The 206,476-nt window shown below is 40.2% G+C and overlaps 10 protein-coding genes and 1 long non-coding RNA gene across 29 annotated transcripts; 6 read left to right on the top strand and 5 right to left on the bottom strand.

Annotated features, from left to right (window-relative positions):
- The first annotated feature begins 5,313 nt into the window (after positions 1-5,313).
- anapc4 (anaphase promoting complex subunit 4) lies at positions 5,314-14,759 on the top strand. Of its 2 annotated transcripts, XM_032571859.1 has the most exons (29): positions 5,314-5,489; positions 5,599-5,664; positions 6,531-6,646; positions 6,734-6,839; positions 6,926-7,058; positions 7,142-7,216; positions 7,300-7,326; positions 7,402-7,446; positions 7,545-7,629; positions 8,211-8,318; positions 8,416-8,586; positions 9,072-9,136; positions 9,272-9,314; positions 9,414-9,490; positions 9,567-9,667; positions 10,428-10,479; positions 10,556-10,611; positions 10,759-10,805; positions 10,887-10,943; positions 11,030-11,086; positions 11,159-11,252; positions 11,607-11,704; positions 12,233-12,294; positions 12,388-12,426; positions 12,516-12,617; positions 12,707-12,784; positions 12,907-13,074; positions 13,789-13,912; positions 14,436-14,666. In XM_032571859.1, the coding sequence occupies exons 3-29, from the start codon at positions 6,539-6,541 to the stop codon at positions 14,664-14,666; spliced, it is 2,409 nt and encodes an 802-aa protein (XP_032427750.1). In that variant the 5' UTR covers positions 5,314-5,489; positions 5,599-5,664; positions 6,531-6,538. The 2 variants fall into 2 exon arrangements, with proteins under 2 accessions (XP_032427750.1, XP_032427751.1); XM_032571860.1 differs by having other exon boundaries at positions 5,314-5,664; positions 14,436-14,759.
- A 1,304-nt stretch (positions 14,760-16,063) lies between these two features.
- Positions 16,064-30,548, top strand: slain2 (SLAIN motif family, member 2). 3 transcript variants are annotated; one of them, XM_032571862.1, is made up of 9 exons: positions 16,064-16,811; positions 19,830-19,972; positions 23,476-23,643; positions 23,728-23,901; positions 23,992-24,351; positions 25,480-25,626; positions 27,377-27,415; positions 27,834-28,041; positions 28,960-30,548. In XM_032571862.1, exons 1-9 carry the CDS (start codon positions 16,327-16,329, stop codon positions 29,021-29,023), a joined length of 1,788 nt encoding a protein of 595 aa, XP_032427753.1. In that variant the 5' UTR covers positions 16,064-16,326; the 3' UTR covers positions 29,024-30,548. The 3 variants fall into 3 exon arrangements, with proteins under 3 accessions (XP_032427753.1, XP_032427752.1, XP_032427754.1); XM_032571861.1 differs by lacking the exon at positions 27,377-27,415 and adding an exon at positions 26,583-26,669 and having other exon boundaries at positions 16,065-16,811; XM_032571863.1 differs by lacking the exon at positions 27,377-27,415 and having other exon boundaries at positions 16,065-16,811.
- LOC116725657 (uncharacterized) lies at positions 30,289-36,384 on the bottom strand. The gene is made up of 2 exons (XR_004340441.1): positions 36,227-36,384; positions 30,289-30,954 (listed from the first exon to the last, which is right to left on the bottom strand). It is a non-coding gene; the product is annotated as an uncharacterized LOC116725657 (long non-coding RNA).
- On the top strand, positions 31,308-35,343 carry slc10a4 (solute carrier family 10 member 4). The gene is made up of 3 exons (XM_032571864.1): positions 31,308-32,518; positions 32,729-32,939; positions 34,466-35,343. Exons 1-3 carry the CDS (start codon positions 32,028-32,030, stop codon positions 34,988-34,990), a joined length of 1,227 nt encoding a protein of 408 aa, XP_032427755.1. The 5' UTR covers positions 31,308-32,027; the 3' UTR covers positions 34,991-35,343.
- On the top strand, positions 35,671-37,988 carry zar1 (zygote arrest 1). Its single transcript, XM_032571866.1, has 4 exons — positions 35,671-36,722; positions 37,070-37,162; positions 37,239-37,313; positions 37,384-37,988. Exons 1-4 carry the CDS (start codon positions 36,024-36,026, stop codon positions 37,525-37,527), a joined length of 1,011 nt encoding a protein of 336 aa, XP_032427757.1. The 5' UTR covers positions 35,671-36,023; the 3' UTR covers positions 37,528-37,988.
- Positions 37,989-38,065: 77 nt separating this feature from the next.
- fryl (furry homolog, like) lies at positions 38,066-125,076 on the bottom strand. Of its 12 annotated transcripts, XM_032571855.1 has the most exons (64): positions 124,934-125,076; positions 118,478-118,546; positions 93,149-93,357; positions 92,282-92,335; positions 90,004-90,143; positions 89,774-89,870; positions 88,566-88,645; positions 88,403-88,483; positions 88,104-88,272; positions 87,094-87,186; positions 86,878-86,976; positions 86,692-86,793; positions 84,644-84,688; positions 81,596-81,699; positions 80,571-80,679; positions 80,380-80,466; positions 80,014-80,185; positions 79,807-79,939; positions 79,626-79,733; positions 79,298-79,535; positions 79,019-79,195; positions 77,721-77,807; positions 77,369-77,637; positions 76,993-77,203; positions 76,766-76,890; positions 76,072-76,129; positions 75,882-75,973; positions 75,623-75,795; positions 75,385-75,545; positions 75,197-75,307; positions 74,071-74,225; positions 73,880-73,979; positions 73,621-73,789; positions 72,259-72,527; positions 72,047-72,187; positions 71,788-71,956; positions 70,883-70,967; positions 69,952-70,064; positions 69,716-69,866; positions 69,523-69,626; positions 69,259-69,435; positions 68,285-68,486; positions 67,577-67,698; positions 67,291-67,478; positions 67,056-67,150; positions 65,712-66,307; positions 60,215-60,483; positions 59,992-60,132; positions 58,056-58,256; positions 57,795-57,956; positions 57,101-57,175; positions 56,754-56,930; positions 56,544-56,552; positions 55,377-55,577; positions 52,905-53,105; positions 47,907-48,313; positions 45,712-45,919; positions 45,476-45,625; positions 45,265-45,363; positions 43,727-43,795; positions 42,619-42,636; positions 41,836-41,946; positions 40,190-40,383; positions 38,066-39,231 (listed from the first exon to the last, which is right to left on the bottom strand). In XM_032571855.1, the coding sequence occupies exons 3-64, from the start codon at positions 93,266-93,268 to the stop codon at positions 38,991-38,993; spliced, it is 9,264 nt and encodes a 3,087-aa protein (XP_032427746.1). In that variant the 5' UTR covers positions 93,269-93,357; positions 118,478-118,546; positions 124,934-125,076; the 3' UTR covers positions 38,066-38,990. The 12 variants fall into 12 exon arrangements, with proteins under 12 accessions (XP_032427746.1, XP_032427747.1, XP_032427738.1 ...); XM_032571856.1 differs by lacking the exon at positions 118,478-118,546; XM_032571847.1 differs by lacking the exons at positions 118,478-118,546; positions 124,934-125,076 and adding an exon at positions 112,923-113,418.
- A 1,373-nt stretch (positions 125,077-126,449) lies between these two features.
- ociad2 (OCIA domain containing 2) lies at positions 126,450-129,880 on the bottom strand. The gene is made up of 7 exons (XM_032571274.1): positions 129,729-129,880; positions 129,558-129,642; positions 128,010-128,063; positions 127,873-127,920; positions 127,653-127,791; positions 127,115-127,228; positions 126,450-127,017 (listed from the first exon to the last, which is right to left on the bottom strand). Exons 1-6 carry the CDS (start codon positions 129,813-129,815, stop codon positions 127,162-127,164), a joined length of 480 nt encoding a protein of 159 aa, XP_032427165.1. The 5' UTR covers positions 129,816-129,880; the 3' UTR covers positions 126,450-127,017; positions 127,115-127,161.
- A 2,965-nt stretch (positions 129,881-132,845) lies between these two features.
- dcun1d4 (DCN1, defective in cullin neddylation 1, domain containing 4 (S. cerevisiae)) lies at positions 132,846-142,978 on the top strand. 3 transcript variants are annotated; one of them, XM_032573286.1, is made up of 11 exons: positions 132,846-132,944; positions 134,218-134,288; positions 134,399-134,438; positions 135,133-135,220; positions 137,308-137,396; positions 137,513-137,583; positions 137,816-137,907; positions 138,032-138,140; positions 138,637-138,741; positions 138,816-138,918; positions 139,548-142,978. In XM_032573286.1, exons 1-11 carry the CDS (start codon positions 132,926-132,928, stop codon positions 139,601-139,603), a joined length of 843 nt encoding a protein of 280 aa, XP_032429177.1. In that variant the 5' UTR covers positions 132,846-132,925; the 3' UTR covers positions 139,604-142,978. The 3 variants fall into 3 exon arrangements, with proteins under 3 accessions (XP_032429177.1, XP_032429178.1, XP_032429175.1); XM_032573287.1 differs by lacking the exon at positions 132,846-132,944 and adding an exon at positions 133,096-133,301; XM_032573284.1 differs by lacking the exon at positions 132,846-132,944 and adding an exon at positions 133,354-133,901.
- A 14,442-nt stretch (positions 142,979-157,420) lies between these two features.
- On the bottom strand, positions 157,421-162,485 carry sgcb (sarcoglycan, beta (dystrophin-associated glycoprotein)). The gene is made up of 6 exons (XM_032573283.1): positions 162,358-162,485; positions 161,524-161,733; positions 160,446-160,631; positions 160,150-160,341; positions 159,566-159,697; positions 157,421-158,652 (listed from the first exon to the last, which is right to left on the bottom strand). The coding sequence occupies exons 1-6, from the start codon at positions 162,370-162,372 to the stop codon at positions 158,455-158,457; spliced, it is 933 nt and encodes a 310-aa protein (XP_032429174.1). The 5' UTR covers positions 162,373-162,485; the 3' UTR covers positions 157,421-158,454.
- A 1,576-nt stretch (positions 162,486-164,061) lies between these two features.
- spata18 (spermatogenesis associated 18) lies at positions 164,062-186,522 on the top strand. 2 transcript variants are annotated; one of them, XM_032572635.1, is made up of 14 exons: positions 164,062-164,174; positions 164,347-164,529; positions 166,232-166,337; positions 166,435-166,550; positions 166,676-166,794; positions 173,129-173,224; positions 173,326-173,460; positions 174,778-175,009; positions 175,162-175,320; positions 176,133-176,308; positions 176,476-176,599; positions 176,717-176,785; positions 177,007-177,059; positions 185,379-186,522. In XM_032572635.1, the coding sequence occupies exons 2-14, from the start codon at positions 164,443-164,445 to the stop codon at positions 185,383-185,385; spliced, it is 1,479 nt and encodes a 492-aa protein (XP_032428526.1). In that variant the 5' UTR covers positions 164,062-164,174; positions 164,347-164,442; the 3' UTR covers positions 185,386-186,522. The 2 variants fall into 2 exon arrangements, with proteins under 2 accessions (XP_032428526.1, XP_032428525.1); XM_032572634.1 differs by having other exon boundaries at positions 164,062-164,529.
- A 1,384-nt stretch (positions 186,523-187,906) lies between these two features.
- Positions 187,907-205,569, bottom strand: usp46 (ubiquitin specific peptidase 46). Of its 2 annotated transcripts, XM_032572636.1 has the most exons (9): positions 205,207-205,568; positions 200,630-200,710; positions 197,056-197,269; positions 195,472-195,710; positions 193,245-193,321; positions 193,069-193,152; positions 192,695-192,892; positions 191,705-191,783; positions 187,907-191,623 (listed from the first exon to the last, which is right to left on the bottom strand). In XM_032572636.1, exons 1-9 carry the CDS (start codon positions 205,240-205,242, stop codon positions 191,522-191,524), a joined length of 1,110 nt encoding a protein of 369 aa, XP_032428527.1. In that variant the 5' UTR covers positions 205,243-205,568; the 3' UTR covers positions 187,907-191,521. The 2 variants fall into 2 exon arrangements, with proteins under 2 accessions (XP_032428527.1, XP_032428529.1); XM_032572638.1 differs by lacking the exon at positions 191,705-191,783 and having other exon boundaries at positions 205,207-205,569.
- Positions 205,570-206,476: the final 907 nt, after the last annotated feature.

The following is a 206,476-nucleotide window of genomic DNA, read 5'->3' as shown; positions in this document are numbered from 1 at the left end:
CAAGAGATAAAAGCCTGGGAAAATACAAATGTTTTAGTAGCTTTCTAAAAACCTCCAGAGTCAGAAAAACAGAGCTGCAAGGGTAAACTGTTCCTCAGCCACCGACTGAAAGGCCCCCGTTAGTTTTTAACCGTGTTCGTGGAACAACCAAAAGATTCAGAGTTTGAGAACGAAGACCATGAACAGCAGAATATTTAGTTAAAAGCTGGTAATCAGGAGCCTGGTCTTGTAATGTTCTGTATGTCAGCACAAGTACTTTAAAACAAATCTTAAAATCACCTGGAAGCCAGTGGAGTGAAAATGGAACAGGAGAGATATGGCAGAATTTACTGGATATGGTGGGAAGTCTGGCTGCTGCGTTCTGTATTGATTGCAAAGGTGAAATTGAGGATTTATCCAGGCAGTTAAAAAGGGCATTACAGTTTTCCAGAGGAGATGACATAAAAGCAGGAATGATTTTCTCCAGGTCAACTCTGGAGACCATTTGTCTAATTTTAGAAATGTTTCTGAAACGAAAGAAATAAGAACGGGAAACAGCCTTAATGTGAGTCAAAGCCATTTGATTCATCATAATCATCCAACGTTTCTCATCCAAAAAGGAACCCAAACTGGGAATGCAGATCATATTAATACATGACTGTGCTGCATAAACTCCAGTACCTAAGTGGCCCATAAAGGATCAATTTGAACTGGAAGAAATGAAGGAAACAAGATGTGGAAATGATATTCATGACGGCTTGTGTTCACAGCAGGAATGTGTGTATTTATTTTATCAGCTGTCATCTGATTTATGGGTTGTTTAAATCACTTTTTATATATATATATTGAAGGATATTTTAGGTGATCAAACCACACACAAGAAAATCACTAATAAACTATCTTATCTTATTTTCTAGTCTGCATTTAGTGCTTAGTGAAATTTAAACATATCCTTCAAAATTTTGGAAGAAAGATAATCTGATTGGAATCCGATTTTTTTTACAAATTGAATTCATGACACTGAACTTTTATCTTGTGCAGTTTTGTCAATGTTTTTTTTTATTTTTACACTTTAAATTCACTGCAAAAAATTCACCTGCAGAAATTTGCCTTCAAAAATTAGCCTGAAAACATAAAATAAAATTTAAAAAATTACATTTTTCAAGAAACATTTGCGGGTGAATTTTTTTGTGCATTTAGAATAAAAAATATATATTGATAATTGCACAGAATAGATTCAGGGTTATAATTTCAATGTGTAAAAAATTAGATTACATTTCTTCCATATAAAACCTAACAGCTAAATTATGACAGAAAACATGAATAGTGTTCCTACACATTTTTCCACATCCAATTTCTTTTATTTTTCAATACTTTTCAATTGTTTGGCTTGTGTGAATGGTAATAATAAAGAGCACCTCTATCTCAATTCCAGGGTTTTATATATCAGGACAAAATATCCTTCTGAACTCTGAAATTGGTTTAAATGTGACTGCAAAGGTGAAAAAAAGTCAAAGATACTTTTCTCCAACTGGAAAATAAATAGAGTTCAGACTGTTGGAAAATTTCATCATAATTCTTCCAAACTTGATGGATCATTGCTGACGTCTCCGTATCAGCACACAGAGATCATGTTTTCATACAGATGCTCACTCTGATCCCTCTATTTTCAATACTTCACTTTGTTTTCCAACTCAACGCTCTGCAGGTTTTCCAGTGGAGTTATTAGTTGAGCGCCTGTCAGAAAGCTGCAGAGGAAAACTGACACTTTATTGTTAAATTAACTTGTGAGTCTTTCTAGAAAGGAAAAAATGGTTCATTGTAGAATTTCTATTTTTCAAATGAAATGTATATTGAAAATAAACGGTTATCAAACACCGATGGCGTCCTGGTGATTTTCACTTGAACTTGTAGCAACAGTTGGCTTGATTCTGACAGAGTTGGGTACTAACTAATTGCACTTACCCAAGTATCTTTGAAAAAAATACTTTTAGGAGTATTTTTACTACTCTGTATTTTCAGTAATTTTATTATGAAGTATTTCTATTCTAACTTGAGTAACATTTCTGGATTTTCTGAATGAAAAACAACCATGTTTTAACCAAAATTTCACCAGACACACACCTGCAGTTTCTGTTAAAGTTTAATAAGTTTTATATTGAAAGAAACTGATTTGGACAAAAATATTTTGCCTAATATTATTACTTTTTGCTCTTTATATAAATTATTGTCATTTTTGTCTTTAAAACAGCAAAATTTCCACTTAAATTTATATTTCAGTCCATCTGATTATGTAATTTTTTAAATATTAAATGATTGATAATCTAATTAGTACTTGAGTACTTTTTACCAAATAGGTTTTGCTCTTAGTTGAGTAATTTCTTGGACAGACACTTCTTACTTTTACTTGAGTAAAATATGTTGAAGTAGTGCTGCTCTTACTTGAGTACAATTTCTGAGAACTCTCCCCAGATCTGGTTTCTGAACGCACTTCGATTTGATTCTTTGGAAAATAAAATATATTCCATTAATTTATTGCAAAAATGTAGACGTACACTGACAGGTAGTTAGTCACAATTAAAACCAGATCAAAAAGTTCAATAAGTGTTCAAATAAACCAGATTAAGAACCTCCCTCCTCACTGGAGACTTTCTCTGTAAGCCAGAGGAACGGTTGGTTGTGAAAATCGCAGCAGGTCAGCCGTCAGGCCGCCTGTCTCACACCAACAACAATGGCACAGTCAAAGTCTGAGACGTCTCCTTTCTTCCTCATTCTGAGGTTTTGAACTTCAGCTAATCTTCTTCACCACACCTACACTTCTCCAGACACCTACATGCTTTTATTTGCTTTTGGCTGGAAACTAGAGGTGGGCGGATAGATGCAAAATACTGATGTTGATTCCAAAGTTGGTTTATCGGATCAATACTAACATGACAAGTTCGAAATTTTATTTAATTTTTGTACTGCAGTTTCTCAACTCTTACTAAAAGAAGATTTTTTGATTGGATCTCAAATTATATATATTTTTTTGTTTAGGAAAAAATGCACACACATTTAAATTGTTTCTGTTAATTGTGTAAATATGTTAAAGTATTTTGTAGAATATAAACTTTAAAGTTTGAACAAAATAAGTCAAAGGAAAGCGCACCAAACACCAAAAGGTCAGAAGTCTGATATATCAGTGTTAAAATCAGCGACACCGGCCCGGTATTTACATGGTTTCAGATTGATATAAAATAAATAAGAATAATAAAATACACAGAATCGAGAGAGGTTGGATAAAGTTAACATTTATTAATAATTCAATCTGAATTGTTGGATATTTAAAAATATATTTTAATGGATTGGTTTGGTTAGGTTTTTGTTTCTAAATCAGATTATTTTACATATTTTCGGAGTCGAAATATAATATAAATAGAAAGTCTAATGTTTCAGTGAAAAAACCCCAAACAAACCGGTATTGTTCAAACCTGTTTATAGTGAAGCCATTTTATAACCGACGCTGTGGCGCCCTCTGGTGTCTGCAAATACACCTCGCTGCAGCAAACAGAAAGGGGCGGGGACTGACCACTGACAGTCTCATACCTTATTTGGAAATGGGACCATTGTACTTCGGAAGTGAAGGGGGCGCTATTTCCTATATTATCCGCGGTCTCCCGTTTTTATTTTCTTTTGAAATCTGTGATATATCTTCATCTTTAGGAAGGAGTTTCACTCTCAGCATGTACTTGAACTTCTCTCCTTTATTTACTTCAGCGCAGCTCACAGTTTTTTTTTTTAAACAAATTCTATAGCTTTCTGTGTACTTCTAAATCTGCTTCTTAGTCGCATCTTTTCGGGCCTGCTACTGCCTCTAGTGGCGTGGGGTGGTAACACTACAAATATAATTACGTCACTAAACTAGAATACCACAATGTCTTTATTATTTACTATTAATTTCGACATTACTGGTAATGTAAAAGATAAGTTATCTTCTAAAACACCATATTTTTCCATTTTCTTCAGGATGTAGAGCTAATTAGGTGACATAAACGATACCTTTATACATTATAAATAATATCTATATATCTCTATCAATTATAGGAGGAACAAAAGAAATAAGACATGAAAAGCAACATGATCAACTATAATAAAAATATCATTTACAATGTATACATAAGAAATTGAATTGAGCAAAAGTCAATAATGAACAAATTAATTAGGTTTACACATGAATAACCAGGATTGTTAAACAGATACAAGCAATAATTCACATTTTTCTTTTTACTGTGCCATGTATATTATTCTGAGAATTTTTGTTGGTAGAGTCTTATATTTGGGAAAAAATATGGCTAAACTATTTAGTCTTCCAAAGTGGAAATTTTTCTTCGACTCAAAAATGATAAAATAAAACTCATTCATAGAATCACAATATCAACAATTTGTGAATAGAGCAAAACACTAAGCATGATACAAGTAAATGTTATCGTTTAGTTTGGCTAAGAATAATTATTGCATTGTCAATAAATGACTTCTAACAGATGTTCTGTAGTTACCAGAGGAACACAATAACGCCTTCATGAGCTCAAACTATTACCTACTGTTTTAACCTGCCATTGAAAGTATTCTTAAAAGATTGTCTGTTAGTCTGCAGCTCATGTGACCAAACCAGCTGAAAAGATGAAAAGTTAAAACATTCAACAGTTAAAACTTGAGATGAGTTAAAACTCTAGTTAAATGTAAGTTTTAACATTTTAACTCAACAACTAGAGATTGTACACCACCTCTAATTAGATCACTGGGTCTTCTTAAAAGATAAAGTCTCTGAAAACATTTCTTAAAGATATAGACTGTTTTCAGCAAAATTGAGCTGACTGTCCAGGAATGACCCAAGGTATTTAAAATCTACCACAGTTTCAACAGGTTGGTCATTGAGTGAAACTGGAACCACTTTCAGGTCTTATTACCTAATTTAATTAGCTCTGCTTCCTAAAGGAAATAGAAAGGTATGGTGTTTTGTGAGGGACTTTATCTTTTACTGTTCCAGTAATGCCAGAATTAATAATAAATAATAAAGACTTTGTGATATTCTGATTTAGTCATGTAATTATATAAGTTGTGTTACCACCCCACGCCACTAGAGGCAGTAGCAGGCCCGAAAAGATACAACTAAGGAGCAGATTTAGAAGTACACAGAAAGCTACAGAATTTGTTCAAAACTGTGAGCTGCGCTCAAGTAAATAAAAGAGCGAAGTTCAAAAGCATGCTGAGAGTAAAACTCCGTTCTAAAAATGAAGATATATCACAGATTTAAAAAAATAAATAAAAACGGAAGACCGTGGATAATATAGGAAATAGCTCCCCCTTCACTTCCGGAGTGCAATGGTCCCATTTCCAAATAAGGTATGAGACTGACAGTGGTCAGTCCCCGCCCCTTTCTGTTTGCTACAGCGAGGTCCTTCTCGTGATTGGTGGAAGTGAAAATATGGCGGCGTCTGTGCAGCTGTGAAATAATAGAAAGAAAAACTAAAGTAAGACACTTGAGACGTTTTGTAGAGGTTAATACTGTCCTTTAGCTGTCGCCAGTTTTAGGGAACGGGACGATGACGTAACCATAGTGACTCTCTCTCTTTGCTTTAGCTTCTCGAGGTTGCTAACCAACCTGCTAACAACACAGCATTTCACCAGTGGATCAGCTCCTTAAAGGTGAGTGAAGCAGCCCGGCCTCTGGTTCTGTTCGTCGTTATCCTCATCAACCAGCCCTCAAATGTTACGGCAGCTTGGAGTCATAAACATTTCCCCAAACCGGCTCCTTTTACGGTCCGAAATTGTTGTAACTTCATCCCAGTTTCTCCTTCAAATTCATCATTTTGGAAATTCATATCACGTCGATTAAGTGCAAGTAGAAGTTGTTTTGTCAGTTTCTCAACAGTGACCTGGGATTCGTACACAGTTTGGAAAAACTAACTGGAAGATTGCGGGAAAAGAAAAGTGAGCATTGGAAAATGCTTGTATATTCCTAAAATTTGTTCTTTGCCTCGTGACATACGTGAGAAATTGAGGAGTAGCATCTATTCATCTTTTACTGCGTCCATCTGTCCATCCCCTTTCAATATGTCTGTTTCTTCCCATCGATCATCCATATATTGAATTGTTACCATTTTCTCTTTCTTCGTTAAACCATCCATTGCATGACAAGACAAATTAAAACAAACTCAATAATTTTCTAATGTTAATCACAATTCAAAGTTTATTAATCTTTGAGAATTGGTAAAATTCTCATTATTATTATTCCATTACCTATATCTTACCTGAAAATGGTCACAAAACAACATTATTGTTTAGCGCACCAACTGCTGCAGCATGATTTGTCATCATAATAGCCCTATTTACATGTAGCCCTGAAGTTGAATGCAACATAATTGGTATACTAGAGAAAAAAAGTGTAAGTATGTATAGCTAGAGCAGTAAGAAAGACCAAATTATCCTCTTTTTTTCCCTCTACAGCACTAAGTCATGACTGGATGGTGAAAAAAGTAAAAAGCCTGTTTGTATTTCTCCTCTTTCTCCAGCCAACATCATGCCAGCTTTCCGGCAAGTGGGAGAGAAGCAACTTCCCAACCCTGTGAAGTGTATGGCGTGGTCTCCTAAGAGGGACCTCATTGCTTTGGCTAATACAACAGGGGAGGTGGGTTCAAATGCAGAGAACGGTTGAGTGTAGGACTTTTAGTGTGCAGTGGTTTTATATTTTTGTAACTCTAATAATTATCCGTAGCTGCTGCTTCATCGCTTGGCTAGTTTCCAGCGGGTTTGGAGTTTGGCACCCAGTGAATATACTGGGAAGGAGATCACTGCGCTCGCCTGGAGACCTGATGGCAAAAGTAAACGATGGCTTTGAATATATTTGCCTGCGTGTTTGATGAAATTATGTGAACATTATGTTTTTGGTTTTCGCTTTAATTGGCAGTTTTGGCGTTCAGTCTTGGAGACACCAAGCAGGTGGTTCTGTGTGATGTTGAGAAAGCGGAGATCCTTCACATGTTTCCAATGCAGAGTTCGGTGACCTGCATGAACTGGATGGAGGTGGTGGAGGAGAACAGGTGCGGCCCAGGCTCACGATGCAAACCAGTATGCGTGTAATCTGGCTAGAAATGTGCAAATGATTCCCCCCTCTCTGTTTCAGTGCCCTTGGCTCCTTTTATAACTCTGAGGATGAATCCAAGCTTTTCCTTCCTGAATTACCAACACTCCCCAAGAGGTAAAAGCACCGAGTGTCCATTCCACCGCAAGACTGAAAGTTTATTTTGAGCTAAGTAACACGATCCAAATTTTCCTTACCAGCTACAACACCACTTCAAAGATATTCAGGTGAGATTTAAATGATTGATTTTCTCATTTGGTGTCTGAGTGGAAGCTGAATGTGTTTATCCGTCTTTGCCACAGTGAGGAAAAGTCTGACGAGATCCTCAACCTCCTCGGAGAGGTTCGGTAAGGGCTCCTTATTGGATATGCAAGATTACATTTTTGATTCTGCACAGTTATTCAGTTGTTAAGTCAATTTCTAATTTTGTCTTGCTACCAAACAGGCTGAACATCCTCGTTCTCGGAGGAAATGCTGGATGTGTGGAGCTTTATGCATATGGGATGTACAAAATTGCCAGTCTTGGCGAAGTAAGGTTTTTTTGTTGTTGTTTTTTTGTTTTTTTAAATATGGTTCCTTATCCTGCCCAGTGGTCAGAGGCTGATATAAATGGGCTTTTCGATCACATCATATATTTACATACCCCAGAAAGTCATAAAATCACAGGATTTATGCTCCCTCAAAAATTTGATCGGGGGCGTGCCGTGGTGGCGTAGTGGATAGCGCGACCCATATTTGGAGGCCTTGAGTCCTCGACGCGGCCGTCGCGGGTTCGACTCCCGGACCCGTTGATATTTGCCGCATGTCTTCCCCCCTCTCCTTCCCTGTTTCCTGTCAGCCCACTGTCATATAAGGGACACTAGAGCCCACAAAAAGACCCCCTGGAGGGGTAAAAAAAAAAAAATATGATCGGCTTATAAAAATGGAAACTTTTTTTAAGATTATTATTATTTTACTCAAGATATCAAAGTAATTTGAATTGTTTTTACATAAACTGAAAACAGTTTGCTGTGATTTTATCCATTTTTCTTACATAAAGTCAGAAGAACCAAATAAATTTTTTTCAGAGGTTTTTTACTGGGTGAACTTAGCTGGTTTTTATCTTCTGCAGGTGTCGGGATCATGCCGCAGTCTGAGTCTGTCCAGCGATCTCAAGTCCCTGTCTCTGATCACAGAAGTCCAATCCGCTGACGGCGTCTCGGAGATCTGCTACGTTCAGGTGAGCCGGATCACGTCACATCGTCGTCTTCATTGCCTTCTTCTGCTCTGACCTGGATTTTTTTTATTTTTTGCATGTCATCGTTGCCGTGCGACAGCTGGACACGAGTTTGTTGTCGGACTGTCTTCCAGAGGTCACCAGGATGGCCCGCAAGTTCACCCACATCTCCACGCTGCTGCAGTACCTGCACCTCTCACTCACCTGCATGTGTGAAGCCTGGGAGGAAATCCTGATGCAGATGGATCTCCGTCTCACCAAGTTTGTTCAGGTCAAATACTCTTGTGGGATAAAATTAATTGCAACCCGTGCTGAAACAAACTTGTTAGAAGAGTTTATTTTATACAGAGCAATTCAGGTAATTTAGAAATAAATTACCTAAATACAAAAGAGATTTAAAAAGCACACTTTCTTTTTAAAAGAGCACTGAAATCTTATTTTTTATTAAATCCATTTTTTTTCATGTGTGTAATATGTATAATGTGATGTCTGACTAATTTTGTGATATTATTTTCTAATGTCAAAATGGTCTTATGGTCTTACGAATATTTTTGTGTTTTATCAGTTGGACCCCTGGAAGATTAGTAACCACTTTGGTGGAAACTAATGAGGATCCTAATAGATAAACAAAGAAACAAATGCTGTTTTCGTCCAACAAAAAAATAAATAAATAAATTAAGGGGTTAAAGGTTACAATACTTCCACCAGAAAAGGACTAAAATCCAGTTTTTGTTGATTCTTTTGTTGTCCTTGTAGGAAAAGAACACAAGCACTCAAGTCCAAGATGAGTTTTTGGACCTCCTGCTGTGGGGGCAGTCCAGGTGGTTTATTGTTCTTATTTTTCATTTTTCAGTTTTTTACGCATTATAGTGTTGTAATATCTATAGTGTCCTGTAGATGGTAGCAACACACCTTGAATTGGTTAAAGTGCTTTTTCACTTGTTTCCCGTTTCCAGTCCCGAGTTGCAGGCTCTCCTCATGAACCAACTGACCGTCAAGGTAAAATCAGAAAATCTTTTACGTCTATGTGAATTTCGCTCATCCCATCCGGAAGCTTCGGGAGGCGGATTTCAAACATTTTGTGTCATTCTGTGTCAGGGCTTGAAAAAACTGGGTCAGTCCATTGAGTCTTCTTACTCCAGCATCCAGAAACTGGTGATCAGCCACCTACAGAGGTTTGTCGTCTCTTTGACGCACCTGGGAGTTTTTGATTTCTTTCTATCAAGATGTCTTTTTCTGTGTCTTCTGCAGCGGCTCTGAGGCTCTGTTGTATCAGCTGAGTGAGGTGAGAGGAATGTCCCTCTGGAAGCAAAAGTTTGAGTGCCTCGGCTTGGATTCGGATGCTATTGATGGTACCAAACCCAACACATGCACAATGTCTACAATCTGTCTTTGGTTGTCTATTTTTGCTCCTTCCTCGTTTTGGATTTTGTAGTTATAATCGTTTCATATCCGACCTTTTTTTGGGAAAAATGAAGTCGACAGAATGTTTCACACCAATCATGTCTCCTTTTCTAATGGAGCATTTCATGCACACTTTGATAACCAGAAATTTGTATTAATTTTCTGTCATTATGTAAGGACATGTGGTTTTATGACTTGGGGTTTGCCAACAAGATGTTGCTTATAGTTATTCTGATTTAGAAATTTGTTACATGTCACAAGAGTTCATTCATTCATACAGGTACGGTGGCCCGGAAAGGTCAACTAAATGCAAAACGCAACAACAAAAAGCCACAACTGAAGTTATATTAAACTTGCTAGTTGCTAGCATAACGTCCGTTGTGACTTTTTGTTGCCTTATGAGGTTTGTATTTTCTTAACCCTTCTTGGCCACCGTAGTACAAGGATCAGGACCAAAACAAATAAAAATCAGGTGTTGTGCAAAATATTTACAAAATAATTAAGTCAAATTAAGTTATGTTAGATTTGAATATTATTTTGACTGTTTACATCCATTACTCATGAAAATGTTTAACTACAAAGAAAACTAAGCTGACTTGAAGATATTAAAGTGCATAGGTACAAATTGGTTAGTTTATAGGAATGAAATGGTAACAAGTTGGCCCGGGGCTTTCTGTCACTAAGTGTGTGTTTGTTTCGTGTATCCAGGTGCGATCACAGCTGTTGGCTCTTTCTCTCTCAAAGCTAACGAACTTCTGCAGTGAGTCTATAAATCATCTCAGTTTACGACATTTTATCATTTTTACTTGTTACAACTTTTATTTTTTTACATTCAGGGTGATTGACAAGAGCACGAAAAACTTCAAAGCCTTTTTCCGATGGCTGTATGTAGGTAAGAAGGAAGTTTTATTTTTTATTTTTTTATTTCCTACATCCTCATTGGCTCTTATTGAAGCCAATATTCACCTTGAAGTGTGAAATAAGATGGTTTCTGGCTGCTGAGATCCTCTGTTAAGCCTTAAAATTTGATTCTCTACAGCAATGCTAAGAATGTGTGACGAACACGTACCGCCAGAGCTAAACAAGGTGAGTTTTTAGCCCAGATTTATCACTTTTAGTCTTCTTATTATAATTTATCAGTTGCATTAAAATGTTTTATTTCCTCAGATGACTCAGAAGGACATTGCCTTTGTTGCTGATTTCTTGTCGGAGCATTTTAGCGAGGTAAGATGAGCAAATGCATCACATTTACATTTAAGAAATGCCTGAACATATTTTGAGTTGGAACTCGTTCCTTTGGGGTTTCGCAGAACGAGGAACTCTTTGATCGTAAGGGGAAGTATTTCCACGTGGAGCGAGTTGGTCAGGTAAGTTGCTTCTTAGAGAATGCTTTAAATATTTTAGAAAAAATATGACTCCTCATATGGATATTTTTACAGTACCTGAAGGATGAAGATGAAGACCTGGTTTCTCCACCCAACACAAAGGGAAACCAGTGGCTGAAGTTCTTACAGGAGAGCACACACCTGAAAGGTAAATTGAGATCCTGAGTTTAGACAACCAGGGTTTCCCCCAGAAAACTTGCTAGGCCCGTTGCTCAGGGCGCTACGACAGTCATCCAGCCACCCGCCGTGTTTTTGAGTTAAAAAATGTTTAAAGCTGACAGAAAATTTGAGAATATCATTGTGTAGTTATGCATTTTTGTGAAGTCTGGAAGATTAAATACCTAAACACCAACTATAAAGTCTTTAAAAAAAAGGCAATCATAATAAGTAAAGCCTGGTGGCCCGCCACACTTATAATTCACTGAGGGAAACCCTGGACCACTGGCAAGGATGATTTAGGAAATCATGCAGTAACTTCTTTTATATTTCATTGGTTTGCTAGTGAGCCCTTTGCTGTTTCCATCATATCCCCAAAAGTCTTTGCACTTTGTCAAGAGGATGATGGAGAATGTGATTGAACGATGCCTACAGAAACCTGCCGTAAGTTTTTGGTGCGCTACTGATGCATCTCAGTGATACCAGAAGAATACAAGAATATTGTTGAGAGTTGATTCAAAAAAATTAAACATGTTTATTATGGATTCACCAAACTGTGTTTCAGCTATTTATTCATGCAAATTCTAATTATTCTGGCTTGGAGTTGATGAAGCCCAAAAAACAGTATCTCAGAAAATGAGAATAGGACATCGGCTGTCAAAACTAAATATTTATATTCACTGTATAAAAACTAAGCAGCCCTTTTTCATACTGTTTATATTAAATCAAACTTTCCTTCTATAGATCTTACTAAAACAGTACTGAAGAAATGTCTGAGAAGCACTACCTTTGAAGAAAGTAATACAAAGTGTTTATATATCATTGCTCTGGCATTCAGCAAATTGAATTACTAATATAAATCACCTTTCTGATGATATTCTGCTTTACAGAGATGCACCTGAATTATTTCCTCTTCATTAGTAGTTAGTCATTAGGTTGAAACGTCTCTCAGCTTTGTGAATCTGTTTACAGGAAGTCATTGGAAGATCTGTGAAACGGGCTGTCTTTTTGCCTTTGTATGCTGTGTCAGACAAGTAAAGTCTTTTTATTGTTGTATATATTTCAGATATAAAATGCTTAAATTCCCAGACGATGTTATTAATGTGATTACGTTTTGTTTTTTCTAGCTCGGAAAAGATTCCCCACCTTTTTGAACTTCCGTCTCTGTAAGTAAAACAGAAACTTCATGGAGATTTGTGTCTGGATTAGCAGGAATGTGTTTTATATTGAGCTTTTTTTTTTGTGGACCCTTCAGGTGGAATGACAAAAAAGGCAAAATGCACTGCGTTGTGTTCTGCATGCCAGAGATTTCACCAAGCAGGCTGTACGTGTTACGGAAAGGAACCGACCCAAACAGGTGCATTTTCTTCCAGTCAGAAATGTCTGTCTGTCGCTTCTTTTTCGGTACTTATTACCCTGCTAACCTAATTAATTTTGCCTCTGTAGACATATTCCAAACAGCTTCATGTCATTTGACCTCAGCCATTATCTGGACAGCACAGATGATGATGGTATTGCAGCCCGGTGAGTTTATCTTGATTGTTTTATTTTATTTTTATTTTTATTAGCACCTCAGAAGGTGAAATATATCACTTGTAATGTAATTCACACTTAGTTTTTGTTTTGTTTATTTATTGCTATTTTAGGTCTCATTACGTCTACAGCTGCCTGGATGCTCGTTTCTATGACGATGAAATGCTAACGGTGGTCCTGCAGGGATCAGAGGATCAGAACAGCAGGCGCCTCCTGGCTCAGGTTTCACTTGCCTCCAGCTTGAGCTGCGACTCTGAATTCAACTGGGAGCCTGGTGTGAGGTGTGTGTGTGTGTGTGTGTGTGTTACAATGCCTTGTAAAAGTATTCATAACCCTGAAACACAGTTTAAAACTAGATTTTATATATAGAACAACAAATCTCAGTCATTTAGCATATATTTGTGAGCTTAAAGGTGTGGCATGCATTTGTATTCATATTGAGCCAATACTTTGCAAATGGACTTTTTGGTGCAATTGTAGCTGGAAGTATTGTTTTTTTTTCCCTACGTCTTTTCCTCATCTGTGCATTTAAGGTTGAAATTTGTGCAAATTCTTCTAAAAAAATAGCTCTAATCCAGTCAGACTAGAGTAGCGACTCTGTTTACCAATCACTTGACTTCTGAAGAAAAGTGGTTGCACTTTATTTTACTCAGAAGTATTACAGTAAAAATGGGTGAATATTATATTATTGGTAAAATAAATTCCAAACAGTTTTTTTCCCCCACCTCAAAAATATGAGCTATTTTATTCTGATCTATCACATAAAACGCTGTTAAACTATTTAAGATTGTATTTGTAACTAAAGAAAACCAAGTTTCACATTCGTCATCACCATTTAGCACGTTACATGGAAAAAATGCAGTAAAACTCTTTTGCCTTTTCTCTCTCTCTCTCTTTCTGTCGAGCAAAAATAAACAAATTGATCAACGAAAATAACAAAAACATATCAAACGACAAATGAAAACGAACTCGGTGTTTGCCCTCTGTGTTACCAGGTTGGACCGGCAGTGCAGCACCATTCCCTGCCAGGGTCTGGTGTTGGGGAACCAGTGGCGTGAACTGGAAAACATGAAGGCCCAGTTTGTAGCCGTCAATGGAATCCGCAAAGTGGCCTGCGTGGTAAGTTTCAGAATTATAATTAAGAATTACCAGGTCACCCTTGTGAATGAGATTTTCAGTCTCAGGGAAACTTATCACTTGGCATAATTCTCTTGATAAACCTAATCGAAACATAACAAATAATATGAGAGATGCTGTGATGATTAGCTCACATTTTTCTCATTCTTCACATTAAAAGTAATATCCCCACATTCTCTGATCTTGCGCAGTTGTATCAGCTGATTTCTGTGAGTTTGTGTTTCAGTGGCAGTAAAAGAGCAGAACGCTAAGTCATCAAATGAAATTTAAACTACCAAAAAAAAACCAAAACATTCAAGCAGGCATTTGCAATTACAATGTTGCACGCATGGCCTTGAGATGTTGCTGCAGTTCAGCATGTTGTACAGATCCAACATCATCCAGAATAAAATGCACAGTATTATAAATTTGTTTTGGTGTAACGGATGGTTATTGGGTCTCTGCTGGCATAAGCAATCTTACAGACGCAGTTATTGAACCGTCACTTTTCTTTTTCACTTGGCAGCTGAGTGCCAATTTAAGACACATCCGTGTTTTTGAGATGGATGTGGAAGACGAGGATGACGAGGGAGCCGAGTCTCAGAACGCCAGCGCTGACCAGGACGGACTGGAAACTGCGATGTCTGGCCAAGGGCCGGTGGAGGAGAGCTTGGAGTCAGAGGGAGAATCCAGAGAGCAGGAAGGAGATATGTTTCAAAAGTCAGAGGAACTTTTACAATCGCAGGAAGCCTTGTAACCCGTGTGGCACTCGAGCTGTATGAACTCTAAAGGACTGGGCTTACTTTTTTGTAAACATCTTTTATATTTAAAAATAAAACATCTTTCTGGATTTTTTTGTAATTTTCTCTTTTAGTCTAAATTGTATGTTCTCATACATATGAACCTAAACATTATTATCTTAATTTTAAAAATCATATTAAGCTATGTGTTGGCAGCAAATAAGTTTTGAACCTCAAAATGATCACATCTTTAATAATGGAATGGAAATTCCAGATTTAGCGCTGTGCAGCGTTCTCGCATATGACTCATGTTTTGCTGCAGCTTTGCAGAATTCAAGCAAACGCCTTTCAAGGAAGATCTTGATTTAAAACTATAAACAAAGAGGAAAAAATAGAACAGTCTGTTTTAAGGTCATGCCATGACATCTCAATCAGTTTAAATCCAGACTTTGAGTAGGCCATTCGGAGGTGAACTTTTGGTTTGTTGTCCTGCTGCATATATGCTTGTGTTTATGGTCAAGAAAGATAGTCAGTCTCCTTCGCAAGTCTTCCTGAACAGGCAAACCATTGTGTTCTTTTTCAAAATGCTGATAGTTTATTCAACAGTGGTTTTTGCCTCGGAGATCTCCCAAGGACTCCATTTTACCCAGTTTCTTTCTTACTGCCATGTCATTAACACTGACATTAACAAAAACAGGTGAGGCCTGAGGCGTTTTAGATGTTTTTATAGGTTATTTTGTGACCTACTGAATGTGTCGCCTGCGTGGTTTTGGAGTAATTTTGGTAGGCTGTGGATAATTGGTCTCGCTCTGGTTCACTTGAGTTCCAAAGCCTTAGAAGTTGTTTTGTAATTGCTTTCATTAATAAGTTTGTTTCTAATCTGTGCTTATAACATCTGTTAGTCTACTTCATGTTGTCAGGGAAATTCTTTTTACATTTCATTTATTCATTTCTTTAAGTAATTAGGACTGGGTCTTTCAAATGAAATTAACCTCAGCCTTCTGACAAATAAGGTTAATTCGAGTCCATTCATTATGTAGCAAGAAGTAGATAACCTTTTTGTTTTGTTTTATGAAGTTTTCCTCCCTTACTAAATAGGTCTGCCTTCATAAATTGTAAACTGCTTTCTCAGGTTATACTTGTTTGGTGCCTTGTGTGATGTCACCAGAGACACGTGCATTTGTTTATGGAGCGAAAAGGTTGTCTTTATCAGTTTTAGCTAACGTTAGAATTTGTGTAACTACATGTCTATTAGCAACAATCTTTCAGTCTCGACGCCTTCAATCTGGTTTACAAGACATGTAAGTATGCAACTACTGTATATCTACGGTATTTACCGCGCCCTCCCTAATGACGTGGTTCAACGTGCACGAGCAAATAGGTGTTGGTTACGTGCTCGCTCTCGACATCGAGCGCAGTGACGTATGCTATCCGCCGCCTGTTGGTCTTTCACAGTTGGTGACGAGTATTATGAAAATGGCCTCGACCCTGCCCGTAAACGCGAGTATCCAGAGAAGATGACGACGCTGAGCTCACCAAGTCAGTCAAACACCAAAGTGTCTTCTTTGAACACGTAGGTATTGGTAAGGAAAAGAGAAAGAAAGGGACTGTCGGCAGAGGGACCGTCAAGAAAACACTCCGGACCGCAGTGTATTTTCGACGGGCTGAGGAATCACCATGGAGGATATCAACTCTAACATCAACGCGGACTTGGAGGTGCGGAAGCTCCAGGACTTGGTGAAAAAACTCGAGCAGCAGAACGAGCAGCTCCGGAGCAGGTCCACGATGTTGTCTTCGTCCGGAGCCATGTCGGCGAACCACAGACCCCTGAGCGCCGGGTACGACCCGTCCGCCCTGTCAGTGGGGATGGCAGCCAGTCTGGCCGGCTTCCCTGGGGTGGGGTTCGGCGGTTCGGGCGGCTACGGTGGGTCGGTGGAGAACAACCGCTGCTCGAGACCCCGGCTGTCCTACGACGGCATCAGCTTCAAGAGGGCGTATGAGTGCGAGGGGGCATCTGCTGCCACCTCTCTGTCTAGTGTGAACAACCTTTACCCAGACAACGCCGGGGGGTTGACGGCTGACGGGGAAACATCAATCCTAGATGAAGTGGACATCTTAGATCTTGAAGACATGGACTGTCTAAACGAAGACGAGGACAGCTGGTGAGTGACGGGCTTGTGTTGGGAGGAAACTTGCCTGTGTCTTCAGGGCTGGCTGGCAGCTTTCATTTCCCCAACACAGCTGCTCTACACATTAGCTGCTGCCACATAGACGCCTGGCTAACAATCACCCCAGTAAACTGTCTGAAATAATGAAGTCATCCCCACAAGGAGCTGCATTGTGGATCACCAGAGGGGATTGTTTGGCACACATATGGGCGATGCCAAGCCACCCCTTCACCCCCTCCTGACCCGAGTAGTTTGGCTTCAGCCATTCAGAAACTTCTTGTTCTAGAAGCACATTAGTGAAACCTAATTCTGATGGGTTTGGACTCCAGATTATCGTTTTAAAGTGACAGATTGTTTAGCTTGCCCTGGGAGTGGTGGAAGGAGATCAGTGTGTAAAGTGAAAACCGACTTGTTTTTCTGGCCAGCAGTCATGTGGGAGAGGTAGCCATGGTTATAGTCCTCCTCTCAATTCTCTTAGCACAGCATTTGGCTCAGAGCTCTGCGGCTCCGACTGAGACATAGCTGGGAAATCATCTCATCACACTGGACTGAAAGCCACAACGCCTTCATAAAGCTGACCTCTAACACAGCATTTGCAGGGATCATAAACAATGAGAGCTACATCATGATAAAAGCAGGTCATGTCTGAGGGTCGCACAGACAAGGATTAGCGTTTGGGAACATGTATTGTTTATCAGAATTAATCCAGCAGCTCATGTCTCCCCAGCAGCTCTACTGCACTCTCACTATAATGTTTGGAAAGATTAACATAGTGAGGACGTCTCTGTCTGTACAGTGAAATGAGACGTATACCAGAAGACATGGGCTGATCGGTGATTTCAAGGCTTACCAGGGATAAAAAGTTACAAATTATAAGCCAGAAAATGGTCAGCGTTTTCTTCAGCTGTGTGCAATGTAAAATGTCACAGGACCTTCTCCGTCTTACTTGTTGCTGCACATTGCCGGCTAGCTGGCTGAAACAAAACACACATTCATTACTTAGAAGTAAGAGCTGTTTGGATATGACAGGCTGGCTACAGCTAGCTGGCTAATGACACCTTCTGATAATCACTAGTACTTTATAAAACTCAACATGGCTAAAGAGTAAAACATTTTACACAATAAACACTTGAAAATAAGCTCTACACTTTAAAACCAGCAGTTTCAGCTTAATAACAATGCTGAGCTAAAACTGCTAACGCTAAAACAGTATTAGTAGTGTCATTGAGCTAACACTGTTATTAAGCTATCAGAGTTAGCTTAATAACAACTTAGTAGGAATGATCTCTGTCACTCCTTCAGTTTCCATTTCTGGACCTTCTTTCAGCCAGCTGACTAGCAGTGTGCAGAAACTGTCTTAGAAAATTCAGGCAATTTATTAGAAGCATTATCAACTGAGGCAATGATATGACGGACATTTATTTTTTTTTAAATCTGTGGAGTTTTAAAAACTGGACATGCATAGTTAGCGATGGAAGGGAGGAGTTATTTTGTGAGGTCGTAGTTACAAACGTAGGCGAACATAATGATGGGCCTTCCTTAAGAGATGCCTGTTTATGCTCATTTAATTGGCTTCTGCTATTCAGAAGATCCCTAATAGGCGTCCTCAGCTCTTTGTGCAGCATAATATGTGCTCTACTCAGTGATTTATCATCCAAGTTAAGGTTGTAAATGCACTGCTGCAGATCTTGCAAACCTCCTTTTCAGCCTAATTATTTGAGCTCCCTGATGTCCAGGTAAAAAAGAGCAAGCTCTGTCATTTGTGTTGTTTGCAGCAGTGATGTCAGGCTACTTCCGAACACTGCTCACTCGTGCTCAGCAGAGCGTTTGGCGCAGCCTGTTTTACATCAGCTTGATATCCAGGATTACCACGTAGTGCCCAGATCTCGTCAGCTCTTGTCACAGACTCCCGTAATCCCATAAATTAGCATTAGAGTGGATTTAAAACGCTCCCTGCTGCTGCAGCACTCGGCCCATCTATGGTCGGTTACTACACTCGTTTTATCTCAAGACGCAGGTTTACTGAGCGCTGTACTGTACTTGAATGACCTCCATAGAGTTTACAAGTGGCGCAAACATGCAGTCTTGATTCTAGACCGGTATTTCCCAGCATTAGCTTCACTTTCCCTGCAGTGCCTCTTGCTTTCATCTCGCAGGCTTCCTCTGCGAATGCAACGGCGCTGACAGCTGCTGACTCAGATTCCTTCTTTTATCTTATCTCAACCATAAACACATTGGTTTTACTTTTAGAATGGGCCAGCTGAGGTGTGGAATGTCCTGAAAACCTTTATACCTATTTTCAGCTTTGATGACCTCATCCTTCGAGGGTTATGTACACACTGATCACCAAACCAGCTTTCTTTGTCATTGCTAAATGTATTCTTAAACTTTTCTTTCTTTTTGTTCCCTCTTATTTCCTGCTTGTGTTGCATATTGTAGTAAAACCAGAATATATGAGGTGTGAAGACATACATTTTATTTAAAGGACGAAGGTGAAATAGATTATCATTGTAATCCGTTCAATTAGGCGTTAAGTAAATTTGTTTACTGTTTGTACAGTGTGCTGAATAAATGTATTGACTTGAATCAATTATGCACTGCAAAAACACAAAATCTTACCTAGTATTATACATCTACTTGTGCAAATATCTTAGTACACTAGAAATAGGACAAAAACTAACTTACAAATCACTTTTCAGCAAAGTATAGGGGCCTCTTTTAAGTCAGTAATTCCTTAATATTGGTTAAAATTGGCAGATTTTTTTACTTATGGAAAAAATGGCTTATAAAAAGAAATCTGCTAGTGGAACAAGTGCATTTTTTTAATCAATTATTGACTTGAAACAAGCTCCTATACGTTTACTGAAAAGTTACTTTTAAGTTAGTTTTGTATTATTTCAAATGTATTAAGATATTTGCACTAGAAACTAGACAATAAAAAACATTTGGTTTTTCAAGATTTTGTGCTTTTGCCGCCATGTATGTTCATTCGTTTCTCCTTTCTAATCTCAGGTTATATGAATCAAAACTGAACAGTCCGCTGCAAAAAACCTTGAGTCCTATAGTGTGGTGTCGGCAAACTCTAGACAACCCGAGTCCTGAGATGGAATCGGCCAAACGCTCGCTCATCCACAGGCTGGACCTCACCCTCTCAGGTAAACCGAAACACGTGATCTTTATCTCTTCTCTTTTAATAAAGTAGTAGCAAAGTAAAAAATTTTTTTTTAAAGATAACTCCATTTACCATAAAGTGAAGTGAAGTTATTTTTTTTAAGATGGCAGCATTTAAAACAACCTGTATTTTGTTGTTAATGGCACAGTCACTCTGAAGAGTGTAAAATATCCCATTGCTCAATCTGGATTCAAACACACCGTTGCTGCTTTCTGCCAGCGCAATATCTGCTGTTGACTTTTGGACTCCCACTAATTATAGTTGCTGTGCGGGGCGGAGGACTGGCTTCAGATCCTCAATGCTAAACTAAGAGACGGGTCATTTCCATTTTGACAGCGGTATGCTCACGTGACCGTTGGATCATGTTGGGCTTAAGGCTGTGTACTGGGGTAGATGGGACTCTCTGCTTTGTTGCCCAGGAATACTAAATGAAAAGCTCTATGTACGTTTTCCTCCAGATCCAGGAATGCTGGTGTTTGTTTACTGGGTCATTTTCCTCAGGTTATTGAATGTGCTTAGAGGTGTTTGTGCTAGATCTCACTGCACTGTCTTGATTTAGCGACGAGGCCGAAGGGTTATTCTGCCTGTTGGAGGTGATGTCACTGTAGATTTAAAAGAATGTCATCTTACATTGGCCTCCTCGTGTGACTGAGAAGGGTGTCCGCGCGTCCTTAAATTTGTATATCTAAAATTGAGACTTTGAATTGTCTTAAATTCATGAAAAAAAAATTTAAGTTGGCCTCAAATACACGAATCACAGCTCTTAAATTTTGTAGCTCGTTAAACTGTTTTTCTCACAGGACTTCTCTGACAAGCAAAAGTTTAAGTCACACACAGACTTCTTCATTGTGTTCTGTGACTTTAGGGGGTTGAGTCTACAGTAACTAGCTGCTAATGCACCCTTGCTTGCTAACTAACTAGATTTTCTTTTGTGTCTATTATGGATAAGTGCAAATTTATAACCAGTTGGCTGGACGATGTTCGTTTTCGCTATTGGCTCACTTCTGCTGCCAACCCATGTGAAGCTAAAAAGATTTCCACTCCAGGGTTTTTGCACACAGTGCATAGCCTCAGGTGCATTATGTGCAAAAATGCACCTGAAAAATATGCGATTTTCTTCTTTAAATTTCTGTTGCAAAACAGGTCTAAAATTTCATTCATCGTGGTCTTAAAAAGCCTTAAATTTGAGTTGGTTAAACCTGCAAAAGCCCTAGATTCTTCTGCCATGTGCACAATCAAAGGTTTATTTCATTTAGTCTCTATCTTAAGTTAATCTCAACTTCTCTACTAACTTCTATGAAAACTTGGACCAGAGTCAGAAGACACACCCATGTGTAATTTCTCAAGTAATTTCCATTACACCCAGTTTCTAACAAGAGCCTGGAAATCCTGTTGCCATGGTGTTGGTTTAGTTTGTCTCTGCACAGACTTGAAAGAACAGCATATTGTTACTTCTGTGCAGTCACATTGACAAAGCAGTCAGATATTTTACCTCGTTTCCAATCAATCGCCTGCCTTTTGTATGTGCACACCCAGCTAAAATCAGAACCTCCGGTGACATGTCTCGGTTGCATAACCTCCACAGAGGAATTGCCTGAGAGTTAGCTCCCTAAGTTAGCAGCACGACTTCTCTCATATCTGATAGTCCTGGTAGACTGGAACTGTTCAACGCGGTTCCTTCCTGCTTTGACAGCTGCCTCCCGCAGCAGAGAGATGTCCCCTGGTTTCACATGCCACGTTTTCTGAGCAGAAACTTTGAATCCCAGACCTCCGAATCTGTTCAAGCACAGTCCGTCTCACACTTCACTGCCAGTTTTATCCCTCTTCTCCTTTCTGGCCTTTATCTCCTTGTTTGCACAAGCGTCTCTGTTTGTTCTTCTCGTGATTTGCCCACAGCTCTCTGCAGCTGTTTTAGCTCCTTCTTTATGAACTTCAACTCTCAGTTTTGTGTTGGTTTTTTTTTTTCCCCTTCTCAAACATTTAGTCCTGCTTGGTTTGAAGCAACCAGTTGTCTGCTGGGTTACTTGGGATTTTCCGTCTTTAAGTGACTGTTAAGCTTTTTGGTTTTTTAAAGTCATGGTGGGTGGGATCAGCACTTCTTTTTCAGGACATGAGAGTTTTAGGGCATACTATTTTAGTTCGTCCCCGAGCTGCAGCTCCCTTTGATTGGCCCGTGCCTTTGTGGAATGACAGTGTGCTGATGAGATGGGGTATATTACGCAACAGCCGCAAAATCCTTAAGGAGCCGTCCAACCTTACCTGGTTCAAACTTCTACAACCAGACGAAGTAGAAAAATGGGGAAAGCGGAGCATTGATTTGTCCATTTCGCTCAGCGTTACAGACCTACATGTTGATGTGTTGTCGACATTCCTCAGCAGCTGATCCATGCAGATGTTAGCAGGATGGACATGCTGGAATTTCCTGAATAATGCAGGAGGACAGAGTGCCGAGCCTGAGGGTGAAGGAAGAGGGAAAGTGAAAGAGGCCGGCTGGATGGAGAAGGAAGTCGGCCTTAAATGGCTGCTTTCCATTCACCACAGAGCAGCGTAAACACACCCAGCCAGAAGGAGAAAGAAACTCCGGGATGGGAAAACGAGACGACGGCCTTCCAAACCACCAGAGGTTTCCCGGTTAACCATCTGCCAGGTTCAGATTGAGATCACTGGGCTCAGGAATTGAGCTTTCTGACTGCTGGTTTGCAGGCTGTCACAGAGAATCGCATTGTTCTGCCTGCATATGGAGTGAATGGCGTGCATTGTTTAGGAACTCTATCAGGCCCACACTCAACATACGGTGCTGGACACTCGACCAGACTTACAGCACAGTGCAGAGCTTTCATTGAGGCGCTGGCTCACACACTGAGACCCAACACACTGCATCAGGTGAGGGCGAAACAGTGCAACGTTGAACGGAAACAGTTAGAATTGTAGCAACCTGAAATTACTTTCCCACAAAAAGACAGGATTTTAACAGTTAATATTTCAAGTGCAAATAACATTTCCAAGTATGTTCTTCAAGAAGCACCTTTAACACAAATAAAATCACATCCTGAGGAGCGCAAAATAATCGTTCCATATCAGAATTAACAGGACATGTTTAGAGTATGAGCAGGTCTTACAGAACATCTCAAAACTGATTTTGCAAAAAAGAAAAGAGCCAAGTTTACTGTTTAGCGTCACACATGCCATCATCTTGCAAGTTTGGCTCTTTCATGAGATGTTGTGAAACAGGAAGTTAAATTTGATGGAGGCTAAGAGGATTGGTCAAAACTCAGTTGCAGTGATTGGTCAGAAGAGAAAGAGCCAGAAAACGTTAAGATGGTTAGATTTGTGGTAAAGTTGCGTTGACTGGTGAAAATTGCAAGACCACACAAAATGTGAGAATAATGAGTGAATTTACATTGATAGTTGTGATCACAGCTTCTTAGAGGAACTGGTTGGTTTGGTATTTATTCATTCAGTCATGGTCTGTTCTTGTTGTTTTAGCCAACAAGCGCAGGAGCCTGTATGGAAGCCCTTATCTCCAGCAGAGCTACGGGAGCCCATATAGCACAAATGCAGCCAACAGCCCCTACAGCAGCGGCTTCAACTCCCCCTCCTCAACGCCCTGCAGAGTTCCCATTGTCCGCCAGCAGCTGATGCCCAGTAACTCTGGTATGGAGCGCTTGTTATCTCACTCTGCTGCGCAGTATTTCTTTAGTAGGAGACTGAAATGTTCATGAATGACTTCCTGTCCAGTGCACCAGAGAAACGCAGCGGTGGAGAGGAATCCTCCGGCGATTAGTCCGCAGTCATCAGTGGACAGCGAGCTGAGCACATCGGAGATGGACGAGGACTCAGTGGGCTCCTCGACTACGTACAAACTCAACGACGTCACAGACGTCCAGATAATGGCACGCATGCAGGAAGAGAGTACGTTACCGCAACCGTTCTACCTCCAGCTATGCTCTGATTTTCTGCCTCCCAAAGCGTTTCTGTTACACCGTTCATGTCTGTCGACAGGTCTGAGGCAGGAGTACGCCGCCACGGCGTCCAGGCGGAGCTCGGGTTCTTCCTGCCACTCGCTGCGGCGCAGCACCTTCAGCGACCAGGAGTTGGACGCGCACAGTCTGGAGGACGAGGAAGAGGCGGTGCACATGTCCTTCGCCTCCAACCTGCCCTCCAGCCGTTTCAGTCCATCCCCTCGCCACTCCCCCCGTGTCTCCCCGAGGAACTCCCCCCGCTCGCGCTCACCCGCCCGCTCCGTCGACTACGGCCACAGCCGGGGCTCGCCGCAGCCCATCATCAGCCGGCTGCAGCAGCCGCGCCACTCGCTGCAGGGCCACGGCCACGACCTGCAGACCAGCGTGGTTAAGAACGAAGGTAAACACAGAGCTCACAAGCCTCTGCAAGTATTGAACTTATCAGTGGTTTTCTAATTCAAAATCTGTATTAGACCTGTTGACATTAAATCAATTGTAACAATTAGGCCTGGGCAATATAGATGGAAAGATGGATAGGCAGGCAGGTAGGTAGGTAGATTTTATTGCAGACTCAAAGTCCAAGTCACATTAAAAGGTTTTGGAAGAATTACTTTTTGGAAAATTTGGATGTTTTTTAACCATTTCATTCCTTGGTTTCCCATTGGTCAAAGTGATGTCAGTGTCTGTCATGTTGTTTGACACGTTTGTTTTACAGTTTCTGTTTACTTGGACTTTGAATTCAGGGTAACTATGACAAAATATCAGTGCTAGGCAAAACATTTTTAATTACAAGTATAAAATCGTAATATTACAAGCAGTCATAGTTAGCTGGGAATAAAGTTTAAACAATACAATATTAATGTCACCATATTAGCTAAATAAAGTTGTGATATTAGGAGAATGAAGTGGTGATTTTATGAAAACTTCTACACAAAAATAAAAAATTAAAATAAGAAATGCTGAGCATCTTGTTAAGTTACACTCCAGCTTTGGTTTTACAGATAAGGAAATACTTTTTCTTTTAACATATTAGCATCAAGTTATTGTCGGTAGCAGGATTTTGAAACAATCGTGTGAACGACTATCTTGAAGAAAGAATCACATGGACGGAGGTTGTCCGATTTTGATAACGCTCCTGGTAAAATTGCACCTTTATTCTGCGAATATTCTTGCAATTAAACAAACATTCATATAGCCTGGCTCTAGTATGCTGTTACTCAACTCACAGTAGGGATGATTTCTCTCATTTGTAATTTTTGTAGAAAAGAAAGTAAGAAAAACAAAGTCAGATCTGGTATGAAAAAAATCAGATTTTATCTTTAAGCCATATCATCTAGTCCTAGTAACAATTCAAGTGATCCACACAAAGAAAAGCTTGTGTAAATTTCTTATTACTGACATCTAGTGTGAATTTCAAGTCAGCAGCTCCATGAGAATATTGGTATCTCATAGAAACGTGTCGGTACTTCTCTGCCGCATGCCGTGCCGTTCGCTTTGAGCTCATTCGCCCTCTGTCCTGCTGTTGCAGAAAAGCTTCGCCGAAGTCTTCCCAACCTCACGCGCTCGGCCGCCGTGACGGCTCAGTCGCCAGAGCCGGTCAAGAACAGCCGCAGCTGCGAGTCCAACCTTCAAGTGCCAAACGGCGGCTCTCCCCGACACCAGAGCCAGTCTGCCAGTGAGTATCACCCCTGACGGCGTCCTGAGTGATCTGATGTGACTCGAACAAACAAACCTTATTTATGCTGCAGCAGCCTTCAGATTAAATATTGTAACCACTCCGCTGGCATTATTCAAGCATTTGTTTTGTTCTGCAGCTCAGCAACATGACAGGCTTTGTAATCTCCTGTTAGTCATTGTGTGAGTGGGATTTGTGTTGTTTTCTCTGGCTGCACTTCCACTGTAGGGACTCTGCTGCTTTGTAGTGACATGGCTTTGTTGTTTGGGTGTGTGTGGGGGGGGGATCCTCTTTGATCAGTGTTGGTTGTAACATCTTTTATTCATCTTTACTCTTGTCTAACTTTAAATTGAATGGAATGCTCTCAACCTGCAGAGTAAAAGCATGGTACTGGCAGCTGGTTGGAGGACCTTTCACACTAACATACTTCCCTCAGATTTATCTCTATAGTTTTGTTCTTTCTGGGTAAATTCCTCCCTCTGTAAATAACGACTATCCATTTAACATAATCCAGTACAGAGAGGGGAAGGTAATGGTATTTTCTTAATCCAGGATCAGTAGGAACAGAGCAGGTTTCAGCTGCTGACCCTGACATGGGTGTCTGCGGGACGGGGAACTCTAGTCTTCATGCTTTACAGTAGATCAGATTCTGTTTTCTCCTGGGCTGCAGAAGATCTTCATCTTTAACGGTGGCACATGTTGGTCCTCTCTCTGTTTCTACCTGAGCTTTGGTGGCACCAGGCATGTGGGCCCATCTAACCGCTCTCTTCACTGTAAAGCATGGGTAACCCACACCCTCCTTTTTTCTTTCCTCTGGACTTCTCCACCTCCTAGAAGAAGCATCCTCAAACTGTGTGTGTGTGGAGCCCCCTGGTGGACTTTCCAGGCTTTCTTTATGCTCTCCAGTGAAGCGGTGATTCTCAGACATCCGTGTTGACTTGTGCCGTGTTTTCCAGCTGCTGCTCAGCTCCCAAGATACTCCGGTACTTCTCGCTCATCCCCGAAACCCAAACAGCTTCTCCAAAAGCCAACCGCCCTGCGAGGTAACGGCCTGAAGCAGCTGGAGGCTGTCCAAATGATCTTACACACTGACATGTGCACCCCGTCTGACACACTGAAAGCATGGACTATCGATGAGTGTAGATGATGAGCTTGCCATATTTATGGGGCTGAAAAGGATGTGAGCGAAGTGCATTAAGGCACTTGATCTCAGCTTGTTGTCTCTGAGGCTGTAAGGTAATGCATTTTAGATGCTGTTTGTGCAGCTCTCTTTGTGAAGGTGGAGGAAATAACAGTGGAGCAGACTGGTTGTATTACAGTCTGATCACAGAGGGGACAGGGTTCAGCTGATTGTTTATTTCATTTGGTTTTTGTTGGATTGCTAACAGGATTTTATAGTAGCATTCAAAACGGTTAGCGTTAGTAACTGGACACTCAAGGACACGCGCCACACCAAGACCCTGGGTCAATGTTTTAGCTATAAAGCTAACTTCAGAGCCTGAATGAACTGCAGACATTTAGAGGATTTCAAATTTTCCATTCATAGTTTCAAGCCCATAGATAGCCAGACTGTGTTTAAATGTAACCCCAAAAGCTTATTAACCAGCTGTAGCAAGTGCATTTAGAAATATGGCTGCTATGTGATTGTTGGATCCTGAAAGTAATAAAACAGTCTGACAGTCCCTGCACACACCCAAGGCCCTTTCCTGCCTGCTCTGAATTAAGGCCTGTTTCTGTTGTCTTTGTCCAGTCCCACTCTCCTGTTGCTTTGGAGAAGAAGGTGATTTCAGTGAGTATTCACTGACGGCTCTCGTCTTTAAGTATCCTGTGACTGTGTTTGCGCTCCCTGGTTGTATCGATGTTGTGCTTTCGCTCCGTTTGTGACTCGCCTCATTCTGTCAACACATGACGAATCATCAGTCAGCAGCTGTGTCCGATAAGATCCGTTTCATTTTATTCATGCTTGAGTGACCATTTTGTAGTTCCAACCAGTAAGGATGATTTGTGGTAGTGGGATGTTGTTTTTTTTAAAATATCACCATACTCTTTCATGCTGCTCTACTGACCTCATATTAATGCCAGTCTCACACCACTGCATTGTTGATCATCATGTCATCGCTAAAATAGACAAATAAATGGTGTAAGTTTAAGAACAACTCACGTAACGCGGTTACACCTGACTTCCTTCTTTCTTTACCCGTCTGCAGTCCCCTCTCCCAGTAAACTCCGAACTCCAGCCACGCCATCACCACTGGCTCTGAGGCAGCCTGTAAAGGCCACATCCACCCCCAATTCTGCCACCTCCACCCCGACCCGCTCGCTGGCTCCGCCCCGCAGCGGCCTTCCTCGACCGAGTGCTGCTGCAGGAGGAGGCATCCCTCTGCCTCGCAGCAAGCTGGCTCAACCAGTGCGCAGGTACGCCTACCTATGTGACGTTCTCCCACACTTCTATACATCGCCATTGTTTAAATGTCATCAGATTTATATCAATAATCCAGTTCAAAAAGTTACGGATGTAAATAAGTTTCCATGGAAACTAATCAGCGTTTACCAAGATGAAAACCTTAAGAGCGTTACCCATTTCAAGCAAGATATTTGTTCACAACTTTCCTACAGAAACCCAATTTCAGAGATTTAATATACTCCCTCTCTGAGGTTGAAACGATTAATTGGATTACGTGTGATGAATCGATTATTCAAATAATTGTCGACTAATTTAGTGATTGATTAATCATTAAATACCATCTCAAAAATGGCCAGTTTGCTGAAAGAACAACATGCTTAGGTAGTCATTAAGCCAAAACTGTATGAAAAATGTATAAAAATGATCAACAAGTTATCCCTACACTGTATTGATAAGTCAAGTAGAAGTAGCTGATCTTTTCACATCAGAAGTTTTAGCTGCAGATGATCAAATATACACTAAAGGAATGCTTTGTTATTGCATCTTAAACAATAACATACTTTTATTTGAAAAAAGGGAATTGTATTATTTGTTTGTATCTTTTACTGCATTTTCAATTTAGCATTAAAATGCTTAAGAGGTTCAATGAAAGATCTGCTACATGTGCCGATTTTTTTTAATCCAATTAATCACCAGAATAATTAATAGAATAATTGATAACTAAAATAATTGCTAGTTGCATTTCAAACAAGCTTCTTGGTAGCTTCTCATTTCCTCAACTTTGATGTAAAAAAAATGCATCAAATTGCTGAAATTTATTTTTAATAACATTCTAATTCCTATCCTTCAACTCATTTTAGATATTTTGTATAATTTATAACTGTAGACACACTGTACTTTTATCAAAACGTAATCCTGTTTTCCTTTAGATCTCTTCCTGCTCCTAGAGCTTACGGCAGTACGGGCGACAACTGGAGAGAAGGTTGTTACTGAGCCGAGCCAGCAGGGGGCGCTCTCCGGCCACACTATCAACAGAAGGAAGGCGACAACACAACTCGGCACTTTATGTACCTACATAAGATTTTCCTTAAAGAGGCAGACAAACGTGTATAAATCAGAGTTTTAAAAAGGAGAGGGGAGACTCCACAGTGTGTCAAAGGGCGTCCATCCCATCGTCGTTCTCTGGGGGGACTGGCTCTGCAGGGGACGGGGGCCCTCAGGCGTCTAGTGCGGCCTACACAGAAAATGCCAAAGAACCCAGAAGAGGACATGCTGCCTGCAGTCATGTCTCCATGCCCGGCCTCCCTCCCGCCGCCTCTGCTCTCCTGTCACCTCCCTCAGGTTGAAATGTTTCCACACATTTCTGTTCTTCTGCTCTGTGTTCAGCAGGTGTTGGTGAGTGGTCTCTATGACGATGGTGTGCAGGTGAACTGTCCCGTGATGTTAAGAGAATTGTTTGATGTCTTGCAACAGTGAAAGCACCTCTCTAGTGTGGGTTGAACTCTTTAATCGTTCCTCTCATAAAGTTAAAAAAAAAAAATATTAAAAAGTCAGCCAGAATGTATGCACAAGTTTGTTTTACAAATTATTTATTCAAATTATTTAAGAAGCATATGTCCAAACATCCATATCAGTATTTTGAATTAAAAAAAATTTCTGTTTCTTGAGAATGTTCACTATGAACCTCAGCTGCAAGCTAACTCTCCAAAGCCTCGTTTTGGTCTTGAAGCGTCAGATAAGTTCTGGTGGAAAACCAGAGAGTGAGGGACGCCTCAGTTCTATAACGCCCCCTACAGGACATTTCTCACAGTGCTCAGTTAAAGGACAGCTTATCAATAAACAGAAGTTGTATTGGTTTCCAGAATCTGACTCGTTTTCTTTTTTGTTATGGAGAAGTTATCACTGTCACCCATTCAGCTGATGCAACCAAGACAACTCTAATGTTTCCCAGTGATCTGTGTGTGCCGTTCAAGAGGGGAAAAATAAAAGGACTTGAAAATAGTTTGAAAGGTTTTGATAGGCTTTCACGTGACATGCTACATGAATCAAGAAAGGCATGCCGGTGTTGGGACTGGTGTTTGGGTCATTGCTTTGGTGAGTGTCTTCAACCAGTGCCTATAATTTAAAATTTCACTTGAGTTTGTTTATGATTTGTGCCAAGATCTTTTTTTTGCCAATGATGTTTTCAGCTTTGCATCTATGCCTGGTTAATATGCTTGCCTGTTTGTTTTTGTAACTAAATCAACACACTTAATTGCTTTAAAATGTTCCTTTTGCCTTTGTATTTATATATATAAAAAATACTAGTTCTGTAAATGAAATTATTTATTAAAGAGATGGGTGCCTCTGTCAAAGCTCAGATTTGGTGGGAAGCCAGGATGAATGTTGCAAAAAGAAATATAGCACACACTTTGTGTGAACCATTTTTTGTTAATGAACCTTTTTTATAGCCACAACCATAACATTTGGTTTTCCTGTGTAAAGTCACATTTCAAATAAAACTTTAAAAGTTTCCTTTCTTCTGTCCTCTGACTTGTTTTTTCCCCATCCAAAACAAGTTGGGTTTAATTTGATTGAACAATATAAATAGATGAAATAAGATTAAGTAATTGATGTAAATTACTAGAAAAACAAGAATTATAAACCAAAATGCACAGTTAATGACCATCTATCTGGCAAGCTAGGTAGCCATCGTTTCAGTAAGGTCTTTAAAAGCATTATGTATTCAACACACAAACCGTATTACGCACCTGAAGTCACTTCCTGGTTGCCAGGAACAGCCTGTAATGTTTGTGCAGAACGAAGAGGAGATTGAATCACGTAGTGGTCCAAAACATCCCATCCCATACTGGACCTCAAAGGCGTGACGCCAGGACTCATATCCTCTTGAAGAGTGAGACAGTGATCTGCTGCAGACTCTGCTTCTGAGGGATGTGGACACATAAAACAGACAATTCACATGGATGATGCTGAATGTGGTGATTTGTTGTGAGGAGAGATCACTGTAATTCATTAATATTGCTCAGGATGTCTGATCTGGAGGACTTTGGTACTAAACTGCTGGTTAAGAAACTAATGCCAAATATAAAGAAGCAACAAAAACACAGCTGGATGGTGAGGTATGGATTTCCACAGCAGGATTTCCGAAATACAAAATTTTTAAAGCGCACACTGAAAGAACAAACAGCTAAGTATGTTCCGTTTGTCACAGGAAGTACCAGAACTGAGCGGATCAGCTCGCATGTATAAATCCTGGAATGATTTTTGACAAGCTTCCATATAAATTTAGCTTAAAATCTTGCTAAAAGACTTTAATGATGAAATTTGGCTATTCAGATTGACCAGCAGGGCTTCCATGTGTGTCTTTGTTACCAAATTGTTATGAAATCCATGCAGTTTTCTCACACTTTTTTTTTTACAGCTGTACAGGATGCAAATTATTACCTCTAAAGGAGGAATATGGTTAAAAACTTGCAAAATGCTAAGACAATGGTCACAAAACTTTACCGTAATTAAATTAAGAGCTGAAAGAAAATGGCACACAAATAGAAAAAGATAGCTTGATTTGATTTGACTTGGGGGGAATGTTTTATGAACTTTAACTCCAGACACATCAATAAGTCAATGGTCAAATCTTGCGAGCTACTTGCGCCATAAAGTTCAAGAGCGCCATGCGTCAGTCGCATATAAAAAACACAAGAAAACTGGCAGAGCGGCAGTTTTTCTCCTTTTTGTGGATGCGTAAAGCAGGAACACAAATCTGGCTGTTAGCGCTTCAACCTGCAGCTGAAGCTTCAGAGACTCCCGTCCTGTAGGACCCATCGGTGGCACCGGGCTGACTGTGAGTCGCTTTAAGACCATCGGTACCGTCACATCCCCTCGGACTCTGGATCAGCTTCTTATTGGTGACCGCGCGCCGCTAGGGGACTCATTTTACTCACGGACACTAGCAGGCGCACAACGCGACCGTGGAGATACTTGATCCTCCTGTTGCGCCATGGAGAACTCCAGCGCGCAGGCAGCTGCCATCACGGACTTTATCTTGCACACTTTGAAGCAAACCGTGGATTCACAGCGCGTTTCGGAGGGATATTTTTTCCTGGAAGGCGGCGCACTCAGGACTGACGCTGGGGTTGGATTTATGACCGCTCCCCAGACCGAACCTCCTCACCTGGTGCCTGCTTTCTGGGACTCCCCGCTCAGCCACGGTATCAATGTGTTCGTCGGATTGGTCCTCTGCTTCACCATGCTGGGCCTGGGCTGCACCGTGGAGGTGAGCCAGCTCGGGGAACATATTCGCAGACCCATCGGGGTATTGCTGGCTCTGGTGTGTCAGTTTGTCATCATGCCCCTGGTGGCTTTTCTTCTGGCTTTAGCCTTCTCTCTGGATGATGTGGCAGCGATGGCGGTCCTCCTGTGTGGCTGCTGTCCTGGTGGGAACTTGTCAAACATCATGTCTCTGCTGGTCCACGGAGAGATGAACCTCAGGTAGATCCCTCGTGCTCACCCATATGTGCAAAAGAGTTCACAGCGCGCATCGGAACGCGTCTTTCCTACATTTACGCACAGAATAGGAGAGAACAAATAACGTTATGCACTGAATCTAACCTAAAGTCATTTTTGCATGTCTGTAAGGTGATCCACAAACCGCGCCCCGCTTTCTGTAACAACTGCGCGTCTGTCCTCTGCTCTCCCCAGCATCATCATGACCATATCCTCCACCCTGCTGGCGCTGGTCCTGATGCCCCTCTGTCTCTGGATCTACAGTCGGGCCTGGATCAACACGCCCGTGGTCAACCTGCTGCCCTTCGGGGCCATCATCCTGACCCTGTGCAGCACCCTCATCCCCATTGGTTTGGGTGTTATGCTGAGATACCGCCACACACGTGTGGCCGACATTGTTTTAAAGGTAATGTCTGGTCCAATTACTTTAGTTTTTAAATGTATTTCACTTTTCCATCGGAAATAGCAGAGGCGCTTTGCTGTGGGGTTTGTGGAGACCAACTTTGCGCAAAGACGCACTGCGTAAATCTTCAGCGTTTATCATTAGAGGCTGGGTTGGGAGGAGTGAGGGGACGGTGACATCAGGGACACTGAGTCAGGGAGAGCTCCTCCCTGTCGCTACTGATGAGTCTCACATGAAGGAGGCGTCTTTGCACTGATGCAGCCCAGCTTGGGATGCGTTGAGTTTTTAAGAGGATAAAACCAAAACGGATCAGAGATCCTCACCAAACGATGCCCTACCGAAAATATCCTTCAACCCTGAATGCTACAACCAAAAACTTCAATATTGTTGGGAATTTATGTGACAGACCAACACAAAGTGATGTATGGCTGTGAATCAAGGCATAATTTAACATTTTTTTAGAGATTCAAATCTGAAAAGTATTTTGTGCAGTTCCCTTTCCTCAAAAACCACAATGGAATCTTTGGATCAAAACATTTTCATGTGTTAGAATATTCCAGTTAAAGCCCAGACCTGAATCGATTTGAGACTCAGTGGCAAAAAAATGATGTCCATGCAAACTCCCTATCTCTGGAGCTATTTTGCAAATAAGAATGAATTCAAATGAAACTTTCTACAAAGCTGGTAGATATAGAAACTCCAAAAGCCTTCTAGAAAGTATTGAGAATTAAAAAAAAATTGACGCTGCACTTTTCAGATTTTTATTTTTTGCAGAAAACGTACACTTTTCCTACCACTTCACAGTTATTAGGGCTGGATGATATGGCTGGAAATCATATCACAATATAAGCGTTTCATATCAGTCCATATCAATAATTATCGATAAGTTTTTTGTTTTTGTTTTAAATATCTGAAATACTGCCAAACATGTGGCAGACAGACGTGGCTAACTCTGAAACTGCTGCTGCGCAAGTTTCTCAAAGGGTTGTTGCTAGGCAACCAAAGAGAGAGAAAGTTAGTTGATTCCACCAACCTTGCTTAGCTAGCAGCAGCGGCTAAGCAGCTAAAGCCTGTCCTCTGCCTACATTCCCCAGAATGCTGTGCAATTCTGGATCAGAGTTGAGTAAAATGATTGGTCACCTTCCTAAAATATTGGTCGAAGTCATAAAAAAAAGAAAGAAACAAGGAAAGAAAACACCACCTCTTTCTTGCCAAAAAGTGATTCAGGCAAAAATCACTTTTGGCAAAAAAAAATGACTTAGGCCATATTCTTTTATTAGGAAGGTGACAATATTCCATCAGACACATTATGTATTCATATTGGTCACATCTCTGTCATGATATATATCATTATTGATTTATTGACCAGCCCTACCAGGTATGCACCATTTTATGTTGGTCTATATCAGATAAAATCCCAATAGAATGGACTTAATATCATGGCCATATGGAGCAAAATGTGAAAAATAACTTTTTACAGAATAAAAAGTTGCCTCAGTCTTTCTGATCCAGCGACCCTCTGTCCTCAGGCTTCCCTTTGGTCTCTGCTGGTCACCCTGGTGATGCTGTTCGTCCTGACAGGCGTGATGCTGGGGCCGGAGCTGCTCTCCACCATCCCTCCCTCCGTGTACGTGGTGGCCGTCCTGATGCCTCTGTGCGGGTACGCCGCGGGCTACGGCCTGGCCGTGCTGTTCGACCTGCCCCCCAACAGCCGCAGGTCTGTCTCCCTGGAGACGGGGTGTCAGAACGTGCAGCTGTGCACCGCCATCCTGAAGCTGGCCTTCCCTCCTCAGCTGATGGGCGGGATGTACATGTTCCCTCTGCTGTACGCGCTCTTCCAGGCAGCCGAGGCCGGCATCTTCATCCTGGCCTACAAGCTGTACAGGAAGGAGGTTCTGCTTAAATCGGACCCCACGATGGACGGCGGCGAATCAGACATAACGTATCAAAGGTTCCGTGACGAGGACTTTGAGCCGTCTTACGGTGCTGTGACAGTGAGCGACCCGAACACAATCATGCTAGAGCCCTGCCCCCCTGATCCCACTCCTGTTTAATATTTTAGGAATCAATATTTCTTTGCTGCTGATCTTAGGAGATGAGACCAGAACATTTTGATTGCTGTCGTTCATTAAAAGAAAAAAAAAAAACACAAACAGGGAGATGAAAGTGAAAGATTGATGTGGGGTGCTTTATGTCATGAGCTTAATTCATTCAAATTAATCACTGTTGCCTTTTAAAATGAAATAACACTGCTGTTCCCTGTGGAGTAAAAAAAAAAAATCATTTACAAAGATTTATGACCATGTGTAAGTGATGGTTTAAACATATCAAAACGTGCAACCAAGCCTGTGCCAAGCTGTATCTGTACATTACTGTATAGAGCAATTAAAGATCTATATGTAGTCTACTTGTTTTTCTTTTTCTTTTGTTTTTACATCCATCAATGTTGCACTACTGTCATCTCTTGGATTTTGCTACTCATCATTTCCTTCCCTCCAATTCGCTTAACGAGTCCGGTATTTTCAGAAAACAAAATATCTTTCCTTTCCCTGCATTACTTTCCACTGAGCAACAACATTTTCAAATTTGAGTTCCCTATTAGACCTTCTTTACTTGCTCAATAATATTCTTTTACACACATTTTCTGCAGCTAATATTAAACCAATTACATAAACCAGTAAAATGTTTCTACACCAGTTCTTATTTTATTTATACTTATCTAATCCCTTCTATTTATTCTTCTAATTTTTTATAACATCAATGTTGTATCCTATCTAAATGTCTCCCTTTTATCTCATTATCCTATCCCGTTTTTCGTAACTTCTTACTTTCTCTCAAACTATACTTATGCCTTCAGATTTAGACAACTGTATTTAGACAAATATCAATATTTACTATTTTTAACAGCCTCCTTAGCCAACATATCTAGACGTTCGTTACCTACATGAGAAGTCTACGTGCTTCATGTTTTATATCTGAGCTGAAACTCTACAGCTGAACCCAATCAGGCCTGATGGCGGGCTCTCGCTGTCCAATCTATTTAAATACTTACAACACGCAGGTTGGCCTGGTTGAGCAAAGAAAAAAATGGCAACATATGGTGAAGAGCCAGTCGACAGATACTTCTATTCATCTTACAACCCTTACGTGGGCAGGTACACCCGGCCCAGAGACGCGGGGTGGAAATATAAAGGTTATTTCTCCCACTACGGAGACACCTCTGACGCGTTCAACAACCACCAGCGAGCCCAGCTGAAATCCATCTTATCCCAAATCAACCCCAAACTCACCCCGAGGCTCCGGAAGGCCAATACCAAGGATGTGGCGGTGCAGGTCAACCCGAAGAAGGACGCCTCGGTGCAGTGCGCCATCGGCCCGCGGACCCTGCAGGCCATGAAGCGGGACTTCCAGCGCAGGAAGAGGCAGGAGCCCGCCACGCCCAGCAGTCCAAAGGCAACAGGTGGCGTTCGTTATCCCCGAACCCTGGCCGTGTACTCCCCCATAGCTTACCGGAGCGTCACGTCATTCCTCGTGGACGACAATAACAACATCAAGGATGCGTCCTCTGAGGCGACGACGACCGTAGAGCCGCACGGCGACCCGGGAGAGGGGCCGGGAGAGGGCACCGAGGGGACGGCGGAGGAGGACGGCGGAGCTGGTGAGGGTGGGAAGACCGCAAAGTCTCCTGAACCGAGCCAGAAGTTTAAACTACAGCCGCAGGTGAAGGGTGAGCTCGCGCCACCTGTCGCAGAAGAATCACAGGGCAAGGCCCGCGTGCGCTTCCAGGTGAGTCGAGGCGCGTGCGGTTGCTTTACCGAAGATTTCAGGAGAAACTGAAATAAAGCGCAATTTAAGGAACTCCCAGCCGCAATTACACTTTTAAATACTTTTTTTTCTCGTCGCAATGTACAACCTGTACTGTTTAACTGCTATAAAGCGGCAATGAAATGCCAACAATACATTCTCTGAACATTGGTTGGAATTGAACAGTCAGTCAAAGATGCTGTCTAAAGAAACTTATTGGCAAAAAAATGCAACTTCTAACCTTTTCACTTTTAACTGGATAACCTTCATGTACAGATCCGTTGTGTATGCCGAGAGTAATTGTCTAATTTCCCTGTCTGCTTAATTAGTTCCTGGAACAGAAGTACGGATATTATCACTGCAGAGAATGCAATCTGCGATGGGAAAGTGCTTACGTATGGTGCGTTCAGGGCACAAACAAGGTGAGTAACTTCACAAGAGATCATTGGTTGGATATTGCACTGAAAGTTGACTGTAAATGGCTCTACTCTTTTCTAGGTTTACTTCAAACAGTTCTGCAGGAAATGCCAGAAGGGCTTCAACCCATACCGTGTAGAAGACATAACATGCCATGTAAGTTGCGTCCCTGCTTCTTTACGTCAGTCTTCTTGGAACTCCTTCTCATGCGTCTCTTGTTCTCCAGACTTGCAACAAAGCCCGCTGCTCCTGTGCCCTGACGCAGCGGCACGTTGACCCCAAACGACCCCATAGACAGGACTTGTGTGGCAGATGCAAAGGCAAGCGGCTCTCCTGTGACAGCACGTTCAGCTTCAAATACATCATCTGAGTCTGTTCGACTAAAACCCTCAATGCAAAGCACACATTTTTGATGTTTCAAAACTTTATAGATATTTTTTTTTCCATGTATGTTTTGTTGACTCTGTAAGCACATCATGCCTTGGATCGTAATAAATGGCTACCTTGCATTTTGGGTGTTTTTTTTAAAAGTATTTTATTTTTGCATTAAGTGGTCTTTCATTGGTCAGCAGCGGGTTTGGGCATGTGCTCCAGGAAGATGACTAGAGATGTCCTGTAGGAATGAAGTCTTTAGTTATCCCGAGAAGGCTGGTATGTGGAGGGAAAATTAAAGTGGATCTGCATTCAAAATCAAAATGTACCAGATGAGGAATGAGATTAACTGTACAAGCATTAGTCCCAAGAGAAATATGGAAGGCTGAACACGTGATCAAATGCAAGTCCAGAGCACAACCTGTGAAGGAATGTATATTGATGCAGCTTGAAACTAAAACAAAAATGCTGCCACCATCCAAGATGAGCCTATGAAGATTTCATGTTCAGAACAACAGCTTAGTGACTCAAACCTGTGAGCTTTTCTTATGTTAGCTTTATACATACATCCCATTTGGGATGAGCAGTGCATTACACAAAATTACAAGGAGGGGGGAAAAATACCGGTTTTACACTATACACTTCCTAAAATATATACAGAGTACAATAAGTTACGCTTTCATTATAAGCTGTAGCGAGTCTGCACTTTTGTGTGCAATTAAATGCATTTGTGTATGAGCATCTCCCAATATATATCACACAGTCGAGAGTCTAAAGGCATCTACTTATTTGGTTAAAGAGTGAGTTTTGCGTGAAGACCTGCTGAAGGGAACTCATCTCTCGGAGCAATCAAACATATATTTCTCTATACACTCCCTGAAGGCAGGGGGTTTCCCCACAGGATCACATGTTAAATATCCTAACATTTACAACCTAAGATGTTAGCTCTAATAAAAAATACATTTCTCAAAAAAATATTCTTGCAGTGCTTTCTCACTTTCAAGCATGCATTTGAAAACTTTTTTTTTTCCTTTTTTTTTTATAAACAAGATTCTTCTGAGTTTGCTTATGAGTCTTGATGGTGTGTCCTTAACACGGACCGTCGTACGCGCTTCCACACCGACTCCCAGAGGAGGCCAGCGCTCAGTGCGACGGGCTCCTCCTGGTCAGATCAATCAAAAAAAAAAAAAAGAAAAGTAAAATGAAAATAAAATATCCCACTGCGTCCAATCTTCACCAGACACACCATCGCTTGACTTATTGCAACTGAATTTTGCAAGTTGGCTTAGTCTGGAAAAAGCAATGAGCTTTAAGCATTCATACAGGTAACGCTAATGCATGAAGAGTCACAGTTACTTCCCATGCATCCTTTAGCCCTTTGTATGTATAGTCTCTCTTGTCCCCTGCCCTCCCCCGCCCAAATCTCTATAGGGGGCTGATTTCGGTCCAGTTTGGTTCGGTTCAAAGTCCGGTGCTGAATGTGGTCATGTGAAGCTGGCATGCCTGGGCCTGACTCAGAGCCTCGCGGATCTGCAGGTTGAGCTCCATGAGGCGGGTGCTGGCCTGAGACAGGTCCCTGCTGGGCCCCACCACCGCCAAGCAGCCCGTCTGGCCCAGCGTTTGGTGGCGGAAGTAGATGTGCAGGAGGGTCTGAACGGCCTTGTCCTTCTCGTTCCCGAAGATGTCGTTAGGCCACAAAGACCTGAAGATGAACCAAACGTCAGTAACGGAAAAGAGCTTCTACAAAGACGTTGACTGAGCACGTCGTTTTGTACTGAAAAGACTTAGATTAAACGAAAAACACATTCAGCCAAGGAATAAATGATTTAACCTGGGCCAAAATAAAGAAAGTTAACTGCTATTTCATTCAATGGACGGCAATAACATGAGTCAGTGATAAACATTTAGCTAATTCCAAAACTAAGACTGAGCCTAAGAGACGAATGTCAAATATTGTGGAAAAAGAAATGATCAAAGACTACCAAAACATCAGGAAAATAAAGCCAAAGTGACCTGATTTCATACATATTACTATACTGCTGTTAGTTTTTGACTGTCAAAGATCATTTATGTTTGCATGTCTGCAGGGAATCCTTTGCTTCACATTTTGTCAAGTTAAAACCCCAAACTTTTATGTAGTTTATTGGGAATTTGCATGACAGACCCAGAAAAGTAGTGTACAATTTTAAACAGGATAGTAAAAGAATGCAAAGAATTTTTTTTAATCTTAATAAATATACACAATTCTAAAAAGATGGCATATTAAAACATTCAGAATCTGTAATTCAATCTGTCAGAGCTTGATTTTTATTCACTATTCTTTAAAACTTCTAGTTTCTGATGATGGAGACAAAAATGTACAGCTATAATTTTAGCAAAAGTGTTAAGTCCGATGTGGCTACAAAAGGATGCTACACTTTTCAGATTTTCATTCATAAGAAGAAATATTAAAAATCCTTTGCACCACTTTGATTTTATTGATCACATAAAATCCCAACAACTTGCATTGGTGTTTGTGGTTGTAAGGTGACAAAATGTAGCACATCAGAATACACCAGAGAAATGGGGGTTAAAAAAACACGCTAAATATTTTTGCCTTAACTGATGAACTTATATTAGCAGAGAGAAGCGTTTGGCTGGTGCTGCTGTGTTTATCTCACCTGAAGATTTTGACCTGCGTCAGAGCGGAGCTGAAGTCTCTGGCTCTCAGCGTTTCTATCAGTGACTGGATTGCCGTCTCGGTGTTGGTCTGGGCATTGTCCGACATGCACACATCCTCCTGGTTATCATTTCCTGTTTCTGCCTCGATCAGGCAGCTCTCCAGGACAGTGAGCTCCTCGGACATGTTGGTTACCTTGGAAACGGACAGAAAAAAAACCAACAAAACCCTCACTTATTGCATCACAGCGTTAAATAACATGTACGACATAAAGCTAGGAGGTCGGCTAAATAAACCTGAAGTACATATTAACTGGATTAGGTGGCTCTCATCGATCTGTGCTGGCAGTGATCTAATTACGCCAAGTAGCAAAATCTGATTAGGATTTGATTGTAATTTAGGCGAGGTAGGGATCAACTGCGGTGCAGATGTGGTGACGATTATTTACACGGCCTGAGATCAAAATGCACTGCAGATAAACAGTTCATGGCTACATGGTGTCAAGTGTTGCTATGGAGAAAGATAAATCCTAAGCATCTATCAAACTAATCTGCATTTTGTTTTAGTTTCTCTAACAGAATAAGCTAAATTAGAAATAATTGGGGAAATTGTAATGTAATGTTTCAACTGTTGATTTTTAAAAATGTTTTTATGATGTAAAGCACTTTGAACTGACTTGTTGCAGTTGATAAAACTTGTGGGAAAGATCATACTTTCTGACACATGGATAAGCGGAACTATTCAAATTACTTTTAAATAGTTTAACATGTAAAAACAAACAAAAAAATTATTCTGGTAAAAGTCCTGTAGACATCCCCGTTTATAAATTGATGACTTTCCAAGGTTTTCCCCAGAAAACTTGCTAACCCTGGTGTCTTTTTGAGTTAAAAAATGTTTAAAGTTGACAAGAAATTTGAAAATATCACTTGATAATCCCGTATTATTAAAAGACTGGAAGTTTAATACCTGACTACCAACAATAAAGTCTTAAAAAATGGAAACATTTTAAAAAGACTTAAATAAATAAGCTTAGCCTGGTGGCCCGCCAGTCTTATAAAACACTGGGGGGAACCCTGACTTTCTCTCGTTTTACCTTTAATCAACTCAAAGTAGTATAAACACAAAACGAGGTTATAAAACGTAAAACTTTAAAAAGCAAATGTTTGAGTGTTTGAAGCAACAAAGTTAGTCTAGTCCAATCTTCTTATTTTTATTTCTATTAACTTTAAAGTGAGTTGCATCTTGTCAACTCACTTTAAATAAGTGCAAAGTTAAACGTCTGGTGTTCCTATGTTTCTCCCTTTTAAACTAACCGCATGTTCTTACAAGTAGTTACACCTTCCGCTGAACCCAAAGGAAAGGTTGCTTTGACTAATATTTATTTTACCTAACTTCTGTCTGAAGCTCTTCAGATCATCTCATTCTGAAGCTGGAAATTCAGATTTTATGTCTGCTGTTGAACGCCCCAGTAGGTAAAAAAAAAAGAAAAGAAAAAAAAACGTTTAAAAAATTGCCCACATTATCAACGGTTATAACTTTATCCTGCAGCTGGCTGGTAAGTTGTTTCATCTCGATTGAGGCTTGTTGCCATAGTGACAGAGTTCAGCAGTCACCCATTACCCCCCCCCCCCCCCCCCCTCCCCTCACCTCTGCCTCTCGCTTCATGGTGTCCACTCTGCTGATGAGCTTACAGTAGGCCTGGAACAGCAGAAGCAGCTGAAAGTGCAACTTGTAGAGCCGCCGACACAACTCCAGCTCCTGCGGAGACAGACCCGAAAGGAGCACGTTTCAGCACAGTCTGCGCCGGCGTAACTCTGGTTGTCACATTATCAAATTAATTGTCAACCTGGGTTAGATATGCGGGAGAAAATGAAAACGGTTAACATGGGGCAGTGCGAAAGTTTCATTCAGTTTGGGCCACGGAGGAAGAAGTGAGGAAGCTACGATTATGGTCACTGATGAAATCGGTTTTGTCACCACATGGCGTGGTCCTGATTATGAGACAAGATGAATGATCCAACTACAATCTCAACCTGAGAAACATGGATGGGAAAAAAAAATAGCAAGATTTGAACAGAAACAGAAATGGGGGAAAAAAAAGTACATGCAAAATGAAATGAAACAAAATGACAGCTTAAGCTTTCTTTTAGACAAGAAATCACCTACATAAACACTGAACATGTGCAAACGGTATCTACGCAAAGCACAAAAATAAACAGCAGGACTGATCTGACTGTCAATATTACAACTAAAACAGAAGAGCAGAATGTTTTGATTGGGCCGACATGGGGTTGAATTGGGTTACATGACAAAAATCAAAGCAGAAACAAAGATTGAGATACAGAGGTGTGTGGGAGCAGAGCGATGAGATGGTCAGTGTTTTGTCCGGGTGGCGTCATTATTGAAGTCTATAATAAGAGAACCACTTACTGCTAGATTTTCCATTTGCTAAGCAAGAAGGTGAGGAGGTCACACACACGTATACACACACACACACACACACAAACAACAACAAGGAGAGAAAGACCAAGAATTAGTGAGCTTTAAACATGACAGCTGAGACATGGCGACCTGAAGGCCAAGGAGCGGCACTTCGTCATCTTCCCTGCACGCGGCGCAGAGAAGGCCGGAAACATGTGAGCTGACTTTTAACAGAAACTTGATAGATAAAAGGCAAAAAAAAAACAGCGTGTGTAGAGAGTGAGAGAAAAAGATTTGTTGCAGAAGTGGCTGAACAGAGAGGAAGGAGCAGTGAAACTGTAAATAAGTGTGGATGAAATGGAAGAATACACAACTTTGAAGGGACCAGTGCCTTGCGAAGATATTCACACCAGATTTCGCCTCAACGCAACACCAAACCTCAGAGCATTTTGTTTAAGGCTGAAAGGATTAATCGACAACAGGCCAAGTAATCAAGACACACAAAGATTGTAAACAAGCTAGTCCACAGACTAGGTTGTTTGTAACTCAACATTAGAGCTGAAACAATTAATCGGATTAATTGATTACTGAAACAATTGTAAACTAATTTAGTAATCGATTTATCATTATCTGGGGTGTACAGATTTAAAAAAGGCAAATTGCTAAAAAAAAAAAAAAGTCCACAGCATATTCAGAGCAAGTAACTGTACCAAAAATATGTACATTTTGCAGTTAAGATAGAAAAAAATAAAAGTGGAATAGGTTTTAGATTTACTAAAGGAATGCTTTTCTAGTCTTATTTAAAATAATTTTATTTGTATCTTTTATTGTATTTCCAGTATTGCATAAAAAAAGGATTAAAATGCTTAGAGTGGTGTGAAAACTAAGACTGCACATCATCCTGGACATGGCGTCCTTATAGTGAAACATAGTGGTGGCAGTGTCATACTGTGTGGATGACAGGATGCTTTTTTTCCCCCCCAGCCAGGACATAACAGAAGAAAATGTTCAGCCGTTCAGGAGGTGTGAAACCTTTTAGCAAGGCTCTGTCCGTTCGGAGTCATCCGAAACCTACGGAGCCAAAAAAACTAGCAGGCAGGTGAGCGTCGGTTCCTACCTGTGCGTGAGTGTTTGGTCGCTGGCTGCTGTCTTTGTCCCCAAATGTTTTCCTGCAGTTTTCCAGCCACTGCGGGGTTGAGAGGACACAGACGTGAGAGGAAACACATGAAGAAGAAAATAAAACGAGGTTAAAAGAAGGAGAGGGAACGCCTAGTAGAAAAAGGAGCATTGCAAGTGTTTTGTGCTCCACCTAGATATATGCATTTGCACGAGTGTTTGTGTACTGCATGGGGCGGATAAAGCTAAAGATTTAATAAGAACGTTGTACTTAGCGAATTAAAGATAGTCTGTTCCTGAGCATTGGATGGTATCTGGCCCTACAGGGAACATTGCTGTCTTATTCGATTAGCGCTCTGCATCCCAGAAGCCTCGGCAATCTCATTTCTCTTTTATCCCCTCCCCCTTGCTTCGCTTCTCCCACCCCTCACAGCTTTTTCCTGTCTGGCCTCCTCTAACTGATTTAGGCGAGCTCGGAGTTATTTTTATCCCTCAGAGCAGGATGATGCAGACGGTAGCGGCAGCAGAACGTACTCGAACCCACCACTGATTTGTCCCCATATGAGAGGCTGGACTTATCTTTTTCCTGCATCAGCTATACGTCTTTGTGTTCTCCTTGCTGTCCACGGTGTGATCGAAGAGATATAGAAGAATTTTAATATGTTTTTGAATCTCGTCTCTCTTGAGCTGAGATTATGATGCAGTTTATTTCTCTCTCTCTCTCTGTTGCTTGCTCACACACAGCGGGATACAGCAGCTGAAAATGCAGATGTGAGGCAGTCTTCAAAGAGAAGGGGGAAGCACTGCCGGTGTTTTGGACTTTTTAGTCCATTTACGTAGTTTATTAACTATATTAACTAACTGCTGCTACCCAAATGCAACAATCATTAACATTAGGGTTGCGTTTGCAGGCTTGAACTAGAAATGAATTCAACTTATCCTTGCTTAGGTCTTTTTCTTTGGACAGTGGTCTAGTTTTACTTCACTCCTGAGAGCGGCGCAGCGTTCAGTAGCCGGATTCACAGCCAGACAGGCAGGAGTCGCCGGTTGTTGGTTTTTCAAAATAATGTAAGTTTTCACGTTTCTTTATATTTAAATCTCACATGTTTTACATTGCTTTAATATATATTTTTAAGAAACAAAACTTCACTCTGATGGTGTGACGGCTTTTATTTTCCCGTGGTGGTGCATCACAATCAATTACACATAGAGGAAACACTGTACTTTATATAAAACTCATAGGTGCAAATTTGATGAGTTGTAATATTTTGGGAATATTAATCTAAATAAGTATTTGAAAATTACGAAACTATAGTTGATATCTTTGGGAACAACATGGAGTTATTAGCTAGGAGACATATTAAACAGATCATGCATCTATTGTATAGGACTACCTATTGCTGTACTGTAATTTGCACTAGTAAAAGGATTTTTCTTTAGTGGATAGGGGACCAAAACTGGCTCCAGCCCAGGGGCCCACATCCCTGTACATCCGGCCCTGCTGGTGAATTATAAAAGCAGCGAACGACAGGAACTTACGAGCTCTGCAGCTTCTCTCTTGGCGTTGTACGTGTCCAGATGCTCCTGCAGCTCCAGCACACTGAACTTCAGAGTCTCCAAAAGTCCACAAGAGACCAGCTAAAACAGCATCACACAAACACAACAGATTAGATGCATCTATTTAGGCACAACAAGCAATGATTTTTATTTTTCTTAAAGAAATGCAGGCAGCCAACAGGATCAGACTCACAGTCTCTGCATCCAGGAGCACGGTGGGGCACTGCGAGTGAGACGTCATGACCTCGAGCGAGCTGAGGAACTGATTGCCCATTCGCTGGAGCCTCTCCCCCAAAAAGCGGACAGATGAGTGTGTGATAGAACCAAACTTCCTCTGGATATTCTGTTCACCAAGAATCAGAAGGAGAAACTATTAATTTCCTTCTGAAAGACGCAGATAAAAAACAAAACAAACGTTGATGGATCTACCTCAAATAGTCGAGAGAACACATGGAATGTGTAAACAGCAGAGGAGCCGTCTGTGTCCGACAACATCTGGTTGACATGGCAACGCCAAGCGTCCTCCTCGTTGTCGTAGGCGACGGGCTGGAAAGCCGCCAGGATGGCTGAGAGGAAGGGCGAAGGGGGCGGAGAGGCCTGGATCTCTGGGAAGCCGTCTGCGTCACCTTCATCTTGACTGAAACACACAGAGGAGCCAATGAGCTCGGCTCCGACATGCTCCACACTCCTTCACTGAAGGGCAAATGTAAACATGCGCGCACACCCCCCCCCCCCCCCACACACACGCACGCACACACACACATGTGTGCACACGCTTGTTTTCACAGCAAGTAAACAACCTCGCTGCTGTTTTTCTCAGAGAAGCATGCCCACGCTACGCAGTGGGACTTGCATAACAACACTCGAGATTAGCATTTTAGCATCACACAAAGGTACTCACAGGCCTGACGGACCAAAGAGCCTGAAGAAGCAGACGGAATATAGATATTTGAAGCCTGCACTGCCGAGCGCTGCGACGGACACGGTCTCTGCCCTCATCCTCACCCCCAACTAACGCTTCTCATCTCTGCCCCCCTCCTCGATCCTCTCCCCCTCGTCTGCAGCCTGACTGTGCTGCAACTGCTAACGGCACAAGCGCACAGCACTCTCATCCCACACAGGACTGCAGAGTGCTCTATACAAGCTAAGCACCTACACACTACACACACACACTTCTGCACACAGCCCGAGCTCCGGGTTGCGCACTAGTGGAATGTTGCTGGGGATGGTTTTATCTTCCTCCCTCCAACTCATAAATCAACATCGCACATTTAACTGCGGAAGCCTAATTTAACCTAAGCTAAGTAAAAGAGCTGCACTTATACAATATGTTAGTAAGAGGCAAAGTTAGCAACTATTTGTTCAACCTGACTGTTATTGCTTCAGCGTAGTTTCTGTCTCTTTAAAAATGTCCTTCAGCTAAAATTGGCCCACCTTCATAAGGAGAATGGACGGGAGCCAGCGTGCGCCAGGCTGAAATACTGCCAAAAAGATTTTTTCCACAGGAATATGTTTTGTCTTTTACCTGCAGAAGCTATGCAACTTGTTTTTTGTTGACAGATTATACTCTACAAGTGCTTATTATTATTGTTATTATTATTTTCATTTTGCATGCACAATGCTTCCGCTGATCCCACAAACTGAAAAATCCAATCTCCAGCCAATCAGAGGATGCGCCAACACTCTTCAGTGTGCATGTGGTTCCTGAAAAAGGACGACTCAAGCTACATTAAAGGAAACTATGTTTTCTACGACATGTTGAGATATGACCACAGTTTATTCAAGCTGCAACAAAAATTTGGAGATCAGCTTCACTAGCCTCCCTGCTTTGGTAACAAACAATAAACTACAACCTAAAACCAACATCGAGTTTCTTGATGGCAGAAATGCTCAGAGCTGTTGAAGTATTTGGAAGTACACCGCGGTACCAGTATGTATATGCCAGTTTAAAACCAGCTAAAATAAGGCTTTACATCAGCAGCGTCCTAACGTTTTTAACACAAAGGCCTAATTTTTAAAGTTGAATATTTAAAATGAGCTTTTTTCATTATTGTTATGTGCGGGGAAAAAAAGTGAAAAATAATTAAATTTACTGGACAAAAATAAACAGCTTGTTTTCAGTAGAAAAGGCATCTGTAGATCACAAACATAAGCATCATTTCCCTGTTTAAAAATGTCAAAGGAACAAAAAAAACAAAGAACAAAAAACAAAACAAGGCCCATTGATTTGGGTGTTAATAGTTTCCTATCAGAAATAATAATGTTGAAAAACTCGATAAATAAAAGACGAGTAGTTTATGTTGTACTGTACTTTAAAGGCAATACACACAAAACTACCAATTTCTCATATAAAACTGTACAGAGGGTTTAAAACTCGACTTTATTAATATTGTTTCCTTAATTTTAAAAATATTAATTAGGTTCTACAGGAACTGTTCCCTAAAATATTTCCCTCTAGTATAAATGACTTATAAAAGAATGAGTAAAGCAAATTTTAGGTAAAATTTTCAGTTTTTTGTGTCATTATCAGCCTTTATTCATAATAATCAGAGAGGAAATTAGAGAGAATGAGAGCGAAGGATCAATCCAAAAACTCTGACCTCCTTATTCAAAACATTATTTACCTAGACATGCCAGAGAAGTCTGCCTCCTCTTCCTCACAGCGCTCATCCAGCTCCTTCAGGGCCTTCGTCACGTCCTCTTCCCACAAAGAGCCACAGGTGCTGTCCGGGTCTGGATCCGGCTTGGGATCCGGCGTGGAGGAGATGGACAGAGGCAGCACGGTCTGGCAATCCTCCTCACAGAACGACCCCGGCGGCGTGTCGATGGCCGGCGGAGGAGGGGGGGCCGGGTCCAGGTCCTCGTGAGGGTCCTGGGTCTCCTGGGCGTCCTGGGAGTACTGGGGGTCCTGCGGGTCAGGGAGGTCGCACAGCTCGGGTGCATCGGACGGCAGAGGGGGGACGCTGCAAAAGCCCGTATCCTCGCTCACGCTGCTGCTCAGCTCATCTGCGGCAGTCATGCTAACAGCGTCCTGCAATGCAAAGCAACATGGACGCACTCAGTTACAGCTTACCAAGCAAGTTTACTTACTGTGTCAACATGAAGTACTGGTCGCTTTGTGTCGTGTAGTAAAACTAAAACCAGTTTACAGGCATACACCGTTTACGTCATTACTGTAGGTATTTTAAAAATAACCATTTAGAAGGTTAGCATACAACCTCCACTATCTCAAGTATTTTTTTTGTTATTCTCTAAGAGCAAAATTATGACTGGATGCTATTAAACATAGTTTCTATAATATTCTAACTAAAATTGAATGCTAAAACTTTAGGTTTCAGCTTGATTTTCTATTAGTAAAACAATGGAACTGCCTTAGCTAGGTAACATGCTGCCACAAGCCACTGTGACGTGAAAATATTGGCCATCATGGGAAGATTCCAGACTTGGTGTTGGAGAAAAGATCGACTCCAAGCACATCTAGTAAATTTCTACAAGCAGAAACTTAAATCTCAGCTTCTTGCTTTGTATTTGTATGCGATTCCCGTGGATGGATCAATAAACAGCAGCACATATTCCAACATTTACCATTGTTATTATACCTGGTGAAGATGTGTAAAATTTGACAAAATAAAATTTCTAAGTTAAGAAACATTGCTTTGTTTTAAACTAAATGACTGGGGCTTCCCTGATTGGTACACTCTCTGGTAACTCTGTCCAATTACTTTTGCTAACAGAAAAAAACAACTTCTTGTGCTACAACATTGGTTTAGGTCTTGGATCATTCCTGTTTGCACACTCCCTCTATCTTTAGCTCATCCCAGTTTTTGTGTAAGAAAACTAAACAGGTTAAGTTTGGCGACTTAGATATGTTGTTTTGGCCAAATTGCTAGAATTAATATCCTGCTGAGAGACCCAAGAATGACCAATGTTTCATTTTCTATTAAAAATATCAAGGTTACCTTCTGCCTTAAAACAGTTTGCACTGAGTCCATCACCCAATAGAATGGTCACATATTTATGGCAGCTCTGGGATCCCATAAATAAGGTTTGTTACAGCTGCAGCCAACATTTATGTCACTTTCTCCAGAATCGCAATTAATCTGAGAAATTTACTTCTGTGTGAAATTAAAATCCTACTGTAATGGGGCGTGCCGTGGTGGCGTAGTGGTTAGCGCGACCCATATTTGGAGGCCTTGAGTCCTCGACGCGGCCGTCGCAGGTTCGACTCCCGGACCCGGCGATATTTGCCGCATGTCTTCCCCCCTCTCCTTCCCCGTTTCCTGTCAGCCCATTGTCATTTAAGGGACACTAGAGCCCACAAAAGACCCCCTGGAGGGGTAAAAAAAAAAAAAAAAAAGAAAAAATCCTACTGTAATACAACATTACGGTGCATTTCTGCTGCACAGTAGCCAACTCATTGCTTAGGTAGACTCAGCTTTTTTTATTTCCTTCTTCTTTCCCAAATTAAAGTTAGAGTTTAGAAAACTCTCGGTTGCACAGTATATGCAACCTGCTTGTTCAGCGGACAGGATTGTGTGCCGAGCACATTTCCAAGGTTTTCATTTTCAGCACACTTCCTGTTTGGTTTAAGACATCAGATCTTTTCCATGTCAAGGGTTCAAGTCTGAGTGAAGTCATAAGTCATTGGTGCGAAAGTCCAAATCAAGTCCAAATCCTTTTATGAAATCACGAATCGAATCTAAATTCATTATATTTGTAACTGGAGTCAATTGTGCGCAGCATGACTGGAGTAAAGATCTACGTTGCTCAACATGAAGGAGGACGAGTTCTGACTAAGAGAGCTTCCACTCTTCTGGCTGCACTCTTCCAGCTTCACTTAAAAGTCTGATGCATTAAGAAAACGGCATATGGCAGGCCGCCCAGTACGTCACAGGGAAGGCATCTATATTATGGAAAGCTTTTAGCGGCGTTCATGGTCATGCAGGAAGGAACGAGTAAGAGTATTGATGGTTTTATCGGGGGCTCATTATACTAAGAGCTCGGAGTGAAACAAGACGGGGAGGCGGGAGGACCTTGGGATGATATTGAGATCGTTGGCACAAAGGAGTTAAGCTTGTAGAGCACAGTCACTGAAGGGTAGAAACACTTGCTGAAGCATTCGAGCATAAACGGAGACACGCTCGACTTTAGTCTTTCATGCGCTAAATAACACCTCACTGGATGTTATCTGTGCTGTCCATCATCTTAAGACATGAACATTATAACTAGGTGCATATTTTTTAATACTTTGTCAAAAACGTGCATTTTCCAAGGAGTTTTTCACATGACCAATGTGGTGGTCAACATTAGGGAGACAGTATAATCGGCAAATTATCGTCATCAAAAGTATCACTGCAAGGGGCGCAGGGGGTTAGCACGCCCCACGTTTGGAGGCCTTAGTCCTCGACGCGGACGTCGCGGGTTCGACTCCCGGTCCCGACGGCCTTTGCCGCATGTCTTCCCCCCTCTCCTCACCCTCCTTCCTGTCTGCCTACTGTGGAAAAAATACGAGCCACTAGCGCCGCAAAAACTCTTCGGAGAAAAAAATATATAAAAAAATAAAAATAAAAAAATAAAAGTATCACTGCTAAGAGCTTTCCAGACAGCAGTAAATGTTTCCTAAATTATTTAGGTACTATACATTCAGGGTCTCTATGCCTGTAATATAATTGGTAACGGTTTTTGTTTAATGCAGCTTTAAAGTTTTAGAAGGTAAAGAGAAGATTGTAGTCTCCATGCAGTCTTAAAACAAAAGTAAAAGCATCTGTTCAACTACAGCAGCCCTATATTTTCCAATTTCATATAATTTATTAAATAGCTTGAATTGTTGACTCAGTTCTTCATCTTGATCCTTCAGACTCACTACTGCCCCCTGTATTTTAAAAGCCATTCCCACAAAGAGAAAGAGGTACTGTTCATGGCACTAAACAAGAAGTGAATAAGTGACTGAATGTAATGATTCGCAACCTTAATTACAGCAATCCTAAACTTTCACATGATTTATTCCACCCTGATTTAGCATCATTACCTTCAGATATTCAAATACTATATTTCATTTTTCCTTTCCTGGGAGCTGGAATAGATATAATCAGCAGCTTCTTGCCATATTAATTTAGACTGGCTTCATTATTTTGGCAACAAAAACAATATATTACAATTTAAAACCAAAATTACTTCTAACGTATTTTGAAGAATGTTATGGTACCAATATATATTTATGAAAATATCAATTCAAAACATAAAAAGTGATGTTCACATAGACAGATAAATTATAATTTTCTCCTAACATACTTTTTGTTTTTTTTACAGACGTCTTTGCCTGTGATGGACTGGCAACATGTCTATGGTGTACCCTCCATCAACAAATATTAATATATTAGAAAATATGATTGAATGCTTTTATCGTTTGCCATTTAACTGTAAAATTGTACAACTAAATGTGAATGCTGTATGTAGATTGCCTAATTGATGACAGTTACGTTTTGTTTTTAGCGTAGGATTCATGTTTGTGGGGCTCTAAAAGCAGAGATTGAGGAATTGCCAAAAGAACTGGAGAACTTGAAAATATTGCAGTTTTATCACACCACCATAATTACCACAAAATACTGTGCTAAATTGGCCTTTTACAGTAATTGAGATTAACAGTATGTAAAATCAGTTTTGCTTTTTCTAAAAAAACTTGTGAAATGTTTTCAGAAATCTACTCCTCCTTTTTTTCTAACTACAACGGCCTTAATATGCCATCGAAAAGCAGAGAACTGGTCAAATGCTTGAAATTTTTGTCTAAGTCTGAGAATTTCTTTGTCAACTTACACTGGTTGACCAGTAGGTGGCAGTGTATGAGATAAGAAAAAGCCCCAATAAAGTGGCTTAAACGCAAGTAAACCAAGAACACTTGCACACATACAAGTAAACCATTATCCATGACAAGAATAAGCTCAAAATTATTCAGTGTAATTGCACTCAAAGTAAAATATTCCCCAAATAAATGACAACCAGATCATCATAACATCTGAGCATAGTTAGTGATTAAAGTCAGTAGCAGTTAGTAGCATAAAACATGTTAAAAAAGTAGCAAATGGAAGAGGTTTAATTGACTAGAGCACCTCTGACTGATTTTCAACTTAGTGGACTTTTAAAATTCAACAAACCACTTAAAAAGGACGTATACTCACACATGCTTCTGATGAAGAGAACGGACCTCGTGTCGTTTTCACAAGTTTTTAAACGGAGGATTTAGTCGGAACGGTTATTGGGGTTGAGCAGTAACAGCTGGCCTGAGGTGAGTGCTTGCTTTCATCTCTTCCCAAAAATCACATAGTGAAAGCACAAGAGCTAAAGAACCAGCCTCCAGCACCCACACCCAGAGCAAAGCAACCAAAAGAAGGGGCCAGAGAGGGGAATTAAGCAGCTAAAAACGTCTGAACACGATAGCAAGTCACAGAACCGACCCCATCAAAAAGAAAAAACACACATCCCTAAAATGTTTTCTCTTTTTTCCGCTAAATAACCAACAAGACAAGAAGTAGAGCAAAAGGCAGACAGAAGCGGAGAAGTAAAAGAAAGGCAAGCTAAAAAGCACCCGAGCACCACAGTTTATTGCTTCTCCCGATTGATCGCACCTCAGGCAGCTGGCTGCTGGTGCTGTCTGAGTGGGCCATCTCCAAACTGGGGCTATCCAGTCGGGGGAGGGAGGGGAGAGAGGGCAGGGAGGGCAGGACGGTGGCCTCTTCGGTCATGGCGCTGCTGGACGATTCCTGAGACTGCTGCAACGAGTCCACGTGGTTGGACGCGGTGTCGTCTGTCGCCGAGTCGCTGTTCAGCTGGAAAACAGAGACCAGACGACGGGTGTCAGCGCAGATTATTACGGATATAAACACACAAGAATATAGTTAAACCGTAGCTGATAACTATGTTATCTAAATCTGAAAAAACACAAACTCTTACCAAGTATTTTTGGTCTGGTTTCTAATAGGGGTGGACAAATCTGCTTTTTTCACTTCTGATACCGATACAGATATCTCAGGTTTAGTATCGATACCGAGCCGATACATAAAAGCAGCATTAATAGACTTAAAATGTTGTTGTTTATTGGATTAGTGCATTTCAAGCTTCCAGGCCAAATATCTTTGTACACTTTTAAAAAGAGCAAACTGACATAGAAGTCACTTTTCAGCAAGAAACAGGAGCTTGTTTTAAGTCAATAATTATTTAATATTAATGAAAAAGTGCTAGTTTACAAATTATTTCACTTATAATATGGAAAAGATGCCGTGTTCCACCCGCAGATTATTTCACTTATATAGTTCTTTTTCATCAATATTAAGGAATTATTGGCTTCTATGTCTTGCTGAAAAGTTACTTTTAGTATTAAAGTGCAAAGATGTTAGCACTAGAAAGTAGACCAAATATACTTGGTAAGATTTTGTGGTTTTGCAGTGTTCTTGATCTTTCCCTAAAAGGGTTCGTTTTATGCAAATATTTTAGATTGTGTGCAATCGAAGACAACAAAATCTCTTCTTTCCTTAGTTTAGTAGACTTAAAATAAAAAATTGCAAACCTTCACAAAGTATTAATCAAATAACATGACCTCAGTATCAGTATCAAGCAAGAGAAGTTTAGTCATTTTAGTTTTGAATTCTCCGACCCTGCAACTTAAAATTACCTCAGGCTATTCCAAAAAATTATCATGCTATTAGAAATTTAACTTTATTGACTGGCTTCATATTGCAAGTACAATGCCTTACAACAGCCTTTGGACTTTTTCACTTTCTGTCTAGTTACAACTATAAAACCAAAATGTTTTCTACTGAAATTTCAAGTGACAGACCAACACAAAGTAACATTTTTTAAATACAACAAATCCAGACCTTTGTCTTTTGCATGCAGTAAATTCTGCATCAAATTTCCACAACAGAATGACAAGTATCAGTAACATTACATCGTCAAACCCCAACATACTGTTAATTTTCTTAATGTTTTCCCCTGCAACCATTAACTACTGAAAATTAAGGGTGGGAATCTATTGCATAGTTTGTTGTGAAAAATTTCTTCCGACAACAAACTGGTCGTATGTCCACAAAAACATAGGAGAAAATGTTTTTCGTCTATGTAAATTTGAAAATATGAATAAAAAAATCAGCTATTGTGTGCAATTTAGCGATATAAATCAAACTTCTTTAAGTAAATGACGTCCTAAAGAAGATTAATCCAAATGAGCCTGTTTTTCAAAAGCAGTATTTGTGTTTGTGGTGCTAAGAGTGCTGCGTCTTATCATCACAGTGATACGGTTACCTAAAAAAGTAACAAAAAAAACGTTTTTTTTAATCATCATTTTTATCGTTATAACAATAGCAATACAAAATTTTGCAATGTCCCTTCTGTCACCACCCACTACTGTCACTTCCGCACAACTTTTTGTTGGTCTGTCAATTAAATCCTAATGACTAAATGTGAAAAAACTTCAAGGGGCATACATACTTATTGAAGGTAGTGTAAATGCTGCTTGCACTCAAGTATAAAAGCTGGATGACTTATGTCTCTTTGGGAGTCACATGTTCAAAATAAAAGGCAAAAGCTCATTCTCTCACCATGCATTATCAAGAAGAGCAGAGGAGGAGAGAGAGAACAAACCCTTTCCAGAATGAGTTCAAGCATTTCTGTTATCTTACAGGGGAATTTAAGCTTGCAAGGCAAAATGAAGAGGAGTTAGAAACAAGCTGGAGAATTGTTAGAAAGTGGCAAAAACGGACAATGCAGGTTTGGAAAAACTAGAATTTTATACTTTAATAGAGTGTGCAAAAAAATATGAACTCACTGTACTTACTGATAACTCATTTCTATACTATATCTTCCTACTGACTTTACATTTAAATACACAATTTCACTTTGAGCCAGAGGTGAAAGGACTGGGCTGAGACTTAAAGGAGGGCAACTACCACCACCAGCGAAGAAGCAGGCAGCAGGTCCAGCTTAGTATGCGCGCGCGCACACACACACACGCACACACCATGCCAGCGGGCTGTGTGAGGGGCCACGGTAGATTGGGTGGGTTGGGGTGTGTGTGTGCGGACCCTGGGCGGAGTGAGACTTACAAGGCTGGAGCGGGTGAGAATCTGGCTAGCGCTCAGTACCTCCTCCTCCGACGACTCGTCCGTGTCCTCATGGTTGGTGAGGTTGAGGCTCGGCGTGCTGCCAGCGTACTGGCACTCCTGCAAAGACGGCGTGTCCCCCTTGTCCATGCTCTCCAGGGAGCGGCGGCGCACTCCCCAGTTGAAGTTGTCCATGCTCTCCCCCTGCAGGACAAGCAGCCCAACAGCAGTGAGACGGAGTGTGCAAAAGGGAAGGTTTGGGATGGGAGTAACAATAATTGAAAAGATAATAAAGACACAAAACAGACATTTCACCACGTAATGTTCTAAAAAAAAAAAAAAGAAGGGTCCTTTCACACCAGTGCCTTTTAATACACTTCTAGTTTGTTTGCCTAGAGAGTTTGGTTTGTTTCGGGAGGTGTAAACGTGCAATTGAACTCTGATGTGAGCCAAAAAAGGTGAACTCTGGTCCATCTACAAACTCAGGTTTAGGTTTGGTAGAAGTGAACTCTGGTTCAAATGCATATGTGAACGCAAACGGACTGGAGAAAGCAGGAAATGGACTTTACCGAGAAGTATTCTGGGTAAATACAACCAAAATAACTGTGAGTCTAGCGCAGAAATAGTCTTTTACCAAAGACAAAAGAGAAATTCTACAACTGTAAAAACTTCATTTTTGTTTAGATTTTGTGAAGAAGGAAGATGCGCCGGTCTTCTTCTGAGGTTTTTATATCGTTTCCTTCAGTGGTTTTTGGTGCAGCGTCACCGAAGGCAAGAGGTGGCGCTTTCACAACCTTTCTTCAAAGGGTGTGAAAGTGAACCTCATCAGCTAAAAACGTGAGAGATGTTGCAATACTGACCCCCACTTGAACCAAGTCTACTGGACTATCAGGTGTGAAAACACCCTAAATCTCAAAAAAAAAAAAAAATCCACTGAAATCAAAATATCAAAAGGTCACATGCGTGAGTGGATGGTGTAGGTTGTTCTCCACATTTTTGGGATGAAACATCATGCTAAGATTTAAAAATGTCCACAATCACAAGGGAAAATCTTCAAGTCAAAACATCCAACAGCACTTAATTGGAGAACAGCAGGATGGGGAGAACAGGGAGAACAGCAGGATGGGGAGCAGGGGAGGAATGAATTAACTTTTGGGCCCAGAGACATACCTGCAACTCCTTGTAGCAAGAGAGGAAAAAGAATATGTATGTTAGTAGACTTAAGACTGCTGGAAAACAATTTTGCTCATTTGTCACAACTAATTCCAAGTCTGACAAGAGGAGAGCAATGGCAGGGCTGATAACTGAAAGTAATAATATTTTCCACCCACTTTTAGCTTTTGAATCTGCAGTAATCAGACGCTCTGAACGTAAACCCACCTCAGCATCCTCCAGCTCCACGTCCAAAAAGTCAAAGTCCTTAAAGACACCAAACTGCTGCTCGCTGCCCGTGTCTTCACCCTGAACCTCCTCCTCTCGGACCACCTCCTCCACTGCGGGGATGAGGCTTGTCTGCTGGTCCGCAGAGTCCAGATCCTCATTGGATGAGAAAACCACCTGCAAGAATAAAAGGTTTATGTTGTCAGACGGTGCAATACAAAATCTCTACACCCTTAAAATAAAAAATGAAAAAGTTAATTTCCACCAAAGTGACCAAGCCGCAAGTTGAATCAGCAGGGTTTATGAGAGACTTTGTATGAGGCAACAGAGAAGGAGAGGAGTCTTACAGAAGGATTTTTGGGAATGCCGGACTCTGGACCACATAAAGACAGGACATTCATCAGCCTTTCTCTGGTTCTTCTCTGTAACAGAAACACATGAAAGATTAGAAAACAAAAACTTAAGCTCTCCACAACTTCATTCTGGTCCCAGAAATCTCAGAGTTAAGGTGAAAGTTGCCATCTTCCAGGAACTATAAACTAAGACTGCAGTTTGATGTAGGGTCAAAACAATTAATCAGATTAATTATTTATTGAGATAATCGTCATCTAATTTAGTAATTGACTAATCATTAACTTGGGAATACAGACTCGAAAAAAGGTCACCATCTTAAGAGTAGCAATTAAACCAAAGCTGTACAAATGCAATATGCAACAACATATTTATTTCCCGATTTTAAAAAAAGTAATTGGATTGTCTATTTGCAGTTTTAAATATATTTCTAATATTGTATAAAATAAACTTAAGTGGTTAAATGAAAAATCCACTGAATGAGCCAAAAATGTGTCAAAATAATTAGTTAGTTGCAGACCTAGTTCAAAGCATTTAATGCTAACCGAGCTAACAGTGAATACTGGAAAGTAGGATGACCCATGAAAAGGCCAGGTCATTAATCATCTTGTCTTTTTTTTTTTTTTTTTACAGATTACTGCTTCACAGAATGATTCGTTCTTGTAATGTGTATCCACTGAAAGAAACTACCTGCGACAGCTGAGGCCTCTTCCAGCTCACTTGCACCAGACCGTTAGAGTTGGAGCCAGATGACGTTGACGAGGTGCTCCTCGTCACGGCAATCACCTGCGCCTTTCCGTTTCGCCCTGCGGCGGTACGCTGATCGCCATATTTGTGGCCTATAATTGGTGTCTAGAGAGCCAGAAAACAAGTTTCAGCAACAAAGTGCTAAGAACGTGGGAGACTTGGAGGTAAGTTAGTTAAAAACAGCAGATGTCCAAATCTGCTGACCTCTGAGATGTCAAAATGGAAGTCCAGGGTCTTTCCAGGCAGCTCCTTGGATGAGTTGTTGAATATGCGAGTGAAGGCGATTTCTGGTGACCCGCAGGACTCTGAACTGTACGAACGCTGCACGTCGTCTGGAACCACCAGACTGGCTGATCGAGACACAACCATCTTCAGGATGTTTTGGGCTTCTTTCCAGTGCGGGCTCTGTAGCAAAAGCAGAAGGCATTATCATGATGTGGTGAAAAAAACAAACAGTAAAAGCGTTTCTTGTCATTCATGCATATTTTTTCCTCTGAAGAGAAAAAACATTACCAACAGAAATACAATATGGCATCATTTGTGTACTGCGTGATCTATGACCAACCCAGAAAAACCCTTTAAGGAGGCTGATGTGACAGCATGCTAAAATACCCACAAGCCTTCTGGAAATACAAACCCATATTAAATCATTTTCAGAACTTTGTTTAAGACGCTAATGGCAGTGGAGCCTTTAGATGCAAGGATTATATGGAGCCGTATGGCTCCCCTGAGACGGTCGGTAGAAGGCGGCCATAAAAACGCGCTATGCTCTGTAACCGTGAAAGATGAGGTGTTTCTAAGTTAATTGCTCTACTGTTTATAGATCAGTCCTGTCTACTTTCACACACAACACTGTGCGTTTGAATTGTAATGTCGTTTAGGAAAGTAAACGCCAGTAAAAACCAGGGCTGAAATGACTAATCGAATTAATCGTGATTAATCAATTACTGAAGTGATTGTTAAATAATTTCGCAATCAATCAATTGTTACCTGCAGCAAAAAATTTCCATTTGCTGAAAGAACAGCAAAGTCAGAGTAGCAATTGAAGTAAAACTTACTTGGGAAAATGCTAGTAACAAATGGAAATGCTAAAGAGTTTTACATTAAATAATTGTGTTGAATTTCCACAACATTGATATTAAGTATCAGCACCATACATTTTATCTATTTTTTTTGTCATTAGTTTGAAAATGTTCTTTTTTTAAACAATTTTCCACAAATATCAACACCTTATATAAAAATATATTTTTATCTTCTTTTTTTGCAAAAGTTTGATGCGTTTTTGTTTTTTTTTATTATTTGAAAACTTAAAAAATGGGAAAAAATGTCCGTTTTTTACTAAAACACTGATTTTCGTAGATTTGTCCTAAAAAGGTATAAGGTTATGCAACATTTGCAGCTCTAAGTGAGCCTTATGTATCTAGACTGAAGGGACAAAATGGCTTTATGGAGTGTAAAGGTTGCAGATTTAAACCCCAACAAGTCTCGTTGACATTTGGTGTGGATGCTGTTACTGAGAGAAATAACAGCATCCACAAAGTTGGCCCTCCTTAGTTTAGTATGAAATCAAATGAAGCACAAAAGATGGAAGGTAGCTCTTTTATTCTAGAAAGGTCATGTCGAGACAGATTGCAACAAAGCTCAATGCTCTCAGCAGGTAACAGGAAGGCTAAATGAGTTACGAGAAAGCTGCCTTTTTGACTTTTTTCAGAGTTCAACCTGTCTGTTATGAGGTTTGCACAATTTGGTAACATTTTTTATTAAAAGAATTAACACTCAGACTAAGGTTTTACTAATAACAGTCATGAAAACAGTCTAAAATGCCAACAAAGTAGTCCTTTTGGGTGTTTTTTTGTTTTTTTTAACAGTAAAGCTCTGTTTGAGAGAAACTGGTCTCACACACACAATGCAATCTTCCCCTCGTAGTAAAAATTTGTAATAGGAGAAACCCAGAAAGCAATATTTGAAATGTTTAAAGAGAAATTGGGACTGGGTAAAAACAGAGAGTGGAATCTTTCCAAAAACTCAAAATAAAAAATTTAGACTGTTTTATCTCTACTTACTGCACAACTTACTGTTAAGGAGAAGAAAAGAAAAAAGCTAGCAATTGATGACAAAGTTTCCAAAGTTACTTTCTCACCTGAACATATTTGCCAATGATCTTCATGATGTCAAGGTTGAACTGTTTGACAGGAGCTGCTGATAGATCAATGTGACTCAGGAGGCTGTAGATGATTTGCAGTAAGGACTGCTGCATGCTGGGTAGGCCCTTCTCCAACAGCTGAGATGCAAAAATTCATCATTAAAGCTCATGTCTACTATTCAGAACTAACACAAAGAAGTCTGATGTTCATCTCTCGTACCTCTGCCAGGTAAGTGACCAGGTTCAAGGTTCTCTCTGCGAAGGCGTCGTGGACGTAGCGACAGACCACGTTGATCCAGTTGGTGCAGTCGCGGGAATAGCTGTGTGTGCTGTACAGGCTCATCATGTGGGCCAGGTTGGAAAGCGTGGCCGACTTCTCCTCTGCGCACACCTTGGCGATCTTATCAGCCGTCTCCTTACAGAAGGGAGTGGGGCTGTCGAAGTGCTGAATGAGGTGAGGCAGCAGGCACAGGATGTTCAGAGGGAAACCTGGGATCAATCCGAGGAGGAAAATGATTAGCGCAAGGTCGCATACACCGCCTTACAAACGCATTCAGATCGTCTGGCAGCTGAAGGAGCAACAGCTTGTCCTGCTCTCTCCCGTCCTTACTGATAACTTCGCCTGAGCTACTTTTAAAGTGACAGTTTTTATAGTTATATTCACATTTTCAACATCATAACTGGATTACTACAAACCTAAGGACTGGGGGATTTTCTTACTTTTATTTTTACCTTACTTTACCAACTTCATCTCCAAGTTGAACCAGGACAAAATGCCTCCGGCCGACCCCAAGGACATTAGCAGTATTATACAACGACTTCAGTCTATAGAAATGAAGATCAAACAGCTGGAGGTTAACTTTGAAATCAACGCTAACTGTGGAAATCAGACAACTCTTCCTCAAATCAACGGAGAGGCTGTACACCTCGCATCAAGCAGCTCACCCTGGAACGCTCTGGGTGCCAAGCCGAAGCAAACGTCTCACACCGCAGATCCGATGAGGCGACTGACAGGAAGAACCCCTCACCTGGACGAATCAGCGTGGCCGGCTCTGAGCCGAAACCCACCTTCAACCTCAACACCTGCTCCACCAAAGAAAAACAAACAAGCAGCTGCAACCAAAACGGTTCCACCGACCCCGCTCCCAAGGACAGAGCGACCAGCCCGGGCCTCAAAACATTCTGACTCTGTGGGAATCCCACTGAAAAACAGATTTTCTGTACTCCAGCCTGAGCCTCTGAGTGAAACCTCGCTTTCAAACATCAACAATGAGGCAAGACCAACACATCCACCCCCCAAAGCTCCAAAGGACAAAGCGGCTACCAGGAAAACGAAAGGTATGCCAAAAGTGCTTATTGTTGGAGATGAGGCAGTAAATGGAATCAGTCACGTTTGCAATCCCAAGAAAACGAGAGTGATTTCTTTTCCTGGTGACACTGTATCTGATTTAACTCGTAAAGTTCTTTCGCTGACCACTGATCAGCCAGATATTGAGTCCTTAGTTGTGCATGTTGGAGCCAACGATGTGGCAAAGCAGAAATCTGAGATTCTGAAAAAGGACTTTAATATTCTACTGAACACTATGGGAAAGTTAAAAATGAAGTTATTTCTCAGTGGTCCAATTCCATCACCTCAATGGGGAGACGAAAAACACTCCAGGCTGGACATGATAAACAAATGGCTGATTAAAAGCTGCTCTGCCAGCTCAGTGACCTTCATCGATAACCTCTGGATCTATTGGCAGCGCTTTCACCTCTTTGGAAGAAGCGGACGCAATCTTAATAAACATGGGATAAAGTTGCTCACTGCAAATCTTTTTCACTTTATCAACAAGGACAGCAACGTGATCATCGCTTCAGAAGAAAAGGCTCAAGGATTTCTGACTAGGAAGGAACCGTCGGCTTATCAGGCAAAAACAGCTGATATAACATCGACTGGAGACGGAGCGACTAGTTCCCTTCCTCCTTCTCCCCTCCCTCTCTGCTCACCCACTCATTCACAGGATTCACAAGATACACATGGAGAAATGTCTTCTGGACCAGAGTTTCTTAAATTTACAGATGGAATGAATCAACAAGTTGTACTTGGGACGTCTCTTCTTAGCGCTCACGTAGCAGACCTCACTTCATTTAAGCCACCTGACTCTAACGTCCCAGAGGATCCATCACTCTGCGTTTCTGAGGTCTGAGGCCGGGGTCCAGACTTTATCTTTACGCCCTTCTTGCTCCAGAATGTGTCTGGCCCCTCAGCACTGCAGAACAGGACATTACCTGTCCGGATCACTACAAGAAAATTTACAAGAAACAGAAACATAAAATATAGGGGACCTAATTCAAACATCAGACTGTTCCCCTGCCTAAAGGAACCTCAGACTGAAGATTTCTTGGCCTCCAAGTCACTTAAACTCGCTCTTTTAAATACCAGATCTCTCTGTGCTAAAGCTCTATTAATTAATGATTTCATCACTGAGCATAATATTGATGTTATGTTTCTGACAGAAACATGGTTGAATGATAATAATGAATCGATCGTACTAATTGAATCTGCGCCTCCTAACTACAATTTCTTCAGTGAGAATAGAAAACACAAAAAAGGAGGAGGCGTGGCTTCAATATTTAAGAATACCATAAATTGTAGTAAAATCTCTTTGGGTCACTTCACCTCTTTTGAGTATCTTGGAATTGAGGTTAAAGGCCGCAAACGAACTTTGACTGTAACTTTATACAAAACTCCAACTTTTGTGGAAAATTTCTTTACTGACTTGAATGAGCTTCTATCTCTCATATGTATTGATTATGATTGTTTAATAATTGTTGGTGATTTCAACATTCATGTTGACAACCCCCAAGACAGAGGGGCAAAAAAGCTCGCTAATATTTTAGAGACTTTTGGTCTAACACAACATGTCAAACAAGCAACACACACTCAAGGACACACACTGGACCTGGTTATCAGTAAGGGTGTGAATATTTCCAATGTCTCTGTAAATGATGTCACATTGTCGGATCACTTCGCTGTTATCTTTGAAAGTTCTTTATCTTTTAACCCACTTGGACAAACAGCAACCATCACAAAACGTTCTCTCACTGAAAACACAGCAGAAACTTTTAATCAAATCTACTCTTCTTCCTCACCCTTAAGCTGTAATGATGTAGATAAGTTGGTAAATGATTTTCAGTCTAAAGTCTCAGATATTATTGATTCCATTGCCCCAATTAAAATGAAGGTTGTGTCTGGTAAAAAGAAATCTCCATGGAGAAATGCACAAACAGTTAGATCTGCAAGACAACTCTGCCGTAGGGCAGAACGAAAATGGCGTAAAACTCAACTCCACGTTCATTGTGACATCTATAAAGAAAGACTACGTAACTATCATTTAACACTAAAACATGCAAGAGAGGCTTTCTTTGCAGATGTCATAAACAAAAACATTAACAACGCTCGGGCTTTATTTGCAACAGTTGACAGAATCACAAACCCTCCTGTGACGTTACCGCCTGAATTCCAATGTAATGCCGCCTGCAACCAGTTTTCCAGCTTCTTTTCAGAGAAAATTCAAAAAATCAGAGGATTAATCTGTACATCCACTATAAAGCCAGTACCAATGCTGTGCCCAAACAAAACAAATACAGGAAAAATGACCCAATTTCAACTACTTAATTATAAAACCCTACAGGAAATTATAAGTCAACTAAGCTCCAGTTCCTGCTGTCTGGATGTTTTACCCACACATTTCTTTAAGAAAGTCCTGCCTGTTATTGCTGCTGATCTGATCCAAATAGTAAACTCATCGCTCTCGTCAGGCGTTTTCCCCCAGGCTCTGAAAACAGCAGTAATCAAACCACTTATAAAAAAGAACAATCTGGACAAATCACTAATGCAGAATTACAGGCCGATCTCCAACCTCCCATTCATCAGCAAAGTTATTGAAAAAGCTGTGTGTAAACAATTAACTAGCTTCCTAACTATAACCAACCTCTTTGACTCCTTCCAGTCTGGTTTTCGTGCTCACCACAGCACAGAGACCGCCCTGGTAAAAGTGTTCAATGACATCCATATAAATACGGACTGTGGCAGAACCACAGTGCTGGTTCTGTTGGACCTCAGTGCAGCTTTTGACACTGTTGACCATGACATATTACTGAATCGACTAGAGAGTTGGGTCGGACTCTCCGGTCCAGTGCTTAACTGGTTTGAATCCTACATAAAGAACAGGGATTTCTTTGTTTCAATTGAAAACTTTTCATCAAAGAGGTCAAAGGTCACATGTGGGGTACCCCAAGGTTCAATCCTAGGACCCCTTTTATTCAATATTTATATGCTCCCACTAGCTCAGGTTATAACAGGAAATAATATTAGCTACCATAACTATGCAGATGACACACAGCTCTACATTACGATGTCACCAGGTGACTCAGAGCCCATCCAATCACTGAACAGATGCTTAGAACAGATAAATGTGTGGATGTGCCAAAACTTTCTCCAGCTGAACAGAAACAAAACTGAAGTTATTATTTTTGGACCTAAAGAGGAACGATCTAGAGTCAATGCACAGCTTCAGTTATTACAACTGAAAACTAGCGATCAGACCCGAAACCTGGGAGTAGTGATGGACTCTGACCTGAACATCCAGAGCCACATAAAGACAGTTACAAAGTCGGCCTTCTATCACCTGAAGAACATTTCCAGGATTAAAGGACTAATGTCTCAGCCAGATCTAGAGAAACTCGTCCATGCGTTCATCTTCAGTCGTATTGATTATTGCAACAGCGTCTTCACAGGTCTGTCCAACAAATCAATTAAACAGCTGCAGCTGATCCAGAACGCTGCTGCTCGCGTTCTCACTAAAACCAGGAAGATAGAGCACATAACACCAGTTCTAAAGTCCCTCCACTGGCTCCCTGTAGCTCAAAGAATAGACTTTAAAATACTGTTGTTAGTTTATAAATCACTGAACGGCTTAGCATCACAATACATTAAAGATCTGCTTTTATTGTATCAACCTTCCAGACCTCTCAGGTCTTCCGGTTCTGGTCTGCTCTGCATCCCCAGAACCAGAACCAAACGAGGAGAAGCAGCTTTCAGCATCTATGCACCACGAATTTGGAACAAACTTCCAGAAAACTGTAAAACAGCTGAAACACTGACTTCTTTTAAATCTCAACTGAAAACCCACCTGTTTAGAATTGTATTTGAAATGTAATCAATTACAAATTTATTGATGTAACTTGACTTAATGATTGATTCTATATTGCATTGTGATTCTGTTTGTTATGATGTAAAGCACTTTGAAATGCCTTGCTGCTGAAATGTGCTATACAAATAAAATTTGATTGATTGATTGATTGATTCAGAGCCCTCGAAATGTTAAACAGATTGTCACAGTACAGCCAGATGTCAAACTCAAGGCCTGCAGACAAACCTTCAAGGTAACAGTTGTGTGCTTAAATATTATTTTATGAATTGAATCAATAGGTCAAATGGGTTTCACACCTCTGATTTAAGTGATAGGCCAACAAAAGACAGTGCATGCAAGTGAAAGGGGGAGAAAAGGATTACAGCTTCAACTCTCTGTGAAATTTTTGTCCAACAGCTATGAAGGGACTTGAAAAGCACTTTGTCCATAGGATTGCTGTCAAATTAAGTGGTAACAATAGTACAGCAAACAGAAACAGTTTCCTTATTTATGGATTAAAATGAGACCACTCAGACATACCTGCTACTTGTGAAGCATCGACCAGTGTGTGCCTGGAGACGCTGATGAGCTTGCTGAGCAGGTGGATGGTGAGTTCCTGCGTCGAAGCGGAGGTGAAGCCTTTGAGGAAGAGCTGCAGCAGCCCTGGGAAGTTGTACCACTTGAGCTTCCCCTGGACGTTCTCCAGCCGCTCTCTGCTGTCCGCCCGCTCCAGGGGCAGCTGGCCCAGCAGCTTGTTGAGCAGCCGCAGCGCCAGCAGGTACTCAAACTCGTAGTCGGACTCGAGCAGGGAGGCCGCGATCCAGAAGACGGTGGCCATCAAGTTGGAGGGGTCCACCGGTGGGACGGCTTCGCCTCCCGGGCTCCCGCCCCCGCCCAGTGACGTCAGGCTCTTAGTGCGCAGCAGGTTGGAGGGGTTACCGCTGAGTCTGTCTGCTACGTCCAGCGTGTTGCTTCGACGTCTGTCCGCTTTCCGCTCGCCGATGATGCTGGCGCGAAGCGAGTTGCTCCGAGTGTGGACGTAATGCAACAGGCCGCCGCTGTTGAGATTGAGCTGGCCCGTGCTTTTCCTGTTGGCGGCTAACTTTGCTCCCAAAGATTGGTCATGGGCAGAGCTTCTAGAAAGAGAACAGTATGGACTTTTAAAGGAGCAGGGTTATGCGTTTTTCAGTCACACAGTACCATTTTATAGAACAATCAACTATGTCACCTTTAGTTGTTGTAAAAATGCTATATATATTAAATATAACATAAAATAAATTTTACTTAATAATTTAACTTCTTGAAATTGGGCATCTTTCTTTAAGAAACTCCTGCTCTTTCTGAAACTCCGCCTTCAGGAAGTCATCACAACACTCCTCTGTTAATCCTTTAATACTACACACACACAGATAAATATATACAGTATATATCTATATATAGACAGGGTTACCAGTCTTCACTGAGAAGTAGAAGGTATAATGAGCTCAGCAAATGTGCAGTTCCACCAGCTGTTTGCTAATTGCTGCTGGCTAGTCTGAAGGAGCTGAGTGAAAATCAGGTAGCCAGGTGCTCTGAGAGGCAGAAGCTTGGAAACTGCAGCTCTGAGCAGGAGTTGCGTCTCGAAGGCAGCACCAGGTCTAACCAGGCATTTTGAACAGCTGAATGTTTGCCGTGGGAGATTAAAGGATTTCTCAAACACGCATGAAAGAATCAAAGCAACACTTCAGGTATGATTTTGATGAGGAAATAACATAACATGATTTAAAGCCCAAAAAAGACGATTTTATCCAATATTGACCCTCCAACAAATTTTCTAATTGTGCAGTAGAAAATAAAAAAGTGCTCCAATGACAAAGTAAGAGGGGAATTTGTGAGAAGACTTACTGTGCTAAGGCAGAGAGGAGGTCGTAGTTTTTGACAATGTCTGCTAAAGTGTCGATGCTTGACTCTAATGTCAGGAGGAGCTCAATGACAAAACCCTGGAAAAATATGAACATATATTTAGTCAGGTCAGATCAGACGGCTTGACATTTTTCCCCAACCAGTTACATTTTGTCTTTTAATAATGGATTAAATTTGTTCCGGGCAGTAGGATGATGCAATGTTTTAATATCCTCACCTGGGCATCTTCTCCTGGGTCTCCTACGGTCTCCACCAGTCGAGACAGAATGTCAGACAGCGTGGCCGGAGTCAGAGGCTGTTTGAGCGCCCTGAAAATCTGGAACGAGCGACCGGCGTAGTGTCGAGAAGAGCAGGACAGAGCCGTTCTCAGAGCTACTTCGCTCAGCATGGAGTCCAGAGGGAAACCTGAAGAGAGGCGGGTAACATGCAGATAACTCCAACACAAAGTCGACAGAAGAACGGGCAGAAACGACAGAAGAGAAGCCGTGGACGTCCGTTCAGACCTGTCTGGGACTGCTTGAAGACTGTGACGACGTGTCTGACGAAAACGCTTAGCTGGTCGGCGCTCTTAATGTTGGAGTTCTTCGGAGAGACGTCTTCGTGATTCCAGAGTGGACCTCGCTTTCTACACGGTGGGAGTGAACAGAGATCAGGTGCTACCAATAGGCCTGTCACGATAGCAAATTTTGCTGGACGACAAACAACAATGTTGTTTTGAGGTAACTGGCAAATAATGTACTGATAATGGCATAATAAAGTAAGTTCGATCTCAAAGATCAATAAAATTTACATCTGTAAAAGAACACTCCGCACTGGAACTGAAATATCAAACAATAAAACACAACAACCAAGAACAAACCAAAACAAAAAATAAAATGGATTATGAAATCTAAACAAAATTTCCTTACAAAAAATATTAATCACCAGAATATAAAAGCAATTAATCATTTATCTAGATTAATTGCTTAGGTTTAGGTGCCACACCAGAAAAAAAAAAAAACATAGATAAAACCAAACCAAACTCAAACCCATGCAGAACCTAAAAACCGGCTCCTTTTAGACACCACTGGAAGCATGAAAGCATAATCATTGTAAAATTAAGTAAAACACTCGCCGTTGCTATAACTACTGTCTCAAACTGAGCTGCATCATGAGAATGTATGTAAAATCTACTTTAATGAACACAAATAATTATGCTGCATCTTCCTCACCTTGACGTAATGAACTCGATGAGACCCTTGGCCTTGTCGTCCTGTTCGGCATTAATATCAGCCTCGATGAGAAGCGTGGGGGAGAGGTGGGACAAAGTGCTGCTCCCCGCCCCGAGACTTATGCTGGAGGATGTGGAGCTGGTGCTGAGGCCGGAGTCTGTCATCGGTGACGGCTGAAAATCTGGCAAAATCTCCTGCATTCCTGTGGAAACATTCAACAAGAGCACACTCAGCTGATGTCAGGCTGTAGCTTTGCAACAACAGCAGCTTGTAGCACAGTTTACATTTGCACATATGGGAAAGACTTTTGCTGCTGCCCAGTGGTTAAGTTTGGGGTGACAAAAGAGAACAATAAAAGTTTTGGTTAAATGTTGATCCCAATACTGGTTAAAAATCTGTTCAAACCCCTTTTGTTTAACATTGACTTTGATATCTATCTACTTCTAATTAGGGATGAAACGATTCATCGGATTAATCGAGATTAATTGTGATTAATCTATTATTGAAATAATCGTCAACTAATCGTAATCGATTAATTAACTGCAAAAGAAAAGGCCATTTGCTGAAAGAACAACGTGGCAGTAGTTGAGAAAACTGTAAAAAATGTGTACAAATTTTGCACTCAATATAAAAAAAGTTCTCTCTACGCAAATATGCAACAAAATCGCATATTAGGCACATACTAAAAAGTTGTCAATTAATCTACAAATAATCAAGTGTAAACTAAAAGAATGATATTTTATTGCATTTAGGCAATAAATGTTTATTTTCTTATTCAAACAAAAGTTTATTTCCATCTCTTAATGCATTTCTAATATTGCATTAATAAGGCTTAAGTGGTTAAATGAAGAATGTAGCTATTTTTATTTTTTTTTTTTATCCGATTAATCATCCGAACAATCAACACAATAATCGGTTGCTGAAATAATAGTTAGTTGCGGCCCTGCTTTCCACTGGTTGACAGCCGGACTCACCTGTAAGGTTGAGCTCTGGAGTTGCTGGTTTCACCGTCAGCACCCGGGGATCGTTGTAGTCTCTGTTCCGCAGCAGCACCATGGCCACAGACTGGCTGTTTGCGGACTGGACAACGAGCAGGTGAAGCAGCAGGCGCTTGCAGTGCTCATAGACCTCTGGGTGCTGGTGATCAAAGCCTGGAGGACAAGAACAGGACGACGAGATGACGCCACGAGGCTTGGTACGCAAGCAGAGACGACGCGTGAAACCTCAGAGGACGTTACCTATAAACACAGCATGTAACAAAAGGTGCAGGTATGCGCTCCACTCCACTTTGATCCCATGGTCTACTATGAGGTCCGTCAGCAGGATGACTGCAATGTTGCATCTGAAAAAAAAAAGAAAAAAAAAAGGAGGACGACTGTGAGCTTTAACCAGCGCTGAACTTCTGCGGCGAAACACCGTATTTCATGGTACCTGTGGAGCGGCACGGTGGGGGTGTTTGTCTCTGGTAGGTAATCCACTAACGGAGCCCAGCAGCCTCCCGTCGGGGGGAACGGGAGAGGCTCCGGCTGGTTGTGATCCATTACTTTCAAGCGCCAGTTTGCATAAAGTGGCATGGAGTCACCTGGAGAAACATTAGTAAACATGGTCTTACACTATATTAAAACTACACTATGCTGAGGAGGAGCGTGGGAATGTTCTCTGCTTACTCTTCTCGTCTTCATAGGAGCCACCAGAGCTGCTGCTGTACCGAGATTCCAGGCGGTGGTGCTGGCGGTTCAGGTTGCTGTTCAGACCCGAGTAAATATCCAGGTGTGTGTAACTGCGGGAGAAGACATGCTAGTAAAACAAAAAGTCTCAGACTGCATATTGCGTTTAGGCATACATTCAGATGCTCTTCTGAATTTATGCATTCTTAAAGGGGTAGTTTTGAATTGCAGAAAATGCATTAAAAAGTTGAGAATCTGCAGTAAGATGTCCTCTCCTTTTAGTATAACTCCAGATTATTTGGTCCTGGAGGCTGAAGACTGAAGCTGAAGCTGACAGTTTGACAGAAGACAAGGCCAAAGTAGACTTTTATCTTAAGGGAAACGAACACTTGGAGTGGAAAGGTGTGTCTTGTCGAGATGTGACTTAAACACATTAGAAGTTCTGAAGAATCTCAAAAAAGAACAGGTTACTGGACTCCAGTTTGGCCTAGTTTAATCAGAAACATTGATACATGCCAGGCATCGCGCCATAGACTAGACAAAGTTAGTCTGGGGTGTATTCTTTTGACACTTATCTGATTCCTCTGATGTTTGTCGTCTTTTCAAACAACTTTGATTTCAAAATCATCAGAGACGTTTACGCATCTGCCATCTTAGAAAGTTCGAAGCTGTTGTGATGTCGGCACATGCTGACTTCATTTTAAAGCTTCCTAAAATACACGGCCGTACTATTTTTGAGAGTTGTTGTTTTAGGACAGTAGAGAATAGCTTTGGACAACTAACCACTCAAGGTTAGTTGTCAACTTTAGCTTCAAGGACCAACTAATCTAGTCTTAAAATAAAAAGAAGAGGCCAAGGGAGTGACAAAATGCAGGGGAAAAAAAAAAACTCGTAACAGCTTTTATTAGAAACTTTATGCAGAAGTTGGTACCTGTCTTCCATGTTTGGGTCTTTGCTCTTGCTCTCGTGATGACCCTCGCTTCCTGGCACCATGGTATTGCTGCTGGAGGTTGTTCCTGATGGAGAAGGCAAGAAAAACATTGTCTGGCATTGAAAGTACAGCATTTAGTTGATAGAGCTAGAGATGCATCAATCAATCAACCAGTGATTGGCCAATTATTCCAGGGGGGAAAAATTGCTATTAATTTAGCCTCAAATCTAAGAATAACATTATTTTCAGTTGATAAACTAGAAAAGTTAAATCCTTTGAAAAAATGTTTTCCTTAGATCAGGCCTAAAAAAATCCAACAAGACCTGACTAATTCACATGTATTATAGGCCCAAGTCCGAAGTAAACCCGACATATTATTTTAATTAAGATTTTGCTTCTTTTGTTTTAGCCTATAATTTGAGTCAGAAGTGTAACTTCTCCCATTTTTAGATTTTGCTTAACATCTTCCAGCTCTGTCACATCACTTGTAACCGCATGGTGAGTCAATGGGAAATCATCTGGGATGTGTGATTGACAGGAGCAGAGGAGGGCGGGGCCTGTGCAATGTGCTGCGCTTGTTACAGTATAATGAACTTCAGCACCTTCATTTCTTTCTCTGTAGTAAACTACTTTCTCCTCTATTTAGACTATAACAAGTAGATTAACACATATTCATATTGAGCATTCTCGTAAAGTTTTCGCACTGTAGGCTTAAAAAATGCATCACAGAATCCCGAGCCATCAAGCAAACAATTTTGGCTAGACCCGGCCAAAATGTTAGGTCCGGGCCACGAATCTTAATCAAGAAAAAATGATCAAATCCAGAATCAGTATTTACCTTAAAGGCCTGATTTACATCTCCAATGTAAAAAAAAAGAACTTGTATGTCTCTATTGCTCCGTTACCTGAGGTCACTGAGGGGATCTTGTAACTGGAGGTGATGCGGTAATAAGGGGGGTTGTCCATGTGGGTCACAGCTGAGCTGACGGGCTCAGTCAGCTGAAGTTCCCACATCAACTCCTCGAGCAGCTGCATAGTTTTATCTCTGCCCAAGTAAACCACCACTCGTTTCACCTGAGGACACGGGAAAAATGTTAGAAACAAATGCCACACGTCTCCCACGGTTCCTAAAAGAAAAAAACAAAACAAAGTGTTGTAGCTTACGTAGGGCAAGAGGCTGGGGTCACTGCTGACCCCGGATATACTGATGAGGAAGTGCAGAATGATTCTGAGGTTCTTTGGCCAACTGTCTGCTAACGTCGTCCACACGTTCTCGATTTCCGACCAAGCAAATTCATCTCCGTACTGCAAAAAACAGACATCGATTGGGATTCTCAGCTCGTCGGATTCGTGGGGGGGGGGAGGAGCCGTCTCACCTTAGCGGTCATAAACATGAGGTTGTTTAGCACCATGGTCGTTGCACGAGGGGAACCCCACCCCTCTCCACGGAGCCAGCGGCGACTGTTCACCATCATGATCTCTTGGTCTTGGCCATCCTCCTCTTCCTCACCGCTGCCGCAGTCCTCCGGCCGCCTTGTGGTCGGCTTGAATTCCACCAGCTCCACGTTGTTCATCCACGGCAGGAGGTAGTGCAACATGACTTGACGGCCACCAGGATGTGCTGTTTGGATACGCTGGCTGACTTCTGCGATTTGGACAGTCACATGGTAGCAAGAATATGATTTCAAAAAATCCAGAAATGACACATAGTAGTGTTTGTACACTTTTCCCACAGTTAAAATGAAGCACTTTTCAAGCATTTTCAAGGTAAGTTTTCAAACTTTTGGAAATAAAACAATACATATAAACTAAAAAAAGACAGTTTCAATTCACTACTGTATGATACCATTTATTACTGTTATTAATAATGCTTTTGTGAAATTATTCTACATTCTTCAGCAGGGACAAGGTCAGCTAAAATATAGCAAAATTCGATGTTTTGAAATGTCTCTCCCTGATCTGAGAACAAAACATAAATGTAACAAAAAGAAATGCCCCAATTTCAATAACATTGTTCAACATATAAAAAAATAAGACAATCTTTACTTCAATTACACACACCCAGGTTCCCTCGAGAAAACTTGCTGGGTCTGGTGGATGGGCACAAGGGCAGTCATTCATTAAGCGACCAGTCATGTTTTTGAGTTAAAAAATGTTTAAAGTTGACATGAAATTTGAAAATATCACTTGATAATTATGTATTATTAAAAGATTGGAAGAATAATACTTGAACACGAACTATAAAGTTTTAAAAAATGACTTAAAAAAATAAGCAGGGGGCACAAGTAAAGCCCCCTGCTTTACTGAGGAAAACCCTGCAAAGCAATAATTCATTAGGAATATTCAAAAATAAAGCAAAAAATGATGTACAAGATGCTTTTGCTATGTTTTCTGGCATTTAGCAAATAGAAACAGGCTAAAGTAAGAAAAGTTTAACTTCAGACAGTGAGGGAAAAAATGTCTGTCTTTGGGATCAACTGTAAATAATGTCTTCCAAATCTAGACTTCTAATCAAACATTAAATTGCACTTTATTACCAAACCGTGCAGTTTCAATATCAAAAACTTTCAAATACTTTATACAGAAATCAAGCACTTACCACATTCCTTGAAAACACCTAATTGAAATTCAAGCATTTTCAAGGATCTCAAGAAGCAGACAAACCCTGCATTAGCACTGCAGCACAGCCATTTTATCTCACAGCAAACCATCCAGCAGTGTTTTGTTAAGTAGCTGACCTGAGAAAATAGGCAGAGTGAGCTCCGGGTACGTCCTCGCGAGCTCCTCAGAAAGCTGGTAGTAAGACACGGAGTACAGGTGTGGAAGCGGCGAGGGAGGAGTCAAGATGCCATCTGTTCGCTGGATCTCCAGTTTGTGTGCATAACGGAAAAGCTTTGGCTCCAGGATCTGTTTCACACACGCAGCGGTGAGAACGTCTCAAAAGTTGAAGGGAAAAAATCCCACCAGAAGCACTGAATGAACACGAACCAGACTGACCTGTAACAGCTGCATGGCTACCTCGTAGATTTCCCTGGAAGAATCAGCTGCCTTGAACAGAATCAGGTTCAGCAGCACCACAGTATCGAACTGATAATCCCTAAAAGAAAGAAAAAAGAAAACAAGTTGGTTGACAGACAAACAGCCCAGTAAAAAAAGAAATTGAAGTTCATCCTGCTAATGCGTAGTACCTGTTATGAAAGACGCTGGCGATGGCCTTGAAACAGCCAGCAGCTACGCGCCGTGAGCCGGTGTAACATCGGTCCACGGCCCAAAACATGAGGTTGCTCTGGTCTGGGTTGAGCTCCAGCAGCAACATCACGGCCTCGCAACCCAGCTGGTGGACCTAAAGGTGACCGCAAACGAAAATATTTAAACCGTGACGCCGCATCTTCAGGTACAAAAAATGGGATTTTGATATAATATATTAAAAATGATAATAATAAATAATATTCAGCAAAGCTTGTGCTGTAAATATAGATCAGAAATTTCAACAAAGTTGAAAAACAAGAACCTGGGGCGCAACTTTGAATGTCTTGTGTGAAAATAAGAGATTAAACGGTCGTGTCAAGACAAAATTTAAGGCTTGCAATTAACGTATTAAAAGTCGACTTTTATATATATATATAAATTTGAGGTATTTTAAGGCCTTATTTTTAGATACATGAATGTAAGGCTTTTTAAGGATGCCCTGTTTTAGAGATTTATTGGAGGTTACTGAACATCCCAACCCTTTTCGTTTTGCCAGATGGTGACAGTTTTGGTCAGAGGTTTGGTCAGTTAAGTAAGAATGTATGTTCCAACAAGACAATAATGTCAAACATAAAAAATAAAACCTGATTTTGGAATCATAATGCAACTAAAAGTCCTGCTTAAAAGCTGTGTTTAAGCTACCAAACCATTAGATTTACTAGTTCTGCCGAGAAGAATGCCCAAATTATCCAACCACATTTATAGTATAATATTCTACATTTCTACAAAACCAAATATTTCTGGTGAAGTATACATGCATTTGAGTCAGAACGTTTAATGTAGAATATGTTTGGGATAGAGAAAATCCATAATAAATGCAAAATTGTGCACCCAATTCTTGCTTTTGAATCCCATGGGGGTTGAAAGCATAACCTTTAGGGGGAAAAAAAATTAAAAGCACAAAATTTCTACGACCTTTATGCCAATATTGAAAGTATGTAGACTTCTGAATGTATAAAAAGCACCATACTAGTTTTTGAAAACATATTCTTGAATTTAAATGGGAAAAGCTGGATCAGTGGTTATTTTAGAGTTCAACACAACTACCAGCAACATTTTGCTCACCTTCTTGTCCTGTGAATCCAAAATGTTGTCCAGCCACTTGTAGAGGTAGCCATCAGACGACAGGCCGACGTTGTCGGCTACGGGTCCGCAACACAACACGGCAGACATGGCCTGAACAATAAAACGCGAATTAGCTCTCAGAGTGGTGCAAGAGGTAAAAGCAGACATCAGCATCACTAAACGCTTACCTTCAGCGCACAGTACTGATGGCGATTGATCTGCATATTTCTGTCACTATAGCGATCCAGAGGAGTGAACATAATGCTGAAGGGTCCAGCCCAGTGACTAAACAGCATGAAGAGACTGTGCCGCAGTGACTGCTGAGGGAAGATGGTTCTCCTCTGGTTTACTGCAAAAAAAAAAAAAAAAAGTTAAGTTTTATTGTTTAAATTTCACCAGACAGTCAAGAGCGTAGCTTAAACGTACCTGGAACATTCTGAATGATATTGGCCACCAGTGCGCTGAAGTGAGAGCGGATGTCCTTCAGCGTGTCAGAGTCCTTGTCGTTTTCTGCCTCCAGCAGCTGCCTGGTGAGGTCCACGTACTCGAGCAGCGTGCTGTTCAGAGAGTGGCTCTCTCCATCCAAACCTCCACTGGATCTGGAAACCCCCCGCCCAAAAAAAAAGCATCCCGGAGTTCATACAGTGGCTTTCTAAAAGAAGTCTCAATGGCTTGGGTTACGTACACGTGGCTGATGACGCCAGCATCAGCGAGTAACTCAAATATCCGGACCAGCTGGACCCTGAGGATGTCCCGACGCCTGCGTCGCTTCATGTTCTGTAAATGATTGAAACATTTTCATTCGATTCAAGTGTCACATAAATAAAACAAAGTTTGACTGAATACGTTTAAAGTTATCACTGAGCTACACTTACTTCTGGTCTTCTTTCCAGAGCTTCTTTTATGATTGGGTTTAGCTCCTCTATTAGTTCTCTGAAGGATGGAAGACGTGCATGTCAATAAAAGTATAAAAAACTATAAAATGCACATCCAGGCTCCCACATATTTTTCATTTTAAATTTTTATTCTTTACAAATTTAAATATGTAGAGTTAATTTTAATCAGTTTTTGTAAGTATAGAAAAAAATTTTCACTTAGATGGGGTGAGCAGAGAGATGAATGGATGGCAAAGGGAACATAGTCTGGAAATATAAATATCATTCATACTCTTTTGGAAAATACTTCAATAAGTGCTGTGGATTCATCATATTGTTTATTATTTATCTTGATAAATTTCTTAGAATAATGACTTTGATTTATAGGCGTCGCAATAAATTCCAATTAATGATATTGAAACATTAGACATTATTGTCAGGATTGTTATTTTTACCATTTTCTCCACTGGTTGTTTAATTAGAGCAACAATAAATTTGAAGATAGGATTATATGCAGTTACTGTGTGAAGTGTAGTGATACAAACATTTCTTTATGTGACTGATGTCTCCACTTTTATCATTATCACGAAAGTACCACAAAATATTGTGATGAAAATTCAATTCCATAATTATCCAGAAAGTGTAAGAACCCTGAGGTACATATAATTATAGATTTCCTATCAATATTTTTTACCTGAAGGCAACAGGGTTGGTCCTGCCAAGCCCCAACACCAAAGACTCTGTGATGTCCATGCTCTCAGAGCGCATCATTGGAACAATGTGTTTAAAGAGGGAAGAGGGGGACTGAGTCCCGACAATCTGCGAACACACACAGACATCGACTTTGGTCACAATGACGCTACTGCACAGTCAATGCTTTATTCTGAACTGTCATTCTTAGTTTGAGTGTGTTCTTCCGACCTTGGAATCGTAACTGTAGCCGCTGTCCGGCGTAGACGCCAGCGTCTCAGGCGGGGAGCAGCGGACGGAGCCGGAGGTGGAGGATGAGGAGGAACACATTGAGGAGGAGGAAGAGGCGGAGCTGCAGCAAAGAATCAGGTAGTTTCTCCAAAGGCCAACGTAGGAATCGCTGCTGTTCAGACTGTTCACCTTTTTGGCATTGATGGGGCTGCTGGAGGTGGACAAACAGAAAACGTCGGGTTGGATTAGTCTGACTTGAGGTTATCGAATGGGGAGACGCAACTCTCCTATTTTCCCTTATCATTTGCTTTCTACACCAACTATTATTTGAAGTGAGTGCGTCACAACATAAGCGGTAACAGGACACAAAGCGTACTTTATGTCAACTTGCGGAGACAGCAGCTGAAGGCGGGTATAGGCAAACATCCAGGCATAGTTGAGGGCGGTGGGGCAATGTTTGGGCAGGTTCTCCTGCCGCAGGTAGCTGGAGAAGCTGATGACCCAGGGGTCCTGGCCCTGCGTAACGTGAGCAAACACCCAGATGTGCGACGGGCTGACCACATCGAACTGGTGGCTGATGGGAGAGGAACTCCATTCTGCTAGTGTTTGAAGCTCGATCCCGCTGGGGCAATACAGCAAGTTGGTCTGTGGCGAAGGGAAGGTCAGGGGAAGATCAGCAGATTTTCACAAGATGTTTCGTTTGTGCGGAAGTGAGGGAGCGGTCATACCTGGTCAGCTCCGGTTAGGTGGATGAAGCTCTCCAATACAGAAGCACTTAATCTGTCCATTACATCAATAGCCAGTTCCTCATCTCCCTACAGAGATTAGGACACAACAAATGAAGCTTAATTAAACTCAGGAACTCTGCAGGCACACAGCTATTCAATTTTCCATTTATAATAATAACATAGAATGCACAGTCCCTTGCAAAAGTGTTAATGCCCCTGAAACTTTTTCACGTTTGCCTTTTTTATTTGCCAGACCAACACAAAATAGTGCACAATTATGAAATGAAAGGGGAAAAAAATGTTTTCAAAATTTTTACAAAGAAAAACCTGAAAAGGGTGTTGGGCAATAATTATTCATCCCCTTTTACTCTGATATCCTTGAATAAAAGTGCAGCCAAATGCCTTCAGCAATCACAGAAGTAAATAAAACAAGATTCCTTCTGTATGTAATATAAACGTAGAGTAAACACAGCTGTTTTGTGAAGGTATCTTTGATCAATTATGACTAACTTCACGGTCTGTGCTTCAGAAAAGGATCTAAAAGTCCTGATTCTGCCATGTATTGCAGTGGGAACAGTATGTCTAAGTTTTATCGGCAATATTTATTTTCCTCTTCGAATTTTGTATTATTATTAAAGGGGTCATATTGTGAATTTTCCAGGCACATAGTGCTATTTCATAGCACAATCAGGTAACTATGTTACCTTTAGTTGTTTTAAAAATGCTTTATATGTCAAACATGACTCCAAAGAAATTCACAATTTGAAACCTTGAAATCAGCTTCTCTCTCGTTCCTGCTCCTTCTGACACTCCGCCTTCAGCACATCATTATGACAATGCTCTTCCATTATGTCATTTACAACAATTCTTAGTAGCATTGATCTGAGAAGTAGTTTATAACAAGCTCAGGAGACCAGCAGTTCAACCAGGTGTTTGCCAATTGCTGCTGCCAATAGTCTGGAGGAGCTGACAGGGGAGGGGTGTTCTGCATGTGGGAGCTCGGCTGGGAGGCTGCAACTCCAAGTAAGAGCGTTAGGTAAATAGGAGGCACATTTCATCAGGACGCCCTCAAACAACCTAAATGGTTGCCATGGGAGATTCAAGCATTTCTGAAACATCCATGAAAGAATCAAGCCAACACTCTAGGTGCGGTTTTCTTGTAGTAAATCTCAAGAAAGTGAATTTTACATAAAATACCCCCTTTAATATATTTTACAAAGAATGAATCGTAATGTAACGTGAATTTTATTTGGTGCTATTAATACTTCTGCAAGGTACTGTGAGCCTGAACTTGTTACCTTGCCGATTCCCAGTGTTGTGTGCAGAGCACGGACCTCCTTTAAGACATTAACAGCTAACTTGCGGGTGGCTGGTCGGCAGCTACAGAGCACAACCAGCGCTAAACCCTCCACAACATGAAGCACGGCTAAAGGTGGGGTGCGCTCCAAAGACAGAGACCGGCTGTTGGTTGAGCCCTTTAAACAAATAGAACAAAAACAAAAAAGTAATAACACCCTTTATTGAATATTTCCAACATGTTGTATGAAACTGTGGTCAAAGAAACCCAAATAACCCACCTGTGTATCATGGCTCTTGTTGTTGCTCTGCACGGCTTGCTTCCACTGGATGATGAGCTGCAGGAGCATCTTGACTGCGTTGTCTAGCAGCGTGGGATGGACGTCCGTTACCTCTCTGGCTATGAAGTACACGAACCCTGAGAGGACGTCCTCCCGCCACTCTGGGAAATCCACCATGAGGGCCTGAAGAGTCGTGAAGGCAAGGCCACGCAGCTCCTCGTCCATGTGGATGGTCAATCTACGGATGCGGAACGAACAAAAAGGTTTGCACAGGCTTCACCACAGCTCCTAGATTGGAATTAGATGAAGGTTATTGAAGGTGAAGTACTTGGCTAGGAGCTCTATCAGCTCTTGTCTGCTCATGCCGTCTGGTATCAGTCTTGGGATGGCGGCCACGCATGTCCGGAACAGATCGATCTTTGGTTTTCTCTCCCCCCTGCGGCACAGTTCACAAAAAGCTAAGCCATAGCCAGCAGGAAACCGCACGCATCAAAGTTGTGCTTACATACGTAATCATGTCTTCAGGCTCTTTGTTACACATCTGAACACTTGTCATGCTCATGGAGCGTCCCACTTCCTTGTCCAGGTGACGCAGGATGTTATCCAAGGCCTTTCTTACTTGCGGATAGTACATTGACATACCTGAGGAAATACCCAGCGATCTTAGAACATTAAATATCCATGTGCAACGTTACTTGTCCAAATATCAAACCTACCGATCACTTTTGCTTCCTCGTCAGTAAGTGTGGTGTTGAGAAAGATCTTTTTGACACGCAGAGTGTTCCCAGAAGGCATGATGATCCCGGTCGTAGGCATCGGAGGCTCGCCGTCTTTCTGCTGCAGGCTGTCAGCAATCACCAAGAAGGCTCGCAAACCAATATTCATCCTCTGGTGGGACAGAAAACGTAGGAAGAAGAGAAATAGGGGTGAAACGATGGAAGTAATCAATAATTAATCTAGTAATCCATTAATGAGCATGTAGCCTCAAAAATAGCTTGCTAAAATAAAATAATCATTAGTTGCAGCAATAAACAGAACCCCGCACCAACAGTGCCCATGTTTAATTCTCATCTATTCTTTACCTCTGGATTGATGGTGAATGTTTTGTGAGACTTGCCCACACACAGCAGGTCATAGATGATCTCCTTCATAGCAAAGTCCAGTCTTTCCTGCAGAAACCAACAACAACAACAACAACAACAACAAAGTTAAACACAGTCAGGCCTATGTGGTGTGTAAACTATTCTTTAAAAGAATTGTGTTCCAGTCAGACCTGGGCTATGAACTGGATGATCTTGACAAAGATGTTGAGGGGCGTGTCTCTGGGCACCACACTGCGGGAGCCTTTGGGGAAAAGTGCTGACACGATGCTGAGCAGTCGGCTGAGGAGCAGAACAAGGTAATAAGCATATACAGCAATGAATGACACCAGCTTCATATGGTCATAAAATGTTTGTTTTTTTTCACCTTATTACATCAAACTTGATGTATTTTAGAGGGATTTTATGCTCTAAAATTCGCACAGGATTCGCACAGTTTTCCTACAGTAAATTCAAAGCACTTTTCAAGCCTTTTCAAGGTAAATTTTCAAACTTTTCCAGCACCACACTTTTCTAGATAAAACACTACAAATGAACTGAAAAAAGAGTTTTAAAACATTATTATATGATATCTGACAATTATTAATAATATCTTGTGACAGCGTTCTACAGCAGGGACAATGTAAACTAAAATATACATTTTTTTATTTTGCTTTGAAATGTCTCTCTTTCACACACCATATATACACCTGGCTGGTCAGAGAAAGTTAGAAACAAAAACTCAAAAAAACAAAACAAACAAAAAAAATGTCCACGCAAAGTTTCTGGAATTTAGCAAATAGAAATAATTTTGATATTTATAATATAAAATGACCAAAAACAGGAGAAGTTTGGTTTGATTTGACTGCAGACAGTGAGGAAAAAAATGTGTCTGTGTATTTTTTACATTTTTAAATATCTGGTTTTAACAGTAACTGACGCTTTCCAAAATTAGGTTTTTAATTAAAGCTGCACACTTTCAAGAACTTTACACAGACATCAAGCACTTTCTAAACCTTGAAAACACCTAAATGAAATGTTATATGAGCTACAAAAAAATCTGAAAAGTGTGGAGAACAATAGTATCCAGCCTTCATTACGCTGTAGATTCTGGTTTGCATTTGTTAAGCTACGTGTTTATGCGAGAAACTGTTTTTAATAGGAACAAGTTGCACAAAAATTGATTGGGTGGGAGCATTTACATGGTTATGCAACTGACCTCTGTGTGACAGTGTTACTCTCACACTTGATTCTGATAATGTAGACCCACAACAGCCTGTAGAGCGACTCCAGCGCCACACGGGACATTTTGGGATCTTTATTCTGTGGATGGAAGAAAAAAACAAAACAAAAAAAAAAACATAATTGTCTCAGATATTGTATGTTGAGAGCTTCATTACTCACCTGAGAGACCAGAGATATATGAAACATGTTGCAGCTGTATACAGACAGTCACTCTTAAACACAGCAATACAATGCAACATCCCGCCATTTGAAGTTGTATTTAACTATATATTAATGATGCCACACATTTACACATGTTAGATCAAAACTTTCACTCTTTCCAATCAAAACACATCATAATTTATTATCAAAGGTCGTACGTAATCAAGTCTTTCACCAGATTACCACTACACAAACACTATAAACACGATAACGATGCCTCAGTTTAAACTGATGTGTCAAATTTGCAGGTAAATGGGATTTGTTCAATGTGGTTTACAAACAACATGGCAGTGTTTTAGCACAATTTTATTAATATTTCAGCAAGAACATCCAACAAATTAAATGACTGGGAAGGAAAACCTCATTTGTCAAACAGAGTTGCTCAATGTGAGCCATTCTGCTAATTTGCTATATTAATTATTGTATTAAAAGACTTAAACAGAACTAGCAAATGAAATCAACTGATCAAGTTTTTTGCAAAACATACAAGTTAGTAAAAGCCACCCTCACCTAATAAGGGAACCGTAACTACCTGAGAAGCTTACTCAAACCTAAGTAACCTCAAGCATAATGACAGATTAAATTCAGACTTATAATTTTTTTTAATGCTGTTTCTCATCTGCTTATTAAACTTTCCGTTTTCTGCATTTTAAAACAAAAACAATTATACCGATTTTGCCTGTCAAGGCAGGAGCAGCAATAATGTTGTGCAACATGCAAAGAAAACTGGAAGTACTGCGTCAGAACTTTTGCAGTGTAATGGACCTCAGACGCTTCTACAGAAGAGTTACATCAGTTGTACACAACAGCAAAGGAGACATCAGATGTAAATTCCCAGTAGTGGGAAGTGCCGTTGTGAAGGAGCATAACATAGAACAAAGCATCAAGCACACATTTGACACCGCATGAGTGGTATGACTCAATACAATGGAAAAGAGAAACCAGGATTTCAATAAAGTCAGAAAAGACTTTAAAGACTTAACAGAAAGAGTGTTAAGAGTTTGGGGGATCCAAACGAAACTCAAATACTCATGAAATAATGAAATGTGCAACAGAATACAGAGAAACAAATCCCAGTCCTTAAATATTGTTCTGTGGTTTTCCTATTTAAAAATGGTTTCTGTTGGCTCCATAACGCAAACAGTCGTTCTCCACACACAAAAAAAAGTTAATAGATCTGCTTGGATTTCTTTTTCTCCATTTCTCTACGCCATAGTTATGTAAAAATGTCTTTAACCATCTCTTTGTAGATCAAACCACATCTATTCTTAAGAGATTTTGTGCCAAATTTCTAACTTTGCTTTTTCAATTTTTGCTAAGGTAATGCAAATGACAACAAAATGCTTTTCCTACTCTATGCATAAATTAAAAGTTGACCCTTTCAGCTTTGAAATGTTTATAGAACAAGTATGTTCTCAAAAACAGTCTAAGATAATACTACAGGAAAACTGTCCAGGTGTTTAGACGGGTATTTTATGTATTTTCTGCAGTTTTGGAATCGGTTTATAACCATTGGATGAGACAGATGTTAAAAGAAAGAGAGATTCGCTGCATCCTGGAAATTGAGCTGCTAGAAAAATTGTGAAAGTCGTAAGCCATCATACAGCAATAGTCTTCAGTCAGAGGCATCTTCGGATTTGTTGTGAGTCTGACTGCTACTGGACATCCTTCCTGCCCAGATTCAATACATAAATGTTGAGTTACAACATTTACTTTATCCTTTGGGATGAAAAAAGTATTTTCTAAATCAAATTTGTACAAATAAAACCAAACAATCGCAGCATCTCTTTTACTCGTTTAAAAAAGACAAACTACAGCTCCTAAACAAACTTTTTTATTTGGGACTCTAAAAACAACAGTAAGATGTTCTGTCAAAATTACAGCTGTGTCCAATTAAATATTAGAGTTTATTATCTTCCCATAACATCAGTGTTGTGGGAAGATGTGAGACATTAGACATTAGTGAGGTCAGTATAACCAACTATAAACAGCAGTCTTTCTGTGTATTCCCTATAGAGTAAATCAACCTGAGGCAATCTTTTGGAAAACTTCCACATTAGCTAACATTTCCCAATCCACAATGTTCTGTGATAGAAAAAATGTCCTAAGATTTAGCAGATAGCAGAAGGCTATTTAGCAGATAGCCTTCTGCTATCTGCTAAATCTTTGGGGGAATAGCTGCCATACTTCTGAAAAAAAAGGAAAAAACTTTTTGTATAAGTTTTTGTGCTTCAGCCTGCTTCATTTTTAAACACCTTCCTAATACTGAAAATAGCTGAGTCTTCTTAATGCAATAACAACTCCACACTGAAGAGTGTTTGGTGTGCTTAGACACACTGATAAGACAGAATAAAAACATGTTTCAAGAATAATGTTTTCTAATTCATCTCACCAAATAGCTTTTGAATACAATTCGCATTACTGTTTGTTTTTTTTAAAATCACAACAATGTAATAAGATTATTATTAATGGAGTACTTTCTATCAAGTAAAACATTTTTGTCACTTTTCCCCAAAAATGTATCTACAATTTAAAGAAACCAATGAGCACTTAAGAACTCATTTTCTCACCATCTGGCAATAATCAGCAGTGCTGCATGAAAACAAACCGCTTTAAACACACAGAGCAACCTCACAACTTCCAAGCAGTTCATGTGTTGAACTTCTCTGCTGATGCTGCGCTTCACTATAACGCCACAACAGCAAAACTCAACCCTTCATCCAAGCGAGCAGCGCTTTACTGTCTGCCCACCGTCCTGATTTTGGACCGTAGTGGGAGGAGGGGGGAGCACCCGGCTACGCACTGACACTGGACAACTCACCTGCAGTGTCTCAATCTGCTTTCTGATGCTGTTGTTAGATGGCATCTGGAGCGAGTCAACGTGAGAAAAACATAAAATGACAGGAAACAAAAGAATGGTTTGGGGAGGGACACATGCAAGTTATTAACAAAAACAGAACAAATATGACAAGAAAAGCACAAACTAGCTTAACGGTAAAGTTGCAAAAAAAAAAAAAAAAAAAAAAAAAAAAGCTGTGATGAACTGTTCGACATGCCGCTTGTGAATCAAGTTGCATGTTAGCATTACCTATGTGACAGTCCAGGTTAAGTAAAATGCTTTTCACTGTAGAACACATATACTAGTGTATAATTGCAAACAAAACTAAGGTGTGTGCTGCAGTTTGGGAATCAGACAAGGAGACGAAGAAAGAACAGACAGCAGTGACTTCAATAGAAAGAGGATGACATGAAACAGTCAAATTTACTGCAGCAGTGCCTGCCTCTTCCAGCACACATACAAGCAGCCACGACCGATTTAGTGCTTGATTCAAACCCACATCCAGCATGCTCAAAGTGTCCCATTTTAACCCTGAGGGTACCATGCTTTATGAATTACAATTGACCAATTACAATTACAAATGCAATAATTAGTTAAAAGAGGAATATTTTCCAGTCTGACTGTGAACATTAGGTTTTAAATGGGTCATTACATTTCATGTGTTTAATTTAGTATTACATTTAATGAGGGATGGATTAGGGCTGCAACAGTTAAACGGATTAATCGTGATGAATCGATTGTAGAAATAATTGTCAACTAATTTAGTAATCGACTAATCGTTACTTTGTCTGTCAATATGTTTTACCCAAAACTCCTGAAGTGGCATTGTTTTCGCTTTACATGTTCCTAATTCCCTAAAGGAAAGCTATATTATTGAATTCTAGGCAATACAAAGTTATCTTATTATAAAATTTTTGCATCTTTTAAAGTATTTATAATATTGTATAAAAAACATTAGAAGGTTCAGTTAAAAATATACAGAATGCAAAAAAAATTTTCTTACAGATTAACTGATTAATTGACAGAATAATCGATTCCTTAGGTAATTGTTGTTAATGTCTCAGAGTAATTTCAGGAGTCAGCAGTACACACAGAATTAAAACCACTGGATGGAGCAGAACATGAAAATCACAAAAATCATCACTACGCTTTCAGGCAACTCCACAGGCCTATTTCAAACAATTGAGACACTGATTTTAAACGCTAAAATATACATTCCACTGGAAATGATCACCACGATGATTGAATGACGGCCGCATTTCGACGTTCCCCAAAGGATCAAACAGAATGCACAAGGGTTGATCAGTGTGTAGAGGAGGAGAGGCTCATTGAGTCCGTCAGTCAGTCAGTCAGTGATCTGGTCAATCAGTCGCTGGGTTCATCGGTCAGGAGCAAGAGGAAAACAGGCTTGATCCGTTTGTAATTGGTTTACAACGAGTCAATAAGAGACCTGAGGTAAAACAGCACTTGAGATGTGATCGTATGCATGCATGCTGAGGCATGCTGGGGCTTTGCAAACCTTTAAAGCACAGTTTTCAACTCCACATAATTGTTTATGACACGTTCGCTCATTTCAATTCTTTTATTTTTTTTTGTAAAAGGGGGCATTGTGTTTTTAGGAAATCAAGTGCTATTCTGTTCAGATCTGCTTTATTGATGATTAAAAGGGAAAGCACATTATGATTTTGTAGACAAAAAACGCAGAGCACACAACTCAAAATCAGAACAACTTACTTAATGCTGCAACATATTTACGAATTATTACCTGTCCTATCACCAGTAGGTCATTTTCAAAGATACACATGCTTGGAGACCAAGCTAAATAAACTCTGTAAATGAGTGTGAATTAGTCTAGTATTGGCATTTTCTTAATTTTATCTTCAAAAACTGAAAATGCTCAGCTGGAGTTTCTACAAGCTAGTTAAAATCAAGTGTAATAGTGTCTAGAGTGACTTCTGAAATGGTTTAACTTGAAAAACGCTTATTAAGATTTCTTAAATGAATTCTGTGTAAATTGCGGTCGGCATTACCTTCAGGTGTGACAGGCAGTTCTGCAGGAAGATGTGCCAGTTGTTAAGGAAGAACTGCTTCTGACTCACACATAGCAAGCACGTTATCAAGGGATAAAGAGCCTGAGGAGGAAAAACACATTAGATAATGACTTGTTTATTAGGTTTGAAAGATCTCAACGGGCATGTGGAGCTTTTTATTGTTACCAAAGAGTGCTTCTTTCTGGAACTGAGGTCAAACGTCGTCTGGTAAAGCATCTCCACAAACGTTTTTAGGCACGGCACGTTGACTTCATTTTTCACCGCCTGAAAACGAGTGAAACGTTCATCTTAACTGAAGACGAAAACAAACAAACAAACGTACAAACAAAAAAAACCATTCAACTTTCATGTAAACAGAACAGCATTATGAGCGTGACTTACAGCTGCGACAGGAATGAGGATTTCAACAAACAGACCAGCAAGAGCGTGCTTCACGTCTTTATCCTTGACTTCAAGGAAATACTGGGCACATTCCTAAAGCATAGAGGAAAAAAACTCAAACGTAAGGAATAAAATTGATCTCTGCAAAACACACAAGTGCTTTTTGTAATCAGGAAACACACAAGTCACGCCAACAACACCACTCCTAAGAGAAGAAGTTGTTACTGAAGGAAAAATACTCAGAGTTGGCTAATTTAATTACCAGTCAGGTGTCTAAACAGAAATGTTAGCAACTCTTTGGAAATCATCACTTTGTTTACTATAAAGACATTTTATTGCTAAGATAAATGGGCTACATTTTCAATTCATCTAGTATGTAGAAAACATAATTTTGTTGTCATTTAAAGTTCCTGAAGAAACACTGGAATTGGCTAAAACTGATAGAGAGGTCCAGGCTTCTTAAAGTCAGTGACTGAAAATGAGTTTAAGAAATGTCTGATCAGTGTATCTCTAGCCAAACATGACAAAAACACAGTATTTAAATAAGATTTAAATATTATTTCTCATTTTCTTTAGGTTATTTGATCCTACAATCTATTTCGAATAGACTACAAATATAAGCATAACATGTCTCATAACCCACCATAAAGTTCACATTGGAGCCAAAGAATGCATTTTTTTTATGACTTTAAGGAAAACGTTCTCAGCAGCCATATCACCCAGTTTGTTCTCGAAGACATTGAAATACTGTTATCTGTGTAATATTGACTTGTGAGGAAGTACAAGTCCAAAAACAAAGGATACAGCAAGGAAATAACTAAAATCCTATATGAAGGCAACATGATATGTGCCAACTTTTTAAGCTCAACAGGTTGTATTTGGAAAACTTCGACTGTAGCTTTAAGTGCCATGACTGTAGAGACGTTGCGTCATTAAAAATAAGAACAGAGGGAAACAAGAAAGAAAACTAGTGGATAATGTAATTTAGTCACCACCGCCACAAATTTTACCTGCATGAACTGAAAAGAAGCCTCAAAATCCTCCACCGGATACATTTTGACCCGAAAGAACTTCATGCCCATGATGAGACTGATAATGCTCTGCAAGACGTATGGACTCTGCTCCTTTTGCCGCAGCTCCTTCAATTCTGTGATGAATTTTTTCCTCACCGCCTGAAACCTGAACAAACATGGACAAAGACATTTGTCGATGCTCACATTTCAATACTCCCACCATAAAGAAGAAGTAAAAGATAAAAAAGAAACAAAAAAACTATATGTGGCTTAAAATTAAACTTCAGGACACTCACTTTGACTGTGTAAGAACTCCTATGACCTCAGCATACAAGTCTGCAATGATGTGCACATTCCCAGTGTTGGGGCCACTGTATCTGTAAAAGATTAAAAAGGTATGTATTCAAATCTTCAAATTATCACATTACCTTGTCAGTCTCTGGAATTATGGGTCCTTACCCCTCTTTGTGTTTAAAGTGCTTGAAAGCCAGGTTTAGAACTTCATGTACTAAAACATCCGGCACTGGATGAAGAGGAATCTGTGGCGTAAACATGGCATCATTAGTCTTATTAGAAGCATTGATGGTCCGTCTTCTTTCTTCTTTCAGCCCTTCATTATCTTCCCCGCATTAGCAAAAGCCAAGGACAACACAGCTCGGGTCTCCAAGGACTGGCATTCTCCTCCGAATGGAGCTTTGATTTGAACAATCTACTTTAGAAACACTCTCAGCTGGAAGTTGGTGCGTCGCCAGCCGCCGCATTTACTATCTCTGTTCCCAGGCAGGAAAAGTCATTGTGCCAACATTAGCGAATTTCTGAGCTGCCGAGCGCAGACACCTGGTAAACAATAAATGTCTTAGCTTACAAATTGCCGGCGTGTCAGATCAGTAGAGCTGGGGGTAAAGTGGTCAAATAAACAGCCACAGAGGCAAATTAGAAGCAGCATTTTCTGAAGGAGAATGAGACACATTTCTGAATGTCCTCAATAAACTGAGATCTAAAACTATGTAGTGACAAATGCATTAATACACAACTAACCCACAATAAGAAACAACTACAACATAAAATATAATAGTTGTCTTTGTTTTCTTTTGTTTCTTGTTTTTTCAAAAATTGAAAAGGACATTTGATACCCTGTCAGATCTACAGTGCGTGGATTTTTATATGGAACATGACTCCAAATTACTTTGAGCATTTCTAAAATATGTGAGAAAAAAAAATCAGCTCTGATTTAGGAGTTTGTCAATGTTATTTGGCAAATTATTGGCCGGAGTTTATGAGGCAGCCAATCCAGGAGCACTTTTTAAATTTCTTAGCGCTGATAGGTTTATGTCACAAAGCAATGAAATTAAAGATGGAAAATGTTAGCATCTGTAGTAGTGCCAAGGCAGTTTCCACTGTGTATATTAATGCATATTAAGGTATATTTGCTGTTTAAACTGTTAAAATAAGCGGTTATAAGCGGATTTCAGCTATTTGCAGGTGATTATGGTCCTTGAGCCCCACAAATACCAGAGGAATTTGCATAATCAAATTAACATGCATTCCCACACACTCTGATAAGATACACTAATTTGCTGTTTCTACTTATTTATATTCCAACTATAGAAAATACTTTGCAAATAGTGGATAATATTTCACTGAAGCAACAAAACTGGATTGCTCACCTGTTTTAGAACTTCCACTGAAACTAAACAAAAAATAAAATCTATAGCTAAGTCCCGTCGTTCTAGAAGGTAATCTTTATCCCGGTGCTGTTCATCCCTGCAAACCAGCAACAAATAATTAATTGTACACAAAGTAGCATTTGGTAGACAGTCATTTTGTTCAAGGTGAAAAATGAGAAGGCAAGAAAGGAAAAAAAAAAGAAAAACTACAGAAGAAAGGATGCGCTCACCCTTTTGATTTTGTACTAGATCGAGGTCGGTACTCGTAAGACTCATCTTCAGTGCCGCTCTGCCGCCGGTACCAGTCGAATAGTGTGCGCAGGAGGGAGGGTAAACAGTGTTCTGCTATAGAGCTCATAGAGCTTATTAACTAAAAAAGATACAGATAAAAAACGATGAAACTTTAGAACACTTTTGTAACCAGGAAAATATGCAAACACTGCCTGAAAAACATCGTCATAGAACACCATTAACGTTGTTCAACTGAGAGCAACTACAGTGCATGTTTTTCCATTGACTACTCAACCACATAAACACTAAATTACATAATAAATCTACTTGTGAATATGTTTAAAAAGCATTGCGTTTTCTGAATGTTTATTAAAAAAAACCCAACAAATACCATTACAGATGTGTACAAAAGAAGAGGGGGAAAAGAAAAGAAAAAAAAAATTGGTGCCTCTGTTAGAATTGGTCGCAGAACTTTGCAAAAAGTATTCGCCTCATCAAATTTATCACAGCTTGTCAGCTTCATAAAAGGCCCAAATTTCAATTTAACTTGTTAGGCTTTTATGATTTTATGGTATGGTCAGATGACACAAGAAATACTCCACTATTAAAAAAAAAATAACACCCTGAAAAAAAACAACAACAAAGAAACTATCGCCACAGTGAAACACAGAGGTGGCTGCATAATGCTGAGGGGATTCTTTTCTTTATGAGGTGGAGCTAAGCATAGGGCAACCATGGAAACGGCGTGCTAGAGGCTGCAAAAAGCAGACGGGGAAGTTTGTGAACCTGCCAGGAGGAGAAAGACTTCCTTAAGCTGAATGGAAGGCAAGGATGCAACAATATGAAAATTTGGGCTGATATCGATATCCGATATTAATATTGCTGCCAAATATTATATATATTTTACTACCATTTTGACAGCTTGAAAAAAACAAACAAACATACAGCTAACTTTGATAAATATCACTTCTTAATATTGACCTACTTTTTATTTATCAAACCAACACTGGTATGTTAAAAATAAAAATAAAATAAAATCAGGCGATACCGATGTTGATGTTGATATACCGTGCATCCCTAATGGAACGGTTTAGGTCAAAGCATATTCCTGAATCAAAACAACCAAGTCAAAGTCCAGACTTGAATCAATATAACAATCTGCTTCAAAACGTCTAAATTGTTATTTAATATTAAATAAGGACTGGCAAAAGTTTAGCTCTTACATGTGGCAGAAAGATTCCTGAAAAGATGCAGCTCTATAATGTCCCACCTCTTGGAGGCTGAATAAAAATCGACACTAATGTTTTCTGATTTTTCTTCCAAAAAAACAATTAAAAATTAATTTAAAAAAAAGAAGAAGAAAAATAACGCCCACATTTAATTTTCTTCCACTTCAAAGTTAACCTCTCTGTGCTGATCTGTGACATTAAGTCCCACTGTAGCACATTTAAGTTTATTGCCGCAACATGACAAAATGTGAAAAAAGGGTGTGAATACTTTTGCTAGACACTTATAACACTTGAATTGAAGTGGTCAGTGCGCTTTAAGTGTTTAGCTAGGATTTTTGTGAGTTTAAAGGGCCAGTACAGTGCAGAGAGGACGGCGCCTGATGGACGATCGGCAGAAGAGTTATGTAATTCCTCCCTCTGCCCTTATGGCGCTGGCCAAATACATTCCAGCACCCGATGCAGATTTACTGCTGAGGATGACACAGCGATTCTACGCACTCACTTTTGGCTCTATATGCTCCCCTCTCTCTCTCTCCTTCTCTCACTCACAATGGGGACAGCTGGATCTATACCATATCCTCGCTGGCTTTGTGTTTTGCTGAACAAAGCATTCAGCAGCAGGCAGGCCTATTGTACAGAGATCTGCAGCAGCTGCAGATGAGGCACAGACAGCCCATTGAGGGGTGGGGGGATTGATTGGGAGACTCAAATGCTGCATACACATACAGAGGTGAGGGAGTAGCTGTTGGTGAGAGTGTCACATTTATACATCTACAGTATATGAGATGTCAGTTCTTTATGAGGGTTATTATGGGATCAACATCGCTTTGTCCAGAGAGGCAATTTAAGAAGTTTTCTTCTCTGATCTGACTCGTGTTATGACAAAAATGACCAGGGGAGGATGTTGAAACGCCCAAAAAAAAAAAAGGCAAAAAGAACAGCAAGTTAGAGGACTAATTAAGCAAACGTTTATGGACACTACAACAACTGTAGCTCTGGAGAATATTGTTGTCCCTTTATAATAGTTTTGTGTTGTAACTGCACTGACCTGATCAAATTGTGCGTCTTCCCCCCTCTGGAGAGATCGAGACAGCAGTTTCTCCTGTTGGAAACACAGAGGGGAATAAGCTTGTTACTAATTTCAGGCTTTGTACAGATTTCCCAGAAAAGTTTGAAAATGCACTTTTTCAAGCATTTTCAAACTTCTCCACCACCACACTTTGGAGATAAGCTAAAGTAACCATAAAATATAAGAAAATGTTATGTTTTGAAAAGTTTCTCACACACACTTTATACAACTGACTGGTCTGAGAACAAAACAATAATTTGGCAAAAGAAAAAATCCCCAGTTTCAATAATGTTGTATAATGTATAAAATATAAGTTAACCTTTATTTCAATAACACAGATTAATAAGTCGCTGAGCCATTAGGAGTATTAAATATTCCGTACAAAGACACAAATCTAACTGACCTAAAACAATAAAAGTCTGGTCTACTTTAACTCCATACAGTTAGACCATATACTTTTTAATTAGTTGTATGAAAATATCTGGTTTCAACTGTAAACAACGTTTTCCATATTTGGGTTTTTGATCAAACACGGCGCAGTTTAAATATCAGGCACTTTTAAGGACTCTATGCAGAATTCAAGAACTTTTCAAACCTTGGAAAGATCTCAATAAATCTCAAGCATTTTCAAGAATTTCAAGCACCTTTACAAACAGTATAAATTTGCTAGTAATTTATACCAGCAAACCTTCAGTCAAGCTAAAAAAAAAAAAAAAAGAGCCTCTACCTTCACGTCCTTTAGGTTTATTCAAGCAAACTAACTAAAGTTATTATTTACAGATAGAAGAGAGTGCTTCATTTGGCACTCATTAGGATCCATTTCCCATCTCCTGTCTCTGAACTCACCAGCGGCTCGGCCATCACCATCTCGATCTTCTTCTCGGCGAGCACGGCGAACTCGGCAAACAGGCTCTTGATGACAAACTCCCCGGGCTTGAGCTCGGGGTCGATGGTGATGCTCGACATGGCGGCGATGCTGTGCTTCTCCCACGTGAGGGGAGTCACCGAGGAGGGGGCACGGCGTCTAATCGCGCTGCTGCTGACTGGTGTAGAAGCTGCAAGGAGAGCCAGAGGAGGTCAAAGGTTAAGAGATCTAGAGTAATACTTATGTGAAAGGTATAGAAAATAGGACACATTAATCATTCAGCCACTAAAAAAAAACTAAAAAAATAACAACTGTCGATTTAACTTTGAGCTGTTTTGACTGGAGATCTGTAGGTCGAATATTTACATTTCCGAGGTTTCCTTAATTCCACTCAGTATTGAATGCATATATAGTTTGACACTAATGGAAAGGCATCAACAATCATCATCAAAATCATTATTGTTCAGAAAACAAGGTAGACAGCAAGGCATTTCTAGAAGAGGCACAATAAAACGTAACAAAGGAGGCATTATTGTATCAGGAATACAAAAACAATCAGAGATTTTCTGAACAGGAAATAACCTAAATATCTGGAAAAACAACCACATTAATAATTCCTGTTAAATCCTTGTGATAACTTATAGTTAAAATTTCTAGTTATAACTCAAATAACTAAAAACAACAACAAAACATTAAAGCTATTTCTAAAATTTGAGAGGTAAAAAATTTCCAAAGCCATCTTATTCAGATGTTATATTTCATAATATTCAAAAACTATTGTTTGGCTAACAGTTTCTCAGTTTTTAACTTGAGAAACTGTTTCTGAGCTTAGGCCAGAAGTGACATAATTACTGAAAAGAGATGTTAGTTCCTGAGCCTTTATTAACATTACTTCATTACTTCTGCTTTAACAGGTCCGCTTTCCCCCCACTTTAGCGTTTTCTTTAGTATTGGCATACGTCAATGATTTCAATGTGGTTCAAGTGGTGACTTGATTGATTTACTTCCTTTACTAAGTTGTAAGGACAAGAGGACATTGACCCTAGATGTCCTGAAGACAGAAAGAAAGTGCTCCCAGGGCAGCACTTTGATTAGCTTCCTTAAGCAAATCTATGTGGGATCACAACATTTGCATGTGGTTCACATCATTTGCTCTTCCTATTCAAATATCAGATGCAAATCCTAGGAGTTTTCGTTTGGGTGCCTAGGGCTGTCTCAGAAACCTTTACCGACGGGGCCCTGCTCTTTCTATGAGAAATATTTTTTCAAGTCTTATCCATAAGAGAATATATGATCAACCACAGGTGGGCGGTTGAGGTCCTCAATGGCTCTACATCTGCACGATTCTGAGGTTTTGCCTGCTTAGTAAATCCTAAATTAAAAAGATTGAGGCATTGGCAGGCCCGTTCCCAACTTGGTGACAAGCAAAGGAGATCATGTTAGCTTTTAAATCTAGCATCACGGAGCCAAAAACATCAACAATCTGAGGAAGACCAATAGCTAAGCACTGTTGTCAAACACAACTCCAAATAATATTACTCCTTCTTCGAGTATTTACACTTTAAAGTCAATGTAGGTCCATTGAATAAGTTTGATCAATGTTGCCTCGGATGGCTTTACATAAAGAATTAATCAACTAATCTCAAGATAAATTAAAAAGAGCTTGATCATTTCAATTATGATTCATATTTTTTGAAGGGGAAAAATATTAATCACCAGTTGTTTCATGGTTTCAGCTGGAATTGGTTTTTATTTCTGTTTAATTTATTGTTTTTGGTTACCCTGTTTTATTTTGGATATTTAAAATATCTTCCAGTTCTAGTGTAAAGTGTTCTTTACTAAATTAAACTTTATTGGCCTTTAAGAGGGCAAACTTGCATTATTATGCCATCATCAATTCTACAACACAAGAGCAAAAGGTTACTGGTGTAATTTATGGTGGTAATTTATTATTTTATCGTCACTCATAACGCCTCCATTTAATTTTTTTCTCTATAAGCTTGAATCATGACTAAACACATCAACAGCTCTAGGTAGAGGGGTCAGACGGCAACATTTCCTTCTATTCAGCTGGCACATTGTGGTGTTCCTGAGAATTTATGTTTGAATACGGTGCAACTTCCACTCTGGTTCTCAAAGGTCCAACTCCTGCCAAGTGGACAGCCAATAGTAAAGTGACCCTTTGCCTCTTTCCCTCCCAGGAAAGGCCTTTTTCTGTTTCTTCCTGGTTGCCACAGAAACAGTTCTGTATTCTGAACTGTCCAAACAACACTGAAGAAGAGAAGTGCAGGAAAATGTTTTAATCTCCCAAAAAGAAAAACAGAAATCCTGCATACAATATCAAGATTTTCATTACTAAAACTAGCAGATGCTAACAATACTTGGCTACTTACAAGTAGGTAACCGATTCTGAAAGTGAATCTACTTAAAAACTCCAAAAGAGAGCTTTCACACAGGTTTCTTACATATTTCCAATTTCAAAATTTTACGTTTCCACACTAACCCTTATACTACATTTTTATGTTTCTAATCACATTAGCCACAAAAACATTCACCAAGTTTTTCTTTTTTTCTTTATTCCCATCAAATCATGAGACAGCACATTTTGGAAGCTGCCTTTCAATTTTGCAGTGTGGTAAAGGGCTGTTTCACTGCTTCTGGCATCTGGACAAACTTCAGGTCAGTAAAATGTCCTACTACTGGCGGAGTGCTGAAAAACAGATCCTTCACAGTTTGTGATCAGCAATACATTGATTCCACATTTGGCATTTAAACCAAGCACATGTAAAGAAAAGAAAGAAAACTCAAAGTTAGAACACAAAAGTAACAAGAATCTAACGCTCAAAAAGGCAATAAAAGTTGTTTTTTTCCTTTCGTTAGCAACTCAAAACCCAAAATGATCAACAAGTTGGACAATAACTAAATTTTCAATTTGGCAAACAAAGACAACCATCATCTAAACATAAATTAATGTAAAAACAGATTTGAAAGAGGATCGAATCAAATTCCAGATCGCACAGGAACAATGTTCCCACCACTTTAACACAAAGTAGCTGTGCTGACTGCTCAGTGTACAGAGTGCAGACAGCAGCGGTGGCGACAGAGGATTAACGTGAAGTGTAAACTAAACAAATAAGCCAAAAACTGTACCTGGCCTAAGAAGCTAATGAGGAAATTATCGCATCTTGTGATCAACAAGTCTACATGTAGAAACAAGTAGAGAAGCCATACCTTTAACTGCTCTGATCTACCACTGATATGCCAAACAATGTGCTTAGTGAGTTTACATCAAGTGTTATCAAAGATGTTATGAGAAAGCTCAAACTACGCAGCGTGTGGCTGTCTGCGATCATGTTGCACCAGGTGGTTTTTACACAGAAACATACAATTTTGTGACGTTAGTAACAGCAATAAGAACAAAATTCCCAATATTGCCTCATCAGACAAACTCCTTGCACTTTGGGCTTTACTTCATCAAGGTCTGCATACATTGGTTGAAAAGGCAAGACAACTGCAGAGTCATCACAGGATGAAATGTTTTATGAGTCATTGCATGCTGCGTAACTTTGTGATAAAAGTGCTTCTAGTCCTGTAGGGACACAGTATGTCCATACGTCTACCTTCATGTTATTCTTGTTTTTTTCCCTCTCATCTAATGAAAGGACAATAGGGCAGTGCCTCCCGTGATGGGTGCAGCCTTAGGCAGCTGTCTACACATGTCCAGGGTTTCCCCCAGTGTATTATTAGCCTGGCAGGCCACCAGGCTAAGCGTTGCTTATTTGCTTAAGTTTTTTTTTTTTTTAATTTTGCATTTTTTTAAGACTTTATAGTTGGTTTTCAGATATTAATCTTCCAATAACACATAATAACCAAGTGATGTTTTCACATTTCCTGTCAACATTACGCATTTGTTTACTCAAAAACACAACAAGCCGCTGGATGAATGACTGTCAAGCGCCCCAACCACTGGGCTTAGAAAGTTTTCTGGGGGAAACCTTGTGTGTCTTTATGTTGTTTGTCTATTTTTTGTTCTTTGGACTTGTGTACAATGAAAATATTCTGAAGACCAGAGATCCTCAGATTTTCAGCTTCATCAGACATGAAATTCTTTTCCAATCAGTGAATGCACCATATCTAAGCACTGGTAACGGCGCTCCTCAGTGTGGACGCTGTTACAGAGAGAGGACAACCGAACGCCATCTTCAGTATCAGTAAGGTGCATAAAATGAAGTAACAAGACACTTAAATCCTCTGTACTTTTTTACTTACATATCCCAGACTCTAACATCTCTTTGCCCAGCTTTAAAGATTTACAGCAAAGCATAGACTTAAAAAGGAGCGGCAAAAGCAAATGAGGTGGATTAGCAATGCTTGTCGTCAGCTGAAGGTATCATGTTTATATATATAAACTATTGTCCTGCTATAACGTCACGACAGTCATGTTTACTGTTAATCACTTTGCAAAACTTTGGTCTAAAGGACATTTTAGAATGTAAATACTCATGTACTTATGTTACTGAACATCTGAATTGCATACACTTCTTTTTTTTCTGTCCCTGCCCTCCTCTAAGCTGACATCTTAGTTTATACTATCTTTCTGAGTTGTTTATAAAAATAAAACAAAAAAAAACAATAATTGCAAGATTAACAAAAATGAAAGTGTGTACCTATTTTGAGAACATAGTCGTTGGTTACATGTTTGGTTAAATATCTGTATCATGAGACTGTCATGCAGCAGTTTTCAAGTTTCTTCAGATTCACTGCCAGACTGACCCACAGCATCACCACCCAAAACGACTCTGAAGACACTTGAATGATACGAGTTACAAATGGCATTGAACTGAAAATTAATATACAGCTCAAAGCTTAATAAGCACCACTAGATCAGTGCGACAAGATCTTAAATTCCACAACTATCTGATATTTACCAATTGTCTCAGCAATATTCTTGAAATATTTCCCAACTTAAATGTCCTGATTGAACTATAACAAGCAACAACAGCAGAAGAACAAATGAAAAGTACAAGGTGTTGTGGCTGGGATGGTAGAAAGTGTTGGGTTGTGTTGTCATTATGGTGTCTAGCACCACAGAGAGCCTTTCAAGCATTTCCCTCTTTGTTTACTGTGCTCACTAACAGCCCAATGATGTCATATAGCCTGCTCTTGATATCCAATCACTGGGGTGTTCCATACCCCCCTCCATCCTCTCTTTTCTCTCCCACCACAGGCTAACTGGATTGTTGACTGCTTCACATAAGTGAGCGACCCAACACTGTACTTTTCCAGTCAACAGCAAGAAGAGGAAAAACAAACTTTTTTTTGGGCCCGTCGTCCCTCTCTTCCCCGTCTTTGTTTCTCCCTGGGACATGCCAGTCATTTGTGGCATGCCAAGCTAAGACTCCCCATGCTACACTCAACCCACAGAAAACAAATAATTCAAAAATCAAGGTTTTTGATCAAGACCAAAGCTCAATTTCCAATTTTGCTCTCTAAATGGAAACAGTTTAAAATGGCCGGCAGATTTTTTTTATTTTTTAAGTAGGTGCAAAGGCTAGAATTTTGTGGCCAATTTCTGTTTTTGGTCAGCATTGATTTTTATTGATTCTAGTTTCTATTTATTCACACAGAAGTGAGAAAACAAGTGTGACAGAATGGAGTCTGTGTAAAACACTGTAAGTGCTGTAAGATAAGAATAAAATTATTAGAGCATTCATATTTTAACTATTTAGTGCAATATACCAGCCTTTAGCAATAGTAACTACAAACAGCAGTATTTTTTAAGTACTACCTGTTCAGGTTTTCTATCACTGTAAGAGATGTGGCAAAACTTAGGTTTTAAAAATCATTAGTGCCATAACAGAAGCCAACCAGTACCAGCTTTTTCACTAAAATCTTGTTACTGAGATGGAAATAATTAATTTTATTTATTTTCCAGAAGGTGGATAGACTGACCATAAGTCTCATTTTGACATGAAACCAACGAAGAAGAAAAAACACATACCAACAAGCAAGTTATCTATTCCTTTCCAGTAAATCACATCATTATCATAACACTCACCAGCATGTTTTCCTAATATCATGCAACCAAAATCCCCATAAGAATATAGAGTCTTAACTTAGCTCTGGCGTTTCCAAACGGCTGCATGAAAATATGTAATTGTGAAATTACTGCTAGGAATGTTCATTAGGATTAACCCTCGTTTTCTGGGTCATTTCTGCTTTAGTTTCTTAGCTACTAAAGATATACAAAGAATGTGGGTATTAAAGGAAGCAAGAATCCTGGTTCAACTGGTCGAGCATCAATAAGCAGAGACTGAATGACTGACCCTTGAAATATAATAGACTTTCAAATATTGTGTCAAAGTAGTTCCTTGTGGTTGTGATATCGAGCACACCAATATTGTAGCGACAACTACAATTCCAGATTTCACCGTAAGCCTTTCCAAATCCTGAATGTTCCATAACAGAGCAACCTTTCTGCTATCTGCTGAAAGTTTCACTCTTTCTTTAAGCAGTATCCTGTATACACAGTCGACATGGTTCTATAGAAATGTGGTTAAACATAATCTTACATCTTTGTGCTTAAACTTTTTATATAACACCCGAAAGGAAAAATACCTATCAACCATACTACAACTGGAACAGCTAACTTTGAATATTCTTCCTGCAGTAATGGCTTTCAAGCTGAAGAATGTTGTCAGCATGTAAGGTTAGCAATTGGGTATGTTGAGATTACTGATCAGAACATTGTCCAACTTTTTAAGATTTTTAGTGACAATTTAGTGACGCTAATAAAACGTAATACCAGTGTGATTCCGGAAATAAAACATTTTGCAAACTAGTTGGGACTGCCTTACAAACATAATATTGTGTCGCTGAGTCTTGTATTATTATACATTTTAAATTTAACATGAAACATAAACAGTTAAGAGGAACTTCAGGATTTCCCGTTTTACCACGGTAGCCTAAACTAATCATCTATATTCAATAGTTTATAAAAAGATAAACCAAAGCGAGATTTAGCCTGATGATCCAATGGAGTATTTTCATAATACCTGGTCCTCCAAATAAGTAAATTTTATTTACTAAGCAGTTTCACAGAAAAAGATTCACAAAGAACTGCAGACCACATAAAAAAAATCTCCTTATTAATACAAAAGCTACCAAGGTGTAACTAAATGCTCTGGACCAAAATGCTTATCGCATTCTGATGCATGAGGTCTACCAGCCAGTCTCTGCAAGAGTTCCCTGGAAAATTAGCTCCACATATGGTTACACAACTATTACAGCAGCGACTCCACCTTGTCACAGTTGAAACAAGCCCTCCAAAACGCCTGCTCAATTCCCCTGGCAGGACAACAAGAAACAACAGCCCAAACTCGCACGCATACACATACACACACTGTTGGAATGTAGGGCCAAGAGTGCATCCAATTTTTAGAGACAAAAGAATTACTGCCAATGTTTATATGCTGTGGCTGTGCCAATTCTGCAATTATGTAGCAACATGCACAGAGCCTGGCAAGTTATTACTGGTTCGCCCTGCACTTTCAATTCTCTAAAATAAAGGATATCTAAAAAAGTTTTACAGTAAATCCAGCTTATTTCCAGTGGCTGACATTACATCAGTCTAAGGTACCCAAGGTATTCTGCCTCATAAATCAGAAATCTATTTGACAGTAAATGTCCACGCTTTAAACGCAGTTCAAAGCTAACAGAAGGAGTAAAACTGTCGTCCAAGGCTGTAGTATGAAGTTAAAGTGTAGGGAGTCAAATTCACTTGTACTGTCTGTCAAACATGCTACATGTTACAAAGCAAGCCTGACATTAATTACTTTTATTATTTTTCAAAACTATTTACTACCTTTGGGGAGGGAATGCGTCCTGGAAAGCTTACCACATGGCTTCGTGTTGTCAGGGTTACAAAATCTGACAAGTTCAAGCAATAGCTACAACGTGTTTGTGTAAGGTGAGCCTCACTAAATGAGTCTACCAGAAATTAAACATTATTCACGCAACATAAATTTTCTTAATGGGACTTATACAGTAAATATCCTTATCAGGGCTGTTGAGTTCAGGCCTCCACGTTCTAATCCAGGCATAGGTCAGAGGTTAAATACACCTACACGTATTCAAAAAACATTAATTCTACATCTACCTGGTCACCCCTTAAATCTCAAGACAGGTTAGGAGTGTTCATGCTTTATCTTTATCATTTTTACATTGACAGTCAGCTGTCAGACACGTCTGAAGCCTCTTTCTTGTTTATCTGAGCTAATTCTGGTACTAAATAAAATCAATGGCAATTCAATGTGTCATTACACAAAGGTGAACCATTTACGAATCAGGTGGCCTCTAAAGGCAACTGGATTTTATGTCTATATTTGATTGGTTCCAATGGATTTTATTTAGATGAAGCAGAGTAAATGGGGCTAAACACACACACATGAAACTTTCAAACCTTGAATTGGAACATTTAAAAACAAAATTATGCATCATATTCTTTCCACTTTGTGATCAAATGAAATTCTTATCACTACATGAAAGTCAGTGGCTGTAACGTGACAAAATGTGAAACATCTCATTAGAGATCAACACATGAAGTTGTATTTATGTGTAAGAAATCACCCAGATTGATTGTATTCTGCACCATTTTAGTTCCCATCTTCCTGAGCAGGCATAGGTTATGACTTGGAGCTGGACGGTTTAGCTTGCCTTTGTGTTAAAACGCCACTTTATTTTCAGAGGCTGGCAATATGAGGAGACACAGCAGGTAGGTAGGTCTGCCAAAGAACCTATAAAAGAACCAATAGCTCTTCAGGTCACATTTTGCATGCAAAGCCCATTGCAATTCAAATAACTAATTGGGATCCTATTACTGTACAAGCAGTGATTTTTTTTCAACCTTCATTTCCTAGATAAGTTTTGTTCTTTAACCGTACCTAAAGTCCCCACCATCCTCCAGGAGATTTAGCATCACAGCCACTGCATAAAGAACCCTGCTGTGGACGTTAAGGGACATTTATACAGGTTGGACCAATTATCGCATCCAAGCCGTTCTTTAACGTCTCAATATTTCACAAACTGATAAAGATTCAATATTTAAAACACATTTCCGTTCATTTTTAAACAATAAGAATTTAACCTTGATATATTTTACATATAAAATGTGCAACCCCTTATTTTACATCACTAGGATTAGTATTTGTGATTTTAAAAATGGTTGATTGTGACATCCCTGATATTTTAATTAAGATTCAGAGGCCAAGAAACAGCATGTCATGTTTTGTTCAGGACAATAGGCATAAAAGCTTTTTTTAAAATCCCTTTTATGGTTTGCCATAACTTTGAAGTGATGGCATGCCATTATGCATTGTTATTTACTACCTTTAATAATAATAATAATAAACTGTCAGTGTCATTTACATATCAGCTTTTATACTAAGCCTGTCTTTATTTTCAAGATTTGATGTTCCCCGTTAGTTTTAATGTATTATCAGCAGAGCTATGATCCTTAAGGCAACAAATAGCAAAAGGTTAAATTATTTTTGTTGTATAAAGTCTTTCACTGATTAATCATATGTTTAAAATGGACTTTTAGTCCAATTTGTGTTAAATATCTCAGGGTTTAATTCAGATTATGGAAAGAGCTGGACTATAAATATATTTCAATGTCACTGAAGAGGAAGTGGTTTTTGATTCCTAATGTACTATAGAATGCATAGAAAGCTAATAATAGGAGGAAGCTAAAAGACAGATCAATAACAGGGAAACATTAGCTGCCCCCCAAGGAAAGGAAGAGGAGGTTTGTAGAACTGGGAGGATGAGGAGGAACTGGAAATTGTTGAGTGCTGTTCAGGAAGGCTAAATTGCGATTTCAACATAAGATCAGAAGTTTCAAAAAGATGTAAGAGAGAGATATAAGATCGTCAAAGGAACAGTCCCAGGTCTAATTGTATCATCAATCAGTGCATTTTCATCAGGAGAAAGATTATCTTTGGGACAACCAGGAGCCTCAGCAATGATGATAATGGGAGGGCTTCTATTGCTGCTACCTGCATGGACCTGAAGCAAGCCTGACTAAACCTGGACTAAACACTAAAACACTATCACATATATATGCCCACGAGATATGACAACTCCAATCACGACCTGCATGCAGGCATGTACAAAGCTGCTGAAGGTTTCTGGCTGTGTGTGGTAGATGCGTCTGGATGCGCTGAGTGCGGTATGTAAACACGTATGCTCGCTTGGCAGGGTACTCACAGCTGCTACTCCAGGACTTGAGGAGAGATTTGATGCTGATCTCAAAGAAGACCGAATCCTGCAGGCTCAGCATGGTGGCTCGCAAAAGTTAAGGCTCATAAGGCACGGTGCTCACGGGGTTCCAAGTGTTCTCATTTCACACCATCCCACAAAAAATTATATATATATATATTTTTTTTAAATCAGAGAATTTTATTCTGCTCACAAATATTCACCTGCCACATACACAGTTAAAAATCTAGCAACTCTTTTCCCCTCCAGTTCCTCTTGCCCAGCCGTTGCTCAACACCACCATCCGCAGGAGGACTTGAGACGAAACATCCTTAGAGAAACACACAATTTAACATGCGACAAGTTTTGCCTTTTTTCTCCCAGCAGAACTCTACTATTTCATAAGCACAGTTAGAAAAGTCTCCCAGCCCAGCTCCTGCTGCCCAGCTGCCAGTCCACAGAGTCCCTCATCCCCATCTCAGCACAGAACAATCCAGAAACGCTTAAGGACAAAAAAAGTGCACGGGAACTTTTGCTCATCACACAAGAAGCAACATAAATAGTGTTAGTATTCAGTAATATTCCATCTCCTTCTGTCTTCCTGTGTGTTGTGTGTGTGCCAGTTGTAGCCTGCTAACCCTCCCTCGTTCCCCCTCCGCCACCTCTAATCTCTCTCTCCCTTGCTATTCGTTCATGGCCAGCCCCTCCTCCCTCGAGCGAGCTCTTGTTCTCTTATTGCTCTTTTTTGTCAGGCAGAGAGAGAGAGAGAGAAAGCTCAATTCAACAGCAAACGCTGGGAGGCGGGAGCGCTGTGTGGGGGCGGGTGATGTCATCAAAATGCTGCGAGTGTTTCCTGGCCGTGGATCAGCGATGCATACGCTTGTCAGAGCTACTACTGTGCTGCTTCCCCACTGGCCTATCAAAGCAGCACTTCCTGTAAGCTCCACAGCAGCACTGATGCATCATTCCTCACTGCAGTGGGAGAGAAAGCGTTGAACAAGAGGATGCGAAAGGGAGTGTGTATGCTGCACACAAATATATACGGCTCCCGACTCAAAACATTTTGAAATATTGTGCTATAAAGTGAGATATAATGTTTGACTGTAATATAATAAGGATAAGTAGTTTCACACTTTCATTGCTGAAACATTCAAAAGGACCCGAATACATCCTGCATTCAGAAGAAAATTCAGTTTGTGTGAATGGAAAAAGGTTCAAAACACACACAGAGGATTATCTGACGTTACAATCTGGTGTTGCTGCCGGTTAGTTCTACCCATGCAAATACCTAAAAACAGATCCACATGACATCCATCCAGCCATTTGTAGTCAAGGGCACAATTAAGTTTGTTTAACAAAACATTCTGGGGAGGGGGAGAGAGAGAAAAAAGCAGCGGGAAAGTTACAGAAAAACACAAATGCTCTTTGTCTTCTTCCCGTTTCGTCGCTATTTTCTGTCTCCCCCTCCGTCACATGTCCACCGCTACACGACTTATGCAAAATGAATCCGAGCTCATTGCTAACAAACGCAACACAAACAGATGCTTTGTCATGCCCCAGCTGGTGCAGGTCTGATGCAGCCCTCCGCTGTGAAACGCTGCCTTGTGATATGCGGCGCAGATGCTGTGGAATTAAAGCGGCCTTCGACTCTGGAGCTCTTCAGGCAATTTAATATTACTTCTCGGAGAGCTTAAAATTAACAGACTGATGTCACTGGCAACTCTGGCCAGTTGCTGCTAAGAACATTTCCCACAATGCCAAAATTGGACTTGAAAGGAACCAAATATAAAAACATGTCATTATAGCGATTTCACACTTCCCTTATGTCTGATTATAGTGAGGCATGTTGGTTAAATGCTCCATTGCCATATTTAGACACCAATGCCCAAGTGATAAATCCTAAGCAGGAAAGGAAACAGCCTACAGTTGCTTAACACTTTTCATTTAATAAGATAATAAAACTATCATTTAAAAAAAGCACATTGGTCATGTTGAAGCTGTGGTCTCTGGTTTAGCTAAAGTACCCCTTGCATAAATCCAAGGAGAATCACTGGCTTCTGTAATTGTTCCCTCATGTGAATCTTAAACCTCTGCTATATCTGCGTTATGATTTTACATTGCTCATCAACCAGTAGACGCAAAGAAAAATGAAAATAGGTTTTAGACTGGAAAGCTTTGAGCTTGAAGCTCAAAGTTTGTAACCTTTCTTTTTTTTTTTTTTTTACATATTTGATTAGTATGAGACAGATAATCTGTGAAAATAAAAAAAGGCTCCTCTACCTTCTTCTAATGCTATATAGAGACACCCAATCAGAGCCAGGAGGCCGGTCTTAGCGTTGTCAGTCCCTTTCTGTGTGGTGAAGCTCATCTCCCCCAGCAGCTAACAAAGCCTGTTGTGAATGCTAAGGCTAGTTAGCATGGTCATCGATGATTGCGAATGAACAGTTTTTTTCTGTAAAGGTAAGTTGTTTCTCCTACTTGAAGTAGTTTCTATGGTGCAACCTCACTAAAATACAAATTTCTATTTTTTTTTTTTTTTAAAGATAATTGAAATCAGCTTTTCTATGAGAATTTTACAGGTAAACAATCTTCCCTGTTCAACACAAACAACTGCATGACAAAGCATGCTTTGCATGGTTTTTAATCTTTTACCTGATTAAAAGCCATATTTAATCTATTTTTCTAAAAAGCTTGTCAGAAGAACTTCCCACACCGCTTCACACCTACATGCCCACTCAGCTCTTTGACAAATTTCCTTGGAACCTGAGGTGTAACATCTGACAGTTTACATTGTACATTTATGTCATTACATAAATGACATGTTCATGACTCCATGAACATGTTAATAAAAGAATTTACTGAGGCAGCCAAATCGATAGGTTCTTGAATTGTGAAATATATTCACATTCACATTTATAGCGTTTATGACAAACATCTTGCCAATGGATTTCCACTGGAGGGTAGTGCAGTGCATCCTTCAATCTGAAAATGATGTGCACTGGCAAAATGTACTGGGGTTTCAAATTAAAAAGAAAATTAGCAAGAACATAGTCAAACAAGTACAAAAAGTTCAACGCTTTAGAGGTTTCTCATCTTGTCTATTTGAGGGAAAATAATTCCCCAGACAATTTCAATTCATAATTGGACATTGGCTCGATTTGGAAACCCACATGCTCAAATGCAACTCCTTCAAACATTATTTCAAAAACTCCAGAGATGGATTATATGTATTAAAACAGATCAAGCCCTTCTGTTGTGAATTAAAATTTACACAACCAAAAGCTAGCGGCATACCTAAAACAAAATATTTCGCACAGACACCGTTTAGAAGGAAGAACACAAATTTGGAGGACGCCAAGACAAATACTGTTTAACAATAAAACCTGGACTCTTGTTATGATTATCAGCAAGCCAGCCAACATACAACAGACAGGTATTGTTTTCTGTAAACCAGCTTTGTTGTTTAAGGAATGCAGAGCTTACATCATTTCCCCAGGAACATTAAAGCTGAGAACCAGAACCTTACAGCCAGGACCGCTGACGCGAGTCGAGGATTTCAAACAAACATTAGAACCGACTTCCTGGAAAGACGAGCTCACTGATCAAATAATCTCAACCAAATGCACGACCGAGGCCAATTGCAGCATCTCTAATCACAAAGTGGGAGAAGTGACTGGCAGTTAAGCTATCCTGACTGCAGTGAGCAGAGAGGAGCTTCTCCTCCCAGGAGCCCGCAGGGTGGAGGACGCATTTCCTGTCCCGGTCTTTTCTGAAGGGCAGCGGTGGGAGCAATAATCGATAAAAGCTGTAATTCAATCCCTGACCTCCTCAGTGATGCCTGGGCCACAGAGGACACAACATTAACATCCGTAACAGCCGTCTGAGTATTCAGCACAACTCCACAACACACTGGGCTCCTCGCTGCCACATGCTACTCACACCAAAAACAAACATTTCTAACCTTCATGACACTTTATTGTCAGTGCTTGCAGAGAAATGTTCGATGAGGACATAAAACAGGACAAAAGTCAAAAACAGAACTTGCTTCAATTATTTATCTTCTAAGAGGGAGTGACACTTTCAGCAGACAGCAGGAAGGATAACCATACGGAAGAAAATCTTTTCATTTCAGCTCGTCTGTCATGAAACAGTATGGAAATGTGGGCAGCATTTTATAAATCCCATTGTTAAGGTAAGGAGCTACAAACGCTAATACTAAATATAAACAGAGTTTCTGCAGGTTTCACCAGCTCAAATTTAAGACTTTTAAGAATTCAAGACCTAAATCTCCACAGAAATACACGAACTTCGTCCAGCTAACTGCAAGTAAACGTAGACTTAGTTATAGTAGGTGGAAAAAATCCGACAAGATAGCAAGCTAACAAGCAAATGTATGTTAGCAGTGAGTTAACAGGCGGTTGAGACTACCGAGGTTGACCAAAACTTTTGCCTGACAGAAAAGACCCTCAAGAAAAAAATATATATATATATATCATACAATATACAAGATTAAATAGTCCTGTCAAGACAAAATTTTGGACTTGTGATTAATGTTTTAAAGTCCAACATACTTTTTAAAATGAATTTAAGACTTTTTAAGGATGTGTGGACAGCCTGGTGTTGGCTGGCTGAAAGACAGCTACTTTCAGCATCAGGGAGTTGTACAAAAATGGAGAAGAGGTATCACAGTGATGTAAGAAGACATTTATAGAAACTCTTTTATACTGAGGTATGTCAGCTTTTTATCAACATACCTCACCATCCTTCTACCTCAGCAGGAAGCTTATTGCTCTATTTTACAGTTTTAAAGAATCAAATTCTCTCACGGATGGAATAGGCTGGATGTTAAGATTTATGTTAAATGCTAAGGTTTTTTTTTTTTTAAACCTCACATAATTGAAGAATCTACTAACTCTACAGGAAAATACCAACAACTTTCTTAGTGCCTAAAGGGATTATAGCATTAACATTACTGGTTAACAATGGTAAAAAAAAAAATTAAAAGAAATTTGCTTACAAAACTGAATACTGATGACCCAATTTTTTAAAATATTTTGTATATTGAATGATGTAGAGATTTCATAAAAATTTTCTTTATTGTTACGCAGGTAAAAAAATAAAAAATAAATAAAAGTATAAAAAGCACAATAAGCACTTTTTTTTCCATTTTTAATTTGTCCACTGAGAATACTGTTTAGACACCACTGGGCTAGAGAAACTTGTCTATGTAAATGGAGAGACAGCTGTGACTTTAAGCTGTTTTTGAGAAATAGTTGAGAATTTTAACATCTCCTTTGCGTTAAGACAGTTCAATTTCAAATTCATCCTAAAAGTACAAAACAAAGCTTTATTTCTAGTTGTTAAAGAGAAACTGAAATTGGCTAATTTTTGCACATCAGTTTGGTGAAAGTGGCCTCAGATCAGCTGGTTAAAGAACCACATAAAACACCTTCCAGCAATTATCTTCCTGTGATACAAAGTGGAAAATCTGCCTAGAGTTATATCATAAACAGTTTTTTTTTCCATACATCTGACTAATAACTACTTAGGAAACTTGATGAATAAGTTTGTCCAGTCTGTCTGGATACACGCCCTGTTGATGTTTCACAGAGAACTCGCATTACAGAAGCGCAACCTCATAGAAGTGCTTTCATGTTCAGTCATATGCTCAAAACACTCCCTAAACTCCAGCGGGTAAGTCTGCTACACCCATCAAAAGACCTTGATCGGATTTTTTTTGGGCCCGTATAAAACATCGGTGGGCAGGTTGTCATCCCTGAATCTAATAAGTAAACAGGTTTCTGGCGTTCTCATTAGTTTCTCAGTTCTGGGCCCTTTCAACTAACATTTCAGTTCTCCAGTAGGAGTCCACTCAAAGAGGATAAGAGGTTGATAGGCAGGATTACACACTGGGATGGGGAAACTTTACTGCAAAGGAAATATTGCTGTGAATTCTGTGTTCCAACATCTAAAAACTTGTTTACTGACCAAACCTCCAAATCCTTATGAGCTGAAATGAAAATGTGGAGTCACTGATCGACTGTTTAAAGGTAGAAATCAGCAGATGATTCAGCAGAAGAGACTGAAAGGACAACATATCAGTCTCTCAAGGCCTTTTAATACAACAATGGATCAAAATACATTTTTAGAAAAAAAGACATGATACACACGCCAACATGAACAGGCTAATTACACTTCTAGAATCACCAACGTTCATAATTTATAAGAGGATGCACGATTAATATTAAATTAAGCAAAGATTTCTCATAAAGCACTAAATCAATCAGTTTTGCTTTTCTTTACAATTTGAATTGGGATGGAAAAATAGGAGTTTCTTTACATTTTCTGCAGATGCTGCAGCTGAAAAGAATAAAATCTTTTTAACGTTTCATTTTAATGCCAATGGGTTCAGACTTGTTTTTTTGGTGAAGGTTAAGAACTGATCTATTGCTAGGCACCCTGCCTAAAAAAACATTACATAATAATAATTTTTAACAAATCCTGACATAACACTGCATCCTTTACTGCTCAAGTCACCATGCATTATTAAAGGGAATTAATTTTGTTTTCATGTTTTAATATAAGCAAACATAACCAAAGTCCAGCAGCTAGAGGAAAGCACACAGTCGTCATGGTTATATTATTCAGGCCAACCTGGCACTGGACATTTTAAATAAGCCCAGTTAAGCCTGTTTCTGTGGGTTACCTGACTAGTCTGATTGTTTATAAGCCAACAGGTAAAGTAAGTTTAACCGAGGATGGGCTGAGTCATACTTCAGCCATGAGCAAACAGGCTAAAGAACGACAGGTAGCAAGCTCTGACAGGTAGCACGGCAACACAAAAAGTTATAGTAAAATAAGCAGATGCATCGGCCCGCTCATCATCCACACTCACTGTCCTTCACACAAGATGTGCACACATCTAAAACCTTGAGCTACTCTTACACAGCATAGACTGTCTGCGGAGGTTTAGCGCCATCAGCACAACTCGCTTGTTACCATGCCAACTCTGACGTATTGGCATTTCAGAGTTGGCAAATTGTTTCAAACGAACAAATGTGGAAATTTGCTAATGTATTTCTATTATCTATCTGATTCATGTAATTACAAACTCCTAAAGGTTAAATAATGTAGTAGCATATCAGTGGCATCCAACAGAGGAGCTGGTCAGGCTCTTTAAACAACAAGGAAATGAGCTTCAACGCTTTGAATATCTAAATTTAGCAAATAAAAAACTGAATCTGTTAGATAGAGTCAAGTCAAATATAAAAAGCTACTCATCATTGTTTTAAAATAATTAAAAAAATACTTCATATTATAGTCAAAAAATTTAAGGTAAATATAAGTGATGCACCAATATGAACATTTTAATCAATACTGATAGATATTAAAGTTGCTGTTATGGTAGGTAACTGATATTTACTGATTTTATATGCGCTTCTCCAACCTCTAGACGTTATAAGACAACAACACCACTGACATCGTTTCTCTGTTTCAGTTAAACCACCCACAGTCCTTTGCTGCATCATTATCACATGACCAAACACCACATGACCATTCCCTCCCACTCCTGAAACCTCAAACAGCAACAAGACTGAAATCAATGTCAGTCGTTTATATGTGCCCAGTTTTATCGATATGTTTAAAAAATGAGTGACGTCGGCCGATACCAATGTTAATGTCGATATATCGTGCATCTCTAATAAATGTTCTGACATATAATTCATCTGCTCTTTATCAGACTCTAAAATTATTCAAATCTAGTGAAATTTCACAAAAAAACACAGATCACAGATGCTATTTGTTGAACAAATGGACAAATTTGTGGAGAAAAAAAAAATATAGATTTAGATGCAAAATACAAACCCTACAGTTTAAGGTGGTTGTATTTTTTATTACAGCGCCTCACAAAGGTTTGAAAACTAACCTTTTCACATTTTGTCACATTACAACTTTTCTTAATCAGGGGACTTCTAAAGGTATTTAGTTAAACTTGGGGTTTTTTAAGGGTATCAGATTAAAATGATGCTGAATCCAAATGAAAACAGCACTCCTCAGAAACACCTTGCTCCTGCATTATGTTCACACACAGCAGTAGGAAAAAAATGTGCACATTGCTGGACAAATCAGAAAAGGGGAAACTGAGCCATCTCTTTCGGCTCTCACAGGCCTAAATTTAGCAGAGACCTTGCAATGGCTTAACTGTTATTTTGAAACATCATTGCATGTTTTTTTCTGCTTTTTTTTTAGTTTATGAGGATGTTTGATCAGAAGATAGCCTCACCAAAGCAGGTAAAGTTCATTCTCCTAATGTACGTCACTTTGGGGGGTTTAAAAAAAGGTAATGTTTTAGTAACGCAGTTATTCTGTGGTCTCCTTCACTGCAGCTTTGTAAACTCCCCTGCAGAACAACTGAGGAGGTTTACTTTAATCAGGAGACGCACCACGACATCGGCTGTTAACTGTGATTGGCTGAGATTCTGCCTGACCCACCCTGAATTTGAAAACTAAAAAAATTGATTTTCTTCTAATTAGAGAATGAACCCTACCAACAAGCTCCTTGGTAGCACTAAAGGAATAAAAGTCCATCTATTGCACCATGATGTTACCTTTGTTGTTACAAAATACCTGCAAGTTTCGGCACGTTAAATTTAAGACTTTTAAAGACCTTTCTAATGCCACTTTGAATTAAATTTAAGGTGGCATTAACCAAGAAAATTATAGCCAACTGGCCGATAAATTTGTACTTGGATAGATGCAAAAGATTTGTTGGCTAATGTACTAGCTAGCTATAAAAGGTATGTTAGAAGCTAGTTACCGGTAGCCTCAGCCACCTCGAGTCAGAACGAAGTGACTGAAATGTTTACCTGACAGAAAACTCCTCTACAAGGATGAAAAATTAAATAGACCTGCCACAACAAAACGTAAGACTTGTGCATAACCTATTTAAGGCCAACTTCAAGACATTTTAAGGTCTTAGTTTTAGATATATGAATTTAACACTTCTTCAGGATGTGCGGACACCCTGTGTTAATAGAAATAAACAACTACTGGCAACAGCAGCATAGTTAGAACAAACCATTTGTAGTCCTGCTCTTGGATTTTTTTTAAATACGGTAGTTCCTGAAGCAAAAACAGTATCGACGTGTGAAAGGTTTGCAAAAAACAGAGAATGGGTCTCGGCTACAGAATGAATATCAGTGCAACTCAAACTTAATCCACATTGCAAAACTCATGATTCTGTGTTTACATGATTAAACACAGTACAAGACACTGTAAACAGTCTTCAAACAGTGATTGCTTAAAGCCTGTTTATGACAACGGGCATAAAGGGGTTAGGACTGGAACAACAAAGCAAATCTATGATTACAGATAAATAAAGATTAAGAGTTATAAAGATCATCACACAAAGCAAGCCAGACCACTCCAGCAGAAGTTATTAATGTCGGTATCGTTATTGTTACAGATAACTGCTGCGTCAGTGTTTCTTCAAAGTACCTTTGAGCCGAGATTGATTACTGTTGGCATGTCTGGAGGAGCTGGGTCTTGCGTGTTCTCTTATGTCTGGGTCTACCGGATCCTCTTCGATGGTCTGTCCCATGGCAAGCAGACCCAGTCTTTTCATGCGGAGGAGCCGTGGACCCGGCTCCCTGGGAGAGCTTCCCCCGTGATCAACAGGTGACTCTCCTGAGATGACGGCCGGAACCAGGCTCTTTAGAAACTCCATTTGTCAACAAGACTCTTTTTTTTTTTTTTCCTCCTGCTGTTTTACTCTAGAGAGAAGTCCGGGAGCCTGTGCCGTGCCGTGCCATGCGGCAATGCAGACAAGTCGCCTGGCGTTTCTGCCCCATTTTATAGAAGCAGGTGAAACGGCAGTATGTGTGTCAAGCTGTTACCTGCGCGCTGTGGAGTTAGAGTGTGAGGGCATGTACCTGTGGCGGTAAATGGGAGCCTCCCACCACACTGCAACATTACGTGTCTTGTTCAGACCGTGAAGAGAAAGTAAAGATACACGGCTATTTCCACAGATGGTGATGTAACTCTGGGTAGGCTGGGCTATGTTTCAGTGCCAGGCCCTATCTGAGGTGGGGCTATAACATGTTTTACAGCAGATAACACAACTTGGGCTACCGGCCAATCGTAACAGAGACGACATCAGCCCCACCCTGCTGTCTTGTGTTGCCAACAAGTGAAAGAGCGCAAGAATGGAAGTGGGAGATTGACAGACAACGTAAGAAGCAGGAAACCTTCACGCAGTTGGCTTTCCTCGCCCGCCTGCATTCGCTGATAGCTCTTATCAAAGTCACATGTTACCAGCTGCACATAAACAAAAAAAAAACAAAAAACTGTTTTCTTCCGACATCACAGAAGTATCGCCCCACCCACCATCACCTCTTGCCTTGCTTTCACTTCTGCTCGACAGTGCTGAGCTTTTATGAAAAGAAACAGAACGGCAAAGTGATGGTGTCTGTGAAACGGCCCGATGACAGACTGCTGCGCTCTGCTTGGCTGAACAGCTTGTGGCTGCAGCAAATTCAAACCCTTGCAAGTATCCCTTCCTGCAGACTAAGAAGGGAGAGACGGGGTACACTCTGCTGACTCTCATAAAAAATAAAAAAAAAACACCTCACTTGCCTAAAGAAATAATCAATTTACTGTTCGTTGGTACCGAGTCCAGAAAATAACAAGTTGACCGAGCGCAAAGTTTGAGTCGTCAAAAGCAACAAAAACTGCGACGATCCATAAAAGTGAGATGAGATGATTTTGGCACGTGCCTGTGTGAAACTGCTAAACCATTTTAGAGGCAATCGCTGCTGTGATGCTGTTTACCATTTATTTTACAGTGCAAAATCACTAACAACCTAAAATAACCCACGGTCATTTTTTTTGGGCTCAATTTTCCGTTGCTGAGACACAGACGCTCTCTCAAACCAGATATACTGTACGCATTAGAAGCCATTAGGTTGGAAAGGCCACGTAAGATAACAAAGGGACATCAAAGGGTGTAAATTATAGATGAAAGTACTCGGTGGCGAGACGGCATGCGACTCCGTGATTCTTCTACTGCGTTTTAAATGCATGTGATAGAAAGCGGTTTTCAATCAGCACACGGCAGCAGATGTTACGTTTCCGTTTGTTTATTTGAACAGACTACGGTCTCATCTCGTTTGAAAAGCGAGTTTTACAGCTTCAGTTTATTTGGACTTTGAATTCAGGTCAACTCTACGACAGAATACTAGGGCCGGGCTAAGATTTGTTTTTTTCTTAATTACGAGAACAAAGTCATAATATGAGGAGAATGAAGTAGTGTTTCTATAAAAACTCAAACATGAAAAATAACAAAAAAAAAATTAAAACAACGAAAGTTGAAAGTTATACTTTGGCATAAGCTTTAAACATAATACTAATAGAGATACTTAATCTTTTAACAAATCAGTAACAACTGTACAAACAACTGAAAGAACCACACAGGCTGTGCTGGTCAGCTCTTTCCTATTGAAGCTGTTTTTCCTCGTAAATTGAAGAAGTTGTTCCTGGTAAAATTGCATCTTTATTCGACTAATAATATAATCACATTCTGATCATTAAAACATCGTACAACCAACAGAAGGGATGATTGAAATAAAAGCCAGTTTTTAAAAAATATTTCCTGTCATTTTAAATGTAATATTTAGAAAAGAAAGCAAGAAAAAAAAAAACAATTAAAAGCGGTAGTTGGATCTGGAATGGAGAAAATATATATATGTATATGCATGTATATTTTCAAGCCATATCGCCCAGCCTAGTTAAAATATTTGAGGTTCCTCCCATCCAATCCTTTGCTACGACATAAATATATTAAAGAAACTACGTATAGGAAAGCATTGAAAAACAACCTATTTCCAAAAGATTTCAACATAAATTTATTCCAGAACAACATCCAACTTCTTCTCTGCTCCACCAGGCTTCAGGCTCCTGTTGCTGATACAGGATCTCATGGTGACATACAGAAAAACGCTGCATTAACTATGAGCGTTAAGGTAAAATAAGGTCTGCAGCACAGCACCATTTACATCCTATAGTTGACACATGCATGCTTTGCAGGCTGTGAGCAGGTGCATAAAGTACAAATATATGATCACAAAAATGCAAATGGTTGTGTTTTATTGAGGATATTTAAAATATCTTCCAAATCCAGTGTGGAGTATTTGGTACAAAATTAAATTTTATCGTTGTTTAAGAGGTCAAACTTGAATTATTATGTCATTATCAATGTATTACTTGAAAAGCAATAGTATTTATCGTTTATCGGGACAATTTAACATCCAGCAAAATCTGTTATCTTGACAGGCTTAAACACACTGTTGACAAGTAGCAAAGAGACGTTAAGTGTTAACAGAGATATTTGTTAGAATCCGCAAAAGTAAGGAGTGAGAACAGGTCGAAAGATGATGAGGCAGCACAATTAAGTAAGAATCGGCAAATAAATCAAAGAGAAAATAAAGCTCCAGAGGCAAAGATAGCCATCACTTAGTCTGAGCACCACAATGGTCAGTGGAGGCAGCCACAATGGGCTGAGGCCAGGTCTGTGCGGTGCTGTTGAGTTAGAACAATAACCCTGTGCAGGAGGCCCACAACGCAATCAGCCCAGGAATGTGGAAGAGGAAGCTCTGGGAACAATGCTCAGCGTTCCTAAGCAGCTCTGGGTCCCCACCCGTTTCAGCCTTGTTCTGCTTTCAAACTGGAAGAAAACAGGAAAGCTTGTGGGCTAAGAGCCCAGGAGAAAAAGGGTCTGCTCTGCAGTCAGCTGAAGGGCCCCGTGGCGCACACAGTCAGCATTTAAATCCACTACAGTCGCTGTGATCGGATCGGTCTGGGCAGGCATTAATCTGAACTGTAACTCCGCCTCCGGCTGTGAGTAAACACTCTGTGGTTCATGTGAGGGGAGCAGGACACACAAACAATATTGTACTGCCCTCTATTGGCGCAACCAGACACCACAGGATGAAGCTATACCAGCAACAACATGGGCATGCCATCTAATTTTACCACTACATGCATGTTTTTATGCAAGTAAAAATTAAAGATTTCCCTAATTTTACCATTTTTTTAAAGACAACTTTGATGTCATGTTTTTTTTAATCCAAAAAATGTATGCAATTTAATTAAGATAATGTTCTTCTTGTTTTATATAATAAAATAATGTTTGTTTTTTTTTACATTTTTAAATCCTTTTTTTTATTTCCTTTATTTAACCTGGTAAACCCTGTTGAGATCTAGATCTCATTTTCAAGAGGGACGTGGGCAAATAATAATCAATAAAGAGCTAAGAGCAAACTACTAAGACCTTATCAACATGCAATCCCTGTTTTCTACTATTTCTGGATCAGTTGAACCGCCATCTATCCACCCAAAGAGATGGACTTATTAAAAACATTTCACAGAGGACAATAATATCCTGGTTTGTGCACAGTTTGTGTTGGAAAAATACTTATCCAAATGAGGAACATGTCAAATCAACCAAACTCTACTTCCTAAAAATAAGCGTCATTGTTGTTTTGTTGATTGTGACTTGCATTCAACGTCGGTGCCAGCTGCTGAATGTGAAGCTCGCAGCCAGAGCGTTCGCAACAGTTTGGGTTAGTAGCCGGTACACATGGTGAAACTTGCCTCCCCTGAACTCTACGATCATTGAATAAATTTGCTTTTATTATGCATTCAAGCTTTCTCTACCTTTTTTAAGTTTTTAGATCAGCAAATTAAACTGAAGCTTCTTAATCTGCAAAAGCCCAGAATAACACAGGATGAGTCTGATCCATTCGGGGTCTGCGCTGTCCTGAGTGACGCTCGTGAAGGAATCTACAAAGAGCCTGGCTGGTTGTCACTGCTGAGGAATGTCAGAATGTGACCCAACCAGACCCTTAAAAATGAGTCTCGTTTTGTGCATCAACTGCTCATGACACGATTCCTAGCTCCTCCGAAAGAATGTACAGTAACTATTTTAGAAAATATTTAAAGCAACATTACAGTGTTACTCCAGAGATGAAACATCCAGACCGACTATAAAGAACATACAGTGTGAGGGCAGAAAATTACTATGCCTTCAAAGTAGACAAAAAACAAATGAGAGGTTGGTGTTTGAGACCAGATTGAGAGAGAACATGTGACGGAAATGGGATAAAAGTAGAGGAAAGGCTGTCATTAACACCTAAACTGAAGAATATGAGATTAAGTTGGAATTCTATTGTGGTGTTTTGTGGTACTATTGTGATAACAATAAAATGCTACGATAAAAAACTATTCATTACGTCTTTTTACAGTAATTGCATGGCACAGCATGCAGCAACAGCTGTGCCAACACAAATACAATTGTTCCCATTTGAAACGGGATTCTTCAGGAAGGCACTTAATTAAAAAAGTAAGATTTATATCACTAAACTTCACACGGTAACTGAATTTAATTATATTTTTGACTTTACTGATATTTATTGATACTTTCTGTTGAACAAACGGTGGAAAAAATAGTAAAAATAAAATTTCTGATAAGATGGCCAGTTGTTTTTTTTTTATTATTTAAAATCATTAATTGAAATGTATCAAGGCAACAATAAATCAAAATTCCTATAAGAAATTTTTCATGATAACGGTACGATAAAAGCACCACCCAAACCTGCAAATGTGATTTCATCTCTGAATATTGCAACGATGACTGCAAAGTCTGACCAAAAACAGGAACGGTTGGACAGAGAGACAGAAGGTTGCACCTTTTTATACACTCTACGTAAATAACTAGTTTCTACTGTGTATTAAAATAACTGGTCTTGCAATAAATGCATAAGTGCATTTATGTGCGATACCATAAAATCTTTGCAGAAGCATTGAGAAAACATCGGAGCAAACTAAGACAGTAAGACGGATATTTGAAAGAAACCAAATGAGACGGGAAAAATTTACCAAAAAAAGAAATATTTCTACTTTTTCTCTCTCCTTTCTTTTCCCACAGTACTTTAGGAACAGCTGCTTCCAAAACAACAGCCCACGGAGGACCACCCTAGTTAACCCGTGCGACATACCTCAAGGCCATAGAGCAGGGGCTAGACTGGAAAGACACGAAGACCCCCGCCACCTCACTGCACAGGAATCTGAAACAAAAAGCAGAAGCTGTGCGTTGAGCAAAGCCGAAGGCTGACATGATGACATCACAAAACACACGTATGCCCTGTCATTCAACATCTCTCAACACTTTAGAACGCTTAAGAAGCGTTAATGTTGGTGCAATTTGAAACCACAAGGGCTCAGCTGCCGAACCGCGTAGCGCATGGTAACCCGCACGGGTACAGTTTTTAGACTTGATGACGATTTTAAATGTTGAACTTTAAAGTTTGCGCTGGCTTGTTTTGCTGCAGAGCAAAGAGCTGTCAGCCTACTGTCTGCTTCAGCCTGGTTTGCTCTCTACTGCGACAGGATTAAGCCCTCCTGCTGGGCAGAGTAATAATCTGGAGATTACCATTACGTCCAAGAGGCGGTTACGTAAGCATTCGGGGTAAACCACACTATTCTTCCCTTTTATCATATTAATGGTTAAAAAGACTCCCTTTATAGTCAAGTTGTCTTCTATGTAGTCGAGCATTCATCGTCACGGTCTAACTCAGAGTACCATGCTTATTGGGTTAGAAAGGGACTTGGGAAAACAATCCAATTAGACAGAAATGGACACATAAAAAAAGAGATAGAGAGACAGAGAGAGAGAGAGAGAATGTAATAGAACACCAGAAAGTTCAAACCTATCAAACCACATGCAAAGGAAGGAAGAACAAGGCCTTAGTCAGAGCAGCCAGACAGAGAAGTTGAGGTGTGAGAACTTCCACCCTACACCAACTGTGTGATATGTGAGCGGATGGCAACGACAGGTCAGCGAAGGTGGAGAGCGAATCAACGTTCGACTTGAACTTTAAGCCGGCGTACAAACTCACACCACCCACCCACCTGAACGTAGCCTTAAAACAAAGATAGTCTCTCAGCCACCCTGACTTGCTTTTCTCACGGTGAAAAAACCTGCGAATAACACATCTCACTTCCTGTTCCAACTCAGCGACTCCAAAACCCAAAAAGAAAAAAAAAACAACTAACCACAAAAAAAAAGGCAAGCCAACCCTGACTACATCCTGAACGCTGTAGCACAAACTTAACTACCGCTCTATGTTGAAGCTCTTTTTTTATTCCGACTACAATGTAACTTCACTAGAAAAACATGGCAGTAATAATAATAATAATATAAGAAACAGTTTGTTGTATAAATGAAATAATGAACTGTTTTAGGGGGGGAAAAAGCAACAGGGCAATCAAAAGCTGAACTGATTAACTTCTCTTTGTCTATTTTATTACTACCTGCTGCTTTCTAAATGAATAGGTCACTGACTGGCCATCCAGGAAACAGGACATGATCCTAACCTCTAGCTGAGGTTATGTTTATTTAACTTTCTCTATTGCTTCAATTTCATTTAGCCCCAACAAAACATAGAAAACCATCTCTGAAATGTTTAGTAAATTACATCTTTTAAATACGTTTCCTAAAACTAGCCCAGATGACTGTAAGAATTTGGGAATGATGATATCTGGCTACCTCCAGATGCCTGGCTTGCTGTAATCACAACCTCTTAAGCGGAAACATTCCTGAATTCTTCCAATTAGAGACGTAAATGGCTACGTTTTAAGGATGCTTCAGATCGTCCTCGTTTCCTTCCAATTGACATATAAAACCAGAGGATTCGTTGTCGCTGATGCCCTTGTAAAAACGTCAGAAATCTCCAAACGCAGCTCGGGCCGTCTTGAGGACAAATACAGGGTGTTTTCCTTGGCAGAAGCAGACCCAAACATCAATTATGCTCCAAACCCTCTTTCCAAAAAGCCGCGGATAATCTTGCTCAGCAGGGCTCAATTATAGGTTATTTCCAGCGAGACTCTGTCCTCATTGTGCGCTGCATTATCCCAAAGTCTTGCAATGCAATAAAGAAAAGGAATGCCTAACCTAAACTGGCTGATGTCGAGAGCTAATTTAAGCTGCAGAAAGAAGAGATGCTTGCAAGATAGAGCACCTTGAATCACAAACGTCGATGTATGTTATTGGGATTTACGTGATGGACCGAGGTGGTGCAGAATTGTGAGAAGGAAGATTTTGTTCAGTAAAAATCTAAATGTGCATTCCTATTAACCCGTGCATTCATCAGGAGCTGCAGGGAGGCCTGTTTGGACTTTGGAAAAGCTACAAAGATTTTTTTTTTCAATGAAGACTGACTATAGTAACAGAAGGTAGCAGGTCAAAGTGATTAGCTCGACACTGTAAATAGCATCCCAACTTCTCCAGGGCAAAACAGCTGAGTCCAACACAGGAGATGAAAATGACGTAAATGTTGAAATACGACGTCAGACTGAGGTTTGAAAAAATATCAGAGCCTTTTCAGATTTAGGACAACAAATAAAAGCAGATCAGATTTGATTTTGAAAAAATATATATATGTATGCATTTCTGGTGTGAGATTGGCAGCTTTACAAAAAAATCATGTGTGGGTCACGTACGGTCAAAGAATCGTTCAATGTCTAGCAAGTCGATTCAGAAACTAATTTTAATTCCGAAATAAATGTTTGTTTAGAGATTCTGTTTAAATTATGTGACTGAAGAGAGGAAAAGACTGTAAATAAATTAAACATTCATTTAAAACAATTCTATCATCTTCCAAACAATATCAAATTCCATCAGTTTTACATTTAAACAAAAAGGGGTTTGTGCATAAAATTCTGCAATATAAATGACCGGTATTAGCTTAGCTGCCTGAAATAAAAACAATATCAAGGAATTATTCAAAATACAAACGGTTGGCGAGAAGGCCTTCTACGGTGACGTATCACGTAATGCGATATGCAGTAAACTCGTAAAAAGGAGCGGCAAAGACCTATAACTTCAACACATTTTAAAATTGATTTTATCTCGGAGCATCTTGAATCGATTCAGAATTCCCAGGACTAGGAGTTGCATTTATATATAAAATAGATTTTTTTTTTTTTTTTTTTTTCAAATCTACAAAAGAACTAAACTTAGGTTAACGGTGCACATTAAACTGACCGTACCATTTTTATTGAGAAACATGATGGCGACAACATCACATACTTCTCCTCAGTTGGGACAGGCAGGCTAGTTAGAGCTGATGGGAAGATGGATGGAGATGTTTACAATGAAATCCACTTGCTTGAGGTACATATTCATGTGTTACGATGGTCCAAGCAAAGTGTGCAAGAAAAATTAAGAATCTCTGGATAGAACTTGCCAATTACAGATGCTCTCTATTCAATATGTCTTCTACTCTGCAAAGAAGAATGTGCAAAAGAGTACATTTTTAAGTGTGCAAAGATGGTAGAGGCACACCATAAAAGGCCTGGAGCTGGAACTACAGAGAAAAGGCTACTCTAATCTAACAAATTGTACAGCCTTGTTTTCAAATTTTCATTTATAAAAAAACCTGAACACCATCAGACACTTTGACATTAGTGGTTCTAATATAAAGTGTGAGGTGTATATTAATCATTAACATTGTGAAAATGTCATTTTCACATCAAGATTTGCATATCAAGTTTTTTGTTGATATGAGAGCCTTTCCCACAAACAAGTGAATATTAAGTACCAGAGAAAAATGTGCTTTTACTCCAACGCTTAGTGCAGGATGTTGTAATCTCATAGTTTGGTACTTGCATTCAGTTCTTTCTTGGGCAAACAGTGAGGTTTTTAGTCGTGTGGGTGTGTGTATGTGTGTGTGCATGCAGTTCCTCAAAATGCTATTTGTTCAGGTGTCCAATAATAGCTACATGACCAAATGCAAACACACGGGTCTAAATGACTCCAACTGCTCTGTCCAGGTTTAGGTTGGGTCCAGCTTTGTAATAATAGCAAACGATCGACCGTAGACGCGTCTGGAGAGTTTACATGAGGATGTTGTGTATTAATATTAAAGTAGCTGGAGCAGAATTACCTAAAAAGGTTGTTTTTTTTTAATCAATACATTAGCTGAACTTTTTTTGTTTTCTTTTTTTTTTTTTTTACATCAATTGATACATGAAATGTTAAGGAGACTGAGTGAATCATTTGCAGTGATTGCTGAAATGCTGAGTTAACAGTTAATCCTTGCAGAGGGCAGCTTAGTGAGAGGCCACTGTGGGGGTGTTTTGGAGGGCTTGGTTTTTCCATCCCCATACTCTTCAATGCCATTAATGCCTTACCAGATTAAAACAAACATACTAATTCACTGGAATAGTGCCCTAGATAATCACAGATAGATGGGTCGCGGCAATCTAGGGGGATTTCCCTCAAGCCGGTGCATGTGAAGTACACATCTGCACTGCCATCAAAGGCTTTTTTTTTTTTTTTTTTATGTAGTGGGGGGTTCTGCAAAGCCTTGTAGGTCAGTGTTGGCACTACACCGCAAAACCTCATCTAGAAAATGTAGATAACCAACAACAACGTTAATCTCAACAAAGTTAGTAACTCAGGTCAACGCCAGCTGCGTTTAGCATCTTAGCCTAGCGATTTCACTCTGCAGAGGATTCCTTCCTGTCATCCTGAAAGAAGTCTCAGCACTGCACATTTTGCCATGTTACAGTTAGAAACTTTAATATATTTTAGCAGTAGTTGTTACGGATACTCCAACACAAAGTATCGCTTTGTCCTCAAGTAGAGGGAGAAATACAAATGTTTTTTGGGGGGGTTTTTTTTGGTGTTACTCGCAAATGCTGAGTCAATACTTGTTATTCAATACTTTTGTTGCAGTCGGAGCTGCGAGTCTTTTGGGCGACGTCTCTGACGGTTACGCGCATCCAGAGAACTTAAGTTTTGTCCCGTTCACCTCTGCAAAATAGTTAGATGTGAATCTGGTTGGACGGGAAAGCGTCTCTGAACTCTTTTTGAGTCTTGTCACAAATTTATCAAATGGATTTAAATCTGGACTTTGACTGACATAGTCAAACATGTGAATATGCTTCAATTGCAATCATTACATTGTAGATCTGACGGTGTGTTTAGGGTCATTGACCTCCTACTGTATATGGTGAACCTTCACCCAAGTCTAAAGTCTTTTACAGCATCTAAACAGGTCTGCTTCCTGCATTTACTGTCATTCCTCTTCACTTTTTCAACACTTTCCATTTTCAGAAAACTGTTTAAACAGAGCTTGGGACATTGTTTTATAACCTGACCTAAACTTGCCTTAAATGTCCCTGCAATTTAATCCCTGGCCTGTCTGTCTGCGCTGTGATGCTGCTTTTTCATTAATGTTAATGTTTTTGGAAAAAAATGTCACAACAACAACAACAAAAAAACATGTATAGATCTCTTTCCACGCAACGAGCATACACTACTTTGTGCTAGTCCGAATGAAACAAACAAAATCACCAAACGTGGGGCAAAAATTTAAAAAAAATGCAAAAGTGGGATGAATGCTTGTACTTGTGCTCTGCATATTTGTCACAAAACTTAAGTGAGGAGAAAGAGAACAAAATTTAAGAGCATCATCTGTGTTAATATAGTCGTGGGAGTCAGACAAACCGGTATTTTATCTGTCACGGCGTCTTCCTCTTAAATAGTTGCCCTTCTACCCCCCTCACACAGCAGACTGACCAGATTCCTTTCTGTCTGTATCCAAGAGACGCTGAACAAATGCTTTTTATCCGAGTAATGTCAGACGCAGAGCTGAAAGTTCGCCTAATGTTATGCTATTGCATAAGAGTCACCGTGCTCAGACATGTTACAGTCTCTTTGCACTTAAACGTAGTTTTTCTTTTTAAGTTACCCCAGACTGACAAAATATTTGTTGTTGTTTGTAGTTCTATACAACTCGGTTATATTGTAGCTTTCAAAAAATGTATGCAAAAACAAACAACAACAACAAAAAAAAAAAAAACAGTGGCTTAAATCTGCTTGGTTATTTTGACTGCTGCGGGTAAACTTCCTTAGCCGGTTAGGTCATAATTTTCGCTTCATTACAAACGCTAAGTCCGTACACAACAAGAAGCTAACATCCATTTAAAAACAAAATAAGACGAATAGGATTTACAGAGGATGATTAGTTAGCATCGTAGCCTAGAGTTCTCACTCTACAGAGGAAACTGCTGGTGTTGAGCAAGGAGCTAACTAGCACCAGCAACTTGCCTTAGCTCAACCAGCCAGTTGTAAAGGCTAAACTAACGTTCCGCAGGCCAACAACATACAAAATACAAGGGGCTAATCTAGCCGCCAGGAAGCGAGACAAGCAATGACAACACGTACGTGAGCGGTGTTTACCATTTAACTTGCAAAGAGGGACGGCGATTAACTCCAACACTAGCAGAGCAGCCAAACTCCTTCTTTAGCATGCTACGGCAGCCTATTTGGAAAGGCTAACGTTAATCTCAACAAAGTTAATAACTCAGGTCAACGCCAGCTGCGTTTGGCAGAAAACACTTTTTTTCTTAATTTCGGCAGCATTGGGAATGTTGACGTTACTTACAACTTTTGCTGCTTCTTCCTTTTAGTTGAGCTAGGTCGCTAGCTTGCAGACGTTCTTTTCATTTGCCGAGCGAGCTTGAACGTTCTGGCCCTCCTCCATTGGAAGGATTTGCGTAGTGGTGTGATTTTTTTCTCTCTCTTTTTTCGCAGTCTGTTTGTGAGTCGGTAGAGGTTTTCTGTCAGAGCCAACGGCAAGCCTTTTGGCTCCTCCTTCTTGATTATGATTGGGTGTAAAAAAATACGCCTACATGTAGCACAGTTTTCTGATTGGATAAATGACTTTCCAACGTTAAGCTGATTACTTGTTGATTGGATGACGTCTTTCGGAGGACGGCGTTGGCAGAGTTGTACATTTGTTTTGGTTCCCGGAGTACACCGATATGTGCTATGATGGGCGGGGAGTCAAACATGACTTCGAATGAGACGCAAAGATGCTGACAAGTGGCTTAAGTTGTCTAAGTGTGCAATTTTCTTTTTTTTCCTCAAGCGTTTCTGGTAGTAAAATTATGATTTAATTGATATCAAAAAATGTGAGCATAAGTTAAATACATTTGACATGTTTTGTAATTGTAATTAAATTCAAATAAACTTTTAAAAAATACAAGTTGAGATTTGTCATTGCATTGTTACAGCATCTAAACAAGTTCTTAAATACTTCTGTAATACCGTAATAGCAGCACAATAATAATAAACATTCACCTTTAATGGGAATAAATATTACAACGTCAAAATCTTTTATTAATCATTAACAGAAACCTGAAAAGAGTCACATTTATTTTTTGATGGATCTCTGCTTTAAAATGATCAAGTTAAAAAGTCTTTAAAAATATATGCCGACATAATTTAAACACAACATTTTTTCATTTAACTAAATACATCCAAGTAACCACTTGCCATTTGCCTTCTAATCTGGCTCATGTTTTTGTGAGCTGGATTAAAAATGTGGTGTTTTTGTTACATCAATTATGAAGCACAATTTTTGATATTTAACAGTTGTTACTGTGTAACTGCTGTCAAGTATTAACCACAACTCAGAAACAGAAGGAATGACCTAAACGTTTTTAGAATCTTTCATCTTTCAAGCTGCATTTATCTTCCACTCTGAATACATTTTATTTCCTGGTTCGGAGGCGATTCATTTCAGTTTGTAATCCATTAGTCAATAGTCCATGGATCAAAATAAATCAGTTTTTCTTTGATTGGAAATTCAGATCATAACCAAAAGTCAGGACAAACTTTTTTTAGACTGTTGTCATAAATAGGACTTTGACGTGAAGGGCCTCGAATAAGTTATAGATATTGCATTGTATATATTTTTTTCCTAATTAAAAGAGAGACTAAGTCAAACTACTAAAATACATTTCGCAACTCATTAAAACATTCATGATGAATTATTATTCATTTTTAAAAAAATACTGCAAATATAAGCCTACTGGGCTGTGGAGGAGAGAGATCCTCAGCAGATTTAAGGTACTTATAAGGAAAGAATCACACCTTGTGTTCTGCTACAGAGCAAATAAAGTCATAAGCGTGTAATGTTGCAATAGGAGGATGATTCAACATCACAAAATGACATATTTCTCCTCAGTGTACATAGACGCAAATGGCAAAGTTTTTATCATTTGCTCAGCAGGCAAAAAACAATAACAATGGGTAGCACAGGTTACCTACTCAGATTATATCATAGGAAGTTTCCTGTTTGTTTGGATGTTGATAATAATTAAACCTACAAAAGAGACTTTGCACTCTTTTTACAAGGTTGCATTTACGGTACTCAGATAAAACGGAAAACATTTGCATTTCTACTGAAAGTCTTCTTGCGCCCTCTACTGGATTTTATGAAGAAGGAAACAAACAAACAAAAAAAACACACACACACACACACACACCCACACACACACGCACACACACACCCACACACACGCACACACACACACACACACACACACACACACACCCACACACACACACACACACAACAAAAGGACACTAGAAAGCTTCCATGGAGTTCATTCACATTCGATGTCCAGACATGCTGCAACAGGTAAATACACACAGCTGCTTCCTTCCATGGTGATGCTGGGGCTGAAAATGCAAAGAAAACAAAAGCACAACATGGAAAATGAATGAATGACTGAAAAAAACCAGAATCATAAAAGTTGCTGAAAATGTGTTTTCTTACTCTCATTTTTATAGAACTGTTGAGATTAGCTTTGTGCGCATTTAACTTTAAGCTTGCTCTGCTGGTGCAGCCTGAGGTTTTTTCTTGCATTCGTCACACTCATGTTGGCACTGTCTGTTGAGATAAGAAAATTATAAGTACTTATGATGCTTATCTTCATGTTTAGTTGATAATGATTTGTGTTCCTTTCTGTGTTGTGCAGGTGGCTGATAGAACAGATGACCCAAATGTTTGTCCCATACTTAAGAACTACTTCACAGTTCATTTTAGATTGTATGTTTCTAGATTCTTTGATTATCTCTAGTTCAAAATCCAAAGTGACTGGACTGGTCAACCCTGATCCGGACTGTTCAGCACTGAAATGAGATTCTATAAAATACAGTTTGAAATTTCTGAACTCTTTCGTTCTTTTTGTGAAAACAGAAAAAGGAGAATTTGGATGTAGATGTAGACATACATGCCAATTGTGACAAATAACTTAGCAAAATGTTGAAAACAATGAGATCATTAAACATCGAAAAGCCATCGCTGTGCCCACCTGAGTCCTGGACCTGACGGACCTCTTCTGGACCAGGGCCCAGTTCCCGGGCCGTCTTTAATACCGAGCTCCTGGAACCTGCTCCGACAAGTTCCAACATACGAAGCTTTTCCCACTGCAAACCCGAGGAGACCCGCAACTACAAAGGAAACACGTAAAACTCACCATTTACTTGATATTATTATTATAACTCACAAAATGCAGAGAAAATAGAACAGACCTGCTAGCTTTGGAAAAGGGCCAAACCTTGCTGACGATTTCCAAACACCTGCATGGGAATAAAAACATTCGCTTAGATGAAATCCAGCAGAGAAATACATTGTTTGTGGCGTTTTTGAGAAATAATGGAGTGTTTACCGTTGTAGATGAGACCACCAGTGACAGCCATGCTGCCCACAGACAGGGGGAGAGCTGAAAAAAAGGGACATTGGATAAATGATATTAAGACGGCAATAAAATGAATACAATGGCAGATAAATGACAGAGATGCACTGATCACTTGGCCAGAGATCGGAATCGGACGATTTTTTTCCCATGACTAAATATGACTGGTGATCAGCAGGTTCTTGTCTATCACCCAAAAAAAGAAAAAAAAAATATTCCCACCATTTTTTTTATTAGCAAATGCATCAACCATCATCATGTATTTGGGTGCATTTTTGGGGGGGGTTCATTGAAAATCAAATGAAGGTTAGGTACACATACTTTAACATGTATGAATTTGTAATTCTTTAAATTTCCAAGGAATTCGAAGCTGTCTAGATGCCTTCAGCACATTTACGCAGCAATCTCTGGAAAAGAAATAATAATAATAATAATAATAATAATAATAATAATAATAATAATAATAATAATAATAATAATAATAATAATATTTTGCCAAAATCTTTACAGGACAGACCTAAAAAAAACTACAACCCCCCCGGAAAACCTGATTAGTATATCTCTAATACATGGGAATAAATTTGTAGCTAAACATAAATAACGTTGCACTCTTAATTACTAAAAGCAGTAAAACGTCAGACTATTCATCATGACATAGACTTTCTCAAAGGCAAGTTGCAAGATCCAGTGGCAACTCGAGACTCTATTTTTTTTCCTTCTTGGCGCCTTTGACCCCTGGAGTGGTGGTGAGACTACTCCTGATTATTTGGAGGTCAAAGGGACGAATAGAGGAAGCGCCGATTGTTGTCGGCTCATGTTTACATAGGTTCATGGTGAGGGAAGAGGAGAAGCAGCTGCATGGTTGATGGTGAGTGGAGGAATGCAGACAGAGAGGAAGGATAAGGATTAAAACCTGTTGCCACATAAAACAAAAAAAGTTTTCCGTTTTCTTTTTTTTTTTTGGACTTCTAATCAGCCAACACTGGCAAGAATATTTCTCATCCACCACCTCGGTAACTTTGGTGCTGTTGTCTTTTGTTACGTGACATAAACACCTCAGGTTGCTTTCATCTAGCAGTCACTTTGACAAATCATTTGTTTGCTTTGTCGCTCTTGTAGAATCATGCTCGTTTTTTTTGCTTTTTCTTTTTATATCGGCTTGATCTACGTCGTCGTGGACATCTTGGACACTCCCAGCCGATCGCCCCCCCGCAGCCGTAGCCAGAAACAAAGACGATGCAGGCTGTGCTACTTAGCCGAATTGTACTTTAAAAAACGAAAATGTTCACATATGGAAGGTATTTTTGAATTTGCTTAGTTTTTTTTTTGGAGGGGAGGAGGGATCCCCGCTCTGAAACCCACAGAGGAATGTAAACACACATTTCAGTGAATAAGTGACTTCTTCTACACATGGAAGAACATGTTGAAGTGTGTGGGGTTTCATTGAACAATTTTAAAGTTGCGAGAATTTCACATTTTCAGAAATATCGTGGCGCGCGCTTCATATCTCAAGGAGATTACCTCTATACCAGAAGCTTTCCTCTTGGCACTCTCTCCACACCTTCCTCACATCTTCCCGGTGGACGTGAGCGTCGCTCAGGGGACACTGTGAGACACACGCAGGACAGGCCAGGCGTCAGATGAGCACACAGTCCTCCGGCAGCAGGAGTCATGTTTTTGATTATCTCTCACCTTCCAGCCCTGTTTGGCTGGAGCTGAATCAGGAGCAGGAGCCTCCCCTGTCTTCACTGTTGTAGGTTCTCCACTTGCAGAACTCATGATGGAGGAGGTTTCACTCGTTGTACTACCAGTTGTGCTACACGACTTCTGCACTGCCCTCCCTCCGCTTTCAGATAAACTAAGTGGAAAGGCTCCTCCCTGCACTGGTTTTTAAATTCCACCCCCTCTTAAAAATGCTGACGACACACCGCACATGCACAGGCAATTCAGTGTGACGGAAAGAAATGACCGTACAAATCACTTTAATCGGGAAAAATGCATAATAGCACTGCACCTGTAAAGTTGTCATTTGTAATATGAGACTAAAAGTACAAACCGAAGTCTATGTTTATTTTACAATAGATGTTGTTTTGTCCACAAATAATCAGAGAGCATATGCAAAAGTCATCACTCTTTTTGCTTTATGATTAATCATTTGAAAAACGCATTATTAATGTTGAATACACCATAGCCTAGACTAAAGGAAATGTTACTGTGGTTGCTTAAAATGTGAGTTGTTGTTTGTTTTTTCCGCTAATATGAAAATAGTCTCTGATCGCCACATAAAATCAAACTTTACAAAAAGGACGCCGCTGCAGATCTTTACACTTGATGCAAAGGGATACAAAGTACAAGAAAGAGGGAGGAAAAGGATGATGAACGGGCATGATTTTAAAAAAATCTTCACAAATCAAAACCTTAAAAGTGTGGCATGCACTTGTATATTTATCCTGTCCGAGTATATTTACGGTTTTAATTTTCCCTACTGCAAGATGAACCATGTTTACAATGTGAAAACATGAAGGGGCATGGCTGGTGTTCCAAGTTACAATAACATTTACATAGTCTTGCAACAGGATTGCACAAGCCACAACGTGCTGACGTTCCAACCAATGAAATTGCTGTATTAAATATGACCTATTACCTAGAGTCTTAACTACTCATTCAGATAGCCGCACCTTCGTTTGAACTTGGCCTCTCATCTGATTTCTGCAACACACCTTTTTTTTTGGAAACCTCGATAGCCAGACAGACTGCGAGACTGAGAGATAAACGCATGGGAAACCTTTGACCTACAATCACCACCTAATCATAGTCTAAGCTTAAGAAAACAAATTATTGTACAGAATACTTACTATGACTATTATCCGTGTTTCAGAAAGACTCCAGCTCATTCACTTTTGCATATGATGCACTTGGTGGTCCGGTGGAGGAGCCTTTTGATGTGGCGATAAAATAAAATAAAAAAAACAAAACAGAATGAAGACCTACAAAACTCTACTATTGATCATGTTCATAATGTCCTTTGTTTGTTGTTACCAAACTGCAATAGGTTAAAAGTAGCACTTTCCCCTGACGTACATAAGAAAAAGTGCAAATTTCTACTCCTAGTGCTATCAAAACTGGAGATACACATTATATAGATTTAATTATATATTATAATTATATTATAATATATATATATATATATATATATATATATATATATATATATATATATATATATATATATATATATATATGCTAATTTCACGATTTTAATTTGTAAAATCGTGAAATTAAAGAAATTGCCTGTAGACACAAAGTAGTCACAGGTTTTCAAAGTAGAGAAGTAAATTTTCATCAGTGTAGTTAGGGCTATGGTTGGGTTAGGGTTGTTAAATGTTAGCAAGCTACAAGTTGCAGGTATGTCTGTAAAGCAGACCACTGCAGGTGGGCTACCTGAACGGGTCGTCTGACCAGTTAACCAGCTAATATCAGCTTGTAAACTTATTTTAGTTTAAGAAGAGAAGAAAAGCGAGGGGGGAAAAAAATCCTGTGCAATAATAATTGCTAATGAAACGTCAACTAAATTTAGCTGCAATAAAAATTACAATTGAGTGAAAAAATTGGTATTTGATTGAGACTATTCCAACACTGCCATCCTTCGGTCATTTAAAACAACAACAAAAAAAAAGCAGCGAAATCAAAACAATCGTGAACAATTTGAATACAGAAGTATTTAAACCAGAAGTCTGGATGTTTGGTGTCTGTTAAGTTTTACAGTACAAGCAAACGTTACTGACAATACCGCCACTTTTTTTTTTCTACTGTTCTGCTGTGTCGATATTGAGCAAACCCATTCCATGCTTACCTGGTGAAGTCAATTAATATTCGAACAACCAATCACATTTCATCGTGGGCTGGTTTTTAGGTTTGCACGAGGACGGTTTGTTGATTGACACGCTCAAAGTGCGGCCCCGGTCGTCGACCTGCGACCAATCAATTTCGTTTGAGGGAGGAGTCAATGTGTATTTTTTTTGAAGTGTCACTTACAGCAACCAATGGCTATCAAGCATGGGGGCGGAGCCTACAGAGCCGACTTTCAGTCACTGGGTGTGCACCATTTGCCAACCGGCGAGACAAGCGGCGATTACAGTTCACCATTTGAACGGAATCATAAGTCAGGACCTCAGGGCATATCCTGGATAGCCTCTTTATACACCCACTCCAAGCATGTGACCAGCAAACATGAGAGATAATCAGATACAAGTTGTCAGAAGTGACATTTGTGGAAGCCATACTGGGATTATTCAGTGACCTCTGAGTTACCATGTTGGGATCAGGATGTCACCTTTTGGGGCTCATTTGTAATTTCAGCTGGTAACCTGAAAAGGCTGACTTCAAAGTACAAGTGCTGTTTTCTGGGTGATTTAAAAGTCGGAAAAGGGAAAAATATGACTTCTGATTACCGCCTGAGAGCCCCATAATTTTCAATATCTAACATGGCTGCCTTGCATTTGAAACACAAACAAACTTTCAGATGCAAATAATTTATTTGCACTTCTGGTGGTTTGTATCTCACATGAACATGCTGTATGAACGTGATAAATGATAAATACATTCCAAATATTGTGTTTGTTCCGTTATTTCTGACTTGCAGCTGGAGCCATACTTAACTAGGGTGTGAGGCGTCATGAACGGATCAGATTTCCAACTTTTGAGAAAGCTCAAAACCTAGAGTTTGCTTTTTTCAAAAGGGTATCTCCGCTCACACCGGTTTGTCCGGGTAATCCACCGGCTGACTGTAAGAGAACAAACCCACCGTCTGCGGGCGTCACTTACGCTAGCAAGGCCCGCCTATTGGCCGGTCTACGGACTTCCCACAGACAGTTGTATGTTTCATAAAAATGCACTCTGATGCGGCAAGTAAGTAGAAACGTTTCAGCGGCTTTTCGGTGTAAATTTGCGGTGTTTGTCGGCTAGGGAGTCGCGTGTCAGAGAGAAGGAAGCGGACGTGCGGGGTTTCTACATCCGCTTTTGTCCCGTGGCTCCGTGAGGTTTGATGAATCCCGTGTTATTTGCTGCTCTCTTTGTATTTGGCAGCACTGTCTGGGGCGACAACAAAGGACGGACGCCTGCTGTAATTTCACTCGTTTTGAGCCTGCAGAAGGCTCAGTCAGACACTTCGCGGTCGTCTGCAGTCGGGTTTTCGTGTTGTGCATTCAGTGCTCGGTCAAATCCCGCCGACGTTGTTTGAGTTCAGGTTGTTTTCGATGGTTATCGGTGAGTTGTGGTGTTTTTTTGTTTTTTCCCCCCCCCCCATAATTATTATTCGTCGTGCCTGATTTCCCCGCCGGGCTCGTTTCGGCTCAAACTTGACACCGACGTAATGTCGGCGTTAATTGGCCGATTTTCTGGCCAGCTGCGGACTGTTGGGGAGAATGAAAATTGTGACGCAGTTGCCTAAAACATCTTTGGTTTGCCTGCTGCAGCGCCGCTGTCGCTCCTTGCGTCACCTGCACCAGCTGCTGCAAAACGTCTGCGCAGTGCTCTCCTGCCAGTGGCCATATAGCGATACATTTTTTAATCAATGTAAAGCGTATTCAGTCGGGGTGAAAAATGTTGGGGGGTAGACGGGGTCTGAGAGAAGTAGTTGTTTCGGAAAGGCTTGGGAGTTGTAGTTCCGCATCCCAAGCGGAGCCGCAACCCTCAATGGCCTCCTCCAGGAAGAAGAACTACAACACCCACACGGCCAAAGCTCTCTGGATACTTTGTAAACTCTGTGCAAGTTGCTTGCCTGGACTGCTACGTTAGGTATGCAAGCTAGTGCTTTCCGTTCGTCTCTACGCGTTGGCTATTTTATCCAAAGTTTGGCCTCTAGAAGTAAGTCACCGCTTGATGACGAGTTTAAAACAGAAATCGGCTACGATTATTTTTTTTTTGTGACAGGGTGGCTGAAATGGCCGAATACGTTCCGAGTTGAGGGAGAGACCTCCCCTGCAGTTTGCTAGGACATGAAGACTTGATTTGGAGACCATCCGCATTGATCCGTTGGTTACTAAACCAGAAATAGTCCCAAAATACGATGATAGTTAGTTTGGGCTGCGATGATGTCACTCAACTTACACCCCTGCACAGTTACGGACATTTAAGGTGTAGAGGAATATATTGTTTTACATCTGTTCTCTCGTGGACCTAGATTTTCAGCTGAATTCCCATCTGACTACACTGGCCAATATCCACAAGATCCATCACACCTTACATCGGCTGGTAAATATCTGCTGTCATCTTCTTTTTTTTTTCTATTTGAATCCCCATGTCACTGAACATATCAGTCATGTTTCCACATCTTTTAAAAAAATAAATAAATCTTTTGTTAGAATCTGACCGAAGACGTTGGACCGGACAGTCACCCGTCAGGTAAACCCACACGGCATCATCTGAAACACAGTGACCTATTTTCAGCTTCCCTTCAAAGCCCAATGCATTTCCCCTTGAAAACGTTTTAGCTGGAAGTTTCGGAAGAGAGCTTTATCACGAACGCACGCCTCGGAGGGTTTGTCGCAGATTAAGAAGTCCTGTGGAAAAATGTGCAAACACCTTTAAACTCCAGGTGGAGTCACATGTTCACACAAAGGTGTCACACCTAAGCTGGTGCATAGCTTTAGCTACATAATAGTAGCTCCGGTGCGCTTGTTCCGTAACACCTTGCAAGCTCCAGAGTCTATATGTAGTCTGGTCTATTAGTATGGAAAAGTCCAATCTTTGACCGAAGCACCAATTCTAATTGAAGTTTACGTTTGTGATGGTAGGCTAGTAAGAAGCTTTTTCCTAGCATGCCTCCTGAACATTCAACGCATAGTGGTAAGATGCTATATTGGGAGCACTGATAAGAAGACATATCAGTGATTTTTGGTGTCCCAATGAGGGATTTTTTTTCTCCACTGGTTCAGTGTTTTCCAATTAGGGTGAGGGGAGGCTGATGGTAAAGCATACATTTTTTTTAAGGTTTTTTTTTTTTTTACACGTCTTTACGAGGCGTTATTAGGGCAGCCAGTGATCCAGTTTGTCGTATGACTGTAGCAGTGGTGATAATAGTTTGTTTCCTTCCCAGCTTGCTGCTCCAGAGCCATGCCGCCGAGAAAAAAGAGGAGACCTTCTGCCGGAGAGGACCTGTCGGCCAAGAAAAGTCGCCAAGACAGGTGGGAGATTCCTTTCCTCAAGATCTAGTCGATTTTTTCCCCCCCCTTTTTTTCTTTTTCTTTCTGTTTTTCTTCTTTTATAAAAATATTCATATCACTTGAACTATTCCACATTGTGCCGCATTACAACCAGAAGCCTCAATGTGTTTTTATTGGGATTTTCCGACGAACCAACACATTGTAGTGGAAACATGTTGTAGCAAGTTTTCTTTGTTTTTAATTTTATTTAACTTATTTTATGTTCGGGTCATATTTAAACTACTTGTAATTTCACACTTGTGTTATAAATTTAACACTTTGGATTGGAGGAGCTCCTCAACAGTAACCAATTTCCCCTTGGGGATCAATATTCTATAATAATAACATTTATATTTATAATGCACTTTGCACGTAAATCTCAAAATGCTACAAAGTGATTTAAAAAAAAAAGCATTAACCGATGCATGAGTCATTTAAGATATGAAATGTGAGATCTTAAGAAGAAGACCCTCTGAATTGTGAGGTAGGAGAAAACGATACATAGTTTTTAGATATCAAACAAAAACTGTTTAGTAGTATTTTCCTCCACCCCTGATCTGCACAATGTGATGCATTGCAATAATCACAGCAACATCAGTGTGCTCAATATCACAATTGAATGTGATATTTGATAACACATTTGACCAGTTGATGCACCTGCATCAGGAGCTTTTCTTTGGCTGAGATGCTACAACTAATGGAGAGTGTAAGAAAGGCCTTAAAAATTCTAGTTAATTATAATTTATGTAATTATGGCAATCAATTAAATATTTTTCTGGCAATCATGCCGCTGTGTTCCACACAAACTGTTTTGTTTGTAGGCCAAAAAAAAAGTCACTTTTGGTCTCTTCTGTCCTGATCGCGTTCTGTCGCGTTTGCTCTCTCCTGCTTGGCATGCGACAAACTGGGAGCAACACTTATTATGGCTTTTTTTTTTAGCGTGATCACAAGTCTTTCATTGAGACCAGACTTGTGGAGTGCATCACTAATAATTGAGACCAGATTGTTTCAGCTGGTGCTGTCAATCCCTTCAGCTACTCCAGAGTTACTACGGCTCTTCTTTGATTACATTCGCTCTAATTCAAGGTGTCCATGCACCCTTAAAAAGTCTTGGATTTGTGAATCTAAAATGAAGTCCTTAAAATGTTATGCATTCATTTAAAAAATCCAAATGCCTTAAAGAACAAGTCTTAAATTTTGTTGCGGCAGGACTATTTAATCCTGTTTTTGTTTGTGTTTTTCATTTTCTTACGGGACTTTTCTGTCAGGCAAACCTTTCCGACACATTAAGACTTTTTTTTTTTTTTAAGGTTTTATTGGCTCTAGTGGCCTTTATTTTACAGTGAATTGACAGAAAAGTGGGTAATGAGAGAGTCAGGAATGCACGCAGTGAATGTCACCAGGCTGGGAATCGAACCTGCGACAGCCGAGTCGAGGACTAAGGTCTCCATATGTGGGTTGCGCTTTACCCCTGCACCATCACAGCACACCGACGTCACATTAAGACTTTTTCATTAGCTTCAGTGGCTCAAAGTGGTTGAGGCTACCAGTAATTATCTACTAATATACCCTTGCTAGCTAGCCTTTCACTCTAACAGAGTCTACACACTCTGTACTGTGTGTAAGAGTAGCTAGCATATAATGCTACCTAGCTACCAAGTGCATAGTAGTATATTAGCTAGCATACTAGGATATACTAGCATGGCATATATTTGCTAGCATACTAGCAGTTTTTCTATCTTAAGTTTCAATCAAGGTGGCCTTCACAAGGTCATAAAACGTCTTAATTTTGAATGGCTGAAACCTACAGAAACCCTGTAATTGCTCAGTTGGTCTATCACGTAAATTTCAAATGAAATGTGTTGAAGTTTTTTCTCTGTATTGTTACAAAATGTGGAAGGTGGTGTTGCTAAGAACTTGATTTTTCTGATAAAGTGGAAATGGGCATAACCATGGCCATTTTCACAGTTTTACCAGTAGGGATCTTATAAAGGATATCTTAAACCACACCATCACATTCACATGCTGTACTGTGTGTGTGGTTCTGCTGACTGTCTCCTCAACTGCAGCATTTTCAGAAAACACGAGACATCGCAGATCCGGGAGGAGGAGACGTTTTCCAGTAAAAGATGTTTGGAGTGGTTCTATGAGTATGCAGGCAAGTAGCTTCCACATGCGTTTGGTTTAGTTGCCTTCATCCATTCATCCGTCCATCACTGCTGTGCGTTCACAGCTCTAAAAACTGAGCTGACGCCGCTCATTTATCTAAACCAGGTTGTGACGACGTCGTGGGTCCAGAGGGCATAGAGAAGTTCTGCGAGGACATTGGAGTAGAGCCAGAGAATGTATGCAGATTTTTTTTTTTTTTTCTTCATTTTTGCTTGGTTAAGCCTTAAGCTCTGTGCTTCTATGCTCTTCTCGGCGTGATCTCTGGTTCTCCCAGACGATCCCCCTGAAACTCCCAACCTGTATCGCCAGTTTCTGTTGAGCCGGTCATTGAGGTCCGGTAACAGGCTGCCAAAGGAATTGCTCCTGTTTAACAATTTATGCGACTGTCGTTTTACATTTTATTCCCAGGTGGTGATGCTGGTTCTGGCTTGGAAGCTGGATGCTCAGAGTATGGGGTACTTCACTCTTCAGGAGTGGCTAAGAGGCATGGGCTCACTGCAGTAAGCCAGCCACAATGTTTTTGTCTCTTTCTGTTCAAATTCTGTTAAATTCAGCAGAGCTGTTTTTAAGTATTGAACCTCTCTGAGGTACTTCTACTGTTTTTTTTTGTTGTTTTTTTTAAAGGTGCGATTCCACTGAGAGACTGAGGAATTCCCTCGACTACCTGAGATCTGTCCTGAACGACAGCACCAGTTTTAAGCTCATCTACAGATACGCCTTTGATTTCGCTCGGGTAAGTCGAGTGAGAAGTCACACAGGCGGCGTTCAGATTTAATTCATTTCAACTGATCGGAAAAGCTCCACGCGAGAATTGGTTACACAACGCTGCCATTTGTTTTGAGAGGTTTCTTAATTAGTAAATGGATTATATCACAGTGTAATTTACTCAATAAACAGCCAATCTTGTGCCCAAGGGGAAATACATGTGGCTTGTGGATTCAAACCCCAGGTAGCACAGTGGCGAAGTATTTCGGTTTTCCAAGCTGCATTTTGTTTTGAATATTTTGGGGGAAAATTGTGTGACCAGGCAGAGTGAGTTCAACAGGAAAGTCTAATACTGAACTGAGAACCAGCTCAGTGTTAGACTGATCTCCACTGTGTGCAGCTTTAGTTTGGTGTATTGGATAAAATTCTAAGAATGAACAAGAAAAGGAAAAAATTAAAAGGTTTCATGTCATTTTTGCCTGAATTTTAACATGAGTATTTTTATTTTTTTTTTCATTGGACAGGAAAAAGATCAGAGGAGTCTGGACTTGAACACAGCAAAGTGCATGCTGGGGCTTCTCCTGGGGAAAACATGGCCTCTGTTTCCTGTGTTTAATCAGTTTTTAGAGGTGAGCATATCAATAATGCGTCTGTAGCCACACAGAACCAAACTGAGAATAACTGTTTTCCTTTTGTTCCTTAGCAATCCAAGTACAAAGTCGTCAACAAAGACCAGTGGTGCAATGTTTTAGAGTTCAGCAGGACAATCAACCTGGACCTTAGTAACTATGATGAAGACGGTGCCTGTAAGTCAAAACCCGATTGAATGGAAATGGATCACATAGAGATGCACTGATCCATTTTTTCCCCCCACTTGATACCGATACTGATATGAGGTTTAATATCAGCAAAACGGATCTGATTCAGAAAACGGTGCTAAAGCAAAAGTCCCGAAAGCGTTTATTTGTTTTTTTAAACACAGACATAAATGTACTGAATTACACATTTATTTGATAACTCTGCACCAGTACAGCACGCTTAAATATGGCAATAGCGTCATAATCTTGGTCAAACATGTAAAAACAATACAACTTTAATAATCAGCCAATGTAAAATTAATAATAAACTGACAAAAACAATCGGTTGACTACCAATGTTTTTTTTTATTTTTTATAAACTGCTACAAACCTTCTTTCAAATTGTTCTGAAAATTAAGCATTCTGAATATAGTGTCAAATCAATAATAAAGCATAACATCACTCAGAGCAAAATCATAGAATTAGACTGAATAGATCTGCCCGATACCCAATCTAAAAAAAATTTTTTTTTTTCCAATATTGGGTCCGATACAGATACTAGTATCGGATCGGTGCATCTCTGGTATCCCACTGATTTGTTACGGTAGTACTGACTCTGTGTCTCTTCCTTTTGTCAGGGCCTGTTTTGCTGGATGAGTTTGTGGAATGGTACAAGGAAAGACAGATGTCATAGCTGCAGATGAGGGGTGAGGGGGAGAATGGAAGAAAAAAAAAAAGTTTAACTGTGACCACAACTACTCTTGAGCATAAACAACCAATAAGCAAAACCCAACAAAATCGGTAAGGCAGTGACAGTTGGTGCCTCCTGGTTAAAAAGAAGGGGTTCGGCTGTGGGTGGGTGGGGGGTTTTGCCGCTCTCCGACTCCCCGTTTGGAGGAGCGCTGTCCTTGTGGAGTTATGCTCCCTATGGAAGTTGCATTGTGGGTGGACCCCTGTTCCCGAACCCCGCCGAGTGGCGTTGCTCTCTGTCACTGTGACGTCTCATATTGTTGTCTGTGTTGGGATAACATGGTATCTATCATACACTGACGGTGGGAACAAAATGGCGTAGTCAGCGCAGGGAAACCAAGAGGGGGCGACCATTCAAGCGTTGCGTTCGAGTCTCAACCAGGATCACTCGGAAACCTCTAGGCACACACACACACACATTAAAAGACCCGTGCAATGAACTTCGACCTGAGCTCCTCGGGACAGATGGCACTAACTACTGTCTGTGGGTTTGTTTAGTTTAGTAGTTCTCCTTAAAGCACACTGTGTCAAAGGGTTGACTGCAGGTTTCTGATGCCTGCACCGTTTACCATCAGAAAAAGCCAGTTTGTTCTTTCCCTCCATTTTTTCTTTCTTCCCTTATCCCTCCTCCTGTTTTGCTGATAACTTTCTGCTAGCCCCATGCAAAGACTTCAGACCTCATAACACCAAACGAATCAGCATTGCTGCTTACTAACTCTTACTACAGTGCAACCGTGAGCCACCAGTGCTCTGCTCTGCATTCATTGGTCTAACGACGGTTTATGTCTCTACGCTGCGTAGATAAGAGTGTTACTGTGCCTCAAACATGGAAAGTCGCATTGTGTGTCCCGCACAGATACCAACAAACCCTAACATTTCTACATGTGACTCTACGGTGCCTTTCAAAGGTATTCATACCTCTTACTTTTTTTTTTTCCTCCGAAGTTTGTTGCAAAACAAACACAAACTCCTACGCATTTTGTTGAGATTTGACGTAATGGACCAGCACAAAGTAGTGCTTCGTTCTCAAGCGGAAGGAAAACGATGCATAAAAAAAAATAAAAATTGGACCATGCATTTGTATTCAACCCCCCAGAATTAGTCCTGCTTACAACTACTTTTCAGCAATTAGAGTTGGAATTTTTTTTTGGTTTGTTTTGGTTATTTAAGTCTACTAGTTGTGTTAATTTGAACGTCCAACTAAAAGTCAAGTTGTTTGTTTTTTTTGCGGACTCCAACCAATTTTCTTACTGTGTTTTGCTAATTTAGTAGTTTGCCTATCAACTCTGTTTCTGCAAAGAACAGCATCACCACAGCATGATCCTGCCACCACCATAAATAACGGTGGGGATGATGAAGTGGGCGACATGCAGTTTTCCATAACAGGGTTTTCCCTCTTGGCTAGAAAGTTAAATCTTGATCTCATCTGACCTGAGTTTTCTGTATCTTATGGTAAATGCCACTTCTGATGACTTCTTTAATGCATTTCCTTTGGCCATTCATACCGTACTTGAGGGTCAGATTTGTGGAGTACGAGTCTTAGATTATTTAGTTTTTCACACCTTCTTCTGCTTATCCAGCTGTTGTCTGTCTGGGTAGACAGTTTCACCACTTCATTTACATTTTAAGATGAATATTTGACGAATACCCTGAACAATCTTCCAAGCTCAGGATGTCAGCTCTACTTTAAATCCTTGTCTGAATTTATTTAATAAAATACGTTTGTTTTTTGTTTTTTTCAAACAATTTTAAATTTGAATAGATTAATTTGAATATAGCATGTACCAGATGTATTTAGTAAATAAGCTATGTTGGAAAGGATTTAGAATGAATGTGACCACTAGAGAACAGCAAAGTGCTTCCAGTATAATTTAATATGCAATAGTGGTACGCATACACCACCTTGTTTCCATAGCGTTTAAACATCTTCACAACTTTCTCCGTGGCCTGTCTGCTATAAAAACTCTGGTCTTTATAGAGTTTTCTGTTTTTTTTCCAGAGTAAATAGGACCTGATGCAAACACACCACACAACTCTCAAATTAGGATAAAAACAAAACTTAATTTTCCCTCCACTTCAGTATGGTGCACTGCTTTGTGTTGGTTTGTCACAAAAAAAAAATCCCCATCAAAATGCGCCGATGTTTGTGTTTACAACTTGACAAACTGTGGGGAAAAAAAATCAGGGGTGCTCGACGCTTTTTGGAAGACACCGTACATTCAGGACATGCAGTCAGTGACACACAAGTAGTCAGGTAACCTTTCAGGACGATTTCAGACTGTTTAGGCTGTGTTACATAGTGCCAGATGGTGTCCATTTTTTTTGTCTTGGTATTTGGCATTTGTTCGTCTTCCTCAGTCCATGGATAGTTTCTGGTCTCCTTTTAACGAGTAGCATTCCTCCCAACGCTGACAGTGTTACTACAGCTGCAGTGGAACACCCGAGACCCTCCGAGGACGCGGCGTCCTTTAGGCTAGCGAGGTAGGTTTGCTCAAAGCGTTTCTTTGTACCACCCGTAGGGCGTAAACGAAAAAAAATGTGGACACTGACCGTTTGAAAGTGTGTGATGATGCTATGCTGTTCTGTTTGCCTAGTGTAATGTTCTTGTAACACATGTATAAAATCTTTTTTGTCTTTGACTGTGATGTGATGCTGCACCGTCAGAAGATTTACTATTTGCATGCATGCTCTGACAGAGCCTTTTGTGAATGGATGAGATTTTTTGAAAACATTTTTCAGACATGCTTTGTTTTGTACAGTTATTTGTGCATGTGTTTTGTGCTTAATTTGACAAACACAGTCATGTTAGTTTATTTTTCCTATGAAAAAAAAAATTAAAAAATACAATTGTGTCCACTACGACCTGGAACACACCTGTAAACCTCATGGTGGCTCAGGAGTTCCCTCCTGCATTTATCCCATCCCACGCATCATTATGTAGAGAGTAATAAGACAGCTGCAACCGGTGTGAAGACTCTTATTTTATTTTGAAGTTCATGCAATATATATTTTTTTTATATATACATATATATAAAAAAAAATTTCTGCAGTTGTTATGATGCACATAAAAATCAGTCGTTAGATCACACACATACGATTCCATTGGGGATCTCCACCATTAGCAAAAACTGGATTTAACTGTTTCCTTGCTTACCAAATACTGTGTAGAGATAAATCTTTTAGTATTCTCCAATGAAAATGCAGGAGGATGAACAGCCTTGTCCCGACTGTAAATATGTATGTAAACAATGAGTGTCTATATGTTTGTTTTCACTATAACCAATGTCTATACACATAAATAAAAAGGTTTATTAACTTACTGGCTGATACCTGGATTCTCTGACTATATAGGATGTTTGGGGGGGAAAAAAGTACAACAGACATTACGATTACAGTCCACCTCTTTACAAATACTCAGGCTCTATTTCTGCTTTAGGAAATGGTTTTAATGTAGGTAGGAGTATAAATGATCTCATAGTGAACTTGATTTGAAAGTGTCTTGATCATTTTAAAGTGACAACCAAAAATTGTTTCAAACATTAAACATAATTGAGGTTGGCTGCTCCTAAAAATACTAGTCACAAATATTGACATGTCATTTCAAAGCTTATACAGTTGTAATAATTTACACTTAAAAATAATGTGCATATTTAAAAAAAATAAACTCCAATTGGCTGCCAGTTCTTCCTGATTTCACACCTGCTCATACTTTTACTTTTTCTACCAGCAGGATCTTTCCTTTATTAAGGAGATCCCCACCATTTGCCCTCTTCAGTCATCTTGCTGAGGTGTAGCTGGATCAGGACGTGAAGTCTCCGTCAATGAGTCCCCAACACCATGTCTCTTGTAGCGGGGAACACCGTACAACAGCAACAAATCCATGTCTTTTTTCGACTCACTCGCAGAAGGAGAATGAATTTGAGACTGTTGAGACGAGACTTTGTCTTTTTCAGACTGGCTGTGACTGGAGATGCTGCCATCTTGTGTATCAAACACAAGATGTCTATCGTCATCCCCCTCCCAGTTTCTCCTGTCTCGTGACATGGCTTTTAGGGCACTCAGGCCTTTTCTCTCATTCTTGTCCCCTAATGCAGCCCTCTGAATTTCTGGTGTCCTTTGGGATGAGTTTCCAAGCACACGGAGAACATCACCGGAGGGAGAGGGTGCGACTTCAGGACCAAGTGATGAATATTTGTGTGTTTGTGTTGCATCTGACTTCTTGCTGAGCTGCAATATGCTAAAGGCAGTTGTACTACTTTCAGAATCGTTTGAGGGAGAAGTTAGCTCTGTGAATGAAGCTTGCGGCAGAGATTTGGGCGTTACATCCACACCTTCTCCTGATTTGGAGCTTGAAAGGTCAGGCAAATGATGACCAACATGAGTCCATTTTATTTTTTCCATCAGGTCTCCATCGGCCTTGGATCTGGATGGTCTCAGTCTCCTCTTTATGATGTCATCAAAGCTTGTACTTTTTGGGGCCTTTGAAGAAAGAGACGTGTCCTTGTCATTTGACCCATCTTTTGAAAGATTGGGGATATAGCTGACAGTCTGACGGCTGCCATTCGGTGTGAAAGAACTACTTGGTAGTGATAAGGATTTGAAAATAGATCGCTTATAAGTGATAAGCGATTCATCTGTTGGTCCAATGATAGTTGATGCTTGTGTGCTTGTGCTTTGCAATGCATTGTGCTCTGTCAAGTCTTCATTTCCAATGAGAAAAGGTGGGGTATTACTTGGCTCTGGAGACGGTGCCTTGATATCTAAACGCCTCTTGATGCGTGGAACACCACGACTCAGGTCAATAACACTGTGGTCTTTTGTCTCATCCTCACTGTCACTGCTAGAAGAGGAATTAGAGCTCTGCTTTGATGGACTTCTTGAATCTTTATCACTGTGATTTTTATTTATTCTCTGTTTAACTATATCTGAGAAAGTGAACGTGTCTTCTGGACTCTTTGGAGTTGGAGACACATTTAGTTGAACATTTTCCAGCTCTGCAGACGAGCTTTTGTGTGTTTCTTGGATCCCAGCAAACCTTCTCCTTAGTCTTTGTCTTCTCCCAGAACCACTTTCACTGCCGGAGGTGAAAGAAGAGTCTGCTGGGGAGTTCAGATCGGATTCTGTTGCATGGGATGAGATTTCGAGACGCTTTCGGAAGCGGGAGACTCCAAGATTCATTGTGGCCCATCTTGACTGAAGCTCTGGGTCTACCTCAAGTGTTGTTCTGCTGGTGTCATTTGTTGGCATGTCCTCCAGGTCACCTGAAATATCAGTATACTTTTCCAATTTGATGTTGTGGTCTGTCTTTGGATTGTAAGGAATGTATATCCCAGGAGCTATTTGAAACCTTATTAATTTCTCTGAGGCTGTTGATGTAAAGGATTGATCTTTTCTGTTTTTAGCTTTCTGGTCTCTGTTCTCATCCTCACTTTCACTACTGGATGATTGTGATTCAGATTTTTTAAACCCCAGAGATTTGCTGCTGAGACCCAACTGTAGCAATGGTGATGAAGCTTTATCATGTACCTGTCTGGTTAAGGATGGCTTGACTCCTTCAAGGTTTCTCTCTCTGTCAACTTTCAACAATGATTCATGAGGAATAGCAACTTTGATATCTAGACGTCTTTGAATACTTGGTATTTGTCCAAGATACAGGGTAGGCCATTGATTTTCTGAGTTAGATTTTAATGATTGAGTTATGTCAGCTGAATTCCTTAAGATTAGTGATTCTTCTTGCTTTTGTGTTTTCATGTGGCCTCTTGTCTCATCCTCACTGCTAGAAGATGAGTCAGAACTTGGAGATGGTACCTTAATATCTAGAGGACTCTTGATGTATGTTTTGCCAAGAACAGATGAAGGCCATTGATTTTCCAATTTTACCTTTGTTGTCATCTTGGTAGAAGACGTTGACATCCGCAGTTCCTCTTGTTTTTGTTGTACCACATGCCCACTTGTTTCATCCTCACTGTCACTGCTAGAAGATGAATTTGAATCTGCTGTTGGTGCTTTGATATCAAGACGCCTTTTAAATTGTCTTATTTTCCAAAGATCAAGGGAAGGCCATTGGTTTCCTTGCTTTTGACTTGCTTTTTGGCTTGTTTGAACTGGCTGCTTTGATATTAGTAAATCTTCTTGTTTCAGTTTTGTCATTTTGTCTTTTTCACTATCACTGTCACTACCAGAAGATGAATCAGAGTTTGTTGATTGTGCCCTAGGAACTAGAGGATTCTTGAATTCTTTTGTTTCTCCAAGATCAGGTACAGACCAACAGTTATCTGGTTTAGGACAAACTGTTGTAGGAACTTTAGCTGGAAGCTGTGAAATCAGCAATTCCTCTTGTTTTTTCACTCCTGTTTCATCCTCACTGTCGCTACTGGAAGATGAATCAGAATCTGCTTTGGGTGCTTTGATATCCAGACGTCTTTTGATTCGTGTTACTCTTCCAAAATCAATGGTAGGCCACTGGTTTGTTGGTTTTTGGGTGGATGTAGTTACATTAGTTGGGAGTTTTGAAATGTATAACTCCTCTTGCTGCTTTTGTGTGATTTTATATTTTCTTTCATTGTCACTGTCACTACTAGAAGACGAATCTGAATCTGTTGATGTTGGTTTGATTTCGACATTTTTCTTGATTTCGGTTATATTGGCAAGATCAGGTGCAGACCAACGATTTTCTGGTTTGGGATGTACTGTTGGATAAACTCTACTTGGAAGCTTGGACATCAGCAATTCCTCTTGCTTTTGTTTCATTACATGGCCTCTTGTTTCATCCTCACTGTCACTACTAGATGATGAATCTTTATCCGCTGTAGGTGCTTTGATGTCCAGACGTCTTTTGAGTCGTGTTAGTCTCCCAAAATCAAGGGAAGGCCACTGGTTTGCTGGCTTTTGAGTTGCTGTAGTTACGTTAGTTAGAGGTTTTGAGATATGTACCTCCATTTGCTTCTTTTGTGTGATTTGATCTTTTGTTTTATTGTCACTGTCACTACTAGAAGATGAATCTGAATCTGTTGATAATGCTTTAATATCCACAGGTTTCTTGATTTGGGTTGTTTTGCCAAGATCAGGTGTAGACCAATTATTTTCTGGTTTTGGATGTACTATTGGATAAACTTTACTTGGAAGCTTGGACATCAGCAATTCTTCTGGCTTTGGTTTCAAAACATGACTTCTTGTTTCATCCTCACTGTCACTACTAGATGATGACTCTGAATCTGCTTTTGGTGCTTTGATATCCAGACGTCTTTTGATTTTTGTTGTTCTCCCAAAATCTAGGGTAGGCCACTGGCTTGCTGGTTTTTGGGTGGATGTAGTTACATTAGTTGGAAGTTTCGAAATATATAACTCCTCTTGCTGCTTTTGTGTGATTAGATCTTTTCTTTCATTGTCACTGTCACTATTAGAAGATGAATCTGAATCTGTTGATAGTGCTTTAATATCCACAGGTTTCTTGATTTGGGTTGTTTTGCCAAAATCAGGTGCAGACCAATTATCTTCTGGTTTTGGATGTACTGATGGATAAACTTTACTTGGAAGCTTGGATGTCAGCAATTCTTCTGGCTTTGGTTTCAAAACATGACTTCTTGTTTCATCCTCACTGTCACTACTAGATGATGACTCTGAATCTGCTTTTGGTGCTTTGATATCCAGACGTCTTTTGATTCGTGTCATTCTCCTAAAATCAAGGGAAGGCCACTGGCTTGCTGGCTTTTGGGTGGATGTAGTTACATTAGTTGGAAGTTTTGAAATGTATAACTCCTCTTGCTTCTTTTGTGTGATTTGATCTTTTCTTTCATTGTCACTGTCACTACTAAAAGATGAATCTGAATCTGTTGATGATGCTTTGATATCCACAGGTTTCTTGATTTGGGTAGTTTTGCCAAGATCTGGTGCAGACCAATTATTTTCTGGTTTTGGATGCACTGTTGGAGGAACTTTACCTGGAAGCTGTGAAATCACCAATTCTTCTTGGCTTGGTTTCATTACATGGCCTCTTGTTTCATCCTCACTGTCACTACTGGAAGATGAATCTGAATCTGCGGTGGGTGCTTTGATATCCAGACGTCTTTTGATCCGTTTTACTCTGCCAAAATCAAGGGTTGGCCACTGGTTTTCTGGCTTTGGGGTTACTGTAGTTTCTTTAGTTGGAAGTTTTGAAATGTATAACTCCTCTTGCTTCTTTTGTGTGATTTGATCTTTTCTTTCATTGTCACTCTCACTACAAGAAGACGAATCTGAATCTGTTGATGACGCTTTGATATCCACAGATTTATTGATTTGGGTTGTTTTGCCAAGATCAGGTGCAGACCAATGATTTTCTGGTTTGGGATGCACTGTTGGATAAACTTTACTTGGAAGCTTGGACATCAGCAATTCCTCTTGCTTTGGTTTCATCACATGGCCTCTTGTTTCATCCTCACTGTCACTACTAGATGATGACTCTGAATCTGCAGTGGGTGCTTTGATATCCAGACGTCTTTTGATTTTTGTTGTTCTCCCAAAATTAAGGGTAGGCCACTGGTTTGCTGGCTTCTGGGTTAATGTAGTTACATTGGTTGGGAGTTTCGAAATATATAACTCCTCTTGCTTCTCTTGTGTGATTTGATCTTTTCTTTCAATGTCACTGTCACTACTAGAAGACGAGTCTGACTCTGTCGATGATGCTTTAATATCCACATTTTTCGTTATTTGGATTGTTTTTCCAAATTCAGGTGCAGGCCAACGATTTTCTGGTTTGGGATGCACTGTTGGAGAAACTTTACCTGGAAGCCTTGACATCAGCAATTCCTCTTGCTTTTGTTTCATCAGTTGATCTCTTGCTTCATCCTCACTGTCACTACTAGATGATGACTCTGAATCTGCTTTTGGTGCTTTGATATCCAGACGTCTTTTGATTTTTGTTGTTCTCCCAAAATCAAGGGTAGGCCACTGGCTTGCTGGTTTTTGGGTGGATGTAGTTACATTAGTTGGAAGTTTCGAAATATATAACTCCTCTTGCTTCTTTTGTGTTATGTGGTCTTTCATGTCATCGCCAGTGTCACTACTAGAAGATGAATCTGAATCTGTTGATAGTGCTTTGATATCCACATTTTTCTTGGTTTGGGTAGTTTTGCCAAGATCAGGTGCAGACCAACGATTTTCTGGTTTGGGATGTACTATTGGAGAAACTTTACTTGGAAGCCTTGGCATCAGCAATTCCTCTTGTTTTGATTTCATCATATGGTCTCTTGTTTCATACTCACTGTCACTACTAGATGATGAATCTGTATCTGCTTTTGGTGCTTTGATATCCAGACGTCTTTTTATTCTTGTTACTCTCCCAAAATCAAGTACTGGCCACTGACTTTTTGGTTTCTGACTTGCTGTAGTTAAGTTAGTTGGAACTTTTGAGATATGTAATTCCATTTGCTCTTTTGATGTTGTATAATCTTTTCTTTCATTGTCACTGTCACTACTAGAAGATGAGTCTGACTCTGTGGATGCTGCTTTGATATCCACATTTTTCTTGATTTGGGTTGTTTTTCCAAGTTCAGGTGCAGGCCAACGATTTTCTGGTTTGGGATGCACTGTTGGAGAAACTTTACCTGGAAGCCTTGACATCAGCAATTCCTCTTGCTTTTGTTTCATCAGTTGATCTCTTGCTTCATCCTCACTGTCACTGCTAGATGATGAATCTGAATCTGCTTTTGGTGCTTTGATATCCAGACGTCTTTTTATTCTCGTTACTCTCCCAAGATCAATTGAAGGCCACTGGCTTGGAGCTTTCTGGGTTACCGTCTGAGTTACTTTAGTTGGAAACTTTGATTTTGGCAAGTCCTCTTGTTTCTGTTGTGTTATATGGACTTTCATGTCATGGTCACTGTCACTACTAGAAGATGAATCTGAACCTGCTGTTGGTTCTTTGGGGTCAAGAGGTCTCTTGTTTGCTGATGTTTTTCTGAGTTCAAAGCCAGGCAGTTGGTTTCCTGGCTTAGGACTTACTTTTTGAGACTCATTAGTGGGGCGTCTTGCTATCATTAACTCATCTTGTTTATTTTTTGTCAGATCTTCACTCTCCCTACTAGAAGATGAATCAAAACTTGGTAACAGTGCTTTGATATCGAGACGCCTTTTGAGACGAGGAATGTGTTGAAGATCTACAGCAGGCCAACGTTCATCTGACTCATCATGTTTTGTTTTGGACTCTTGTAGTGGAAGCTGCTGAATGTTGATTCTGCCTCTACCATCAACATATGTCATTTTTTCTTTGCTCTCACTGTGGGAAGAAGAAGATGAACTTGTTCCAGGTTTTGATTTTTGTGCAACTTTCTTCTGCTTCTTTTTTGTCTTTTGTTTGATTTTAGTTCGCATTGCCTCCCTGTCACTGTCACTTGAATCAGAGGAAGCGGAAGAGGAATACTCCAGTACATCTCTTGGACTTTTTGCATCATAGCCAGTCTTGGCTGAGGGACTTTGAGCACCATCACTGAATTCAAATAGTTCTTCATCACCCTGAGAAATATCAGAGTCTGTGGTGTTTGCCTTATAAGTATGTAGAACAGAGGAGCCAGGATATTCACTTTTGTCCTTCGTGGATATTTGTGGGGTTTTTGTGGCTATTGATAAATCTGCTCTCGTTTGAAATGAGTCTTCTACCAGCTGAAGAGACTTGGGCATGGTGTGCTTTCTGGTCGTTTGGTCTGATACTGATGCACTTCGAGAAGAATCTGAGGATGATGAAAGGCTTCTCCTCTCCTCGAGCTCATCTGGGTCTGGAATAGGTTCAAACTCCATGTTGCGCAGGCGCTCTGCAGCCAATTCAGCTGAGCTACTGTCATCACTCTGCTTTTCCCTGGGTCGCCTATGTAAGTCAACCTCGACTTCTTGATACTCAAACACCTCGTCGCTTCTAATGCTCTGCTGATCGCCACTCGCAACAGCATCATAATATTGCACATTGTTTTCCTCTGTGACCTCTATGCGACTAAAAGTGACTCTTCTCTCCCTGTGATGTCCTATCTCTTCTGGTTCCTCAGCATTTGAAAAGGCCTGGTTGTCATAATGTCTCTGTTGAGCAGAAGTGACGGTATGAGTCGCTGGGGAGTCTTTCTTTTTGCTGACCATTCTCCACAGCCTGTCGATACATGGTCTCGCCAGGACTCCGAGGATGAACGCCAACAGAAACGTGAAGAAAATCGATAGACACACTGCCAAAGCCAGGTCAGAGTGTGTAAAGCCCCCAGCTGTCTCTCCAGCGATCCTGCTTGTAGGTGTTTGTGGGGTTGTTTGACTGCGGACCCCGGGTAACCTTCTTTCCTGTCTTGCACCTCTCATTTTACTGATTTGGAGGTTAAAAACAGACAGAACGTGGTCTTCTTCAGATACACACACATACAGTCCTGTATCTCCCTCTGAAAAGTCACTGATGAGCAGACGATCTTCTTGCTGGCTCACAGATGCTCGACCATCGGGTGTCCACCACTCTGACTCTAAAAAAACAACAGCATAAAAATAATAGGACTAAGGTAAGAGTTAATTTACTGTGTTATTAACTCTTGATTATACAATATGTCATGTGTTACCTTGTGCTGAGCAGGAGAGCAGGATCTCAGCGCCACTGTACACCGTCACATCTCGGTGAAGATTTAAGTTGTTTTCAGAGCTTAAGCATGTTAGGTCCTCCTCATCCAGCTGCAGAAGGTCTTTGCCTGAGACGGTGGAAGGCTCAAAACATATGATGTTCCAGGTCTGCATGCCTCGGGTGCCGTCATAAGCCATCTGCCTTCTTATACTACGCATGTTGCAGTTACAGCGCCACCTGTTTCCACCCAGCTTAACATCTGCTCCAATGTCGCGCAAAGTGAGGTATGTCAATTGCTGCATGGTTGTTAACATGTTGAACCTCAGGTCAAGAACCTTTGAGAGGAACACAATATTGAATGAGATTAAGTAGAGGTAATTAGCCTTATACTAAAGTTAGAACAGTAAATCCTAACCCCAAACACTTTTCTGAAAAGTGTTGAATTAACAGAATTCAACATTTCACCTGGTACAGAGGATAATAGGCATCAAAAACCAGGCTTACCTTGAGTTGCTCTAAATTCTGAAACATCTGTGGATCCAGATGTGTAATCAGGTTATGCTGTAAATGAAGCTCCCGCAGCTGATGAAGGTCACCAAGGACTCCCGGTTCAAGACTTGAGATCCTGTTGAAAGACAGCTCCAGGACCTGTAAGGATTCAACAGCATCCAGGCCTCGAAGAAAAGAAATGAGATTTCATTAGAATTCAACATCATCAGGAAGCGGATTCCAAAAAGAAACAAAGATCTTCTCTAAGGTAAGATCTTTCAAAATTTTGTACATTTAATCATTCTACAACCGTAAACATTCATATGTTGGAATTTTATGCACAAGATCAACATAAAGTAGTGCATAACTTTGAAGTGGAACAAAAAAAGAAACTTTTTTTTTTTATGTAGAAATATACAGTATATTACAAATAAAAATATGAAAAGTGCCACTTTTATCATGAAGGAAAATTCAAATTCTATTCAGAAATACTTTATTGATTACTAAGGGAAATTAAATGATGTTGTAATTCATATTAACCCTAACCAATTAACTCCACATTACCTTTAACACATCTTCACTGTGGAAAAACACAATGTTGGCTCCATTATGTTGTCAGAAACCTGGCCAGAAATTTTCAAAAGGAGTGTCTAGATACCATACCACTTTATTTCTAAAACATTTAAAATGTAGCAGCTGACCAAAATGCTGTGCAAAAATGTAAGATGAAGGACAAAAACAAAACAATCCAGACATCTATAAGAAAACAGAACTTTAAACATCACAGATCCAAGGAAAGAGAGCAATATTAAGACACAGATGCTAGCTCACTTTGGGTTAAAAGCCTAAAAAATAAAAAGTTTTTTAAATGAGTTTTAAAAATGGCAATAAATGGGGCCTGTCTGACCTTTAGTGGCAACTCATTCCACGTTTTAGGAGCCAGAGCTGCAAAGGCTCTGTCTCTTCTGGACTGTTAAATGCATCTGGTCAAATGATCTAAAGAAAAGACCATTAGACAACATAAAAACTAACAAAAGAATTTTTAAATGGATTCAAAACTGAACACGAAGCCATTGAAAAACCGGAGTTATGTGCTCTTGTATACCTGCACTGGTCAAAAATTATGGAGCAGCATTTTGTACCAGGGAGGTGTGGAGTCACAACAATCCACTAGTAAAAGGTACTAAAAGCGTGGATCACTGTGTCTGGCTGGCGCCTAGAATTTAGGGGCTTGATTTTTGACCGGCGCTTCAGCTGAAAGAAAGACGACTTAACCACAGTGTTGATATGGAAGGCAAATTTTAGGCTGCCATCCAGTTTTACTCCTAAGTTTGTGATGACTGACTTTTTTTTTTTTTTACACATTGGACCAAAGGGAAAACTCGAAGGTCGGGATAGGGTCACTGATGATCCTGCATTAACACATCAAATTTCCGAAATTTAACTTCAGTTTTATTATCCTCTCTTGTCTTTGAGTTCATATTTGAGCAGAATAACAGAGGACTGACAAAGACAGAACAGAGGAAGCCAAAAAAAACCAATTCCTGTTCAAACTTTGATATAGGCAAGGTAGAAGAAACAGGAAATATATGGAAGTTGTTGTGGACAAATAAAGCAACAAATTAACTTGGAAAAGACTCAAAACTGGGCCAGGGCAACCTTCGAGTAGGCCATAGACAAACAACCAGAGCTGTGTGTTGGATACATACAGTATATTCAAGTCCAGAAAATATAATGTAGAATCCAGCCAAAGCTTGAAAACTGGTGCTCTCCATCCAATCTGACTGAGTTGGAGCAAAGAAAAATAGACCAGATTACCGTCTCTACATTTGCAAATCTGGTAAAGTATAGCTCAAGAGACTTGAGTTCTTATAAGCATTGATGTAGGAGAACTGATAGAGAGATGCACGCTACACATTCATATTTCCATATTTCTACTTCCAATGGAATGCTATGTATCCTTTTTCCTCCGCCTAACCAGAACTGGGCCTCAGGACTCTCAAAGCAGCTCTTCAAACGGTACAAAGCAAAAGAAAAACCTTTCCAAGGAAAGAAAAACATGTTCAAGCACAGGGAGGCCTGTGAAACCATGAAATCATAAATATTTCATTTGCACACTCACACCTTGTTTAAGCCAGTGGAATGTCAATATAACTGTAACAGCGGCGTTATTATCTTGGGAGGTTCACTCATTTGTGCATGGTGCAAAGTTCTAAAGATAAAGGATAGAAAGGGTTTGTGTATGTGTGGAATTGAAAGGCAAATCTGAACAACTACAAACTGTACACACATTTGGATTGTAGAGTATAAGCTTCTTTTTTTTTAGATTTATACTAAATTATTATGCCTTTTCTTTCTTTCTTTTATTTTTACCAAAGCCTGATCAATTTAGCCAGTTTTAGTACCAGTTTTAGTAAAGACATTTCCTAATTCCATTCTGTACGACAAATAAAGGTGTGGCCGTAGAAGTTATCAGATGGATGTTCTTCTCCTGCCACTCCTAAAAAAAACAAACAAAAAAAAAACATTTCTTTCTGGGAACTCGGTAAAACAAACTGGCTTCACTGGGTCACATCTCCATTTTAACATCCAAAATATTTAGTTTACCTAAACATTGATTTACTGCTAAAATTACATATTACATTTTGACACTCATGGTCCAGTTCTGTCAGTTTAACCTTGATTTACACCACTCTACAGAGAGTATGCACCAGATAAGAACCAATATACTTGACCTTGAAATGAGTCGGGCATATTGGCTCTCAGAAGATAATAAAACAAAGAAAAATTAGCCTCATTTTGAAAATTAATAATGAATCCTCTCTTGCTAATTTGCTTTTTTAGAGGTACGTGTCAGATTATCTTGACCCTTCTTAATAATTAATGGAAACATATTTAATAGCATTACAAAAAAGCAACCCTATAATTGCTGAGCATCCTTTTTTTTTTTTTTTTTTTTTTAACCCCTCCAGGGGGTATTTTTGTGGGCTCTAGAGTCCCTTTTTCATGAAATAGGCTGACAGGAAAGGGGGAAGACATGTGGTAAACGTCGCCGGGTCCGGGAATCGAACCCGCGACAGCCGCGTCGAGGACTTGAGGCCTCCAAATGTGGGCCGCGCTAACCCCTACGCCACCACGGCACGCCCCTGAGCATCCTTTTTCGTCATTTATCTTCACCAATGATCAGGTATGGGGTTTTTAATAATGTTTGCAGCTGACAACAAAGGCGGAAAATTGCAACTATAAAACGACACTAATGTGAGAAAAAAGGTGTGACATCAGCATTAATCATTAAAATCTCCTTTTGTGACTTATTTTACGTAGAAACGTTATATTTAAACACGAGTTCCTTATGAGGGCTGCATAAATAAATTTTTGTTGATAATGGGGGTGTGCTATGGCCTAAAAATAAATATAAGAGACCTGTTTTATTATTATTTTTCATAATCATATGACAATTATCAACCAATATTCCACAATCCTGTGTGCAGAGGGCCTGGAAATGTACCCACATTAACTCACATAGTATGCAAAAATCCTCAGTTCTTTAATCCTGGAGAGTATTTCTACGTTATAATCTTGCACAGTACAAAGGGATTCTTGGGATTTTTTGTCCCCCCTCAGGCAACATGCATAGTGTGCTGGCGCAGTGTCATGATACAGAGAGAGGGATCTTTCAGTCTTCTTTGCACAGTCTCTCAAGATCGGGGTGTTCAAAGTGCAGCCTGGGGGCCATTTGCAGTTCTTGGAAAAAAATGTTGTTCGTCCCTTGACCACAGTTCAAGAATCACAAATTTGCATCTTCTTAAATAGAAAATATCAGGAGAGGCACAAAGTAGTATTTTCATTTTAAAATCATTGTAAGTAGGAAAAAACATCCAGCAACTTTTTACTCAAGAACTAACTTGGGTACACCCCTCCATTATATTTCTCACTTTTGTTGCTGGGAGTATATTAAAACTTTTTTTCTTTTTTGAAACAGAGAGAATTTCTTTTATTAAGGAAAACCTCTGAGATCAGATTTCAGCCCTACAGTAAGTTGCTCCTTTCTACTTTGATCATTGAAACATTGCATATTTTGTTTGCTGCTGAGCCATTAAAAATAAAAGAATTTACATTACTATGGATTTAAATGGAGAAAAAGAATCGTGGCCCCTGAACGCCGTGCTTTCAACTCCATAATTTTGTCCCTTTTATGGAACTTATGTGCATGGACTAATATCGACTCGCCATTTCGTCGTAGATTTGTCATTATGACTTGGCTCATTATTCCACTGAAATAACCTGTTGTCAGTTTTCTGTCATCAACCCACCAAACCCAGCTGCAGTGATTGTTTCCTAAAAGATCAACCTTACTCTCATCCGACCAAACCACACACTTCCTGATGAAGTCCCAGTCAATCTAAAATGTTTCTGTTTGTGACAACATAATAGGCTTTTTTTTTTCTGGAATTACTCTCAAACATAATTTGTCTCCTACACGGTTGATTTGAAGATTCTGCGACTGCAAAGTGCTACTCTTTATTTATTTACATCTTTACAAAATGCCTTAGCTACATTTATTTTTAACAGACTGTTATGGAAACCAGTGACTCCCACTGGCGAGTGCGCTAAAACAATTATTCCTAATTACACGATTTTGCTTCCACAGAGAAGGTTAAAGGTCGCATTTAAGGGATTTTAGCGTGTTGCTGACAGCAGGCTTTTCTCCTTTAAGCACCTTGATAATGTTTAATGTGGATGGGTGTATGATTATATAACACCTACTCACCCCGCGGCAGCCGCTCCAGCAGGTTCCTCTCAGCTGATAGCAGCTGCAAGGCGGGGGCCCAGGTCAGGCACCTGGACCCGCTCCCGGCCGCCGAGCGACGCCCGAGACGTCGAGCCGTGACGGTTCTCTCTATGCAGAGAGACAAGTGTGGGATGCTGTTGTTCCCCAGCCATAGGTTCCTGAGGTTGGGATGCGGTTGATGAAAAGTGACAGAGCTGAGGAGGTTATGAGACAAGTCGAGCTCGGCGATCGGGTCCTGGACGGGCTGCGGTACCGAGGACAGGCCAGCCGAGGAGCAGTTCAGCAGCAGAGCTCCTCGGCAAACGCAGGATTCCGGACAGGGAGCCGAGGAAGAGGAGCACCAGAGATCCAAGGAGGCCAGGAGCAGCACAGCCGCCCAAAACGACAAGCGGCGGACCGCCATGGCAACCCCAGGCCTTTAAAACTAGAGATGAAAAACGTCAACTTTCAGAAAAGAAGCAACCCGATCGAGTACTTTGACGGCAAGATTTGAGTTGAAGAAACTCACCTGGGTAAAAACTGTCACCAGGTTGACAGGGAACCTTGTGACTCTTCTCGCACCTAAACTGTACTCTCCAGCATGTTCTGATCAAAGTCTGAAGGGGATGCTGCTCCTTCAGGCTTTACGAGCCCCAGCCCAAAGATGTCACAGTGATTTATTCAATCATTTACACGGCTGGTTAATGCCTTACCGTCGTCGTTTCCCCTCCATCAATGCGATGCCAAGATAAGCCATCCCGAACAGTTATGACTAAGAGAACCATGCCCCGTTTGCACATTCTGTCAGATGATAGCGCTGTGTAACGATCACTGGTATTTCTTTTATGATTTTAAAGGGCCATGTAAACACACGAGGCACAGCGAAGCGAAGATAAGAGATTTCACGTAGTGACAAATTTCTTTAATGAAAGAGAAGCCAGTGAAATGTTGGATTTTATTCTTTATTTTAAACGTATCCATGTCTTCACGTTGAAGTGATGAAAAACAAAACTTTTCTCACCAAAGGCATCGAGTCCGCAGACTGCTCCCACATTGTGACATAACAGGCCACACGCAACCCAAACAACAGTCAAACTTTTTATATTATTTGTATTGCACAAAATTCAAACCACTCTAAACGCCGTCCACTTTCAGCACTCTTGCCTCGTAGAGAGATCAGCATTTACCTTGCAAAAGTATTTCCACCCACTGAACTTTCAACATGACATGGCCAACAACAAATTCCAATGTATTTTATTGTTTAGTTGTTGTTTTTTTTAATTCATGTATCTTGAGGCAAAGTAGAGCGTAATTGTGAATTGGACGGGAATCAATGTACTATAAACGTGAAAAGTTCAATAGGTGTGAATACTTTTGCAAAGCGCTGCTCTGTTAGCACAACTCGTACACTCCTTACTATTAGCATTAGGAAAGTTTCACAATTTAGGTAAAATATAAATAACATTTCATCCCTTTAAATCCGTTGGCACGTGCATGATAAACAGTTCAACATGTGCAGAAAGAGATGTTCTCTATTATGTGTTATGTACTAGGGGCTAGTTTGAGTTCTGCATATTTTAAAGTTAATCGTCATGTAGTGTCTCGATGGAGTCAGTTAACACTTTTACACAAACCCTTTTGTGAACAGATGTGAGGTGACGGAGAAGCAGAAAATAAATACAGCAGCTTCTGACTGCTACAAACATGCGGCGTAAACTGCACAACAACTTATTGTTTACAATAGTTCTCTGAATTTAGGATAGAGGTTGATGAATCTTATGAAAACATTGTGGGTTTTTTTAATGAACGCCAGTAATGTCTTTGGGTAGATTTGTAATAAAATGTAAAGAAACGGCACACCTTAACGGCCAAGTTTAACTCAAATTTAAACTGAACTCAGTCCACAATGCGCATTTTCGAAAGAGGCTTGTCTGATTTCACAGTCGGCCGACTGCAGGCGGATGGAACGGCGGCGCTAGTGAGCTTTCCCACACGGGTTGTCTGAGATCTGGCAGCCCATGTTGGGAAACTTCACCAGTACGCGGAACAGGGTCCCATCTTCGCACATGCAGAGCTTGTACCTCTCCAGGCCGTCGTTGAACGTCAGGTCTGTGGAGCTGGGAATGCGTGTGGCGTTGAACATCACTGACCCGTTGAGGACGATGCTGTTCTCCTGCAAAGAGGAAAATATTGTCAGGGCGTCTATTCTTCCAGATCCGGCCTTAATTGGTCTTGATACGGTGACTGTATAAGGTTTGTGTGCCCTCATTGTGACCATGAATGTTGATTTCAGGCTTTGAAATAGTTATTTGAATCCTTCTTGACTGCATTTTGTAGCAGGTAGGGCTGCATCGACTGCAGTTTTCTGGCCTATCAAAAATCCTGAGCTGCCGGCAGCAGTAGGATGTTAGCAACAAGTTGGCAACAGTAGGATGACTATTGTTAACCGCCACATGCAGACGTGGGCCGATGGGGGGACAGTAGCTACCTTTTCCAGTGACCATGTAATTGCGGAATTTGACATTTGGAACAGTTCTGGCAGAGATCCTGATTTCAAGCCTGTTGTACAAATGTTTTGTATATTTCCAGTCAGATCTTTTCAAAAATCTATTAGCCTAGTCCATAGGTGGGCAATCCTGGTCCTCGGGGACCGGTGTCCTGCAACTTAGTTGTCTCCCTGGTCCAACACACTTGAATCCAATAGCTGAATCACCTCCTCAGTGCAGTCAAGTTCTCCAGAGTCCTGCTAATGACCTCATTATTTGACTCAGGTGTGTTGAAGTAGAGATACATCTAAAGGTTGCAGGAGACCGGCCCTGGAGGCCTGGAGTTGCCCACCCCCTGGCCTAGTCTATCCATTCTAAAACCAGTTTCAATGTTTGCTTGGGACCACTGTTCTGTTGCTGTGTCCAGGTTTCAACCGTGTGACCCAAACCGCACTCCTCATAAGAACAAAACTGGATAAAATGACCAAGAGCAGTCTCATCCTTCTAGAGCAGTTGAAATGAATCCCTGAGAGCTAAAAATGAGTGTATGTAAGTTTCTGAGCACTATAAATACAGCATGTCATTATGTTTCATACTTACAGCTCTAAGCTCAATGTCTCCACCCATTTTAAACTCCACAGTGCGGCCCATGATGTTCACTCCCTCATTACCGCGGATGATGGCCTTAGTGTCTCCCTTGATGTTCAGATCAGATGATGCGCTGCTGGTGATCTGAAAATAAAGAGCAAAATATGTCACTAAAATGAGAAAGGCACCGGTTCCTCGCCAAGAAAACTAAATACAATCAGGATTACATGACAGAAAATTCCAAGACCTCCCCCTTCTTTTTCACTCATTTACTTCATACTTGATGCGCTTTTGTTTTAGCACCGCACCAATTGGAATCACACTGTCAATTTTTTCAAGAAACTGCATAAATCACCTGTTAACAATCGCATTACTTGAAAACAATTCACGCTTTTCTTTTGGCAAAGAAACTAGGGGAAATTTGACTAGTATCTACTATCTCTCTTTCGTTTTCAATCAATTTTTACTGTTACGGACAGCAATAAGTGCAATATCTCCTGCACGGGTTGTAAAACCCACATATAATTAATGAATCATGTTTTTTTTTTTTTTTTTTACACACAGCTGTCAGAGCAGAGGCTGGCTTCCCTACACACCCGTTCAGTGGACGCTTTTTTAACACTGAGGACTTTGACTCCTTTGGGCAGGTGGAACTCGTGGTTTTCAAAGTCTGTGCTGAAGAAAGTTGTCTGCGTCCGAGGGTCTGTGAAGGATATGCCGACGTCGCTGACGACGGAGGTCTTGTCCTTTTCCACGCTCAGCTTTGTGTTGCCTTGCTGGAACACAACCTGTTGGAACAACGGAGCAAAAGAACAGACAAGAGGTTCTAACTGGGTTTCCAAATGCTGTCATTTCTTTGGAGAAGACTCGACGTGTTTAAATGCTTTCTTACCGGGTTGTTGTTGCCCACGATGACCAGGTCCTGGTCTCTGCGGCCGCCGACCGTGCTCTTGTGCAAAGGATGAACAATCCCCATGTCGGCCTTCTGTTTGAAGCGCAGCAGTCCGCTCTCGTGGAACTCCATGCTGTCGCAGCCGTTCGGGCCAATTCGGATCACCGTCCATATTACCAGCGTTATCTGAGCGATAGCGGAGTCGCGTCAGAGCTCACTTTGTACAGACAGACGTAGAGCACAGACATTCGGCTACTTTGCATTTTGTCAAGCTACTAGCACCAACTTTGCTGTATTTTCTTGGAAAGTGGGACAAAGAAAACCGTTGTTGAATGGAAACCATAAGAAGTCCTGACTGCAGTTTGCAACAAGGCATAAAGAAGGGGCTCTGGTAAGATGGGAAAATATTGGCCTACATGCAAAATGTCATCTACTGAGGAAAACTAATACTGCACATCATCCTCAATACACCACCCTTCATGCTGAAGCATGGTGGAGGCAGCATCATGAAATGGGAATGTGTTTAACAGGGACTACTGGTCATAATTAATGTGAGGACAGATAAAGGTAAAGAATCCTAGCAAAAAGTCTGCTTGAGTATACACAAAACGTAAGAATGGAGGGGAGGTCTACCATTCAGAATAACAATTATAAACAAAGATTAAACTGTTTTTTGTGTGTGTTACTCTGGTCCAGATAAAGTTTAAACTTAAATTCAGTGAGAATTTGAACTTGAAAATTGCTTCCTACAGATGCTCTCCATCTGATATGATCACATTTAGTGCATTTCATAAGGGAAAAAATGGCCAAAAGGTTCAGTTTGTAGCTGATGCATACGCCAAGTTGGTCTAAATACAAACACATGCCACACTTTTAAGATTGCACTGGTAAACAATCGTTTGAAAAACATGCATCGTTGCTCTTCCGCTCCAGAATTAGACACTAATTTTTGTCCGTCTTTCACGCGGAATACTACAATTCCCAAATAAAGTTTGGTTGCACTGCAAGAAAGTGTGGTAAAAAAGTCCAAAGGGTTATATTTCTTTGCAAGTTACTGCAGCCTGGCTAAGAGACTTACAATGAGATTGATTAAGGCGAGCAGGAAGAGGAGCACAATGATGCAAACAGCCATGTTTCCCTTGCGTCCTCTCAGCCCAGTCTTATGAAGACGTTCTTCTTCGATGGGTACATAGCCCGCTTTGAAGTTGCTGTTGTGCTCCTTGTTGATGTTGCGCCTCTCTATCGCCTTCTCACGCATGGTCTTCTTCACGGGGCCATTGGAGCTCTCCTGCAAGTGCAAAACGACAACAATATGCGCATTAAACTACAAGATAACCTTTACTGCTAAACTTAATTTTTAACATTCAAAACTGGACTGTGGTTTTACATAGCCACAGGGGTATCCATACTTTACACAGATACGATACTGAGCCGAGTTTTCCTTATTTTGTTTAAGAGCTTATTTAGTATCAACGCTCATGACAAAACTTAACCAAATCACCCATTCCGATATCTGGGTGTTAAACGCTCAGCGACAGCCTGTCTGTGGTCATAACTAAAAATAAACTACGCTCCTATTCGTGACGAAACGGATATGAAGTCCTTTCCTCTCATAAACATTTAAGTTGCGTCCTATTCCTAATAGCAAACACTGTCGCGCCTTCAAACAGCAGGTCTTTCAGAGAAAACAAGCGGAACGTCTTGAAAACATCCGACGCGAAGGCCCGACATTCATAAGGCTGCGCTTATATTTCCATCCAACAACGGGAACAAAACACGCCACCCCTAAATAAACCACCTTAACCTAAACATGTTATCACTTAACAATGACTCCGGGTTACTCTTTTCGCGGAACATGATGAGAAGGCTTAATAAAACGTGAGAAGAAGAGCAAATACAGAACATAACGGACCTCCTCGGACGCCATGTTGACCCTCCCTCCTCTGCTGACGGAGAGCGGACCAACCTTCACTGGCGAAGGTGACTGAAGCGTTTCCGCTGCAATATGGGCAGACAGACAATTACTCAGTCATATTTTTTTAATTCTGCTCCTCATGAAGAACCTAGTTACAGACCACAACGTGGCGTTTAATTGTGATCTCCTCAGCTTGTTAGAAACGCGTGTGCGCTGAGGATAAAAAAATGGTTTGTTCCATGATGAAGCGCCCAATGGCACAATGATCCAAAAATAGGGAAAACGCATCCATTCATATTTTCCGAAGGTAAACTGGAAACATTCTATACTTTACTGCTCTTTGTGGGTGTATTTTTTTTTTGGCAAAAAAAGAAAAAGAAAAGAATGTATAGTTTTCTCTTTTAAATGCTCACTTTTACAAGAGAAAAAACAATAGTTTTAGTTTAATATCTGCATGATGAAGAAAAGCAATCAGCCTTAAAAATATTTATAATGTTAGCAATTTTAGGTTGCCATTGTTTTTGTCTTTGTGTAAGTTAACAATGAATAATTGCGAACGTGTAGCATAATAATTAAACTAATACTTCAGCAGTTAGAATATACAGTAGCGGTTTTTGCATTAATGGCGCTCTGGGCGAGTTTCCCCTTCCGTCCCCAACATATGACCAAACACAGAAAGTATAATTAACATTAAATACAAACCAAACAAACAAACAATAGATAGATAGATATTTTTTCCATTTATTTGATGAAGAGGGATGTATTAACATAAATCTAACTGCATTCAGCTACAGCTAAGGCTGATTTCCATTGTTTGCCCCTCTGCCAGACAGTACAGGCTGAATAACCTAAAATTAATCAAGCAAAAACAACAACAAACAAACAGGGGTCATTATTATTCATCTGGGTTTCTTCTACAACAACAAAATAAAGTGTGTTTACATGATTAGTTAGCCTGGTGCTGTTCTGGGATGGACCTGTCCAAGGTGTACCGCGCCGCTCACCCATCAGGGGGCGCCATCAAGTTTTCAGAAGAGTTGTTATGGTGGCAGACCAAAACCCAAAGCCATGACAGAACTGCAAGTTGTATTATGCTGTAAATGAGAGATATTTAAAATTGACACATTAATAACTTTGTGTTATTAAGGAGTGACCATTGATCTCAAAATCATGGAAGAGCCATAAACCAAAGACTACACAGTCATAACAAAATCCAATTAAATGAATTAAATGAAAGTAAAGAAAAAAAGAATATTTATGTTGGAATTGTATTATTCCCTAAACGTGCCCATGCATCAAATCAATAGAATGGAATAAAATAACATGTTTATAGTAAGCAATTAAATTATGATGCACTATTAAATGCGTCACACATAGTTATTATTTTACTGTTTAGGTGGATGCAATGGATCAGCGCATTCAATTTATTGGAGTTTTTTTTTTGTTGCTATTAGTTAGCTTTTTCCTGCATGCTACTGCAGTTTGTTTACCTCGCTGTCATAACGCTCCAGAGGTTATTGCCGCAGAAACAAATTAGGTTTAAGTGTAGCCTAACTTAATTCAGCTCGGTGTGCCGTACCGTGGGGCGTTGTAATCGGATTGGATCGAGTTCGGCCACATAGATATACACCAAGCAGAACCTTCTACACCCGTGTTTTATGTTCCCCCCCCCCCCCCCCCCCCCCCCCCCCCCCTCCCCGGTTCTGCTCTTCAGCCGTTTGGTTTCGCTTGACAGTATGACATCACAGGGACGCAGAACCCGTAGAGGACCGACACCGAGGCCGCGTCGTCCGGCAGGAGTTTTTACATAGCAGGTCTGTGTGGGTTCATCTGTTCTCCTTCCTGTCTTCTAGCCTGGTTGCCAGAGGCGCTGCGAGGCATCCGTGTATGTGTGTGTGTGTGGGGGTGTGTGTGTGTGTGGGCGTGTGTGTGTGTGTGTCACAGGAGGAGAAAGCTGTAGGAGTTTTTATATTTTTTTTACTACAGCTGATCAAGCCTCCCGCTGCTGCTGCTGCTGCTGCCCTCCGCCTCCTTCTTCAAATCGTCAGACCTCCGCGGATTAGTCAGTTGATTTAGCGGGACATGGCGGAGGTTTTAAGGAGACTGACCAATGCGTCTTCGTTCAGCGTCTTACAGGACAAGCTTGAGAACTGGCACAGAGACTACCACGTAAGTTCATCAATAAGTCACGATCGACCTAAATCTGACCACAACACTTCTGGTGCTCTTTACCTGGCCCGGATATTCATTTCTACCCAACGTTATCCCACAGTACAATACTATGTTGTTTTTGTTGTTGTTGTTTTTTTGCATATGATTTAATCGAAAATGACTGGAAAATACCGTCATCTCCTAATGAAACATGTCGAAAATTCATTATTTATTTATTAAGTATGCTTACAGTTTGTACTTTAATTTAGGTAGGTGAAAGTCCTTAAAATGAAAGACTTTTTTACAATTCAGAGTAAAGGAATGACTTCTTTTTTTTTTACTTTGATTTCTCCGTAGAGTTTGGTTGTCATGGACGCTGATCGCCGTGGCAACCGTCGGGCTGTTCCAAAGATGTTTTCGCTGTTAAGATAGTTCCTCCTCTATTTATTTCTTGTACAGAAATTACAACCTGTAGCTTAAATGTAAATATTTAGGACACGAGGTTTAAGGTGTTGGAAATCCGTAGTGGAAGTGACAAACTGGGCAAAAATAATATATATATATATTTTCAGTTATTCATTTCCATGTACTTAAATCCACACAGTTTATCTTCAGGTTTTAATCAGGAATGTTTCCTGAATACTGACAAGTTTCAGCTGGTTTCTTGACTTTTATGCGTTTTTGAACATGTCTTACTTCATGTATTCACTACATGTACCAATTCATACAGAAACGTACCTAAATATATAGATAGATTTCTTTGTATGTGTGGATTACTGGGGCATGGTGTTTTTGGAAATATATTTACTGAAGAAAAAAAACAAAAAAACAAACAAAACATGTTTAACACTTTTTTGCCCCAATGTAACTGACCTACCCCACCCTCTGAACAGAACCAGTAAGGACTGCATTAATTATTTGCCCAAATTTTTTTTTTAAAGTAAATTAATCAATCATAAGCTGCAGTCCATAACTTTTGAGGAAAAAAAGAGACGGGATTATAAGATATTTCGACTGGAATTTTTGTTCAACCAGCTGGGAACACACCAGAGTTAATGAGGACATTCCATTTCTTTGCATGTTGTTGTTTGGTAAGATGTGTGCACAACCAGAACTTGATGTAAAGAGTCCATTTCCTACATTATTTAAATGTCTGGTTTGAAATAGACCAATAACTGATGGGACTTCTTTTCTAGCTTCCTGTAGCGGCTGTTGCGCTACAAGGACAATGGTAGATAGGTCACAAACAGGGAAATTAAATGGCGCTTTAGTTTCAACTGGTATTTCTTTTTGTTTCAGTCACCGTCTACAACAGTTTTAATAACATCTTTGTTTGCATATCCACTTAAAAAGCATTGATTTGAACTCAATTCCATTCAATGGCTAAAGACATAACCATTGTCATGTCAAGGCACTTTACAAGACAAACGAATCCAATTTATACACAGAAATGAACAATCAAATCAAGGCTACTGACTAATGGTATGTTTTTAGGAAATGAATGTGATTCCAGTCTTAAAAAAAGGTAACAAGTTGAAACTTTTATTCTTTTTTTTACTTACTTAGTTCATGTTCAGAGAGATGAACTAGCAGCGAATATTGCTGCTGAACTTTTGTCTACAAATTTCTTCACATACAGGCTCCATCTTGAAACACAGCAGCCACTGATTTAGTTAAGTTATAAATTAAAACGTTGTTTGTTTGTTTTTTTCTCACCCAGGTGTTTTCCTGTGATCAGAATGTGAACAGATGTTGTGAGCTGATTGAGCTCACTGCCAAAATTCAAGGCCAGCTGTTTAACATCCTAAACCTCACCGCAGCTGAGGGTAAGCTTTGCATTGTGACTGCTTGGGATGCATATTTCTTTGAAAAATCGAACTTGATCTTTGAAAGATGACTCCGATACCTTTCGTCACAAATCAGGCGGTCGCTGTGGTGGAGTGGACACTCTTAAAACGCGTTTTCTGCCTTGGCTTGGAAGCTGCTTCTCCATTTCAAGGCCGTCCATCGCAGACGGCACCAGCCTGCACCTCATCCAGGTTTGACCTTTGGTCTTTCCTCCAGTTTAACAATGGCATTTTAAAACTCAACCGCGTGATCAAGCGTTGTGATCGCATTGTGGCTCTGCGGTTGCGTTGACGACGAGCCATTCTGTCGCCATCAGGGTGCAGCAGAGAAGGACAGAAAGACGAAGGAGCTTTCTTTGTCCCAGGAGAGTGAGATAAGAAAGCTGGAAGTTCAATTGAACTCTACTAGCCTCCAGCTGGAGTCGGTCACTGCAGAGTGAGTCATATTATCATGGTTTTTATATTTGACAGTGTTGTATAAAGTACTGAAATCTCAGAGTCAAGTAAAAGTACAAGTACCTCTCCAAAATATGACTTTGGTAAAAGTCCAAGTCACTGACTGAAATGTTACTTGAGTTAAAGTCTTAAAGTATCTGAAACTTCTTGTACTTAAGTATGGAAATTACTGTAAAAATGGATGTACTCAAGTAATGTAATGAAAAGTACAAGTAAAAAGTAAAATAAAGCAAATGCAGTTTGAATGACATTTTTTATATTTTGGTAAACTTGTCAAATACACTTAAAATAATGTACACAACCAAGTGCAGGCAAAATTAAACCTGCTAATAGATATACCTGCAGGCATCATTTAGTTAAGAAAATTAGGTGCTTTACCTATAGCACAAGGTTAACTTAACCTGCTTTACAACTGAACCAGCTTCTTAGTATACCCTCCAGGACAGAAAATACAAAGTTTTTGTAAGCCTCAAGTTTTCCCTTCAAGTAAGGTCAGTGCTGAAAATGAGAAAAATAAATAGTACAGAAAATGCGGCCAACATGAAGAAAAAGAGCTGTTACGATTACTCTACTTCACAAATCAGTGAATCAGTCAATCCTACAATCAGTAGGTGGTGCACACAACTGGTCATTATGCAAAAGAAAAAAAGAATTGGGAGGGAAATGCAGCTTATTGGCATCTGTAAACCTGGTTTTGAACTTGCATGCCTTTCCTATATTCGTTAAATTTAGTCTAAATTGCTATCGCTATGGCTTCTGTCCCCCTTGAACAGAGGAGTCTAGGTAGCCTGCTACAGTCAACATTAGGCCTAAGCTAAATACACCACGTGTGGAACTGAAACAATGCCAAACAAAGTTCATTTATGGTCAAGATTTCACAATACAGTAGTGCCTAGTGACCAAGCTATAGTTACTGAAACAGGAGGATTATAACCATTTCATAAGACGCTACCTCTACTTTTCAGACCTAAAAATCGTCCGGGATTTTGGTCAACTGCCTCAAAACACATTACATAGCTTACAGTGCATTGTGATTACATTGCCACTCCGTTCCACTACTCCATTCCAGGTTCCTTTATATGGCAAATTAATCACGCCCTTCTCCCCAAATCCAATCACGTTGCATTATGTGTGCGAGTGTGTGTAGGAAAAGTAAAGATAACACCCCCCCCCCCCCCCCCCGCCCCCCCCCCCTCTCATCAAAGCCTAAATTGAGGTATTCAGCTGGATAATGTTCAGGTTGGCACCTTAACACTTGCTTGTCAACCTCTCTGGATGTCCACTCAAGGCGTCACAACACCAAATTATTATTTTCTTTGCAGTTGTGAAACGTTTAAAACGTCCCATATTATTTCATTCCTCATAAATCATTTGCTTACTTAAACAAGCCACTCTAAAGAGAAAACTGTTCTCTGAATTTAGAAAACTAAAACTACATCAAAATCTTGCCTTATGCGATGATAATGACTTCTCTACTGTCAGACAGACCACAAAACAATCCTCACTCCCTCCTTGCATGAACTTCCTCTCACCTACTTTTCTTTCCAGCTTTTAGATAATTCATTATTTTTCATTTTGTTTACTAAATCATTTATTTATTTATCTATACTCTATATCTTCAAAATCTTCTTTTTATTTTCTTTCTGTATTTGGTTGCTTAAGAGGAAAGGAGATCGGGCTTTTTCTGTTGTTGCTCCTCTTCTATGGAACAATCTACTTTTCCAAATTAGATCTGCCCACAGCCTGGATCATTTTAAATCGCTTCTTAAAACTCATTTTTATTCCTTGGCATTTAATTGAACTAGTGTTTTGATACTCTGTTTTTATTCATTTGTGTTATTGTCATTCTTGTGCAGCACTTTGGTGCAGTTTTATGCCTGTTTTTAAAGTGCTATATAAATAAATTTGACATTGCTTTTTTCTTATAACTCCTACCTGAGCTCCTCCCTGCTCTGCTGCCTGATCTGCTTCACTCTTCTTGCTCTCCTGTTTTATCCTAACTTTTCTGATTGCCTTCTTCTCTCTTTTTAGCTCCTCCATCCACATTTCTAACTCACCCATTCCTTCACTACTCATATTTTTTTTGATTTGATTTTTGTTTTCTGTCAAACTTCATCCTATAACTCAGTCAGTTTTTTTGAGTGTTTAATTGGCCCTGAAAGTTATATTTTTCTATCAATTTATTTAAATTCTTTACTGAGTTAGGGTTTTGTCTTTCCATAAACTTCCAGTCCTTACACTGGAGTTTATCTTTCGGTGTTAATTTGCTATTCCCTTTTCCCATTTTGAGCAATTTAGTCAATTTCGCTCCAGTCTTAAAAACACATAGGGTGGACTCTAAAAGACTGGATAAATTCTTAGCAGGACGGTGATCAATCCCCTGTTGTGGTAATTCTCTCTTCAACCTTTTCAGGTGGGAAATTCTTGCCTACATGCATCCACCAGAGGTTCACCGTTTGCACTCCTGCCGTTTGGTATGAGGACAAATACCTAGTGGTATTTAAATTCCTCCAAGTATTCTCACAATCACACACACACTTGGTATTACGGGTTTTTCAGTTTACGCGGACTCCGCCGTCCTTCTGTTACGGATTTTTCAGTCCTTCTGTTACCAATCAGTGCCTAGGATTCATGGGGTTTTACACCCCAAAGACCCTCAATCGTTCGCTCACTTTTTAATTTAAACGCTACTCACTTGTCCCCCCTTCACGGACGTCCCGTCAGCCGTTGGTTTCCAGCAGGCGGGTCGGAGACACAGTCCTGGAAAAGATGTGAGACTCCTAGGGGCCTGCCGTGGCCACGGTCTTCTGATGTCCGTCTCTCCCGCTGGAAACCGCAGGCGTATCGGACTCCAGCTTCGAAGGAGCAATTTATCCATCCATCCATCCATCCATCCATCCATCCATCCATCCATCCATCCATCCATCCATCCATCCATCCATCCATCCATCCATCCATCCATCCATCCATCCATCCATCCATCCATCCATCCATCCATCCATCCATCCATCCATCCATCCATCCATCCATCCATCCATCCATCCATCCATCCATCCATCCATCCATCCATCCATCCATCCATCCATCCATCCATCCATCCATCCATCCATCCATCCATCTATCTATCTATCTATCTATCTATCTATCTTCCGCTTATCCAGGGTCGGGTCGCGGGGGTAGCAGCTTCAGAAGGGAGGCCCAGACTTCCCTCTCCCCGGCCAGTTCTTCCAGCTCTTCCGGGGGAATCCCGAGGCGTTCCCAGGCCAGCTGAGAGACATAGTCCCTCCAGCGTGTCCTGGGTCTTCCCCGGGGCCTCCTCCCGGTGGGACGTCCCGGAGCACCTCACCAGGGAGGCATCCAGGAGGCATCCTGACCAGATGCCCGAGCCACCTCAACTGGCTCCTCTCGATGTGAAGGAGCAGCGGCTCTACTCTGAGTCCCTCCCGGATGACTGAGCTTCTCTCGCTAAGGGAGAGCCCAGCCACCCTATGGAGAAAACCCATTTCTGCCGCTTATATCCGCGATCTCGTTCTTTCGGTCATGACCCAAAGCTCATGACCATAGATGAGGGTGGGAACGTAGATCGACCGGTAAATCGAGAGCTTCGCTTTTTGGCTCAGCTCTCTCTTCACCACGACGGACCGGTACAGCGCCCGCTTGACGGCAGACGCTGCGCCAATCCGCCTGTCGACCTCCCGCTCCCTTCTTCCCCCATTCGTGAACAAGATCCCGAGATACTTGAACTCCTCCACTTGGGGCAGGACAAACCCCCTGACCCGGAGAAGGCACTCTACCCTTTTCCGGCTCAAAAAAATGGCCTCGGATTTGGAGGCACTGATCCCCATCCCGGCCGCTTCACACTCGGCTGCGAACCGCTCCAGCGAGAGCTGCAGATCACGATCTGATGAAGTCAAAAGGACCACATCGTCTGCAAAAAGCAGAGATGAGATCCTAAGGCCACCAAATCGAATCCCCTCAACACCTTGGCTGTGCCTAGAAATTCTGTCCATGAAAGTGATGAACAGAATCGGTGACAAAGGGCAGCCCTGGCGGAGTCCAACTCTCACCGGAAACGAGCCCGACTTACTGCCGGCAATGCGGACCAGACTCTGACACCGGTCATACAAGGACCTGACAGCCCGTATCAAAGGGCCCGGTACCCCATACTCCCGGAGAACCCCCCACAGGGTTCCCCGAGGGACACGGTCGAACGCTTTCTCCAAGTCCACAAAACACATGTAGACGAGTTGGGCGAACTCCCAGAACCCTCCAGGGCCCTGCAGGGTGTAGAGCTGGTCCAGTGTTCCACGACCAGGACGAAAACCACACTGCTCTTCCTGAATCCGAGGTTCGACTATCCGACGGATAGTTTCCAGCAGGCGGGTCGGAGACACAGTCCTGGAAAGGATCTGTGAGACTCCTAGGAGCCTGCGGTGGTCACGGTCTTCTGATGTCCGTTCCTCCCTCTGGAAGCCGCAGATTTCTGCCTCTGCTCTCAAGCTACATCTGAGTCTAGCCCTGCTTTTGTGGTCGCTATTTAATCTTATTTCGAAATTAAAATATCCAGGGTGGCACCCAATACCTCAAAGTCCCTGATTGGTACATTTTGATGAACGTTCTCCCAATTGTCTGAAATATATTTGATTTCTCTTCTTTAGTTTCTTCTTCCGGGGTCTGATTCTCTGTTTTGTCCATCTTTTCATTGTCTTGTGGCTCAGCCTTTGAATTTTCTTCCCTGGCTTTAAGTCTGTCCATTTTTAATTTTAGTCCAGCAATTTCTTGAGTGAGCTCGTTGTTCACCTTGCCAAGCCAGTACAACTGTTGTGATTTCTCTTTCATTGAATTGTTAAAAAATTTCTTATCTACCATTGTTCCCCATTTTACCTTCCTATTATGGCTTGACAAGGCTTTGCTTTCTGATTGTAATTGTTCAATTGTCCCTTTAGCCTCGTCCAATTCACTATTCAAAGTCCTGAATTGTTGCTTCAAATAATCATTTTTGTTGACCAGCCTTTCATTCTCTACCTGCCAGGTATCTTGTTTCCTGGCATTCAGTCGCTCAATCTTCAGCCTCAGCTCTTCGACAGTTTTCTGAAGCTTCTTGTTGTCTTTTGTAAGCTTCCGGCAGCTCTTCTCCAAACTTTCCACGTTCTCCATCAATACATTTCGTCCCGCCATCGTTGAGTTTTGTTTGAGATTGAAGACTGCAAATGAATTTCTCTGTGGAATCTGGGAATACAAAGACAGGCGGCTGTGATGTCACAGACAGGATGAGTGACATCACAGCTTCACGTCAAAGCCACAAGAAGTCTGTTGGGTGAGGGGGAGGGAGAGGGGGGCGGATGTTGTTTTTTTTTTAACTTTATTCGCAGACACACTGTATAACGACAGAGTTATGCCTCATTTGTTCTGCCTCAAGAAAAAACAAATACAGATAAACATATTCAAGATAAAGAAAAAGCTAAGGGTTCATTTAAAGCAATACAGATTCCAATTGTTTTATTTTCTGTAGCTCTTTTTCTGTCATCTTCATGTCGAATCTTCACATTCAAAGACAAACTCCCAGGATTTTCTGGTTTTTATTCATTTTTATTTTCCACAGATTGTGAGAACATCCCACCTTTAAATGGCTTGTTTTCCGGTAGAGAAGAGACATTTAAAAAAAAATTAAAGATAGGCAACAAGATTCTATGAAACAGTGTCATTGTTTTTATTGTTTTATACTTGTGCATATGTATTAATTGTTTTTATCTTGTAACCAGGTTGCTATGTATTGCAATTTTTTTGCTCAGGTCCCTCTTGAAAATGAGATCTAGATCTCAACGGGGTTTACCTGATTAAATAAAGGAATATGAATTACACCCATTGAGTAAATATGAATGCAGCAGCGCCCTCTGCTGTTTGACAAAGGTTAAAAAACCCCCCAAAAACTACTTGCCGCATGTTTACGTTTATTAAGTGTTATGTCACCGAATATCTTACAAAACTCAAACTCTTATGCATCACTCAATCAGTAGGTGGGGTCAAAACACTTGCGTTTCTCTCTCTCGCTTTTTTGTAACGAGTAACTAAACCACACATTGAAAATGTATCGGAGTAAAAGTACGCAATTAAGTTCGGAAATATAGTGAAGTAAAAGTGAAAGTCATCAAAACTTTTCATACTCGAGGAAAGTATGAAGTACTCCAAAATATACTTAAGTAAAGTAGTGAAGTATTTTTACTTCGTTACTATACAACACTGATATTTGAGAGAGTTGTTTGGGGAAATGAAACATTTTACCATTTGAACGCAAATGCTTCCCTGTGTATCAGACTCGTGGAGGCTCAGAAGAAGCTGGACCACACAAAGTGCAAGTCGGCGACCACCCTGCTCGCCACCGAGGATGAGATCTTGCAGCTCAAAGCGGAGTGGGTGATGTAGTTCAGAAGCATTACGGCATTGCACACGCGTCACGGTTATGTTGTGAGAGATTCATTTTTTCCCCATACATATTGACTTTGTGTTTTAGTTTGCTTTCTACAAACGAACAGTTGGAGTTGTATAAGAGGAAGCAGGACGCCGTTCACGACTACGAGCGGCAAATTCGCCTGTTGAAGGATGAGTTAGCTTATCTGAACTCAGAGAAGGTCATGCTGCAAGAGAGGTAACATCTTACGGATGTGCAAACATTGAATCGTCGACATGCACTGGTGTTCTACATACGCTGCCTTGTGGAAATATTCACACCCATTGAGCTTTTTCCACAACTTTTCCCAAAACAATCAGAAGATTCGTCATATTTTATTGGGACTTTAGGAGCAACACAAGTAGTATATAAGTGGAACAACAACTATACGTGCTTTACAATTTGTTTTTACGCAATTTAAAATCTGAAAAATGTAGCGTGCATTTATATTCAACTCTCCAGAATCAGTACTTTGTGGGACCACATATTGCTGCAACTAAGTTTGATATCACAACTGACAGTCCAGTAGATGAATTGCAACATTTGTTCCATTTTTAGCTGCTGCGGTTAACTTCTATACTGCACTGTGTCAAACAATCCAAATCCTTTGAAAAACCTATTTTTTTCCTTGCCTGAGGTGGCGCTGCACCGAGAACCACTGAAGGAAACTACATGAAAATAAACCTCTGAAGAAGACATTCCTTCTGCACAAAATGTAAACAAAAAGGCAATGGCATGGGAGTTTAGCAGTTGTAGGATCTCTCTTTTATCTTTGGTAAAAGACCACAAGCCATTTCCCTAGTCTTGCACATTTATTTTGATTGTACTTACCCAGAATTCTCTGCACTGTAGTCACTGTAGCTTCTTTTGGAGCGGTCTCCAGTCCTCTTGGTGTTCACATAGGCATTCAAACCGCTCCAGAGTTCACCACCGAGGTTTTTAGCTGGACCAGACTTTGCTTTTCTTGGCCCAGATCAGAGTTTGATTGCGCATTCACATCTCCCCAAACAAATCGGACTTTCTAGGCAAACGAGCTAGAATTCAATTAAAGTGGACTAAGCAGGGCTGGTGTGAACGCACCCTTATTCTGCAAGTTTTTTGGAGTACGTCTGCCACCGTTGCACAATGGTCGGCTAAAATTTAAATCCGTCCTCCTCAGAAAATCTTAAGTTCAATCAGATTAGATGGAGAGAGTCTGCAAAATTTTTTTTTCCAGTTTTATCATGGATTTTCAGTTGAAATTAGATGTGGACTTTTGGTCACTGAACCATCCTAACTAATGATTATGTTTGGATATGAACTTTGTAGCTCTGGTTGTGAGTGTAGGGTTTTAAGGTGATCCTTGAATCCATCTTTAAGTCATCTGCAGTCTTTGTGTCTATTACATTAAATCCCAATGCCATAAACTTAAATTCATGGTTATATGAGAAATTAATAAAAAAAAATGTTCAAGAGTTGTGAATGTTTTCGCAAGGCGCTGTAGCTGTAGTTGCCGTGTTGGTTTCCACCTCTCAGGTTGGTTAGAAGTCGCTCTCCGAGCCCTTTGCCCCTGTTGAGCCGCTCATCCAGCCCACTGAGGAGCACGTCCCCCACCAGAGCCCAGCTGACCAACTCCTCACGCCACGCACGCCTCGTCTCGCGTTTCAGCGATCTGTACACCATGGAGCGTCTGGACGCACAGACCCTCCTACGGCGCTACATCCCAGACATAGAGATGGTCCAGAGAATCATCTTCATCGCTGTGATGGTACAATGCGGGCAGTGAATATAAGCAGAACATTACAATGCAACGCACAGCCTCAGTATCAACATACAAAATTATGTTTTCCACTCTTGCTACTTTGTATAGCGTTGCTGTGTTTTGCGCCACAGGAATGCCGTATGTTTTCCCTGTTTTAGGAGTCCTTCCAAAAAGCAAAACTGGCCTATCGTAAGTTCAAGCAGCAGGTGAGAAAGACGTTGTCCACGTCCCACTTTGGTCCGGAGAGTCTCGAGGACGCGGCTGTGGATTACATTGTTAGGAACCTGGACCTCTATGATGTCCTGTGCAGTGTCAATGTAAGAGAAAATGATTTTGATTGTCTTAAAAAGTATGAAATTCATGTATCTAAAATAAAGTGAGTTCGTCTTAAATATGTTAGCGACAGGTCTCAAATTTTGTCATGGCACGACTATTTAATCTCATACGTATAGTGTTTTTTTCTATAAGGCAAAAGTTTGAGTCGACATCTTCACGGCACTCTGTGACTAGATGCAGTTGAAGCAACTGTTAATTAGCTGCTAATTTACTCTAGCCGACTAGCTAGCTAGGTAGATTTTTTTCATCATGGGTAAGTGCAAATTTGTCGCCAGTTGGCTGGACGACGTTTGACTTTATCACTTGTAATACAGCAGAACCCCTGAAACATTATCTATATTTATAGATTTTCTCCCTTTAGTTTCATTCAAGCTAAGGTGGCATTAAAAAGCTCTTAAAAAGTTTCCAATTTAATTTGCTGAAACCTGCGGATACTCAGAGTAGAGCTTAAGCTCAGTCAGTTTGGAAGGAGGGCATCTCTGAAGAGTGATTTTCAAGTCTTGACACAAACCCTCAGTTGTGTTTAGGTCTGGACTTGTTTTGTTTTTTCTAGAAAAGTTTGTTTCCAGCCAGTCACAACGTTTTGCATGTATGTACTCCCTCCCTACCTCTCAGCATTAATAAAAAAAAACCTATAGGGTAACATCTGAAGGCTATAATATTTCTCTGCATGTTATCCATTGCTATCAGAGTACGGAGTGCTAGATTCAAATACACATCACACTAACCAATGTTTTGAATACCATTGGTTAGTGGTTGGGAAACTGTGCATCTTATTGTGTTTTCCTCTTAGGATGTAATCCTTGCTATGAACAAGAACCCCCAGATCTCCTTCCCTCCAGAAGTGGACTTCAGACTCATCAGTCCCTTGATCAGAGAGACCTGCAGGGTGGCTTTTGCCATGCAGACTCTGGACCCACCTCTTGACTTGGCCTACGGAAGCAACGGTGAACTATTCAACAACGCCAAGTTAGTACAATGTCGATTTCTGGGGAACGTGTGTAGCTAAGCAGAGGGCCGACTGCAGTCGGCCACATCTTCCTGCAGCCCACCGCTGTTGTACATTGCTCCGACCAGCAGGGGTCACTCTAACATTATCTATAATGGAGACTCGCATCTTCCTTTCTGTGTTCCAGGTATCGTCGCAGCTTTGACTCTGATTTCAGTGCTCCGCTGGTGGTCTACTACGTGTGGCCGGCTCTGGTGGAAGGATGCACGGTGCTTGTTAAAGGCGAAGCCGTGACCAAAAGAGGCGTACTGGTAAATATTTTACAGTAGCTAAAAAAGATGATGTTGAAAACGATGAAAACAAAAGTGGTTCTTGTAGAGTTGAACAGTACAGTTTTGTGTGAATGTTTCTGGGGTTTTTTTCTGCAGTGGAGTAGAAGCAGGAGCAGAAGTGCCAGCCCTGCACGCTCCCGATCTCTTAGCCCGGCCCGCAGCGTAGTAAGTCTTTATAACATTTGAGAGTTCCAACCGAGCAACGAGATTACGGTCAAACTTTGCAAATTTGCTGACAAATTAATCTCTAACACGCATGCTCACACGTGGCTCTAAGGGTATGTTTTCTAAGACAAAAGTCCGAGTTTAATTCAGATGTGTGAATGAACCCTTCATAGGAAATACAGACTTTAACCCTCGCATTTTATTTTTGTTTAATCTTTTAGAGATTTAGCGACAAAAGAAGCCTGTCACCTGGACGCCTCACTACCAGACACCTGTAAGCACTCGCCTCATTGGTCAAGAGTAAAGTGAAGTCCACCTGTGCTTCCTGTATATGAAATAAACTTTAACGGATTTGTTTACTTGATTTCTGTGTTGCTTGGGTTTGCTTCAACCAAATAAGGAGATATAATCTTACACTATATTACCGACCAGAGGTGCAAAACCAGCCAGGCAGCTACTGTGACTATATTTACTGTGGCAGAGAGTTTGTTTGTTTTTTAAAAATAAATTGTATTCTGGACTCATCAACAAAAGTCATATTGATATTGTCGACTTCCTGTTCGTCTCCAAAGCCTGCGTCTAAAGCTGTAGTCTTTATATGAAGGGCAGTGAAGGATGTTACTGTATGGTGCTAAAGGTACCAGTTCTGACCTCACTTCCTGCACTGTTCGAGCATCTGATATTGCTCAATATGTCTATTGACACGGGTTAATTTAGGGTTTAGTTTTATGTTTTTGTTTGAATTTTATTGCGTGCTGTATTCATTTGTTAAACGTGGATCAAAGAAATGCCTTATTACGGAGCAACGTTTAGAGGCCTCAGAAGGAGACATTATTACAGTTCAGAATATTTTCTTTTTCAATGAACATGATGATAATTAATATTTTAGATAGTGGCTTGAATAATAATTTCTTTTTAAATTGTACTATGAGTTTAATTTTGCAGTGGGAAGAACATGTTCTTGATGACTAATTTTAATAAATTGACTGTTTTCTCTTGAGCTTTGTTGTGTTTCTGACTACACAAAATGGCTGTGTGTGTTAACTGCAGCTATGAAAATGTAACATGGGTTACATTTGGTTTGTTGACATGTGTTTAAGTGCACATGTTTAGTTCTAACTGAAGTGACCGTGTTGCTTCTCTGCTACTACACAACTTATTTATTTCCCTCGCAGAATTGTCGGTACAATTAAATCATTTTTATGGAACACTTCCAGGCTTTGTTCGCAGTGGGAATTTCCCGATCAGGTTATTTATTTATTTTTAAGGGTTTTGTTGGCTCTAGTGATCTTTATTTGAAAGCAATAAGTGTTTACTCAGGTGTGCCGCGGTCAAGGCGCAAGCCGCGCCATGTGGACCGATGGCGATGAAGGGGGAGGACGGAGCTCCGCCTGTCATGCAGACAACCATAGAGGAAACCTCATGTCTGCTGTCACTGAAAACAGAAGCAACAGTGCATGGCTGTGGTGGCAGTAAAGTTTTACCAGATTGAGACAGAATTAAAGCTTCCAGTTTGGTGGCTCAGAGCTGCTGGAGCGTGCCATGTTTCCTGTGGTTGTTCTCAGTGAGTCCTTTGCTGGATGAGTTGAGTTTCCGTGGCTGCAGCCCAGAGTCGGATAGTATCTACCTACATTTACTCAGTTACATCTACTCGTGTGACGTTTTGGGCGATGGAGACAAAAATGTACTTTTAAGGGTCTTTTTTACTAAATTTGACTTTTTACTCTTACTTGATTACATTTATTATGAAGTGTTACTCTTACTTGAGTAAAGTTTCTAGAAACTCATCTACAGTTTTGTTGGTTTCATAAGATTTTTGTTGAAAGAAACTGATTTGAAAAAATTATTTTCCCTGATTTTGTCATAATGTAATTATTACTAACGAATTATTTTTATTTTGATCTTTAACATTTCCACATATCTTTGTATTTTAGTCCATCTGATTATGTAATTTTTAGATGTTAAATAATTTTTTGACCAGTTCCTCAGTACTTGAGTCTGTTTTTATTTTTTACACCCAATACTTTTGAGTCATTTCTTGCTACCTTTTACTTTTACTTGAGTAAAAATACACTGAAGTAGTGCTACTCTTACTTGAGTACAACTTTTGGGTACTCTTAAGACATTTTGCTGCGACAGAGTCCCCTTTTCACAGAGCGGGATGAGAAGCTCTCTGTCTGTGACCCACATAGGCTGTTGTCCACATCTGGAGTAAAACAGGATGAGGTTTTTCTTTTTGCAGAGGAGGACGCCACAATTTATGGCAGGAGAGACAAAGTCGTGGAGAACCGCCAGTTCACCACATGCATGACCAAACTCCACCCTGCTTGTTCTCATTTCCAGACTCTCTGTGCCTCCCTAGGGCGTTCAACCCCCCTGCCCCCACCAGCCCCACAGCCCCACCCCGGGGCGCTGACTGGTGGTGTGTGAGGCTGCGGGCATCAGCCCGATGGACGCGAAGGAGTAAACAGGCGTTACTGCTGACCCTCCTCTCTCTCTCTCGCGATGCCAAAGGCACCTAGAGACGAGTTCATGCTTCCTTCCTCTCCCTGTAACGACCTACAAATCAAATGAAGAAAAACGACTTTGGATTTGGACCGTGTGTTTTTCCCCAGAGCGGACATTTGTCCGCGCTCCATCCCGCTCTGTCATCCTTTGCACATCTGCGCAAAGTGTAGCGTGCAAAATATGTTCACAACTCTTGGACTTTCCCACATTTTGTCAGATGACGAACTCGCAAAGTATTACATTTTGTATTTATTATCCCCCCCCTTTTTTTCCCCCTGGCAGCCTAAATAAAGTGCAGCCAACACTGATACCAGAAGAGACCCGGTAGAGTCCACTGGTGTGTAAGTTTAATACAGCTGATGTTTGTTGGAAATCATTAGTGAACAAACAGTATGTTAGAAAAAATTGTGGAGGCAGCATATGGAGGGTAGTGTTGTCTTCAGCAGGGGCAGGAAAGCTGGTCACAGTTCATTTCAATGAATGAATCAATGAATGAATCAATCCATCCATAAATCAAACCAACCAACCAACCAACCAACCAACTAACTTCAGTTGTGTAGCACATTTCAGCAACAAGGATTCAAAGTGCTTTACATCATAAAAACACAAAAAAAAGTCATAAAAACATCTTTTACAGTCACCAGTTTGAGAAACCAGTGATAAACATGACATTTTGTCCAGCGCCATCATGAATACGTTGACGGAACATTGATCAATATACTGATCAATGTTCCATCTGCTATGGTTCAAAAGCAACTCTAAACAGGCTTTTAATCTGAAATGCAGAAATTCATATACACTTTATTGATCACAATGGGAAGTTATATGTTGTTAGCACTCCAATTGTTCAAGATTCTTCAAAGAGTAGATGTGGGCAGGAAGGATCTCCTGTAGCGGTCTGTATTACAGTGAACTTGAAGTGGCCTCTGACTGAAGACGCTGTATTTCTATGATAAATGAAGAGGATGCTCGGGGTTGTATTCAGTTTTCTTTATTTTACGTCAGAGGTGACGTTGGAGGAAGCTAAAAACCTGGATGTAAATCAGTTGGAGGGTGTAGTGAACTGGAAGCCCGGGTGGAGGTTCGCCTCCCAGCAACCATAAATATACAGCTACAGCTACAATTAACCGGTTTAGATATCAGCATATTAATGTGCTAAAATGGCCTAGACAAAGTCCAAATGTTAGTCCAGTTGAGGTTCGCGAAAAAACGTAAAAAATGTACGTTCTTTAATGGTCTTCATTCAATCTGAGTGAGTTGGAGCCATTTTGCTGTTTTCGCAAAGCTTGGACTCAAGCAGATAACACAACGACTCGCCACCTTTTTTTCTGATTTTTCTTTGCAAATTTTTGTTTAATTTTTTTTTTTTTTTTTTACAAAATCACGTTCCCATCATCTTAATTTCTAGGTCACAATTATGGATCACTTTGTTGGTCTGTTATGTGAAATTCCAGTGACATAAAGGCTGAGGCAAGTTGCAGAAAACGTCCAGGTCTGACTTCTGGGTTGATGGGTTTCTAATTCCCTCCCAGCCCCAGCGAGCAGCGCTGGGATGGAGACAGCTGAGGTTTTATGTCTTTGCTCAAGCTTCTCATGAAATCATTCAGACTGCTTTCAACAAGAACCGCCTTTCAACAACAACAACAACAAAAATCGGGGTTGAGCGAAGAGGTCTGCTTCATGATTTTTCCACTTCTGGCTGCTGCGACCTTTTTCTCTCACCAGAGGATGAAGAAGATCAACTGGAGGTTGAGAGATCTGGAAAAAAAAACAAAAAAAAGAAAGACCCCTCCCATCTGCAGGGTAAAGATGTCGATGCCATCATCTGCTCCGAATAGAGGATCTGTTTCTTGTCCTCTCCTGGATGCTGCGTAATAAAAGACACATCTGGGTGAAGAGATGAATGTGAAGTGAACCCCGGCCGCCTGTTTCCATCCCGGGCTGCAGGTGTGACTTTGGAAAAGGTCACTGCTCCTCTGGGGCTTTTTAACTCTTTGGATTTTTGTTCTTTTTTTTTTTTTTTTTTTGCAGAAACATGTGATCGATCCCACCGCCAAATCCGAGGCTGGTTTTAACGTTAGTCATGCTGAAGCTGAACAGAAGATGGAGGGGAAAAAAACAAACAAACAAACAAACCAACAAAAAAACAAAAACGGGTGAAAAGGTTTATTGAATGTGGCTGGTGCATATGGAAGCACTCTAGTGCCCGGTACGGCCATCTGGACTGGTTAAGGCTAAATGTAGCAGGGTGTCCTTAAATGTGCCCGACTCTGTTAAAATTCTCTCGTGCACAGATTAAATGAAAGTGTGGCTCTGCAGATTAGATTACAGAGGGCTTTAAAACATGAGAGACTTTTTTTTTTTTAAATGGAAAACAAGAGTTTATAGTCTGCAACCAGGGCAGCTTGGCCATTTCATTATTTCAGTTTTGATTGAAACTAATAAATGTAGCATACTTCTCCATTTATTATTTATGTTTTATTTCTTTGTTCAGTGTTTTGGTCCCACATTATGTTATCAGTTCATCAATAGACACTTTATAAATCATGTATAACAGTTTATTATGTCTTAATTAAGGATGATAAGGAGTTTACAGATGCTTATTGTGCTTACCACGCAGTCTGACATGTTTAATATAACACTAAACAGATCTGGATCACTATTTGGCAAGAAACTGGTAGATTTTGTCAGCTCCTCAGCCTTAATTAATGCATAACAATAAGTGTTTAGAGGTGAATTAGTAACACATCTATAAACTATTTATTATCCATCTCTAAGCGAAGCCTTGTTGTAAAGTGGCCCCCATATTTTTTTTATTTTAGTGCGAGTTTTTAATGTCCGCCGCCAGATGGCAGTTTGACTCCACTCAACACTAAAACATGAACACTGATGCGGGGAAAATGCAGAAACAATCTTACGTGGGGAGCTTTGAGTGTCAAACCGCGATGCGCTCGGCAGCAAAAAGTCACGGACCAACAAAACGTGCGACTGCTTGTCCTGCATATGGCAAACCCAAAATCACAACTGTCATTATGAACAATTAAACGGGTTTAAACTCATACTGATCACCAATACGTAAATAACGTGTTCTGTTTGGAACGAGTTTCTAACTTTACCTCCACACACACTTGACCTGCACCAGATTCGCCGTAAGTTGAATTCATCTTACAATTTGCTGCGGCATTTCTGGTTTTGTGCAGGTCGTCAGAGATCAAATTTCAGGTTTCCTCGCTGACCAGGTGCTGCTTGGTTTTCAATTCTTCACTTTTTTTTTTTTTTTTATTATTTTTTTGGAGCTCTGCATAAAGGGAAGACATTTAAATCCACGGCACTTTGTGCAGCATTTACGTCACCGTCTGCTTTTCCTTTCACAGAGCGAAAGAGACGAGTCAGTCTGTTGTTCATGGCACACTTACGGCCGCCGAGGCGTTGGCACAGCAGAGACGAGTGTTTGACGGTGAAGGTGACTTAAGTCTGTGTGGTGGATGAGGAGAGCAGCTGCTCCTCCGTTCACACTTGCATAAATGTCCCAGTTTGGACCACGTAAAGTAAGATTGTTCTGTATAACAGACTTCACATATGTCACACATTTCTTCGTGAATGCAGACGGTTTCTGATCATCCTTTTAGTTTGACTGGCAGTAACGCTGTTAGTCTTGTCTAGCATTAAAAAAAAAACTATCCAGTGTTGTGCTTTTTTAAAATTTAAAATCAACAGATCATAAATTATGAAGCATGAATTTTACACCGCAGGATTTCAGGGAAAAAAGGCTGTTTTTAAGAGGTGAATGGAAGAAAAAAAAAAAAAAAAATCTCCTAACTGGTTTGTGTGCATTTGTGATAATCAGCCGGCATTAGTAAACATTATAGCTGATAAACACGTTTTAAAGAGGCGGGTTATGTATTTTAAAGCACAATCGAGTAACTGTGCTAACTTCAGTTGTAAAAATGCAGCAATGATAAAAGATATTTGATTTCACAACTTTGAAACGGGACTGTGTCTCTTTAAGAAGCATCCACTCTTTCCAACACTGCCTTTTAGCACATTGCTTGTCCATTGTGGAGCATTGGACTGAGAAGTGGTTCGTCTGATGAGCTCAGCAGCTCCACCAGGTGTTTGCTAATTGCTGCTGCTAGTCTGAAGGACCTGAGGGGTCCCCACGTCTTTAGCTCGACAAAATTGGAGGAGTTTTGTGGAAGTAGGCGGAGCTTTGTGAGATTAAACGCTTAGCCGCCTTGAATGGTTGCCATGGGAGATTCAAAGATTTCACAAATCTAAGCAACACCACAGGAACGTTTGTGATGATGGAATAACATCGTAACATGACATAATGCTAAATGCTAAAGAAAGAGTAGATTTTACATAATACTCCCCCTTTGAAAGATCTCAATATAGATGCGTGCTGCGTTTGGTTCTTTCTATGAGTCTGAGTCGGAATTTTACTCAGAAAATCCTCAGGATTTCTATGGAGAGCAAAACTGAAGCAAAGAGCAATGGTGGCAATGATCATCTGTGGCTCAAGTGGAGGACTTTGAGTAGCGTGTTGTCTTAGATTGATGAAGTGATATAAAGCCCTTTCCTGGTGTCTCCAGGATTTATGGAGATAAGCGTGTTTGTGTGCCCGGCGATAGTTTTCAAGAAAGAGCACCGACACTTAAAAAGGTCATTTTAACTAAACCCCCTGTACCAGACCATGTGGTTCTTTGTTTGCTGTTGATTAAAACTGATCATGACTTGTTGTACATGTGGAAAAACTATATCTAAGTTCAGTTGGATTGATTATAAAGAAGAGTCCTACTAATAGAGTTCATCTGTTTTGCCAGGCTTTATAGAGCAAAAGGCCCAATAAAAGCAGCTCAAATTGGTCTCAGCTGCGACGTTCTCTAAACAAACGCCGACTTGGCAGGTGAAGCTCGACGAGGACTTGCTGGAAGTTTCCCTCTGAAGAAACGTATTTTTAGGACATTTTCCCCATAAGTGCTGGTCTATATAAAGCTCAGAGTAATGACTAAATTACGCTTCATGGAAATATTTGGACAATAAAAAAAAAAAGAAAACACAAACTCATAGATGTGTTCTTTAGTTATTTAAAGCCTGAACGGGAAGAGAGGAATAAGTTAGTAAGACTCGTGATGTCCCCTAAACAATTACACAATACGCTTGAGGCAAAAAGACATTGCAGAAATAATATTTATGTTTCCTGAGACATTTCCTTCTTCCAGCTTACCCTAATTGTGAGTACAATACCAACCAACTAACGTGTTACTATTGACTGTTTGCAAAACTACTCCAATACAAGGAAAACCGCAAAAACATTAAATCTTACCAAGTATTTTTGGTCTAGTTTCTAGTGCTAATATCTTAGTACATTTGAAATAAGACAAAAGTAACTTACAAATAGCTTTTCAGCAAGGCAGAGGAGCTTGTTTTAATTCAATAATTCCTTAATATTGTTGAAAAAGTTCTAGCTATATTGAAATAACCTTACAAATGAAACAATTTCTCCCCCCTCCTCCATATTACAGGTCTTGTTCCTCTGATTATTACTATTACTTTTTTCATCGGTGTTAAGAAAATATTGACTTAAGACAAGTTTCTATTTCTTGCTGAAAAGTTAAGTCTTATTTCAAGTCAATTGAGATATGTGCACTAGAAACTAGACCAAAAATACTTGGTAAGGTTTTGTCTTTTTGCAGTTCTGAAGGTTTCCTGAATCTACAGAAAAATGTTGACAAAAATAACTAAAGTGAAAGATGGAGGGTCATCAGTGACCTTTGATTTTTAAAAAATTAAAATCTGGGTAAAACAAAGATGTGTAACTTCTGAATAAATGCATATTTTTGTACATGAAGTTTGTGTTAACACCAACATCCACTTCTTCTGGTCTCTGTTTCGTCAGCCATTAAATGTCTTGTGGACGGAGTGGAAATGAGTTCCCATCCTCCAGTATTTGTGTCTTTGGTTTCTGGGGAAATGCAGAAGGTCTAGCAGAATGTTCTGATGAGAAGCATATTGTTTTTTTCTTTTTTTCTATGACGTCTCTCTCTCTCTCTCTCTCTCTGTTCGTCGTTGCTTCTCCCTGCAGGAGCTGAAGTGTTTCTAAGAAGTCTCTGGGATGTTTCCATGGAAGCTGAGTGAGAGATCAGCGAACCGCTCTGGACCTCCCGCGGGCCGTTCACTGTAGCTCCATTTTGAACTCTTGAAGCAAATTACAGGAAAAGACAAACAAACTATACTCACTCTTCCTGATTGCACCTCACAATTCTGATTGGCTAAACCCCAGAAAGGGGGAAAGACACAAGCTGTGTTCAGTTCTGACATTTTGGTCGCCGCTGATTATTCAGAGGAGCGTTTTTTTTTTTTTAGGGTGTTTTTTGCGTGTAATTCCCGGGTTACATCAGTGTGTTATAAAAGAGGATTTTGAACCACTTAGAAACGATCCAGGCCTTTTTCTTCTTAGAACAGCTAGGAAGCTTCAGGAGTCAAGACAGGAAGTTTAATATTTGTAACTCAGTTCTTGGACACGTCTGGTTCTTGAATCTCTCCTAAGCTTTTAAATCATAATCGCCCCATTGCTTGAGCACCTTTTTCCTTCCACTCGACATTCCTTTAATGTGTTTAAGTACCGCCTCCTGTTGAAAACTTTTTGCATGTTTTGTAATATTTCTGCAGATCAATAAACAGCAGATGTCCTATAAATGAATTTGGTCTCAAAACGGTCAAACATCATAAAAACCCCTCTTTAATAAAATCAATTTAATGTGCCTAAATGATCAATATGCATTATAGCTAAACTGTGTTTGTGTTGACATGCAAACACACTTAAAAACATTTTTTTTTTCTTCTGTGCACTACTTTGTGTTGGTTTGCCACATAAAATAACATAAGAAGAATGGATGCTGTATTTTGACACAATGTGAAAGTGCTGGAGGGATATTAATTATTTTTAGAATTTTTTTTTTTTTTGAGACGCTCCCCATGTTAACTCTTGGAAATTTTAAATGGAAAAGGGTTTTCCTGGTTAATTAAATAAGAAAAAAAAAGAGAGATTCTTTCTAATCCGTCAATCAGAACTTCCTGTAATCCGTGCGTTAATGCAGCACACAAAAGGCTTTTCCAGAACTTACCCGCCTGGCAGTAATGAGCAGGGAGTGTGCAGTTAATGAGGCGACTTAATGATGCAGACGATTGCAGTGATTAAGTCAAATTAAAATCCTTTGTGTGATTCACCGGTGTCCTTTGAATGCCGACTGAGTGGAGGCCGTGACGCACGCGCAACAATAAAAGAACAACGGTAAAGGTTCCCCAAAACATCTAGATGTATTCTCCCGATGGGGTTCGGATGTTTTACCGGTCTGGATTTTTACAAATAGTTTCAGGCAAATGTTTGACTTTTGGAAACAATTTGTTAATGAAAATTTACATGTTGTTTTAAGGGAGGATGACAAACTCCTGACATACTGTGTTGCCATGAATTATTTAATTATGGATTGTAACGTGTACTGACAATCTGGCCACCGCGCCTCAGAAGAACATCGACACCCTTTGAGCCCCTTCACATTGTATTTTAACATATTAGGGGTTAGGGTTTGTATTCAGCATTAATGACTTTGAATATGTGTGGAAAAAATAAAGCATATTATGCCAAAGCCTCTGTTCTCCTAGTGAAATGCAGCTGTGGGAATAACTGGTCAAGGTTGCTGATGGAAAGATGGATTTAGTTAAATAAAAATGCAATCAAAACTATTAGGTTTCCAGCAGAACTCCAATCCATTTGAATTGTATTCCATTGGCTGCAAGTAATCGGGTTAAGTTCATATCCAAGGTAATTTATTAAACGGAAATATAAAGTAAGTTTGACAAACTTCTTTCGATTACCTTTGACCACTTGACACAATGTCTTTAAGTTGCCTGACCTGTTCAATTTTTCTTCAGTGTTGGAGGAAAATGTTTGCATTCTCTTTTTAATGAAATATTTTTTCCCCCCTTTTTTCAAAAGCCTCAAAATGGAAATAATATGTTTGTTCTCTATCTTTCAGTGTTTAGGATTCTGAAATGTGCGAAACGTTACGTAGAAGAGTCCAACAAATTGACACGAAAAATGTAAATGTAAAAAATATTATTGGCACTTTTCACGGTAGGCGCGCCCGCCATGTTTAGATCAATGTGTCCGTGCAGAACGCATTGATTCAATCCAACGGAGAATCTGTGGCAAGTTCCTGTTTAAACACACTCAATCCGACTGACTGAGATGTTTTGTATGAAAGTCCAGTTAAAGTCCAGTTATGTGAAACTGGTTTTTCTTTGGTGGCATTTCTATGTAGCTGCAAAGAAATGTGGCTCTAAAAATGATCAGTTCAGGTCAACTGAATAGAAAGGTGTGACACATTGAAGAGCTTTAAAGAGAACTGAAAAGAAATGAATCGTTTTCCTTCCAATTCACACTTATGCATCACTTTATGTTGGTCTATGACATAAAATCTCATCAAGAGACACAAAGATGTTTGTGTGTTTCTCAAACTTTGACTTAAAACTTAATTGTGAAGCAGCGCTCCACTTCAGTCACGCTCATGTGGATTCTTCACTGAAAGCGTCGACACAAGGAATAAAAAGATCAGTTCATTGTCATTTTTATTGAACACAAGAAAAAAGGTCATTGTGAAGGGTGTTACACTGCGGCTCATCTTGTTAAAGCCTCGAATCATCACTGATAAAGTGCACTTGCAGTTATCTGCCACGTAGAGACGCGTTCGTCTCGTCTTTCCCCTCGCCGAGGCCCAGCCATGTCCGACACGGTGCAGAACACCAAGACGCACCAGGACACAACTGAGCGTCCCGGTGAGGAGGAGTGCATAAGTTAATGGAAGCTCGGCATGTTTACGAGTCCGTTCACGTCGGCTCCTGCCACAGTTTTCTACAGTCTGAACCCATTCTTATTAGAGCGACGTGACAAACGCGAGCGTCGGCGCGCTCCTTCGATGACGTGGTTGTAAAGCGGCAGGCTTTTATTCTTCGCTGCCGACCGACCTCAAGCTTAAGACCTCTGCCATTTTCATATCTTCATTTTAAAAAAATATTTCCTATTCCTAGAGGTACTCTTCTACTCAGCTACACAAGTGTGTCTTCACGAAGAAAAATAATGCTCCGCTCAAGACGGCTGCAAAAGTCAGCATTTGAATCCGGTTTGGCACGTTTTCCTTCGGTCGCGGAGAACGAGATCTGCCTCTCCTGCTTCGCTCACGCAAACTCATTTAGTAAATTATTCATCCTACCTGTTATCTATGATGTGTGAAATGGTAATTCCTTACTTATGTGCAGCAAACAGGAATGTCAAAAACATTTGAGAAAAGTAAAGTTTGATCTTTTACTAATCTACAGGAAACGGCCAAAAATAATAATAATAAAAAAAGAAACCTTTCTAGTGGATGAAAATCTACAGTACAAAGGATCCACAAGGATCCTTGGCCTTCAGGACTCCAGTGTGCTACGTAAAAACATCTGACAAAAACCAAGACGAAACAAGCGAGCTGGTGTTCAATGTAGGAACATGGAAAAAAAACCCAAAACAACAAAACGCAAATACATCTGTGTGCAGTTCCAAAGAGATATGTGGTTAATTTCCCAATAGGTGGGGCGAGTTCAAGAGAAACATTTACCGCACGTCTCAAACGTACACCTCCCCTCGTTAAAATGACAGCTTTTAGTCGTAAAAACTGGAGCCATTATTACTAAACGTTGATATTATTCCCTCCTTTAATCTGACAAATATTCTGTGATTCAACTGAAAATCTAATCGATTGGAGGCGAAAATGTAATAAAAGCTTTCATAAACCTGTTTGCAAAAATGCGCCCGGTCTTAATCTAAAGCTTAATGGAAGCACCTTTTGATTCCATTTCAGCGTTCGTCTTTGATTCGTCTGCCACCTGTTGGATCAGAATAAGCTGAAAAGTGTTTCAGCTTTTCGAATTTCCTTCCATAAATGCAGAAGTAACAAAGGATGACAAATTATGTAATTGTACAAAGGCACCAGTCAGCAGGAGGTACAAAAAAGTGGCACATTGAAAACAGTCATAATTACTAGAAATAATGTGGGGAATGACAATGACTGCACTTTTTTTTTTTGTCCTCCCAAATATGAACGCAACAGTGAACTTTCAGCCACAGGATGCAACGTCCAGAGTGAAACACGGTGGTGGCAGCATCATACTCCGGGGTTACTTTTCTTCAAAGTATTGCCAAGTCAGGATGTAGGGATACCTACAAACTCCTGGCAAAGAAGGCTGAACGTCTGAATTCAATCAAAAGGTGCATCATCAAGTTATAGGTGTTAAAGCTGCAGTACGTAACTTTTATTTTTTAAAAAATAAAATATTTACTTTTTTTTTTTAAAGTGTCAGTATGAGATAGATAATCTATGAAAAAATCCCCCTCCTCTCAATGCAGAATGCAACACTCCCCGTCAGAAACAACCAATCAGAGGCAGGAGGAGTGTCTTAGTGCTGCCAATCACACCAGCAGACACGCTGCTAAATGTGATAATGTCGGAGATATTTTTTTACAGTTACAGGAAAACTGTTTGTCTGCCGTCATGATGGCCATGCTAACTAGCCTTAGCATTCATAGCAAGCTCAGCCGTGTTCCCAAACTAACTGTAATTAACAAATATGTAAAAAAACCCCACAAAAAACCCAATTTTAAAATTTTTTTAAATAAAAGTTACATAGTGCAGCTTTAAGGTGTGATCACATTTGTGCAACCAGGTTGTTGCTGCTTTTTCATGTCCACTATGTTCATCCCGAACAAATTTGTTTTTCTGTTAATTTGTCCAGGATATGTCATCGCTTTACATTTCATATATAAATATATATAAAAAAGAGGAGCGTAGACTATTGAGATCCCCTGTAATCCGGTACAGCCAGACACGCCGCACCAGAAAATGATTAACGAATAAACAAATCAGCTACTGATCCAAAAAGAAAAAAAAAAAAAGATGCAAATGCTCCATCTTCTCCACATTTGTTACCAACATAACATATTGCACCTGTTTGACTTTTCGATGCACATCAAGAGGTTATACCGTTGTGGAATGTGTCTCCTGACTTTGTCTTTTTAACCCACAAGCTTCACGTTAGGTATTACAGGGAGCCTAGGCAACACACCATCATTTATCAGTCAGCATGAAAAAAAAAACCCCAACATAATAAATATAATAAATTCAATAAATAGTTGGTTTCTTTTCAAACAAAAAAAAAACAAAAATTCAGCCAATTCCAGGCATCCATTTGACGGGAAAATAATCTGGGTTGCACCAATCAGTTGGCCAGAGATTAGAATCAGGCAATTCTCTGTTAATCAGCTCTAATCTCTGAATAAATGCATTTTCTAGCTTCGAAAACACACCAACCAACCACTCTCATGTCTGTTTTTCAGCTTAATAAAATGGAGATAATTTTACAGTTCTCTCATTTTCTGTGTTAATCAAAACTGCTGTCAATCTGCAGCCCACTTTTTCCTTTTTTTTTTTTAAACATCTCCCAAGTCTTGTATCACAAAATTTGATTTGGTCAACAGCGGATCAGAGCTGATCGGTATCGGCACGGAAGCGCCTGATTGGTGCGTCTCTAAAAAGCAGGTGTAGTGTTTAGAGTTTGTGGCTCAGTTAGTGTCGAAGGTTCTGATCGTTGGCTAATATTTTACAGCTTCGGTGGCTTCGGATTAACGCTCAGATATTGCTTCCGGTTGAGATTTCTCTGCGGATCGTACAGTGTTTGTCTCCAGCTTCATCCAGTCGCTTTAAAGTAGCAGAAAAATAGGGAACAGAAATAGCCCCAATGAGAGGAAACATGACTGGGTGGCACATGATGGACCTTACATAATTAAATCTGATATGGTTCAGTTCCTGACCACCGTCTGCAGGAGAAACCCAGGCTACTAGGTTTCTCCGTCTGCAGGCGGCTCCCAGCAGCAACGCCACGGTGCTGAGCGTTTTTGCTTTTCTTTAGTAAAGTGCAGTCCAGATGCAGGTGACTAAAAGACTAAAGGAGAAGGAGAGATGAAACAAAAACAAAACGAAAAAAAAAACAAAAAACACCCAGAAGAGAATTGGCACACATGTCAGAGAGGTGGGTAGGAGCAGGGAGTGGATGTGGAACGTCTGGGTCTCTTATCCTAAAAAAGTAAATAAAAAGCAACTCAGTCTTCTCTCAGTCGCCGACCCGGCACCGGCGTCACTCCCTCGACTGGTAGAAGAGGATGTATCCCGACTCGGAGTTCTTGGAAATGTCCGAGGTAAGTCCGTAGAACTCCTCGATGGCCTGGGCGTCGATTTTCTGCACGACACGGGGAGAAGGTGATCAGAACAGAGCGCGCCCGGACGGACGGACAAAGGCGGGCGGGCGGAGGCGACGCACCTCCACTATGTCGTCATCGAACAGAAGCCAGAAGCCGTGGCTCTTCACTATGGTGATGTAATGACCTCTGTTGGGGCCGCTGAGGTCACAGAAAAAAAGAAAAAAGAAAACGGGACTGAATTTTACAGAAACTGCTGCAGAAACTCCACAAGTGGCTCTAAAAAAATGATAAATCAACTAATGTTTTAAATATAAATTTGATAACAAATGCTAATTGTACCTGTGCATTTTTTTTCTCCATGTGAAAGAAAAACATTAGTGATATTGTTTTAGATCCTTTTCATTTTAATCTGTTTTGTCATTAAATTAGAAACAATGTACTTTTTAAATAAATTTCAACATCCAACATAAAGGAAACATATCCATCCTGTGCAAATATATTGTTTTTCTTTCATTTAAAACCTAAAACAGACAGAAGGATAGGTACCGTCAATTACCTGGAGTAGATATTTATCAAAACTTACAAGTTGTCTTTTTGTTTTTAAAAGTCAAGTAACATCTTAGATTTTGACAATCTAAGATGCAGACAGACCCCTTCTCCACAATAACTGCGTTTCCATGGACAATATAAACGTGCAAATTGGAATTCCAAAAGTAATTTTGAATAAAAGAAACATGGCAATTAAAAAAAATATTCTGGGGTTTTCAAAAAAAAAAAATCTTTTCGCTGGGATGAGGTGGTTTTCCGTCTGTATCGAAATTAGTGTATTCTGCAAAAGTGCAGTGGAATCACCTTTTTCGCACCACAGTCATGTGATCAACAACCTGGCAGAAAAAGGAAGACGACAACGGGAAGTGGTAGGAGCATGATGGAGCCGCTTGGTTTTTAATGTCGTGAACAAACTTATTCACATGATTTTTATTGCGGTTCTTATTTAATGGAAACACAGCAATTACGAACTTGTGATTTTTTTTTACATTAGCGGAATATCGACAGAGTTTTGCGAACATTTTTAATGGAAACGCCTCCTTCAGATGGGCGGACCTCACCTTCCGCAGTGGACCACCACTGCCACCAGGTCGTACATGCGGTCCAGGTTTACCGCGTCTCCAGATGTGTTGAAGAGGCGGAGCTCTAGAGGGAAAACCACCCGATAGGAGAGCTTGGTGTAGCGGTGCAGCTGCTCCATGTACTTGAACCTCTTCAGGTGTAGCGCCAGGATCATAGGAAGCTTCTTCACTCGCATCCTGCAGAGTAACAGGCAGACTTAGAGAGACCTCTTAGGCACGGCGCTATGCAAAAGTATTCACACATACAGTTTAAGACCACACACACACACCAAGCATTTTGTTGAGATTTTATGTGATGGAGTAAAAAGATGCTTCCGGAAGTGAGAATGCTTTAAAGTGCGGACTTCACTGACCTTTTCTGTGCTTCTTGCTTGCTGCAGCATGTTTCACAGTAGTATTTGTATTCACTGCACAACGTCTCTGTGTTGCTGAAGTCCCTGGAGGAGACAGCATGCCACCGGAGGCTCTGTTAATCTGAGCTGAAGCTGCTTCTTCAGCTGGGATTCAGTGTGTGATAAACCTAACCTACCTGAGACAGTGTGTTATTGATGTGTTCTGCTCCACGTCCACAGAAAGATCCAGGAAGTCCTCATCTTTGCTGCTGACCTGCAAGACAGCCATAAAACTCCAATGCATCTTTGCCTGATAGACTCAGAGAGGACAGGGTCCCACCATTTAAGACTTTCTAAGACCACTGTCCTGTAAGTTGTCTTGTAAACTGAGAACTGTGGGTGCTTTATTTTGTATGGCACATTGCTGCCATCTACTGGATGTTTTGGGGAAGGGGAAATGCGTTACTTTTATGTGGCTTAGGGCGTTTGTTCGGCTAGCGGTGAAGCAGATGGACGGATGTGTCTGTTGTGGTGTCGCATTCTGTTCAGTTTCTTCGAGGCAATGTCTGTAAGTGACATCTTATAGTTCAGAATGAGCGTTTGTGTTAACGTGTAAGGCCGAGTGAGTTGTCTATTGAATTTATGTTGGTTCTGAAGATAAATGTCAGTGAGTCGATTGTTGCTACGTCATTGCTAGCAGGCCGTTAGGATATTTTAGGCCATTACGTAGCGTTGTTTTGTACTTATGTAACTGTATGTGAAACATTTCTATTAGGTGTTTTGAGCTTATTCTGAGTTTGTGTTTGCAGTTTCACTCCGTTCTACATGGAAAATAAAGAGGAGCTGACAAATCCTGACTCGTGTGAAAGGAGTTTGGCTGATGGTTAGCGTTGGTTCAAGACACCATAGCGAGACCATTACAACCACTATGAATGAAATTTAAGACTTGAATTGCAACAGAAGAATTTGACTTAGGGGCCCCTCTTGTAGCTAATAACATCAGCACCTCTAGCATCTTCTGTGTCAGATTTAATGAAATCTGGGAGAGGGGGACTAGTTTAATTGGTCAACCTAAAAAGATAATCAGTTATAATTGCAGTTTACTAACTTGTATTTGTGAACAAACAGAGGTCAAACTCAAAGACTAAACTCACAGCATCAGATTGTTGCTATGGTAACAAAACAATTTAACTATGAATATTGTTCTTTGAACTTTTACATAGTAAACTTGCCAGCTATTTAAAATCTAACATATAAATGTTAACCAATTTAAATATTTTAATTTATGTATGCTGAAACCATTAAATCAAATTTAGCAACATTCATCATCTCAATAAACAAATGCTACATTTATGTATCTGTGGTCTGTGTTAAAATACTAGCATTTATGGGCCCCTGAAGCCCTGGGGGGCCTGATGGGAGCCGCTGACTTAATTTGGATTAAACAAAAGTGCAAATAATTAATATTCATTTTATTTGTGTTTTTTGATTTGTTGTTTTTAAGACTACTTGTGGGTTTAAATATCGTTTCACCGGCGATGTCTTCCCGTAAGATATAATTACCCAGTAATATATTTACCTTTCCTGTCTACTTAACATCTTTTAATACAAAAACACGGTGGATCACCGGTGGACCGCCTCGGCGCCCCGACCACCGGGCGTAGCAAGTTTTCTGGGGGAAACCCTGTATATCCCATGCAAATATGGGACTGTTGTCTTGTTCAGTTTGTCTATGTTGATTTCTGTCTGTCCCTAACAAATAAACTTAAAATATATATAAATAAAATACAATTGATTTAGGTAAATTCAAAACATTTTCAAATAGGTAAGGCTGGTACTTGATGACCCTCGCCCAGCCAACTTGCCGGTAAATTTGCACTTATCCATGATCGACAAAAGAAACCAAGCTAGCTAGCAAGAGTACATTAGCAGTTAGTTAGCGTTAGCCTGAAGCGCCTCGAGTCACAGAACGCAATGAAAATGCTGAACTGTTGCCTGATGGGAAGTCCCTCAAAGAAAGAAAAACTACATAGAATATCCGAGATTAAATCATAATGCCTCAACAAAATTCAAGACGTAGTTAAGACCAACTTACATTGTTTTAAAGAATCTAAGACGTTTTAAGACCTTAATTTTAGATACATGAATTTAAGGCTTTTTAAGGATGCGTGGAGAAGTGTTTTCCATGTTGCCCCTCCTAAATGTGTATTTCACAGAGGAAGTGTTGCCTTAACACAGGGCAGAGTCTTGGGTGTTTACAGGGGTTGCTCAGGGCAACCTGGCCTTCTGCTCGCCCTCAGAACTGTGTAAACAAAGCCTCTATAGATCACACCTCTGAATTTAGGGTGACACGCGCACGCGCACACACACACACAAAACCGTGCAGCATTAAAAACAAATAAAACAAGCTCTGCTCTTACATACTGTTTCACAGTTTAAGCACCGCGTCTCATTGGTCAGTGTGCCTTGGAAGATGTCGTGAACCCATGTGGGCTCCGTTTTGTTCTCCATCTCGGCCTCGGCGGTGACAGCCGTGCCGTTGTTCTTCAGGCGCCCGTTCTGCTTCTCCTGCTTCTTCTCCTCCTGCAGTATGTCCGCCACCGTGTTCAGCAGATAGTTGAGGAATTCGTGTGCATCTTGTTGCATGTAGTTGTCGAACAGATCTGCAGGGAGACGAAGGTGGGGAGGAAACAAAGATCGCTTTCAGACAGAAACAAGTGGGTCAAAATGTGTGCAGTTTGATCTTATAATGGAGATTTTTTTGCCTCCCTTATTTTGACCTCATACTGCAAGAACATTCTGCAAGCCTCTGATGAAACTGGTTGGTTTTTGGGTCCATTTTGGTTTCAGTTTTATTCCAAAAGGGATCAGTGTGTATGTTTGGCAATGTGATATTTATCTGAATAGAAAAATAAAAGGACTATTCTAGGAATGAACTGATAAATATCCGATATTAAAATTGCTGTTATGGCCGATAATTGATATAAATATTGGATATATTTCACTACCATTGTGACACTTTTAGGGAAAAAAATGACCAGAAACAGGTGGCAATAAAGTAAAAACAAGAAAAAAGTAAATATTGGTTGTTCATATTAGGACAGTTTTAATAATTGGACTGATATCAAAATGTTGAAAAATGGCCAATATCGATTTTAGAGCTAATTATTCCAAAATATTTAGCTCCAAATTTTTAGAGCTAAAAATTTTGCTGTAAACTTTTTTTAGCTATATGTTGGCAAAGCTGGGCATTTAAATGCAAAACATAATATTGTAAATATGGACAAGAGAATCAGAAGCATTAATGTGAAACAAGGCACATAGAGATATGATGATTTTAAGAAAACATGTAGACAAATGAAAACCTTTTCTCTTTGCTACTTTATCATAAATCCAAACAGGATTTTTTCCAACAGCAGGGAAGAAAAGTGTTTAACAATGTGAGTCACCTATAGATGTAATAATATTAGCGTTAGCACTGCTACTCCTTACTCTGCCTCTCTATAAAAAAAACAGTTTCTGACTTCTGAAACTGTAGGCCAAGTAAACAGAGTTCAGACTCTGCTGATAATACATACAGCACCTGTACACACTCCTGTTTTCATGCATAATGTGAGAGGTGAAATTGAGAAGTGGAGGAGACGAGCTGAGCAGGGCAAAAAAAAAAACCTCCACAGAGGAGGCAGCTGACCAAAGCTGGGCCCAGACAGAGATCACATTGTTCACTCATACATAAAGGCCTTCCTGAATATGGACAGCAGAGAACAATCAGGTTTTCTGTCAGCCCTGCTCTAAACGACCTTAACACCAACATGCAGATGCCCTTCACCCTAAATATTCAGATTACATTAGAGCTGAAACGGCTGCAAACACACAACACAAACCTGAGCTCTCCACGTATTGCGTTAAGAGAACAGGAAACCTCCGGCTCTATCCAAACCACACAGCGGAGGAGCGTTCATCCGACTGTAAGACTTTGTGTGTTTTAGTCAGCCATGGCGCGCTCACCGTTCTCCTTTCGTAGCCGGGAGATGAACTTCTTGGGCGGGATGACGCCCACTTTCTTCTTCTGTGTGGCGATGGAGTGGAAAAGGTCAGCCAGGCATGTGAGCAGGTTCTCCTTCTTCTTCTGCTGGGCTTTGTAGGAAAGCACGTTCTCCCGGAAAGGCCGGCAGAAGTAGAGGGCCTGCAGCACCGAGTTGCAGTAGCACGTGTTTCCGAACTGGGGAGAGACGGAGGAGCCGAGTCAAACCAAGAACCACGATATCGTCCAGGTGTACTTTTAGTCTGCAACCTGTGTATTCATATAAAGTTTAATGTATTTTAATAAGATTTAATGTGATGGACCAACACAAATTAAAGCAGAATGTTTTCTTTTACAACCAAACATCTAAAAAGTGTGGCATGCATTTGCATTTAGCCACATCTGCCTAAAAACTCCTAAGTAAAGTCCAGATCCACTTATTGACATCTGCAGCGAGGCAACTTCACAAGACACACTTGACCTTTATGAAGGAGCGGCAAATAAAGAAATTTGACTTTTTTTTTTTAAAGAATGGAAGAAAAATAGAGAGAAAGAAACAAAGAAAGGAAAGGAAAGAAAAAAACAACAAAGAAAAGAGAAGAAAAATAAACATACTAGAAAATTTCGGAAGAAATTTAGCCGGGGCCTGCCAAGGCGCGCCCGTGGGGTTCGGGCCCGGCGTCGTCACGCCACAAATCGGCGTCGACGCCAAAGAACGCCGCAACGTGACCAGTGGCACGCGGAGAACCGCAAGAACGTTAAGCGAGGCGGACGTGCACCATTCGGTACGATTTAAAATGTTGTCAAGGCTTTTATTTTGGAAGTTTCAGTATGCTTCATTTCAAAGGGCCAAACTAATCCCATGCGTAATAGTCCTTGGGTTAAAATAGTTATATAATGCTGAAAACAGCAATTACATGATGTAAAAATATTCAAGGCTTTTATTTTGAAATTATTATTATGCTCCATTTCAAAGTTCCAAACTAATCCCATGTGTAACAGTGCTTTGGATGAAAAAGTCATATACGGCCAAAAAGAGCAATTACATGATGTAAAAATATTCAAGGCTTTTATTTTGAAATTTTCAGTATGCTTCATTTCAGAGGGCCAAACTATTCCATTGTGTAACAGTGCTTTGGATAAAAAAGTCACATAAAGCCAAAAACCGCAATTACATGATGTAAAAATATTCAAGGCTTTTATTTTGAAATTATTATTATGCTCCATTTTAAAGTTCCGAACGAATCCCATGTGTAACAGTGCTTTGGATGAAAAAGTCATACAAAGCCAAAAAGAGCAATGACCTGATGTAAAAATATTCAAGGCTTTTATTTTGAAATTATTATTATGCTCCATTTTAAAGTTCCGAACTAATACCACGTGTAACATTGCTTTGGATGAAAAAGTCACATAAAGCCAAAAACAGCAATTACCTGATGTAACAACATTCAAGGCTTTTATTTTGAAATTATTATTATGCTCCATTTTAAAGTTCCGAACTAATCCCATGTGTAACATTGCTTTGGATGAAAAAGTCATATACGGCCAAAAAGAGCAATTACATGATGTAAAAATATTCAAGGCTTTTATTTTGAAATTATTATTATGCTCCATTTTAAAGTTCCAAAGTAATCCCATGTGTAACAGTGCTTTGGATGGAAAAGTCAAATAAAGCCAAAAAGAGCAATTACGTCATGTAAAAATATTCAGGGCTTTTATTTTGAAATTTTCAATATGCTTAATTTTAAAGTTCCAAACTAATCCCATGTGTAACAGTTACTGAGTTAAATCAGTTATATACAGCCCATAGCAGCAGGTAGTTCTAAAGGCCAGTTCTCAGTCCTGATCTGTTTCAACTGAGGATAGATAGAACTACAGCGATGCGTATTTGTAGTCCAAACCAGCAGCCAATAGCCTCTTGAGTTCCGTTGCTATGGCAAATAATGGTCTCAGCAGGTGTGAGCTCTGAGCTCTCAAACACACAATTGTGTGTTTGAGCAAACACGTTTTACTGACAAAAAAGCATTGGAAACAAATCCTTCCTGGTCGGGAACCGTAATACATATTCGAAAAGCGTTTTAAGTGTATGACAGTTCAATGTGTCTTCTGCGATAGTCCCGAGATTCATATCTGTACCTCACTCAGAGCATTTACAGTGATGAGAGAAAGAAATGTTGTGCCCAGATCTGAACCTAGATGGGCTGTCACTCTAATTTGAGCAAAAATGAGAAACTTTGGGTCGCTTAGAGGCAAATTGTGGACAAACCGTAACTGGTATCGACGAGCCGTCTTCACTTTCGAAGAGATCACAGACGTATCTACAAAATGAAATTTGAATGGCATTTCTAGGTGAATTTGTGACGACACAGCAAATCCTTAAAAATAGGGTATTTCTAGGATTTTTCCCATTGACTTATAATGGGGTTTTTTTCGTAGTTTTTTGCGAATTATGTCGCCACGTTAAGCCCAAATCCCACCAAAAGTAATAGCTGGAATGGCGTGAATTTTCTGCACGTTTTGATACCTCATTTGTAGGTGTGCACCCAGCAGTATGAGCCGCATTAACGGTTACGGAAGAAAAATAAAGAATAAAGAAACACTTTCTCCGACAATAGTAATAGGTTCCTGCCATTGCTTTGCATGGCAGGCCCCAATAAAGGAAAGAAACAAATAAAGAAATAGAAAGCAGTAAAGCAAGCAAGCAAGAAAGAAACAAAAAAAAGAACACAAGCAAAGAAAGAAAGCAGGGAAGAAAAAAATGCTCTGATCAGATGAGAAAATGTAGCTTTCTATCCTTGATATCAACTTAAAAACACCATTCCCACTCTAAACATGGTGGTGGCAGCATCATGCTGGCGGTCAGAGTTGACAGGAAGATGGAAGGAGCAGAAAGAAAACTTCTTAAGAAGTTCCCCTTCCAGCAACCCTGAACACACAGCTAACGATAGAAAGGAACGGTTCCAATCAGAGAACATTTGTGGTTAGAATGGCCCAGTCAAAGTCCACAACTGAATGCGATTAAGAATTAGTGGAAATACCCTGAAATTGCTGTTCATCTGAACTCGCTTTGGGGGTGAAAGAAGAACAGGCGAAAATTTCTGAATGTGGATGTGAAAAGGTCCCACAGCTGGAGTTACAGTACAAGTGACTGACTGGGGATTGATCAGTGAGAAATATAGAAGTTTATTTTGAAAATCATGTTTCGTCTTTCTTCTACTTTATAATTATACTCTACTTTGTGTCGATCCATTACCTTAAATCCCAATAAAAAATAAAAAACAGAAATTCGTGTCTGTAACGGGGCACAATGTGAAAAACAATGAGAGTTATCATTTGCAAGGTCCCGTATTTAGTGGGAAGTGTCGGGAAACGTGTTTGTTTACAGACATTAAAGATGCAGGACATCCCGTGATTAACAAACAGCTCTGTTACCTTGAACGCCAGCTGTCCAAAAGCAGACGTGACTCACTCCCCTTCGCCGTTTTGTTTTGAAATAAGACCCCGGTATTATTTGGCAATGAGTGCTGTGAATGCATGAGAGGACTTAGTGAAACTCACGTTGACCAATCCGAAGTAGTGCTCGTTGATCGGGAATTGCTCTGGGCCGATGTCTTTCTCCAGAGCGGAGGCATTGGTGCCCTGAGGGAGCAAAAACATGCGGTCAGGATCGCCAACATGGCTGGAGGCCTTGAAGTGACAGCGTGCTGGTCGACTGCAGTCAGGGTTTTCTCTAGGAACTTTTTAAACCGTGGCAACGGGATGTTTGCACGAGAGCGGGTTACACAATGCTGCTGATTAAATATTGTAATGAGGCAGCCTTCAAAATGTACGTACGTTACGGTCACTCAAATGCAGCAGAGGTTAACATTAGGATTGTTTTCACAGGCTTGAATGCAGCCAATTTAACCTTCCTTAGGTACCCTTCTTCTCCCTTTTCTCTACTTCGGACTGCGGTCTGTAGTTTTACTTTACTTCTGAAAGCGGCGCAGCGCACAGTAGCCAGCAACACAGCCGGACAGGAGCCGGTGGTGTTGGTCAGGCCTGTCACAATAATCAATAAGTCAATGAATCGCATGATAAATTAAAACCCAATAATTTCCATATTGGCATGATTTATTGTTTATCTTTTTTTCTCTCTCTTTCTACCAAAAACTGGATGATAAAAGTCTTCAGTTTGGTGTTTTGGTCTCAACTAGCCCTTATTTTGAAGGACAATTTTGTTTACACAGACTTCAAAGTTAATTTTGTTATTTATTTTTATTTCAAATGTCTTCCTGTGTTAAATGTTCATTAGAACCTAAAGAATACATTTCTGAATGTGTTCTTGAATTATTATTACGCCATTACCATAATTTTATTTTTGAAAAATGGTCTCAAAACAACAATATTATTGTTTATTGCAATAACTTCTGGAACAATTTATCGTCCAGCAAAATTTATTGGGACAGGCTTTTCGGTTCGCCATGATCGATTACATGCAGGGGAAACTGCAGATGCACCGATCCGATACTAATATCTGTTTTGGTCCGGATATTGAATTTTTTTTTTCTTAGATCAGGTATGTGTGACAATGTGTCAGCTCCAAAGGGCAAATCTAGTCAGTCTAATTATATGCTTTATTATTTATTTTACATTATATCTAGAATTTCTAATTTCAAAGAAGGTTTGTTGCAGTTTATTTTTATATGTCTGACCAAGGTAGTCAACTTGTTGCTTTTCAGTTTTATTTTACATTGGTTGTTAAGCTCCTAATTGCACTGGTTTAACAGATTAAAGGCGTATTGTTTTTACATGTTTGACCCAGCTTGTGAAGCTATTGGTGTATTTAAGTATGCTATACTGGGGAAGAGCAACCAAATAAATTTATAATTCAGCACATTTATGTCTATGTTTAAAGGTTAAGTCAATTCAGGGCTGTTTTTCTGTATCAGATTGGCATCAGTCGATACTAAAATGTATCAGGTATCTGTATCGGAAGTGAAAAAAGGTGGCTCGATGCGTTCCTAGAGGATAATGAAGTGTAACAACTAAAAAGGATAAATCATAAAGGCAGAAAAGCACAGTCTTTCAACGCCGAAAACAGATACGCTCTAAACAAGCAGAGTCATGTCAAAAGTCAGGAGGATTTAGATCCTGGTTGCAGAGACGGAGCACTTATCTCCTGTCACAACCTTTTCTTTTGTAGGAGCTCAAAGCTTTTCCAAATGAACCGCAGCTTTGTTGAGAGAACACAGCGGACAGTTTAGTTTGGGGATGTCTTTGGCTTTTATTGGCCTTCATTTCTTTCTGTCAAAGTGCAGTCTGAATGCCCCATTGTCCGTTTATCCGCCTCCAGAACACGAACGCAGGACGGCAAACTGTCTGCACCCATCATAACAGGAAGGTCTGCTAATGCGTACTTTAACTCTACCTAAAAACCCGGCTAATATATACAGAACATTTATGAGAGACGGAGAAAAGACTGATCCAGGCTCTGTTGCGTGGATTTAAACTCTTACTGACACTTTAGACCAGAATGATTACTGCTTTCAGTTTTACAATTGGTCACAATGAGCACAAGAATGATCTAAAAAGTAAAAACACTAAAGTTTCACATTTTCATTGATGTTCTGCCCAAAATCAGACAGGTCCACTCTTGAGCTCAATTATCATGCAGAATATGAACACTGTTTCTGACAACCAGTCACAGCGGACAGTAAACAAAGGACATGAAAGTTTTACAAGTTTAGCTTTGGTTGAAGTGTACAATTGAGTACAATTACATATTATTATTGGAAAACTTTGCCTGTTTATTTTGGAACAGATCCCTTTTCAGTTCCATCTACTAACAGAAAATATGACAGATTATGATGCCTGATCAAACCAAAACATCAGGGTGACCTCCTGTTGATTTAATGGAGTCATATAACCGTATTTCCTTACAGTAGACCATGAGGAGAATATAAAAAAAAAAGCTTTTTAAAGCAGGTATGAAAGATTCACATTTTAAAAGGTAGGAACTGATGAAAGTCTTAAGCATACTGACAAAGCTGGCGCTAATTTGGACCCCAAAAACATCTGTACTAGTCACTAAAACCTGCAAAATGTATAAAATGACCAGCACTTGAACATCTATTAAGATTTATTGATCAACATAAAGAACATGCTTAATCCCATCAGTCCTGCCAATCAAACATAAGCATTTTTCCCACACCCCATCAAACTAAATATCTTTTTTAAAATTCGGTCATATATCTCTGAACCACATAACTAAGGTATTACAAAAACAGCAGACATCAGGTAGCCTGCCCTGGTGGTCATTTGCTGTAAAAAAGAAAATCAATTATATTTGCTGCAGGGCAGAACAAGGAGAGAATCTCTTAATTGTTTTCCTCAAATTCAGATGCATACATACAATACCATTACACCTTTAAAAATCCAGAACAGCCCAGACGGTGATATGATTGCTTTGTCTTTGCTTATCCTAAGACAATTTAAAATAACTAAATAAACACACACCGGCAGCTTCATTTAAAGCAACATGCAACACACCTTCTACCTTGTGTGACATCGAGAAAAAAAAAAGAAAGTAAAGAGACATTCTTAAAACATACTGACTGACAATGGTAAGAGAGAGTCACCGTCCACAGCAAAACAAGTTCTGTACCAACAAAGGCCACTCAGTGAGGATGAAGACATTAGTTCAAAAAACAACATAAAAATATAAAAGCAGCACGTCAAGACATCAACCGCTAAATGAAAGCTTTGGGTAGAAGTGGGTCAGTGACCCAAAGCACGCTGCCAGATTAGCAACAAAGTGTCTTTAAGGTCAACAAAATCAGCGTTTTGAAGAGACCACCACAATGACGTCAGTGGAAAAACTGTGGGCAGTTAAAAAAAAAGAAAAAGTATTTGTGTACGAGCAAGACGGCCAAGAAACTAGACTCAGTTACACTGGTTCTGTCAGGAGGAATGGACCAGAACTGTTTCAAAATACTGTTAGAAGCTTTTGGAGGGAAACCCACAACCCTTGACCAAGATCATACAGTTTAAAGGACCGTTCTACCAAATACTGTGAAAATTATTATTATTATTTTTTTATTATTGTAGAAAGTGATTTGAAAACTCAAGTGGTTTTCTCTCATTATTGTGGCGTTTGTGAAGCAGGCATTATTTGGTCATCCTAGCTGCCCTGAAGTGATTGGTATCATTGAATATAGCACATCAAGACAAAATAAGTTTACTGTACATAAACATTTGTTTTCAGTTGTTTTATACCAGCTGCGTCCTCCATGTTTCAGACGCATTTGCTCCAAAACAAATGAATCAAATGGCCGAATTACTTCCACTGTACACCTCTGGTTTTGGAAATGCAAAGATACACATCTGCATTTAGATCAAAGGGTGTTTCATGGCTTTTTGATGTGTCAAATGTTACAATATTAATTCTTTAAACCACATTTACAGGCATTCTTTTGTCTTCTGTGTAAGCTTGGCTCTGATTTTAAAAAAAGAAGAAGAAAAAGATGCAAAGGACATTTCTACTGCAACTTTGGTACTCCAAGCCTCCACAGATTAAACCCCGCAATACATGGATCAGTCAGACCTGCACTGGATTATCCTACACAACAAGCACAATGCTCAGAGTCGTACAGGGATAAAGTATAACAGTGCACAAAAGCAGAGCTCAGAGAAGACTAATACTGGCGGGTTTTGACATCAGTGACCCGTCTAAATAAAGCAGGGGCCAGTGGCATTAACACAGGCATTAAGTGTGTTCTTCCCCACTCTTCTCCAGCCATGAACACAACGTTAAACACAGATTAGTGCAGACTCCTGCTCTCTGCTGCAGCTCCACATTATGCAACCAGGACCGAGAAGCTGACAGGGGCTCAGAAGCGGCTTCATTCTCCTGTCAGCCACAGCTGACAGACGTACAAATTACCCCACTCTGTGGGAACACGCCGGTCTGGTGTCCGTGGCCTGTGTGAACAACAAGGTGTTTAAAGAAGCCCCCCGCACCTCCGTGGACACCCCGTGCTTCCTCCTGTGAGGAGTCCCGGTCCGGGCGCAGGTGGGAGGCAACCCAGCCACAAACATCCCCGTTCAAAACTGTTGCTGCAAACCAATCAATACCTACGCGGAGGTTTACTCACCATATTACAAATGGAGGCGATGTTTCTGACAGTCATTTAGTTCACAGTGTCCCCCACACCGCCATTTCTATAAAATAAACAGAGCTGGGCGACGCTGAGAAACGAAGTTCATTCGCAGCCGCGGCTGGAGGCCAAACCGCAACCCCGGCCGTCGGAGAGCACCATGCAGCCGGGGAAACACCGAGCCGAGGGCCGCGCCGCGCTCACCGTCCACACAGCTTCATCCTCGCACACATGTTGAAGGAAGCGTAGCTTAAAAACTGACAGCGTCCGGAGGAGAGGAGAAGTTACGGGCTAGCAGCGACCAGAAAACTATCCCACTGCGCGAGGAAGTGATGTAGTCCCGCCCACTAGAGCAAAGCCCCGCTGCTGATTGGTCCAGAGTTCCAGGTTTGATTGACGGGACAGCCTGACCATACACAGAGCTGCACGGCGAAGTTTAACTGAGTTGCAACCAATCGCCATCAACTAACTGAAAATATTGATCTAGGGACATGTAGTTTATTTGAGGAAAGCGACTTGCTCACCGTTCATACAAAGAAATAATGATAAGAAAAAAAACAATGATTAAATAACTAATATAGTCGAAGGGTTTTCATTTCTCATATATAATTAATCAAGTAGAAATGTTTAAAATCTAATACGGGAGGCTTCTTCAGAAACCTCGTACAAAAGTGAATTTCCTCTAGTTTATCCTCTAGTTTTGTCCCTTTATACTGTTTAAATCTAAGCTAATTAAATGTAAATTTATGGTACAATATGAAATCAAGTGATTGGTATAAAAATGTCATTTTATACCAATCACTTGATATTCTATCTTAATTTTATTAGATTTTATTTTTAGAATTGTTTTCATTTGAGAAATAACAAAAATAATGGCATATAATATAATGGCATATAATACTAGTATTAAATTATTTCTATCAACTGCAATGTTATTATTCTAACTTTGATCATTTTTACTATTATATTTTTATTCAGCTATCTTTATCTTAATAGTATATAATTTATACACATTGTTTTTGTTGTTAAAGGTGCTCTTTATACAGAAAGTGACTTAAGTTGACATTTATCTACATGTTTGGTATTTATTCACACATTTCTGTAACAACGCAGCACATAGAACATCTGTTTAGCTTCCTGGGAATATTGAATAAACAAAATGGTTAAATATCATAATCAGTAAGCTTATCACACATAATTTATAATAATTACTTTCATTGTTGACACAATTGTAACTTTTTAAACGTCCATTTAGTTAATTTTATTT

Source organism: Xiphophorus hellerii, chromosome 9, assembly GCF_003331165.1.
Source record: "Xiphophorus hellerii strain 12219 chromosome 9, Xiphophorus_hellerii-4.1, whole genome shotgun sequence".
In the NCBI taxonomy this organism is placed as follows: Eukaryota; Metazoa; Chordata; class Actinopteri; order Cyprinodontiformes; family Poeciliidae; genus Xiphophorus; species Xiphophorus hellerii.
This window is presented reverse-complemented; position numbering and strand designations above follow the sequence as displayed.

Coding starts and splice junctions, on each gene's coding strand:
- anapc4 (XM_032571860.1), top strand. CDS start 6,539: ATGCCAGCTTTCCGGCAAGTGGGAGAGAAGCAACTTCCCAACCCTGTG. Junction 6,647..6,733: donor TGGCTAATACAACAGGGGAG/GTGGGTTCAAAT, acceptor AATTATCCGTAG/CTGCTGCTTCATCGCTTGGC. Junction 12,427..12,515: donor CTTTTTGAACTTCCGTCTCT/GTAAGTAAAACA, acceptor TGGACCCTTCAG/GTGGAATGACAAAAAAGGCA.
- slain2 (XM_032571861.1), top strand. CDS start 16,327: ATGGAGGATATCAACTCTAACATCAACGCGGACTTGGAGGTGCGGAAG. Junction 16,812..19,829: donor AACGAAGACGAGGACAGCTG/GTGAGTGACGGG, acceptor TTCTAATCTCAG/GTTATATGAATCAAAACTGA. Junction 26,670..27,833: donor AAAGCCAACCGCCCTGCGAG/GTAACGGCCTGA, acceptor ACCCGTCTGCAG/TCCCCTCTCCCAGTAAACTC.
- slc10a4 (XM_032571864.1), top strand. CDS start 32,028: ATGGAGAACTCCAGCGCGCAGGCAGCTGCCATCACGGACTTTATCTTG. Junction 32,519..32,728: donor CACGGAGAGATGAACCTCAG/GTAGATCCCTCG, acceptor TGCTCTCCCCAG/CATCATCATGACCATATCCT. Junction 32,940..34,465: donor TGGCCGACATTGTTTTAAAG/GTAATGTCTGGT, acceptor CTCTGTCCTCAG/GCTTCCCTTTGGTCTCTGCT.
- zar1 (XM_032571866.1), top strand. CDS start 36,024: ATGGCAACATATGGTGAAGAGCCAGTCGACAGATACTTCTATTCATCT. Junction 37,163..37,238: donor GCGTTCAGGGCACAAACAAG/GTGAGTAACTTC, acceptor ACTCTTTTCTAG/GTTTACTTCAAACAGTTCTG. Junction 37,314..37,383: donor TAGAAGACATAACATGCCAT/GTAAGTTGCGTC, acceptor CTTGTTCTCCAG/ACTTGCAACAAAGCCCGCTG.
- fryl (XM_032571847.1), bottom strand. CDS start 113,151: ATGGAGTTTCTAAAGAGCCTGGTTCCGGCCGTCATCTCAGGAGAGTCA. Junction 73,980..74,070: donor GCCAGCGTCTTTCATAACAG/GTACTACGCATT, acceptor TCTTTCTTTTAG/GGATTATCAGTTCGATACTG. Junction 45,920..47,906: donor GACTTCTCTGGCATGTCTAG/GTAAATAATGTT, acceptor TGTGTGTTTCAG/TCAAGATGAAGGTGACGCAG.
- ociad2 (XM_032571274.1), bottom strand. CDS start 129,815: ATGAGTTCTGCAAGTGGAGAACCTACAACAGTGAAGACAGGGGAGGCT. Junction 128,064..129,557: donor GGAAAGCTTCTGGTATAGAG/GTAATCTCCTTG, acceptor CCTTTTTTTCAG/CTCTCCCCCTGTCTGTGGGC. Junction 127,229..127,652: donor CCGTCAGGTCCAGGACTCAG/GTGGGCACAGCG, acceptor TTATCTCAACAG/ACAGTGCCAACATGAGTGTG.
- dcun1d4 (XM_032573284.1), top strand. CDS start 133,835: ATGCAAGCTAGTGCTTTCCGTTCGTCTCTACGCGTTGGCTATTTTATC. Junction 135,221..137,307: donor AAGAAAAGTCGCCAAGACAG/GTGGGAGATTCC, acceptor CCTCAACTGCAG/CATTTTCAGAAAACACGAGA. Junction 137,584..137,815: donor TTGGAGTAGAGCCAGAGAAT/GTATGCAGATTT, acceptor TTTTATTCCCAG/GTGGTGATGCTGGTTCTGGC.
- sgcb (XM_032573283.1), bottom strand. Junction 160,632..161,523: donor TCGCCTTAATCAATCTCATT/GTAAGTCTCTTA, acceptor GCTATCGCTCAG/ATAACGCTGGTAATATGGAC. Junction 160,342..160,445: donor TCGTGGGCAACAACAACCCG/GTAAGAAAGCAT, acceptor TTGTTCCAACAG/GTTGTGTTCCAGCAAGGCAA.
- spata18 (XM_032572635.1), top strand. CDS start 164,443: ATGGCGGAGGTTTTAAGGAGACTGACCAATGCGTCTTCGTTCAGCGTC. Junction 166,551..166,675: donor CCAGCCTGCACCTCATCCAG/GTTTGACCTTTG, acceptor TGTCGCCATCAG/GGTGCAGCAGAGAAGGACAG. Junction 173,461..174,777: donor AAGGTCATGCTGCAAGAGAG/GTAACATCTTAC, acceptor TCCACCTCTCAG/GTTGGTTAGAAGTCGCTCTC.
- usp46 (XM_032572636.1), bottom strand. CDS start 205,242: ATGACTGTCAGAAACATCGCCTCCATTTGTAATATG. Junction 200,711..205,206: donor TCGCCTCCATTTGTAATATG/GTGAGTAAACCT, acceptor TTGCTCCCTCAG/GGCACCAATGCCTCCGCTCT. Junction 191,624..191,704: donor TCGATGACGACATAGTGGAG/GTGCGTCGCCTC, acceptor CGTGTCGTGCAG/AAAATCGACGCCCAGGCCAT.